Source organism: Thunnus thynnus, chromosome 7 (assembly GCF_963924715.1).
Source record: "Thunnus thynnus chromosome 7, fThuThy2.1, whole genome shotgun sequence".
NCBI classification, from domain to species: domain Eukaryota; kingdom Metazoa; phylum Chordata; class Actinopteri; order Scombriformes; family Scombridae; genus Thunnus; species Thunnus thynnus.
This window is the reverse complement of record NC_089523.1, coordinates 28799570-29068915: the sequence shown is the minus strand read 5'-3', so window position 1 is coordinate 29068915 and position 269346 is coordinate 28799570. Positions and strand designations below refer to the sequence as shown.

The following is a 269346-nucleotide window of genomic DNA, read 5'->3' as shown; positions in this document are numbered from 1 at the left end:
GCTGACAAGATGATAACTAAATTAATAATAAAACATGCACACAAAAAGTTGTTTCTCAGAGCGGCTGTTTATGCATTGAAAGGATGCAGCTGATGCGTTTTTTTGGTGTGGTGACATTCCTACAGGTATCTACTGTAGGGTATATTTGGACGTGGATGTTTGAAAAGGAGAAGTGTGAGCAGACATGAGACACAGTGAAGAGTCATGAACATCTCACTGTTCAGGAAGTCTCAACACCTGCTGATCCCACAGGAAGTAGAAAGCTAAAGGAAGTCGACATGGACGACACCGTCACCCCAACCTGAATAAGAAGCTAAACAAATGGATGAACAGGTAAGTCACATAATTTCCCTGACTTCATATTTGCTGGGTATGTTCCTGAACTTTGCACTTTATAGAATAATGATCTACAACTTCTATTACATACATTTCTGTTTCTCTACTCAGTTTTGCCTTTTAATACCACAAAGAAGAGATTCCTGTACTAGTTAAAGGAAGTTTTTTTTTTACACTTGCCAATGTAAACACACACATGTAAATCCCTGCCGGGAAGGATTTTCAATGTTCTTTCAATGTCCCACATTTATCTTTGTTGTTACAGTGACCATAATGCATTTATTTGGTGATTTGTAGGTCAAAAGACAAATAAAAAGACAAGATGTTTACATTAAAACTGGGAGAAATTCAGTTAAAAAGTTGAGATTTTACAAACTGTATAAAGCATTTCTGTACAGACTCTATTTCAATGTGTAGTTGACTTTATTGAACTGAAATGTACTTCTCAACTAACTGTAGCCCAGTTGAGACATCTAGACACCTTTTTACCTGCAAATCACCACATCAGTGCTATTTGGGTATTTGAACCAATGCACATGCTGATGGAAAAACACAGAAGGAGCAATTGCTTATCACAAAAGATGTGACCTAAAATGTAGAAAAAAACAAACATTTTGAATATTATCACTGTGAATATAAAGCAAAGAAGAAGATTTTGCTATGAAACACCTGTTAGAAGCCTGAGGTTGATTTCCTCTGAAGGCTACGAGACTGATGTCAGAGCACTTTCTGTACACCCACTCTCTTTCTTTATTCCTATTCCTGTCAGTTTAATCAAATGAATGCCCATGTCTAACAAGGTATAACAGCGGTAATCTAGATTCAGGGTAATGTGCCCACAAGGGATGCCAGAGGACAAAAAAGGCCCTGCCAAAAAACCACCACCCACTTTTTTACTGTCATGGTTACAACAATTATTTTTCACATTTTAAGGCATTTAGAGAGTTCTCAGCCAGCGTGACTTAGCGTGAGTCAGCAGGTAGGAGTCAGACGTCTCTGTACTCTCAGGCATGAATACATATGTGGTTGTGGCCTTTTAGTTATTGTATAGTCTCAGACATGCTGGATATACCGTCCAATAAACACCAGATATTATCCAGATGTTTGGTGTTTATTGGAGACAAAGCCTATTTCAGAGTAAAACATTTATTATTTTACTATTTTAGCTGCATTTTTCCCAAAGTACTACTTCTGTGATTGGTGTAAATACATGATTTGCACCATTTTGTCTGAGTGTTTGGTTCCTGATTGTTGGTTCCAATCACCGAGGCCTATTATTTACATCCAGATTGATTTGGTCACATGGTCAGAGAACAGCAATACTGTAAATAAACAGAAAAAAACACCACTTGAGGTGTGTAATTGATGCATTTATCCAAAGATCTTCATGCTATTATGAGTGCATGCATACTATACTGTATATATCTTTGTCAGGAACAACCTGCAACAGATCAGTGTAGTTTTAATGCACCATGGTACAACATGGTAGCTGTAGGTACAAATGTTTCTATTCTGTATAGGAGCCCAAAGGACAGGAGTAGTACTGGTCCTGTTGTTGTTGATCAATATTTAAATAACTCTCAGTCAATCAGGATTATCTATACTTGACAAGTACAATGCTGATGACTGCTGCATAATCAAGTTTCCCCCACAAGAGTATAATGAAAATGTACATAACCACAGTTCATTAAGAAGTTTCTACTGTAGAGAAACCTTGTAATAAGTAAACAAGTGAACTTCGTAGATCATTACTCAAGCAATTTAGAAAGAGGAAACTAGTCTTGCTCTTGAAAACACACTGCAGTCTTAGCAGTTTTATCAGGTTTTGGTCTATTATGTGCCTCCTGCAGGGAACACTGCAAGCTTTTTTTTTTTTCAGACCTCCACAAACATACAGTACAAACACACACACATACATACAGTACACACCATGTATCACATATCCAATCTGTGCTCAGTTCCTACACCAGATATCAGCCTTGGAAAGCTCATCACCATGAGGTGTGTGAGTGTGACTGTGTGTGTGTGTGTGTGTGTTTGTGTTCTCGATGGAGTGAGTCACAGTGTCTCTCTTCCTTCTGTAGCTTTATCTAACTTTTTTCAAAAGGGAATCTTATGAGTCAATAAAATCTGGATGTTCTGGATTTGATGAAATAAAATTAAAAAGTCCTCTCTGATGCCACTTGACAGCTGCTGAGGATCACAAAGCTTTTGGAAGCTGATAATCTTTTGCAAGGGACAACTAGAAGGATTTTCTTGTGAAAACTGAACCAATACCGCTGTGATACATATGCACACAACGATAATTGTCAAAGCTGTGAGTCTGGCTGCCATATATACTGGAATATTACTCTGTGAAATAAAACGATGCCTTAAAGGCGAAGCCAAATGGATGCTTACCATCTATTGCTTTCTTTTATTTGTTTGTTTTCACAAGGCTGTGCTTTCTGGTTATGAGTTAAAATGGCAATAAAAATGCTGCAAGTTTGCTTATTTCCCTCAGTCAGCAACGTCATGTATCTCTATGGCAGGGTTTACATATAATTATAATGACAGATGTGTCATTATGTCAGAGAAACATTTCCTTCTGCAAACCAACTAGACTAAGCACATACAAAATCCACATGGTGACAGATGTAAAAAAAATGCAATTCATTTTATGCTACCACAACAAATACTTCATCTGTCTGTATATTTTCTATACAGCACCAGTTTATTCCCATTTAAGGTCATGGAGACTAAAGCCTTTCCCAACATGTACTGGGGAAAAAGGCAGGGAACACCAAGGACAAGTCGCTGGTTCATAACACACACAGACAGTCAAACATATTCACACTAATTTTCACACCCATGAGCAGCGTCCAGTGTCAGCTTCCCCCCACAGCCCAAAGACAGGCTCGGTTAACCAGTGATTCTAAATTGCCTGTTTTGTGAATGAGTTTGGACTTTTTTTCCAGTGATAAAGCAAAACAAATAAATAAGTAAATATAAATAACTATATAAATTCTCCTCGGTCATTTTTACATGGGCAGACTGACACTTTTTTTTTAACTTTTGAGTTTAAATTAGTCGTGCCCGAGGAACACAGCGCAGCGGTTTCATATCCTGCAGCTGTTTACCTTGTTACTCACAGAAGGAGCTGGGACCAAAACAAAAAAAAAAACAAAACAGCCAACCTCTTCTGCTGCATGGAGGCCTGACAGCTGCTGAAAACTACAAGTCTGATTGGCCAGGGAGCTAACTGAATGGAAAATGGAAAAATTTGCCCCATTTCCACAAACCAGGTGATAGACAGGGCCCGATATCGGGGCCAGCATGTGGCAGCTGCCCTGCTGGAATATAGACAGGTACATTTGAATATCATTAAACAGTTTTCTATTATTTTTATCATATTACACTAGTATTTGAAGCATTCATCTGACACCCTTACACAGAATAACACAATCACCAGACAATCTCCAGTCAATAGTTAGGAGTTTAATGTCGTAGATATGTCAAATGAATACAGTTGTCACAGAATGATCATGAATGGGAATTATCAAAAAGAACATGTGATTATTGATGAGTCATTGGAGCATCTATTGCATTTCTTTTTTGGGATACTGTACAACTTGCATTCGCATTATTTAGTAAAATAAACAGAAAAACAAAATGCTCACATATACTTTTTTTAAAATTATTAGGTATTTTTATCTATACTTCAGATATTGATGTTTAGATTAGGACTGACTGCTTTCATCGGACTGGAAATGCAGCCCTCACACATTGCTGTCTAGCTACAAACCTACGGAGCCCCCGAGGCTGTACAAACCTTGTGCTGTTTCTCCAAGTAAATCCAGACACCGGTGGATAAGATCTACTCCGCACTGCTGCACCTTCAGAAAGGAAAAGGTCTCCTCAGGCAGTCAAGCATCAGTCTAGCTGCTCCTGCTGACTCGGTAGCCCACAGCAATGACATGAAAAGAAAGTTCTACTTTAACTTCAGTCCACGAATGCAGCACGAAGGCAGGTACGATTCTTTTTTCGACGCTTATTTCCCTTTACTGTGTTTTTAATCAGCCAAAGAATGAGAGTAGAAGGACAAACTGTGCAGACAGAAAGGTACAGTTCTGATCAAAATTACACAAATAAGGTGCAGATATAAAGTCTCCTGGTTTGCAGCATTTCAGGACCTACTTAGGATTTGGTCTTGTTATATATAAACTAGACTTGTACAACTGATTTTATTGTATAAACTTTCTGTATTTCTCTTATTATTGCCCTCTCTCCACCTACACCTCCTGCTGCAGAACCAGCTGGTCAAAGAAAGGGCAGGATCGTGTCTGGCTTTGAATTTCCTGCCCTGAAATTTCTCTATTTTTCTGTCTTTTGTGTAGTTTTCCATGTGTTCTTAGAGATTTGGATCTTGGTCATCAACAGCTGTTGATGTGGGTCTTTAAAACCCAATGAGACATTGTAGAGGACAGTACCTACATGCACTTTATCTTCATCCAGTTAGACTTAACTGACTGAGGACTGATTTAGAGAATAAATTACTTTACAAAACAATAATATGCCTCTCAGTGATATACACACAGAAAAGTGGCTTTGGTGTTTACTCAAATCCAGTCATTTCTCCGAAGGGCTGTGCTTTCTATTCTATATGATGACCTTCATCTTATGTTAATTGTACCTAGAGAGAAGTGGTGTTTTCCTAGATTGACTGTTTAGACTTTCAACATGTTTTCTTTGGCAGAAAATGTCAGCGACTACATCCGTACGCCACAAAAATCACGATCCAATCCGAAATGTTGCAGAGGATATTCGGATGGTATCTCAGCTTCGCCCGCTGTCACCAACAGGGGCTTTTACTGTACTGACATTTCCTTTACTTTCATCACACCTGGCGAATTGCACCCATAATCACATAAACCTCTACTGCTACTATATTTGGTCAGCCGTATCTCTCTGCCGAGCCTGCTGCACTCAGACGTAGCACACACCAAATGCGAGGCATCTGTGCTCTGTGACTGGTCATGTGCAACGCTGCGTTCATGTGCAGTGACAAGAGATTCACAAGCGTTAGAGACTGGCTGCTATTTACAGGCTCACACAATGTGTATGCACAAAGGTTCTCAAAAGCAGTACTCTTTTTATGTTTTTGCAACAAAATCCCTTTAACTACCCCATTTGTTTTAGTATACTAATAAATGGCAGAATGACATGTTGTAGTGTAAACCACTAAATCTACCGCAGCAGCATCAGTGCCGTGTATTTGGGAAACTAAAAGAAGATACATACCTTATTGATCCTAAAGGAAACTACATCACAGCAGCAACAAAGAAAAGAAGCAGGTAAGTTTGCAGCACAAGCACGTTGAAGATTAAAGACACGTCAGACTCATTATTCTAACGCTCTGCTCCTTGATCAAAATAAATGTCCTCATGCTGCCTAATGACTGTTTGCAGATTAACTAATGTTTTCTCTTCCCAGATTTAGAAATTTGCATGTGCATGGCAGTGAGAGAGTATTTACATACAACACACACATATTTATCACTGGCTGTTTACATTATGGAGCAGTGCTAACTTGTGTTTAGAAATTCTCATATATTAGTGTCTTCAGCAATGAAATTAATCTAAAACAAAAAATCTCACCTGGACCAGGCTTTGGTCTGGTCTGCAAGAAGGATCCTCTGGGTCTGAATCTCCTTGTTCCACCTTTTGGTTTTCCTCTTTTTAAATTCACCTGTTAGGATCCGGGTAGGAGCTGCAACTTTTTTGACTCATGCAGTTTGAATAATACCCTATAGGTTCTTGTCAGTCTTTGCTGCGAAGGAAATGCAGAGCTCAGCAAGTTTTAAACAAGTTCAGGAAAAGGTTAGCGAGAATACAGATAATTCCCATGTGTAGCCTTCTCTCATCAGCTTTCCATCCATAGCATAATGTGCACAAGCATATATATATACTGCAGGAACGGCTGTACTTTTAACGCAATGAGGCAAATAAACACGTTGCAACATTACACTACTAACATGATGCACATCATTAGCTATGAGGCATAAACAGTTAGGTCAAATTTCAGTAAATTTGGCGCTGATATCTCTCAACAGATGCCTAGTCAGTTGTGACAGGGAATCCATCCTTATTTTGTTATTCTATGCAACTGGTAGGCGTCAGACATCTGGAGTGTGATTCAGCTCTTTTACTCAGGAGGAGCTGGACGACGAGGCTGGGAAAGGAAAGGACCTCTCATCTAGGCTAAGCAGACGAGACGTGTTTTGTCACATCATTCAGCTCCTCTTGAGTAAAAAGAGCTCGTCAGTGACGGTGTCATCACTACATGTGACCGCTTGCTTCATGTCTAATCAGATTATACGTTCCCATTGCAGACAAACCAGGTTGGAACCTGAGTCCCTTAACAATTTTAATCTAGTTGTTTCATTTTACTTCCCTGTCACTGCCCAGCAACAGGAACAGCTTTGATCACTGGTGTGTGCCTAAAAATGTACAGAACAAACAGTTCCTACTGCAGCAATCTCCTTTCAGCGGCGGCATGGGTACACAAACGCATACTAACTTTGTAACATCGTGTTATAGTTGTACTTTATACAAAAGGTTAAGTGCATAAAACATCACACACCTGTGTATTACACAACCTGTATAATACACAAGTAGCATCAACAGCTTTTCAATTTCAGGGTCAATAAAAAAAAAAAAAAATCTCTCACTTAGAGACGACTCAGGTGTCACAGGTCTTTATTTCAGACTGTCTGCGTGATGGATAATAATCAGCTCAGCTTGATTCAGCTCACAGACCGACCTGGCTTCTCGCCTACTAACCTGCCTGTGGTTCATTCATCAATCAAACTCTCTGGGCCGAGCAGCGTTTAACAGACCACAGGACGTAAAGGTTACGGGAAAATATGCTTCACCTGATACTACAACGGTCTCTCTCATACATGCGTACATATGCATTACTCTCTGTGGGACGGTAAGATCCTCAGATTCAAGGAGTGAAGAAGAGTTTCATTTGTTATCTTTATCTTTTGGTTTTCATTCACCTCTTGGGGTTTCTCGTTCACAACCACAATGTTTTTATTTTACCTTCTTCTGTCTAGACATCTTATATTTGTATGCATGTGGCAATAAACCGAATCTAATCCTGTAAAAATGTGGTAGTAGACAAAGATCATAATGTAGTGAACACAATCAAGCTCCGGTGTCACTACCTACAAATCTCATTAACACTAAAGCTACATGTACACGCAGCACTTCTCATTTAAACGTTTACTACAATTAATTATGGAAACTCAATTATAATCCAGAAAAAGAAATGTAATTATATGCACATAATTATATTACTCATATCTGCAGGGTTATTGGAAACCAAAATCAATGTAAATGATGCAAATGAGGTCGGTCGGACGAGAATTGTGCAGACATAAGAATCATCTGGTTTTAATCCATATTGATTAACTGTGCAACGTTACCGTAGTGTTTCACTGTGGGACGACATAAAGACGGGATTTGCAGTTTATGGTTTAAATTAGTCCATTTGTTTGTTTGTTTTTTGGAGTTTGTAAATGCTATCTTATATGCAAATGCAGTAAAAGTGAAACACACGTCTTGTCCACGCTCTTTCGGAAGATGAAAACAAAATCTTAATTGTCTCTTCCTTGTTTGCTGCCAGCAGGCTTATCGTTAATACCGCAATGCGAGATTTACTGTAAATGCAGAGCAAATGCTCAATGACAAGCTTACTGTAAGCGAAATAAAACCAGGAGAAAGACCTGTCACTCATTCTTACATGTCCTCTGTGTGTGTGCGTGTGTGTGTGTGTGTGTGTGTGTAATCTGGACACAGAACACACACTCACACATGATGCATGACTTTGGTTTTCTGCCTAAAAATATGGCATTTTTGATGTAGATGTAGTTTGTGGTGTTGTTGTACTAGATTGCAATAATGTATATTGTTATAAGGTGAAAAGAATATTGGATTATAGCATTACATATGTTTCACTAAGAATTATACAATAGTAAAATGTGTGGATGCAGAGTAGATAAGCTAATGTTTCTTTAAATTAATATTCATGGTGTCAGTTTAGCCGACTGGTAAATTTAGTATTCTGAATAAAATTGGTACTCAAAGAAAAATGCACAGAAGATAACGAAGGCCTTATCAGTTCTACTTTAAAATCGCATTTGAAGGTGGAAAACTTTTGAGTGGACTGTTTCCCTTCATCCGATGAGTGGTGCAACAGACCATATGACAGCTGAGCCTGAGGACAAAAAGAATGATCCAGGACACACAGCAGGCAATTAGCACATATCTCTCCTAATCGCTCTGCACCCCGCGTGCATTTCAACACTCATTATTGAGACAGATTTTCTATGATTCATCGCATTGCTGTGTGATTTACCACCAGTCAGTTGTCAGGCGAGAATTCATTATGCCATTAGAATGCAAATCCTCCTTCGAAAATAAAGCATCAATGTGCAAGGCGATGCCTTTTGTTAATGGTCATTTGGTTAATTGATTCACTTTGTTAAAGATTGGATTAGCATATGAGCTAATCAAGGTCGTTTCCTGCAGCACCTGTCTCACACAGAGGCAGTGCCTGTCAGCAGAAAAACAATGCCGCAGCCCAACATTTTTTGGGACAAATGTCAGTTTTCAGCTAGTTGCATCTCTGAGTAATGTACTACAACACCACCAGATGCTAAGTGGCAGACGTGAGCGGGCGAAATTCGTTTAGTGAACTCCCACAACACAGGAGGTCAGGTGTGTTTGTCTGCTGACAGAACATTTGTGTTGCAGGCTTGTAATCACAGCTGAGCTCCACTGACGCTTCAAGTGATGTGAAAAATGAATTGTAGTCCAGGAGATAGAGGCATCGATACAGCTGGAGCAGAAAACGTCAGACCACACACACACACACACACATATACACATATATACACACACACACACACTCAGCATGTGAACTGTTTTCCTGCTGCGGTACCTCAGCGGTGATTTCTTTTATCACCCACTTACACATTACAGCATCAATGGAAAACACGTCAGCAGCAATATAAGCATCAATAATATAATATAATGTAATATAATGTAATGTCCACCCATGCATCCGTTCATCTATCCATCCATCCATTCATCCGTCCATTTTCTGCCATTTACCCGGGGCTGGGTCGTGGTGGCAGCGGGCTGAAGGCAGTCCAGACGTTCCTCTCTTCAGGAACATTATCAAACTCCCTCTGAAGGATCCCGAGATGTTCTGATGCCAGATGAAATATATAATCTCTCCAGTATGTTCTGAGTTTAAACTGGGGTCTCCTGGAAAACCTACAAAGTGAGGCGCCCATAAGGAATCTATATCAGATGCCCGAATACCTGAATTGAGTCCTTTTGATGCGAAGCACACTTCAGGCCGTGTGGTGACTACTCCGAGCTCTCTCCCTACATTTGAGAACCTTATCTTTATCTTTAAGGATGAGCCCAGCAACCCTATGGAGGAAACTCCACTTATATCTGTGATATTATTCTTTTGGTCATTACCCAAAGTTCATGACCATAGGAACATAGATCGACTGGTAAATTGTGAGCTTTGCCTTCAGGCTTAGCTCCCTCTTCACCACAACGGTCTGGTGGAACACCCACATCACTGCTGATGCCCCACCAATCTGCCTGGTGGCCTCACACTACATTTTAGCCCCTCTTGTGACCAAGACCCTAAGATTCTTGAACCCATTCACTTTGGGCATCAACTTACTCCCAGCCTGGAGGGAGCGACTCTTATTCCAGCTCCTTCACACTCAGCTGCAAACAGCCCCAACGTGTGCTGGAGGTCACAGTTTGATAAAGCCAACAGAACCACATCATCTGCAAAGAGCAAAGAAGTGAATATGAGGTTCCCAAACCAGACACCCACCTGCCCCCCGGCTGTATCTTCAGATCTTATCCATGAAGGTCACAAACAGGATCAGTGCTTGCAAATGCTTCACTTCCTGCCAAGAATACAGACCCAGTTCATGCTCGGTGTTATCTAGGGGCTGATATATTGTAATGTAATGTAATGTAATATAGTATATCATTTTTCCAGATGCATGTTGAGGTTGTAAAATTCAGCCTCGAACAGTGAGGATAGAATAAAACAGTGCAACATCTACTACATCCATGTCTTTTTTGACAACTTATATATGCAATTTGTAACATGTCCAATATAATAACGATCAATAAATCTGTGTTTTTGCACTGTGACTCTACACAGGGGCATCCATTAGATCTTAATTTGTTTTGGGCTGTTGATGTCATTTCCAACAATTTCCTCTCTGGCAGAGGGCAGCTCAACATTTGGCTCCCGCTCCCCTCGAATCTGCTGCTTTGACAGAGTGCCGGCGAGCTCATCCCTGCACGTCTGAATGCTTTCATGTTCAGAGAAGCAAAGCCACACACATCGATTCAGGCACACAGGCGGGTGCAGGCAGTTCATCCAGTTTGTAGGTCATCCTTTTCAGACATGTTGAACCACAGATACAAACTCACATCGGCATCTGAACACAAGAGCGAGCGCCGACTCACACAGGTGCGGACCGAATAGAAAGGACGTGCACCCAGACACACATCGTCGACCCCTGCATCCAGTTTGGCACCCGCTGTGATTTTGCATTAAGAGGACGCCTGCCTCACTTTTTTTTTTTTTTAGATCTCATTTGAAGTCCCACTCAGCACAAACCGGTTGGCAGTGGGTGACTTAAATACATTTCTGGATTCTAAAAAGATTATTCTTTCGAAACTGAAATAAATCACAAGTGAATGTAGAATTACAACGTAATCAATCAAAGTTACATAAGAAATAATCAAATTTATCTTGTTTCCAGCTGCTACATTTATATCAGAGAAAACTGTAAACACATTTTGAAAAATAAAAGCAAAAATTTATTCGTTTTTAAATAATTGGACATAATCTATTTGAAGTATTTTGTAAGATATGATCCTATATTCACAATACGATCCCATAGAAAGTCAATAAACAATACAAGTTTAGCATATATACAGTATGAAATACACAATTAGCTATTTGCTGACAGCGATTCTGTCAAAACCTCGGCCTACCGGGTGCAGGAGCAGGTTATGGCGACAACCCTCATCATCCAGGAGGGGTGCTGGACTACAGATGGAGGCAGGCAGGATGAGCTGAGGGCTGCGGGACTGCTCGGAGGCCAGATTCTTTGGACATCTGGCCTCCAAGCAGGAAACACATACACATACACGCAGATGCACACATGAATACACAATTGTAAACAGTAGATGCTGGGGGGGGGGAAAGCAGGGGCAAAGAGTAATGGTTTGAGCTGGTGGTGCTGCAGAACAGTCTGTGAACACAGTCCCCTGAGGCGAACAGACTTTTTTTTTTTTTTTCTCCCTCTTTCTCTATCTGACAAACATAAAGTCACAGATAACATCCCCCCCCCCCAACACATTTACAGCCATCTGCAAGATCCATTATCACCCTCACATACCCTTGAGTTTGAGTCCGAGCGTTGAGCAGAAGCTGACAGGCAGCGTGACACATGGACTTACACACAGAGTGTTTACATCACAGACTGCCTCTGAGCTTGTACACGCCACCAGCAGCGGCTTAAAAAATGGATGAGAAAGCCTCTGGGACAAAAGTAGGGGAAAACATCAACATCTACAGCTATTTCAACAGTCTCTGTAGTGGCCGTGAGCTCAGTAGACGCCCTGCTGTTCTTATAACAAACGGCCGAGCTGACCTCTGCTCAGCGAACCTGTGAGAATATTAGGTTTGTGGGCACACGTTCAAGTCTTAATGGATAACCTGTTAATAATAAAAAAATATCTTTTCTCCCTCGTATTCTGTAGGCCTCCAGAGAGAGATCTTGGACTCTAAACTTCACTGGAAATATAGTAGAAAATAAATAGATTTCATTCTTTAAATGCCAAAAAAAAATCTCCTTTGTACTGGGTCCTTACTTTCAAATGGCATCTTACACGGCAGTACAAAGCATTTTGGACAAACTGAAGCCATTTAACGCTCCATCTGTCACTGTTTTGGCACAGCCAGGTGTGTGTGTGTGTGTTTTATCGAGCCTCACATATGTTTTAACTAAATGCTTATTAAGCGTGTTTGGGGATTGGGACCCAGTTCTTGAGGTGTGGGATTATAAAAATTTGAAAAACTCATCCTCCAGCAAATGGACTGTGATAAATATTTGTTCAAAAAGGAGCAACTGAAATTACCTGAGGACAATAAAATCTGACGTTATCCTTTCTGTTCCTCTCTCAGCCCTCCTGTGAAGCATGTGCTCTCTGTAAAAAAAAAAAAAAAAAAAGCAATTACTGTAATCTTTTCTGTTCAAGTTGGTCTCAGTTATTAATAATTTCTCTCTGGTGTTGAGGGTGGACTGCTGACAATTAAAACAAATTCCTCATTCAAAAATTAATCTTACAATGTCGAGGACTGCGGTCAGCACCCAGACAAACACATTTGGGTTTTGAGGCTGTATTCTGTTACATTGTAATGTATGAGATATGTTTTACTTCAGTACTAATTGTCTGTAGTTCAATGACCTCATTTATAGAGAAAATGCTTGATCTCAACCAGGCTTAAATGGACAAGGTTTAAAAGATGCTATTGTATAACCATAAATGATTTTGTCAGACGTTACGCTAGTGCTGCTGCAAAAAGATAACAGGCTCCACCGTAACATCAGATAAACATTTCTAACTGCTATTAGCGTATATAGCGCTGAGGTGATCAATGCATTGAAAAGCACCACTGAACGTATTTATCATTTCTATATTTCAACCGTTTAGCTGAAGCGCTCGGTGATTTACACTGAATGCATCAGTTAAATGAGCCTAAACCGCGATAGCACTGGAACATTACAAACAGTGCAGACATCAGTCACTGGACTACAATCATTTTGAATCATATGCACTTATATTCATTATTCTGCTGTGAACAGAACAACAAACAACACAGCAGACTGAATATTAAATGTAAGACTGAGTTAAAAGTTAACTGATGTACTCTGGCCCTGATCGTATAAATCCTTCTACATAATGAGTAGGATTTTAAAATGATTCTAAAATAAGTCGGTAATGAGTATAAGGAGGCTAAAACTGGGGTGTTGAGAGAAATATCCTCCGTCTCAGTTATGAGCCTGGCAGCAGAGTTCTGCACAGTCTGAATCTGAGCTGCAGCTCAAGCATTAACGGACGCTGTGTGTAGCTACGTCTCTTTTTCTAGAGACAATGTTGTCATGATTTTCCATAACAACAAGCCACGGGCCCTATCAGCCCTTAAGGGTATGATTTTTAAAAGGAAAAACGTTTTTAATGAGGGTTATAAGACTTATAATGTTATTAAAGTTAAGGAAACAAAGACGGAGATCAGGTCATAAATCAAAAAGGCTAAACTCAGGTACAGAGATTAAACTGGGCAGCCTGGAGCGATATGAAATCTATGACTGGGTCAGGCGATAGGAAGATTACCTTGACTGGTTTTAATTCAGATAAACAGTTGGCTGATGAGTTAAACGCTTTTTACTTTAGATTTGATAATCGTGACTTCACTGATACACTGAATGCATTAAAGGACAACACTAGAGCTCCTCCAGCTTTGGCTGTTCGTATCAGAAGTGTGGAAAAACACTTCAGACTCCACCGAGTCTAGTAGGAGTCCTGGGCCTGATAATATCTGCGGCCAGGTTCTTAAAACCTGGGCTAAACAGCGGCGCCGCATCTTTTATTTTTACACTATCTCTTCAGCAACAGAGGGTCCCTAAATTATGGAAACATTCCACAATTGACCCAGTTGCTGAGACTAAAACCCCTGTGACATTAAATGACTTCAGGCCAGGAGAGCTGACATCTTTAATTATGAAGACACTAGGTCTGGCAGAGGTGAGGAGGACGCTATTATCACACTACTACATTTTCTATATCGCCACGTTGAGGGGACTAAAGCTCACGCCAGGCTGTTGTTTATAGATTCTTCTCTTCGGCTTTTAACACTATCCAGCCGCATCTGTCAGCAGAAAAGCTAATTCATCTTTTTAAACTGGATTTTAATCTAGTTGGCTGGGTACTGGACTTCTTGACTGATAGGTCCCAGTGTGTGAGGGTAAATGGCTTTTTCCAATCACTCTGCACTCTTCCACTGGCTCTCTCCAAGTCTGCTGTTTCTCTATACTGCTCTATATCTCGTACACCAATGACACCGCACACGATGATTCTGTAAGTCTTCTTGAAGGGGAGGAGCAACTTCACGGACCAGTGATTAATGATATTGTATCTTGGTGTGATGAGTCCTTTCTCCAACTAAATGTGTCTAAAACAAAAGACATGATAATCAGCTTTAGATAGACTCCTCCTAATCAAAGATGCTGATATTGAGCCGGTGGACAGTTATTTATATCTGGGCATTGTTCTCGACAAACTGTGTTTCGAATCTTATGTTGCTTCCACGACAAAAAAGGTCCAACAACGACTTTTCTTCATGAAGAAAATGTTCTTTTAATGTCTCCTCTGAGATGATGACTCTCTATTTTATAGATAGATATTTATTGAATCAGTTTTAATGTTCTGCATTGTTGCTTGCTATAGTAATTTGACTAATAAAAACAGGCTCGGTAGCCTCATCAAAGCAGCTAGTGATATTTCAGGGAGGAGTCAAGCCCAGTTTACCGACCTTTATAATAGGCAGGTGTTCAGAGAGGCTACTTCCTCCCTGTTATGTTAAGACAGGAAAAAGCTAAAAGACTAAAAAGACTTCCTAGAATGATATTAGGGTGCCCACTATGAGGACCAAGAGATAGAGGGTTTCCTTTGTCCCTGCTGCCATTCAATTATTAAATGGTAGATAGTATTTTACTGTTGTCTGGAGATTGCTTATATGCACAGATTGTTTACTTGACTTCTTCACTTTGCCCACTACGTCCTGTTGTTTGTTGTTGTTGTCCATCAATGTTTTGGTGTTTGTGTGCATTTTGTATATCCTGACTGCAAACCAATTTTCCTGTGAGGGACAATAAAGATATTTTTGAACTTTGTGTATTCGTCTCTAAATCTATTTTTAACATCCCATGTTTTGTCAGTCGCTTATGAAGCACTGAGTTGTTTGAAAAGTGCTATATAAATGAAGTTTGATTGATTGATTGATATACAGAACTGGTCCAAGAGTTGATCCTTGAAGGTGTTAAACATGTTGCAGTTAAAGATGTGAATGAATCAGTTGAAACATGATTTTTTCTGTTTGACAGAAAGGATTAAGACCACTCCAGGGCTGTTCCAGTAATCCCCACCCACTTCTTCAGTTTATTGAGCAATATCCAGAATCTGCAGCCATCAATGAGTCTTTTGAAGCAGCGGTTTCAGTGCAGCTTCTGGAATCCAGATTGATTTTTTTCTTTATAGAAAAACGCACACCTCCACAAGTTATTCCAAAAGCAGATCCTGTTATTTTTGTCGGACAAGTGGACCCGAGTGCAGAGAACAGCAGGCACAGGAACTGAAGTATATCTTTTATTCCACAAGTGTGCAAACAAAGCAAAACTGGCAGCTCAGCACTAACAGGATAGAATAACACAGAACAGACTGAAAAATCGATCCAACAAAACCAAACTGAGAACCAGGACTTCAATACAAACTAATCTGACGAGGGGGATGAGGTGCAGGTGGGACAGGAGAACAGGCAGGGAGCCGATCGGCTGGCTGGGGGGGGGGGGGGGGGGGGGGGGAAACACAGGGAGCGGGGCAGGACTAACGAGGCTGATAAGAGGGCAGGTGTGAAGGAAAGGGCAGGCTGGGGAAGAAAAAACACTGAGAGCAGGGCAGGACTAACGAGCTCGATGCAGGGCAAGTGTGGAGGGAAAACCGGCAGGGGAGGAGTGCAGGAACAGAGAAGGGAAACACAGAGCAAACAAAAACCTCTTAATAACTAAGACTGTGTGAGTAAGCTGTGTGAGTACAGACTGAAATAAAACACAAAGACAGACTGACAAATAAAGGCAACTTAATATCATGCCAGAAAGTCTTTTAGACAAATAACATAACAGGGAGAAAAGGATGAGGTCTCTGGTGGAACGGAGGAGAAATAGCAACCAAGAGACATTCTGTGACATAAAACTTAACAAGCTCAATAACCATAAAGAAGAACTGGAGTTAAACAGACACACAGACTGAACACAGGAACCCAAAAAGAACAAAAAACACAAAGAGTCCAAAAACCATGAGTCCATGACAGAAGCATTTCTGCAGTGGCTGAATACAGGCTGGTTTCATATAATCTGGGACACATTCAGGGCAAAGAGAAGAAGCATCACTTCTCTGAACAATTTAACTGGAATATCAATACGTCAGGTTGAGGGTTTAATACGGGACACGATGTCAGTGAGGGTTTCCAAATCGACAGAAGTTATCTAACAACTGTGGATATGGAGACGGCTAAAACATATTTTAAATCCCAAAGTCCCATATTAGCATTTGAGAAAACACATGTCTATGTACATGTAAAACCAAGATGATTTCCTGAAACTGTGTCGCAACTGTATATCTTAAAAGGTAGTTTCACATTTTCAAGTGTCACTTAATACAATACTATTCAATATATCGATGGCCAAAGTGCAAAACCTCCTATCTGCAGAATTTTCTGATTGGTGGATTTCACTTTGGATGATAGAAACAAGGAAGGCTGCTCATATTCAGTCAGTCTGCAAGATAATCCCGCCCTTCGTTGGGATAGAAAAGTCACATATAACATTTACTACACTGGCCCATCTTTTTACCTGAAAACAAACTTAATTTTATTTTTAATTTAATTTGAATTATTAACTTAATTTAGAGCATCGTTATGTAGAACCTCTTCCAACTTGCTCCCATCTGCACTTTGCTAGGTACTAATATCTAGTCTGTATTGTTAACACATAATATATTATGCACAGAGTATCCTTAACAAATAGCATTCTGGAAGAAAACAACAAGTTTTTTTTAGTTTTCTCAAAAAAGTGCATTTTTCAGACAGGAGGTTTTGCTCTTCGGCCATCGGTTTATACTTTGCTGACCACAAAATACATATTTATTGTCAGGTGAAAGGATTAAATCTATAACTTTTCATTTTCTTGCTTTAAGATTTTAGTCCTTTCTGGGAATTCTCTAGATTCTTAAGCTCATGAGTACCCTTTAAACCCATTTTGGATAATACATCCATTGTGGTTTAGCTAAAATAAACCTTTTCATGTTTAGTCTCTTAAAAGCTGAAATCTTAGAGAAAGAAGTTTTTCCAATTTGTGGTCATTGTGATGCAATCCAAAACCAATATTTGGAGTAAATACTCCACAAAATAAACATGTTCAAATCACCTAATTTTCTTTTTCCTTTTGGTGGCTAGACATAGTCTGTGAAACGTGTCCAGGGCCTCGCTCTTCCAATCTCAGTGGTTCCTGAAAAACCTGCTGCAGAGACTCCTCGATGTGCTGGAAGGAGCTCCAGATGAGAAAGTTCAGCGAACAGAAGAAACCTAAATGAAATCAATACTCTGTGTGAGCACGCTTTGCCTTTAAAACAGCAGCAGTTCCTCCTCGGTACACCTGCTCACAGCTTTTCGAGGAACTTTCAGTTGTTCCTGAATCTTGCAGAAGTTGTCACAGTCCTTCTGTGGATTTTAAGCGTCTCAGCTGCTTCTGTCTCTTCATGTAATCCCAGACTTACTCCAAGTTGAGATCAGGACTCTTTTGGGGGACATACCATCTGTTGCAGGACTCATTTTTCCTTCTTGCCGCTCAATATAGTTCATTATGACTCCAGCTGTATGTTTGGGCTGGTTGTCATGCTGCAGAATGAATTTGGGACCAATCAGAGGCCTCCCTGATGGTACTGCATTATGGATAACAACATCTAAAGTGCCTAAACCAACAGTACTTTGTATTTGTATATATATTATATAGAAGAGTGACTATCCATTGAATTAACAACCATAGTTTTAGGTGACGACTAAAACATCATGTTTTTTAAATGTGACCTTAAAGTGACAAAGTGTTTTCATATTCATAACTAGAAATACCTCCTCACGTTGTATGAGTCTGTCAACCAGTCAAGTTGCCGTTTCCATCCATGTCTGTCCAGACTCATATAATATTTGTAGTGAAGACTTTGAAGGAATTTAATAAAAGGTATTAAGTGTATTTTCCTTGTATGTGTTTGGTCAATAAAGCTGATTCTGATAGAACACAAAGTTGTATCCATGACAGTAGACGAAGCTTCAGATATGGATGTTGCTGCAAAGAAGCTACAAATTCTAAAACGTGGACGCTTCACACAAATCTTCCACCCGGCAGCACGGAAGATCTAAACAATCACCACAGTTTCAAGGTGAGAACCCAAGATTAGTGTCACCAGTTCAATATCAATATCATATCATCCTGAGTTATGGTGATGATTAATGGCCAGAAAAGGGTTTTTGCAGAACATTACGATGCCACAGTGAAGTTGACCTTTGACCTTTTGGATATAAAATGTCATCACTTCATCATTTTATCCTGTTAGACATTTGTGTGAAACTTTGTCATAATTAGCGTATGAATTCTTGAGTTATGGCTAAAAGTGTGTTTTGTGAGGTCACAGTGACCTTTGACCTTTGACCACCAAATTCTAATCAGTTCATTCAGTCCAACTGGACATTTATGCCATATTTGAAGAAATTCCCTCAAAGGGGTTTCTGAGATATTGCATTCAGAAGAATGGGATGGACTGACAACCTGAAAACATAACGCCTCCAGTCACGGCTGTCACCAGCACGGAGACGTAAAAATGTAATAGTATGTGCATGTGCACATCTGCACCCCCCCCCCCCCCATGACCTTTCACCATCTCCAGGTAGGTTTTCTCTCCTTAGACGTGCGATCTGCTCCTGTCATTTATCTCATGACACAAGCTGGGACGTGTATAGTGAAACAAACACAGCTGGATATGTAATGAAATAACCTTTATTTATTCAAGGACGGTTTTCATGCTAATTTTTTTTTGGCAATTTCTTGCTTCACAGTCATTGTTACACATTGTTGCTCCTGGGAGCCACACAAGCACAGCTCAGCAGTCGGAGGATGAGTTTTATCCATTTTTTTCCCCCCTCATCCTTGTTTACTCATAATACAAACAGTGCATCGCCTGATACATATTCATAGTTACACGACTTCACACACGGCAGCCTCAATCATCTGTGGGTCGCCCGATGAAGAGCGAGTTCTCTATCATGCTTTGTGTAATCTCACATCACTAAAATCTAAAGTATCACAATTTAAGAAAACTCAATGAGTCACAATCTGTATCTGTAGATATGCTGAGGTGTTATTGTATAATTGTATACATCTCACATTACATTAGAGGCAATGTAAGTCTTCAGTACAATGTGTCAAATAGTACTATTACTTATTTTTTTGAAATTACGACAGCAGCAACAAATTAAATCTTAGCTTCAAAATAAATTGTGTCGGCTGTTGTACCACTTGTGAACTTCACCTCTGCCTCCATCCTTGTTCAATTAAAGCTCTTCTTTTGGCCTCTAAGTGCAGCCCAGCAAGCTTTGACCAGACTTATTGTAGTCTGAAAATGTCAACCTCCCATTTGCCAGTATAAAGGGAGAAAAAATGAATAATAACAGTAATAACAATAGAGTGTCTGCCAGAAATACAGTTTACCACATGTGCCTTAATGCACCTGTGTGTCTGTGTGTCTGTGTGTGTGTGCGTGTGTGTGTGTGTGAGCTGTACATGTAATCCACAAATAACAAAGCAGATTATTCCAAAAACATTTATTACAGTGATAAATTCACACACCTGCTGCTCTGGACGTTCCTCCCAACAGGGAGACACTGCAACAACAAAAAAAACCTTACAAAACAAATCAAAATTGACTTAATAATTGTTTACATCTGGATTTACATACGAATAAAAAAAAAAAAACTAATTAAAATGGACTTGATTTATACATCTGGATTCAATCACACATCAGTAAAGGCTTTGTTCTGGCACGCTGGACTCGGGGGAGGGGGGAGGTGTACATGAGTTAGACCCATATGGAAGCCACATCACTACCCATGATGACTCACACCTGGTCCTGAATGGTGGCTAAATTAAACATTTTAAAGTGCTGTACATTAACAGTTTATCTTTGTATCTAGGTATGTGTCAATTTAGCTGTAAGATTTAATGATATAGTGATTGATATTGTCTAGATTATATTGAATACAATACAGAAATCTAGATTTTATATCTTGCATGTCATCCTCATCTCTCTCTCCCCATGTTTCCTGTTTGCCTCTTCACTGCCCACTAAGGATTAATGCTAAAAAAATAGTCTTAAAAAAAGAATGTAAAAGAAACCAAGACCTCACACTGCTGGGAATGTGCAACAATTCAACCGTTATACTCAAAAAAACAACAAAAGGGAGCAAATAAAAAGCCTGTGCTGTAAAGCAAGTTTCACCCAGTAGAGATGCAGCCTTGATGCTCTCATCTCGCTACTCGAGTCTCTCAGTGCAAAAGTACATACGACCGCTGTCCTAATGAGTAGGTGGAAGAGTAAAGGTGTCTGGGGAAGATGTGCGGCTCCCGCAGATGACATGAGGAGAGGTAATCACGTCCTGTGCAGTACAGCCGCCTCTCAAAAAAAAAAAAACACGTCAGAAACGAGGCCGGTGATGAAGACGCTGCCAGGTCCGACTTAAACGATGTAAACCTTCCCAAGCGCTGCCAATGATGGTTATAAAGATCAAAGCCATTAACATTTACAGTATAATAATGACTCCTTCAACAAAAGAGGGAATATCTATGTATAGAAACAAAGCAAAAGAAGCACTTACAGTCGACGTAAAGAGGAATTTCTAGGAAATAAGTGAATGAATTGATTCTGGCAGTCTGGGTTGATCTTAGAGGTCAAACCAATACATTTAAAAATTCAATGAAGAGAAAAGAGGGAGTAAGCTTACAGGAAAATTAGGGCATCCAACCCCTCTTTCCTTCTAACTATAAAGATCAGCACGGATCAGATTGTTCTACTCGTCCTACCTCTCCCTCTCTCATTCATCAGCATCCTGAGATGTCTTTGGTTTTGTTGCGTCGTTGGTAGCGCGTGTCGGCGGGGTCGAAACCTTGCTCGTTGGCTCCGAACAGAGCCCAGCTGGGAGTCTTGGCTATGTAGTCCAAGGCTGAGAAGCTCTGCTTTCCCCCGCTGTCCTCGTGAGCCTGGACCAGCTCCTGGAAACGCTCGTAGTCGATCCATGTCCACCACTCGCCGTCCACCTTGAACTGAAAGCACATGCACAACATAGAGGGGAGAGTGAGAGAGGCAGTGTTTTCTGAAATCTATCTAAAACAGTTGTAATGACATCAATTTAATAACCTAAATAAAGAAACCAAGGAAAATCATGTTATCAATAACTAGGGATGCACAATATTATCGGCATGTCATCGGTATCAGCCATTTCTGCCGATTATGAGAGGCTGATTTGTTGCCTTCTCCTCCATCGCCTGCTTGTGCTTCCCTCCACGGACTGTTTCACCCTGACGGTCCTTGTGCTTCCTCCGCAGGCTCCACTTCACTCAAGCTGCCCGTCAGACCCGCTGCTTCTTCCCACTGAATAACAAACCGGGGCTCGGTGTTCTGGTTGGATCCACATGCATAACCGGGGGCTAACGTTAGCTGGGAGGCTAGCAGCTAACGTTAGCCCTGGCCCTCCATGTGGATCCAACCGGAGCGCCTTGATCTTCTTGATCATACTTAGTACAATCTATGCATGCGTGCATAATAGTCTCCTCAGCCATCTGGTGAAAAATATGTGCATATATCGGTATCGGCAATCGGCCACAATGAGTTGGAAATATCGGCATATCGGCAAAAAATCCAATATCGTGCATCCCTATCAATAACCATAAGTAATCCAACTGGAGGTGCCAGTAATGAAACACAAGATAGAAGATGCCATTGCTACTCCTGTTCACCAGTTCACCTTACTCTCCAAATCTGCATCAGCTGGAGGTCTGCAGGTACAGGGCTGCAACTAACTAACGATTGTTTTCAGTGCTGATTAATCAAATGACTGGCTTTTGATACATTTTTGATCTATGAAATGTCACAAACTGTGAAACATGGCCCTAAACGTTAGCATCTGTGAGGCTAATAGCGCCTTTATTGCCGTCAAATTTCATGCAATAAGTGAGGCTGTTATGAAATAATGAGAAAATAAGTTAAACTGCATTTTTGAAACATCATGATCATTTTAAAGCCTGATATCTGAATAATTTACACTTTCACTTTCACTTTTGAAGGATCTGCATATAAAATAAGTAAATCAAAAGCTACTGAAATAATCTTCATCTTGATGATTACTGCATGTTTAATATAAATGGATATAATGTGTTCAGATACAGAAAGACAGATAAATGGAGAGAGTGTTGCAAATTCAGAATTTACAGATGTGACCAAAAAGACCATCAATGATTAAAGAGTTTCTTGCTCCCTATGAGCCACTTGCTTGTTTGTTTAGCCTTTCTTTAAATGGCTGTGGACTCAAAACCTCCACCTCCTCCCTTCTCCCCCCATCTCTCCTTTTATCAATCACTGCTTCTTACTCCCTCACCCAAGTCGCCATCCATCACACTAAAGAGTAAAAAAAAAAAAAAAAAAAAAGAGGGAGATAAATGGACAGAAGGAGAGTGAGGAGCCAAAAAGTGTGTACGTGTGTGTTTATATGTGAGAGAGCAGCTTTTGTGTTTGAAAGTCCGACATCATTGCACCTCTCTGATCCTGCTTGTTTTCCCAAACCGGCACAGAGGGTGAGGAGCGCGTGACCTTTGCTTTCCCAGCATGCAAAAAGTGCTCTCCAGCTGATATGATACCATGTTTCCCTTGTTGTTCTGTTAAAGGTGACTGAGAGGAAACAAGCAAAGCAGGTATTACAAACAATACAATCTTTCCTCTGAAGTAGTAGCAAAGTTTGATCTTTAAAATAGTCCTAGATGACGTAAACTCACTCCTAGGTATTTTTGGAAGGTTTTTGATGAGCTATAACTACATGCTAGTAGGTTGTCACCGGGGACGACTGTTGCACTTTTAGCCCTCAGCGTTTAAAATCTATTTCAGGTTCATGGCTGCTTTGTCCAGACACCCGTGAGCACACTGGGACTTTTTTTTTTTTAAATTCCTTCCACCACTATAATTCACACAACAGGAGGGAGCTACCATTACGTCACTGACTCACTTAAAAAAGCAACTCAAAATGACATAAAATGCACTCAAGAAGAACCGACACTTATTCTCCAAGTGTGAGACCTTCCTGCTGGAGAATCACTGAAGGAGTAACGGTATTAAGTGTTTCGAGAGCTAGCCTTCAGATGCTTAGCGCCTGCCTCAGTCATTAGAGAAAAGCTACCCGCTGCATTGCTAATGAGGCCTGAGAAGGGGTGGGGGGCGGTGGGGGGTGGGGGGGAATGCTACGCCTATTGGGAGTTAATGTTTCTGGTAATGAGAAGAGCTGATATTTGTTCAGCCGGCATCTCGGCAAACAATTTCAGTCTCTAAGCAACAAAGCAAAGCTGTGCTATCTGGGAAGAGAACAAGACAGTCTGTTGTTTTTACTAACAGTGTCTTTGCTTGAGGATCACTGAGGATACTGAGGACAGGCTTCGGCTTCATGTGTGAGCGCATGCCGTTGAACTGTACGGTACTTCCATATATATACATCCACAGAAAAAGACAAGAGACAAGATGAAGAGTCTACATGTGTGCTAGGGGGAATCTGTGAGGCTGTACTTTGGCACAGCAGTGCTTTGAGCTAAATGCTAACATTGATAAAACAATGTTGTACAATTTGTTCAACATTGTGTCTCTGAGCCCGGCGAGGTTGTCAGTCAAAGGTACACCGGTCCAGCTGGATGCTAAAGGAGGATTTCTACAGTATCTGATGTTAAGACATTTTGTTCCTTACAGTAATAAATATAATATAAGGGATGACTTCAGTTTGAAAACACACAAACAGATCTAATAGCATTGATCTGTCAGCGACCGGGATAGTCTTTCTCTGAGAGGTTTGTGTCTTAAGGGTGCCATTTTCATTTACACCGTCCTCAGAGAAATGGGGCTAGAGAAGGATAGAAGAGGATGGGGTATAAGAGGGGGGGAAAAAAAGGAGGAGGGGGGGGAAGGAGAGATGAAAGAGGGGGAGATGAAAGAGAGAAAAGGTTGGGGGAGGCAAAGATGCAGAGAGAGAAAGAGGAATGCCTATCAATGGGAAAATCCCTGGGGTTGAAAAGGAACTAATGATGATGATGTGTCAGTGCAGGGAGGATCTATCACTACTCACTGCTAAAGAGTGATCATGTACATGCACGCACACACACACACATATACACATATACACACGCACACACACATAGCTCTGATGTCTTTTAAAGGACTACATCAAATAGTGGTATCGTCCAACTGGAACTGGAAGTTCTGAGGTCTGTGAAGTAAGCAGGAAGACACACACACACACACACACACACACACACACACACACAAAATGAGCCTGATGTGCTTTCCTGTGATACGTTTTAAACTCTCTCGTTATGTAAGTTAACATTAAAACCTGGTAGACGTCACTTTCTACATCCTCTTCTTGCACACAACCACATTCAGGATGCAGAAGTCGTTGTTCCCAGGAGAAACCTTAAAATGTCTCCAGGTCCCAAATGATTATTGATTATTGATGACAGCCAAAAGACAGCAGTGTACCTGCATGCATATGTTAACATTTACAATGAAAGCACAGGGAGACTCTCACACTCAAGGTTCTAGCTTTGATTTTCATTTTATTTATTAATTACAATTAAACTTTCTACATGAGTGTGTCTGTTTTCTATTTTAGTAGCTGTGCATCTGCCCCAATTTCACCTTAACATATATATTGTCATATACATGCTAGTGATGTTTGTTCATGCTTTACAGCTGTGTTTTTCCCTCCCAATGTTCTCAACAATCAAGTATTTTGACTTGTCAGTCAAATCTGTAGACTTGAATTAACCTAAAACTCACAGACCTGTGAGTACTCAGCAGTTGTACTGAGTGAACCTGAGGAAGCTACAGGAGAAACGCGGTGTTCGCTCTTAATAAAGTCACAGTAAAGTCATTACAGTGTGCTGTGGTTAATTTTAACCTCAAACTCTGTCTGCGTGCTCTTCCCAGACAAGATAATAACAATTCTTGATAGAATAAAATGGCTTTTGAGTGGACAGTTGTCAATTATAATGTATATGTACATTTATAATATAAATGTCATGTTAAAAGTAATCAATATCTCAGTTGGCCAAAATAATCAGGACAAGCAACATCTAAAGATAATAATCTATGGTCAATTTTAATTATTTTCTGCATTAGTGTCATTTTTTAATAATAGGTTTTTATTCATTATAATTTTTGCTTTACAATAATAACCTTTGATACTTTCTGCCTGTACTAAACACTAAACACACACACATGCATTCAGCTGATAAGACAAACACCCACCAACTTGTTCGACTGCATGTGATTCACACTTGGATATGAAACAAACACTCAGTGGGGGAACGAGTATAACTGGATGTACAGTACGTGTGTTTGAAAGCTCAGCTGCTGCTCTGATTCTTCCTGAAAAAGCATCTAAAAGACGCAGCGAGTGCAACGAGTGCTCGTTCCGGTCACACAGATCCCGCTTCAGAGCATCAAGCACTAATGCTGCAATCTGCTTGACTGATAGCGGGAAGTGGCGAGAGATGGAGAAGAGTGTGTGTGTGAGAGAGTATATTAAGAAATACTGACGGTTGTAGGCGAGGAGGTGCAAATTAATTAAGGTGTCTGGAGCGGTCGCACACAAACGGCCGCCGTTATAGACCGAGGGATTAGTGTTGGTGAGACGGGAGACAGAAACAGAGGAAGTAGAGGAACAAGAGGAGAGAGAGAGAGAAGGGTGATGAAGAGAGGAAGGTGGAAATCAATGCGGTGAAATATTGATTGGGTCCTTGCTGGTGTGTTAAAATGGAGAGGAATTAAGTGAACGACTTTTTAACACCTCTTTTAGTCTCAGGCGAGCGTGTGTGTGTGTGTGTGTGTGTGTGTGTAGAGTCTGTTTTTACATCCAAGTTTGCAACCTGGAGGACCTCCTCCTCCTCCTCCTCATCATCATCATCATCGTCATCATCGTCATTGTGCAGTAGGCATCAATAAAATTAACTTCAACTTTCCTCTCACATCTTAATCCAAAAAGCCTCAGTTAAGGTCACAAAGTCAAATTTTCAACATGCAACATACATCTATTTAATAAATAATAATAATAAAATATATACTGTAGCTAAAGCACAAAGCAAAATGAAAATTCTCATCAGATTTTTTTATACAACTGCAATTTCCTACAATTTCAGAGACAAAAGAAGCAACGTGACATGTGACGGTGCATTTCTGTGAGGTCACACATGGAAATAAAACTGTTTAAAAAATGTTTAAACAATTTGAATAAACATTTTTGCAAACATGTGCTGCAAACATCTTGTTTGAACTGGAAAAACCCAATAAATTACAGAAGCAGGACACAACTGAACTGTTTCCTGAGACATTTTTGTTTCTTAGTAAGTTGCATTGTGAAGTCGAGCATCGTCCTGGTTCTGACAGACGGACACTACTGATCGCAGCCTTTGTTTCTCTGTTTCTCGTATTTATGTTTCTCTCTTCCTCAAGGCATCAAGGGCCCACAAAAGGGTTTACAGACACCACAGAGCTAAATAATACTGTAGGCAGTCCCATGAAAACAAAGCTCCAGTAAATAACTGGAAATATCACCTTGCGGTTGTATTCCTCCAACAACCAGTAAAGTTGCAGTTTATATCCATCCGGACTCGTATAATATCTGTAGCAAAGACTCTGAAGGAATTCAATAAAATGTATTAAGTGTATTTTCCTTGTATGTGTTCACGTTCGGCCAATAAAGCTGATTCTGATAGAACACAAAGTTGTCTCCATGACGATAGACGATGCTTCAGATATGGATGTTACAGCAAAGAAGCATCACACACATCTTCAACCCGACAGCACGGTTTCAAGATGGGAACCCAAGATAAGTGTCACCAGTTCAACATCTGACCAAATGTGAAATATGGTCACGATCTCCCCTTCCGTTCCTGAGTTATGGTGTTGAATAATGGCCAGAAAAGGGTTTTTTGCAGTCAGACAGTGAAGTCGACCTTTGACCTTTTGGATATAAAATGTCATCATTTTATCCTATTAGACAGTTGTGAATGAATTCTTGAGTTATGGCCAAAAAAAAGTGTTGTGTGAGGTCACAGTGACCTTTGACCAGCAAATTCTAATCACTTCATTCTTGAGTCCGAGTGGACGTTTGTACCAAATTTGAAGAAATTCCCTCCAGGCGTTCCGGAGATATCGCGTTCACGAGAGAACGGGACGGACCGGAAAACATAACGCCTCCGACCACGGCTGTCGCCGGCGCGGAGGCATAAAAACAAATGAGGATTTAGAGTTTGGGGCACATAAATAAAGTGAGATAACACATCAAGAGTGCACTGTGTTTATGTTTTATGCATATGTGTGTTTCCTGTGTGTGTGTGTGTGTGTGTGTGTGACGGGGAGGTGTGGGTGCCCGGCTGGCTGGAGTGAATTTCTGCTCTGTCAGAAAGAGCCAAGACCGCAATTAATCATCCATTAATTATTGACGGACATTTGCCTGGCGTTCTAGGGGCGGGTAAGCCTCTGCCAGAATAAACCACTCTGATGGTTGCATATTTCTAAAAAGGAAGGCAGACAGGAGAGTACATTATATAAATAATAAAACAAGACAAAATCCAAAACAACAATTTAAATAACTAGGAAGCTGCTTTGAGTTGCTGTCTGGGAAAGGTACTTAAAAAGAAAACGGAGATGAAGAATCTGCGTGTTTGTGTCTGAGGAGAACTGATAAAGAATCACAATAAGTGCAATGATGACCAGGTGCACATTCATCATTACTATGTGTGAAGGGGTGTTTATGCAGTATCCACTGTCTGCGTCTTCTGATAACTTAGAAATTCTATTATGCAGAACACAGCAGGAGAAGTTAAGCTGCACCTATGTGTCAGAAAATTGTATAGTGTGTGTAGTTTACAATTAATTATACATTGAAACAAGTTTGTAAGATTTCTGATACACATTAACAGGCTAAAGAGACAACTAACCTACATATGAGCCCTGAAAGTATGAAATTCTTCTTCCGAGGCCAATAACTCAAAAGTTAGTCTCTTGAATGTAACACAATCACTGACACAAACGACTACATGTATGTCACTTCTAAGCAAAATGGGTTCTTTGTCAGCTCGGCGTTCGACATTTAACGCTGCTGATGTATGACGTGCTGAAGGTGAGTTCTTACCTTGGTGTGTGCGATGAGCAGGCAGTTAGAGTGCTCGTGCTCACAAGCGATCTCATACTGAGGCAACATGTCAGTCAGCTGCTGGACAAAGGCGACCACTTCCTGGTGCCAAGGGACGTTGGCCATCGTCAGGCTGCTGGCAGAACTTTCCCCGCAGTACGTCACTCCCTGGAAACACATCATGAGCACGCCATCAGAAACAAAAGGACAGGAGCACTTTACAGTGTAGGCCCGTCGCAAACTAGCTCAGGCTAGAAACGCTGTGTTATGTGGCAGTGTAGAAATAAACATTAAATAAATAAATAGTGACGAAAAGAGCAAGTACAAGGTGAAAATCTCTACACTAAATAAAAGTGAGGACACACTGACCTCCACTTGGTTTTTGAGTGGTTTTTTTTCCTAGCACAAAAAAATAACCACAATTTTTCAATAAACCTCTAGATCTGGCTGTTAAATAATTGTGACATATTTCTGCTGAAGCAGGATAATTTACACCTTTTAGCCTGATTTTGTCAATTAACTTTTAGTATCAATGGTGACAGTCAGTAATAAACAGCACTTTACTTAAAATAACTGTGGATAAACACAAAATGCATCACTGATGATTCAAGAAACATAATCAAACATTAATAATTCAATGCAATAATTATGAACAAGAATTTCTTTGGATATCTGCCAACATATATCCGGATACCAATAAACATGTGATGTTTTTAAGTATTCAAATAAATGTACAACATCTATAATTCAATCTAAAATATTAAATTACTTTAAAATTTCTACTTGATATCATCATGACTCGTACTAGTGCAGATGCACTGTGTGTCACGGGTGTATTTAATCGTGGGGGTTTGTATGTTCATGCATACAGTTTTGGCAGCTGGATGCATTCGATCTTAAAAGTTTACAAGGTGCCTGAAATAAAAAAAGTTCCATTGTTCTGTTGTTCCGGCTGTAAAGTGAAGAAGTGCAGCGGAAAAACTGAATCGCGTGAATCATTTCACTCATTCCAGTGAGACTATGTGCAGGTTCACGCCAACATACGGACAAATATCTGACTCATCGGACATTTTGGGGACATTTGGGGGGGTCATCTGACATCACAACGTTTAGTCTGGTGATTGACAGCAAGTCATTTTGTACTTTAACGCACTTAAAGCCTCTCAAGTGGTCAGAAATGGTGATTGTTTTATTTTATATATATATATATGTGTTAGTCTGGAGAGTATGACTGACAAAAGGCTCCATACATAGCTGCTGATTATCATGGATAAACTTGGGAGCTTACATATAATTTTCCAGTCAGCGGGTGAGAAAAATGGAATAGCGTAAGAAAAACCATCTGGTTTTATCCACAAAAATCAATCAAAACAGCAGGCTGGACACTGATTGTTTCCAGATCAATAGCAGCAGACCTGTGCTGTGGTTATAAGTGATGAAGAGGAGGGATGGAGGGAGGGAGGGGGAACGAGAGGAGAACAACAGCTTCCTGTAGCAGAGAATCTATTGAAGAGTTGGGCTGAGGTGTTAGAGGGGGGGCTGTGAAGGGAGGGCGACTGAAACTGAAGAAATCTGCAGCAGCCTCATAGACTCTAACACAAGACCTGCATCAGGAACCAGATTATTCATTACTTTTTAAGGGACTAGATTCAATAATCATATGGGTCAATTTTTTGTGCACTTCATGATTTACTGCATATCAGCAGTTAAACCTGGACTGTCCTCTCTGTTAATAAATCGCTCTCACTGGTGGAGCCTGACGGTACAGGTACAACTGATCTAGAATCTGCAGAAGATGTATTCCTTTATTTTTTTATTTTTCTTGTATATTACAGTGGGTGTCAACTCTCAATCAGCCTCTCAGTCCTAAGACCCGGGCTCAAAGGAGACTGAAACGAGGACGAGAGCAGAGCAGCTCAGAGGGAGAGGAGATCAGGGGAGTAATTAAGATTTCAGGAGTGTTTAGAGTAATAATTAATCAAATATAGGCTGCAGGCACACCTTTTTGTAATAATAGCTCTATATAATAGCTGAAAAGGGTTCCTGCAGCTGCTTCACAGCAGTAGCTCTTTTCCAAGATTTTATTTATATCTTCAGACAGTTCAGTAATGAGAGAGACTGTAAAGTTGGACTGGATTCAAACTCTGAATTACACCTTTTCAAGTAAAAATGTTCCTATATGGAACGTACTGTGCACTGGCAATTTGCAACAACAAATTGTTGAATGGGCATATCAACAGTAATGTTGCTACAAAGAACTCTTAAATTCAACAAAATGTACAAGAACGAACCACAAGTAGGTAAACACGTTTGTAAGAATCAAACTGAAGTGTCCCTGTGGGTGAGAGTTTATTCATTCATGTGTAATGCTGTTTGCGTTTTGCATTATGTACTGCTTGGGAGAAATCTAGTGTTTGTTATTTAGGCTGAGCAAATGATTGATGAAGGACCTCTGTGTATTTCCAACAAAAAGGTTTTAATCTTCACTCACTGTGTGGGTGGAAAGGATCACAGATGACAAGAAGCACGTACATACGCTCGTGTGATTACATACGCTCGTGTGATACTCTAAACACGAGCTATGTACATGCGTCTTGTCCTCCATGACCCTTTCCACCTCCAATAACACACACACACACGCACCCATGCACGTGCACACACACACCCGGTGTGCCAGCATGCTGTAGTGGTGGAGCCGAGGCAGCAGCTGTGCTACCGTAATTCTCTGATCTGTTGGCCAGGGACGCTGTCTGATCCTCACCCAGGTAACTCATGGAGGAATAACAAGAGTAACCATCTGTGTGTGTGTTTATGTGAGTCTGTGTGTGTGTATGTGTGTGTGTGTGTGTGAGTGTTTACATGTGTCTACATTTGTGGGGACGGAAATGACTGTGAGCATGTTGCTTGTATGTAAAGCATCGAGCCATTTTCACATTCTGTCTTTCTGGTAACTGTACACTTGCTAAAAAACAGCAGTTAACAAAAAGTTTTGTACTGTAAATGTAAAGATACATGCGTAATCCCATCGTTCCCGCCAGTGATTGATCATCACCCGCTGCTGTACAGCTTTAAGTCTCACATATTGTATCATATTCCTGTGATGACTAGATACTAGGGGTGTGCCAGAATACAAATACGTTATACGGCAAAGCACAAATAGTGGGTTTTTTACGAATATTTGTTTCATAGAAATATTTTTAAAATTATTTGCTTCAAATACCAGCATGCAGGTCAGTTACATCGCACATATCTCAGTCTCTGTCTTTTGCTCCACTGTTACGTCTATCAGCAGGTCTCAACGAGGGGAGTCACATCCACCTGCTGCATGACGCACATTTCCTAATTTGGACATCACTCCCGGAGATAAAGCTGAGCTACTGACACACGAGAAGTGCTCCCAAGGGAACACTTCATGAACACTTTAATTTTCTAAAATTAAAAGCGTTCCAATACAAATACAGATAATTTTGCTGCCCTAACAAATACAGATACAAATACAAATACTGGGCTCTCTGCACATCCCTACTAGATACTTTCAAAAACTTTGTGTTTGCTTAAAAAAGAATCTGTTCATGATGTTAAGAAAGTCCTTTTTACTGTTGATACATGAAACAATAAGCTTTGGTGATAACCTGTGAGACTAGTGATGGATCCCGCCTGAGGAATAAGTATCTTTAGTCACAATGATTTGTTTAAACTTGGCTCAAATATTCTGGTAATTGAACCGTACGTCTACTGCACAGAGAAACCCACTCCATCATTACTGGGAGAGGATTGTGCCAGTTGGTAAGAAGACACACTGAGCAGATTTACAGCGCAGTTTCCTGTCTTTAAATATTTGAATATGCATTACAAATTTAAAATGATTTTTCATTAACATTTAGTGGTGCTAAATTATAGAAATCTAGATCAGTTAAAACCAAAGATGTTTATTGATGTTTTATGATTTAGTTGTCATTGCATATCTTTTATTTACCGTATTTTTTGATAGTTAAAATAGTTTCATATTATTCATGTATAAATATTCATGGCCTTCCTGTCTCTGCCTGACCACTATTCTGACTTGAGCAAATAATCTCTATGATTCTGAACTCTGGGAACTTAACCAGTAATGACCAGTGAAAAAAAAATGACATTCCCAGGAAAGATGAAATACCAGATGTTTCATCATTTCATAGCAGTCAAGACATCAAAATTCCACCAATGTGATGACTGAGGCCAATCTCCTAAAACTAATAAGGAGGATTTATACCCATGAAATAAGCGGTTTGTCCAAGGAAACAGAAAACTTACTCCTCCTCTGGGGTATTTACTCGCTTACCTCTGTGGCAGACTACACAAGAAACATTCTTGAAACTGATCTCTCTCTCTCCGGCTGGCCCGGCTGTTTAAAGAGCGCCATTCACATCAATTTGATCCTGTCCACTCAACAGCCGTAGGGGATCTTTGACTCTGGTTGTAAACTGCAGCCATTCCCTCAGTAATTTAACCACATATGTCTTTCTTTCTAGGGGTTGCTTGTGAATTTACTCCACAAAAGAAAACTAATGCAAACAGAACTGTATCTATAGGGATTGAGTTTGGAGAGAGGGAGAAAGGGTGCGGCTGTGGGCGAAGCAGGGCTGGGACGTTGGACAGAATTGATGGGGGGGACCTTGGTGTTATCAGCCTTGCCTGGAAGGCCCCGCTGAATAAAGATCAGCTACCCGGGACTCAGTATAAATCACAAGGAATGGGCCACGCCGGAGGAGAGAGCGATAGGAGGAGATGGAAAAGATGTCTGAGGTATACGGAGGGAATGAATGTACTGTATCATTGAGGAAGTTATGAGAGTGTGTGTGGAGGGGGGGGGGGGGAGAGTGAGAGCCCTTCACAAATAATTTATGTCTCTCGTCTTTAATGGAAATCATAAATGCTGATCCTCAAGGCCCCCCCCCCTCACTGTCCGCAACACACAGCTGTGTGCGTTTGATCAAATTTATCTTGCTACATTTACGCCCTTGCCCAACCCTCTCTCTCTCTCTCTCTTTCTCTGTAATCCATTTCCCTCCTGGGTGAGTGAAGACCAGTGGCAGGTAAATGGTATTGATGCAACAGTCGGACGATAAATCACACGTCGGACAACAATCGGACAACGGCGGTAAATTGCGCGGGCAGAATGTGTTGTGCCACGTAAGATGATGGACTAATAATTAATGGGTCAGTAACAAAGGTCTTGCTGCTGGCGACGGTGGACACACACACATACACACACACCAATGCAATACATCACTTTTACAGATCCACACTTAATCTTGATCCAACGCATGTGCAACACTCATACGTCTATATACAGTAGGGTCTGAGAGTGGTCTCAGACTTTTGGACCCTATTGTATATACTGACGGGTGACAAATTAAAGGAAAAACCTGAATAAATGAGTGGAAAAACATAAGTACAGAAGCTTTCATACAGGTGGGAGACATTTTCCTGGCGTAGTTGGGGTCCAATGCTTCCTTTGATGAAACATTTGAATCCTGAGGTCTCTTCCAGGCAGACCATGCCTGCATCCACAGGGCGAGAGTGCACACTGAATGGCTTGAGTACAAATTTGAGTATGAAAATAATGTGAATCATAGGCTAAATGTCTCTCTCGGCCACCAGATGTCGACTTAATTGGGAGTATTTTGGGTCGTCAGATAGCGTCGTCCACCGCATCATTAAAACACCAAATAAGAGAATTTAAATGGTGTTCAAGCCTTTCAGTAGAGCTACAGAGACGTATTGAATCTATAATAAGTAGCACTGAAGCGGCTCCGGTGGCCTAAAACCTCACTAAGACACTTTATGTTGTTTGTCAGCCGTGCAAATGTAGAGTTAGTAGGAAAAAAAAAACACACATCATGGTGAAAATAAGCTTCCCATGCCCAAAAAAAACCCCTCCTGAGGATCTTAAATCTTTTTGATATTGTTGTATTTTCAAATGTTTTAATTTTCCCAACAAATGATTATTGTAATTCCACAGTTATAAAGCTCACTTTCATCTGCACCAGCAGGACTTTTAACTACAATAACTCCATGTCAGCGTTTCTGCATCAGCTCCCAGGAGATATTAGAAAAAAAAAAAATCTTACTAATTATTTTAGAAGCATCTAATTACCCCTTCTCCTACTTAGTTTACTCAGCTTCTATGTACATAATTTCCAATGTGTCATCTTTCACAAAAAATCTCTCTTTTGTTCTCAGAGTTAAACTAAAGACTAACGGAGTCGCTGAATTTGCAGTTTTGCCTCAAATTTGAGCTTAAAGTCCTACCAGATGAGATTCATATTTATAGGAGTGACTTTCCTAATTGTTAAGTGTATTGTTTATTAAAAAAAATAAGATACAACGCACTCAACTTGCAATAATACCATGAAAACTGGGGGCTACAATAAAATGTCCTCGTCTTTTTTTCATTATTAAGTGTGTTGTTTGCCTGTTAATCATTCTTTTGTGCCTTTGAAGACCTCGGTTACTTCCTGATATATTGTATACTGTAAATATAAAACATTATTACTTCTATTAAACCCTTCCACAGACCTGATGCCATCAGTCAGCAGTGAGGGCTAATCTGAGAGCTGGTGATATGACAGAACAGCTCGCTCTATCATACTGTCACCAGGCTATCCCGGGAAGCACTAATTACTGGGCTCATGATGCCGAGGTCGATAGCTTGCCCGAAGCTCGGCAGCCTGAGGGGTTCATCTGTTCGGTAAATGACCGTATACTGCTGGTAGGCAGCAGGGCGGAGAGATAAGAGAGAGAGAGAGACAGAGGAGATGATTTAGGAACGAGAGATGAGAGAGAGATAAGAGTCACCTTGATGATGACCTTTTACTTGTGTCGGTGACTCTGCTTAAATAATTGATTGTCAGGATAAAGGTGGAAGATTTTACTGAGATTTTCACAGGAGAAAATGAATAATTAATACAGTTTATTAAGATTAGTGGTGGGAATCAGGGATGAAATCACGATAAGATGCTATAACGATATTCGTCCCACAGTAACGATGTATCGCAACAATTCGGCGATACACGATATATATCGATATATCAGGAAATCTGTAACTGACGAAGAGAGAAAACATTATTTCAAAGAGCAGGAAAGTCTGATCATGTACAAAGTTTACTGACTGTACCTTAGTTTCACAGAAAAGAAATGTTGCCAAGTATAAATATCACAACACTGATAACTGTAGCTTCAGTTTGTGCTGCTGGCAACGTTAGTAAACCTGATAAGAGACGGCAGAGAGACGACGTGGTGCCTCATAAACCAAAGATTTATTCCTTTTCTGTGGCAGTAAACACAACACACGACTAACTGTGTTGAGCTTTACAAGATATTAAAAGTTGACGAGTGACGACATTAACATGATAAACAGCAGGGCTACGTACTGACACCGGAGAGCCTCTTGTAGTAGAGCCGCTAGCTCAGCTACGACATAGAAACTTCTGTAAAAGGTCATGAATGTGCTTCTAGTGACTGTCAAAGCTCTGGTGGACTCTATGTTTCCAGCACGGACACGGAGTCTGACAGCAGCTGCTTATTTTGCTTGCATTTCTTCTTTGTTGTCACCTACAACTGCCGTCTATCTGACCGTCACCAGTCTGGTCAGCGGAGGGTAGTGGCGCACTGGTAGCGGTAAACCAAAGTAGCTGAATCTATTCTTAGCGATCCTATGTTTTAAAAAAAAAGTATAGATAACATATGGCGAGTGGAAATATCGCGATATGTTGCAATATCAGTTTTTTGTCTAGTAAAGACTGGGATATTAATCATTACCTGGTGTAGATCTGGATATTAAACAAATAGAAAAATAGTGATTTAGTGATTTTCTTCTCTTCAAAATTGTTTTGTCTAATAAACTCCAGAGATTCACTTCACAATGATGTAAAACAAAAGAGGAGCAGCAGATCTTTACACTGGAGAGAGACTGTCTGATATTGATAAATGACTTGCAATCAGATGATTCTAAGTGTTGTTGGTTGTGTTAATCAACTGCAGAGGTGCTTATGTGACATTCATAGCAAGTTTTGTGTGTGTGTGTGCGTGTCCTTATCGCTCTTCATCTTCGTCCCCTCGAGAGTAAAAGAAAAACACTGAGAATTGATGATCGCTCTGCTTTTGTTCTTTTGCTTCTCTCATTGTGTGATAAAAGGAAGCAGTACATGAACAAATTGGAAATTGTGAGTCAAGCTTAATTATATTAACATCTCACTTCCTGTGTAAAGTCTGTGTCTGATCACCACATATTCGCTATTTGATGAGTATCTCTGATTGCCCGTCCAGCCCGACGCTCCCTGCTGTCTTGTTAGTGTTGTGCTCTCTTGATATAATGAAATGCCATGTAGCGGAGGATCAATACACACTCTTGCGAGAAATCTTTAACAGAAAAGCCAGCCAAGTCTAAAGGGGGAAACTTCAAGACATTGTGTTTTTCACCCATTTACACCAAATAATAAACTCCATCATAAAGCCGAGACTTGCTTGAAGCAAGTTGTTGATTTTTTAATAAGCAGTAAAACACATCATTTAAGTTTGAAAGAGCTTAAGAGCGTATATGAAAGATAAAGAGGGCATAGAAATCAGGATCCTATAATTGTTCATTTTAGATGGACAGATGGTAAAAAATTGCTTTGATATTTACAACACATTCATTGGAACAGTAGATTTGAAGAGAGATGGACAGAATCAAAAGAGACCGAGACAAGACACAGAGAAGAAAAAGGAGGGCGCGTCTCTGCACAACAGTGTCAGCAGACGGATGTAACGGTAAATTAAAGAATAAAGGACAGGTGTGTTTGTGAGTGAACTGGCCTTTAAGTGTGCATTACAACTGGATTTTTGGAGCCGATACCGATATTAGTGACTAAAACAATTCTGATATCGATACATCGGCCGATAATCTTATTTATACAGAATATATACATAAACACGTTTTTTTGCAATGATCCCTCAGATGTGGTTATAAAACATGACAAAGATATGTAACGGAGGCATGATATTTAAAAGATTAACAATTAAAACTTTATTGTATAAAATGACATCAGTGCACAAAAACAGTAAACTTTACTGGGAATTTAATAATAAATTTAAATAAATTATAAATAACTATAAATTTTAAAAGAACACATGTATATGTATATATTAAACTTGCATTAAGAAAAACGATCAAATATACATAAAATGCTGCCTATGTAACATTAAGAAATATATTGTTGCATATCGGACAACATATACGCTGATACCCATATATCTGTGATAGGCCGATGTCAGCTGACAATATCGTCTGACCAATATATCAGTCGGGCTTTAATTACAACACTAAAGTCTTTCTATGTTATGGTAATTAATTTTAGGTTACCCCTTCATGCTCTCAACAGGCCCTTAACCAACCTATGTCACTCAACCAGTTTCTAAATATTAACTAACAGTTAATCAGTTTCTGTTAGCCCATATCAACTGCAAAATCACACACAAAAAAACAACAAACAAACCAAAAACACATCAGGACATGCTTTTAAATTTTATTTCAATTGCCTCTCACTTGCCAAAACTCATTGCAACATCATGCAGCAACAGACTGCATTAGGCAGTCAAACAGAATCAGGATATTTATATAAATATGTCTTGAATCATCTGTGTTTGCCAGAACCTCATCTGACAGTTGATTTTCGTCTGAGCCCCCAAATCACACCGGAAAAGAAAACTTCACCCCTCAACTGTCACATATAGCCTTCTATTTTGTGTCTCACAGCTGATAAATGATTGGCTAAAAAGATATTTAACTGGATGGACACTGGAAGGAAAACACACTCTGTATGTACACAGCCTGTGCACCAGGAGGATGACTGATGGGAGGAGTGGGAGCTTGTTAGTTTTAATATGGGAGCAAACTGCCAGGCCGACAAGACTCCCCCAAAACACTTCATTATGGGGGAGAAATGAAAACACCTTCTCACACAACCCAAACACACACACATACACACACATACACACATACACACGCATAATTTCGCTGCCTGTTGGCCCTTCAGAAAGGTTTCATTTGGTTTCCCCCCCGACCACATGCTTTGACCCTCTGACTGCAGGAATTTCTCATTATAGCACTGGCTCCCTCATCTCATTATTTAGAGTGGAAAACTTGAATACTGCTGCATTTTTTCTGACAGCGCTGAAAGTTTAATAGTGTTTTGTAAGTATAACTTTAATGGATGTTAGTATGAATGTGGTTGTCAGTCTGTGTTTGACCTCTGATGTTCTGGTTGGCCAAACTTTTGTAATGAAATCAGCCAAATAAAGGATGAAGGATTTTTTATTGCTTTAATAATAGAAACTATTTGGAAATTTGTAAACTGCATGTGAAGCTGGGATAAATGTGAGATTTGTTATTCAAGAAATTGCAAAGGTTCATGATGAAATTGTGAAAATGTTAAAACAGATTTATTATGCAACGTTAAGCAATCCTTAAAACATTCCTGGCTCTGCACAAAAACCTTCCTCGGCCCATGAAGGTCTACATTTTCATCAGATTTTTATTAAAATATGTGATTTGCAGGTTTTGTTTTTGGGTTGTTCACACAGCGTCCAAACAAAATCACATCTCTTCTCACTCAGATGAAAAGTAAACAATAATGTGTTTAAATGCATATTTCTAATCTTCATCAGTGTGAGCTGTGAGCTTGAGGTGAGTGTGCTTTATCTTTACTGCTTTGCCTTTCTGTTTCCGGCGCTGCGACGCTGGCTAAACCCTGCAGACACAGATACATCTACAGCGTCTGGTGTGAACAGCTAAAAATCAATAAGCTGCTCCAGCCTACGACATTGTTACTTCCTGTCACAGCCGGTCTTTGTATGCGCCTGCACATTTTCAACAAAATAAGGATCATAACTAAGTCTGGTGTGTGTGTGCGGTTGGTTTGCTGTTATTTCTGCACCGTCAGCACCACCATGTAACACCAGAGGAACTGAACATAAAGTGCTGCTTAACAGAAAAAAAACTTGTCTCCTCTGATTAAATTCATATTTTCAATGAAACATGAATTAATCATTTTTTCTCTCTCAAAGATGATGGCACTTCACTCGATACAGATGTCGAGAATGCAAATGGAGACAATAATACAGACACGTTTTACTGTAAGATAAGCAACAGTCCTGCCTGAGCTCCTGCTTAATATGCAGTACGTACCTAGCCATGTGGGAAGAGGGTTTCACAAGGTGTAGCCGGGTGTTTTACTAAGAAAGACTTAAAGAGTAGCACTGCTCACTACATACCAACCATTACTGGATTTGTTAAACTCATATCTATGTTTAAGAGTTTAAAAAATCCTGATAATGATATGTTAAAGTTAAACAAACGTAAATAGATTTGTAACCAGGACTTTTACTGAGAGGGACATTTTAAAAGTTGAGTGTTAGAGCGCTCTCCACCACTATCATCAAGTATCCAAGTAAGCAAATATCTTTTGTAACTCTAAGTAGAGTTTTCAGAGACTTGGAGAATCAATGTTTTGCAGTTTCATAGTGATCAAACACCTTATGATGCTCCGTTTTAGGTCTTAAATTTGTCACTGATCTGTGTCTGAGATGAGCTAAAATCATGTTGCTGTATCATTTGAATTGTGCTCTGCTTGCTGCATTACGATGCCCTTGATTAAAGGTATCTAACCGCTCCTATCTGCCGCTGACCGCCAGATGAGACTGTACCGGCTGGTTCCCAGGTGTGATTCTGTGTAGCTGTGAACACTCAGCTTAATAAACCAAGCGTGGATAAATGAAGGTTAAAGAAAGTAATAGCTCGGAGCGGCGGGATCCCAGCGGAGGCTGTCCAGAGGTGGAACTGTGTTCCCAGGTAGAGCAGGAATGAGAAGTGCTCTGGATTATGAATGAGAGTATAGGGGGGGGGAGGTATTCCCTCGAGGGGGGCTCGGTGTGGGAAGAGGTGCTTCATGAATACTAACTGTGACTGTGGGAAGCCTTTCACTTGTACTTTCGCCTTTGCAACACGATGCTTAGGATGAGGGAAGCATGTAATGGGAGACACACGAGGGGATGTATGATGTGTCTGCGTGTGTCATCGTGTGTGTGTGTGTGTGTGTGTGTGTGTGTGCGTGTGTGGGGGGGGGAGCAGGATGAAGCCTGACAAACAAGCAGATTATTGTTCAGACCAATTAGCTCGCACCCCTGCAGCTGAATGAGAATAGAATACAACTGAATCTCAACTTTACTTGACTTCAAAGGTCACGGCTCGCTCTCATCTCTGCTATCTGAAGGGGCGACAGTTAATTGCTCTGGCCTTTTTTTTTTTTTACAGAGCCTCGGCACTGTTTAAAAGGAAGTGAGGATAAACTGCACCGGACAGCAAATTTGAGTCCAGTTTTTACTGTCAGGAGGCAGAATACATTATCAAAACAAAAGCTGATTATTTCCCTACAGTAGAGTAGAAAGATTTATGATCATCATAAACTCAAAGAGGGACTTTATAAGTCTGCTATATGCATTAATAAAGGACAGCACCCTAAACAAAGAGCTTTAAAAGAATTACTGCTAATAAGCTCATTTAGACAAACTCACTATAATAGACAAAACACGTTGGACTCATCACAACTAAATTAATAATTATACCACAACATGAACACAGGACAGACAGAAACAATGAAATCAATCAACTACTAAAATTAGATGTTTTTTTTTGTTTTTTGGACAATCTGGTTCATGCAACGTATCCAGAAACACATGTGAAGTAAGTGAAGCGAGGGCAGCTACAGCGGGGTGATGGGTCTGATGCAATTCAATATAAAATTGTATTTTAAAATCACTTTGCTGTTACAACAACCAGTTAAAAAGCTTGCAGCGTGGCTATAAAAGACCTGCCGACCTTGAAGAAAGTCTTGGACTATCGTTTTATGCCAAAAAAATAAATAAAAACTCAGCTCATGTACGTTTGAGACCAAAAACCAGACATAACACGGTATATTTTTGATAGCCGACTCATTTATTAATGTCAGAAATCTAAATTCGAACTGAGTACGTACCTGAAAACAAAAACTGAATCATTCACAGTAGATCAATATAACCTCTAGAGAGAAAAGGTTCAATGAATTAAAGTCTGACTGTAAGCATGACCTTGAGAGGAAAAAGATAAAAAAAAGTTCTGACTGAGCATGCAGCTGAAAATAAAGTGACCCATTTCTAGTAGCTTAATATAAAGTCTGGTAGTAAAAGGTCACCTGTGTCTGTGCTACCATCAGTTGTAAAACTGTTTAGGGAACGGCTCATGAGATCACAGCTGCTCTGTTCATCGTTCAGGGAAAGTCTTCTTACTTTTGGCTATTAGGGGACTTTTTTTTTTTTAAAATAATGGTCCAGCTACAGATAACAACAAAGTTTGTGAACAGTGTCTCTGTTTTCTTATGTTTAGTCCCTTCAACCAAAGGGTATTTATCATATTTTTACTTCTTTTTATCCATTACTATCATATTCCTATTGTCAAAACACATGAATTAACACATCCCTCCCTCATAACATCTTATGCCAACATGAGCACTTTTCACTCTGGGGAATTACCTGAATATACGGCTGGTACGGCCATTCTTTGTTGTAATTTTAATTCACAACACTTCTTGCCATAAACATAAGCATTGCTCTGAACATGCATATCATTCAATGTTCAATTACTACCTGCTGATCCTTGATGACTGATTTCAGTATCAGTATTACAGACTGTGCAGAATGCATGATGGGAAGTCTGGAGATATGCAGACATGGCCATCTCTCCTGGTAACTTTCTAGGAATTTCTGCGGCATGTGCACTTGTTTGTCATGATCTGCTCCTCTCATTACGATTAGGGGTTTGGCTGCAATAATTAACTATTATCAATTATTATCAATTCTACGACACACAGACAATATAACTTACTTTACCAACTTAAATGGCTGGAGAACAAGAAAGCTAGCTTGCAAATACATATGTAATGTTAGGCTAATGTCGATTCACTGGGCAGACCAGACACCTGTTGGTGTATTTCTGCTGCTGCCTCTTGATGTTAGACTTCAGTACAGCACAACCGGTCAAACTCACAAAGCGTCACCAGCACTTTGCGTACTTTTATGTCAAATTGTGTACCTGCTATGCAAAATGCGTACAGGTTGGCAGGTCTGCAAGAATGTCACTCTGTACTACTTTGAACAGTTACGTCAGGTTTAGTCAACGTCAATTATAGAGCTTTTTAAACACAAAACAAATCTGTTAGTATGTGTTAAAACATACAAAAGTACATAAAAAACTACACATTTAGACAGACAAGAAAGAAACGGTTAAACTAAGAATAGACAGTGTTATTGCCAAACCTCTCGCTGTCATTAAACTAAGTAAATTTAACTTGAAAATGGCTTTAAACTGCCACTGATGTTTTCTATTTTCTATTCTATTTTGAACTTGTTTCCCTTTTAATTCCTTGTCATGTCAGGCGTGCCGTTGGCTTGCATTACAATCAAATAATCCCCCAAAACCTTTCATACCTCTTAAAAGAGAAAACGGCAGGTTCTGCACCCTCTGGTTCTGCTATAACTATTAAGACTGAACCAAGACAAAGTTGGGAGAGGTGCAGCCCATAAAATTATATGATCAAATTCTGGTGAAGATGGTTCCTCACGGGCAGGAAGAGAAAAGGCTGAATCTAGTTTTAATGACATGTTTTGACTACTGCTGCGAGTGATACTTCTGCTATTATTACTTGGATCGTTCCTTTATCTGATGCAATGAATAATGAACACAGACGAGTTTGTCACTATGACAACCATAGCTCATGATGTATCCAGGTGTATCTTCCCATACTATTAATACCGTGTCCGCCAAATGACCGCAATAAGGTTGACGTGCCCACCGTTCCAGTCAATTATTCCACTTATCGAGTGACATATTTACAGACAACGTACAGGGTTTAACAGGTAAGTAGGTGGTGTTCACAGTCCAAACCGCTCAGTGGCAAACTCACAATGTCTCCCCAACAACGAAGGCATCCAGAAACAGTCACAGACAAAGTCAATAAATCATAAAGTTAGAAAAACATATATTTGATTGCACTCAAGGGACCCTGAAGTTCTTAAAATAATAAATGCTTTAAAAAGTTTATTCGGCCTTTGGTGAGAGGGATCATGATATTTTGTTTTGACTTTTATATTTTAAATATATAGTATGAATAGCAGGTTGTTTGTTCAGCCTGTTCCCTTGATGTATAAGTCGGTGCGGCGCCGGCAGGATGCTGATTATTAGCTTTCATTTGAAATATTTAGGTATGTCTGGGGCTTATGAACTAATTAAATACAAATATTTTCCTTTAAATCGTTATTTAATTCTGCATGTTTCCTTTCAGTTGGGAATACAGGACACGTGTCTTTCCGTTGCTGTCCTTATATAATGTCATAATTTGTTAGACCTTTAGGGAATTGCAGATGATGTGTATGTGAAAGGAGATATCATGTGCCAAGTGTTCCTCTTAAATGAATTACTGCTGTATAACCAGCCTGGTGGCCGGTACTCTTGGCTCATTTGCATTAAAAAAAAAAATCCATTAATGAGGAGCAAATGAGACGGGCTTTGCTATTAGGAAGCTTCTCTCCAGACACACATCAAAGCTCAGTGCCGGAAAATATTGGTAAAACAGGATAGAAATAAAGAAAGAGAAAGCTGGTGTAACTAGAAAACAGTGATAATTACTGATATATATGACAATAACTACAAACATATAAAGCACATACTGCTGTATCCTACCTTGACCTCAATGAAGTCCGGTTGGCCCATAGCTATGAGCTCCGAGTAGGCCTGCATCTCTTCCACGTTCCAGGCCTTCACCAGCGTCAGTCTGTACACCGTCCTCTGCCTCTGGATGGACAGACAGAGGTCAAGTAATGATGCACAGTGTCAAGTAATGATGCACAGATGCACAAACAACAGAGCTGAATGTGCTATTAATTCAAATCAGGGTAGACAAGCACAAGTTCTGGCATTATATATGTATAAAAAGTTGCCTCAGAGAATGTTATTGTGCTATTCTGATCGTTTATATAATCAAATCATATATCAAATTCAAATTCCTGCATTAGTTTTTTATTCAAGAGCCATGGCACGTAGTCGTCGCAGACATCTGTCCTCTAGAGGCAACACAGCGGCTCCCAGATGTCCTGTCAACCAGCTACCTTTTGTCTGAACCGTAACAGAGCTGTTAGGAGAAGGCTCGCACGTTGCCAGATGCTTTAACAACTGCTGCGTTGCGACACATGTGCATACTTAAAGGATTTCCAAAGCTGATCTGAAGGATCGAGATCAGGGCTCATCCAGGTATTTTTCAAGGAATGGTATCTGCTTTACAACAACTTTTCTAAATTTATTGTCAATATTTTGTTTACTCCAGATACATAGCTGTCAAAAATGTCCCTTTGTGCATCTGTAAGACACTGAAACTCCACAGCATTATAAGCCAGTGAGCAGAGAGGGAACAACGGAGTAAATACTGAATAAGTAGAGAGCGGCCGGCGTCTTTAAGTTACACCAAAGGATTTAAATCGAGGACCGAAAGCATCTCTCTCATACTTAAATACAAGTACTGAAACAGCACTGATCAATAGTCTAGGCTATTGTTGTAGCTGTATATCAGGAGAGAGGATTATCTAGAATTTAATGGAGGAAGACAGGACAGGAAAGGAAAGACAAGCAGGGAGAGGGTGACGCCAGAGGACATGAGGAACTGATAATAAAAAATAAAAAAGCAAGATGACAATGGGAGAGGAGAGTACGCTCTTTCCCTCATTTACTCACTCTCTCCCTCTCTCTCACTGGAAGGTTATCTATAATACTAGGTCCTTTCTGTTCAGTGGGGAAGGGGATAATTGGCCAGTAGAAGCAGGGAGGTATTTTCGAGCTGCGTCTTTTCCAAATCCCCGACACTGAGGCACAACTCTATCAGTCCCCAAGCGTACCGGCAGGGAGGCCAGGTGGAGGAGAGGAGGAGGAGAAGCTGTCAAACGGATAACAGAGAGGGATAAGCGCTCAGGAAGGATGGAGATAGAGCCCACCGTGAAACAGAGACTTAGGGATCGGGAGTTGAGACACAGAGAGAGGAGAGAGGGGGGATAGGGGGGGTAGATGATGGGAAGCAGAGAAAGAAAGAGTTTATTTTAGGAAACTGGGAAGTCGCACAAAGAAAAGCCATATTGTCACAGCGAGGTGTGTGCGCAGACACACACGAGTACATGTGCAACCCTCTGGGGCAATCATGCTAATCTATAACGCTAAATCACAACGTATGTGAGTTTACATAACGTCTCTGGTGTTGTGTGGATCATAAAACGTAACTGATTGAAGGGTTTACTATGCATTCATTTGATCAATAGCTAAATATGACAAGAGCCAAACCTGACTGCATGACTGCTTTTGATTTATCTCAATCATATCACACAAATCATCACCGCTGTGAATTTAAGTGTGATATTAGAAAGTAAAAATACAGAAAAGTAAAAAACGCACATTTAGTTGACTTCTGCATTAAGCTACTGTCCTACTGAAGGATTGTAACTGATTTTCAAGTTCATTTTCATTCACTTTTACAAAAAACAAATGTTTCATGCTGGTAATTTGGAAGAAAAGAAGCCACATAAATGCATCCATATAGTATCTGACTGTCCTGTTATCACATCACTTCGCAAAAAATTGTGCATATTATTGTTGTTGCTAAAATTTGCACAACACTGAGTGTGAACCTGCATAGAATAGATTTGGTGTGTCTGATGCTGTTTTTCCATTACATGGTACCGGCTCGACTCTACTCTACTCGCTTTCAGATTTCGTTTTCCATTACAGATAATACTCCCTCAGAGGAGGGTTCGCATGGATGACCGTCACCGATTGGTCAAACACACACACACCGCGGATACTTTGTGTGTCTGTGCTGCTTCATTTATAAAACAAGGAAGTACTCGAGTATCGATTTAGGGACCAGTTAAGGACAGAGGGAGGACATTTCTCTTTGTTTGTTAATGTTAAAAGTTAGGCTTGATTGTTTTAAAGAAGATGAGAGAGAAAAAGAGAGACAGTGAGTCTGCTGAGAGAGAAAGAGACAGCCTGGTGGTGATCCAGCAAGGAGAAGTAGCGACGTTAAAGAGAATAAAACCCATGAATGAGAGGAATAAAACATTATTTTCTGACTGTTTCATGGCAGTTACATTTTAAAGCAGAAATAAATAACCATCAAACATTCAACAGATGATTTACTGTGGAAACAGACCTCTTAGTTTCAGTTTAATTTTCCTTCTCTGCATTTCTGCTTTTCATTCATTCATTACATCCAACTAACGCGGTGATAAATACAAAGAACAACAGGACAAAGCAGTATTGTTTTTTCCTCGTGTGATTAATACATTTCATACATTTCTGTCATTTTTTAGTTAAGGAGCAAGAGAGAGAGAAGGACTGACCAATCAGTGGTCTGCAGTGTTTTCACGTCATCTTCTAGTATCAGCTCAGCTGGCTTGGATACCAAAAAGAAGTAGGTACTGGATACCAGATACTATACGCAACTTTTGCCAGATGGAAAAACCAAAAAGGGCGAGAAGAGTAGAGTAGAGTAGAGTAGAGTTGAGCCGGTACCGTGTAGTGGAAAAGTGGCTTAACATGTGGTATGCTGGGCCAGAAAAAAACCTGATATCATTAGACATTTGTTGGACACTGAGTTTAAAAGGTAATTCTTTAGATTGATGGCTCCACTGACTGTCAAACAACAGAGCAGTATTCAAAATAATGAGATTCCAGCGAGTGTGCCAGCAGGCAAAAGTGTCAGTCTCTCTGGTCCAGCAGCACTCTGCCCTGAACTGAACCCTGGATAAAACTTTACTCACTTAAAGGGTAGAAAACCAGTGACGCTAACATCCCCATAAAGTCAATATTCTACATACATGTAATATGTTTGATGTCCAAAGCTTGTTTGAATGTAGATTTTACAAAAAATGGTCATTTAGAGAACTTCTCTAAGTTAAAAGAACGCTTAACACCATAAGATGTTTGCTTTGCATTAATTTAATGTTAAAAAAATGTCACTGTGTATCACGTACAGTAATCATAGTCCAGATTGAAGACACACAATGCTGTCATCTTAACTTCACATAAGTAGTATTTATTGCGAGGCTGTGTGATGCACTTAATTTTGATGATGTTGTTAATGATGATGTTCCTCTTTTATATGGCTCAAACCCCTGCAGTTACTGATATTTGCTTGTTGGTGTGTGTGTGGTGAAAATGGTGAGATGCAATTAGAGTGCAATGATCCATCACCGGTGATTTGCTTCGAGCTGCGCAGTTACCAACACCTCAAGCTGAGCGGTAATGAATTTGTCCAGTGTTTGCTAAAGCATTAAGCGAGAGGAAGCCGGGTTATCACGGAGAGAGAGAGGTGTAAAGACTTCACGGCCCACATCTTTTTCAAGGTCGTTTTGCCGGCTCACCTTAGCAACTCTTTTTTTTTTTTCTCTCTCTGACTTTGGCTTTTTTGGAAACGCACTAAAAGAATCGATTTACACAAGCGTCTAAGCGGCTAGATGCAGGTTGTGATAATGGACTTTCCTTATGCTCAGGAATGATGAAAAGGCCTGCAAGGTTATTGGATGCAGGGGTAGTTGTGGACACAGATCACATACATGGTTTCATTCTTGCGGTGGCGGCGATGACATTATCAACTGATGGAGCCAAAATGTGAAAAGGTTTGTTTCGAAGGAATCGATAAAAAGCCGCTCTTACTCACTTGATTGAAGTGTTAAAGGCTTAAAGTGCTTTCTATCAATTGTTGTTATCTTGCTGTCATCGCATAGGAATTTGGTAAATACAGAGGACATTGCAATCTGCGGTTGCCAAGAGGACTCGATCACGGCTGAAGCAGCTTTCCTCGGCTGCTCTGATTCACTCGAAACATTAAAAAAAAACGGTTGTTGTGGAGATTCAGTACATTTTCAGGGCAAGGGAGAGACAGAACAATTCAAAAGTTTAACCACATCAAGAACATTACTTGTAACAAATCCCTCAAATCTAAGGATGCAGAGAAAAATGAAACAATGAAATTTGAATGTCTCACCTTAGTCTGAATATTTCATTTTTATCAGAGCTAAAAGATATTTCCTCACAAATAAGATACTCTGGCGGTGAGCAGCATCCCTCATCTGTTTGTCAACAACCGTATCAGATGCGATCTCTCAAACAAATCCAGTGCCTAGAATAAGCTCGATCGTTTCTGTGTGAAGCGAGAGAGCGAGGAAACCCTGACGAATACAGAACATCAGTGAGAAGAAAAGATACAAAAAGATCAAGATGATGCTTTCCTGTTACGGCTGATAAGAGGAACTTATTGTATAAAAATGAGATGTACCAGAAACTTGTTTTCTCACTCTGTGCCACTGAGAGGTCACCACCATTACAACCCAAACCCTCCATCACATCATATCATTTGGGTGTCAAGATAATAATCATGACAAAAATTGCAGGCTTTTGCTCTCTACTCATGATATGGCTAGATAAATGTAGTGCAGGTGAATATGAATTAGGGTTGCAGCGTTTGCATTCCTCTCAGTTAGAAGTAAAGCAAACAACACATGAAAGAAAATGGTTTGGATTAAGAACTGGCAGTCCAGCGCCACCTTTGATTGGCTGGGAAACTTCCAGGATGCCATATGGCTAACAGTTTCCAAGGGAGAATTAGTTCTACACTTAATCACCGACTCAAAAAAAAATCATTGCAAGTAGGCCTGTGTGATATGACGATATATCATCTATCATTTATTTCATTGTGACACAAATCACACTCTTTACGGCAATGTTTTTTCGTCTCTCCTCCGCTGCGTTGCGCACACACACACACACACACGGAGGGCTCAGCATCGTCCCTGCTGAGAAAGACGAGAGAAGCAGCGAGACGGCGACTATAAATGACAACGAAACTCAGCGGAGACCGTCTTTATTTATGTTATTTACCAAATTTATGTGCACTTGTTTAATTTCAGCTCAGTGTGTGAGAGAGTCTCTGCTGCGTTTTGCTGTCATTTATGGTCGCGCTACTCTCCTCTGCTGGTTCACCGCGGCGCGGCTGAGCCCTCCGCGTGCGTGCTGCACACATACAGGTGAGACAGTGAAGCAGGTGTGGTACTCGAGCTGATGACAGTTGTTACATTACTACAAGTGCAATCAAAGCTTTGGGGGTCATATATTTATCCATTGAATCAAAATGTGCTATATCAGGATAGGTATTGTTATCAGGATATGAGATGTTGATCATATCACCCAGCCCTAATTGCAAGTATCATCATCTACTGTAATTTATGTACTTGTGATAATTAATAATTCAATAGACTTGATCAAGCTTGAGGTAATAACAAGTTATCGTGACCTGTAGGAGTGCTTTACGGGCTCAAAAACAATCTGATAGTTCTTGTTTACAGTGACATTGATCCTACTTTGATTGTACCGTCTATAAAAGTGTCATAACTTTTAACATAGTTAGCTGACACAGTGGGCTGCCAACTGCCAATTATGATCACAGGTGAGCTTGACATTGAAATACAGCAATTGTTTCACCTCATCTATCTATCTTACCTTACTTCACAGTAGCACGCAGGATTTAACCATCACCCTCTCGGTCACAATCTCACCTCTCTGATCTCTTGGCTGAAAAACCAGTACTTAGTGGGCAGCTTACCTTCTCTCCCAGGGCTTTAAGGCTGTCTAGGAATCGTGGCCAGAAGTCCTTAAAAAGCGGCCGGTCAATCTTCTTTAGACTATCTTTGGTGCTCGCGTCCACGCTGACGTACAACTGGGTAACTGGCACCAGACTCCTGGAAATGACAGAAAATATGGAGGAGGAGGATAAGAATGATCCAGTTTGAGAGAGAAAGAGTCTGAGAAGAAAAGCGGCACAAAACTTAAGGAACCTTTGAAAAAAAATGAGAACAAAAAGGAAAACAAAAAGAGTAAATCCCTCTTAAATTCTCCTTCAATATCATCATCAATACTTTACACTCTTCTAAGCAAACATTAGTGTATTTCTGTCAGATCTCTGAAGCAGGAAGTCGTGTTTCTTCGATCTAAGACAAAGACAACACAGTGGAAACTGCTTATAGTGATCATGATTATTATAACCATATTTTTTTCTTTTTCTTTATTTCTCATGCAGATCACCATCTAATTGAAATTTGTATATTCATTACATGAAAATAAAGTAATGAAACGGAAAGCTTTGCTATTTACTGAACTTTATCGACTGTTTCAAAATACAGTACAGCTGTTTCAAACGCTCGGCAGTTTGTCATAAGCTTCAGGGAGAAAATTACTTTTTTCCCCATCATGATTTCAATGTGCACGCAGCAGCAGCTTCTGGTAACCAGCTGGAAGCAGACGGGTTACCATGAGGCAGTAATGGCGCCACAGCCGCTAAGTACATGTCAAATGTTTTTCACGGCAGTAAAGTATAAAAAACAGAATAAGTTTTTTTTCCATATGTTGTCATGTATGAAAAGACCCGAAACGCACACTGTAAGCAGACTACTTGATTACTAGAAGCAAACTGCATTTGTATAGGAACAGCAACAGACTCATTGCAGAGGCAGGTGAAGGAAAAACGAGGGGGCAGTGAAGGAGGAAGCTGTGAAAAACTCGAGAGTGGTTCTCATCAATATTAAATAAGGAAAGACATTAACTTATGTGTGTAGCTGCGCTCTGGGACGATCTGTAAGAGCAGAGAGAGACACACACCGGAGAAGTAAACAGAACCAGAAATGTATAAAAGATTCACACGACTGAAACAAGAGGAGCACTACCCTTTTATGTGCCTGAGATACAAATATTTGCAAGAGAGGCGATTGTGTAAAGATGCAAAAAAATAACCAATTAGCCGAGTTAGGAATGAGACAGAACGTCAGGGAGTTCAGCTCTTTGTACTTCTGGTGAATCATCTTTCAAAAGAATAAAACGTTCCCCCCCCCCTTTATCAAAGCAAAACTGCGACGGCTCATCTCCAACCAGGTGGCTCTGACAGACAGGAAAATAAGGGCTGATGGCTGCTGTTCTTGCCTTCAACACGCTCGATGAGTATATGATAAGTCAGCCTGTGACGGGCAAGTTAGCCGACATACCGGGTGTGTCAGCGGATGTCTTGATGACGACTCGAAAGGCTTCTGGATGGACAGACGTGGCGTGTAGGGTCTGGACATTAAAACTTAGGGTGAGATTCACTGAGGCCTGTTTTTCAGACGTAGATGCAGTATTGATCAAACTGAATAATGCACGGGGAGTTTTGGTTCGTGTTCATCAAACTTGACTATCATTGAACTGTAAAATCACTACAAGCTACGACAAAACAATTTCTTTTTTTTGTTAAGAGCGTGTTTTGTTTAAGTGAGCGTTTGGCTGCAGTTATCTCAGTATTTTTTTGCCCATTTTTTTTGTTTTTTCTTCTGTCATTTAATCTCCTTTTCCTTCCCCTTGAACATGTTTAATGCCTCCTCATGTAATAAAAATAATAAATAGTCATGTGCTAAATATTTTAATATAATCTTATTAGTAATATTTTACAGTTTTCCTCAGGTGGAGTAGACCAAAGCAAATATTTTGAGGTCAAGATCATACGTTGTCATTTCTTCTCTGACCTTAGTGATCTCATAGAAATCCCACCTTTGAACTGCACCTGTGAGCTTCCCTTCACTCATAAAATTCACCTGGAAGGCAGAACGAGGCGCAGATCAGGTGCTGAATACGTGATGAGCTGCTGTCATGGTAAAGAAAATCAGATGCTAACGATGTGAGCAGATTGTGGCTCCAAACTGAATAAAAATGATGCTATCATAGTAGATGTCTGCTTTAACATGCTGTCTGTCTAACTGCTCTTCTTGTACTTCACTATATACTGTATATGTGATACAAGAAAGACTTTGATTTTTTTTTTTTTTTACATAAAGGGATGTCAGGAGAGTATACAGCCGCAGTGACTGACTGCTCATCAGAAGCTAATAATGACATTGTGAGGTCACCTCAGTGTTTTTCAGCACCTCATTAAACGTTTTTATAGTGATGCTCACAAACCCTCCTGCATCTAAAGTGTCTTTAATTCATTTTTCAAACAGTTGCTGTAGGTGCATAAAGTACATGCCTCCAGGAACGTGTACCTGTGGTGAAAACTACTGTCAAGGAAACATGGATGCAGACACTGGAAGGAGACTTGAACTCTTGTAGCGTTCCAGAGAAGTCATGTTTAACCCAAAGACTACGGAAAAAACACTGGTGTTGCATCTGTGGCATGGCCTAAAAGTTAACTATCGATGCCCTTTTCGTCACTACAGTAAATTAGTTTTCCAAATCACTTCACTACAAAGAGTTTTTTTTGAGGAGCCAGCTGCTAGTGGCCTTTAGAGAGATTGCATGTTTAGCACTGTCTGCGAAGATCCTCAGTACTCCAGGTCATGGTTATCCAAGTAGGGCTGAATCAGGGGCAACTGGACTTTCAAGTATCTATAACCAGGTCAAATTGCCCTCGATTCAACCGTCCTTGGACATGATTAGCGCTCAAGCACAGGACTCAGCATATACAGCCGTGGTGGATGCCATTTGTTTTGAAAGGTCAGTTCACCCGAATTACATGAAAACATATTTTCTCACTTGTCCTTATTGGTATCTGGTCAGACAGACGTGCTGAGGTTATGACATATCCACCTCTGAAAAAACATTTTGAGCACCATTTAACTCCAGTGTATTGGATCCTTCTTGTTAAAGGACACACAGTGCTGGTAATTGTGGAGAATAAACCTTTGATCCTTCCTGCAAGGGAACAATCTAACTGATGCTCTCTACTTTCTAATAGACCTGCCCAAGCTTTAAAGGAAAGAGCTGGTGAAAAGAAGGGAATAAAAAAACACTATAGAAATATACTAAGACACAACAGATTGGCTGGAGTGGAGATTTTGAGAGTAAGAGAGAAATATACTGACAGACACATCCACACACAAAAAAAAAAAACATGTTTGTGTCCGTTTAGCCCCTACCTGATTTCTTTGGGGAACTGTGCATTGGTAACCAGGAAACTAGAGATGTGGTGGGAGTGGAGGAGGCGGACGAAGGCGTTGATTTCAGGATACATGATTGGCTCACCCACAAGAGAGAGGGCGCAGTGCTTGACAGCCAAACCCTCCTCGTACCGGTCAGGCTTCACTCCGGGAACACCTGGAGGGAGAGAGGTCAGCGGCTGAATAAAGGTAGTTTAGAAGTCAATTCCACCTTTGACTTAGTGTCTCCTAACAATACAATGAGTGGACTCACATGTGGAAGCTTGTATTAAAAGCACTGCCGATGCAGATTGAAAAAAAAAAGAAAACTAGGGAGGTCAAGCTTTGAAGTGAAGTCAAAGTGAGTGAGGAGAGGAGAGGAGAGGAGAGGAGAGGAGAGGAGAAGAGAAGAGAAGAGAAGAGAAGAGAAGAGAAGAGAAGAGAAGAGAAGAGAAGAGAAGAGAAGAGAAGAGAAGAGAAGAGAAGAGAAGAGAAGAGAAGAGAGGAGGAGAAGAGAAGAGAAGAGAAGACAGGAGAGGAGAGGAGAGGAGAGGAGAAGAGAGGAGAGTAGATAAGAGGAGAGGAGGAGAGAAGAGAAGAGAAGACAGGAGAGGAGAGGAGAGGAGAGGAGAAGAGAGGAGAGTAGATAAGAGGAGAGGAGGAGAGGAGAAGAGAGGAGAAGACAGGAGAGGAGAGGAGAGGAGAGGAGAGGAGAAGAGAAGAGAAGAGAAGGGGAGAAGAGAGGAGAGGAGAGGAGAGAGGAGGAGAGGAGAGGAGAGGAGAGGAGAGGAGACAGATTGGACTTTCTTACTGTTCAGTGGATCCAGAAGATTAATTGACTATTAAATTTTTGATCACTGAATAAGAGATACGTTTGATTGATTTTCTGACCCAATAAAAATTCTATTAGACTGAGGAATCGAGTTTGGGTTTTCATTAGTTTATGGCAAACAATATTATGATTGTCTAATCATTGAAAGCCCATATTTGGATCAGGACCACAGGCCACCAAATTCACATAGACTTTTATTGGTTACCAAGGACGAGCAAAAATTACAGTAATGAATGAAACCGACTGGAGCATGAAACAAGAAGAAGAGCAGCCAGAGATATCTGTGATTTTATGAAGTCTGCATTTGGGATTTTGGGATGGGGGTGGCAAGTAAACGGCCATAAATGCAGGCCTTAATGAAGACCACCAGGCTTTGAAGCCAATTTAACATAGTGGCCAAAAACTTGGAATTACAGCTTTCGATTCCAACAGGGGCCCAAACACACAATCATAGGAAAATGAGCTGCTGTAAAACAGTAGATACATTTATTTAAGCATCACAACCCCCACGAAATGACTCGTTTCATTTACAGAATATGATCCATTCGGTCCAATAACATTTGGAAAGTTTAAAAAAGCTGCACAATTAAATTATTTTAACCACCTTCAAGTTAGCTGGAGGGCTAAACCGGAAGTCTCTGGTGTGCAGTATGCAATTATCCAGGTAATTTCTTTACAGCAGCGCTTTGGCTTCATGCACCACTGAGCAACTTTCAAGGGAATGAACGGGACCCCGCCTCTAACACTGTATCCAGTTCTCTTTATACATCCATGCATAAATGCAGCAGCATCATTTAAGCCTGACAGTATTATGTATTAAATGCTGTTTGACGTGGTGGTAAGAATTTAATGTATACAGGGAATAAACAAACTGTGAGAGGTTAAGAAAAAAGTTTCATAGACTGTCATTTAATGTTATATTACTGTAGCTACAGCAGATGCCATGCAGTAATTCTAAACACTGGACCGTTGCCTTTACAGTATATGCTTCATAAGTTTGTAACATTTTCTATAGTTGAATCACAGAAAGTAACTTACTGTGCTACCTCAAGGACAAATTGCATCTCACAACAGCTGCAAAGACATCAAAACAGCAAAGTGTCCCCCTGCGAGAAAACTCACTTAACTCTGTTCATAACAGCCGGCCGAGGAGGATAGCATGAGTGTGTGTAAGACGAGTGTGTGAAACCTCATTAAATGTATATATATATTCTAGTATTAGCGATGTGAAATTCCATTATATTCTCACATAGTTGGTCCCCTTGAGGTTCTTTAGAAGGACTCTATTTTTTTGAAGTGGATCACTCAGATAAAACTCAAATCTATAAGCGAGAGAGTCCGCCTCTATTATGAGCACAGCGTAACGATGGTGACTGAATTAGAAGCCGCAGAACTGATTGAAGGGAAGAAAACTATTATCAAAAGACCTTTAATGTCCTCTGGACTTAACCTGCGTTATATTTGCTTCAGCACCAAGACTCAAAGATAGTAAAGAAGTAATTATTCTCTAGTTTTATCGTCTCCCCGGTTTCATTTGATGATGTGTGATTAAAGAAACACACTGAGCACTTCAGGTGGTAGCATTCGGTGTGTGTACTCGTGCGGTGTGAAAGTACAGTATGCATGACTGGAGTGTTGTTGTAGTTAAGAGAATCACAGAACAAAATATTTAATTCTTGATATGTGAATGTAAAGCACAGCAACATAAACCAGGCTCATGTTCATGTGAATTCTCCAAAATGTCCAGAGCTCACACTCATGCAGGACAGTTAGAGCTTAGCGCCAACAAAAGAGCACTTACTGTATTTGTCCTGTGTACCAATAACTGCAAAATGCATGATCTAACAAACAAAACACTGGCCAAGAAGTCAAGAGCTTCTACAAAAGGTGCATCCAAGCACCTAAAACCATATTTTCATGACCCAATGAAATAAACAGTTTCACTTCCTGGAAATCAGTAAAACTCTTAACCAGTGTTTATAGTTTAAAATGATCCCTCACTGCGTTATTATGTCCCACCACAAACATCCTGTTTCTACAGTTTTCAATTCACTAGAGTAATGTACTATCACAGAATATCATTTCACGGAGTCTTTCACATTAATAATCAACAGACGAGAGTATCACACACTCACACAACGCTCCTCTATGCATTCTGAGCCTCAGGTAGCAGGAAGCAGATGTTTATTCCTATTTCGGTCGTCAATATCACACTATAGTCTTTACGAGGAGAGGAGCGTGGCTTTAAACTGCATTTCCCCCCCTGTTTAATGACAGTCTCATATAATACGCTCTCTACAGTATGGTGAAGTGACTAATAACGTCTCCTTATAAACTGTTGCATGACATTTAAAACTGCTATTTGATGAGTCATTTTAGCTGGAAGATCATCGCACTAGACACTGTAAAATGTGTCACTGTCAACGGTAAATGGAGTTGAAGGCTGTCTGATGTGATTTTACAACTGGGAAGAAAATTACAGATGATAATGACAATAAAGACTTCGGCTAAGATTATGTTCAAGTATATTTCTAATAAGAATATGCTTAGTGAAAGCATCTGAAAATGTGCTTTCTCTTATTTTCTACACAAAACCTCATAACTGTAATCTCATTTTGTAACAAATGTTTTGTTTTTTTATTACTGTAAATGATAGAAGAAGCAGCTTATTGTCAACATAATATTACGTGGGCTGTTATTCCACTATGATCGCATCATAAAATTACATTTTCTATAATGACATGCGTTGTAATATATCACCAATGACTGCTCTGAGAATGATATTATCCATTAAGTAGCCCTTTGAAGAAGATACGTCTCTGAAGCTTTTAGCATTTGGCATCTATATCATTTCCTGAGTACAATGGCTTCACTGTTTCATAATGGGATCAGCAGCAGGTTTGAGGTTAGAGAGGAAGACTTCTGACTTCAAGGTCACAGGATCGAGCCGGTTCTTCAGATTAATTTGGCCGGAGGAGCCGTCATGCGTATCGACTAAGCAAGCTTTGATGTCAACGTACATTTTGTTTGTTAAATTGAACAGTTGGTACCGTGGATGAAACTTTCAAAGTAGGCCAACGGTGCCAGTGGCGATGGATCTCAAAGAAAAGTGTTGGTACTGAACACAAACAGAAAATAAATCAACAATGAGATGAAGAGGAAAGAAGGAAGTTTGGCAAACTGAGTTTGGGCTTGATGGGAATGGGTTTTGGGTGTGTGTGTGTGTGTGTGTGTGTGTGTGTGTGTGCGTGTGCGTGTGTGCGTGTGTGTGTGTGTGTGAGTGTGTGTGAGTGTATCTGGACTGACAGGAGTCTGCAGGCCAAATTAGTTTTAAGTCTCAATGGCTGCTCAGTCACAGTCTTGTCACAAATCCAAGAGTTATCTTTGCAGCAAACCAGGATGCAGTTTGGACCGGGGGAAATGAAAGAGCTGATTTGCTGCAACATAGAAGACTTTCAAGTGAAAGCAGTTGAAAAATAAAGCATTGTTGAGAAGGAGAGATCTATTTATGCTGTGTGTGTGTGTGTGTGTGTGTGGTTGTTAATTCTGTCTCTGAAAATATGGTGATAAAACATCAGTGACCATTTGTGCAGGTCAAAACAAAACAACAACATAACGCAACGCTAACAAGAAAAGCAAACCATTCAACACTGAAATAATTAGTAAATTAGTTGATCAGCAAAGTATTTTCATAATCAATCGTTCAATCATTAAAGTTATTCATCAGGGAATAATGAAACCTTTGAGGATTCTTTGCCTTCTCTGCTTTATATCATTATCAAGTTCAATATTTTTGTATTTTGGACTTAAAGTCAGACAAAACAAGCAATTTGAAGACATTACCTCAGACTCCAGGAAGTTTTTGAGATTTCATAGAGTAGATTACTTACTGATAGAGTAAATGACTTACTGGTAATTACAGCTTACTGATTTTTCTTTAAGAAGAATGAAAACGATTACCGTAACAAGTACTACACAAGTACTGATTTCAAACCAGTGTTTAAAACCTTTAAAACCAAGTGGAATCAAACCAATTTTCCGTAATCAGCACTTGTTTTGCTTTAATGAAATTCTGATAAAAATGTGTCACCACCGTGTTTTGACAACGTTTCTCAAAACCTCTTATAGACAAATCTGCTTTGGGGAATACTCATCTAGTGATCGCTAAAATTTTGTTTTGGCTGAGCTTTGGGCACCCAATCAGCCGTCCTCAGCCAATGATGGTAGCAGCCAGAGAAAATAAGTCCCCAATGCCAGCAGTTTTAGTACAAAGTAGTACAAACGGAGCCCGAAAAAATGTGATTAAAGGGCTAATTCTCCCATTAGAAACCATTACAACACTGTGATTCCAATACAATTAGTATTCTGTGGAACTTTATGTGTAAAAAAAAAAAGCTTGAAAATAAAGAGCGTGAAGTTTTGACAATGAAGACACAGTGGAGGTGCCAGACACTGGAATTAAACGATGTGTGTTTTGAGAAGTGATTGAAGTAGCACAGAAGGGGTGTGATGAAAGCAGACGAAACATCAGCATTTTGATCTTCAGTGTGCGTCATTACACAAAGAGTTACAAGAGGTCACACGGAGTGAATTGAGGAAAGCAGGGAGAAATATATTGCTGCATTGTGTGTGCTATTGTGTCAGTGATTATTATCTATAAGGACTAAACTTTATGATGTGCAGATAGTGAGACAGACTGCTAGAGAAACAGATATGTAACGAGACATGTTCGCATATGTCACCGACCTCTAAACTGTCGGATCATGTTCTGATGCTTCTCCAGGGCGTCCTGCAGGATTTTCTCAGCGGGGTCCATCTTCCAGCGCCACTCTGTGCCCACGGGGTTGGTGTGATGTCTTGTAGTGGGGGCACACACATACACAGTGAAGGGGAACAGAAGACATACTGTAACCATTCAGTTCATTTCATTCATTCGTTTGTTGTTGAAGCACTAAACCTGAAGTATGAACTTGACACCCTGCATCACATTTAGGCAATTAGACTGAGGTCATTTAACACATATAAAAACATATTTCACTAGATGTAGAGGAGCATCTTTCTAACAAGGTGACAAATACTAAGGCTGAAGAAGTTTACCTCACTGTTATATAAAAATAAAAGTAAACGATGCATCCTATTTTAAAGGATTTCACCTCCTTCTGGTTGTCTCTGTGTGACGTCTAGGTGCAACAACAAAATCCAGAGGCATCACAGATTTCAGGCTGGTCTTTTCTCATGCATATGCACACGCTCACGCTACACATACTGTCCTTGCCCATCAAGTCTAATTCCACCTGTTGCATATAGAGAGGTGGACGGTGAGGGCTGTTGCAACAATAAATCTGAAGCCCTGAAAATTGCTTACTTCCTGTCATCCCGTATCGCCGCCTTAAGAGAGACCAGCATATCTGCGGTGACAGTGAAGCAGTTCGCCGCAGCGGATTCTGACAGCGACCTTTCAGCGCTCAACACGGTCGCCTTTTCAAATGGAAAATTGAGGGAGAGCGAAAGACCTCGTCTCTCGCCGGTCGTCATGATGAATCAGTGTCCACCTCTGGGCCTCGCCGTTACGCCGGCCATTAGTCTTCCACATGAAAATTATTAGTTTGTTTGCCACGGCTGGAGATCATTGCTCAATTACATGGAGTGGTCTTGACTAACGAGGTGAACAATTTGGGTTTAGACAAGCGTGCGGGCGATAATCCCTAAATGCTATGAAAAGAGGTTCCCTGCCTACTTGTGGTAGATTCTACTATGGTTTAATTAGCCATAAGACTGTTGAAATATCATTCTAAACAACTAATTAAAGCTCCAACTAATTAATGTGACAGCTGTACACTTTGCATTATTTAAAAAGTTAATTAAATCAGTACAGGAAAGTAGCAGAAGTAAATAAATACCAAAATATTGGAGGGAGAAGAGCCAGATTTCAGGTTCTGATTTATAGATCAACATCAAATATCACCTGTTCACCGCAGAGCAAGATGCATGTATATTGTGCATAATCAGGCCTTTTCATGCTTTAATTATATTTTCCCTGCAATAACTGTGTTTACATTCAGGGGTGACAGGGGGTCTACCCACAAACTAACAGAGCCGGCGTCACATCCAGGTAATTATAATGTTATTTCCCCTTGTTCCATTACTGGAAAATAAGACACGATGCCATGCAATCACCATGTTTAATTTATTTATAGAGAACTGGCAATTTCAGGGGAGAGCGGGTTTGCAGTAAAAGTGGCTTTGCCTCATGTTGTCCTCTCTATCAACTGTCTCTACAAGCAAAGGAATCTTGTAGAACACAAATGCAGCCCGAGCTCGTTTTAAAATGTTTTAACGCAGGGCTGTTTTCTGTCTGAATCCCAGCAGGTGATCATTTGCAGACAATGGACAACTGGCCATTGTTTGCAAAATAGCTCGGTCTCCTGAGGGCCTTGACAGCTAGCCTCTGTGACGGAGCAGGACCAAAAAAACAACAAACAAGTCTTCTAGGAAGTTACTTAAGATGTGGACTTTATTCTACAGTTACATACCTCCAGCAGAAGACACACTTGTTAGCACAGGCGAGGCTGGGGGTTGTCTCCATGCACCGGTGGGACTCAATACCATAGAAGGTGTGCTTGTAACAGCCTCCTCTCCCTCGTAACATAGACTAACCAACACAAACGAACACCTTTAATGTGGTGCATGCATTCAGTTCCTCCAAAAAAACAAAAAATGCTCTGTTGAGTTCATTTCAGTACCTTGGTCCATCGACAAAGCTTTACTCCTGAGTGACTTCCAATTAGTTTGTAGCCTGCGCAGAAACAGAAAAGAACAAAATGTGAGGGGGGAGAAAAACAAGGCTCTCAATCAGCGAACACAAGGGGCCAAACTCAGCAGATACTTAATACACAGTGGTACATTTTATTTGAGTGGTACGTCAATAAAGTCATGCTCAACATTCATAAAGACATATTCGTTCACGGTCTTTTGCTAAAGGCGACCGAACAGCCCCGATAAAGAGACGAGTGGCTGCTCAAGGACGGCTGAACAGTAGAGTGAAGGCGGGGATAGTGAGTCAAATTTACTTTCTGCACAAAAGGAGGATAAAGTGCTCCAAATTCACTTTTCTTCACAAGTCTGCCTCTCTGTCCTCTTGTATTACCACTGACCACATCTGGGTGAGTCCCCACAGGCCTCTCTGTTTTTTTTTTTTTTCTTACACATGCTCCTCTGTGATGTCTGCCTATCAAAGAGAATATTTTAATCTTCATCACTTAATCTGCTTAAGAAATAGCAGAACATGACATCTGGATTGCTTCTAGGGTAATCAAGAAGACCTCGCTTTTAAAGTCCTGACATTTAAAGAGACTTTTTAGTTCAGCCATACACTAGATTACAGTAGATTTTTGATGGTAAAATTTAATTTCGGGACCTTATATGTGTTTTAAACCCTTGTAGCTGACATATCTAATTAAAAAACAGCAGGAAACTTGTGTCTGGGTGTGTGTCGGTTCTCATAGCATCCACATCTCAGGTTTGATGCTACGTGAGTCAAACACGAATGTTTTTCATCAAGGTTGTTTATGAGTATATTTATAGGAAAGGCTGAACGGTGAAACTACTCATTATTGATTTGCCATCTAAATGAAACAGCTCGCCATCGATCAAGGATGTTCTTCTGATGTAGAAAAATCACTCTACCTACAAATGCACAAAAACAAAAGCACACATAGAGGATTCAATTCCTTTTTTTTTCTCTCTTGAGGCCTTTGACCTCGACTGCTCCAGTGAAGCAGTTGCTAAAGGGCACCTCAGTGGTGGTAGTAAGGGGAGGGAGGGAAGGGGGGGGCGAGCACTGCTTCTTCACTTTCCCCTACCCAGATTTATCCTGCCGGTCACAAGCTTGCTTCTCTAACCTTTAGGCCACCACGTTCTCACAGATGCCATTATCTTTGAGAAATGGCACCTGCCAAAAAAGCACAACATGTGCTAAGAATAACGGTACTTTGAAAATGACGACAACAGCAATGAAACCTGAACGCAGAGTTTATGAGCGCATGCAGAGGTATTAATCAAAATGCATGTATAGAAACAAGTCCTTACCCATAAGGCTTTTAGTCAGTATAGCACAAAATCTGTGGTGCTCTCTCTAGTGGGCCAATTATGGACTTAAGTATTATTATTTTTTTTTTACTTTGAGTTGTGATACTCTGTCCTACACTCTGAGCAGTCTCAGGGAAATTAAACACGCAGGTAGAGGATGTATTTAAAGAAAGACTTCAGCTTAATCTGTTCGGTAAGGTCTGCAGATCCTTCTCTCAGGGTCTCACAGGTACTAGCTTTCCAAGACCGATGTGTTTCATTAAAAGACACTGGACGACACCTTTTTAACTGCACCTCTACCTACATAACATCTGTCAAATGTTTACTACACTAGTCTCTTGTGACAGCTTGTGACGTCACTGAAAACTCAGCAACTATGCTAAAGATATGAGTTGTCTTGTAGCAGTATTACACAAAGTCTGAGAGTTATACAGTCAACAAAGTACTGTTGTAGACATCGTGTCTCTTGTTGCAGACTACAACGGAACAACAAATATGTGATGTTAATACAGCAGATGTACCGGTTCTTATGTAAAACATCTCTTTTTATTTTCAACAGGTCATATTTCAAAGTTCTAGTCTCTTGAGCCTTGTTGACGACTCATTTTCTTAAATGTGCAGCACTAAAACTTTAAATGTTAAAACTTTCTTACATTACATTACACAAGAGTTTCAAATAGACGTGTGACTTTTGCATCCATGTTACGCCAGAAAAAAGTCTCTAAAGGAAACACAGGCCTTCCAAGACTAAATATCATTAAAACGATGCCAAATCTTTCATCCTTCAGTCTTTTATTCCAAACTAAACAAACTGTCCACCGGGACTGACTGTTGCCAACATAAACACTATGAAATAGGTCAACATTTGGTCAAACGAAGTGAAGTCTTGCTTGCAGAGTAACTATTTATAGAGTATTGTGTAAGCTAACAGTGGGGGGGTTATTGGCTGCAAATGACTGGCCGGTGCAGTAGTAGTGAATGAACTGAATAGAAAAGAAATAGTAAACTGTCAACAATACCTACACGTAGAATATATTAATATACTACAAGCTGCTTCATTTACCAAAACACAAGGTGCAACATCATTAATATTAAGCTGAGCCTTCAGATTTGACTTTAAGCAACAGTGAATGCTAAATATATTATGTTCTTGCATACAAACTGAGCAGTTTAGGGGCACTGAACAAGTCGTATTAATCAGGCTAAAACGAGCGATTTTCGACAAGTTTGTGCAGTTAAGAGAGTTTAGTGAATTCGACTTGGAACACTCGTACGAGCAAACCTCACAAGAAGTAGCTCACCGTCTTACATTTGGAGTAAAAGAATCAAATGAACATGAAGGATAAATGATGAACTACATGGTCTGGATGCTGAGTTAATTACTGCCGTGTTGACATCAGCTAGGAGTAGTTTTGTGGGAGGAGAGAGGAGTAACACTCCCTGAGGACAGGAGGAGTAACCGGACTTCACTGCATCATTAAGTGCCATTCCCCGTCTCCACGCTTGTTTTTGTGTAGCATCTCTGACCGGCTTTAACTAGACAATTTCTCTGTCAGTGTGTCAGAGAAAAAAAAAGAGGCTGAAACACAGGATGCGATTTCAGCAGCTGATTAAAGATGACAAATTACAAAAAAACCTTTTTCGGTGAAGTAAATTGAGTTTGAGAACATGGACACCTCCTGTCAGGGACTTTGATCATTGGGTTAATACTTTTCTGCAAAAAAAAAGTCTAAATTGATTTCTCCACAGGCAACTTGTGTATGTTTGGTAGATTTACTGCTGCATGATTCATGATTCATGTTTTTAAAGTGAAATACAACTTTGCTGCCCTTGTGGAAACGGCAAGGTTAAGGATATGCTGATAAGCAGCTGGTGGTTAGGTCTATAATGTGATTTTTTTATTGCAAATCAATGCAGCTAGATAATATGAATATATTATACAGAGTCACCAGTGACACCAAGCAGATGTTCTATTGGAAATAGCTGTATAGTTTTATACAAGTGAGCCAAATATTCATAAAATTCTACCACTGCCTGAAGCAGAGTCATTACAGGTCAAACTGAGGTTTGTTTCTATATTGTTGAAGTTTGTGTTAACTCTCTAATCTGTAAGTTTCTTTTTTCACCGAAATCCAATCCCCTTTTCCCCTCACCTTGCTTAGTCAGCGCTTCTCTAAGGGAAGGAGTGATCATCTCTCTTCGTTCCCCTTCATCTTCAGTCTTCTTCACGCCGTTCAGCTTGGATAGCTTCACCATCTGGCCGTCTCCTTGGCCCTCTTCTTTGCTCTGTAGCAGACACAAAAAGTCAGTTATTGCTTATAACTGTGACGGTTTCTGTGAAGAATCAGGGTCTGCTGTTGTGTCATGGCTGGAAACTGTAACATCTATAAAATAATAGACTGTAATGTTATACATTTTATGCTGAGGGGGAAAAAATAACTGAAAAATGTACTAAAATACAGCGTCTCAGTCGAAAATAAAGACACAATCAGAAGCCGACTAGATGCTTATATTTTAAAAAGACAAAAAACTGATCTCACTTCATGAGGACGCCACCTAAAGACTTTTAAAGTACATTTAACAAGAGCAGAATACAAATAGACACAGTAAAGCTTGCAGGGCTTGAAACTGAAGATGAGAAATTACACCAGTTCTGAACATTACTTCACTGACACGCATCGATAGTTACTGTCTTTCTCCTACGTCGTCAAGCGTAAGAAACACATTTAAGAGTCAAATTGTGAGTCAGCGTTCTCTCACCGCATACAAACACGAGGATGGTACGAGTATGAAGTTCCACACTGCAATAATACACTGAGGTAACTATCAAGAGAACCATCAAGGTTTGTAACAATGATTCAAGAGTCTTCATGTTACATAATAGAGAAATGTGTTAGGATGCTGCACTGAAACCTGCCCGTTAATCACACCAGACTCTGCAATACACTTAAAAGTCCTGAAATGCTGATATCAGGTGAACTGCAGCAGGATGCAGGATCAAAGCTGTTGAAATGTTATAACAACAAGCAACAGAGAAGGTGAGAGGAACATAAAATTGGCCAATGCAAGAGGAGAGGAGGAGGGGGGGGGGTGTGGAGGCAAAGTATTCAGACAGAAACTGAACTGTATGTTGTGGGGTTTTTTCTCCCACCAGTCTTCAACAGTAGGAAACCTTAACAAGACTGTTTGAATGTTCAGAACCTGCTTGCAACATGATTTTGATGTTCACCATTTTAAAGTTAAAAAAGCGAGAAATTCCAAAGAGCTCCTCTAAAAAGTGTTTGATGTTCGACGGGACTGAAGATCAAGGGTTGTGATTCTGTCATCCTCGAATGACTTTGTGTGTGACATAACCATTAACCACTACATGACACGATGGTTTTGAGTAAGGGGGCATCGACCTGTCTGGACAGTAAAGGCCCTGCGGGGGGGGGGGGGGCGTAATACGCAACAGAGGGTTTATGGCGCAACAGGACAGCTGTCTTTTATGATAGCAAAGCTACTGCAGCCTTCAGGCCAGGATTAGTGCTGCAGTGTGCAGTGTTTGTATGTAAATCTACATATTTTAGAGATATGCTGTTCACAGATATAACAGATATAAAGGTTGATTCCTGCAATCACAAGGCATGATGGACAAGTCGCCTTTGAGATTAACCATGTTTAGTAACACCTTCATCCAATTACTGTACTGCTGCCACCGCTTCGGCTTGTCTATAGGGATCTTTATGTCAACTTCTCAGCACAGCAGCAGATATTCTGTCAGCATACGTTGTATGCATGTGTGCATCCCTGAGGGACTGAGATGCTCCTGGTTCCTGTGCAGCTTGCTGTAGGGCGCTGTCCTCGTTCACTGGTCAAACAGCTCTAAATGTTCGTGACATTTGCTGCTGAGTCTTTATAAAGGCTTTGACAACAATGAGGTCTTCAGCTTCAGTTTGATCGCCACCTGACTTAGGGTCTTATTTTTGTGGTGGTGAGCAAACAGGCCCTCTGACTGTTTTGGCATTTCTTGACTTTGAAATTTGCTTTGTCTGTCTGTCTGTGTGGTATTTCGTCGTCCAACCGCAGAGCACATGGTGCACAGGCGGGAGGGAGAGGTGCAAACACGTGGGAGGTTCATTCAAACTATTGGTGCCATTTTGGTAGAAAACTGGGTCCAAGATGTTGTGCTGAGAATAGATGTCTCAGAACCGCATCTGTTTCTAGTGAAATATCACAAAAACAACTAAGTACTTGGAGCAAATGCACAGCAAAAATGAAATAATGCTCAACTGAGACATACTACTGGTCCATTTTATCAAAAAAGATGATGTAATAAACTGAAAAACACACAATGAGGACACTAAAGTGTAACCTACTTTTGACATCCCACAAACTTTGTAAAAAAGGAGACAGCACATCACCTTGAAGAGACCGGGCTATGACATCATAATAATAATCTACAGAGGGACTGGGTCCTCTTCCATGGAGCCCACCATGTTGCACCACCATGTTTCTACTGAAGCCCAGAATGGACAAACCAAACACCGGCTCTACAGAGGGCCTTTCATGTTTTTTGTGACCGCTACTGTAGCTTCTCCTACACACCTGGAAGGGGAGGGGTATTCAGTTGGTTGCAATCTGCCACCTCATGGCTATATACCATTAAACCCTACACAATGCTCCTTTAAGTTCACCAGATTAAACTGGCAGCGAAAACTTTGTAGCTCAGGTAAAAAACAAGCAATTTAAAGCTCAGAACGGCTGAGGACAACACTGGTGTTCAACTCTCAGCCAGTATAAAACGTCCAGTCTCACTTACTGCATCCGTAAGGTACAAAATTCTGACAAGCATACATAACATGTAGCCAACAGTGCAACAATCTGTCCCTGCGGTGTTTTGCGTGTAGCCCTGGCAATTCATCTGGCCCCCGGTCTCTTGTCCCCACCGCTCAGCTTTCACTCTCGCTTGAGAGCCCTCAGACGTTCCGGTCATGCCCGGGCCTGTCTGGACTAACGTAACTGGGACATCTCACAGCAACATGTTGTGCTCTGGAACCGATGGCGCAACATGGTGCTGATGCAGGCAGACAGACAGACAGTGCAGCGAAAAAAAACACACAGAGCAAGCGGGTGATTCGAGGGATAAACACAAAAGGCATATGTGGGAGAGAGAAGCACCGATGAGAGGAATCATGTAGAAAGACAGAAAGAAAATGTCAAAAACTGCAATTATAAACAAGTTCTATATTTGCAAGAATCGGATCCACACACACACATACAAATACACACGTGTCACTGCATCAAAACATCAAAGTCTATAGCTGTTTTTAGCCATTTTATGCTACATACTAATTGCATACGGTAGTCTTAATAGTGGGACAGGAAGTGTTGCAATATGTGTGTGAAAAGGCAAACAAACTACAACTTTAAATGCCACTGCCAATTCAATTTAACAGAATAATTTCACCATCATCCACAATTGTGAGAAGATCAACAGCATACTCAAAAATCATACTATACTTTTCATTTTATTTGAGTGTAGTTTTATACTATTAAGTCAATTTTTCGAGCATGAACACATCACAGACTCCAAAAAAACAGTATGCAACAGCCTTTTTAGTCCTCGTAGCATCTTTCTCCCTCCAGACACTGAGCTGAAAACATCAAAGAAAGCCGTGTGACCACTCAGGTTAATTATCCGCTCCACATTAAATCTTATCTGGCTATAGTCCATAATGTTTAGATACCAACACAATGAACATTTGAGGATACAATCAGGAATACTAGCCAAAGACTGATATAGACTGAGGTTGGACAATATGAGCTCTACAGTCTGGCAGCCGATCACAGCCTGCCTGCCAGTCTACCATCGGGTACATTTGAAAAAAAAAAAAAAAAACTGTTGTGGGAAATGTGTACTCACATCATTTAGTTCAGCAGTAATCCAATCATCTTCACTCTGGCCGGGCTACAAGCATCACTGACATCAATACGGACAAAATCCATCTGTGCCATATTTAGCTCAACAGTCCTCTACATTTTTATGTGTTGTTGGCCTCCGTCGACCGACAGGCGTGACGGCCAAAAAGCATTTCGGATCAGATGGGGTAACTTTCTTATCCAAGTGAGAGATGATTTGAGGAGAAAGTAGACGGCTACCGACGCTATATTTCAGTCGACGTGAGATAAAAATCCACTACAGATAGATGTTTGTTTTAGTGTAATGGGTTGAAAGCATGAAATGCCACAACCAATGAAACTCATTAGTGAGTGCAAGCAGCCCCGAATCTCTGCACAGCCCAGTTAAAAATGGATTGACTGCCATATAAATCTCCTGAAATCATTCCTTTTTAGGCTGAATTTTGCAAGAATATGTTTTAAGATCTGTTCAGTCATGATCCAAGACTGGATAAAGACTAACCAGTAAGGAAAGAGAGCCTCAAGATGTGATACAAATCATTACAAGTAGATGGAAAGATAATGTTTTGAGTAAAGACATGTGATCTAACATGAACATCATCAGTAGGAAACTGTGAAAACATGTAAATTTACTGTATCTCATCTTACCAACAGTACAAGTACAGTGAAAGCTGGTAATCTACACTATGATGACGAATATAATTAGTTTATTAAGGTTAGTTAATTTAAGGTTAGTGGATTTGTTTGATGTTATATGGAGTATACAACTAAAAGAATCCCAGAAGGATATCCTGAATACAGACTCAGGCAGTCAATTAGGATTGGCCTAAATATGGTTGTAAACAGGCTGCAGAGTGTGAAAGAATCTGTGAAGTGTCCGTCCTTCTGATCTGTGCAAATAGCTTTAGTGAAGTGAAATGACAGTCTGGTGTTAAATGTCACTGGTTGCGGCTCTGCCAGAGACCGAATACTGGTTCAACGGTGGTGGTGGTGGTGGTGGTGGTGTTAGTGGTGCGTTCAGCTGCCTGCAACTGAGAGTCTTTGCCATCACCTAGTGGTCAAACACAGTCGAACTGAGTTTCCACCTGCAGTTATGATGAGAGATTAAAAAAAACAATCTGGGGACATGATTTATCTCCAGCTCACTTTTCTGAGACTGCGACACTGAGAGTACTTTTTTTTTTTGACGTGAGATAAATGTTGAAAAATCCTACAATTCCACAACACGAAGCGGTCGTTAGACTTTCTGCACCTCAGCTGACTCCACACTGTAAATTAGCTAACAAACATATTGCAGTCAGGGGAATTTCCTTGTTAACACTTAGTTTGCAGCTCGGCTAAATACAAGTTGTCTCTTGGCGATAGCGAGTGTTTTATGTACAAACTAATTACATCTCACACTGCCTGCTCTGTGTGATCAAATTATGCCAAAACAACACAAATTTGACACCACAGACACACGGCAACATTGTCATCCTGACATCCGAGTGAGATGATTATATTATATTATACTTAACTGTTACAAATTAAACAATATATCTGCAGCGAGTGAAATAGAAGTTAATGTCCATGTTTGTGTTTCACAAGCAAATACTGTATTTATTCATATATATATGGGAATATCCTCAGGGAAAAGAATAATAAAAATGTAATAATACAAAAATTAACTTCCACTGTGGCGCTCCAAGCTCTTCAATAATCAACTGATGTCTTTTCAACTCTCCCCAACGTGATATATAAACACATTCGAGTAGGGATTACAAAAAGGGCCAAACGTCACAGAGCTTAGACGCATTACAATGTAATATTAACGTCACAAGAGAAAAGACAAAACTAGAACGATCTGTCATTAAGAGTCGTGTTTAACATGTCGCCCCTTCTCCTGCAAATCCAGCACTGTTGTCGGCGCCAAACATTAACTTTATCATGAAGCATTATACATTCATGAGAACAAAGGCTCCCATCAGCTGCAGTTAAATGAAATGTTCTGTCTTCCCCTGAGCTTCTGAAAAACACATAAAAACTATTTCACATCTGTCCCCGACAGAACCCAACACATTCACTCACTTGTTTCTTTGTGGGTGAAAAAAAAAAAAAAGGCCCTTTGAGGCAGAGCATCCTCCTCAAAGGTTTAATGTGGGGTCAAAAGCTGGAGTGTAAAGTCTACCTTAGATAGAAGTCAAGTGTTGGGTGCAGTCAGTCAGTTGTTTCTGTTATATTCATCAGTGACAAATAAATAGACTTAATAAATACTATTTGAACCATTTTGTTATTGTGTTTTCCCCAATGTAAGGTTTGGTCCCCTCCTCTTCATCAACCAGTATAAACCAGTATATATCATTGAGATTGACAGACTTGAGACGCAGTGACAGACATTTACAAGCAAATAATTATTCCTTTTCAAATTAGTGAGCAAGTTCAGTAAGTTATAGCTGTGTGACAAAAGCCTTGTGAACACCCTTTTACTCTGAATGTAATGTTATCTAATAAAACTTGGTGGAGATAATTTTTGGTTGCTGTAACTGTGGTTTTGGGTTTATCTAGTTATACAAATAAAACAGAAGACCATAGAAATGCCTAAAGACTCATTTATGACCATAGAAAATAATGGGGAGGGTCCACATACAGTATATACATAAATATAGATATATACCTTGAATGTGAAATAGATGGAAAAACCCCTTCCAACATCCAAAATAAAAAACTGGGCATCTTTTATGACGACTGGGTGGGTCTGAGGCTCTGATTGTGCTACATGATGTCAATCAAACCTGTCAACACTGTTCTGCGAAGGCTGGGAGCCTTTTTCTCACCTGTGGATGTTTTCTTTGATTTGTTTGTGCTCACTTTCTACCTTTCCCGATGCAAAATACAACTAGTAGACAGCTTTTCACTCTACAAGATGACCTTTCCCCAATAAACTGCCACTCAAAAGCGCAGCTACATCACCGGGTTGGATACCTACATTTCTTTTCCTGCCATTTCCTCTCACAGCTCACTTCTTTGCCCAGAACCTTACACAACGGCCTATAAAAAGGGGGGGGGGGGGGGGCTGATAATGTCTCTTCCTTCCCTCATATTTTTCTGCTGCTTTTCTTGAGTCACTCGTTCCTCACAAGTCTGTGAAGTGGGCGTCCTCCGCTATTACGCAAGCCTCTGCTTCTCGCCTGCCGGGGTCTGGTGTCTATCAACCCATCTGCCACTTCTCCTTCAGTGACACCACTTTTCTCTTTATTCTGAGCCGTTAGATTGGACCAAGGGGATGGTGGAAGCTTAACGCCATGACGATGCCCGCTTATAGACCATAACAAGGAAACGCTGAGAATAGATCTGCTGGATATGAGACTCCTATTTAAAATGATTCAACAACTGTTTAACTGTAATGTTGTAAAGCAGCCAGTTAGATACTGTATATCTAACCCATATTGATACATGTTGAATAGTTATTTTAATTCTTTCTGTGGGATTGTGGTAGGAAAAGGTGGAATGAAGTACCTAAGTACCTACCTGTGACTCAGCTAGTGTTTGAAAAAGATGCAGATACATCGCTAAAGGTTGTGGACGCTAGTGGACAGAGTCTAACCTTTGCTTTTTTGACGCTGTTCATGATGTTGCCCAGATCCTCCATGTCAACCACTGTACCGGGTTTCTTTTCATCTTTTTCATCTTCCTCATCATCACTGCTGGACTCCATCAGATCCTCCTGAAACGAGAAGAAGAGAAGTGAGACTACAGAGAGGAGTGGGGACAGATGACTGAGTGGGAAAAACATAAATGATCCTCTCAAGTAAAGAGATTCACATATGTTCCAACCTATAACCAATTAAAAACTTGTCTATGATTAAGAGGGGGAGCCCATATGGAACGCATTTATTCTACATCTCTCGGGCCGCCTGATTAAATACGAACAACATGCATGTTAATGGCGTTTCTGAGGATTTATCACAATGACTGCCCCGTGCTGAAGCTTCTAACACACATGTGCGGCAGCAGGATAAAATACACGAGCGGTACGACAGGTAGATAAATCACCACGACGACGACGACGGTCCCCTCCCCGCCGCCACAGTTCTCAGCTACTCTCGGTTCCGGTTGAATGTCACCTCTGCTGAGTGCACCGAGTGTTGCGGATAGAGGGGAAGAAGTCTCAGCTAGAGTTGGCTCTGAGGTGCCCGCTACCATGACAACTGGTCATCTGTGTGCCGTGACGCCTATGAAAGCTGTTAATGCGTGCGTGTGTACATACATTAATGCTAATAATAGCCTTATTTACATAAAAAACAAGCCACAAAGCAAATAGTTGATAAAATATTATGATAAAATACATTAAAAGACTTTGAACCAGCTGAAGTTTATTGAGGTTTTTGTTGTGTGAGGCATGAGAAGAGGATGAAGTGAATGCATGAGTTACTGTTTCTAAGTTTCAGTGCTGCTAAATAAGGACATGATAAAGTGAGAGCAACACTCCTCTTTCTGAGACATTCAGAGTCTCCGTCTGCTTTTAATCACGTTGTCGGAAGGCGACGTGAGGCCGTTAGCCCGGCTAGTCAACCTCAGACAGCTGAGACGAGAGCTGCTTTGTTATTTAAAGTGCCCCTGTAACGTTGAAAGACATCATCATAAGCCAGAGGACAGTCTCCTAATTAGACATCAGCTGCACTCTTGCTCCGTCTTTCTTGTACTCGCTAATTGTCTTTAGCTGCTTACTTGTTTTCTGGGTCAGGACGTCAAGCCTGGTGTGTGTCCAACGGTGCACACACACAACTACATGTTCTGTATCCTTCAGAAGAGCTGATGAGACACCACTCAAACTGAGTTTCTATTATTATCTTTATAATATAATGGAAACATTCTGAGGGGCTTCTTATTGAATAGAAAATACTTTCTTATTAAAATGTCACAGATCCCACATCACTCCTGTTTTAGCCTCACTGCATCGGCTGCCAGTGAAGTTCAGGATTGATTTCAAGATTCTCTTAATCACTTATAAGGCCTTACACGGTTTAGCTCCTGCATATATATCCAAGCTACTAAGCCCGTATACTACCATGCCGACACTTAGGTCTTCAAAACCAAAACCTGTTGGCCGTACCACGTGCCAAACTAAAAACCGAGGGAGACTTTTGTTGGAACAATCTCCCCACTTCCATCAGATCAGCTGAATCTGTTGACTGTTTCAAAAAACATCTAAAAACCTACTTTTTTTTTAGAACGGCTTTCTCACAACATTTCATAAATTCAAGTGCGTGCTCTGGGTGATGACTGTATGTGTTCTCGAATGTGTCTTTCATGGTTTTTGTGTCCTAATGTCACTGTAAAGCACTTTGTAAGCTGTGTTAAAAAAGGTGCTATATAAATAAAGTTTTACTTACTTACTTACTAACAAATAACAGCTGTAACAATAGGTCAATAAACTGATCAGTCGATCACTAGAAAATTAATCTGCAACTATTCTTATAATCGAATAATTATTTTAGTCGTTTTTTAAATAAGAATGCCAAACATTTGCTGGTTTCATCTTCTCAAATGTGAGGATTTGATGCTTTTTTTGTTGCACATGATAGTAAATATATCTTTTGAACTGTTGGTCGGACAAAACTGAAGACGTCACTTTCGACTGTGGAATACTATCATTGTCATTTTTCTGGCATTTTGTAGACAAAATGATTAATGTAGAAAATAATGGGCAGATTCATCGATAATGACGATAATCGTTAGTTGTGGCCCTTTTACAGTTCTTTGTCCATCACCAAAGTAACACGGACAGAAAACACACCATCATCCTCGTTTTCACGTGTGTGTCCTCATCAGGTTGGTCAGAACACTGTGTCTAAGCTGAATTAGGTCAGCAATGCCGAATCCATCACTGAGACATGATGTGTAATAGGAAAACACCAGATCAATAGTCCTCCATCATGAAATAATCATCATCGGCTAAAACACTGATCCAGAAGCGGGTAGAGATTCAGTTTTTTTGCTCGAAGCAGGACGAATGCTTGTAAATAACGAGGCCAACTTAACAAAATTAAGAGTGTTCACAGTGTTTCATACAAGACGCCACAGTGAGATCAACTCTGCTTTACCTCAGAGCTGTTATTCTGCAGAGCTGCCTTCTCTTCCTCCTCCTGTCCTTCTTTCTTCTTGTTCTTACAGGAGCCTCCGGTCTTACAGTTCCCACTGCAGCTCTTCTTCTCACCCTTGGACAGGGCCTGTAAGCGGTTCAGGAACTTGACTTTCCAGGCCAGGAAGTCTGCCTGGACGCTGCCGTTACGGCTCTTCACCACGTTGCAGTCGCCTTCTCCCCTGGTCATGATTCGCATGCCGCTCAGCATCCACAGCCACTTGTCCACGTTTTTACCAACCTGGAGAGAGGGGAAAGGAAAGTGGTTTAAATAAGGTAAGCATGGAAAGTAGAGTTTGGACCTGGATTATGTTTCCCACTCTGGTTGTCAAACTTGTAGCTTTGACTATTCTTTGATTAAATGATGGTTGAGCATACGACAAAGCAGTATTAACAGTCTAATAGTCTCACCGTGTTGTAGTGGCCGACATAGACAGAGTCGCCGAGACCGAACACCGCATATCTGAGGCCTTTCAGGTACGTCTTCCCGTATCTGAAGTCAGTGGACGCCTCCTCCAGCCACTTGCAGAACCACTCAGCGTTCTCGGTTGGCTGTCCGTCAGTGTAGGAGGCCACAAGAAACACACAGACTGACTTGTTGGTGCACTGCATGGAAAGATGAACACAACGGACAAAAATAAGACACTCAAACACAGCAGTAGTGCTTTTCAACAAACATTTCCATGCAAAGGACATCAGAGAAAATTGATCTAGATAAAATGTAAAAGTGGGACACAAGTCTCCTCGGCCCTGTAACAGGAAACTGCAGGAGTGAGGCGGCCACCTTGTCACATAGTCAGCCATCAGTCAAGATGACTGATGGCTGGTCAGTGAGACTCACTGTACTGAGGATCAGCTGCTTCTGTGGAGCAACTGGTGCCTGCTCTCATTTCTCTTGAGGACATTTTCCATCACTGAAAAACTGTATCGCTATCCTATTGAATAAATTGCTCCTGCTGTGTACCAGCCAAGCAATCTCCTATTCATCTCTCAATGCACTACAGGGTGTCCACAAAATGAAAAGGCAACACTGATAAAAATAATCCATCTTTCTTCAGCTGAGCAGGATTTGTGTAATACATTTTTTTCCTCCGCGCCAGCCGTCTGAAGAATCATATCTGTGAGAAATGAAGGAAAGGCTGAGCTGGAACATAACAGAACTCGGGGCTTATTGTATTGTTTGTTGTCAAGCTTATAATTAAAAAAAAAAAAAAAAAAACAGTTCCGATTCATTTTACTTTGATTAATTTTGTTCTAATTACACCTCGCCTGAAAGTGCCTCGTAGCTAAATATTATGTGCTTGAAGTTTCATTTCAGACATTTAATTAACACCCCTGAGCAACTACCTGGAAAATACAGCGTTATTATCCTCTTAACAGAGCTGCATCAGTTAATTGATACAAAATTTATTCATTTACTTTATACAATGTCAAAATGAAGGGTCAGGTACAGAGCAGCGGGTTTAGGTTCTTGTGTGAGGACTCAATTTATTATCCTCGATATGAGATCCACATGTCTGAAAGCATCCTCTTATTCAGACTTTGTTACCTCATCAGCAAGCTGATCATCTGGATCGTAGTCTTTCATGTCAATCACCTCAGCTGGTATGCCCAAAGTCTTCACCTCCTCTGATAGCTCTTTTGCAAAACTCTGCACGACAAAAAGAGTCCAAGTCAGCTTATCGAACATCTCTGAATGTTACATTAATTACCAAGAATAATCACAGTAATCAAGCATGAATTCAATTTTGCTTTTTATTGTGTAAGAAATGTTGAGTAGTTTGCACATGCTTATAGTTGACTAGGTCCTAAAAAACACCTTAGTTTGTGAAGCCTGTAGTGAGTTTGTTGACATTTTATAAACAGTGTATTAATTCAACTGTATGTTCATGCAGTGGTGACATTACACTAAACAATATTTTATACTGTAATATGTTTGTGTCCTTAGATTTCACACCATCGTCTCTATATATTAACATCATGGGTTACTGAGGATGTTTAAGGTTTCAGTGAACAATATCTGTACTTTTGCTGTTCCCGTCTGTGAGCCGTAGAAGATTTTAACCCGTGACACGTGAACCACAGGGTCTCTGCCAGAGCAGTCGTTCTTCTTCACGGCTTTGTAGACCCAGGAGCCGACGTCCCTGGAGAGGCTTTGCTAAAAGCATACAGAGGAAGACAATAATATGACAAGTGGTGCTGCAGATTAAGCTTTCTGTTCATAAATAGGACAAAGATCTTAAATGTTTTGGAAATATGAAACACAAACCAACAGCATTTTTACAAAAATAAGGATTTTTAGAAAGGTTTATAGGGCAATAGATAAGTCTCAGATAACACACAGCTGATAAGCAAGTGTAAATTCACCTTCTTCAGTGCCATCTTCAGGGAGAACCAGACCCCAAACACTAGCGCAGCAGCTGAATACAAGTACAGCCTGTTGTGCCATATCGACATGAAATAGCTCTGACTGGGACTGTGGGGAGTCTGTGAGACTGCAGGGAGAAAAGATCAAACTGGGACGTCAAACAAGATATGTGAATAATACAGTTTAGCTTTAACATGGTTACGTTTCAGTTATAAATGCAACGCGGCAATGCACTTTGACAGACAATGGTTAACCTTAAAGCAACAAGTCAACAGGTTAAAATCCCCCTTTTAAGGTCACCTGCCGTAAATAAATAAAAGGCGGGTGTCTGGCTAACAATAACTTACAAGCTAGTTATGTTTCCAACGGTCGCTGAAACATAGCTTTAAGTTCGTCTCCGGTTCGGTTAAATTGTTAAATAAACTCACCTTTAGTATCCGCTGCAGACGCATGACTCACGAAAATAAAGATAATTACGACGAAACTGTGCATCATTGCGAAATAAATGTTGGAATACATGTTTGTAAGTCTTCAATGTCTGTGTGGAACCATGTTGTTTAGCCGAGAAGCATGCTGGGAAGTGTAGTTAGTAGTGATGCGATCAAATGAGACCACTTTACTTTCAAAGCGATAGTATTGCGATGAAATATATAGATAGTTCGGCTTGTTTCGTCTGCCTCATTCAATACAGAAATATTTACACAGTCACTGATGTAATTCGTGATTTTGGGAAACATAAACATAACTGACTTGACACCGGAAGTATCACTATGACATTTGTGTCTTCCCTGACGTTCACAGAGTGTGAATTTATTTGTCATGAATAAGGCCTCGTCATCAGAGGCGCAGTGGCTAAAGATCTATGAGTGCTGTCAACAATATATTAAAATACGAACCATATCCTGTGTTTGCCTTATCACTCCTTAAAGATTTAAAGATTCTGAATGAGAAATACCCTTGCAATGAATTACTACGTAAATGTTTCAAATTTAGATTGTAATTTATGGGTGTGTTGCAAAAATTATATTGAATCAGCCCTACTTGAGTGATTTATTGGATGTTAAATTGTAGTAGATTGTTAAAATCGGCATTACAAATGGATGTTTTCCTCCTCTAGTTAAGAAAAAGTCATAACAAAGATTGATTTTAAGATGGATAAGATTTAAGATGGAGAATAAGATTTAATTTCGAGTGCAATAAATGTAAATTTTGTTAAAAAAAAAAAAAAAAGACATTAAAAAATACCTGTCGTCCAAACAAAATGGATGATAGGAAATGGGGACCTCTGGTTTAATATATAAAAAAGCATTGTATTTTAAAAGCTTAGCTTGTACTGTATGTTGTTGTATGTAAAGTCAGAACATGAAAAGTAACAAATTATAGCTGTCAGATAAACATAGTTGAGTAAAAAGAACAATTTCCTACTGAAATATTGTGGAGCTCAAACAATTAGTTTACTACATTACTTGAGGCCATGTTACATAAATATCATCCTTCTGTGTCTCCAGTCTGTGATAAATGTAAATCAAATGATGCATTGTTGAATTTATTTTGGTACTGTCTGTAGTTTGAACTACTTTACATACTTGGCCAATAAAGCTGATTCTGATTCAGATGTCTATGAGTTGTTAACAGCTCCACCAAATAATGATTTTTCCCTCTAAACTTCTCACATGGTTTCATTTCAATAAATGTTCCAATGATCCAATATTTCACCAAACATCAATTAGAGAAAAAGTCCAAAAACTGAAAACAGATTTGTGTATCAGAACTTTGTTTTTTCTTCTTTTCTCTCCCATTAATCATCTCACGACCTCTCAGATTTATCTGCTGACCCTTTGGAGGGGTCCGACCCCTAGGTTGGGAACCACTGGACTAAACTATCTAACTGTATATAAAGTAGTTGAAACTAGCTCCACCTCCAGCAGCTACAACAGTAACATGCTGCTCTAACACTGATGCTTCAGTATTAATAATCTAATGATGTCATATATAATAATATATCAGTCAGAGGGACCAAAACACTACTTTTACTGCAATACTTTAACTACATCAAGCTCATAATACTTATGTACTTTTACTGCAGTAGGATTTTTCATGCAGGACTTTTACTTGTAATGGAGTATTTTTACATTCATGTATAGGTACTTTTACTTCAATAAAGGATCTGAATACTTCTTCCACCACTGGTCATGATTATAATCATGAGTGTTTGCTTCCCTCCAGTGGTCACAGTGAGTAATTACAACTCTGCCTATTAAAAGTTTTATTTTGATTTTCTGTGAACAGAAAATGTCGAGTCAGCCTTAATGCTTTATAGAACTGATGGTTGCCATGAGAACGTTTATCATACAAAAACAATTATAAGACAAATTTAAAGTACGGACAGCAGTGTGCCGGGAAATTAACACCATTTAAACAGAAAATTAGATTTCTGTTTTGTTTTGTATTAAATCTACACACCAATATCTTTGCAAAATTACTACATGTGGCAGTTTAACTGGTGATGTTTCTTGTGTGTTTATTAACACCAGTTTGTTTCTTCTTTATGACCAACAAATAGTAATGGAAGAAGTATTCAAGAGGTTTTAAACATCCTGAATACTCTTTCCCATTTATGTTGACTTTTTAAGTTATTAAAATGCAGTTTCTCCATGTGGATAACCAAAACAAGTTTATGCAGCCAGCCTCTGAAGCACGGTGGAGTTGGTGTCGTCCAGTCTTAGAGAATGCATGTTTAAGGTGGCACCAGAACCATCAACAGGGCTGTTTGTATGTGTGAGGGGAGAGTTAAAAAGCCTCTGAGCATCCAAATAGAGCCAAGTCTCTGTTAGGAGAGAGTTCTGTGGTAAACAGCAGGACTAGTGGGATTAGTAGACAGTACCAAAATAAACTCATTACATTTATCACAGACTGGAGACACAGAAGGATAAAAATTTATGTAACATGGCCTCGAGTAATGTAGTAAACTGATTATTTTAGCTCCACTATATTTCACTGGGAAATTGTTCTTTTTACTCAACTAAATTCATCTGACAGCTATAATTAGTTACTTTTCAGGTTCAGACTTTACATAAAACAACATATGCTAAGCTTTTATATATTAAAGCAGTGGTCCCCAGTCATTTCTCTGACAGGTGTTCCTGAGTGTTTTTTACAAAATGTACATTAGTGCACTCAAAAGTAAACCTAATTCTTCAAAATCAATTACAGATGTATATTTCATTATCCATCTTAAAATCAATCTTTGTTATGATGTTTTTTTAACTAGAAGAGGAAAACTTCCCTTTGTGATGCCAGTTTTAATAATCTATTACCATTTGACATCCAATAAATCACTCAAGTAGGGCTGATTCAATATATTTTTTGCAACACACAAATCCAAATTGAAACATTTACATAGGAATTCATTTCAAAGGACAAACACAAAATATGGTTCATATTATTTTAATATCTTGTTGACAGCACTCATAAATCTTTAGCCACTGAACCTCTGATGATTTGATTATCACATCTCTTGTCAGTGGATTTGAAGGTATCTGTTGTGAGAAGTGTCAGTAGCTGCAACACTTGAGTTTTACAAGAAGGGACGCCTTTTCAGTGAAAAGCTCAAATCGTATTTCTGAATGAAACTGTCATATTATAAAACAGAACCAGTATCATCCATCAATGAGTGTGTTTACATGTACACGAGTATCCTGGTTTTGATCATATTGGGATTTGGTATTTACATGAGAAAACCTTCACTTCCCTGTTTACATGATTTTAACAGTATCAAGTTTCTAATCATCTGTGTCCAGTTGTGTCTTGATTCCTCAACATCTCAGACGCTCATTTCTTTACCAACAGAGAATGTTGAGAAACCTGGATCAGGTATTTACATGGTTTCTACTGGACCGCTCCAGGTTTCTCATAACCGGGATAAGGGCTTATCCAGGTTTCTGAAACCAGGAAATGATATATGTGTGCATGTAAACACACTCAATGTTTCTTCCTGTCATTGTGCAAAGAAACCATTTAAAAAAATATACCTGTTGCTCCAAATTTGGAGTACAATGTGGAATATAATCATGTTTTCAAATAAGCTTCCAATATTGCAGGACTTAGATGAAAATAAAACAGTTTGAATAGATGAATGGGAATCATAATGCTGCTTTAAATCATCCAGGAATATGAAACCAAAAACTTTATTCATTAAGTATGATTTTTTACCGTATGAGATTCAGTATTGTAAATTTAACAATAGCCCCTTTTCTTATATAACGGCATCAACAATACCAGGACCCTGAAACTGAAGCAGCTAAATGGAATTCCACCATCATTCATTTTATTATTTACATCTTCAAAATATCTTTAAAAAAGTCAATTAAGAGGGAGCTGATATACTTACACACAGTGCTGTGCAAATGTTTAAGACTCTTTAGATGTTTAGATACTTATTTGTCTTGCAAGACCATCAAGGAGGCGAACAAGGAGTCCTGCAACAGATGGTCTGACCCCCACCGAGCCCTGACCTCAACATCATGGAGTCAGTCTGGGATTAACATGAAGAGACAGAAACAACAGAGACACTTAAATCCTTATAATTAAAGATGCAGGAACAACCGACCTGCCGAGTACCTTGAAAAACTGTCTGCAGGTGTACCGAGAAGAACTGCTGCTGTTTTAAAGGCGAAGTTGCTCACAGCAAAGTTAACTGATAAACAAAAACATTATTTTTGCAAGCATCCTCACTTTACTTTTAGTGCCTAAAACTTTTGCACAGTACTGTACTCTATGTGCCTATTAGATTAGATAAACTGCCTGATTTGTGTTAACAGGAACCAGCCTTTCATCTTGTGCAACAGGCGCTCACATATCAACAAACGACAGTATTGGATTTGTCATCACAACTGTTGTTGGGCGTATGAAACCAGTTATGGTTACAACCACAGTTTTGAACTGGTTTCAACCCTTTTATGTCAACCATCACTACCACCAGAGGTCTCCAAGAATTAGAAATGGTTCAATTTTTCCACTTTGTTTGTATTTTAATGAGATTAACACAAACTGCGTCACTGGTTGGTTCACCCATCTTGAATTGCAGACCCCTGCAACGTGTCATGGAACACAAACACTGTTGTAGTGATGTTTCTCACTAAATGGGGTCACTGTGTGTATGTGAGGGACCATTAGAGTGCTACAATAGCTGCTTTCATCAGCTTGTCCATATTCATTTAATCAGTTTCCTCAGGAAATCTTAAATTAATTCAGCCATTATTGCCTCACTGTCATGTTTTCTAATTTTAATTAGGCTTCCGATCTTTCCAAGATTTATTTACAGCCCATAAACATTCAGATTATTGTTTACAACTACATATTAAATGAAACATTTAGAGCACAATCACAATATCACACATCTACATACAGGTGCAAGATAATTGTGCTTGTATAGATTGTTTAGGACTTTTAAGACACCTTATTTATATTTGTAATCAGAATTAAGAATGAAGCCTCGGTGCCAATTTAACCTTTAAATAAACTGCAAAAAACACAAGTCATCATTAAATTATGTGCATAAGTTTCACATTAGACTCAAATTATTGTGTTTGTCACCTTTTCACACATGAAAAGTGATACTTCACATCATCAGAAACTGCTTAAATTCATTGAAAGTTTTTACTATTATAGTGTATTATAGTCTGTTTTCTTTGATAGCATGTCTGGCTGCAGGTTCAGTCTATTCTTTATTTTACTGGAACCTGAGCATTTTCTGCTGGTCTCTGCTGCAACATAAGCACACGTCTGTTGCACCAGGGATTAATGTAGAGAGACAGGATTATCTAGGTCAGACATGTTGCACTGGGTCTCTCTAAAACGCCACATTCACACTCTTCACCGGGAACAGTGTCCTCCCGTGATTTATTTTATTTGTTTACAGTAAATAGTAAAAAGAGATATTTTAGGTGGCTTAGTTTGATGCAACATATACAGACAGACAGTGAGATGTATAATTTTCACATAATGATCTGTAGAACAACGAGCACAGGATTGATGTAAAGTACATTTATATAAAAGCTACAAAAAGGGCCAAAAAATCAGCTTGACAAAGTCGTAACAAAGTTAGTGTGAAGCCAGTGGTTTTCTAAGCTGGTGAGTAGGAAGAGGATTAGGCGTTTGAAGTATTAAAAGTATTAAAAAGTATTAAAATCTACAAGACTTTCAAACAATTACTTTGAATCTAAATAACATTTAAAATCCTGCTTATTGTGATGGTTTGTCGATATTATGCAACGTAATGAGACGAGTCTGAGGAGTGTGTTGGTCTTCTTCTGCAGTAACTGTTTCACATCCAGAACCAGAACAACTAAGATACTGTAGGTGAGATACGGCTGACTTAGACCCCAAAACTTTTTGTACAAATTCTGATGATTTAAGAGAGTTAATTTTCTGTGAAATGAAAAATAGGAACAGTTTAATTCTGATGTGATTAATTGCTAAATTTATCTCAAAAGCCTGAAAAATAAGACAAGATGGATTTTTTTAAATAGAGCCCTTCCTTATTTCTACAGTACTATATAGCAGTGGTTCCCAACCTGGAGGTTGTGAGATGAATCTGGTGGGTCACAAGATAATTACCCAGGCAGGAAATAAGACAAAATTCAATTCTGATATGTGAAACTGTGTCTGTTTTCCAGTCTTTTTTCTTTCTTGCAAACACTGAATCTTTACCTCCTGAGGCTTCTGAGAGTATTCAAATGAAATAATCTGAGAATGAAAATCCCTCTTCAATGAAAATGCTCACAACCTGCAGCCATGCATGTTGGCGTGATGAGACATTACTTTATATTAAAGGGTCACAAGCCAAAAAAATATTGGGAACCACCGCTATATAGAGCATGTGTTTGCCAGTGATTTAAGAATTTTTTCCATGATTGTCTGAAGACTATTTTTGGACTTCCTCTGTTGTTTGGGTTCAGAAATATACTCATACGCAGCACTCTGATCCTGTATGAACCTTGTTGAACTCTTGTTATACGCTAATGCAAGCTGATCATAGTTGTGTCATGACGCAACAATTACATCATTCCTCGTGTGGAAGATGTGTAGATGATCTGTTCCGGGGCGATACACGTGCAACAAAGTGGGAGAAGTGGGTGATGAAAACAGTCTTTGTCATAATATTGAACTCTGTTGTCCAAATTACAGGAAGTTCACATTATCTTACCTCATTTCCCTCAGGATCTGGGATCAGGAGGTGTCCACTTTTTGCTGAATGTTTTAAACAGCTTGTTGGTTGAGGCGAGGTAACCCTGAATTAATCTTAAAAAGTCTCTGATGTGGAATCACAGAGACATATATATATAATTATAATAATAATAAACTTCATTTATATAGCACTTTTCTTAACAATGTTACAAAGTGCAAAAGGAAATTAAGCCAATTAATTTTGTCAAACCGATTAATCGACAAATCATTGCAGCTCGACATCATTATTGTACTTTTTTACCTTTAGCTTGTTGCTACGTTATACCATATTTCTCAGAGGTGTGAGGGAAGAAATCATATTGTTGGTTCAACTGAAACTGAAAGTAGAGTTTACTGATGACTGTGAAAAAGGAACGTGTAACAACAACAAAACATTTACCAACCAGTGCTGGTGGTTCTATGTGCTTTTCTGGCTGCTGTTTTTACTGGTTTTAGCAGGGCAGGGATGGTCTGATGATGGTTAAGGTGGTAAATGTCAGCTGAAAACAACATACATAATCTAACCTGCTAAACCAGAACCAAAACCAGCTGACCTTTAAGTTCATACTTGTCTTCTCTGAAATCCAAGTTTAATTATCAGTGAGAGGTTTTCCTCGTTGTAATCATTCCTCCTGTTCATACTGGCTGTTAAAACATCATCTTCAAATGTGTTTTCAATGTAAGCGATGGGGGTGAAAATCCACAGTGTGTCCACACAGTCATTTAAAAGTTGATGTGAAGCTTCAGCAGTCTGAGTTAGTCATATCAAGTGGATATCTGACACATTTACAGTCTTTTTAGCATCAAATTCCCTCTTTGTGTTTCCCTGTTGAGCTGCAGTGAAAGTATAGTAACAAAAAGAGGGACTTTGGTGCTGTAATGTTGAAAGATTTCTACTTGATTTGACTCATTTGGACACTGAAGCTTCATATTAGTTTCAGATAAACTTTTAAATACATTTTTGCACAGAAGGACTGTGGATTTTGTCCCCCATCACTTACTTTGCAAGTGCATTATGAAGGGATCCTCTAATGGTCAGTATAAACAGGAAGAATGATTATAGCAAGAAAAACCTGTTTCAATGTTCATTTGGGCTCCTGATTGTTGTTTTAAGACATACTTGCAAACTCATCCTCTAACGTACTTGCACACACAGATTTAGTTTTGACATTTCTCTGAATAGTTATTTCTGTCACTAGAGCAGTTTTTCCTTTCAAGTAATGTTTGAAAATTCTGCATTTACAAAGCAAACTGTGTTCATATGCATGTCCGGGGGGATTAAAAGTATTTCCTTTATGAGGAAAACAGAAACCACATGGATGACGTGTTGCTGATCAGTGACTGAATCACTCTGGTTATAACCAGACTGATATAGTGGAGAATAAACCCTGTAAGGTCTCCCCCGTGTCATTTTATTACTGATTAACACTGAAGCTGCAGTAAGCTTAGAAAAATCATGCAAGCAAAATAGCGTTGTAAAGGAAACACTTTCTGAACATAAATATTAATTCTCATTTTTCAACTAAAGCTCATATTTAAATCATTAATGTTCCTTTTATCTTAGAGTAAGACATGTTACTATAAGAATTTCTGTTTGTTCAGTTGTTCCAGTTTTTTTTGAAGACAGCAATCTCTTCTGATTAGCAACAACCATTCAAGTTATATAAAGAACACAGAAAACTGTCACAAGACATTTATTCAGAACAGAGACACATTTTGTGACCCATCCCATCACAGGAACTTGACATTCAAACTGACATTTTCAGGATTTTTATTCTGAACAACCAAAGAGCTCTTCAAATACAGTCCAAACACACATTTGTTTAAAAAGGGAATCATTTGTTTCCTGTTTAACTAGTGCCTTTATGTCCCTTTTAATATTCCTCTCCTTCCTCATCTCCCTCACCCTCAAGAGAGTCGACTCCAACCTCCTCATAATCCTTCTCCAGAGCTGCCATGTCCTCTCTGGCCTCAGAGAACTCTCCCTCCTCCATACCCTCACCCACATACCAGTGAACAAAGGCACGCTTAGCGTACATCAGATCAAACTTGTGGTCAAGCCGAGCCCAGGCCTCTGCAATAGCAGTGGTGTTGCTCAGCATGCACACAGCCCTCTGGACCTTGGCCAGGTCTCCACCAGGAACCACAGTGGGAGGCTGGTAGTTGATGCCAACCTTGAAACCAGTGGGACACCAGTCCACAAACTGAATGGTGCGCTTGGTTTTGATGGTGGCGATGGCAGCATTGACATCTTTGGGCACCACATCGCCACGATACAGAAGGCAGCAAGCCATGTACTTGCCGTGGCGAGGGTCGCATTTCACCATCTGATTGGCTGGCTCGAAGCAGGCGTTGGTGATTTCAGACACCGTTAACTGCTCGTGGTAAGCCTTTTCAGCAGAGATGACGGGGGCGTAGGTGGCCAGAGGGAAGTGGATACGGGGATATGGCACCAAGTTGGTCTGGAACTCTGTCAGATCAACATTGAGGGCACCATCGAAACGAAGGGAAGCAGTGATGGAGGACACAATCTGACTGATTAGCCTGTTCAGGTTGGTGTAGGTAGGACGCTCGATATCGAGGTTCCTGCGGCAGATATCGTAGATGGCCTCATTGTCTACCATGAAGGCACAGTCAGAGTGCTCTAGGGTGGTGTGGGTGGTCAGGATGGAGTTGTAGGGCTCCACCACAGCAGTGGACACCTGGGGAGCTGGGTAGATGGAGAACTCCAGCTTGGACTTCTTGCCGTAGTCCACAGACAGACGCTCCATCAGCAGGGAGGTGAAACCAGAGCCGGTGCCACCTCCGAAGCTGTGGAACACCAGGAAGCCTTGAAGGCCGGTGCACTGGTCAGCCTGAGGACAGAGAAGGAGAGACATGAGCAAATATGGACATAATATGATCTTAATTATAATTAGGAATCATTTCCTCCTGATCATGTTACCCACCAGTTTGCGGATCCTGTCCAGCACCAGGTCAATGATCTCTTTGCCGATGGTGTAATGCCCACGAGCGTAGTTGTTGGCGGCATCTTCCTTGCCAGTGATCAGCTGCTCAGGGTGGAACAGCTGTCGGTAGGTTCCAGTACGCACCTCATCTATGAAAAATAAATAATATAAATTATATATTATTGGAGGGTTTGACTGAGAGAAAAATAAATGGACCAACTGCAGTATTTGTAATTTTCAATGAGCATTTACCGATGACAGTGGGCTCCAGGTCCACAAAAACAGCTCTGGGGACGTGCTTTCCGGCTCCAGTCTCACTGAAGAAGGTGTTGAAGGAATCATCTCCTCCTCCAATTGTCTTGTCACTTGGCATCTGTCCGTCCGGCTGGATCCCATGTTCCAGGCAGTAAAGCTCCCAGCAGGCATTTCCAATCTGGACACCAGCCTGACCAACGTGCACTGAGATACACTCACGCTGTGGAAATAAAGATAGGTCATTTAATTGTGTACATTTATTTTGACTGAAAGTGTCTTAAACAGTTCTTGTGCTATAACTAATGCAAAGCTGAAGGCGACTCATCACGTGTTGAAGACTGCTCTAGAGCTAATGCCAGATCAAGAATGAGGAAAAAGGCTCCTTTGTAAAGAACCAGATAGCAGAAAATCATGATTTAAGTCACACAGCACATGTTGCACAGTCATTTACACTGAATAGAAAACCCTGTGGAGACAGAAACACCACATAGAGGCTGATTCAGACACATAATGTGCTTATGGAAGAAATAAGATCTTGTGTTGAGAGTAAATCTAAAAAGTTCTGTGGTGAAATATTTTTTAAAGAACCAAAACACAAGGGTATCAACAGTTAAGTTTTTCATAGTATAGTAGAGGCCTACACAACGTCCAACATTAAAGATTAGACACATAAGCCCCCATAAGGCTTTTAGTGAATAGGTTTTGTTTGGAAAAACCTGTGGCTGCAGTTTCATAAAAGCCAGGCCTCTTTAAACAGGCGGTAAAACAAGAGGAATGTTTCAGGATGAAAGCACACAGACCTTGGCCAACTGGGTCAGTGAGCAGACAGGAAAAGCCGGTGTTAGACCGTATTTGGTGACCCATCAGATTCTGTGATGTGCCCTGATATTTTTTTACCCTAACCATCTCACTCCTCATGCCTAAACCCCAAACATCACCGACACTGCGGGTCACAGAATCTGATGGGTCAGCAAATACGGTGCATCACCAGAAACTGGTGGCCACAAGCTGGGTTGAGCCGTGCCCTGTCCAGCAACACTCAGATGTACCAACAAAAAAAAAAAGAAGTTTAAAATTACAGTTAAACGTCCCATCAATGCAGGTTTGATGAGTCATCCTAAACCTAAACTTTTATTTCGGATTAAAGCTCAAAATGTAGAGACTTCACGCTGAAGCTGCTTCATTAGCCGAGTTAATAACGGTTAAATTATGCTGCTACGTGACGTCATACTTTAAAGCTTTAAATTTGATCCAATTAATAAACACTTAAGATAGTAAGGTTAGTGATGATAAACTATCTTTTCATACGCACCATGATTCCTGGAGGAGTGACGTGTGTTGGGAATCGGGTTAAAAAAAGAGAAAGAGACTAAGGTTAGTTCTCACAGCGAAGCCTTTATGCGTCCTGTGTAAGAAGTAACTGAACTGAATCAGCCGGGAGGGGCTTTTTATACTTTCTGACCCGGGCGGGAAAGATCTGCTGGTTCCGATTGGCTGGTGCGGTCACGAGAGTCCCTTTTCTATTGGTTAAAACATAAACAGTCAAGTTCTTTGACATGCCACGAGCTTTACTCATGGATGCAGCTTCACTGGAAAAGTAGGGCAATCATACTGGGCCCGTAACCATGGTTACAGACTGACGGCAGGTTCCCTGCAGCGTCCCGGGAAGCTAATAATATTTAATAATAATAATAATAATAATAAAATAAATAAACGATAATAATATTAATAATAATACAGTTTGAAAATAAATTAGATTCCCGTTTTGTTTTGTATTGAATCAACTGAAAGCAATTTAAGAGTTTTTATTAATACAAGCTTTTTTTTCCCTTCTCTTTGATAGCGACAGACAGTAGTGGAAAAAATAAAAATACAAATACAACAATGTAAAAAATACTCAACTACAAGTAAAAGTCCTTCATTTGAAAAGCCTACTAAAGCACATTAGTGGAGCTCTCTCTCTCTCTCTCTCTCTCTCTCTCTCTCTCTCACACACACACACACACACACACACACACTAGAGGAAAAGGATAGAAGTAACTGAGAGTAGTTCATCTTAACTACGCATGAAGGACACAATACATCATAACAGTACGTATCAATTACATGTGATTGTTACTTACAACCCATCAAAAATAAGATTATAAAAAAAATTAAAAACCCAATCTGTTTATTATGGATACAAATACGGTCAAATCGAAGAAAACTGTCACTCGGTCATCGCAGCATTAAGATTTCAATCTGCATTAAATTGCAAAAAGTTGCATTTTTGTGTTTGGCAGTGATTTAATCATGAATCTACACTGTCCTCCAGCGGCCACAGTGCGTAACTACACAATTATCTCATTCGCTCAACCCAGAAGATCATCGGCTACAACCTCCCACCCATTGATCAGCTGCACTTCTCCAAGGCCGGGCGGTGTGCAGGCAAGATCACCTCTGACCCACCCCACCCTGGCCTAGACACAGACTCTTGAACTTCCATAAAAACCTCCACCAGCAGACAACAGGAGCTTTTCTAGGAGCTGTAGCCCTACTAAATAACTAAACTGTTCTGTTATCAAACTGGACTTTTACATTTCACATTCCTCTTTTAATCCCTGGCTGCATTTGTCACTTTCATATATTTCACCAAACTGGATTTTACATTGTACATTGCATTCAACCTCCACTGTTGCAAAAAATTATTAGGCTATTTATTGCACATGTCACATTTAATGTTTGCACTTGTCACAATTTTTTGGTCCATAGCGTAGTCCATATTTCCTTTTCACAGTCAATATTTCATTTCTAGTTTTATATCCCATTTCAAAACTATTGTTATTCCATTCTGTGAATAGTTAATCTGTAAATCTTGTTCCTACCGTTGGATGTTTGAGCATCACTGAGCAGAGTGATGTATGTGCAGAGTCTGACACTGGAAGGTTGTTTTCATATTCATCTGCTGGAAGTGGAAAGTTTCTCTGTGCTCACTGAAACATGTTAATTTTTTAATTAATTTGAAATATTTAAGATGTTAAAAAATGAACGTGATTAATGCATTACTGTCTTTCAGAGGCTGTAGCAGGCTCAGTTTTAAAACTAGAGTAAAGATTCTAGTGTCATATGAAACTAGACGACATAAAGCATCAATAGCACCAACCATGTCATAGCTTGTAGGGAGCTAAATAATGCTCCAGAGTTAGGTAAAATTTTGAACTCTCGCTCTCTCTGTGTCTTCCATGTGTGAATCAGAATCTGTCCTTACTCTTTTTTCATATTTGCTGCACTATTGAAATTCAACTGGCAACTGGAACATAACATTATTATTGTCAATTATCATTTAAAGTGCATACAAGAAATTGTTGCCTTCCAAGCTGATATCTGATTTTAATGGCTTTGATGGTTTTGAAATTCAGCTGCCACTTTAACATATAGGCCGGGGTTTTGTTTTATTTCTGTTGGTACATATAAGAAATATCCTCATTTTGAAGAGTTTGTGGAAAGATTGTACTTGAGATAAAAGCTGCAATTTTTATTAAAGAATATGCAAATTAACTGTTATTTTCCCAAAATAAAAAATAATCTGGCTTTATTTTAGATGACATTAATTACATAACTGATAATGTCTTGAGAAGAAATAAGTTAACATTTTGCTATGATGGTTGTTTCCTATAGTAGTTTATTCTTGGGGTCCTCTAGGATGGCAAAGTTGTGGCCCACAATTCTCGCGAGGTTTACACGTTAACCTTGACTTTAACTGTAACTCTAACCAACCAGTCCATGGATGTATTATAAGAGCTCTTATAATACAGCCATGAATTATTCATGCCTAAAACTAACCAACTCAACCATAGAAGGCAACGAGTACCAGCCAATCAGAGACAGAGTAGGGCGGGTCGCCATCCTAGAAAAAAAAAATTGACTTGCCAAATTTACCTAAAGTTGTAGTTACGCACTGTGACCACCGGAGGGCGCTGAACATTTAACAACTGTTATTTCTGTAACTTTTAAAACTTTAAATGTTTGTTTAAATGTAAGGACAGTGAATATTATTTTGATTTATTATTTTTTATTTATATTTACCACAGGTTATTACATTATTGACGTCGACAGATAATCTAAAACGAGAACGGAGCGGAACCGTTGTTCAACGTCGATGTTTCTCAGCGGACTGTCATTAGGAACACACGCAGAGAATATCAACGACGCTGTATTTTGACAGCGTATTTTTTTTTCTTCTCACCAGCAGCCTGAACAGAATTTGAACACAAACATGTCTATATTTACGCCAACAAATCAAATACGGCTGACTAACGTGGCGGTGGTGAGGATGAAGAAAGGAGGGAAGCGGTTTGAAATCGCCTGCTACAAGAATAAAGTTATGAGCTGGAGATCAGGAGCGTGAGTAACGTCAAATGTTAACACAACGTTTGAACTACTTTACTAAATAGTTATTAATACATCTTGTTTATTACCGGTTACAGTCAACGGACATTTTCGGTTTGCTGTCTAATTAAATTCACCAGTCTGTCAGTTCGCCTTCAGCTAAATATAAGTGAGAACAAACATAACGTTACGTGTATCTGAATGTCTATTGTGTTTTTTCTTCCAGAGAGAAAGACCTGGATGAAGTTATGCAGACACACACTGTTTTCGTGAATGTGTCCAAAGGTCAGGTGGCTAAGAAAGATGACTTGTGCAAAGCTTTTGGGACAGATGATCTGACAGAAATCTGTAAACAGGTAAGAAACTACCTACATACAATATTCCCCTGCCTGCCTCTTATTCACATTATCCACCGTCACTTCCTGACTTTTTATCCTAACTCTCCTTTTAATTGTTCTTATTTTCTCCTCTGCTTCCTATTTGTGGTACAGATTTTGGCCAAAGGAGAGCTCCAAGTGTCAGACAAGGAAAGGCAGAGTCAGCTGGAGACGATGTTCAGGGACATTGCGACTATTGTGGCAGAAAAGTGTGTGAACCCAGAGACCAAGAGGCCGTACACAGTCAACCTCATTGAGCGGGCGATGAAGGACATCCACTACTCTGTCAAGGCCAACAAGAGCACCAAGCAGCAGGTGAGGAGGAGTCACGTATCACTGTTATTAACAACACAAAGCAGCGTTTCCCATTATAATAGAATTTATCTGAGCTGCTGACCCGCTAAGACTATTATTGTATTTATCATTGCATCCTTTCAAAAGCATGAGTGGAAATGTACTGAAAAGTGTCGCCGTTTCAACTGAAATGGTGCGTTTAGCTGTGATTGTGTATACTGGAAAAAAGGTTCCCTAATTGGGAGGCTATCGTGTTAGCAGTGATGTTTTGCTCTGAAAATGCAACCGATATTTCTGTTTTAAAACTCAAATTATTCCCAAATATGACATTATATTCTCTCATTCAAATTGTGACTGAATCCTTCCTGTTGGTGACATGGTTTCATCTGAGTTTTTGAAAGAAAAAATTTGATTGTGTACTTCAAAATATAATAAAAAAAGACATCAAAAGGACAGTTAAATGTTATCTTCCAGATTTCTGGAGTGACTGCTGTATGCTGTTACAGTTGTCAGACACATTTATTACAACATTTTTGTGATAGGTTTTATTATTGTTGAGGTGGTCAGGTTTTAGCAAAGGCAGCACAGAACTTGAGAAATGTGGCCACCTTCAGTACAGGGCATGTTTATTCTCGTGTATGACCTTGACATATTGATCCATCCTGTTGTTTTGTCAGGCTCTGGAAGTGATCCGGCAGCTGAAAGAGACCATGGAGATCCAGAGAGCCCACATGAGACTGCGGTTGGTGCTGCCAGCCAAGGAGGGCAAGAGGCTGAAGGAGAAGCTGAAACCGCTCCTGCAGGTCGTTGAGAGTGAAGACTTTGACGAGGAGCTGGAAATGGTGAGGAGTGCAAAGGTTATTTTATATACAGTAGCAGTCAAAAGTTTGGACACCTTCCCATTCACTTGAATGAGAAAGTGTGTCCTAGACATCTATAACTAAATGCTCCAGTGCTCCTAAATGTTTTATTTTCAATTTTTAAAGTTGTGGCTTTTCTAAACTCCTTTGCCCTCCTTCTCTCTCCTCACTCTCAGGTGTGTCTGGTGGATCCTGGCTGCTACCGGGAGATTGATGAGCTGATCCGCTGCGAGACCAAAGGCCGAGGCTCCCTGGAAGTACTAAATCTGAAGGATGTGGAGGAGGGAGATGAGAAGCTATAGTAACCCAGCCATTCGGGACTCTGCACCTTATCCACACTAACATGCTCTGCTGTGGCTCGCAACCTGCAAACTCATTAAAGAGACTATATTTAAGATCAAATTCAGCCATTCCCGTTTCCCAGTTTCTATGTTTAAAAAGATTAATTTCACTGACAAAAATCTGTAACATATTTTTACTTTTGCACAGTATACATACTGGGAGGGAATGTATTTTGAAAATATGTTAGGTCAGTAAATACTTCTGGCCTGATTTAATCTATTTATTCAGTTTTTTTTTATGTTGGTACCTCTGGACCATCAGCAGCTCTTCTGGACAATTGTTCATTTCTGCCTTCCATCAGACTCTGTATGCCATGCAGTCATACTCAGTATCCAAATATTATGGATAATTACTTTAACTCAATGATTTATATTTTGTCATAATGAATGAGTTTGCTCTGTAGCAAATAAATATCTAACAGTATATTTTCTTTTCCTTCTATACACAGTCACTGAAAACATAGTTTCACAGAGTGCCTGAGGTTCATTATACTGCAGCTTTAAGACGTTCATTTTCAGCTCGATTATACCATTATTTATGAAAAGAGCTGCACAGAACACATCAAATTATATAGATATTGTACCACAATTCATATTCACATTGTGCAGAAAAGGCTATGAAACGTTACAGAACCAGCATATCGCCTCAGTAACCTTTTTACAATTGAAACTTGAAAATGCAGAAGAGTTTTACACAGTTTTTTTGTTGTTGAAACAGAGAAAAAATTTAGCATTACGTGAGCTGTAGGCTGTGATACATGTCAAAAAATGTTGGTGGAGTTTCTTTGTAGCAGGAAAACAAAACAATAGGGTCATATATGTCTCAAAATGACTGCGTACATCTCAAGTTCTCTTTGTCATAAGGAGTTAAAACCACCAAAATGCAAAAATAAGGTCAAATAACTCTAAACAAATATTTCTGAATCATTTATTCCACAGTGTCCTTTGAGCAGAAGAATTCATCACAGATGTAAACTTTTTTTTTGCCACTCTCAACAAACCAAACAAGTATGAAATTGCATAATGTAATCTAATCTATTGCAAGGCAATATATGTGCAACACAGGTACAATATTTAGTTTTACTTTAAATATTCACTCATTCACATTTAAGGCAGCACGATTTATCAAAAGTGTCAGAGGATAGTGGATAGTGTTATGGTAAACAGTTCAGTTTTCATGTTTGCATTAAGTAAAGCAAACAGATATTTACAGTGCTTGTTAATCAGGGAAATGAGGACCGAAGAGTTAAATAATCCTATACCATATATACAGTGTGTTAGCTTCAATAGAAATGGAAGAAACACAGCAAAACAAGATGCAAATGCTGCTAGTCCAATAAAACCAGTTATATGACACATCACTGTGCTTCTGCTTTCTAATGATGAGTTCATGTTTAGTTAAACCAGTGCATCATTACTCAACATTAACTACTTTACCATTAAATCCACAATTATTTCACATATTATTGATTTTCCAGTTAATCACTCACACTCAGTTAAATATTACATCACAGTCCCCTCACATAGGTTCTGCTCTGCGCTCATACTGGCTGTGTGTGAACGTAGTCCTGTTGATCCTGCTCAGCGGGTGATTAGCGTCCTCTTCTGCATTTGGGTACATGTTCTCCTCATTCTGCTGTGCCTGCCTGTCAAAAGCGGGGCATCTGGTGGTGAGAAACACCCCTCCAGTCAGCATCAAGGCAAAGGAGATCCATCCAAGATACAGCGCCGGTCCCCAGTCTCGTCTCAGCAGCACAGCTCCCTCCAGTGGCTGACTGGTGTGATGGCATGTCCAGGCTGTGGGAACAAGCAGCAGGATCCCAGACCAAACAAAGAGAGTACCAGTAAACACTTTGATCTGGCCGCGCCTAGGGAACCACACAGCCCCCGCCGCTCCGATCGCCGAAGCAAAAGCCCCGGCTCCGATGGCTGCCATGATGAGGGCTCGCCACGTTCGAAAACTTCCAGAAAGAGACATGAGAGACTGGTAAAAGGAGCAGTGTAGGCTGCCATCGTGGGCCAAGTCCCAGTGATCCCATTCCAGCCACACCCCATCCCAGTAGGCAGGGAGAGTAGCCGTGGTGTTGTCCACAGTGCCGCTCACTTTCCACAGGGCCAGGCAGCGTGTCAGAATGGCACAAAGCCACCCTGCGAAGGCCAGACCCAGGGCAGCGAGCTCCAGCTGCCTGTACATGACTCCGGCCTGCCTGCTCCTCTCCTCACTTGCAGGCCCGACTGCCTAACCAGAAACAGCTGGCAGCAGAGTGCAGCGGGGTGGGGTGGGGTGTTATTTTAACGCGTGTGTGCATGTGCGAGGCAGAGACAATGTGCGTGTGTGTGTATGTGTGTAGATGTGCGCGTCTGTTTGCTTTGCATGTCTGTTCAGAAAAGGGGAAACCAGTTCTTTGGTATTCACTGAAAGAAGGCACAGCACGACTGGGGCTGGGTGGAGGAGGGAAATCCCTATGTTTGCTCTGCCATGGTTTCAAAACAACTCCTTTCTCCCAGTTTCTGCTGAAAGGGGAAAACAAAGGTTCTACTGTGCTCTGATTTTTCAGCCACTGAGACACATTTCTGAGGGAAAACTTCATTTAAAGAGCCACAGAATCTGTATTCTCACATTAGTAGTGTAGCTGACTCCCTCTGTGGAGCTACTGGGTGGAGAACAACACTGATACTTAATGGAATTACTGTTGCTGAATAATGATTCAACCGGCACGTGTTTGCAGTGTTTATTTAGAATTTTAATATGCAAATCACAAGCTCACAAGCTGTTTGTATGGAGCATGTACTCTCTTTATAATCTGACTAAATTTACTGTGTACTAAACTTACACAGTGAATGTCAGTTTCTACTGGATAAAAATACATGCACATTCAGCTACACACTTACAAATCTATTCTCTGGCTTTCTGTGTGAAAGTAATTCACAACAAATTAATTCTTCATAAGACCAGTAAAATCCATACAATGATTCATTTACACAGGTTACAGCCATTTCAGAAGTTGATATGTGAGTTATTTTTTTGTTGTTGTGTTGTATTTATTGGGACAATGTACAGTTTTAAACATAAATGTTAACATTTGATGTACTGCACCAGAGTTAGCTTGAAGCTGCAGTCCCTTACAATTAAAACATATAACAGCACAATAACAAACGGTGTAAAGCAAAAAACACACACAATAGCACATCACATACACCCACAATGTCAACTAGATATATAGATATGAGATTATTTACTGTTGTATCAGACATACTAAAATATTTTTTTTTCTTATAGGCTATAAAGATCTGACAGTTCAACAGAGCTGCACGTCTTATGACAAGACTAATGGCTGATATTGACACTATAGTGGACAGAATTTAAGTAACTGTATTGATTATGGTCTTCAAATTCATCTGTTTCACCCCGCGGAAAAACAACAACATAACAGAATGTACTGCAAAGCATATCTTTAGAGTCCTTTCTTATATTTAAACATGTTGATATATTGCTAGATTTTTTTTTAATTATAGCACAGCTCATTACATTTAATCCTTAAGTGGTATCTTGTGTGTGACACATGTCGCCAGCGCACAAGAACCTGACTTCATCTGTGTGTTTGGCCCTCTGTCTTCACTTCACACATAGTTCTTGATGGCGTAGCTGCTGTGTGTGTGTGTCCTGGCCAGTGTGTATCCACTGGAGGGGAACCTGGCCCTCTGTGGTGGGCAGCTTGTGCACAGAATAGCTCCCCCACAGAACAGCAGCCCAGAGGTCACAAAGCCTATATAAATAGCTGCCCCAAGCTCTCTCTTCAGCACCTCAGGGACACGTGGGTTGTGGAAGTCACTGATAATGGAGTTGGCCGTCCAGGAAACAGCAACTATGGCGGTGAGGGCCGCCAGGCAGAAGATGATCCCAGAGCTCAGCACCACACGAGCCTTGATCTGCGGGTGGATCAGGCAGTTGGTGCAGCGCGCTCCCAGGAGGAAGATGAGGAATCCCAGACATCCTAGCACCAGGCTGATGCAGATGAGGCCACGGGCTGCCTGGAGGTCTGGCGACAGGTCCAACAGGGCATCATAGAGCTTACACTGCAGCTGACCTGTGTACTCACTGACACAAGTCATCCACAGACCTTCCCAGAACACCTGCATGACCACCAGATGTGTGCCGATGAATGCCGTCACCTTCCACATGGGCAGGGCACAGATCAGGATGGTCCCAGCAACTCCTATCATGGACAGGCTGATGCCCAGCTCCTGCAGAGCCATGGGACGCTGTGCAGCCTCTCTCAGACCCTGGAAACACAGAAGGCAGATAGTCAGGCACAAATGCATTATAATTTTTATTAAGTCAACAGGTCTAACATCCCTTTTCTATCAAAAATATGTTCCATAAACAGAAACTGTGGTGTAAAACTCCAGCATAGTTGTAATATTATGTGCAAGTTGTTTCCTGTAATTGCTGTCATGAGGTAAATATTTAGGGATTTTCCAGCGATGAAGGCAAAGTGCCACTAGGTAGCAGCAAAGGCTGAAGACCAAGACTACCACAGTATCAGAGTATTTAGCTCTGAATTACAAATACAAAATACAAAAGTAATCAGGTCTTAAACTGCTGATGACTGGAGCCCACAAATTAAGGTGAAGAATCTGGTTTTAATTCTAAGATATGTGTTCCCAAATAAGATGTTTAAGGAAAATAAATGAAGAGAAAGCGTCATCTGCAGTTTGGTGTCATCTTTAGACCTGCACTGACAAATAGCAATGATTTTCTGCAGTCAGTGTTGAACTGATACTCACCTTTTTGATCAGAATTTTTATGCGATGTTGCAACATTATCTTCTATTTTTCAAAGGATATATCACTCTTTTAGATTTTTTACTAATCTTTTAGATTAAAAAATGACGATTATCGGTTTAATTGGCCCTTTTATTGTATGTTTTCTTTTTCTTTTGAATAATGAATAGTCTTGCAAATGTATTATTAATGTTATTATTGTTTCTTGTTCGAAGAATCAGTGTAAACTTTAATAATCCTAATCAACAGTTATCTTTATTTCCTTGTACTGCTCACAATACAGAAAGTTGCTCTAGAGAAGAATGTGAAAGTAAATCATTGGGAAAACACTTAGTGGAAAAAGTTGTCATTTTGAACATTTTGTCCGTCTTCAGACACTTATTGTAATTTGACCCTTTCTTCCCGCTCATAACTGGAGAAAACACAACACTGTGAGGTTTGTGGGACAGTGAACTAACAACATCAACACTTCAAATCAAAACCATCTTTAAAAACCATTTAATTTGAGATTCTCAGGGAAAAAAGAACATTAACAATATTTTTAACTGTTGTGACACATTTACATCATCTTTACATTACCCACTTTTAATGATCTCATCACAGTTTTCTATTTCTTTCCTGTAAAGCAACATATTTATTCAGCAAACACTGACGTATTGGATGAAACTTTAAAAAAAATAGGTCATGTTTTAAACAGATCTGCCAACAACATTGTAAGTCCCTGAGTCACCATGTTTGTTCTCTGGATAGTGATCTCTGTGGCAAGTACCTGACAAACAGGTTCTCCCAGTGTTCAGTTCAAATAACCACTGGTGCATTTTTCAAATGTATACAAACAAGAAGCACGAGAGAAGAAGAAGAAAAATGTACAATACAAGGTCGTTTACTGGGAAAAAAATATAATCACAAATATCAAAGAACAAAATGATGCTCAGTGCAAAAAAGTTAAGTTTTAAATTGGAATCAACCAAACATTTAAAACAGTTTCTATGATTTAAACTACCCCCATATACATGTTCAGTACCAAGAGTAACATCAATATTTATCAGACAGAAAACATCTTCATACATCCAAAGAGTGATTCTCTTATAAAGACAAAGTGCATATTTCCTTCATTGTGGGTCCTTGTTCTTGACGTTTCACAGCGACCGATTAAAGTTTCTATTCTTGAAGATAAAATCATTAACAGACTTCCATTTGTACCTTCAGAAATGTCAAATGTAAGTCTTTGTCGGTGTAACAGATCGGCCTGACTCCTCTTTGCTGTGTCCTCCTGAAGACTTGTTTATGAGGTACTTCACAGAGGGGGTCTTGTCCTCTTTGGGGGGGCAGTTGGCGCACAAAAGCCCCCCTCCCAGGATCAGCAGTGCTGCAGCCCCCCAGCCGATGTAAAGAGAGGCTCCCAGCTCTCTTTTCTGGGCGTCTACCAGCAGAGGGTTGTAGAAGTCCCTTATAATAATGCTGGCGGTCCAGGATACAGGAATGAGGCAGAGAATCCCACTGATGATCAGCACCACGCCTGCTGCCACCAAAGCCCTCGCCTTGGCCCTCTCCTCTGGAATGAAGTTGGTGCATTTTCCACCAGCGAAGGCAATGAGGAGCCCTGCGATACCTGTGATGATAGAAACCACCACTAGTGCCCGAGCCCCCTGGAGGTCAGTGCTCAGAGCCAGCATGGAGTCGTAGACCTTACACTGCATCTGGCCTGTACTCTGGACCACACAGCTCATCCAGATGCCCTCCCACATGGTCTGGGAGGTCACTATGTTGTTGCCAATGAAGGCGGTGACCCGCCACATGGGTGAGCCGCACGCAATGAGCACCCCGATCCAGCCGAAAAGGGCCAAGGCGCTGCCTACCATCTGCATCCCCATGGAGCCCATCGTCTTCTCTCTCTCGGAGTGTTTCTGAGGGACAATTAAGAGCTGATCAGGTGTTTATGTGCATCTGAAGCAGGTGAAGAATGGGAGGTGTGAAAGCCAAGCTGTAAATCACACATTAGAGACCTTGCCAAGAACACCTGCCATGCAAGATTCTTTTTGTCGAGGAACAATAGCGCTTTGGTTTTCAATTATTCCTCTGGTGGAGATGAGGATTGTGTTACATGAGGTTTTGTTGATACTCCCGACAAAGAAGATTCACAGAAAATGCACTAGCTTGTGAATGTACCCAACTTTGAATGCACAGTAGAGGGTTTAACAAAAGATAAAGGTCAGCAAGTCTGCAAACACTGAGAAATGAAAATGAATCCATCCTTCCATTCACCAGACAGTCAGTCTCAAGGCAAACAGTGATTTGTGGCCACATGTATACAGATGTATCAGAGTGCGCATTCATGTTTTTTCTCACACTGACTGGAGTTGAAATAAATCATTGCAAAATATGAATGAAACATCATGTGATGAAACCTCAAAAAAAAGGAAATATAATCTGAAAACAGGAAATGTATGGTATTTCAGAAGTTGCCTACACATGTATATTACATCTACTGAAGTCTTCTCATTGTTGGCACATCATTTTAAAAATAAAACATGCGTGAGTGACCATTTTTCTTTGCTCATGTAGATCTGCTTTAGTAAGCTGCAGCATATTTTGGGCATCTCTTTGTTTGACATCTTGGACACCTTCGTGCTGTGTTTGAGATTAGATTAGTTCAGTTCAAATCCACATGCATGAATTAAAGGAGACACTAAACACTTAGGTAATTTTGTTACTTTTTGGTCTGAACTCAGTGTTCTTTCTTGTTTGACATCAATCTGGTGGCTCAGATCCATGATCTCAGCGGTCGCATCGTAGCCACAGCAGACAGAAAGTAAAGCAGATGGTAAAGCAGGCCTACGTATGTTATACTACTCCCAATTTACACTTATATTACTCCAGATTACTCACAAACCTTTGAACACAACCTTTTTTCCAATAATGTATAGGAAAACACTAATAGATAGATAGATACCTTTATTTACTCAGGGGAAACCAATTGAGAGCAATGCTTTCATTTACAATGGTGCCTTGCATATACACAATAATGCTGACAGAAAGAAGTCATCAAATTTGAATATCTGAGTATTTCAGTCAAATTTCCATCACTCAATTTTGCTTTCGTTGTAAACAAACAGGATTCTTTTAGTGTAGTTAGTCTAAAAAAGTGTTCATATGCATAAAAGCATAGAGTGTTACTGATCATAACTATATGATCAGGTATAACCTACTTTATAGAAAAGGCATATTTGTATATACACAAAAAATACTTTTTTCATTTCAATGATTAATTTACTGGAACTTTTTTTCTTTTTTCAACCATTGCTTATTTAGTGGTTTGATTAGTGGTGCATTTGTTCCTTTAATATATTCATAACAGTCCATTTGGCACACAATCATCAGTCCATAACAGGTTCAGGTAGATTCTTTTCACTAATGGCAAAGGGCAACGTAGGAATGTGATACTAAGTAAAATGCAACAGGACAGGGTGTGTTCATCCTGATGAAACACCCTGTAATACTGCGCTGACATCATGTGTGTTTGAGATGATTTTGGAGCATAATAGGAATTCATTTCCTGAGTGTGAGACAGCGGGGAACATAAGTATTTGGACAGTTACACATTTACTGTGTAACTCTGTACTTTGGCCCATTTGATCGGAAATGAAACAAAGACTATGAGGTTAAAGTGCCGACCTTCAGTCTCGGACCAGTGGCCCGTGAAATGTCTTAATTATTCAGGTCAATTTGTAGGGTTTTGTTTTCACTTTTACATTTAAGTCTTCACTTTTTCTCCCGCCTGTGCTTGTATTGGACAATTTAAATGAAATAACGTCCCCCACTACCCCCCCACTACCCCCCCCATCTCAGTGTTTATGGGAGAAATAGATGTTGCACAATATCAATCACTGAATATCTGTGAAACTTTTGAATTTATGTTGTTTAAATGCTGGTGGTTTATGAGTATGACTCTTTATATGTGTTGAAACTAACATACTTTAGTCTATTCTAAGACAAAGATTTTAACTTCACACTGTGAAACTGGCTGAACTGGTTTAACGTCTGTGTGAACAACTCAAGCAAACTGCTGGGTATTTTTGAATATATATATATTTTTTTCAGTTGTACTCTTTACTCTGTAACCTCTTTATTTAAACAATATAAGAAGTTAAAAACATGCAGCTCATTTTCCTTTCTGACAGCCAGCATGATGAATCTGGATTATCACTGTATCCTTCAACCCCTCCGACAAGATTAAGTTGAAAGATTTGCTTTCAGTCTGGTTTAACCAACTATTTAAAAAGCGATGCTGACAATAACTGAACAAACTAAAAAGAACATACAAACAATTTTCAACTCTGGGTTAAAAGTTTAACTAAAAATAAGCACTTTGACAAAAGAATATCAATTGTGTAAATGTTTTATTAAATATCTGTGATATCGTAAACAAAAAAAACAGTCTTTTGATATTTCTAATTGCAAAGATTTGTAAAATATTTTATACAATAAATTCACAATATGTCATTGGTACTGTACAGATTTCCTTCCATAGCTCTTGTTGACTATTAACATCCTTATAGCACAGCTTCAATTTGCTAAACATTCAGAGGAAAATTGGTTTGATACAAGCTTAACATAAAATATCTCTCATTCAGTCCAGTCATCATGCCATTGGAAGACTTTCTTGCCAGTAATGCAGTTTCACATCCTTCCTTTTACTGCTATTCTTCGAGAAATACTCTCTCTTGCCTCCACCGAAGGATTCAGAGTTCATCAGAAAAGCTGTTCTCACTGTGTGTCACTTTCAAAAAAGGTGAGACACAACTTGCACTCTTGGAAACTCACAATAAAGGAGACTTAATCAAGAAATTATGAATTAATTTACAGTCAGGAAAACGGAGCTCTCATACGTAGGCTCGGCTGGTGGCTGTGGATCTGGCCCCGGCGTACTTGACTGGATACTCTGGACTGTCTTCTTTGCGTGGGCAAGAACTGCAGAGGAGAGCACCACCCAGGATGAGAAGCGCAGCGGTGCCCCAGCCGATGTAGAGCGCAGCCCCCAGCTCCCTCCTCTGAGCATTGGTCAGGATGGGATTGTAGAAATCTCTGATGATGGTGTTGGCAGACCAGCAGACGGGGATGAGGATCAGAACGCCGGCACAGATGAAGACAATTCCAGCAGCGATGGCCACCCTGGTTTTGGCACGTTCGTCCTCAACAAAGTTGGTGCACTTACCCCCGGCGATGCCGAGGATGATTCCAAAGGCAGAGACGATGATGGCGATGACCACAAGAGCTCTGGCGGCCTGAAGGTCCTGGGGCAAAGCCAGTAGAGAATCATAGATCTTACACTGCATCTGGCCCGTACTCTGCGTCACACAGTTCATCCACAGCCCTTCCCAGATGACCTGTGCTGTCACAATGTTGGCTCCAATGAAGGCTGTGACCTTCCACATCGGCAGGGCACAAACAATGATGGTCCCCAAGAAGCCGATGATGGCCAAGGCAAAGCCCAGCATCTGTCGTCCCATTGACACCATGTTGAGGTCTTGTTTGAGTCACTTGTAGCTGAACAGAAGCAGAAAAAATTCAAGAGTTGATCAGCTCGGCTCAGTTGTGAAGTTGAATAAAGGCTGTGGCATACTTCCTTCGGTTATAAGCATGTCTTCCTCGAAGGTGGAGTCAGAACGTCCTTCCCCTCTGACCTGAAACCAGCACAATGGTGATTTACCAGCCCAACCAGATTCTTTACATTATCTGTATGTGGACAGGGGAGTAGTTTCGATGAGATGAGCATCAGTCTTAAATGACTCTATGTAAATTAGGTCCGTAAAGAGGCACCGCATTCCTCATTCAAACAATGCTCTGCCGCTGGCTGGCCTTTGATTGGACCGTTTACAGGAACATCTGGTCCAGTCACAAGTTTCAGGTTTAAAAAAAAACACCAACACAGGAGGAAGTATCACCGGATGTCACCCATTTATGGTTTCTATTACTGCTTTTTCATCACCGCTTTGAATGGATGAATTTATTGGGGTTTTTTAAAAAACATTTTCAGAATGAAAGTGCTCTCACACTGATCAATGTCTCAGCTGATTGGATCACTACAAAAATCTCTTTTTTTGTCTTTCCTTTATATTTTCACAAGGTTTATTTATTTATTTATTTATTTATTTATTTGTTATATTAACCCCTTTATGTCTCCTCTTATATTTAAGAGATTTTTAGTGAGCTCCAGTTTACAGTGAAATGTTGCGCATTACATGAAAATAAAATGTTATAATTCTTATAGATTAAATTGTTTATTTGTTTATATTTCATCTCTGCGTCTCTCACTCACTCACTCACTCACACAGAAGTGCTCTGAATGTGTCACAGGTCAGAGCTCTAGTCTTCACAGGTAATTTTTCTAAACATTGCAAAAAAATATCAGAACAATATTTTATGATAATTGACTGACACAAACAGATCAAGTGTATATTCTTCAAATATTTTTTATTGAAATTCTTTTGAGTATTCTCAAAAATAAAGTGGAATTTACACAAAGCAAACACATCACAATTCATATTTACAAAATCAACTCAGTATGACAAGGAAATAAATATATTTACACTGACTTCCTTATGAAAAAGCAAAGCAGCTTTAGGTGCACACAACCATGACGACATGATATTCCTCTTATATAAAGACTTCTTAAACTCTTTGCATGAATTTACATGGATATTTCTACTTTAAAGCACACAACCAACTCAAAAGATACATAATAATAATAATCAAAGGTCACAGTGATTTATATAATTTCTGTTTTTGTGAGTAGCGTTAAGGGACTACAAACTACATTTTGTTATACAATCTTGTGTTGTAAAATTACAATAAATGAATCTTGACTCTTGATTACTTGAGTGAATGAATTTTACATCCTATCAATGTTTTGGAATACATACCATCCTCTAGAAATAAAGTGTGCACTTTGGTGCATTGTTACTTTGCAGTAGCAAGTTCCTAAAACCATCAGGTCAATAATCTTAGTCTCTCTTTTTCTGTCCATTCAGTTTTCAGAGGTACTGTCCACCAGCGTATACGGGTGGTGCCACGTATGGTTTGCCGGGAACATATGTCCCCGTCCCTGTGTATGATCGGCTGGATGGGGGAGCGTACACAGGACCATAGTTTGCTGGACTTACTGGTGTTGCATAAGGATACATGGGTGCTGGTGGGTAGCCTGGATATCCATACATGGATTTTCGAGTAGGGCAGGAAGTGGTTAGGATGATCCCACCGACCAGAAGAATTGCAGCAGAGGCCCAGCCGATGTAAATGGCGGCTCCGAGTTCCCTCTTCTGTGTCTCGATGACTATGGGGCTCCGGAAGTCTGCGATGGTGATGGCTGCAGACCAGCACACAGGAATCAGGACCAGGATGGCGGAAATAATGATGAGACAGCCACATATGATCACCACCTTGGCCTTAGATGAATCTTTCTTCAGGCAGCCGGTGCATCTGGCTCCAATGAAGGTGATGATGAAGCCGATGAAGCCGAAGATGAGGGAGATGATGACCAGGGCTCGGGCGGCCTGCAGATCGGGGGAAAGCCTCATCACCGAATCATTCAGCTTGCACTGCATCTGCCCAGTGCTCTGCATCACACAGTTCATCCACAGACCGTCCCACACTACCTGGCCTGTCACGATGTTGGCTCCGATGTAGGAGGTCACTCTCCACATGGGGATCCCGCATGTCACCGACACTCCGACCAGGCCGATGAAGGTGATGACCTGACCTGCCACTTCCTTGCCAATCCTCCCCATCGCAAATAGGCTTTGTGAGCAGCAAGAGAGGAAAAGTGTCTCAGCGTGCAGGTCTGGTTCTCCGTCAGAATGTCACAGCTCTCTCAAGGGTTGTTTGTCAGCAAATGTGCAGGAGGAGGGCCGTCCTGTCGTCAGGTGAGTTCTTCTGGGCAAACAAGATTCCTCTTCCTAGATCTGGGAGTGGCACCCATTTTTAAACAATGCTTTGTTTTTGCTCTTAGAAGACAGACTTTCATATGCAGATGATTCTGAAGTAAAGACGGGGTCACTGGATGAAGTTACAACCACTTAGTGAATTCAAAGGTCCTGAAACCAGCTCAGACAGTGAATGATGGCAAATGATCAAATCATACCTGTTGTTGTTTTCACAAGTTGGCTTTTTGTTGTGCTAATTTTAAATCAGGGTAATGGTGGGGCGTTGTGTTGTGTGGAGGAGTTGAACCCCCACACACATCTGATAAGCTAGCACAATAATAAGCTAATGATATGATCTCTTTTTATTATGAAGTTCTGTTTTATTTTTATGTAAAAGTCTAAAGAGACTTTGCATTTCTCTATTATGAACATAGACTTTTAAGACTTTTGATATGTGCTTTATAATATTGTTTTTGTTATCACATCAAGACTGTTTTGAAGCAAAGGGTGGAGGGAAATTGTGAGCATGAGTCACTGCTTTTTTCCATTTTTTCCCCCTTGTTTTGTCACTAACACCCTCCCGATCAGATAACTCACATATGTTATCAATCTACTGTATCTATAATGTTGTCATCCTGATTTTCCATTCTGTAATTTTGCTGTTTTCTTTGTAATCTGCACATCTATTGCATGTCTAAGGACAGAGGTTTACTGAACTTCTACTGAGCTCTATCAGTCAACCACAGAGTATCAACAGACACAATCCACACAGAGTGAACTGGTCTTTCCTGCAGCATGGACTCCACCATTTGCTTGTATCCCTGATATAGACGACATGGCAGTCTGGCAGTTTATAGGTAATAAAAGGCATTGAACTGGAGGCAGACCTGACATGACCCATACCATGTTAAGATTGATGTGACCCAGTTTTGGCAGGTAAGTAGCCCCGAGCCGAGCAGAAGAGATTCAGATCATTCTCAGCAATGATAACAATCACCTTGATGGAGTAATGACAGGAAGCCAGTCACATAAATGAAACTGATGCTGCATTTCAAAAAAAACAAAAAAACCCTACAACATCCTACCGTGTGACAATACAGATACCTGTGTTGGGTAAACAGACTCTTAACACACTGTCACACATGACTCAGCAACCCGATACTGCACTAACGATCATTTCCTCGATGATCCAGTGAAGGAAAAGTTTTATGAAAGCTTATCAGAGCGAGGATAAAACCCGTGATGAATACTTGGTGCTTTTCCACAACGCACCATTTTAAATCACTAAAAAAAACCTCAAGAAATGTTTTCAGTTTTTATCTTAATATAAACCAACTCAACTTTGAAATATTAAGTTATTCACCTATACTTTACTAGAACATCTTTCACTTCTAGAGTATATTTAGATTATAGTTTCCTTCAGAAAACAGATGCCAGAAAACATAATTCAGGATAAATAACAATAATCATATTTTTATTCCTTCATTTAATTGGTGGAAATTCAACTAAACTACTTACTAAACTAATAATACTAAACTGCTGCTTATATAGTTATATTATGTCTTCTGCATTGCCACATAATCATCTCCTGTCTTTACCTTGTGATGTTGATATCTGAGGTTGAATCTCTATGACGCCATGATATGCTTTCGGTTTCTTATAAGTGAGGCGACAGTGATCATTCAGTAAGAATCTGGTTTATTTACAGTAACAGATCATTAAAAGCTTTTGAAACACAGAAATTTAAAGCATTTAGAGGTTTGTTGAACTAAATGTGGAATTTGTAGGCCAACAGATAAAAATACACAGATCAAATAAAAAAGTAATAAACCCCTTTTTGCTATTTCAAGAGATATATTTGAAGGAATTTTAACATGAAAATATCTCTGAATGAGAATAAAGATAATGACGAGACATCCTTACAACAACCCAACAAAATATTTACACTCATTAATTATACTTAATCATACATGATGCTGGTTTTTCAACAGCTGGCCACATGGATCTAACATTTCAAAGGCCACTTTCATTTTTAAGTTTAGACTGATTACAGAAGAGAATGAGAACAGAAGCCAAGTTCCTCTTTATGTTTACTTTTGTCACAGCAGACATTTTGACCCGCCATAGCAGGAAAAGTCTAACATTTGCATTCAGGTGTGACAGCGAGCCAGCATCCACGGTCCCAGATCCCTGCTGGCACAACTAAATGGAGTGCAGCCACAAAATGTCCATTCTGAGGAAGGTCAATGTGACATAAACCGCAATCAAAACTCATGATTCACACCATATTTACATCGCCAGTGAATATATGTTAAAGAAAACTATCATTTCTCTCTGTAGAACGTTCTGTGACTTTACGAGCCCATGAAGGTGGTGCGAACCATCTTATACGTATTCTCTTGACGTGGAGGTTGACTTCACTGGTGTGAATTTGGGTATGTAGTGGGGATGTCCATGTTCATGTTTGGGCGGGCAGTTCCAACACAGTAGCCCCCCTCCCATTAACAGCAGTGCAGAAGCCGCCCAGCCGATATACAGCGCTGCTCCTAACTCGTATCTCTGGGCTTCGATCAACAGCGGGTTGTAGAAGTTGGTGATAATGGTGTTTGCAGACCAGGAGACTGGAATGAGACAGAGCAACCCAGAGATGATGAACAAACTCCCAGCCAGGATGCAAGCCTTCGCCTTGGACCTATCATCCTCGATGCAGTTAGTGCATTTCCCACCTGCGATTGCCAAGACCAGTCCGAAGACCCCAGTCAGGATGGAGATGACGATCATAGCGCGAGCGGCCTGCAGGTCTTGGGGCAGAGCCAGCATGGAGTCGTACACCTTGCACTGCATCTGGCCTGTACTCTGCACCACACAGTTCATCCACATGCCCTGCCATATGGTTTGAGCCGTGATGATGTTGGCTCCGATGAAAGCCGTGACCTTCCACATGGGCAAAGCGCACACCACGATGACCTTGAGCCAGCCGATCACAGCCATTATTATGCCGATGAGCTGAATCCCCTGAGAAACCATCTCGCCGGCTTTGTTCCTCCCTCGCACGTTAAAATCCAAAAAAGAAAGACGAGCGGAACGATGTGAGCTCGTATTTATAGTTTGTCGTGTGAGAAGAAGGGACAAAGACATGAGGGTATGTGAAACCACGGTCTTCATCTCCTATTGGCTAGAAGGAGTTTACACACAAACAGAGACCCAGTGACCTTTTTATTAGTGCTGACCTGCCTGAAATGTAAAGCTTCAAGGTCAAATGGCTCAGCCTTTTATTCGTTAATGCACAAAGATTTCACGGAAAAAAATGTTTAATAGTAAATTAAGTAAATATCCAACTTGTTCAAGAGGAAAACTGGATAAATCTGCTGTATTATGGATTTAAGTTTAAGGAATAATTAAGAATACAAAACCAAATCACTAGTTCTCTCATTTGAAAATGAAAACATGTGCTGTATATTTATGAGATTTGAATTCTATTACAACATTACAAGAGTTAAGCTGTGTTAAAAACTATTACCTGTCAGTTCTGGGCAGGTGTGAGAGAAACTACAGGATGTTGTCCTCTTGTTTACAGCGAGGGGCAGTGTTGGACAGGTGATGATTCAGACAGCGAGCACTTCACTGAATGACTCATAACACAATGTTTTTAAAATTCACATTTTGGAGAAGATTAGAACAATTTTTTTCTTTTAAGATGGAACTTCTGACTTTATTCTGAAAATATAATTTCCCGCAAAAAAAAAAAACAAAACCTACAGGTGTCTCATAATTCATGAGGACTATACAAAAAGGTCTTGCCTGGATCTGGACCTTTGAATCTGCCCACTCTACTAGGTTGAGTTGACTGAGGATGGAAATGGAGGGAAACAAGCTGACAATTCTGTCTGATATCAGGCAACATAATCTGGGATGTATTTTATTGTATTTTTAAGCGATTATGTTGTATTATAAAGTAATTATTCATATAAAGTCAATTAACTTCAGTCCTTTTTATATGTTTGTACATTAAAAGCATTAAAAAGACAATTTTGGTGGATGGTAAGTGAATTAGGAGTATTTTACACTATAATGAGGTTTTATATTTAGGACAAGCTGATTTTGCATTACCATTAAAATCATTGTTTTTATTTATCCATCTGGGTTGTAAGAGCTGAGCCACACCTCATGTCTTCTTTCTAAAGGCTCCATTTTAGTTTAACATCAAACTGTTTTAATAACATGTTATTTATATAATCTATAAGAACACACACAACACAATAATTCAATGTTGATAAAAAAAAAAAGGTTTATTTACAGCTTCAGACAGTCGAGAGTAATACACATTTTGCAATGAAATGATATGTAAAAAGGCACAAATGGCAGAAATTAACAGGACAAAAAATACAATACATCAAAGTTACATGTTAGATTTTGTTCAAAAATGTACGCCAACTTTTTTCACTTGCACAGATCAATTCTGTTCGTCACTCAGTCCACATAAGTTGTTGTTTGGGTGTGGTCTCTTTATCTTGGCACTGATGAAACAAGTCCTGAAGTGCTGCAACTCCACATGAAAGTATCAGACTGAACCGTTAGCACAGTTAAAATCACCATGAAGTTCAAAACATACTTAATGTGAAATGTTTTTTTTTTCAGTCTCTCTGCCTTCTCATCTGGCTTTTGAATCCTCAGACGTAGTCCTTGGGTGCAGTTGAACGGGCAGCTGAGTACTTGGCAGAGTAGTTATCCTTCCGAGGGCAGTTGGCAGAGAGGAGTCCACCACCCAGAATGAGAAGGGCGGAGGCCCCCCAGCCGATGAAGAGCGCAGGTCCCAGCTCCCTCTTCTGAGAGCCCACCAGGAGAGGGTTGTAGAAGTCTCTTATGATGCTGTGTGCCGTCCAGCACACGGGTATGAGGCACAAAACACCAGAAATGATGAAGATCACACCAGCTGCCACACCGATTTTGGCTTTGGAGGTCTCATCCTCCACGCAGTTGGTGCACTTGCCGCCTGCGATGGACAGGAGGATGCCGACGATGCCGATCAGGATAGAGATGATGATGAGGGCGCGGGCAGCCTGGAGGTCCTGGGAAAGGGCTAGCATGGAGTCATAAACCTTACACTGCATCTGGCCTGTGCTCTGTGTCACGCAGGTCATCCAGATGCCTTCCCAAGTGGTTTGAGCAGTGACAATGTTCTGGCCGATGAAGGCTGTCACTTTCCACTGGGGTAAAGCACACGTAATGATGGCTCCAATCCAGCCAATGATGCACAGGGCAATGCCCAATATCTGAAAGCCGGCTGACACCATGTCTCCTCAGAAAGCTTCTTGCAAAAAAAAAGGTCCAAAAGTTGTGTCTCTGAAAGTCAGTTGAGTCTTGCTTGAGAGATCCCCAAGAGTAAATGTTTGGTTAGGGTTGGAGCGGGTCTTTTATACACTTAACTCGGGAGGGGCTTGACATACGTACAAACTGTCACACAGACCTGTGACGTGATGACTACCCCCACTCCCAGCAACAGGCATGTGTCATCATGTCAGTTTTTTTTTGTCTCAGTCAGGTAATCATTGCATGTAAAAAAGTCACATGTGACTCAGAGTCACTACCGAGACTTTAAAAAAATACCATCAGCCACTCCCTCAAAATGATGGTATGTGGCCACTGGGCAGCTTCTTTGATCCTGTTTTTCTTTTTTTACTTCTTTTTTTCTGTTATGTGCTGTGGTGTCAGTGAAAATCATGCATGTTCAGAAACCATGAAGAGCAGCTTTGTTTACAGATGGTTCTTTTATATTTGTGAGTTTATCTATGAAGCTTTGAGCTGGTTTTCCAGATCTCAAAAAATAATCTTTCAGCCTGTAAAGGAGCACGTAATATTCCATATTGTGGTTAAACATTTCTCATAGAGTTTCACAATTTCCATCAAACATTGACCAATTGTTTGCAGTGACAAGGAAATCTCTAGTTTTGATTTTATAAGAAAACGTAGTTGTCAGGGTGTTCTGTTTCTGCTGTTTTATTTTAACCTTTGACCTTCGGCCCTTGATCTTTTCAGCCGCGGTAGTTTCAGGTTCTTGAGACAAAGGTAGAATACACAAAGTACATTTGTCGAGAGCTGCCCGAGCGTATCATAGAGCGGAAAAGAATACGTCAGAATAGCTTAGTCAGTGCATAAATTACTGTTGCCTTTCTTACTTACCATAACTTTGTGTTAGAATTAAATACTTAGCACACAGAATCTGATAAAGTTGACTTTTAAGAAAATTTGCATGACTGGTAAAAGTAACATTCTTGGTTTCTATTGAAGCTATTAAAAAATAATAAGTGTTAATGTCAAGTGAAAGACAGTATTTTGTTAGAATGACTTTGATTTGAAAGTATAAACTACAGAAAGCAGCTGCAGCTAATCAGTACATTTTACATTTCATCCTACACTGATTACACAGATTTATGATATGAAAACAAAAAAAAAGACCTTTAAAAAAAATAATTTTAATCATGATGCCAGTAAAAAGAATTTCGTATGAACCCCTTTTATCTAATCGCAAAGAATTATGAGCATCTATATGATGTATGAACAGAAAAGATGTACTGTAGGTGAGAAAAAAAAAAAAGATCAAAGCTGACCTTGCAGTGATGTCAGTCTGTTAAAGGCTGAAGGGCTGCTACAGGTTCTCCTACAGGTTGTCTTGGGAGAAAAATGTGTGCTCTGAAGTCCGGGGGTCCCGCTTGATTTATCGAAAGTTTTCCACAGCAGTGAGAGAACATCAGGAGGGAGATGTTGGAGAAATGGCAAACACCATGCCAAGTGATTCCAGTTGACAGACTGTGGCAAAAAAAGAGGGAATAGTGAGAGGGGGCAAAGAGAGGTAGAGAGAGAGAATCAGATTGTTTCAGAAATGAATAGAGGCAGTGTTTTAGAGCCAAAACTGCCGTTAGGACTATAATGCCTCTATTTTATCCAAGGTAGGATCATTAAAGCTACTGCAGCCTGGATATGGAGATTGGGTTCCACACACACAAGGAGGCACGGAGGAATTTCCACAATTAAAACTGAGGAGAGATGGTTTCAGGGTGAGATTATGTCCTGGTGCGCTCAGAGAGACCTCAATCACATGTCTCATGCTTTTGAAAAATGCAGATACACACACATGTTTGCAGCAACCTCAGTACCCTTACAGTGCACTATATCGAATACTGAATAATCTCAAAATGTAGCTGGGTGTGTGAATCATTTCTTTTAAACAAGTGCATAAACAGGATCAACATTTCAGAATATTCAGTCATGGCTGCGTCCATTTTGCCAGATGAATTAATGGGGAACAGTTTGCTGCACATTTTCTGCAGCGACAGGTGAAAGATTTGAATAAAGCAGCCGTGAGAAAATGCCAGAGGGACGCGGAGCGACAAGTGTCAGCAGGTAGTTGCGAGGCAAGCCCAGACTTCCCAGTAACGGCTTGTCTTTGGCTTTCACTCAAGTGTTCAACCCTTCAGGTACCATGGATGGGTCATTATGCATATCAAAGCAATATCCACCTGCAGTACAGACAAGAGTAACAGGTGTTTAGCTTTTTCTGTTGCAGCTATTTTAAATATTCAGGAGAGGAAAGACTAAAATTAGATTGCGAATTTGTGAACAATAACCAGCATGACTGTTTAAATTTAGCAGCGAAAAGTTAGATATTAGCTTGATAGAGCTAGTTAGCTACTTTATTTAAGCCAATATCTTAAAAATTCTCGAGGTAAATTCAGTTTATTTGTCCAACATGTTTGATTTGTTGCTAATATTTGTAAACATAAGTCAAGTAAATGTTATTTATATAACCAAAATTCAAAACAGAATTTTTTCTGGAAGGGTTTTACAATCAAGGAAAAACACTTCATGAGAAAAAACTCAACCAAGAAGAATGGAGGGGAGAAAAAGAGGAGAAATAACATTTTTTTGCTAATATTCCACATTGGACATCAGTGTTATGGATTCTGGTGGACAATAGTACGATACTGCTGGTCTGTACTTTTCCAAAATGAACTCATGAGTCATATTTTTGTCATTACGTCAGAAACAATAATCTTCAACCAACACAATGACAAAAATGATATCAGCCAGTTCAAGAGTGGATACTTATTTAACTTGGAATCTGGAAAGAAATCCTGCATTTTATTGTTTATTTATTCAGAAAGACTAATGAAAGAAGCCATTTATTACAACATCCAGTGTTGAGCAGAGTGAGACATAAAGGGAAGTTACTCTGGCTCTCTATAATGTTTTGTGATGCAAATGTCTCGTGATGACAATTGTCCTGTGTTACATTGTTTGGGTTTCTAAAGAGATTAAAAAAAAAAACGACGTGCGGTTTCATGTATCAGAGTAGGAAGTATGTGTTTCTATCTGTGCAGGTGTACCATGTCTATATTTGGCATGTGATGTCACCACAGTGAGCCCGGCGGCCATCGTCGTGGAACAGTCACAGTTTCAGTGGGTAATCAAAGCACGGTAAGTACCATCTTTGTGAGGTCTGGCGGTGAGTCATGCGTGTTAAGACATGACACATTATCACATGACACAAACATTAACCTGAAGTCTTCAGGGGTCTGCAGGTGATGAAGTCTAGTGGTACATAGCACCAACAGTGTTAAATATCTCTACATATCAAACAATATACTGTCATTTTTTTATTTCTATTCACAAAACACCATGACTATAAGTTGTTTTTTGTTATGTTGGTGATGTAAGACTCATTCCACGGCAGATCTTGTTGGATTTTTGTCTAAATGAGATTGTCAAGGTAAATGTGTGAAAGTCAGGTTGTGTAGATGTAATACTGGGCTACTAGAATCCACAATAGCTGCTATGAAAATCAGGATATAAGCCAGTTTAGTTGTGAAATAGGGAGTGACTGTGTTTATAAAAGCTTTTGTATTTTGGCATGGGGGAACTTTCAGTTCCTTTCTTTGTATGTGGCATTAGAGATGAGGATTTAGGCTTTTTTTTTTTAGCGTTAAAACAAAACACAATGACAACTTTAGTTCCTTGTAAACTTTAGTTTATTGTTTAACTTCCTACTACATGCATTTATCATCCATCATTAGCCTTCACACATTGAGCAACTCTATGGGTGTTAATAATTCACACTGTAATTTTTTTTAACATTAGCGCACATCAGTGATGAAAAGAACACCATAACAGATAAAATCCAAAGAAATAAAGGTTTGAATTAAATGTACATGTAAAGGTCACAAAGAATATTCTAACAGTAATAGGTAGTCTGTTATTATGGCCAGTGTATCTACAGTAGACACCAATACCTCACAGGAACCGGTCAGACTCGTTCCCGCGCCCCTGACAGGTGGATGTTTAACAAGGTGCTCTGCAAGTTGCCTCATGCATATTTGCAGGAAATGGTCGAGAGTGTAGCTGCGCCTCCTGGTGAAAACCCTAAATAGTGTCCATGTTTGATGTGGATAAAAACAAAGCAGGAAACATTACAGAATGTCCTGTTATTCAGAGCTAAGATCTAGTGAGAGATATAGATCTGTTGCCTGCAGGAAAAAACAGGCATGAGCATAAAATAAAAGGTTACGAGACTGTATGACTCTCAGTGATCATAATATGAGAGTCAGTGGGCTGAAACTAACTGTGGTTTATTAAGTTCAAATACATTTTTGCGTAAATATAAGTCTAATATGTTAATTTTAATAAAGAAAATAAACAATTATACTTGTGCAGCATATTCAATAACATGGAGCTTCTCACATTAAATCATAAGAAAGATTGTACAGATTTACATTAAAGAAAGAAAAAGTCAATGAAACAATTCGACATGCTGTTCCTGAATTTTGGTACATAATAATAATAATAATAATAATAATAATAACAAGAAGAAGAAGAAGAAGAAGGAGAAGAAGAAGAATAGAAAGGCAGCTTCATACACAACTGGCAGTATGTGAAGGTTCAAATTATTAACCCCTGCAGAGCCAAATCCAAAGATGGAAAACAGTCAACAAGTCGTGTTGTTTAGAGATTCCTTGGAAAGGTAGCTGAAAAAAATATAACAACAATCTAAACAAGACAGAACTTGTTTCTTTGCATCAGCTTGATCTTTAGTGACCTCTTTAGTCTCACGATACCAGACAATCAGCGATCTTCCCGCCTGTGTTTAGACACTGACTTGTGAGTCTAGTGAAAATACAACACCCAACGTTTTTTGCCTCAGGCTGAATCTGTGTTGCCAAAGTTACGAGTCTAAGTACAACAACGCCTCCATCGTGGAGCGGTTCACTTGCACTGCTGACAGTATAACTTAAAATGCATGTGTGGTTTAAGGGTCAGTGATTACCTTACATATCTTACCATTTAAAGCAGCACATTTACAGTCTTGTTTTTCTATGTTTTATGTATTTGCAGTAAGATGTAAAAAAAAAAAGGCAGGCATGTTTAATCAACCGTTGTTACATAAAGGTTAAAAATCAGACCCCAGCTAACAGAGACACTGCCTCATCCTCCACCAAATGTCAGAGGTTAACAGATTAAAAAATCATTACAGCTGTTATGATTCAGGCTGTATCTGGTTTTATCTGACTTTATCTGGCAATACACAGAGTTACTCATGGCACAGCAGCACCGTACCAGGAGTACGGGGGAATGGGAGGTAGAGTAAAGGAGGAAAAAAAACAAGATTTGATTAATATTTTGGCATATTTTGTGTTGTGCTACTTTAAATTAAGTATCAGTTGGGCCATCAGAAGGCTACCGTGTGTGATTTTCCTTTAAAAATCACACAAAATTGTCCCTTTAAGCAGCAATGCTTTTGTAAAAACTTTCAAAACTTTGATATCTGCTATCAGAAAAGCACATAAAGTAATCAGCTGTTATGAATCAGTTCATTGCTCTTGGTTACATATAACATGGGATTTGGGTATATATGTACTGTATATAATGTAAACTGACTCTTATTCTGCAGCAGAGGTTATAAGTAGTTTTGTACATGGTGTATGGAAGTGTTTGGAAGTTGGATTTCCAGAAATATAACTCAAATGGAGATAAATAGTTTGGAAAATGTATGGGTTTTATGGATTTAAAAGCTGTGGATTGAAAAAGCCACACTTTTTGAACTGAATGAAAATATTCGAGTTGATGTAAGATGTCAGGAAACATGTTTATGAGAGGAAAAAGCTGATTGTTCTCATCAGTGAACAGTGACAACAATACAAAGATCTTTTATTTCCCAGATGCTAAAGTTCCCATCAAGTGTATATTAGTGTTTGTGTGGGAGTGTGAGAAGGTGTGTGTGTGTGTGTGTGTGTGTGTGTGTGTGGAGGGGGTTAACCACAAAATAGCGGAGATGCTCAACCTGACCACTGACCCCTGATGACCTCTGTTAATGAGAGAAAAGTCTGTAATGACACAGAGCTCGCCTGTCAGCCACCCTCAACGGCCCTATTGTCTATCAAAGAAGGTATGCTAGATATTTTAGAAGATGTCTCTGCCCACTGAGTTATTCTTGGATGATCAAGTGTTCAACATAATAAAAGGATGATGTTAAAAGACAAATACGAGACAGAGTTTTCTGACTGCTGACTGGAGACGTTGCTCATTCATTTTAGAGAGAGCTGGATATTTCTGGACCTTTTTGACCTAGTTTTTGCCTTTTTTGTTTTGTTTGGCGGTTTCTGTCATACCAGGTTTTGTTATAACAGTAATGAGTGAAATGAGCAATGAAATATGAAATGTGAGATTACTGTAGTGGAAGTTTTTTGTTAAAATGTTTTGCCTGTCAGTATTAATGTCAGGAAGGGAATGCTACAGTCTAAAACTTGCTCTCTGATGACCCACCATTTGTTCCCCGGCATGTATTTATGGTGTCTCATGGAAATTCACCAGACTTTGTCTGTTTAGGCCAAGACATAGACCAGTCTGATATTCTCAGTGCATTTTGTTTATTTGAATATTTAACCATATATCCTTCATTTTAAGGAAAACACATCTGGCAAGCCTACTGACAATGAGGCCTGTAAACCCAGAACTTCTTCTCCCAGGAGGAATTATGTAGGTGACCAACGTAAAACAAGGCCTGTCATTGTTACTCTTTTTTAGAAAGGAGATCTTATTCAGAGGGTGACTCTGCATTTTTCTTCGAGGTTATCAAATGTCACAGATATACAGATACTGTACGCTTTCTCAAAACCAAAAGTCTTAAAAGGAGCACTGGTGCATTAACATCTTAGTATAATCATAACTGAGTTGTATGCATTTCATCTGTGTAAATGTGGTTTGGATCTAAGACAACAGTATCCTCCAGAATCTATATGTAATTTTCTATATGTATATTTTTTTTACTGATATTTAAGACTCTGTAGGAACTTAACAAAAGACGTCTTTAAAAAGATACTGATTTTGATGGTTTTCTCTTGTGATACCAATTTCAGCTGAACACAGTGTTGTAAAAACGTCTAAAGTGTCCCTGAATGCAAGTGTAGTTTGAAGGTAAACATGATGCCACTTTAAGCTGACTCCACCTTCAGTCGTCTAAGCTGTATAAAGAAGGTAGAATCTGTTTCTCCCTCTCTCTTTCTCTCTCACTAAAAGTCTTACGCAGGACTTTGAGCCAGCGAGATCCGATATCGCCTTCATCTCAAGAGGGTTGAGCCTGCGGACACAGAGGGCCTTCTATCCCGCAGAGCCCTGGAAGAGAGTCTTGTTCTGGTCCTTCTTCATCTCCAGACCCAACAATGTACTCTGCAGGCTTGGAGATCCTTGGGATGATCCTGGCCGTGGCCGGCTGGCTGGGGGTGATGGTGGCCTGCGGCCTCCCCATGTGGCGGGTGGCTGCCTACATCGGTCAGAACATCGTCATCTCCCAGGTGATCTGGGAAGGCTTGTGGATGAACTGTTCGGTGCAGAGTACAGGCCAGATGCACTGCAAGGTGCACGACTCCATGCTGGGGCTGCCAGCGGACCTACAGGCGGCTCGTGCCTTGGTCATCGTCTCCATGGTGCTCTGCATTGTGGGCATCGGTCTGTCAGTGGCTGGTGCCAAGTGCACCAACTGTAGCCGGGATGTGAGCAGTAAACCACGACTCGTGGTGGCTGCTGGAGTAATCTTCATGGTGGCCGGACTGCTGCTATTGGTGGCTGTTTCGTGGACGGCCCACGCCATCGTCCTGGGCTTCTATGACCCAATGCTGGAGGAGACGGGGAAGAGGGACTTTGGTAATGCTCTGTACTTTGGCTGGGCTGCCTCCTGCTTGCTCATCCTAGGGGGTGCGCTGCTCTGTTGCTCCTGCCCCCCCAGAGCAGCCACAGCACAAAGCGGTGGTGGCTCCGCGCCTCCCCGGGTGGACTATTCAGCTGTCAAGACCCTGTCAGTCAATGGCTACACCAGAAGAGACTATGTATGAATATGTGACATCTGGGCACTGGGGATCATACGATGACCAGTGTTAGCAAATTTGTGCTCAGTAGATGCATGCTTGGTGTTATGGATGCAGCATGCAGCACATTGGGCACGGACATTAGAATGACAGATAAATGTTTAATATGTTGTTTTGACCTTTATTCTGTAGTAGAGGGTGTCTTATGTTGCTTTTTATATTTTATTTTAAAAATCAATACATTTACTTGTAGATTTTGCCTTTTTTCTAAAAAAAAAACAAATGTTGCAATGTGTCGGATCTTTATATTTTTAAGATAATTTTTGGCACTTTTTGTCTTTATTTGACAATATGGTAGACAGGAAACGAGGGGAGAGAGGGGGGTAAAGAGGGGGGGATTATGAGGAGTTGCAACACATGCAACATGTCCCCAGAGGGAACCAAACCAGGGACCTTGAGGTGACAGTATGTGATATGCAGCTTGACCATTCAGTTATCAGGACCCATGTGTGATCTTAAATGTCTGAAATATACAAACTCTATGCAAATTATTTTTGATTAAAGCACATTTTACCAGATTATAAATAAAAGAACAAAAATGATATGTCTTTATTCAAGCATGCTTTGTTTTATACAACTGTATTTTGTTTCTGCTAAAGTGGATACACAGTTTTAATGCTACAATTTCATGCCACAGAGCCAGAAGTTATGTATGTTATGTTGGTATGCTAAAATTGAGTCTAATTTATAATCTATTGCTGTAAAATCCTTTGTTATGCAGAAACAGGGGCACATGCCAGCTGTAGAGTTCAGCAGAGTCTGACCAATAAGACCCCGTACTAGTGCACACTGAAAGGTATTTTATTTCAGTAGAAATAGATGAAACACACAATGGGTGGCTTGTCTCAGCACCTTATGCTTACCTTCCATTGTAACCTGTCCTCCATTTGCGAGAGTGAAACTGAGTCTGAGATAATAGTCTCCATGTGCAAGGGGATGTAACCTGCACTGTAACAGAGACCCTCAGAGCCACAAAGACCCCATTGATCAGTCGGTTTGCAACTGTTTACCTTAATCCCCGAGCGAGACTCAACAGAATAAAACTGCGTCTGAAAGAGTCACTTGAAATGTAAAGATTTTAAAATATCTATGTCAAATTGGGAATGCTAATTTACTCATCAAGCCTTGTTTTAATGTCATACAACATGTTTGCACGTCAATCTGCTGGAATTATCAGCAGCTTGAGAAAAGCAATATAGTGCATGTTTATCAGTGGATGAAACCAACAGGATATGACCTACTTTTGAGACTTCTTCCAAACTGTTTAGGTACTTTAAAAGTGTTTAATAACATATTCTTATAATAGAACACAAAAGTTTTAAAGATACAGAATACTGACTTAAATGGTAATTCATTGTATTTCTGGCTGATTTGTTCAGGCACTATGAAAAAAAACATCGGCAAAAGAAACAAAGCATGTTTTTTGCTTTTTAAATGCGTTTTGGGTTGAGCAGTGAGGTTAATGATCTGAAGGATAGACTTCTAAATATTCTGAAAACTCCCTTTGAGTAACTGTAGACCCTGCTGGCAGGATTGTGAACTGAGGCCAACTGTGCAGTCATGTGTTGATGGGAAAGTGCAACAGTCCGCTCAAAGTTGATGACAAATCCCGATTCATTGTGTAACACTCTAATTTACTGTACAAGTAAGGTGTGTACAAGTCCGAACACCTCAAGCCACAGAGAGTGACATCAAATATACCCACATGTTTTGTTCATGGCCTCGAGTAACCGTTCGAAACATCTGAAATAAAGTTTGTTTGCACAATTACGTCACCTTTGCAAGGTTCAAAAGCAAGATACTGTAATGCTTTTGATGACAGCCCCCACATGACATCAGTAAAGCAGCCTCGCTCTCTTTTTCTATGAAGTGAATGACACAGATGCAGTGCAGATTCAACGCAGCGCAGGTAAAACTACTGACTGCTGAGTGTATGTTTACGAGGGTCTTGTGGCACGTGCAGAAGGTAAACTGAGGTTGAGATCCTTTGATGCACTATGACCTTCAAAACAAGGACACTGATAAGACCCCCATCATTGTGCACACGCACACACAGACAATGTTTAAGCCTCCAACACAATGGACCACTCTCTCTTTGTATCACTGGTCCCTGGAATAGAAACCCTTATACAGTATGTTGTGAAAGAAATTCATGTTATTCATATTGGTTTTCATCAGAGTCCTGTGCATCTTCCACATGCAGATAACAATGTTTAGAGGGGTTTAGTGTTGTTTGCGTTGCAGTTCAAGCACGTGTTCTCAGTTGTTAACTTCCCACGGTGACCAGTGACATGCATGAGTCAACTGAAAAGACTGTCGTGGCTGTTGGGAAAAGCTGTTTTTAGCATCATATACTGTAGCAGCGCACACCTCAACATCATTACGGAGTATTTCATCATCTTGTGGTTTTTTAAAAGTGTTCTGAGGTCTGCAGATCTATTTTGTTGGCCATTATGACTCTTTGCACATACCAGCTTTCTTTGTAGAGATTTGGGGAAACGAGGAGTCGTGCAAAACAACGTATATCGGGGCAAGCTGCGCAAGCCTCCGAAAGCTTTCCAGATAAACATGATTTCTACATGAATTATTTCAAACACTTGTCTCAAAGTGTAACCGAAAGTAAACACAGAAAGTAGCTGCCTGGGATCAATCAAAAGTATTTCAGGGCAATGTGTCAGAAAAGTTACTTAGAAATTAAGAAGGGCAGGCACCGTTGCTGGGAAGATGATGGACATCATCTTTTGATACGTTTCCATGGATATTTGAAAGCACTTCCCAAAACATCCTCCCCTACTCTCAGCAATATTTGGAGTGATTTGACATAACTTGACCTGCAGACCTTCCTTAGAACCCGAGATGGTGGTTTCATCGAATTTCAGATTCAAAGATACCCGTCAGATCATCAGAGCACTCCCACTGCTTTCTAAAGAATTATCCCAACACACTTAACCTTTATTAACCAGTGTTATCATGCCTCTCCTCTCCTCCTCCTCTCTTTTTCCTGTAGTGTCTGTTTCCAGAGAACTATGCCCTGTGAATTCCCTGATTGGCCAATTTTCTCACTGAAAGCTGCAAATGACCAGATTCTCTTGTTCATTACGTATTATTAGGCATCTGTATTATATTTCACCCTGTTACATTCAATAAAAAGGCATTATTTAAGTAAAATAGATATACCGTTCGCAGTCTTAATAATACAAAAAAATGATGGAATACCTTTGTCAAGATCTAATTCAAAATAATAAAACGGCAGGCTCATCTGTCAGGGGGGAGCACAGCAGTAAACCAGCATTTTGCTGTCTTTCAATCATGCATTCACAAATCTTTACCATGTCTGTTATCCTTTAACTACTCCAAACCTGAGATATGGGCCGTCTGTGTACTCTCCCCTCACCCAAACAGGTGGGAGAGCTACCGGGGCTGACGAAGATGAATGATTAAGCTGAGTCCGTTTTCATGCCAAGGCTGGATTTTTTGGACATTCAAACAGGGTGGGATACAATTTGAAATCTTCCCTGGCCTGTACTCGAGTGACTCCTCCTTCTGCTATAAAGAAATCTGCTTATATGAGCAACCGGCATTCCACGTCCGACTACTCAGATAGAGAAGACATCTGTGCGCTTTGAATCATACAGGTTTAAGACATGATTTCATTGGGGCTGGAAATACTTGGAGTGACTCTGGCTGTCCTGGGATGGATCTTAGCCATTGTATCCTGTGTCTTGCCCATGTGGAGAGTATCGGCTTACATTGGGGTAAACATCATCACAGCTCAGACCACCTGGGAGGGCATCTGGATGAGCTGTGTGGTCCAGAGCACAGGCCACATGCAGTGTAAAATCTTTGACTCCATGTTGGCTCTAAGTGGCGATCTTCAGGCTGCCCGCGCCCTCACTGTTATCTCCCTCGTGGTGGGCACTGTGGGAATCCTGGTTGCCATGATGGGGGCGAAATGCACCAACTGCGTGGAGGAAGAGACGGCCAAAGCTCGGGTGATGATAGTCGCAGGGTTGGCCTTCATCCTGGCTTCTCTGACCCAGCTGATACCTGTGTCATGGTCAGCCCATACCATCATTATGGAGTTCTATAATCCAGGTATATCTGAGGAAAAGAAGAGGGAGATAGGTGCAGCTCTGTACCTGGGCTGGGCTGCAGCCGCCTTTCTGCTCATTGGAGGGGCCATCCTCTGCTGCAGTTGCCCCCCGCAACCTGAGAAAAGGTACGGGCCTCCGCCGCAGATGGCGTACTCCCAAACCAGATCGATGGCCCCGAGTAGCTATGATAAACGAAACTATGTGTGAACCTACACCTGCTTTTTTCTCACACTTTTCCATCATGTAAGCGACTGAACCAGAGAATCAGAGAGTGCGGTCAATTTTAAATGACTTATCCACACATCTTTATGTGGAGATGGAGAAGACTCTGGTATTCATATCACCATGTATGCCTTGTTGAACAGAGCCTACATCAAACTTGCTTTCCTTTTTTAATTTTTTTTGTGTGTAACTTTGTGACTGTTGGAAGCTTTGAGGCTAACAACTATATGACTGTATTTTATACTGTGTAAAAATCACTGTGTAATTTGTGATCTGAATTTAGAGAATAGTTGAATCTATAAATGTACTTTTTTTATAGTACTGTCTGTTTGTATGTGTTTTGTAAAGAACCTTCAGTTTTGATAAAGAGGTTTGTGGAAGTATGTATGTAAAGCCAAATGATGCAGATTTTGGTTGTTTTGTTTGTTTCTATGCTTCCGATTCATTTTATCTGAAATGTTTTGATGTTATTTGTTACTTTTTTAATTAAAAGCTTTGTGTTTTTTTACTTAAATTGCCTTAATCGGTTTGACTACTTGAAATAAAGCAATGCAAACTGATGTGACAGCCCACCCTCTTCCTCCAATCACTAGAAGATGGATATGCAGATGCAGCACATTCAAAATAGATTTCGTTGCACCCGTGCATACCTAGCTATTAGGCTGACGACTGGGAGTCTATCACAGCACCTATCCACCTGGCTGCCTACCATATGTCTGTTGGCTCCATGATAACAAGAACCGCTACTTTGTCAGCTTCCACACACTATCTGAACTGCCCTCCTGAACAATGGACCTGTTTCATGCCTGAAGGGGGAGACTAGTGGGGGAGGGGAAGGGGGGGTTGTTGTCAACACTGGGTTTCAGAAGCTGAAGTAGGTGGGGGTATTTCTAGGGACACAACCCCGGCCCTGAAGAATTTCAAGGGCATTCTGGAGACAGACAGAGACATTAAGGCCCATCAAACATAAACCTGTTGTCAGGTGAAAGCCCCATAACTCTAACACTTAGGATTATTTATGCTTTGGCTTCAACTCAAGGAGTTTGTGTTCATGTTAAGTCAGAAAGCTCCACCATCCTCAGTCGTATAAAATCTTCAAAAACTTAACAGCAGTTAAGCTGAACCTGCAAGACCGTTAACTCCTTAAAATGCTGGCAAATGATAAAAAAGGTGAGGAGGCTTTTACTGAGAAATGGAGGTCAGGCGCTCTTCATTTACGAGCCTTTTAAAAAACCAACATCCTTGGTGTTGGAAAAAGGAGCCTGGGCTTATTCTGAGGAGTTGATATACAAGTTATTAGACTAAAACAGAAGTTTTTCAGCTTCCTATTTAGTAATTAATATGAAACACAGGTTCTGAAAAAGTATAATTCTGCTAACAACCTGTTTCATTAATATGACAAAGAAAATAGACAAAACTGACAAAAATAAATCAGTGAAGTTAAATTAAGTTAAATACCCTCATTGTCAATCATACAATAAGCCTTAAAACCCCTGAAAACCTTATTTTAGATCTTTTTCTCTATAACATTACCAACTTTACTAGTTAAAAAGATCCTTAGGTATAGTTATTAGGAGTTTTACACTCAAAAACCCAACTAATGTACCTCATTAGGACTGTGTAGTTGTGGATCGATCAGATTTGACAACACAACAATTATCACATTTTGATTAAAATCTTGCTGATCTGATTGGTGCACGGAAGTACGTGACGTCAACTCCAACACTTCAAACCAGTGAAAAGAGAAATACGTACATATATCTGTAGATATATATTCTACATAAACTGTTCTAACCCTGGCAGAAACTTGCGTGTTCATGTAGTTGAACTTTAGGACCTTTAATCCACCTTAGAATTGTTATTTTACGTTATAACAACACATGCAACACTTGCGTGCCCTTTCAGCTGTAAAAGGCGTCTTTGTGGCCAGGCCCATTGTGAAGCGGGCCGTGTAAGCTGATAGCAGAGAGTCTCCAATCCTGAGAGTGTCCAGATCCTTCCTGCCCATTTGGTGATGTCAGCTCCTTCAAGGACTCCTCCCATCCACCTGATCTGCCTTATAAAGGATACAGGTGAAGTCGAGGCAACAGATCACCACACAGTCACAGGTGCAAAGCCTGAAATTAAATTAATCATTAGTTGGGTCTCTGGTTGACTCTTCCCCTTGGCTGATTTTTTTTTCTGTGATCCCGTCTCAGGTGTGACACACATTCAGCAGCAGAAGAAGAAGACTTTTCAGTATGTCTATAGGGCTGGAGTTGATAGGCATTTCCCTGTGCATTTTGGGATGGATTATTTCCATCGTGGCATGCGCCCTCCCCATGTGGAGGGTGACGGCCTTCATCGGCAGCAACATCGTGACTGCTCAGATCATCTGGGAGGGCCTGTGGATGACTTGCGTGGTCCAGAGCACGGGCCAGATGCAGTGTAAGGTCTACGACTCCATGCTCGCCCTCTCCCAGGACCTGCAAGCGGCCCGCGCCCTCACCGTCATCTCCATCCTGTTAGCCATCCTGGCCATACTCATCGCCATCGCCGGAGCCAAGTGCACCAACTGCATTGACGATGAGGCATCAAAGGCCAAGGTGATGATCATCTCCGGGGTCTTCTTCATCGTTTCAGGGGTCATGCAGCTCATTCCTGTCTCCTGGTCGGCCAACAGCATAATCAGGAACTTCTACAACCCGTTACTTCCTGATGCTCAACGGAGGGAGCTGGGGTCCGCGCTGTATATCGGCTTTGCGGCGGCCGCCCTCCTGGTTCTCGGTGGCGGACTCCTCTGCTGTTCCTGTCCGCCACGTGAGACCAGATACAACCCTTCACGGATGGCTTACTCTGCCCCACGGTCCGCAGGTGGGCCAGGGTTAGAACGGAAAGACTATGTATGAGTGAAATTAAAAAAAAAAAAAAAAAAAAAAGACATTGTTGAATCTCTAACCTGCCTCTCCATACCAAACGGAGGGTGTACTGAGGAAAAAAGCTGAAGAAGACAAGGAGACTCCGCGATGAAGGATGTGTTGAATTTTGCCTTTAATGTCAAGTATCTCTGAAATAGGGTCTTTTTTCCTCAGAGACTGAAATGACATGCAAAGGTCATATGAGTGGAAATTTTCTTTAATCAAAACAAAAGGCATTGAATTTATGGTCTTAGTGCTCTGTTTTTAAAGTCAGCATGTTAAATATTATTGATTATATGATCATATACTTTTTATACAGTCCTGGCTTCTTAATGTTTACCACTGAATTTTTTTTTTTATAAAAACGCCATGATGTCATCTCCATAATAGGGCTCTACTGTGTAAAACGTTGAAGAATGGAATGTGTTTCACATTTATGCTGTTTGTTTAAAATGTCAAAACAGGATTATCAACGGGATTATGTTTGTAAATACTGTATTAAGAGCATCATTAATCACTCATAACAGTCACAACAGATGATAACTGTATTTTCAGCTTATAGTGCAGTGTGGTACTGGTGGAGTTGGGGTGATGGGAGGACTGGGAGAGGACTGTGTGAACTGAGCACCTGGTTTTATCGACAGTAATTATCTATACACCATTGCTGTACATGTATCTTACAAGTGTTTTTTTTTTTTTTTAAAATAAACATGACTATTTTTAAGGTACTGCACATCTTGTCTTGTTTTATTTCAAACATACAGTAAATTACCATTTAATTGTATTTTACTTAAATGAAATAATGCCCCTATTTCAGATGTTGTAACAGCATGAGTCAGGAGAACTAGCAGAAATGACGGAGTGCGAGCTATCCAGGTGCCTTTGTAAAAGATCCCTGATATTCGATCCTCAGGGCTTCGTTACACACCAACTCGCAACTTAACCACACGCGCTCTAAACAATTAGCCACAGGATCAGTCAACGGGTAGAGGTGAGAAGAGTTAGCACAGAGGAGTCGAGTCATTCCGGGCAAGTTACATGATTTATTTCAAGGTCAAGGAAATCTTTTATTATCCCCGAGGGGCAATTTGTTGTGCAGCCAGCAGAGCCACACAACCATCAGACAAAACTGGCTGAATATTAAAGGCAATAAATACAACATAACATACAACATGATATTACAACACATTGTTTAAAAGGCTAACGGTAGCCGGAACAAAAGAGTTAGGGTGAGTGACTCATACCAGCTGATGAAGGAGAAAGTCAAGACTGATTCAATAAAACAAGAATAAAACATTTTCCTAACAGTGTTTTCCACATTGATTTAATTTTTCTTACTCTTTAGGCTTAAGTTATCATTGGATGCTTGGCTAAGCTTGTTTTTTCCAACACCCTGCCACATATTTATACAAAAACACATATTCATTCATGGAAGTTGCCCTGTATCACCACACACGCTTCTTCTGTTGGCCACTGACCAGGATATATTGGTAAAATTAAAGGAGCATTTTTCACTGAAAGTTTTTCCAGTCAATCAGCTTAGATTGTTCCAGCTTCAAGTATATTAGCAGCTTCCCGGTACATAACGTAACTGCCGTCTAGTCTCCCCATGTCCTGTTTTACACGCTCATCTCTGTGATCTTTATTTAATGATGAGATGCAGTAAAGCGACACATGGTTATCTAGACTCTGGCACATTTAAAAGACATATCAGACAGAGTTTCCATAATAGACGTGAGTTCGGGCCTTTCAGTCTAGTTTCAAGAACACATGCGGTAACACCTGACAAAGGCAGAGACATGAAAAATTAATGAACTTGTAATAGTAAATATGAGAGAGGTCTGTTGGCGCGATATCACGTTGCTCTCCAACTGTTGTCTCTATCTCCCATATCAGTGTCGCCTCTAACAACGGAAGAGAAACTGCTTGACATCTGGTCATGATTATCGTAACTACAGATTAGAGCTGTTTTAAATTGTAATCAGTATGTGGGAAATTTACCTTTGAGGGTTTTTAAACAGATACTTATTTCCAGGAAATAAAAACTGGGGGCTTCGTGTAATGTTCAAGCAAAATTCGGCAGAACAATTGAAGACAAATGTGTGATTTTTAAGGTCTTAACAAAAAGATTTTATGTTGCAAAGAGATTTTTTAGCAGCAGCTGAAGGCAGATGGTCTAATGATGAACCATTTTCTGTTTTAATTTTAAGGGTGTGTGTATGTGTGTGTGTGTGTCTTTTAAATACATTTTTTCTCCTAAATAATAAAAAACACAGTTTCTTCTTAAGCAATCAAGTCTCTTTTAACTCATTCGATTTTTTTATTTGCTAGAAAAGACACCAATCAAAACATAACTCAACACAAACCGAAAAGGCGTAGAGAGAGTAAGCTGAACTCTTTCCATTAAGTCATGACAGAATAATCATGACGGCAGAGCGTGTTGACCAGTAGCACTTCTTGTGTGCTGCTCCAGTGACTCGTCTAAGACCTTCAGGCATATTTGGCCGTCGTTAAGCTAATCATTGATTCTCACGCTGGTGTATTTCACAGCCGTCCAGAAACACGTTTCTTTTTCCAAATAGTAGGTAGCAGGTCAGAAAACAAAAATACTTTTTCATTTGAAATATTCAAGTAGGTCATACTTCTTAAAGTTCGACAACTTTCATGAGTTTAGATTTAGTTAAAAGAAATATACCTATAAAACAAATAGCGGTCTAGTAAAGTTCCTGAGGCTATGATGAAACTGAATCTCATTAAATACCTAAACCTGGTTGACTGAGAAGAAAGAAGAAAGGAAGGAAAAAAAGGCATTTTGTGAGTCTCTCTGTGGTCATGCTCCGCTGGCTCCGTCCAACCCAAAGGGCTAAACGCTGGTCACATGACCGATACTGGGGAATGTGAAGGGCAGAGAGGTTGCCTGGCACCTGAAGTCAGAAACAAAAAGCAACCCCCTCCCCTCCCCTCCTTCCCTCCCCCCGAAAATAACACAGGCTCACTGTGTCCACTCAGTGGGAACGTCAACTCACTGAAGTTTCTTACCTGCAACGGCAAGAAATTCAAATCTAAACCACAACAGAGCCACAAAGTTATTTATTAAACAAGAATGATTCTATAAAAGTTACTGAACCATAAGACATTTTTGTTGCTTGAGGAAATTTAAGTGTGAAAAGCTGAACATTTTTGTCCAAGCTAGTCATCTGTATGAAACCCTATCAGGAGCTTATGTTAAAACCCTGACGTTCGCTGTCATCGACATACACACATACCTGAAATACTCACATTTTTCTTGTCATGAAGAGACCCTTTTTCATCCCTCTCTCATCTCTCATCTTGTGTTCTTAACATTTTGCTCACAGTTGTTTTGTGATGCCGGTGCCTTGCATGTTAGTATGTGTGACATTTACTCAACTGTTACATAATTTATAAAGCAGGATGTAAAAAAACATGACCAACACCGCAGATAGTTCCAGTGAATGTGGGAACAAAGGAAGTGGTAGAAGTCTTATTCTCTGCTGAAGAAGAATTATGCAAAGTTTGGTCTTGATTGCATATAATATCGATGATTATAAGAGTTTTTAGGTCCTATAACACCACTTATACATTAGGTGAATGTATCTAGCAGCTGGAACAAGATACAGTATGCTGCCTAGTGTGAAGGCATGCCAGGAACAGGTATCATCAGACAACTCATCTATAAGGGTAGTGAAACAAGACATTTAAGACAAAATCAAAACCACAGGAAGTCTTTGGCATCTGTACATAGTGGCATCAGCCACTCACATCAAGGTTTTAACCATTTATTGCAGCGATATGTTTTTTTTTTTGCGGTGTGGTGATGCTCATGTGACGCTCTGGAACAAGCGTGCTCAGCAAGCTTGCGACAGACTCTGTCCCTGATTTCACAAACCGTGATGGATGAGAAAAACAACATTTAAGGAACTTCTTAAAAACCTTCAAAATTATGTTATGCACAACCAGATGCTAACACATGAAGAGGCACGCGAGGTGCATGAGCAAACATTCTGTGTTAAGTTTTTTATGCTGTTTAAAATTGCTGACTGTCTGCTACAAGAAGCACGGTAGCTATGTTTTTTTTGTAACATTGATCTAAAAGGTCTTTATTATATTGTGCAAAAAAAAAAAAAAGTGCTGCAGGGCCTTGAGAAGATTGGTGGCCATTGAAAGTTAATGTTTCACAAGCACTTTTGCAACTTTGCTTTCGTTTTACAAAACGATTTTAAAACTGGAGTTGACAACATTTACACGTTTGGTAATGTGGTTTTAAATACGTAAAGGCCTATAACTTAACTGTGATGGTATATTTGAATATACTTATTGCTTTATTTCCCAAGGCAATATGGACAATTTATTTATCTATAACTTGTGGCACAATACATTTGTGTTGTTGTTGTTGTTGTTGTTACTGTTTTGAATTTAAATATCATTAAAATACACAACTGCAGCGCAAAATTAAAATTAAAAAGAAAAGTTAATTGACTAACAATTTTGTTGTTGAATGAATTCATTTCTTAAAAATTCCTTTTAAAGAACTTGGAAAAAATAGTTGGAACAACTTAATTTTATGAGTAATTATGCTTTATGCTTTCAATTACTAAGTAAGTAATAATTAAAAATACCTTTGATTGTAGAGGAAAAGCTAATTCCCCTAACTTAGTGTAGTTTGTTGGTTCAACATAATTTAATTAGAAATTGTCATAACTCAAAAAGATTGAAGCAAAGTGTTGCATTATTATTTTTTTGTTGTTGAGCCAGAACATTAGTTTTTAGAGTGATGGGGGGAGTTAAGTTTCTGACAGCAGGCAGTAATGTAGCAACGAGGATAAACAGCTCAACATTGAATGCAGACTGAATGAGCGCAAAATGTTTATTGACCACCTTTTGTGAGAGAGAGAGGTCATGGACATGTGATCGGATTGGTATGTGGGACACGTGACTATAAAACGATGCCTGTGTCTGCCTGAACTACACACCTGAACATCACAGTAGCAAACACTAGCTGATTATGGTTTTATCAAAAAGTAAATATTGTGTAGACCACAGGAGGAGTAACTACTACCGTGGTAGTAGCTGACGGGGACCCAAAGAAAAAAAGAAAGAAAGAAAGAAAGAAAGTTTTATTGTAATAAAAAAAGTATGATAAAAACTATTAAAATTAACAAAAGTAAACATGCTTTCAACACATAGCTTTATATGTTGTGCTCCTGTTCAAGTCACAGATTACTTTTGTAGATTAGATTCTTTAAATTTCTCACCAAATCTCAAAAAAATGTGCTTATATGCAGGATATGTTCTGTGCCAGTTCTCAAGAATCACTGGCACCATTTACAGGACAATAAAATACTGAACCATCCAATGCAACAGAACAGCCCTGCAACTAAAACAGTCCTGTAGTGTTTACTGTAAGACAAATGACTCTCCGCAGTGATACAAACTCTGCATTTATCACACTGTCTCTGCACAACTTACTGATGAAAATATGTGTTTTTGGTATATGTTCTACTAACTGATATTTGTCTTCTGACTTGTTTTAAGACAAATAAAATAATAATGTAAATGAGGATTTGTACATAAAATATAAAAATGTTTGACATCACCGATCAACATTAAGAAATCCTGCAAAGGAGGCCGAGCAGCTAAATGGCATCATGGTGATAAATTAACATTTTGTCCTTTCCAAAATGTTATGAAGTTAAGGAAGCGTCGCTAAGCAAAAAGATACACAGTGTGTTTACTTTAAACCACAGGATTGGTCAGGTCAGATTTTGTTAAGTCTGAGTGAATTTTTGGTGGAACATTCATCCCATTAGCTCATTGCTGAGGCAGAAACCAGTTAACGTACCTGCTGATAAAGGTTCCAGTCAGATGAGAAGAGCAAGAGCCCTCCCTTACATTCCAGGAGTGTGTCTCCCAGCCAAGCACAGATAAGAAACCCCCTCGCTCTCATCTCATTTACACAGCCGATGCCTTTGTGAAAGAAATAATCTGGTTAGCAGGCATGGCGAACATAAGGCTGCTGGTTCAAAAAGCATCAACATTTGGAAAAATGTGGAAAAATGAGCAACATTCACCTCTCCCTGAACTGCTTAACCACTGTTTAACCATCACACCATAAGACAAACTTCATGCAAACATCAGACACATCAGTGAGAGACATGAAAAATCCTTCTCAATCATATTTTATCTTCTTCTAACTCTCCAGTTTAAAGGATAAGTGTGAGATTAACACACTATTTGTACGAAGTATAATATCCTTCCTAATTCTAAGGTGATGTCAGACAAGACAATTTGTCAAAATGATGCTGTAAAGGACCCAAAGCAACAATCAGAATATTATGCTGCCCTCAAGTGGTCATAAGAAAACCTGTAGGAAGAGTCTTCAGGTGCAGCAGTGTAACGTGGAGGAGAGGAGGAAGGAGAAAAGACCAACTACGCCACCTGGAGAAATGCACCTCAGGAAACATGTATGATTAGGAAACAGGGATTACCAAATACCAATAATCTTATTTTAAGTACACAGGCTTGTTCACTGAGAGGACAGAGATGTATTTCCAAATGTGTAAGTGATTTTTAATGAGATGATTAGATTGAAGGAAACTGAAAGTCACTGCTACAAGGAAGACGAACAAATCAGTTAATTGTCAAAAATGAACAAATGAAATTTAAACTGGAACTGAAAACATAATTTTATTATAAAACTGCTTGGAAATATGATTTAAATGTTTTACATTAAAAAAAAGTTCCCATTAAATATGTGCTTCCAGAATTCAGAAAAAAACATCAACAAATCTAATAAACCTGAGTGGGCTGAGGCTGCTGAATGCAAGCTAAGCTAAGAAGAAGTCCAGAAGTGTCCTATACTCGCTCCAAGTGCAGTCACAGCAACCTAAACACACTCACACAGTAAAACAGGTGAACCAAATGTGCATGATAGTGTCTTTAACCACAGTAAACAGTGTTGGGAGTTCAACCAGGGTGACCAGCAGACCAGCACCTCAGCTCCAGTCCTCTAAAAACAAGGTTAACAGAACAACAAAAAAGACACCAGGTGGTTAATTTGGCTAAAAGCAACATACACATACATCAACTTATAGGTTTAAACATGTAAAGTACAGAGTTTTTTAGATTGGAAACATTGTTCAAAGACAAACGTATGCATGTTTTAATTACCGGCCGCTGGGATTTGTGTAACAAACTGTGAGCCAGAGACCGTACAGTACGTACATGACAGAATAACACCTGTTTATCTCACACAAATCTTTGCCGACATGCAAATCTTAAATCGCTCAAGAATGTCAGCAGGCCTGCTGTAGGATCACAGCTATATCTTTGTCAGGGATTACGTAAAACTTTGGCAAATTCAATCAAATCACTGACAAGCGTCATAAGCCCCGGACCCCCCCCCCCCCGAGCTAGTGATCAGAGTAAGACGATAACGCCACTAATTATGTCAACAAACAAATAAAAGGCTTTGCAATGACTGTGGAGAGAGAGAGAGTAATCCCTGTTGATTTGAGTTTTTGTACACGGGAGACAAAATAGGAGCTCTGCAGTGATGTAAACGGGATGAATAATAACAGCATATTGTGTTTTTTTCATTAAGAGCAGAGAACATGTGTGAAGAACAATTATTTCCACATTATTTTACCTGTGACTAATAGTGTATATTTGTCTCTCCTGTCTCTATGTGAATATTTGAAATATGAATGATTGAAAATGATATATTATCCACATTAATTAGAGGAACAATCATTTGTATATAATTGGCCAATAGGTGTAAATCTGTGTGTGTAAATCTTGGGTTTGATAAATGTTAAAGTGCCTGGACGCTGTGTGAAAACTTGTAATGAGAGATGACTTAATGTACTGTAATGTGATGTGTTGTGTGACCTGAAGTAATCTAACATGATCTGATGTGACGTGTCCAAGCAAAGAGACACCTAGCATTATATAAATTTACACACACACACACACACACACACAAAAAGCATCTCAGTGACAAAGGTAGATCATCCTGCATGTGTACACTATGTCACAATAGGCCTTTTTATACAGCAGGATTTTTGACTTGGCAAAGCAGGAAAAGCACAGGTTGTAACCAAAAACATGAATGATGTTTCTGCTCCATTTGTGTCATTGAGGCGGCGTGCACAATACGAGGGGCGGACAGTAGCACAGATGATCCATTATCAACATTATAAGGGAACATCGCAAGTCACAATGTTCTCTATGAGAAAAGGCTGAATGCACTCTACTAATTTTGACTAACACTGACAAAAATTAGATGATGACAAAACTATATATATACACATTGTCAAGGTGAAGCTCAAACATTTTTATCATGTAAGAATCTTCCTAAAGCTTCACTGTTCTGAAGTTTGAACAACATCCGTTTGCATAACCTTTGCAACATTTCCTGTTAGTACAAAACAGCGCAGTAAAGTAAACTCTTGTATAATAACTGACAAAATATCACATTGTGAATATTTGCACACAGTGTGTACTTATACACTATGTACATGGTGTACAGTACTGGTCTGGTATGGACAACACTTGAACACATATGATATTCTCATCTTTCAGCTTGAGGAAACCATTAAATTCTTGTTGGAATGTTTTGACAGGAAAAGGGTGCGACTAACAGTGTGTTTACACTGATATCATCAGAGGGAGTCAGTCAGTGAGAGAAACATGTTTTTTAATCTGTTTTCTGGTATAAAGATGCTGCACTGCCCACTGATGGTTCTGCACCGTATTGTACTGCGCTGTTTAACTTATGCTCCATTAATTCTGTAGTGTGACGCACCAAACTGCTTCTCATTCATTTCAAATTGTGTGTAGCCATTTGTTTTCTGTTAAACTATGACCAGTGAGTGATAAGCTTTAATTTATGGCAATTGAAATGATATATCAGACGTGTCAGTACATACAGAAGGTGACAAAACCAAGATACAGAGAATTGCCTATACCCTCATAAATATTATATAAATAAAGCTCAAAGCTAAATAAGCTAAATAGACCCGTTAACACTCCAGAAATAACATGAAATAATAAAGAGGAAGTTCAATTTGACTCCTCACAGTGATCTGTACTGTATGCCATCAATCATTTTACCTTTCATCAATCTTACAAGGTAAACAATTAGTTATCATGCAGGTATTCTACCCCATATGTGCATTTGCATGTATCTGATAGGCCAACGCAGTGACAGGTGACAGTATGTTGCTCTCCAGTAAAAGAGGAGCCAGAACCAACGGTTTTGTTGGAAATTTTTGCTGGAAATGTTTTAAAATGAAATGTGACGCAGGGATCTAAACTTTTGAATTTTATCTTTCATGAAATTAACAAACAATATCACTGACAAATCTACCTGTTTCATGTGTCAGAACTCTGCTGAAGTAACCAGAGTCAGATATGAATTCCTACTTGTTAATGAGGCTAAAACTATATTTTGGGCTGCTGCATGGAGCCACTTGAATAAATCCAGGTTTTATTCTCATGAAGTTATCTGTAAGACACAGAAAAATATGTCAGCGAATATATTTTGTGATCTACAAAATAAGCAAACACAGCTGGAGGTAACAGACAGTTGGCTGGTGTTTACACATTTAATTTAAAGCACAGCTTTACTGTTCCATGGAGGGAAAATGCTTCAAAGTCTCAGCTTCACATCAACAGCTTCACCAAGATCTTAAGAGACAAAGAGATGCACCGGAGGAGAGTTTTTTTTTTGTTCTGTGGTTTATTTTTCACCCACTAAAGCACACCAGAGTAACATATCTTCCTGTCACAACCTGACTAAGTATGTCTGTGTGTGAGCAGGTGTGTGGATTTACATGCAAGGATATAAGCATGAGGGTGTGTGTGTGTGTGTGTGTGTGTACGTAGTCTATGTGATTGGTAAATATGGTCTTTATTCTCATGTCATCTTGTTATTCTAAACAGCATACAGTCAAACACTGTGACATACCTTTGGGGTTACTGTTGTACAAATGCTGTCAGCACAGTGGAACAGTAGACGGATGCTGCAGTGCTGTCTGCTGCTGATATGCAAGGTGAGAATAATGTTAGAATAACGTTCAAGATTTCAAGATTTAGTTTACTGTCATTTCCAAAAAAACCCGAAATGCTGTTCCTCCCAGCCCACAGCTGTGCAACAACAACAACAGAAAGGATAAAGATACACTGTATATCTAAAAATTCCCTTTAAAAAAATGATAAAAACATATAAATCCCAGAGGAAAAACAAAGAACAAGTAGTAAGCAACACAGTGCATTAAAGTGCATTTAGAGAGAAAAGTACATGTGTCAGTTTGATGTAAACAGCTCTTGCATGTTAACGAGCGACCAGCAGGTCGTCTGACTGTTGTTTCTGTCATGAAAACTTTGGAAAGAATATAAAAACATCTTTTTCAGAATCATCTCAGAAATGGTTTTCAGTTTTCAGGCTCTTTGAAGTTGACATGATAACATCCATTGTAAAGGAAGGGTGGTGTTGTGCAATTCATTGATTCCTATATTTGATTAACTTCTTTGATTAGTACTGGGATATAAAGTAATGACTTCCTGGCAGAGGCACCACATGTCCTGATAAGACTTTAGTCCTCACACCACTTTTTATGACATTTATGATTTTATGATATGCTACATACAGTATAAGCATTAATAACTTGCCATCTTGTTATGGGAAAAGTTCATTAGACACCAGGCGCCTTTATGAACAGTCAATCACAGTGATGGAGCGTTAACACCCAACTTAGATATGATTGATTTGCATTTGAAGAACGCATTAGACTCCCTCACTTGACTCTACATCTGTATACGCATCAGGAATTTTAACACTTTGTCAGTTGTGTTTAATTGTGTTTTCATTGTATTAATTTGTTATCTTCTCAAATTTCATTGCTAATTTTAAGAAGTTGCTTTCTTTGTTTATTGTTGGGAACCTGATCAGTTTTTGATTAATGATGAATGCTGCCAGAAGATAAAATACTTCTATCACACCACTATCTGCAACTTTAGCCCAGAGAGTGACAAATATTTACATATCATAGTATCAAATAAAATATTTACAGACAATTTACTAAACACATTCATAAGAAGCCCCCTGCAATATCTGCAGTACTGTGCGAAAGTTTTAGGTGTTTTAGATTTTTATCTATAACGTGATACCATTAGGGAGGTGTCTGATTTCGAATTTATTCTGCAGCATGACTACAACCCCAAACATCCAGCCGGAGTCATAAATAACTATCCTCAGCAACAAGAAGAACAAGGCCATAGATGGTTTGGTCCCCAAAGAGCCCTGATCTCAGCAATAAAGGAGTCAGTCTGGGATCACATGAAGAGACACTTAAATTCACAGAAGAAGTGCAGCAACTTCTCCAAGATGCGGGAACAACAAACCTGCTGAGTACCTTGAAAAACTGAGGTGCATGTGTACCGAGGAGAACTGCTGCTGTTTTAAAGATAATAATAATTTGATTTAGGTCTGTTTATTTAAATTAGTATTAAAGCATCCTCACTTTACTTTTAGTGCCTAAAACTTTTGTATATTTATAATATATTTGTGTATTTATCACATTATTCCTAACCAGTGGAAATACTTTGAAATTGAAAGCTCATGAAACCTGATCTAGTCATATTTTCTACAAAAAGAAAAGATTTTAAAAGATTTTCCTTTCTTTTCCATTGCTTTGGGAAACGTGGATTAGAATATTTCTGGAGCCAGAGTCAGCAGCTGCTTTTAGTTAAGAGGAATCAAAACATCCTGCTCTGTCAGAGTAAATCAATATCCATCAATACGAGGCTAATAACCATAACACCATCACTCAGGTGACTCAATGAGAGAGAGAGAGGGAGAGAGAGAGAGAGAAAGAGAGAGAGAGAGAGAGAGAGGCTGGTTGAGTCCGGCAGTGACCACTCACTGAACTCGCGTCTCTCTCAGCGCTTCATGGATGTCTGTAACATTTATATTCAACCTAATGATGTATTTAAATGATCGTATTATGTGAAAGCTCCTGTATTTATGCGCGGGACTCTGCGCGGGAACATTTCAGACACGCAAACTTCATTTTTTTCACACCTGCACAGCGGGGGATTTGGTTGCAGACTCTGACCGTGAAAAGATGGATTTATTAAAGGTGAGGATCAAATATTTTGTATTACATTCATATTTATTTGAGCAGCTTTATCTCATGTTAACCGTGATGAAGCGTTTTATCTGCAGTCTTCCTCCAGTGTGCGGTGTGCTTTTCCTTTCTGGATAATTAGTTGGAGTCGTTCATTGTATTTGTTAATTTTAGCATGATGATATGACCGGATATTTGTTTGTTATGTAAGAAAGTGGTCTCCAGCTGGTTGAATGAATGAGGACAAAGAAACAAACACAAACAAAGAGATATAAACAAAACCACCGTGTTGAGGATTAAGAGCCTTTAAACTGGATAACATAACAGAAGAAGATGTTTTATGTGCAGCTCTGTGTCATCACAGCGAATGTCATGGCACACAGCTACTCCTCAGTTAGAGGAGTAATAAAAAAGAGGAAGGTGAAACAGTCTATTTTAGGTCGAGCAGAAGTCCCTCTGAAGTTTATTGTCAGTTTGATTGTGGGCTCACTGCTGAGACTGAGCAACACACTGAGTCCATGACCTCTCACTGCCCTGCGGGAAGGGAAACAAGACAAAAAAAACAAACAAACATGGCAGACATCTGTCACTTGACAGACAAAAGACACTGAAAATGTATCAATTAATGACCATTTTAATAATCAATTAACAGTGTAAGATGTTTTTCAAGTAGAACATTTGCTGGTTACAGCTCTTAAAATCCTCTTTTTCATGTTATTGTACATTGAATGCTGCTTGTTAACAGAGTTTCCACTGGGCTCTTATAACTTATGGTAAGATTTGTCACTATATTTGACTTGTATAGGTTGTCAATAATGAAAATAATTGACAGTTACAATAACTAAAAGAAGCTAATGTTCATTTCCGGTCAGATTGTCACATAAGAAAACTTGTTGTTGTTGTTGTTTCTACTTAATGAAAGAAACAAAGAAGTTGAATAAATTCCTCAGTCTTTACTGAACACGCGTATCACAGTATCAGTGGTTGGTGCTAATTACTGAGTTATTCTAGCGGTGTGAATTATTACACACAGCTTTGTGGTGAAACACATGGCTTAGGTATCTTGGAAAGCTGCTCACAAAACACACACACACACACACACACACACACACACACATACACACAGTTACATAAACTGAGACCTGTTGGCTGAAGTGTCATACAGGCTAATTGGGTTAAGTATGCATACATGTGCGTGCATATGTGTGTGTGTGTGTGTGTGTGTGTGTGTGTGTCACAGCCAGGCCCAGCTGTGCTATTGCTATGTTTTTCGTCAGTCGGATGAACCACCGCTGCTCCAGCTGTCCGCGTGCAGGAGAACATCGTGACAAGAGGCTAAACAGACTCCTCTGTAAAGTCTGAGACACTCTCCGTGCTTCAATGTGTGTTTAAGTGTGTTAAAGTGTTTGTTATCGTCATATCAAAATAATTCATCAGATTCAAGCAGAATTCAACCTGAGACCCTGCAAACATACCGACAGTGGTTTGATGTTGAACGTACAAACCGGGGGGGACAAATGAATGGAAAAGACTAAACAAATCCTGAGAGCAGATGGTCTTGTTTACTTAGTTTAAATTCTGTTTATTTTAATAATCAATCTAATCAGGACAAGCTGGCCTTAAACTTAAGCACAGTTTGATTGGGAGTTTCTAGATTAATGCCTCTATGGAAAGGGCCTGATGCATGAAATTGATCATTGAACAAAAACGTCTCCTTGAGGTTGTTAAAAACATGCAACATGATGATCTACTGTATGTAAAATGGCACAAAACTAAGAGTTTCCCTGCAGACAATGAGGTCGATCGCCAGTGGCACAGTTGCTCTTGACTTTATTTCAAACCAGCTACAGTTGCTGAAGCTGCTGCTGCTGCTGGACCTGTAAAGTATATGATTTAATAAGTTTCTATTTCCCCAGGAAAGACAAGACCTTTAAAATGTTTTCTTGAAATCACTACAGAAATCAACAATTCCCTCTATGAAAATGCCACTTCTAATGCCACGTACTGTAAACCATTTCTCCTTTTCATCACAATCTGGCTGCGTTATCTCGTCCGTGTTCGCCGGTTTCTAAAATGTCACGCAGCCCGCGCTGTTCTCTGTCAGTCAAGAGAGTATAATGATCTGATCAGTTTAACGGTCATCATCAAATCACTCAAATTTTGTTTAGCTCGTGCTGTTTTTTTTCAAGATGTGAGGAAGATCCCCACATCTTTCCACACCCTTCTTTCTTTGATGGATAAAGTAGAGGGAGTTGGCTCATTTAAGAGGAAATAGTGTCTATTTGGATCCTTTTAAACAAGGAAAGAAGTTCACTCTAATGAAAAGGGTTTATTAGCTGCACAAGTCAGAATGGTTGTTAGTTTTGGGAGGGGAACGTTTAGAAGAATGGAGATGGAAGCATATAGGAAGTTATGGGTGTAGCGGTGTAATTTGTCTTTGTCGTGTGAATTAATATGTCAGACTGTTAAACTGAGACAGTTAAAAAATAAGAAAAAGACTGAAAGAAAGAAACATCCTCAATAGAGACACAAGAAAACTGTAGTATGTTTAAAGCTGATTCTCAGAAAGCATCTTTTTTAAGTCTGTTAGTGTTGAGGTGCGAATCACTTCAGGGAAACAGTCATGGATGTAGTGCAGAGTAAATACAGTCAATCTCTTCCTCATATATTATAAAACATAATATATAATTAAAAAATCTTGTATTTTCTGTCTTTCTTCCTCTCTCTCTCTTTCTCTCTCTCTTATGAGTCAACACGAAACATAATTAACTTTTTCTCATGATAGTAATATACTGTGCAGATGGTGCACATTTGCCATCAGCGCTGATTAAATTCAGATACGTAAACTTGAATTATACTGTGATTATTGTGCATGTAGCAGCTCGTAAGGTGAATATTTGCTGTAAAATGAACATCCGAGAAAATCATGAACATAAACAGGACACATTACTGCATGATGTGGATATCAATAGTAGCAGCAATTAAGTGATAACGGTCTTTGAAGACTGAAATTTCTATTGTGCTGAAGCTAAGAATTTCAAATATTTCATGCACCAGTTCCCAGGAGATCATTTCCTGAATGGGTGCAGTTTAAAGCAGTTAACGTTTGAGTTGATGTGTGTGCTGTTTTTTTCCTACGGAGTGCTGATTAACCTCAAAATAAACTCATTTTTATTCCAATTTCAATCAGTAGCTTATCTGGAACAAACATCTACATCATTACACATGACACAAAAACTGTGTCAAAAGTGTCCTTTTTTTTTGACCAGGATATGTCTTTGCACCAAAAAGGACACTCCATGCTTCATACCTGTCATATTGTCACATCTAGGGAGCATTTGAGTGGGCTTTGTGCACCTTTGTACGGCCTAAGTGCCACTTTGATTAGCCTACCGCTCTGAGTTTAAGGCAAAAATGATACCCTTGTGCATGCCCTTTGTTCTGTTCAGACGCCTCCCAGCCTCATTCACTGCAGGGAAAATCAATAACGGCCTTACTACCTTTAAAAAGAAACTTCAATATTTTTCAACCTGGACCCTATTTTCTCATCATTTTGTGTCTAAGTGACTAATGGGGAAAACAATTTTTGAAACTGGTGCGGTATTGACCGAGAGTGATTCAGCAGGCAGCCGCTCAACGGGCTGCAATGTAATCAATACGTAATAGCACCCCATCAATGTATTTCCACTGAAAGTGCTTGTTTTTGCTACTGACAGGCTCAGATTGTTATTATAAGTGTCTGACAACATTATGGAAAAGATCTGACTTGGTTAGACAGAATAATAAACAGACCAGATCAAGCGAAAAGTGAAGAAAAACATTTTATTTCTCTGTATGGTCCTTTACATAATGTTGTCAGACACTTATAGTAACAATCTGAGCCTGTCAGCAGCAAAAACAGGATGTACATTTACGAGGGGCTGTTGCCTCGTCAGATTATAATGCAGTCTGTTTCACAGCTGCTGGCTGAAGTTACTCAATACTGGACCAGTTTCAAAAATTGTTGTCCCCATTAGTCACTTAGACACAAAATGATGGGTTGAAAAATACTGAAATGTCCCTTTAAAGCTGGAGTGCGGGACTTTTGTCTCCCCCTTCTGGCAGTGAGAGTACTTACAAAAACACTGTCGACACATACTAATGTCATAGGCTCCATCGTAGCCAACTCCGTCGCTTCTGTGCAGCTGTAAAACTGTGGATAAATTGTTTGATACTCTTAATGAACAGATACATTTCTTTTTGTTGTTTTTTGTTGTGTTTTTGCCCTCTACTGCTAATCAAATCTGCCCTTGAGGGACAATAAAGATCTGAAATGAACTAAACTGAACTGTTTTGAACCCGCAAAATGATTCATTTCACTAGAATTTGATCCATTCGGTCCGATAATATTTGGAAAGTCTAGATGAGCTGCATGATGAAATTATTTTATCCCCATTCAAGTTAGCAGAGGGCTAACCGGTTTTGTCCATAGAGCATGTGCAGTATGCATCATCCTGCTAGTGCAGGAATGTCACCACCGACACCAGATTTAAAAACTCTGTATACTGATTTATCTGGCGCTGATAGGCTTAATCAGCATTATGTGAACTCGTTTGGCAAAGGCTTGAATGTAACGGACGTTCATTTACATGTAAAAGTTCCAAAATGCAGGTTTAAAGAAGAAATATTCATTCAAGACTCAAATCAAATAAAAGTGTAAAAAAGGAAAAAACAACTGAACTTTCAGCAAAATCTTGTGGATTTAAATCACACACACATATATATGACAGATTAGGTTACTGCAGACTCTCCTGCCTCCTACATTCATTTGTGATCCTGATACTAAGTGCTTGAGGCAGCGTACTGTCCACACACATACACTGTCACATGCTTGACTGTACACAAACAGACCGACCATTTTACTCCCGACTTATTTCTTGCCCTGATCTTCTATTCCATATTCATCATATTCATAACACCTTAAATCATTATTACCATCTGGGATCTTGTTAACATTATACCAAAAAGGCCTTTGCTGTAATGGTGTAATTAGTGACACCGTTACTACAAGTGTCATTCAGGTTTTGTGAGGTTTTTAAGACTCAAAGAAAAAATTTAAAATTAAAAGAAATTTCAAACTACCCTGTTGTTAATGTGTGCTTTCCTGCAAATTTCATAACTGATAATTATGTGATACATCATTAAACAAACCCAGAGTTGTGCGAAACAGTGGGACTGATAAGTACAATTTCTTTGTTAAATATTTCTTTTCATTAAACATAGTTGTGTTTTTATCTCTTTTTACTCGCTATATAAATCTTGATCTACAGTTTCTCATTCTTACTGCAACAATAGAAAAAATGTATTTAAAACTTGAGTTTAATTTTGTTACTTCCTGCAGATGAAGAATACTTTTCTGTCAGTGTATACATCTAACATCTGTTAGACATGGCAGGCACAGCACAAGGCAGCAGTAATTCATCAGTAACTTATTTCTACCACACACTACAGCAGAATATTTCAACAAAAACTTTATACATAACCTTCATGAAGGAAGGATTTATTGGGGGACTGTTGTAGACAGCATTAGTTTTAACTGTACCCAATAAACTGGCAACTCATGCAGTTGTGTAACTGTAAATTTAAAACCTGACATGAGATAATGTAGCTATCATAATTGAATTCAAGCTTAAAACTACAACAGCAAACTACTTGCGATGAGGCCTTCCTGAGAAAGTCGCACAGATCATTCTTTAATGAGGAAATTCTCTTGTGCTCCATCCTTGTTCTTCTCACGCTACAGCAGGCTTTGCTTGTCACATGCCACTAACTTCCTGAATTATAGTCGTTACCCACCAGTATTGACAGGAGGATTAAAGACGGGATTATTCTGCCATCTTTCATGTTTCTCCTCTGTGTGCTTCGATGGTCTGGAAAGTGCACTCGCTAATCAGACTCACAAGTTACACAGAGAGAGGCTGGTCTGAGAGCTCCGGGCAAGGCGGTGTCATCGTCTGTTACTGTAAAAGTGTGAAACACATTTAAAAATGACAAATTAATCAATCAGGTAGTCACTCTCTGCAAAATAAGTACAGCAGAGTTTCATCAACATCATTGCATGGATAAGAGTCACAATCAGAAATCACAAATACACACAAATACAGATATTATTCTACATAATATTCACTATCTACAAGTTCACAACCCTCCATACACATTTACAAATAATTACATAAGTCACAATATTGGCCCCATATATATTCAAAGTTACAGCCTCACAGAGACCAAATTTAACATTAAGTATATTTGGGAACTCATTGTCAGACATCACCAGGAGACTGATCACAAAATATGACATTTCAAGGTAAAAAAGACATTTGAATGATTTTCTTTTATTAATGACTTAGTTTAATAATGAACCAACCTCACTGAGTCAGTTTCTGGGAGGGATTGCCTTATTACCTTCTGATCACCATGTCACTAACCTCTATAAACAGATATCATCAGTCCGAGCTGTGTCAAGTTAATTAAAATAATATTTCATAATCACAAGAAAATGAAGTATCTATCTATGGACTCCTGAGTGCTTATCATTCACATTTTGGGTCCCTTTGGGTCCTGAATTCAATCCAGCAGCTGGTATCGAGCGCAAAACTGGATTATCAGTTGTAGTTTCATGTATTTCTCATACGCTGCATTCATGTGGGCTTAAATTAGGGTCATATGTCTTGTAGCTGTGTATCACCATATCTGAATTTTGTATGAACACATTCAAGTGTTTGAATGTGTAAAAATTAAATCTATTTGTTCGGATATTTTTTACACATTCAAACATTTAAATGTATTCATACAAAATGTTTTCACACATTCAGATATGGTGATACACTGCTACAACACATATGACATACCACATTTTAAATGTAAACCAAAAATTAAGTGATGAATTTTTTAAAATCTTTACCAGGAGAAAACAGTTATTTTATGTATTTCAAAGCAGTATGGTGCAGACTGTAAGGGGACTGATAAACGATCTGGATCTTATCCCATGATTTCCTGTACTTGACCCCTGATGACCTCTCAGTAACCCTGTGGTGTCTTCTCAAGCTCTGAGATGATCTCCCAGTGGCCACACATGGCACACCGCTAAGTGATGAAGGCTTCTGAGACGTTCTTCATCCTCATCCTCCTGTACAGGACTGTGGTATGTACTGGAGAGACATTACATCTAACTGATGAAACAGCAGCTTATGATGAACAAATTATGTTATTATTAAGAATAATACTGGAGGAGAGTCTTAATATATAATACTTTTTTTAATCTGACACCTTTTCTAATCATTTAGATTTTAAGTTTGAGGGAAATTATTGTCTAACAGCCTATTTTCAATGAGGAAGAGACTACACAGTAGTAACTCTGATGCTTTAAAGGGGACATATTATGCTTTTTTTTGTCTTTCTACTTTGCTGACGAGCTGACATCTGCTCGTCATGCATGCCCATAAACGGCTGTCCGTTCTGTAGCCTTTGTTGCTAAGGTTGTTGCTAAGGTTGTTGCTAAGTTTTTTCCATGTGTTGTTTGCGTTATCTACTCGCATATTTTGGATCAGATCTCGGCTCAAACATGCACGCATTTGGAAAGTTGACACTTCAAGTAAAGAACAAGAAAAAATAGTGAAATCCTGCTTTAGTTTGTTGCATGGTCTGTAGCCGGCCAATCAGAACAGAGTGAGCTCATCGGGAGGGGGGGGGTCTTAAAGAGACAGGAGCTTAAACGGCCTGTTAGAGACAGAGGCTGAACTGAGAGTGTGCGTAAAGGGTCAGTATGAGCTAAATTAGTTTTTTGAACTGTAAATCATGCAAAGATATTCCATTAGAGCCCAGATTAAAAATATAGACTTGTAAATATGCGTAATATGTCTCCTTTAAACCCTGTGTACCACACACTGCTAGTTTATTAGCTACACCTAGCTGAATGTAATTTAATCCACTACAGTCCTGCTATGACCTCAGAATTTCTGTCCATCCTCATTTCTATCAGTTGCGGATGTATTTTAGTCCATTACAACAGTGCCTTGGCTTGCCTTCACCATCTGTCTCCCTCCTCTTCTGTCTCATACTGTTTCTTCTCCCTGTTTGCTCCGTCTGCTGAGTCTGCTTTTGACTGCTTGTTACACAACACCACCTCTAACTGCAGCCTCAGAAACGGACAATGGATTTGAAGAGACACCTTTCTGACTGTGTCCATAAAAACATAATATGATAATCTTCATAAAAGAAGGATTTATTACAGGGTGCTGTGTTGAATTACATGAACTTATACATGCATAGAAAACTACACACAGGTAATAATAAGAAATCATGGTGAGTGTTACTGATATTGACTTGTGTGTGTGTGGGTGTGTGTGTGTGTGTAGTGTGTATCAGGGAGGACTATGAAAGAGACATTGGAGGAATGGAACCAGTACAGGAATGAATGTCTCCTCCGGATGCAGACAGAGGCCAGGCCTAAAGGTAACACACACAAAACTGCACACTCACGCTAATGAAAACTAATATGATATGAATATGAATGAAGACAAAAACTACACAACAATATATTGTGTCCTCTCTTCTTCTCTTCTCTCCTCTTCTCTTCTCTCCTCAGGGGTGTTTTGTCATTCTATGTTCGATATGTACGCCTGCTGGTCAGATGGAAAACCTAACTCTACAGTCAAGGTGCCCTGCCCCTGGTACCTGCCGTGGTACAGCCAAGGTATGAATACAGACACACACACACACACACACACACACACACACACAGGTGTTCTTCTCAGTTTATGTGTGATCATGGGTGTGTGTGTATCAGCCTCTGTTGTGTGTTTGTGTAGTGCGTAATGGTTTCGTGTTGCGGGAGTGTGGTCCTGATGGTCAGTGGGCCACCGAAAACTCCAGCCACACCTGGAGGGACAATTCTCAATGCAGCTCTGACAACAAGCAACAAGAAGCCAGGGTACACACACACACACACACACACACACACACACACACACACAATCATAACGGAAAATTATGCAAAAACTGTCAGGGCTGTGGAAAACAGGAAATGAAATAATTACCACTGATGCCAAAAATTTTTAATTGAAATTCAGACCAGAAAATTACAGGTTTTATGGTTTGTTTCCTGTTTATACGGACACTCTGTTGTATTTTCTCTTCTTCATACTGAATATATTTTGGGTTGATGTACGACAGAAGGGGGTGAAACCTTTAAAAAAGGCACCGTAGTCCACAGGCTGTTGGTCCGGACTGGTTTTCTATGCTAATAGTAGTTTGTTCTATTGGTACAGAATGGGTTTCCATATTAACTGGACATTTCACATTCCACATTTTACTGTTTTAACCCAAACCATGATCTTTCTCTAACCGTAACCAAGTGGTTTTTGTGCCTAAACCTAACCATTTAACCCAAACCATGGGAAGGACAAAAACGTTCCTCCATTTTTAAACAATTTGAATTTGATCACATGATCTTCTCGTACCAATAATAAATGGACTGTTGACATGGAGGAATCCGTACCAATAGCCACTTCCTAAAATAAAAATCTAAAAAAATCAACTTGCTGTACAATAAAAATAAGAAGATTTACTCTCAGCTCATTACGTGTGTGTTTTCTGTCCGCTGTGTTTACTTATTCTTGTGTTTTGGTTGCATTTGTTGTAGGAGAAGCAGATGATGGTCTTAGCCTACTTCAGAATCATGTACACTGTGGGTTACTGTGTCAGTCTGGCCAGTCTTTGTCTGGCTCTGATTATTCTGATGTTTTTCAGGTAAGTCTTCATATCTACAGTCTGTGTTCTACTTTTATATTTTCAGTCTTGTTATCTCATCATTTTAATCTGGTTATCTTTGTTTCACTATGTTTGTTTACTGTAAAGCCCTGTGTAACTGAAACTAATTAACTTAAAGTTTATTATTATAGACCTATGTCCAAACCTAACATGTTTATGTACAGTCTTTAAAGATCTTAAATAAACAAAGGTTTTTATAATCCACCTAGATTTTAATATTAAACTATTTTAAAATATAAAATTATATAAAATGATTTATTATGAAATTTGTGAAGCATTTTCTCTCATTTGAAGAAAGAAAAATAGACTTTCTTGACTTTCTAATTCTGTGAAAAAGGGTTTTTTCCACTTTTTTTGCATCTTCTTTGGTCTTTAAAAGCAACATTTGATGCTTCTCGGACATGTGAGTGAAATTATGTAGTGAAAAAAGCAACAGATGCAGCAAAGTGAAAATAAACAGACCTCAGATTATCATATAAGCACTTGTCTGTCAAACTTGAAACACTGTGTTCGCTTTTCACACTTTTCTTGAGGTCAAGTTTATTCACTGACCTCCATAATCAAATAAAAGAAAGACAGTGTTGACATTTCATCCTCTGTGTGACGCATGTTTAGCAGTCTGACTGTAAATGTAAAACATTATTTTGATGTGTTTGACATAACTGTGGTGTGTGTGTGATGTCTGCAGGAAGCTGCACTGCACCAGGAACTACATCCACACCAACTTGTTTGCGTCGTTCATTCTTCGAGCTGTTTCAATCCTGACCAGAGACGCTCTGCTGAGCAGAGACCCTCCTGAGTTCAGGGACAGCAGGAATGTCTCTGAGGTACTCAGTGATCAGGTAGGACACGCGCGCGCACACACACACACACACAAGAAACAGAGAGACAGATTGAGAGAAAATGCAGAAAACAACTTATTTCAAAGATGTTTTACATTCATTAACAGCTGATTTTATTTTCCAAACCTTTTCATCCCTTAAGTGCAGAACTGTGGAATCGAGACAATTTAGACACAAAAATTGAGTCTCGACTTGATGTTACTCCAGAGAGACTTGATTTAAATTCCAACTGCCGGCAGACTTGTTAAAGTAAAATGAGAAAATGCTGAGGTATCGTTTAAATCATCAGCATTCAGAGCTCTGAACGATTTGCATCTTGTTTTGTAAATTGCTTGTGAGGAATCAGAATCAGAACCAGGTTTATTGACAAGTAGGTTTGCCCATACAGTCAATCTGCCTTGGTGTCACAAATATACACAAAATGAAATAATCCAAAGTAATATAAGAGGAGAAAGAAAGAAATTTACAATAAAAAATATGTAAAATATATTCTAAGTGAGAAGAGCTGCTACAGGTTTAAACTGTAAATTGGAGAGAATGAAATGAAATGTACAAACTATTGACCAACAATGTGCAATTGTATATAGTGTAAACAGTATATGAAGTATATTAATAATAATAATACAAGTTTTATTAATGTAACGCGCCATCAAAAATTTGAGCCTTGCCCCAAAAGTAGTAAAAATAGGTCTTGTAATCATCATTATACCACTGAAAATTTGTCATTACTAACATCTCGATGACCTGTTTTCTCTTCCTACACACACACACACACACACACACACACACACACACACACATACACATACATCAGGCAATGTCTGGGTGCCGCGTGGCTCAGGTGCTGATGCAGTACTGCGTTGGAGCCAACTACTACTGGCTGCTGGTGGAAGGCCTGTATCTACACAATCTGCTGGTGCTGATGGTTTTCCCTGAAAACCGCTACTTCGGTGGATACCTGCTCATAGGCTGGGGTACACACTACAAACACACACACACACACACACACTACAAACATACACACAACAAACACACACATACACACACACACACAGCACAGCTGATATGGACATGAAGTGAAAAAAGGAAATGGTTAAACTCTTAATTATTGACAGCAATTTACACACATCATGTGTAAACTGATTCAATTCATCTGCTGTAGCATTGAGATTTTTCTATACTTATATATTTTATGTCTGTTTCGTGTCAGGTGCTCCAGTGTTATTTGTTGTTCCCTGGATTATTGTACGTTACCTATTTGAAAACACAAGGTGAGACATTTTTATTTTGGCTTCTTGAACAAATTTTCCAACACAACACTTTTCCAAATGCTCCAAAATGCTTGGATATAAAACATAATCTGAAGAAAAACATAATTTCATTCTGCACCTCAAGAACTTGTGTATTATTGTAAACTTTGTGTGTGTTTCTAGGTGCTGGGAGGTAAACGAGAACATGGAGCACTGGTGGATAATCCGCACTCCCATCCTGTTGGCCATTCTGGTAACGTACACACAGGAACATTCAACACACACACACGTATAGAAACTCTCTGGTCCATATTAATGCAGACAACATGCATGTAAAACAGACACATCACAGCCCAGTGAGCTCCAGGTTGGAGTGATGTCTCTCATCATATGTGTTGTGACATCACACATCCTCACAGCTCTTCTTCAGGAAGTGTCGGGGGGTCGCTGGTTGACATACTACAGATACCACACATGTACAGTTCATGACCTGCAGCATGTACTCATTATAATCATTCGATCATGAACACACATAAACAAGACTCACACAAAAATGAACACGGGCATGTCTGTGTTATATTTGACTTTCATAAGTCGGTCAAGGATTAAAATTCATGGGTGACTCATAGTTGCTTCCAGCCAATCATGTCATGAGTGTTTAGCGTTACGTAGCGCCAAATGCCAACAGATGGAGGTCAAGACTCCAAGTTCCCATTTAAAAGCAAGGAAAAAAATCTAATGTAGCTTCAACACTATTGACTCTTACTGATGACTTCACTTTTACAAACAATGAATCTAAGGAAGAATGTTTTGGTTTTTGTTGAATCTAGTCTTATTTTATTAGTTTTAGACATCAGCAGAACACCTTGTCCAACAACGCAGGAGCACAAGCACAAGTGGTTTCGATGGTCTGACAAACAAACCTCCATTTAAAGAAAATGAGGGCAAAATGTCAGCAGCTATTGGCAAATTTTGGCAAGCTGCCTTATAAAACTACTGATTTATTTTATGCCCTGAAATCAGCTTTTTGCTTCAAATATTTTTCATCATAATCAGTAAACTTTCATTAACGGTTGTACTAAATTACTCTTTAGACTGATAGTTTTGCATCTGTGCTCTGAACTATCATTTCATCTAATTTGGAACAGTATCATTGGATGTGAATGTCCTGTTTGATGGGTCTGTTGTTTCTCTCGTTTTTATCTCTTCAGGTGAATTTCTTCATCTTTATACGCATCATCCAGATCCTCGTATCCAAACTGAAGGCCCATCAGATGAGGTACACCGACTACAAATTCAGGTAAGTCACATGAGCACGACTGAATGAACACTGAGGGAACAAAACTAAAATAAACTTCCTCCTACACATACATCCCCTCCCCACTCAAGGAAAATGGTATGTGCAGTGGGCGAGACAGTAATTAGGCTAATGGTTCTCAGGTCAAGCTAATAGCCCGGTGAACATGCTATACATGTGAACACTGTGGGACCAGTACTGTGGGAAACCTCCTTACTGGAGCATTAGAGGATCAGAGCAGAATTAATATTAGTGGAGGTGCACAGAGCTCATGTCAGCGCTTTGATATCTTGAAACAACCTTCTAATCTGTGACTGAAAGTGCACAGAGACAGAGTTTTAGCTTTCATGGCTTTCAAATGACCCATGAGTGGTTATGAAAGTCAATATTTATATTTTTACTCCAAAGCCTTAAAGTATGCAAAAGTTCTGCATGGATTTTATTAGTATGAGAGTGGGACAGCCTCTGAAGCAGCATCATGTGACACTAAAGACTGTTATTTTAATTATTTCAGTGTTTGCAAGGCGTTTACAGTAATTGCAGGGAAACTCTGGGACTGTTATTACCTCAGTGTACTTTACAGCACGTTATTGTCATTTTCAGGGAAACTAATTAACACACATAAAGATGTTAAATATATGCTATAAACTAGAAAGCCACCAAGCCAAAGACCTAGAGGCAAAAGGTTGCATTAATGCCTGTAATGAAAAAAGTATGTTAAAACAAAGGGACAAGAATAGAATTAATGATAAAATATGCAAAGACATATCATTTATTCACACATTTAATGACCCTCTTTGCCTTTGTTTCTTTGCATGTCTGTTCATTGTGGACTGTAATGGACTTCTGTGTTTTCTTGTTGATCAGCAGACATTTTTAATGCTGACAATTAAACTAAAAAACAAAATTCAATAAAACGGAGACAAACTTAATCAATCTTTATACATATTGCTATACAGTTAACTGTTAATATCTGATCAATATAACCACCAAACCCTGTTTTGCCATCTTTATTGCAAACACGCTCACTTTAAATTAAGTCTGATTATTTATTATTATTAGTCAGTGTTTATTTTATGTTGCCAGTCAATGTTAATGTCAATGTTACTAAAGTACATGATATTAAAATCTACGTTTTGACTCAGCTGCTGTAACTCTCTGAAGAACCTGAAGAGTCTGTATCAAGAGGCACAAACACACACACACACACACACAGACTTACATACAAGCTTATTGCTATCTATCTCAAACAGACAGATTTATAAGAATAATTTCCATCAAGCAGAGCTATAGTCTTATCTTTGACGATGCTCCGCTCGAGGGGAAAAGGTACTTTTCTTGTTTATCCCTGCTCAGATCTTGGGGGCATCTGGGTTCGTGCGGGAAGACGGTCGTTTAACTGGAAAGCAGACGTTCAACAAACAAAGCATCTTCTCTGCTGAAGTGTCTTTGAGCAAAAACACTGATGAGATACCAGATTTAAAAGCAACACTCACATAAGTTTCTGTGTTTCTGTAGCTCCCCGAAAAAGAGAGACAAGCAAAACCTCTTTTGTGTGTCTTTCTCTCCAGACTGGCCAAGTCCACCCTGACCCTGATCCCTCTGTTGGGGATCCATGAACTGGTCTTCGCTGTGTTGACAGAGGACCACACGGAGGGCGTCTTTCGCGATGTCAACCTCTTTTTTCAGCTCTTCTTCAACTCTTTCCAGGTACGGTCTGGATTCGTTCATCCAGGCTGCACTCAGGAGAGACCTGCTTCAGATAAAAGCAACATCGCAAAACATATTTCATGTTGTTTGTGCGTTTGGTTTGATTAATAATGAATTAATTCCCCCTTTTTTCACAGGGTTTACTCGTAGCCATCCTCTACTGTTTTCTCAACAAGGAGGTAGGTGGTGTGTGCAGCAGGTGAGATAATAACCAGAGTGTGTGCACATGATAACACCCTCTAATGTTTAGCCTCTTTATTTGTTTCATTTCATTTATCTCCGGCTAGTATATTTACTCATCATCATAACCCTCCTTCCCTTCTTCTTCCTCTTACTGTAACTCATCGTTCGCTCGCAGGTGCAGGCGGAGATAAAGAAGAAATGGCAGAGGTGGAAGCTGGGGATTTCTGACCTGGATGACCTGAGAAACACTGGCAGCAACACACCACAGGTGGGCGCCAACACCGCAGCCTATCAGACGAACACATGCTGTAAATCGTTTAAACGGTCTTTCTTGCTGTGTGTATATTTACAGGCTGTGTGTATCTGAGAGAAATGTGCTAAATCAAATTCCTTGCTTCATGGCCAGTTAAAAAAAAAGACTGTTTATAGTGTTGTAAACATGGAAACTATGCTTGTATTATAAATGTGCAATTCAAAGTGTTAGCACTGGAAACACTCACCTTTATCTAGCTTTACACAAGTGCAACCCTTGTGTTTCTCCTGTAGTTGCACACTATACAAGTAACTTATGAATATTAGATTATTTTTCAGTAGATTTTAGGGTAGATAAAGTGTTGCTTCAGTAATTTAACATATTTCGGAGGGTGTAGTAGCAAAAAATGGGTACTAATGGTACAATACAAGTATTTTTTATTCATATTTATAACTTAAATACATTATTGTAAGTTTGATTCACAAGTTAACACAATGGAAAAATCTTTTCTACACTTGACTTTCTTGAACTAAATAGTGTCATAATGTTATTGTTTTACAGGTCGGCGCCAGCGTGCCACTATCTGGCCAGTGCTACCATCCTTGCCTGCCAACCGCCGACTGCCTGGATGACTGCCGCCTCTCCGCCCCGGCCCACTACCCCTCTCCTCCTCCTCCTCCTCCTCCTCCTCCTCCTCCTCCTCCTCCTCCTCCTCCTCCTCTTCCTCCTCCGCCTTCTCTCCCTCAGCTCCCCATTCCTCACGCCTACACACAGCACCAGGATCAGCTGGGAACCAGACAGCTGAAGACCTACTGCTATATCCCCGCTCATAGACAGGATGGAGGAGGAGGTGATGACGAGAAGAGCTGTGACAGCTACTGCTGAAAATTCGACATGGCCTTAAAAGTCTTCTGGAAAATGAGGTCAAAAAAACAGTAATTAGTACATCCAAAACAGACCCACTGACTCACTGAGAGGATGTATCATCCATTGTTATGTCTGTAGAAATATTTAGAAAACATTTTTATCTAGATTTAAAGACAAAGAAATAAATGGATGGATTCACATTTTCCTCAGTGCCAGCTGTTGATGATATCACACAGGAATTTGTGCGGAGACGGCCCGTCACTCGGAGGATCTTTAGGAATCGTGTGTTTCATCAGTCCGGCTTTCATGTCTTAAATTAACAACGAATTTCAACCATTTCCTGGTGTGCCTCTGTTCAACTGACCCGGCAGCATAAATCAACAGCTGACAGGACTCATCTTCTCTGATTTCATACCCACTGAGGAAGCAACACCAGTTTTATTTCTTTTTATAGCCCTGAAATTGTTTTAGGTTGAAACATGGAAATGTGCCAAACTTGTTTAATTGAACAGTTTTTACTGTTAAAGGGATGAAACCTCAACGGTATTTACCCTCTTTCCGAGAAAAGCCAATCTCCGTCCACTCATCTGAAGCATCACACCAGTCACACCCATCCTAAAATAGTCGTCTCATTTCACTCCTCACGGTACACTTATAGGTTTATTATTGTTTAGTTGTTTCTTAGCTCAATTTGTTCATCTTTTCTTCATATGTCCTATTACTAGCTTACAAATTAGTGCAATCATTTGAAACCAGTTTTCATCAAACACCAATAAACATTGCCAGACAGTGTTACTCAGGAGAGCAGCCATATACTTTCTTGAAAAGTCAATACATTCAAAACCTAATGAAGACCTGTATTGGTTTTACCAGTGTTGAATGCCTGTTTCAGCTATGAATTACACATGGTAATAGATACTCTATAAACATAGAGCAGGGCCCAGTGCGGTTACTTCTGTCATGTCAGGCCTCCGTTCTTCTCTCTGCACGGCTTCTCGGCTCTTTACTTTGCTGCTTCTTTTCGTCGTTCAGAGTCTTGTTCTGAACCAGATTCAGTTTTTCACACATCTACAATATAGACTTAGATTTATGACCTCTATTACCAACAGAAAAGGGAAAAAACCCTGCAAAAATTTTGCTGATAACTAAAGTCATTATTAGTTAATCTAACTTTCAGAAAGGAAGTTCCTCTGTCACGCTTCCTTCCCTTTTGATGGGTGTATAAACTCTTCAGTTACACTTCACATAAGACTCCAGATTAAATTTATAATACAGCTGCTGTCTAGCAGTGAGAGCAAGAGGAGGGAGAAGCAAACGCCATACAAGTTTGGCATATTTACAGTACAACTTCATCACCATGAGGCTTGTGCAAGAGGCAGGTTTACTCAAGTCAAATGACATGTTCCAGCTGTTACTTGGCAAAGTTATCGAGATTCAATCAGTATCATGTTCATTCTTACATAACTATGGCTCGGGTGGTTTATATAGAAAAAGTATCGGGCTTAACAACTACTTTACCATCACAATTACTACTTATAGTTTTTTTTTTAACATTTGTTTTATCTATAGGGCAGAAACTGGAGGAAGAAAAACAAATGTTTGGAGACATTGAGCTGAACGGGCTGTTGTGGTTTAATTCAGCTGCTTTCTGTCACTGTTGAATCATGTCACTGTGTAGCAACATGTCCAGTGTTACTCGGAAATGGGATTTAAAAACTTCCATGAATCAAACCTGCAACCGTTGGTGTATTTACTGTCACTAACTGCGTGCTGAGAGATAAACCAGCGTGTGATGAGTCATTTCCTTTTGTTCCGTCCTGCTACCGAAGGACAAAAGGTCAAAAGTGTCAAGCGACGGTGATTAAATCAAACTCTTTCTCAAATCAATGTTAGTTCTCTAATCTCTGGTTCTTTTAATAGCTTCGATTTAGAAATTCAGACCAAAACGTAAACAGAAGTTATTTTTAATTTCATATGTACATTATCACAAACAAAAAAAGTGGTTGGAGGAAAGAAGGGTGAAAACCTTAAAAAACACATTCAACATTGTCCTAAATTACTCATCCATATTTGTGCAAAGCTCACAGCATGTTAACTACCAAACTCCCTCATTTCATACACAGATTTCATTCAGTTATCAGAAGAAAAAAAACAAAAACTAAATTAGGTAGCATTTTGTTTTTTTAACAGTATTGGCCACGTCACTACATTTTTTGGCACCGTAGGCAGCCAACAGACACACACACACAGAGATGAGACAGACGCAGTCAGTCGGGCCCTCACAGCTTTTCCTCTGTGTCGTTCAGTGGAGTGTAAAAATATGCAGCGTCATCTTCTTCGTAGATGATGGCTACAGTCTCATCGGCGTCTGAAACGGCTGCGCTGGTCTGTATGTAAGCCTGGGAGAGGAGGAAACGTTTGGCAATTTCTCAAACAAAATACATGACGACATAATTATTTTTAGACAGGAAGGATTGAATCACAGAGGATGCACAAAATAATTGATTTCACAAATATTTAGCCACTACATCTAAACACTACAGGCTCAGATAAATGCTTTTATAAAGTTCAATGGAGAGTCGAATGACTCCCAGAGAAACATCAGAGTACGCCTACAGCTAAAAGAAACTTGAGCAATAGCAATTATCTGAACTTAAGTCATGTAAACACGTCAGACTCCCTCACCCTCTCAAGCAGCTGCAGTCGCTCCTCATTCAGCAGGTTGTTCTGTCTCAGCTGGCTGACTGTGTTCTCCAGTCCCAGAAGTTTCTCCAGGTGCCGGCGGTGTCGCTGCTGCAGCACTTTTACCTTTTTCTGCAGCTCGGCCACAATGGCCTCCAGCTGCTCCTTACTCAAACTGTTCTTATGGTAGCTGTCAATGTGAAAATAGTAAAAAGATGGTGAATGCTGTGCTAAAGCAGCAATAACAAGTCAGTTGAAGGGTATATAGGGTAGGGTATACATGCATATTTAAATGTTTCGTTCTCATAAAGCAAGTTTTTCCATTTGTTATAAAAATGTGATGTTAAACTGAGACAGTGGCAATATTGTTAGTTATATTTAAAGGCAGGATGAGGAGGATTTGTCAGTTGTGGTTTGTAAAAACATTCAAAGTTGGCTCCTTCCTCCTCCACAGTTCAACGACACCAGAAGTGCTATGCTGCTATGTCGCTACGTTTTTTTTATAGAGTCTCAACCTCTGCACACCCTCTGCCCAAAGGTTGACGCCCAGAAACGTCCTGAACACAACAAAATACAGGCAGAGTCTCTGCAGATACATACACTGCAACACACTTCTAGAGGGTCATAAGTGATGATTGAGAGGGATTATTTTTTTAAGAGTCTATACATTGTTTTTTTTTTGTTTTGTTTTGTTTTTGTTTTTTTAGGGAAAACCCTGCTCATTCTGCCTTTAACCAAAAGTTGAAGAATGAGAAACGCTCATGTTTTAGGGTAAAAAGTGGACTCCTGACAAGGAAAAAGTGTGTGTGGGTACAGCAATCTGATCCCCAATAATTTTGGTCATTCACAATTAAACTATCAGGTGCAATTTTGTTAATTTGCATTTAGACAGTCTGTTTAACTTTTATTTACACTGTCGGCTTCTTGAATTCAGTGTTGTGCAGGCAGATTTTTGTCAAATTAAAACTTGAAAGTGCATTTAAACTATTTTGTTGCAAAGGATGGCTGAATGATCTCAACATTAATAAAAAAAAAAAAAAAACATTATAGTTTCAGTCAGTTTTGGTCATGCAGCCCACATGTGAGGAAAACAGAATTATGGATATGAGAAAGAAAAGCATAACTACTAAAGTGCTCTTTAGTAATTTAAAGTCAAATATCTGATGTTGATTTTTAAGTATTGACTCTTTGCTGCATCTTTATAGGCTGCTGAATTAACTCTGATCCCATTTTAATGCAGTAACCAGCATCTTTGGCCTTGCAGAAAGAAAGATTCTCTATAAATCTCTAAATATAGATTATAAATGCAGACGTGCTTGAAACCGAGAGTCGACGCTCACCAGTGCTCCTCCAGCTGGTGATCCTGTCTCTCTCCTGTGCCATCCTCCTCTGGCTTGCAGTCGTCTCCCTCTTCCCCCTCTGTGTCGAGTCTCTCCACGGTGAGGACCAGGGACGTGGGTGACGGCGACACGTGTTTGGACACTATAGGCAGAGTAGACGTGATGGGCTTGGAGCTCAGCGCCGACGACAGCACCGTGTTCGGGGAGAAGGTGAACTGAGATGTTTCAGAGGGGAAAACGTTTGGTATCGTCTCGAAGTAGGCGATGACTTGCGTTTCGTGGCCTTCGTGGATGTCGGAGAACTCCTCCGTCGTACAAGTCACATCTTCGACACAGAGAGAAGCTGCAGACTCATCTGTGCAGCCAAGCGTGGAGTCATTCACCACCAGCCGTTGGCCCTGAGTTAAAATGGCAGCAGTGATCCCGTTCACAAGCTCCTCTTGCCCGTCACCAGCAGCACATTCGGACATCACCACCACTTCCGTGTTCTCCCCACTGTCACTCAGATCATCTACTGACTGGATTAAAGTTAATGGGAAATTTGCCCCCGTGTTGAATCCATTTACTGAAGCCCACTGGTTCAGGTCTGTCTGGATAGATCTGTCAGACTCTTCAACATGACTCGTCTCCATCAGGCCGGTTTCTCCCTGCTGCGCTGAGTCGACAGTGATCTCATACAGGTGCACCGTGTGCAACGTACTTTCCGTATCTGCAGCATCGTTAGCTGCCGTCCTGTCATCCGACACCATTATGCTTTGATTACCGTTAGCTCGAAGCACTTTTGGTTTCTTCTCGCTGTGATCCGTGGCTTTCCGTTTCTGGAAAAAAAGCAGGTGAAGCGTGCGTTTATGAAAACACAAGCAGCATGATTGTGTTTACAGTTCAACTTTGAGCAATGAAAAAAGAAAATGAAAGTTTCCCAAAGCATCTTGACTCACTGCTGAAATATTTAAATGTTTTAATTTCACTCCAATAAAAACAGATTTTCACATTTCAATAACACTTAACTGTCTGCTATGAAGGGGAATGAATGGGAAAATCACATTATTTCAACATTCATGCTGAATGAAGCTGCAGATCAGGGAGGGGGTTGCTGAAAACTAACTCCTCAATGTGATTTTGTGTCATTAATACAAATTTCTATCCTTTTAATCTAATTAAACTAATTAAATGGTAGAAAAATAATACAAGATGTATTCAAACATTGCAAATTTTCAAGAGCAAACTACAGCTTCCTAAAATAAGGCAACAGCAACTTCTTTTATGATTTCAGTATTCAGCAAAATAATGGAAACATGATTATTTGCCAGTATAGTATGTTGGAATATTATCTTAACATCAGTGCAGTAGTGGGGGTTTTATCAACTTTCTTATAAGGACCTCTCTAGTGTTTTACACCCAGGACTCCTTCAAAATGTCTTGTGTTTCTGAATGAGACTGCATTTATATCCTTTTTGGTTTTACCTCGGCCTTCTGGAAGACTGTGGGCACTGCATCGCTCTCAAGGTAACGGATCCCCCATCGCACCTTAAAGCATGAGGGTGCAAAATGTTCGTGGCAGATGTACTGGTGTCGAGATGGAATCCAGTTCTCACGTCCCATGTTCCTGAGCCACTGCTGCAGCCGGTCCGGGTCCTGTAGAGGGAACCTAAGATACGATAATAGTGAGACACTGAAATCGTTAGAAAAAGGAAAAACAAAACCATAAAGCAGAATTTACACTGTTCTTGTTCACATGATTTGACAGTTAGGTCAAATCAGGTAACTAACCAACTCTGTGGACTCATCACCTTTTGGCTTGTGTCATTAAACACTGCTCAGCGTAATCTGATCCAGCTTGGGTGTTGTATGAGCTTGTTGAGAGACGCTTCTAATATTTCACAGAGCTGCTCTATTTAGTTGTTTAATATGGTAGACAGGTTTCTATTGTTCTGATCACTGTGTGTACTAATGTGGACCTTCCAGTTGTCATGTTTTTTTTAAAGATAACATTCCCAATAAAATCATCAGGAGAGCTTTTATTCCTGCCTATGAATCAGCTCAAGCGTTAAGATGACATCATCATTACAGTCTGTCTTCCTGTTGCACGACACACCAGGGTTCAAACCCACATAATACAATTGGGAAGTGGCACTATTGCAGAAATAATCAGCACAATATGTTTAAAGAAATGTTTGCCCTTCAGTAAAAACTCAACTGAATGACTTCCTGCCCCAAAAAATGATGATTTAATCAGAGCTCAGACTGTCTCAAAGGTCAAACCGAGACGACGCAAACAATGCAAGTCATCAAAAACCCAATTAGATACCGATATTTCATGACTACAGTGATTCATTTTAGTAAATAAAATGTCGTAAAACGGACGTCGCGAATAAAAACGTTGCTTAAAGTTAGATGACGCTTATATCAGCAGCAGCACTAACGTTACCTGAGCAACGAGGTTATCTAAAACACTGATAAAAACATAACCAGCTTACTTGTAAAAGCTTCTCCTGTCGCTGCCGCTCCCGGAGTCGCTCTTACAGTTCGGGACTGAACAGTATTTGGGCATCTCAGGCCGGTCTGGTTGTTGCTGCTCTTATCTTCGTGTGCAAGTGGGTCCACAACAAGGTGAAACTCGTGCTGTGTTGTCAACGCGTGGCGCATAGTTGACGAATGACGATCAGCTGTTGAGACTCGTGACGTCAAATGAACGCGACTGTCATGCTGGAAGGGGCAACGTTTTCTTTTCCTTCTTGAGCGTGTCAACGGTGTCATGTTACAGGAATAAAGAGATGCTCTTTAGACATGTTTTAAGATATATATAAATACTCTACTTTGAATAATAATGTCTAATGTGGTTTTTCCACACCAAAAAAGTCCAATTATCTTGTTAAAATCCTTAAAATTACTCATTGTCCCTCATTAAAAATGACAGAATCTATACATGTGCAATTATGTTTCATTTCAGAAGTTTAATTGCTGGACACAGGATGTCTCCTACTTCATTGTAAAGTTAATTCTCTAGTTTTTGTGCACTGGAGGCTTCAAGTTTCCATATCACACTTTTCTAAAGTTCAATATTGGATTTGAAGTTAAGGAAAAGATGACGATTAGCTTCCAAACAATATAAATCACGCTCGTTAGCTCACCCTTTAAATTCTGAATTTCAGTGGACACACAGAAACTTTCCACTTTCAGCAGATGAATGTGAAAACAAACTCTGTAGATAAATCAGTCTGCTCAGTGAAGCTCAAACATTCAACTGTAGGAACATTTTTGAGTTTTTTTTTAAATAAACATCTTGATAGCTGAAACTTAAAAACCCCACTAGCACAGGACACTGTCTGTATAAACAACCATAACTGACATAAATAAAGATACCAACTTCTTTCTAAAATCACTGGACTGGATTTTTTTATTCAATAATTTTCTCCAAACATTACACGGAATCTCGATAAATGATACAGTATATATACATACACGTCAGTGTATTTTTATCTAAAAAGTTGAGGGTCACTGGACAATGCAGCTGTGCGTTTCAAGACAGGATTGCATTTGGACGTTTGTGTACTGAAGAAATCCACATATGGGGGGGAGGAGGGGGGGGGTAATAAGTCACCGGTAATTGAACATGTATTGGAGACTCGAGTGCCATCAGTGTTTGCCGTACACCAAAGCTAGTTTGGAGAGTAGACTGTGCGGGAGCTGCCGGGTGAGTGGCACAATAACGGTCAGGGATGAAAATATGGAGAGCAGCAGTATCTTCCTCGACAGGAAGCAGTGCAGCAGTGCAAAATACATGTTACCATCTACATGACTGAACTACCTAAATACACCACTAATGGCAAACAGCACCTTTCAGAGTGTACCAAGAGTCAATCTCCGTTTTTTTTTTTTTTCGGATTGGGATCATACATGTAATTATATTTTGGATTCCTGTAAAATAAAAAAAAATAAAAAAAAAACTGACATACTGTAGGATGGTTTGAGAAACACTGATAGACATGCTGTTCTAAACCCATTTCACAATGCTTTAAGCTGTGTACACAGGCCAACAACAGTACAATGCTAGGTTTCAGAGTCACAAGTCGCTCCTTGTAAAAACTGAACAATCATTTTTATTACAGATCTTTGGTACATACCAGCTAGCTGATCCCACCTGCTGAGTATATCAAATATTTAAAAACCAAGCAGCTCCAAGGAGACTCATCTGAAATTCTCAGGGTTGGTTTCTTTTCCCAGTGATGCAACACATTGATGGGGGCAAGTGGACAGTGGAAATTGGGATTTTTCCAGTTTTAACTGGTAAACATGAAAGAATGTACCCAGTTCTGGACTGGGCTGGTCTAAGTGATCTCTTCCCATCTGAACTACACGTATTTTCTGCAAACAACTAGCGGAAGTTTGTCGGGGAGAGGGATCCCTTAGGCTAAGCATGAATGAGAGCATGTCCGAGCACTGGAGGGAGTGAGGTGGCTGGGATGGTTCAGGTCAGATGGGAGGTCGTCAGTGTCGCAGACAGACTAGCGTGGCCTCTACATCATCCCCAACTGCATTAGCGTGTTGGCATACGCCATGGGCTTGACATTCGGATGAGGCTGTAAAGGAGAGTGAGAGGAAAATAAACGTTAGATCACACTTTAAACAAGCTGGCCGTCAAACTTCATCAAAATTAAGCACATTTCACTTCTCCTTTTAGTTGTTTTTGCAATCATGCCAGTCATGCTAACTTTTTACTTAAAGAGGAACTACACAGATTTTACACATCAAAGTCAGGTGTTGGGTAATACTACTGCATATGTGTGTGTTGCTTCAGAGAGAGATGTGCAAAATCTGATGAAATGCCTCACATGATGTCACTTGAGGCTGAAGACTACAAGTCTGAAAATGAAAAAAGTCTGGGGGTGGGGAGTTAGAAAGAAATGAGGTTAGCAGGCCTGTGAAGCCCACTCCTTATCTCTGCCTATATCTACTTTTTAAAAAACTTAATTATCTATTAAGAGTCTGACAAATTTATAGAAGTGCAATACTATACTGGTGCAGAACTCTTAGTAGAGATGTCCCAGGCAATTCGGGGATCAGTGGCTAAAATAAATCCAGTCTGATCCTTTCTTTACGGGACTCTACTTTCTTTAGTCCACCTCATCCTGCTAGTGTTGCAGTGCTGCTCTCCTTTTCTACAATCAGGCTCAATGTGCAAGAATCTTGCTGCATATCCAAGTGAAAATTAGTGTGTGACTGCAAAAAAATCACTTGGGTGCACCAGTGCAATTAACTCTGACACAGAGGTTGGCAAAATACAGGGATTTGTTAAAGTTACTACAAGGAACTTTCATTTTGTGTTGATTTTAGCGGCCTCTGTGGACCAAAGCGGTAGTGTTTCCTGGAATAAAGACTATTTTCCATTCCGCCTTGTCTTGTAAAATCTTGATCTGGCATTTGTTCTGGAAATGAGTGAGCTGTTTGCAGGATTTCATAACCAGTTAAAAGTTCCTTGTTGTAACTTTAAGTTTAGACATTAACAAATATTTTATCTCCCCTCTCTCTTTTTTATTGGCAAAACATTCAGGTAACAGCAGTGCGTTATCGCTGACCGTCACTTTAGCCGATTAAAATAACAAACGTCACCGTCACCGATTCATATCAGCTGTCGTTCATTCACGTTAATTCTGAAGATAACTTGATGAAAAGGCAAAATTAAACTCTGCTGTTCTCTCTGCAGCTGGTGTCTGTACTCAACCAACGACAATTATAAAAGATAACGCTTATGAACGTCATTGTTTTGAACCAGGACCTTCAGTATATGGATCAAGTTATTTTGAAAAATGAGGTTTGATAAATTTAGTAGGGTACACCTGTTATTTCAATGTGTCAGATACATATTCAACAATCAACATTAAGGTAAATATTGGTAGTATTAGTTATATCATGTAACCCCAAGATCTGTGCAATGAGGCTCTTGAATTAATTATTATCAAAACCAACAGTCACAATGATAAAAATGATAAAAAGAGCATTTTATACAAAAATAACATTTCTTTAACTTAAAAAGCACAATTCCAAAACTTGTCATTAATAATTATCCCCAAAACAATTACAATAATTACACATCCCTACTGCTTCCAAATAAAACTCAACTAAAACACAAGCAGGTGCCACTCTAGAGAACAAGATACTGACCACAGCAGTGAACTGGTGGAATTCTGGCTTGAGGTCAGATCCCCTGAGGTGGATATAAGCTCCTTTATTTCCCATCTGATCACTGGTGGAAGGTAAAACACATCAGTTTAAGTGAACAGCGTTAGAAACAGCTGACTCTACACTCTTAATTTAGCGGACACAATGACGTACCAGTAGTTGGGTGCTGAGAACACGGTGATGCACTTCCCTGAGTGAGTGACCTCATAGCCCTCAGTTTTGACCTCATGACTACGAATGATGAAGTCCAGCTTGTTCTGTTCCAGGAAGCGCTCCGTCACATCCGGCCCAAACTGGCAGCTCACCCCTCGCTTGCTGATCGACCGGCCACTCTGCACGATAAGAGAGACAGACTGATTAATTTTAAATTCAAATATTGATCTAACACAAACTAGTGGATACTCAAACAGGTCTAAAAAAGGTATTGGATGGGTGACGACTGACCTGAGGCTGTGGATCTGACCAGAGGAGGTCACACATGGGACCTGTGAAAGAGCGGAGGAAGGTGTTAAAATGTTCCAGTTTTCCTTTCAACAGATGGTTTCTTTGAGACAGGTTTTATACTGATGCTGCGCAGCGAGTCTGACCCTACCTGCGTCTGGAGGCTGTCTGTTCCTGTCAATCTTCCTGAGGTCTTCCAATGTGACGCCATCTTCACTGAACAGTCCACCGTGCATAATCTGATACAGAGAATCTGATTAAGACTGTGTGTGTGCACATTACAAAATACGCAAAAAAACCATTAATAAACAGCAGACATTAGCAAGATTCAGATAAATTATAATCATAATCAAATAACCCATCAGAAGTTGTACTGCCTGGTAAAGACGTGTAAATGACAGAAAACCTATAATACATCTCTCCACATCCCTTTTTCAATTTATTCAACAGATTCAATTTAAGAGGTTCTACTCTATTCCCAAATATTCCTGAAAGATAACACTAGCACAACTGGCTGCAGAAATATGGCATTAATTAGACCCTGTTTATGCTTGGTTTTAAAATGCGTCTCGGTGATCTGAACACAAGTGGACAGCTGAGAGACACATCGCCGTTCACACAGCTGAGACACATCGCTGTTCACACCTGCGTCTATCATGCGTCTCTGAGGTGTCCAGCTGACTACTTGTGTTCAGATTTCACTACTGCCTATGTCACTAGAAGGTCAAAGGGCACCACGCACAGTTATCACGTCAGTCTGTCACAGGACAAGTGCCAGATTTGTTTCACACGGGCTAGCTAAGAAAATAAAAATGCTTCAAGGTCATGAACAGGCTATTCAACTGTTGAGATTTTTTCATTTTATATATATATTTTTAAACATTGGCGCACTGTCACCAAAACCACCACTACATCCTGCATTGTCGGGGACACATCATTTACATTACAAAAGATATGTGGTCAAATGCGACCAAGACCACCTCAGCAAGTGGTTTGTTTGCACTTGTATTTAGCGCTGTCCTCTTATGATCCTATCGCCCGAGATGCATTTTAAAACCAAGTGTAAACAGGGTTTTAGAGACTAGAGCTGGTGAACAACAGCAACATTAGTTGCATGACCTTATGACTGCTCTCAGCTCACAATGCAGCTGCTTACCAGTACTTTGTTGTTGATACACTGTGCAAGAGGCAGCCACTGGAAGACCTCGCTGAACAGCTGGAACATCTGGGCCGTGTACTTAGCCTTGACCTCCCCTTCGAATCCATACATCTGGTTCATGTTGTCTGTCTCATGGTTACCTGCAGGTGAAAATCTTAGTTACTGCATGATGTACAACCCAATTTAAATAACTCAATACACTGTAATTTAACAGTAAAAAACCACATGAAAGATGAACATGGAAAAAGGCTATTAAATGAATTTTAGTGTAGTGTTTGAACTTTATGACAATGTGCATGTAATAAATATGACACATCAATATGACGTGTTACAGCACACATATTTGCAGATGCAACACATGCATCTGGAGATAGCACAGGAAACACTGCGAGTGTTCTCACCCCTGAGCAAGTGAAAGTTGTCGGGGCAGAGCAGCTTGAAGCCAAAGAGGGTGAGAATGACCTCAAGAGAGAAAGAGCCGCGATCCACAAAGTCACCATTGAACAGCTGAGTTCTGTGGTTAAGCACTATGACGCACAAGTTCTGGGTTTGAGGCTTTTGGGCTGTTGTTTTCTTTTTTTAGACAGAACGATACAAACAAGGAAGACGAACTGCACTGAACACATATTTATGAGCTGATGTGACTGACTGCCTATAGGCAGAAAGGATACATAAGGGTTGGTCTCTGAGGGAAGGCCGTTCAACTTGAAGATGTTGAGGAGATCATAGTATTGCCCGTGGGTGTCACCGCAAATAGTTATTTTTTCTGTCTGTGGCAAAGAGAAACAGAGCACCTTCAACAGAGTCCAAACAAGATGACTATATAAAATAATGAGCAATGAATATTATATTTTATTTTCATTCACTTCACCGGTGATTATCTGCTAAGTCCTCACCTCTTTTAATGTGATTTCAACAAGACTTGGTAGTTTCGATAGAACATCTTTAACTTGCACCAAAATCTGTAAGAGTACAAAAAAAAAAAAAAAAAGTTTAATTTCAGATACATTTCCTTCAATGGGTGTCTCTGAAATAAACAAATATGTTTACCTGATAAGCACACTTTCTGTGCAGTTTCTTCTGGTCTTTGAACCAATCCATCATCTCCTTCATGAACTTCAATGTGACCTTGCCATCTTCAAGTTTTGGGCCTACGTAGTCGTCCTCAATCGCTGCAATACAAGATCGTCTTAATTACAATGAAGAATCAATCAAATAACAGTCACATCGGTGCATTTTATTATCATTAGTTTCTGTTTAACATGCAACACAATGTTTTAATCAATCACCATAAAGTTGACATCTGTTGTAAGGCACATTTTAATGTTTTACAAACAGATATGTTTTACAGACTTGTCAGATGATACAGGAAACTTACTCATGCTTTCAATGTCCAAAGAGTCAACAACAGATTTTTTTATCTCATCGCTGGCAATGGCTCTCTCAAAAGCCTTCTGTTTCACAATCTTGTTACATTCCTGATACTTCATCCTTGCATCCTTGTCATTTGGTCGAACCCTCACTACCTATCATCAGAACAGGGAAATGACATATAAATTAAACACACTGGTTAATCATCAACTGGAATCAATGCAGACCCACTGCAGCTGCAAAGAACAGGTCGTAAATAGTTATAAAAGGATATTAAGGGTTCTGTTTCTTCATCGTGCAAACAGTTTCTACTGAATGAAAACAATTTGGTTGATCTGTGTGCTGTAAATCAACTAAATTTTGAATTATTGACAATCACACGCCGTTCTGCTCGATACATTTCAGAGATCTATAAATACATATGGATCTTCTTCCAACCTCCAATTGCTTCATAAAGGATTAAGTCTCATTTTCTGTTGTCATGGTGCTTGGTTTAGTCGGTGCAATAAATTGAAGCGACTATGGCTAAGCTTTAGAGGTCTTTGTTGCCACAGCCCTGATATATTTATATTGCTTATTACGAGAACAGACTGAACAATAGCCACCAAATTACCAGCGGTATGAGTGCCTTCAGACTGGATCCTATTGGCATCATGACTAGATTAAAGGATAATCACTGTTTAGGACTGTTAAGGCAACATAAGGAGCCTAACTCATGATGACAGACGGACAATGTAACTGGAGAGCTCATTCTTTAGTTTCTTTGAGAAAATCTCGGGGGAAAAAAAACAGCTCTACTGGGCACACTGCTCATGTCCTGCATGTACTAGGTTTCCTGAAACCCTTAAAAATACTACTGGACTACAGGGTAGATAAATATGTGCAGCTACTATGGTCAAAGATGCTATATTTCTTACCGTCTCATAGTCCTTAAGTGCAGCCTTGAACTTGCCCAGTGCCATGTTGGAGGTGGCACGGCGGTAATATCCCTTGATGTAGTTTTTGTCTATCTCCAGGGCCTTCGTAGCATCAGCCAGGGCATAGCCATAGCACTCTGTGCGTAGGTATGCCAGGCTTCGGTTGCTGTAGTAGATGGCATTAGATGGATTGAGCTCCACGGCCTCTGTGTAGTACTTGATTGCATTTTCATAGTCTTTCTCTGAAAAACAAATGTCACGTCTTCACTCGACAGGGACTGTTTGCAGTTCATATAAAATGTCAAACACAATGCAGACAGTGCAGGTTTATGATTTATGTCCTATCGGGGTGATACTGGAGCTTGATGACAAAGGAAAAACTGTATGCTAAAACAATTAGTCAACTAATTGGTCAATCAACAACTAATCTATGATGATTCTGTGAATCATTTAATTGTGAAAGTCTCGTTTCAAGTAAACACACCAAACATTTTCCAGTAACAGCTTCTTAAAAAAGATTAACTTCCCTTTCCTCCAAATCACACAAACATCACTTTCGGCTCTGGTAACTTTAATTGGACAAATTGTATATTTTATTAAATGAAGATAATCCTTACTTGTACCTCTAAATAAAATATCACCAGTATGCCTCATTCAAAACCTCAAGGCTGATAACATGAGAACATTCTGAGCGTTAATGTTGGTGGTTTTATTCAGTGTTTAATCCACAGTTAGGGTGGGTGATATGGCCTCTGAGAATAGTTCTCAGTAATGCAGACACTGTTCATTACACTCTGGTATTACAGTCAGTAAACTATCAGTAAATCCCGGAATATCATTTTAGCTTTATCACAATGTTACTGTATTGATAATTTGGATATATGAGATTCCAGCTCCAGGCTAACACACACTAATATCTGTGCTGTGCATTCACGATACTGCACACTTTGCTCAGTGGAAAAAAAAAAAGTTATGAGACAGGGTGAAAAACATCCTTTAATCCCATTAGTGTGCATACTGTACGGAGATAGCACTGCTAACCGCGTGTACTCATGCTCAACAGCCATACAGGCTGTTCAGTGTGACCTGCCACATGGGATGCAACACTAGCCAATATCACTGCCATGATAGATGCCATTCTTATTAAGAGTGGAAGAGTACGGGGAACAAGGGAGTGGGAATTTTAATGGAAATAGGCATGCGATATACCAGGAAGCAAAAGAAAATGGTGTTAACGTTGATATTCTGCAGAACCTAAAAAGTACTATGACATTTCAAAAAAATGCACAGTGCTTTGAGATTAAGTAGAGCAGGTGGATGAATGGCATTTCTAAATATACCAAAAAATAAACAAGCAGCCAAAATAGAGTTTAGACAGCGGACATAAAGAGGAAACTTTACTTTCGTTATCGATGCTTTTCACTGTCAAGTTGAATAATTTTACTTGGACGCAAATCAGAGGCGCGGCGTGATTGTTACGTTACTTCATTGCAACATTAACTAACGTTAACGTCCAGCAAGATACGCCAACACATACCTAATAAAATGTAATCTTATAAGAATAATAGCAAACAGTTAATACTACAGTGACCATTAAGTGTCTGCTGTTAAAACGAGGCTGCTGCCCACACGCGTCACTTATAACTACCCAAAAAACTAAACACAGGGTTGGATAACAACAAGGTCGGATTTACATTTAGTTAAAATCCAAATAAACGACTAAATCAGTGGTGCACTATAAATGACACGCGTGACGGCATGCGATAATACTGAGGGTGCCGATAATGTGGTGGCTGCTAGCTAGTGTTAGCTAAGTCAGCTAACCGCTGTTAATTCAATGCAGTAATCCAATGAATGAGTTTAGCTCAGTGCTAAATTAGCCTAGCTTACATTAGCGACCGGCTCCAGTTAGAGCGTGTAGCAAGACCGTCATGTCGCCGTTGTAGTCAGTGGTAACACCGTTGTCTGTTTTAAACCGTTGAATAAAGCCATTTACTTGACAGGATTGCCAACTTACCTTTAAAGTACTTATTCGCCTTCTCCTTGAATAGCTCTGCATCATTACCTCCCTCCGCCATCTTCTTCTCACTGCCGGTTTCCAGTACGTGCGCCATTGACGGATGTCGCAAAGGTCGCAAAGTTTTTTTTTTTTTTTAGTTCTGTTCAGAGTATAAAAACACCACTGTCGGGTGAAAATTACGTCAAAATTTAAAGAAAATGTAATGTGCCGTGCAAAATCCTAGCACAACCCCAATAAAATTGTACTTAAAGTTGATTATTTGAACGGTAAGTGTTGTTAAAATATGATTTTACTTGCAAAATTCATCCATTCGTGCAGTGAGGTAAAATTAACGCTAATCTCATACTTGTAATTAGCGTTTTATGATGAATTGAGATTAGCTTTTATAGCGTATAAGTGATAATGACATTTAAGTGCAAACGGTAGAAAATATAAAGCAGGAAAAAATTCTTTCACTTCATTAACCAGCAGGGGTCAACACAGACCTTCACCGAAATACCCATCAAATTCTCATGAAATTGTGCAGCATAAGTGGTTGGTTTTGTAGGCAACTATTAGACTGCCGATGAGGTTAACCAGAAAAAATGTTAATAAGGTGAGTAATGTGTAACAATCGAATCATTAGTAAAAGATATGGTAAATGATTCGTGTGGAGATAATTTCCTCTGGATTTACTTGGAATTTGGACCGACATTTTTAGATTTGAAGCGCAATAAAATACATAATTAAAATGTGAGCCAGTGTAACACAAAAGTACAGCCTTAGTCACGATTCCTTTTGGTTTTCTTCCAGATGCCTTAAGGCTTTAGGATGTTGCAGTGGAAGTTTCCTGCCATCTGAAGTCAGCAGTCGGCCTCTGGCAACCACAGATATGGCGATGAGGGGACAAATATGGCACAGGTGCTCATGTACACAACTTTACTCACTCACACATGGCATCTGACGCACCCCGGCTTCAAATAACTGGTTTGTAAAAACATCACGCAAACTTAAGCAGAAGCACATCCTAGCTGAGCCACCTTTCCCTTCTCTGCACTGACAGTCACATTGTGGTCAGTGGAGTCAGGAGAGGCCAAAGGGACGCCTGTCTTCTGTACCAGAAAGGAAAGGGCAGCCTTTTAAGATATATGTTTGTGGTTTTGGTTTTAGTTAGGGTTAGAAGTTCAACAGAATAAGAGGCATTTAAGAGAAGCATGTGACACAGAGGATACAGCCCAGTCCAGTCTGCTTCTCTGACTCACAAGCGACATCCCGCAGTAAGGAGGCCAAACACTTGGGTGACTCACAACGACCCCGGTCGAACACTTACTAACCCCGGAGTGTGAGTTCACTTTCCCTTTGCGAGATCACCTATGACTCGCCTCTCTCTCTGAGCCATAACTCGTCTAGTTCTGTGATCGTTTTACTAGTAGCGCTAAAAGGAAGAAAAGCAAAAAAAAAAACAAAAAAAAAAACAGACTGACTGAGAACAAGCTGACGTTACTGCCTCAGCCCCACATGAGAGTAAACGCAGACAGTGAGTGGGAGAGACAGTGTGGGAGGGAGAGAGGTAGAGAAAATCTGGCAAGCCGGGGAGGATAGTGGAGGGAAATTGCCGTCCTCTTGGGTGTACGATGCATGAGCGTGGGCTTTTGAGGGGTCCTGAGAAAGTTAAAACAAACACAAATGGAGGAACGCAGAGATATACGAGCAACCAGAGAAAGAGACAGATGAAGGTCACGGGGAATGTGAGTGACATTCCAGGGCCAGGAGCCAATGAATGATGAGGCCTCAGAGTGAGTGGAGTATATGTTACATAGGCCTGATCCCGACCTTCTTACTATTTATTATTCTGTAGCATGTAAGACCATTACAAAGTGAGTGTTTCAAGCGCCCCCCCACCCTACCCCCTCCCTCTTTTACTTTATCTCTCCACTACTCTAATGTTCATGTCAGACTTTTTCAGTGTTTTATAGAAGCTTAAAAAGCATCAGACTCCTGTTTCCCCTCCTCTGCTCCACTCTGTCCAAATAATTCACTAATGAGAGTTTGGCTTCAGGGGTCTGTGGGGGGTCGTACTTATTTGAACCATATGTTTTTCTAGCGGGCAGGGCAAAGAACTTCAAGCAAAATTAAAGATAAATTGGGAGAAAACTCATCCTCTTGAGCGCCACCCTTCCTCCTATTTCTTATATCCCTCTATCTTGATTGTGCTTGGTTTAGACATTTAGTTCCTCTGTAGGCCAGAGTGTTTTTTTTTTTCTGACATTCTCTTTGAGTTATATACAAATCGCAGGGATTGCTCATATTAAAAGTTAACCTTAAAAAGGGATATCCATCTCCCAGTGGAACCTCCTGCTGATGAGCGGATTCATCAGCTAGCTTGTAAATCAACATCCTGAAGTGACACATTGCGCGTTCACTGGAGTTATTTGCACTACTGGGGAGTGAGAGGTTGGAAATTTCATGTAATTGGAAAAAGAAACGTGATGCATACCTGCCTAGAAAGAATGCTGCTGCCTTTACCTTTTCCACATTAAAACCTCGTCTGTGTTTCTCCTGTGTTTCTTGGATTTGTAACCCGGGTGCGTAGGGGTGGGGACTGGACGAGAGTATAGAAAGCAATTGTGTTTATATTTTGCTGGGAGTCTGTTTACATTTCTTGTAGGGCTGTTTTAAGTATTAAGTAAGGTTGTTACTGTCAGTGCCTTCGATGAAATCAGTTGCAGTGTAAGTCCATGTGAGCGTATATGAATTTATATGAATCTGAATCCAGATTAACAATATTTTCATGAAAAATCCTCTCTTGTTTTGTTTGTTTGTAACTCATGCATTTAAATGAACATTTTAGACAACTATGAAGTTATTCAGTTTAGTTAAAGTTACTACAAGGAACTTTTAACTGGTTATGAAACAGTCTCAGCTCTGTATGACCTACAAAAGTAAATGAGACAATCAGTGGGAAGGCTATTTCTATGTAGTTATTCTAAATGACTGCCACCGGATCTGATCCCCCACGAAATCAGATGAAACTATTAAACGACACGCTACATTACATGTAGCGTCATAGCATGAGGGAGTACAAGGACGAGGGAAGGACATTTCTATTCATTTGATAACGTTTAAAGTAAAGTCAGACTTCTTGTCGGCTTCACGACTCATTTTTTAAAAAAGATGAGAGAAACAGAGAGAGAGATAGAGAGAGAGAGAGAGAGAGCAACAGTGGTCGAGCGAGCTAGAGAGTGAATGAAGAGAGCGAGCGGCACTGGTGAGAACAAAGGAGTGAATCTGAGAAATTTAGCGTGAATTATTTTTCTGATTGTTTCACGGCGGTTTACGTTCTAAAGCACAAATAAACACATTCACACCTCCGCTCAGCCCTGCTGGAATGCACCACATTTCCAAAATTGGGTGTGAATTCAGCCTTACGTGGGTGAACAGTACTAAAAATAAAGTTTACTTTGTTTCAGCGTCATCTTATCACAGTTAGTAATCTTACATAGCCACAAATAGATACATACAAGGATACAAACACCTTACACCTTATGGCTATGCATCCTATAAACAGCTGTGTTTATAAAGAAAAGAAAAGAAAGAAAAATAGTATTAAAGATAAGTAGCTTCTTTCTTTCGCTCGCTTCCAAAACAAATGCACACACTAGCTAAGATGTTTAGCAGTCTGCATTCTGGGAAAACACTACCACTTTTGTCCAGAGGGGCCGCCAAAATCAACACAAAACGAAAGTTCCTTGTAGTAACTTTAAAAAGTAGTGACGAATGTTCTCTTATGCCCTTGAGGTATTTTCTACACTTGATTATAATGACTAATTACCAGTTTTGTATTGTTTATCCATGTTTTCATTAAACAACAATCAGTCAACTTACTAAACAAACAGATAGACAGTGTAGAAGTGGGTTATGTTGCTGCGGTTTGAGGCGTTTCTGTTGACAATTTGATGCTTTTTTTCCACTGTAAAAACAGGAAGAATGTTCTTTCCACAAAGAAGAAAAAAAAAACTTGATTGTTTGTACCGTTTATAAAAAGCTTTTGGCAATCATGAACAGAACAAAAAGGATCTTCTCAATTGACTGTCTCACATTTGTCCAGTTTGACTCTTGCATCCTTCATCATTAACACTCCCTGTAATGTCAGGGCTGTAACTTTGATAACAAAAAGCAGTGTTGGGTTTTACATCATTCTCGCTGGTCGAACAGACTGTGACACATGCATGCGGCTCATTTTTTCAAGATTTCTCCCACTATCGAACAAACAGTTTGGACTTGTGAACTTATACAGTAAGGATTGTTGCATTAGCCACTGAAACCACAGCTCCATACCTGAGTGTAAGCCCACACACAGTCTGAATGGAATAAATTCTTGACTGTGGAAATGTGAAGCAGACTATGTTAGTTGTTGTTTTTTTTTTGTTTTTTTTTTGTTTTGTTTTAATGGCTCATATCCAGCAACCTCCTCCTGATCGACTGGCACCACAGCCTTGTTAAAGGAAATTTAGAAAATGACTGACTAAACAGATAATTAGAATAAATAAAAACAAATTGTTATGGGAAGTGAAAGCAGCCCAGATTCCTTAAAAATTAGATTAGGATGAAAAACGATCTTGCAGTATGAACTCACCGGTTGGGTCGAGTCTAGCCTTATTTGGCCATATCTGTGGATATTATGGTAATTAACCACTTTGTATTTCCTACTTCTTTTTCATTTTCCTCTGGTTTTCTGTGTCATCAGTCAGGATTTTCCCTTCCACTGTCCCCACATGTTCATTCTAATTCCCTCCACACACATAAACCCCCTCTCCCATTCACATTTACTCTTGCCATCATTCCCTCATTTATATGCTTTCTGTGTATCCTCCTGTCTGTCTCTTTTTCTCATTTTCAGCAGCTCGAGTGTTTGATGTGTGCTGGGCACGAGAACAAGGGATCGGATACACACCCCAAACAGGAAATGAGAAATTCAAGCAAATAGACCCGTGTCTCTGCGCCTTGCAGAGAAAGACAGAAACTCTCACAGGGAGGAATGTAGATAGATAGAGCGAGGGCAGACGGCGGAGGATGTGAAATAGACACGCTGAATCAAGAAGCTGTGAATGTTTTCGAGGTGAAAAGGTTGTCATATACTGTGTGTGAGCAAGAGAAAACACCCGGAGTATGATATTTATAGACTGTGACCACCCCAGATGCTGCTCTGCATCACCCTGTGACATCACCCGTCTTACGGTACCATACAACTCCCATTTAACTGTACATATCACAGTCGCACAGTTCACCTTATTTTTCTCAGCGGCGGCTTTTCAGCATCTATTTCGGGCTGCGGAGGACACCGACAGCTCACTAGGGAGTCAGACAGGGTGGTATTTGTTTGCTCCTTTCACCTGGAGATAACGCCGGCTTTGTGGCAGGTTCTGCATCGCACCCACACCCCACAGTTGTACTAATGTGCTAGATGGCAACCCCTTAGCAGGTGAGCTCATAAAAAGAAAAGAGTCCTATCAAAGCGACATTGGCACACAGACAGAGCAGTTGTGTGACTCGCTCGCCGCCCTTTCATCTGGCGGCGTGGTTGTTGTTTTTCACACTAGTTAACGGTAGCGAGGACAAGTGGTGGCGGCTAGTTTATTTTACATCTCAGGCTGCTCCTACTGTTTATGAGCAATGAACAACCGAGCACGACACACATGGTCAAACTTTCCCACAGAGAGGAACCCGCATCATAAGTGACTCAGGATGTCTGGGTGCACACGCTCTGACCATTAGATGACTATGGGACATAAAAGGGAAGGAAGACTTCAATAGACCTCTGCAAACAAGGTGGAAAGAGAGACGGGCTGTTGAGAAAACCGCCCCAGCTTCTCCGACGGGGCTGAATTGTCTCAACTGGTGTGAATAACTGCAATCTGATGTGGTGAGACAGCAATAACAAACAAGCAAAGCAGCAGACAGACAACGATCCCACAAGAGTTCAAGACAAACTGTAAATATCTGTCAGTAGAACAGCGCTACTTTCCCCAAACACTGCATAACAATGAAGACAACTGGAACACAGATGCTTTTTATATAATCTAATCAGACACTTAAACATCGCCATGTCAATACCAGCTGCGTAGCACAAATACAGAACCAGAAACTTTTTGTGTAGTGTCTGAAAATATCCCGTCACACATAGACAGGCCATCCAGGATGTTGTGGGGGAGAGTTTCCTCTTCCTGTTGCTGTTACCGTTGGACTTTCCTGTCAGTTAGCATTAACTACTGACAGACCTTTGGGTGCGTTCCAGACTCATCCCTGGGCCTTTTTTTTTTTTTTATCTCAAGGGAGTATGATTCCTTACTGTGAAGTATTAGTTAACATCCTGTACACTTGGGTGGCCAGGCAGAGGAGGCAGCATCAGATCTAGGTACTCTCCCTGGAGCAGACAGCCTTTTTTTTTTTTTTTTTTTTTTTTTTTTTAGAGCACAAACCAGCAGGTATATCTAAAAGCAAATGAGGACCACACTCAGTGGTGCGGTCACATGTGTTCATCAGGTGGTGCGAACAAAAACAAAACAAAACAAAAAAAAAGAATCAACCACAGATATTGTCTCTCAAACTCTCACTGAATTTTATGATCTTCCTCTGTATCATCACCAAAGCTGGTCATCTCCTTTTCATTTTTCATCAAAGATTTCTCAGATGCTACGGGAAAAACGTGTGCGGAGCTATTTGTGTCAGCTCTCGGTTGTTCCAGCGAATTAAACGTTTATGATTCAGCAACGCCAGAGGGTCAGACTGGTGCTGATTCTAAGATACGCTGGCCTGAATTAGTGTCTGCTTTTTGTGTCTGGCTTCTGTTATACCTTCACACACCTATTCCTTTTTTGTGTGTGTTGTGCACATGCGTGTATTAGGTGTGTCTATGTGAGAGTGTGCATGCCAAGACCGTTTTGAATTCTAATTTAGTAGGCATTCAGATCGAAAACAGCCCTGCATTAAAACAACGCGGGGGGCTACGCATGTTGCTTTATGAAGCGGTGAACATGTAATATGATCCAGGAAGTCCACAACTGTACTGTCGTTACAACTGTACAATATTTAAGCAATGAAAAAGTAGTGAATAATAGTAAAGCGTAAAAAGTACATAAATTAATTCAAGAAAGTCTCTATTGAGCACGCGACTGTCCGTATGCGTTCATGTACTTGTGTGAGCACATTTGTTCATGCATGCACACTGCGCATGCATGCATGAGTATATTTTAATATATTCTCATGTGTTTCATGTATAACATGATTGCGTGTGCGAGCGCATTGAATGGGAGGAGAAACGAGGAAGGATTGAATAAACCAAACACATAATTTCACTCTGCTGCCCGCTCCCAAAGTGCCTCGATCACAGGAAATGGGTGTAAAGGAATGACTCAGCTGGCTTTGACCTCCACCCCCCCCCACCCCCCACCCCCCCCACCTCCCTAACACCCCCACCCTCTCCTTCAGGGCTGCCTTAATTAGAAAAGCAACTCGTTTGTTTTTCTTCGTCTCAACACCCAGTCTGCCCCTCTCAATCTGTGTGCCTTTTAAAAAAAAAAAAAAAAAAAAAAAAACGAGCGCATCCCAAGTTTGGTGATGACTCATAGCATTCTCCTCCACCCATCGCTCTCATGCACTCTCCCTCTCTCTGTGTAATTCAATTGGCCTAGATTCCATCTTTGGTGCACAAATGTAAAAAACAGCTGTCGCACAGATACAGTATGTGCTATTATCCGCTCAGGTGTGTCCGATTCATAGAATACTCACTCGAACATATGCTTCGGCTTTGATAGCGTCATGCCGAAACGTTTATGTATTCGCCGAGCCTCGGTTGCTCAGGGCTAACACATAAACAACACACATTTGTTCACCCATGCACATACACGTACACAAACACACACATGCTGCTTCAAAGGATGGCGTGTCATAAACAGAGAGACTGGGAAGGAGGAATGTGTTGTTCATTGGGGAATTCAGAGCCAGTGGGGAGAGGAAGGAGGGGTGGGGGCACGCTGACCTAAGGCAACGGAGGAACACGCTGCCGAGCCTTTCTCTCTGCTGTCATAACCCTCGTATGCCCATCAATACAGCTGAAAGCCCCACTGACACGGGAGGCCGCGGAGCGCAGCTGACTAATCTAAAACAGACCCTATACCAAGCTACCCTGAAAAACCTAACACCTCCCTAACCTCACATTTATCCAATTGGAAGAGTCGGGTTACCATGTGATACCAATGTGTGTGTATTCACAGAACAGGAAGATGATATTTCTTCCTGTCCGCCGCCGCGCCAGTTTTACGCCGGTGTGTGTGTGTGTGTGTGTGATTTGTGACTTTAGTCACACCTCTCTTTAATTGGAGTCAGCAGCCTTGCCTGTGCTTTAGGATGTGTGCGTGTCTGAGTGAGAGTGTTTTTGAGTCTATATGTGTGCGTGTGAGTGGACGTAGGAGGCAATGGGATGAGTAATAGAGTGTGATTGAACTTAAGTTTACTCCCTCTGGTGAGGGTCACTGCCTCAGGGGTTCATGGAGAGCTGAAGTAACGCCCCCTCTCCCAGCAAGCCTCCGTTTCATGAGCTTCTGGAAGTCCAAAATCATCCGCCATTCACTGTTAAGAGCATTACTTACTGCGCTAGTGAGAATATCCTATAGTGTAAAAAGTAATGTTGATCGATGGTCATGAAGCAGCGTTTATCTACCGTAACGCCATTCGCAAACAGAAACAAAAGTTATATTTAGACAACTAAATGAGAAGGATGATCTGAGTAGTGTTTTTTCCTAGTGACACATTCTTCTATGTAGAATACAGTAGAATATGAGTGTCGAATCCTGAATAAATAAATGATTCATCAAGCGCAGCCACTGAGCTTTGTCATGGAAGGTTTGTTTCATTATGTGTGTGTTTCATTTGTTTGTTTTTTTGTTTGTTTCTGAAACGGTTTGCTTCTATCTCGTATATATATCGATCAGCATGGCTGAGAGCCAGTCTGACCAGCTGTCAGCTTGTTGTTGAGTTATTCTATCTCCACTAAAAAAAAACAAACAAACAATTAAGCCCAATACATATTCAAAATGAACGCTGTTCAATTTTTACAGGCTAGTACAGCATCAGATAAGCATTCAGCCGTTGACATGGATGGAAAATCCAGGAAAGATGTTCACCTTTTAGAAGCAGAGATGAAAGAAACTTTCCTTTATAAATCATGGAGATAGCGATGCTAGTGGAGCAGAGTTGATCCAGTGGATGCTTCAGGGAATTATGGGACCCTCAAACCCCATCAACTCTCCTCCCCTCCGCTGGGGTATGTTGCTCAGTCGTGTTTGTGAGATTAAACTGCTATTTAAGGGGGGGGCTGCCTCTCCTTTGGGAGTATATGGTTGGACATTGTTGTGTTTTTAGTCTCCAGAGTCAGATCTTCTCCTCCTATTACCCAGGGAGATGCTAGCTGTTTATAGGGGCAGATTTGTCCCTCTGTGTCCAGGGACAGAGAGCAAGAGAGAGTAAAAGAAGGAAGGAAACGGAGGGGCGGTACCGTGAGAAGGAGCCAGTCCGGAGATGTAATTGGTACCTTTCCTTTTTTAGAAAACATTTCTTACTTACTGAGGTCCAGCAAATGAGTCAGGGCGCAGCATGTTTTATAACCACACTCAGACATACTTTCCCTTTGTAGTTTTCACTTTGAAGAGGGTTTAAGTTTCTCCTGTCTTTGATCCACCGTGTATTAAGCTATGATGTTAGCTACTGGTTATGTGCATGACAAAAGAGCACAACCACCATCTGTCGTAAAAAAAAAAAAAAAAAGGAAACGAAATATTCTCATTTGCGAACTTGTCGTTTTTTTTCCCTCAGTTCATTTGTTTCGTGGAGATTAGTGTTCAAACTTTTTAGCTTAAATATCCAGAAAGCAGAGATGTGTGTGTGTGTGTGTGTGTGTGTGTGTGTGTGTGTGTGGTCCTTTGTTCTGTCTCGCCCTCATTCATTCATTCACCTACATCTGTTTTCTTCCCCTATCACTTGCCATGTTTTGTTCAGGTGATAACTCAAAATGGCCAGGGAGTTTCTTCAAAGCGTTTGCAGGGGTTAACAAAAAGATGAGAGAAGGAAAACGGAGAAAAGAAGAGACGGCGCAAGAGATACGGTGATTCAGACTGTGATAACCATCTTGACTTAAACTGCAGGTGTGAAGTGAGAGGGATGGCGGTAAAGACAAGACAGGTGGAGAGAGGGGACAAACCTGTCCACTCACTGCTTAGCTTTTACATGTTAAACAATGCTGACTTTATGTCTAAATAGTCTGTAGACGTTGTGGTGTGTTTGTATTATGTACATTTGTTTCATTTATTTAAAAAAAATTGTGTGCATGTGTGTGTGTGTGTGTGTGTGGAGGGGGATGCAATATAGTAATCGAGGTAAATTAGAATTAAGAAATTAAGTAATAAATGTTAAAGTTGTTGTAAAGTGAAGCTAAAATAAAACACTACAGTTACTGTAATTTTACACTTTAATCTGGCTATAATACGGCCTGTAAGAAGTAAAATAATGAAGTAAAATAATTTAAAATGTGATTGAATAACATGAGGTAAGTCTAAATAAATAAATAAAAACATTAAACTAAATAAACAAATATCACATTTAAAATCCAGAGGACAGAAAAGGTAAAGATGTATAAAACAGAAGTCAGTATTTACTCAAGTTTATTCAGCCAGAACCGTTACATCACTAGATATATATTTCAACAATATCAACAATAAACCATTACAATGATCACATTATTATTATTAAATGTTATTTTAAAGATATAAATATTGAAACAACTCAAATTAAATTAGTCTTAAAGCAAAAATGAAATGTAATCAACATTGAAATGAAAATGAAAATAACCGAGTAAGTGTAGACAGACGTGTTTGCTGATGTGCTGTATGTATACAGATTCAGCACCTGGAGCAACAATGGCTTCCAACAGCTGTGTGTTTGTGAAGCAGAGCTGAGCAGCAGCAGGACACCAGGGTGTGTTATTAAGGTCACAGTCAGCTCTCTCTGAGTCCACAGGAATTATACCAGTCCGCTTCACTGCTCTACTTTTAATGACCAGTTGTGGCAAAAGATCAGTGGACATATAATTGCAAATGTCATAGATGTTGTAATAAGACAGAACCCAAAATAGCATTTCAAGACCAGCGGCGGCGGCAGCAGATCACTCTTACATTTAGCGAGATCAGTTTTCATTGTTAAGTCGTAAAAGTGCCACAAAGGCAAAATCTTTAAGGCAGCATTACACTAAACAGAGCCTTTCATTTCTTTTGCAGATAAAAGAAGATGAAACGCAGCACGCTGATGCAGTTAAAGAGCCAATTATGTCAAAATTGAATGACTTGTTCGCTCTGATGAAGTGCAACAACAGAACAATTTTCTGGTTACTCATTCGGTCGTATAAACTCGGCACGTGGATCGCGTTAGTGGTAAAAGAACACCTGCTTGATTTTGAAATGCAGCAGGCATTTCTCACTTGTTGCTCTTGTGTAACACTCTCATACATTGCATGGTGGATTCAAGTGCCCCCCCTTTTTTTTTTAAACTTTTTTTTTCTCCTGGGATAGAGCGTGTTCTGGGATGTGCTTCGCTTTGTGGCAGGAGGTGTCAGCAGTTTGTTTCAGTGCCATAAAAAGCCTGAGGGCTCGAGAGGAAGCAGCTGCTGAGAAATGAACATTGGTTAGAAGGACAAGCCTACTTGAGTTTGACTTCCCTCTGGGACCATTCCATTAACACCATGATAGATTTATGAGCCTCTTGACATTCATACCCTTTGTTTGGTCATTACAGGGAAAGTAAAACAGGTGGAACGGCTGGCTTTTTTAGGAACTAATTTCAATGATCTTGTCTCTTCCAACAAAACTCATGTTTTGCATGTTTAGGTTTGGTAATGATCCTATTTTCTGGAAGAAAAAAAAACCTTTTAACATTCCAATTACATTTGCCCTGCCAAGATAACACGGTACATAATGTGCCCCAGCACCATTAAAATCAAGACCTGGCAACAGATCTGACTGAATCATTTTGAGAGGTGAGACAAAAGGGGATTCAATTATGTTGATCATGTTTCATTTCACTTTGTTTATCTGCCTACAGAGAACACTTTCCAAACAGGCACTCTGTGTGTTGGCTCGCTGGAGGAAAATTTCTGTGCTTTCCAGAGGAACCCTGGGTAACATGACCGGCTTTGGAACAAGATAGCACAGATCACTGTCACCTTGTTAGCAGCACAAGCATCCTCCACACCACTCACTAGCACAAAGCTTATGTAAGGCATTTGACGTTGATGTGCCTGAGCCGTGGCTGTGTGTCAGTGGGTTCAGTGTTTTCATGTGCATGTGTACAGTATGTGTGTTTAATTTTCCATGTAGTCACTGCCCTTAAGTCTGGGACTTACCAACGGGTCTGGACCTGCTCTCCTCATTCCCAATTCAGCCTCATGGGCTGCCAGTAATCCCTTGAGTACTGAGGGAGAGGGGTGGGGCTGGTCGGGTGGGGGTGGGGATGGATGGGCTGCATGGAGATAGTAAAAAAATGTTGGTATGGCATGCATCCATACAGTTAAAGGCAGTGCCAAGAACGAGGCTGCACATCCGGGAATTCTGGTGTTAGCCGTCGGTGAAGCCCAGTAGGGCTTGCTGTTCTTCTTTAGTCAGTCCACAGTCATCCAGAGTAAACAGGCATCCAGTGGTCGCCCAGAAATAGACCTCACACACCTGGCTTATACCACGCTTTTCCACTGGTGGATCTCTCCCCTGACATCGGACAGTCATTGCTAAGTGCACAACCCAGTTTTATAATATTTGCTGAAAGAACCATGACGTGTTTTTTTTGCATGCACAGTGAGGTGTATCCCCATCAGCGAAGGATTACATGAGGGAGATATTAGTAGAAGAGTAATATTATACTGTAAAAGTGTAGGAGGAAAAGGAGGCGTGTGTGGGTGTGGGCCCTGTACATCAGTGTTGAACTGCAGTCTTGAACTACATCAGCCTACTCTCAGTTTTCAACTCAAGTCACAGTTTTATAGTTTTATAGTGAATATATTTTCAGCAAACTATTTTTTTATATCTAGACTAGCCAAAGCATAACCTTGTTGTAGTTACTTATCATACAACCAAAACATGTTTAACACTTTAATTCACTCTTTCATGTGATTAACAATACAACACTGCATGCTACATGCTAAATGCTACATGCTAAGTGTGCTTTAGTTGTGCTCATTTCATAAAATGTTCTTTCCCGGACTTGACTTGATTAAAAAACATGCATCATTTGCACGCTCTGACAAGTGTAACACACACACTCCTACGCAACACAGCTTTGTGACACCTCACAAAAATATTCCACTCTGACTTGATAATTTAACATCAATGTTTATTTCAGTTTTTTTTTTTTTTAAAGTATTTACACATACAAATTTCAAATGTTAAGTGCATTATAAAAATAAGGTAAACAGAAAAAAAAAATGTGTCGTTTTATTTCTAAAACAAATCACAGAAGTCGAATTAATTCTTTTGAAAGAACTGAATTGTGCAAAAAGCATCACACTTCAGATGAAAGTAAAAACTATTCCTGAAATAAAAGGCAATAAATTGCCTCTAATTTACTATGGCAATAAAAAACAGCAAATGTATGTATTGAGTCTAATTGGCTCTTCCCTAAAACCAGCAACACAACCACAACCCTGACCCTCACCATCTAAAGAAAACAAGTTGGCTGTAAATGCTGTAGGGAAGAAAAATATGGTCAACCACTGATATTACTCATGGCTCTGACATCTCGAGAGGATTCATAAGGACAAGCTGACATTCAAATATGAACACAAACACAGTGACAAAAAAAGCATTGCAAAAAAATCATGTGGGCTGAAAGAACAAGCAAAAAAAAAAAAAAAAAAAAAAACTGATGGACGGTTCATGTGAATCGTTGCTCAGTTGGCTGCAAACTCCAGCCTCTCAGTCAGAGGGAGTTTCCCCATGTCGGACTGTCCCTGTGGTTGTCTGCTGTCCTTTATGGTGTTGCTCTCTCCAAAAACACCTGCAGCAAAATCTTCCAGGGAAACCCCAACGACCACTGTTTTCCATACCTGGGATTGATTTAGCACCTTTAACTATGACCTCTTTAGGAGGATGATGTGGCAAACAGAAATGTCCCAGACAGCCATCTGTGAAAAGAAAAAATGTTCTTCCACCGAGGTCATTTTGGTCCTCATGTCCTTTGGTATCCTTTACGCACCTTTTTTTTTTTTGAGTGTAATAAATCATTTTTATCCTTGACCAGGTCAAACAGACACACTTGTAGACTTGTGTATCACTTCTTAGCACATCTGTCCATCCAACAAATAAATTAATTCTTTTCAAGACAGATATTTTTACTACTGCGAGGAAAAAAAAGTATATACACATAGAAAAGAAATCACCTATTATATCTATATAAAGAAGTTCATGGTTTGATTTGCTTCCAACCTGATAATGGCAGGGCTCGCAGGAGGAAAGCTGGACAACAAAGATCCTGATGACTTTAAATATTTTTTTTCCCCTTGTCTGCTCCGCTACGTTATTCTCTTTCTCTCACTATCAGTAGGATGTTCTTGTCTGTGGTCTCAAACATGACTTCTTCCATCTCTGTATGTGTTCGAGGGGAGGCAGAGCAGTCGGCCGTTTGTATTTTTAGCTACACTTGCAGGACTTCACAATCATATTGGACAGCTGTTCCACCTGAAAGTGAAAATCAACAGTCATGTGTTAAGTCATCTGTAAGTGTTGCTTTCACATCAAATGTTCTGTAAACATTTCACCTAAGATTGAATGTTACTCAGTTGCGGTGTAGATACCTTGTGTTGCCTGCCCACGTAGTAGAGGATTGGAAGTGGTTCCAGTGCCTGGGGAACACAGCAGGGCTGGGCTGAGGCTCCTGGGTTGTGATGCTTGTACAGGGCCAAAATCTGTAAACAATTAGGGAAAGACATGAAAACAGAGAACTCAGCTCAGAGTTTCATCACCGACATGGCATGTGCCAAAGCAACTGTAATAGAAAACGGCCAAATTTGTAGAGGATTTACAAGTTTGCCTCGAAAATGGGGGATAAGGGACACGAGTCCCAATGACTCACTGCGTGCTTCATAGTGAGGTAAGACCAAAACAACGATGATACTGGACTTTTACTGAAACCCAAGCATCAGCCACAAACTGTTACTTATTGAACAGTCTTAGAACATTTCATTAAATTAGTTTTTGTTGCATATAATTATTAATTAAAATATTTATTTAAACAATAATGATGTAAATTTTGGGATTAGATGTCAGATTTTCAGATACTGACACAAATGGTTAGTTGACCTCATTTTAACAAGACTAAGAGACCACAGTGACGCTAGCAGTGGTGCTTTGAGCGCAATGCTCTGTCAAGGCTAACGCAGCGATGTTTTGCTGGTATAATATTACCAATGTTAGTTTAGTGTATTAGCATACTAACATTTGGTAATTCGCACTGAACACAAAGTTCAGCATCAAGCAGCTGATGGAATGTTATTTGTTTTGCAGGTCGGTCATAAACCAAAGTATTGGACAAACTCACAAAATCGTTAAACATGAATTTCTGTACCACATGTCATGACTATGCATCCAATAGCTGATGAGACATGACACTCAAAACCACAAATGTGAACCTCATGGTGGTGCTAGAGGAAAAGTCATACCATGAATGTCTGTACAAAATATTGTGCTAGTCTAACCAGTAGATAATGCAATGTTTTTATGGAAAAGTTAGAACTTTGATTTCGAGGTTAACCACCAATGGCCTGACTTTCCTTCTCTTGGCACAATAATTAATTCTCTAGGCACCATGAATAGCCTATGTGTACCAAAGTTCATGGAAACCCATCCAATAATTGTTGAGACATTTCACTTATACAAAATGAACATCTTGGTGGCGCAACGGGTAAGATTAAGGGATAACCAAAGTCAGTGGGCTTCATCTTCTGGGCACCATGATTGTCCAAAAAAAATAATGGCCATCCATCCAATAGTTGTTGAGATATTTCAGTGTGTGTGACTGACGTTGTTATCTCTAGAGCCATGTCACGAGTGTGGCTAAAAATATCAGTCAAGTCAAAGTGTTATATTATTTGAATTAGGCCTGCAACTAATGATTACTGTAATTAAAGCAACTACAATGGATATTTTTTATAATAACAATGTATCAAATGACAATGTGTAGCGTGAGAGGCGTCGCTCGTCATGATGAACCTACCTATTCTGACTTACTCTGCAGTTCCCCTCAGCTTTACAGAACTTTATAGCAAGTTCCAGCTCATTGTTTAGCTGTCTGATTGCAACTTTACTGTTTTGGTTCACTCTCAGCGTTCTCGTGGTGTCATTTATGGCCACAGTAGGCAGCTGTTTTTAAAGAAAAAGCTCTAAAAACCCCACTGTACACTACCTCCTCAGCACCAAATGGCAAACAGACACAGTTAGTGACTAGCTGGTGAACATAGTGGAGCATTTAGCAGCTAAAGAGGCAGATATTTCCCTCAGGAGTTGGTAGAGAGCAAAAACAGAGCTGGTGGAGAGTGAATATTGGACTTACATGTACAATGTTGTTCCATAACTGCTGGATGTGTAAATAAGCAGCTGTTTGCTAACAAGTTTAACATATCAATTTAAAAGGTGATGATATGCCAGTATTAGGTCCACAACTTGTTTCCACTGCCCCCAATTGGCCAAGAAAATCAGTTAATGCAGGTTTAACAATTAGTATGTTGATTATTTTTTTAAAAAAAACGACTCATATAGCCTTTAAAATGTCAAAAAAAACCACCAACTACAGCAAAATCTCACATTTGAGAAGCCAGAACCAAAGAATTGTTCATTTTCTGTCAATCAACGGGAGTGTGAATCAAAACAATCCTCCAATGACCATGTAGGGAGAAAAGCACCAGTCTGAGCTGCCAAACCACCATAACTTATTCTACCATGTAATCAGATGTGGATTGCACACCACAGCAAGGTGTTGCACCCTACCTGAGAATATTTGTTTTCAGTATTCCAGATGTAGGTGCAGGACCCCATGCAGTAGTTGGCGTAGTAGCCCGCTGGCTTATGTATCCACTTCCAGCCCAGATCTTTCCTGAAGTCGATGTACAAGCTCCGCACACAACAGGTCTCTGTCTGGCTGCATGTGAGAAAACAGGGAAACATCTTTTAAGTGAGGTGATAGAGAAGCATAGAGATTTTTACAGCATAGTTGCTATAGAAGGTAAATTTGAGATGAGATGCATGCTGAGTTTAAATGTTTTAAAGGTTTTAATGCTGCACTAAGGACTGTTTTAATGTAATAATACACCCATCTCACGATTATATAAATTACAGCTGAATTTGAGACGGCATTTCCATCCTAAACAAGATCCCTCACTCTCTTTTCCTGAATTAAATCATGTGGTGTGTGATACACTAGTCACTTCTCTACCAAAAGGAAGTGACAAGTCAATATTGCCAGTGCTCTGTTGCAGCTCTGGCTCAGGAGGAACCCCGGCTCTTCCTGTCCACATGTTAAAGTATCCTTGAGCAATGGCTACTGGTCAGCTGCCTTGCATGGCAACTCTGTCTTGTATCAGTGTGCGTGGGTGAATGTAAAGCACTTCATCCTATTTAGGCCAAAAAGCACTACGTAAATGCGGTCCATTTAAAATAAAGCATTTATTATGACTTGTAGTGGGTTAAGTTGCATAAAACCCAACCCAAAAGGATGTCAGATATGCAGAATTGCTTACGCTGTACAGGTATCCTTTGTTGCCGTGGAACGCTTCTTGCGTGAAGTGAGGTGGCTGCTGACGTTTTGAGGGATAGACATGGTCAGGATGTAAGGTGGCTGCTCCGTCATCGCTTGCATAGCTCCCTGGTCTCCCCTAACCTTTTTGGTTCCAGAAATGTCAAACTTGAGAACTCCAGCTGTCTGGCCGCATTCACAGAACTGCCGGAGTTCAAAACCCCTTTCATCGTCTAAGAAAAGACAGAAAATTACAATATGAGCCAATTTAAAAAGTGTTCGGTTACATTAATGCAATTGCATGAGATGAGCTGAACTATAGTAAACAGATAACTGAATAAATTGTTTGTTTAACTCACCGGTCCCTTTGAGCCAGTCCTGCAAGGTCTCTGTGACTTCAAAGGACAGCCACTTGTCTTTCCAGTTGTTATCGATGAAACGGGAAGCAAGGTAGCGTGATGAGCTGTTCGCAACCTGATACAGCTCCACTCGCTGCTCTGTAATTATCGCAGGTTTATTGATGAGCATCCGCAGTTCCGCATTGGTCAGCAGGCGGTAATCCCCCACAGTCGCCCGAATCTCGGAGACGTTGAAGTACATCGATATTTTTTGGGGCTTGTCTCCGTCGTTATGTTTTCCTGTGTGATTTAAAATGGACATTTACTTAGCAAGTTCAAACAAGGAATAATCTCACACAGATAATGATTACAATGCCCATTTAAGAGACAAATGAGAGAACAGGGATGTCCTACAAGCTGATCTGCCTGATTATCACAGCTGATCAAGGCATATTTTAAATGTTGGTTATCTATTTATTATGTCAAATGAAATTCTGATCATCTGATTTCACAACAGGTGTTGTATAATGTCTCAAACCAGCCTTTGTAATGTAAATGCTCTTCTGTTAAGTGTTTTATGTGTTTTTTTAAGAGCTATCTATGACATTTTTTGTAAAATTTAAAGAAAAAATGAGCACTGTCAAGCTATATAATATAGAAAAATGTAAATATTGAATTGTGACTCTAATTCTACAGATACTACATATTAAAACACTTAAATCTGGGTCGAAGACCAATATTAGTGAGTAAGAGGAGAGCAGTAATAAAAGTTTTTGCTATGAGACAAATCCATTTTATGGTCGTGGAGGGGACGGGAGTTTTTTGGGAGCTCTTTTCATGGATTTAGATAGTTGGCTGACTACACTCGCAATCTCTACAGTAAATACACGATACTGCGATATCTCTTGGCATACAAAAGTATATTTTTTTAATTAATGGAACATGGCAATGGGACAAATGGGTGCTCTTTAGGAACAGTTAATAGACACAAGGTTCAAAGAATAACCTTAAACTTACAAGTTCAGATTTGTTTATCTATGAACTTTTTTTTTATTATTACACTACAAATATTCAAACTTAATTTTAGTACTTGCAGACTTGGTTTTTTTTTCATAAATAAACCTCTTTTTCATCATCATAAATGTTTTTCACTGTTTTTTACACCCATTACTAAAATTGAATAAGCCAGTGTTACTCAATAAACCTGACTAAAGCCAAACACTCATCTATTCCAGCTGCTGTAAAGCAGACCATAAAGAGTGTTTTGTTTTCTTAATGTATTCCTGCCCATATTTGCAACTTTTATCCCTGAGCCTGGCCATATCATGACAGCAGGAACATTCCCCATGCAGAGCGTGATAGAAAACAGAGCCAAGCTACTGAAGGCTTTAACACCATAAATCTACAAGCGATACATTGCAAAGGATTAAGTCAGACAGAGACGTACAAAGATACACGAGAGTGAAACACAGTGTGGAAGGAAAGAAGTGAGAGGAGGTGTGAGAGGGGGTTTGTAGCACCTTAAATGCAAAGAAAACAGCAGAGTGAAGTACGCTCGCATATGAATATAACAGTGACGGATGGAAGGGTGTGTGTGGGGGGGTGCAGGGAAATTGGAGATGTGTATCAATGGAGCCTGGGGTCTGGCTCAGGCCCAAACCTTCTACTTTGCCTCAGCCTGCCAAAAGCCGTGATTCTTTGCTTCTCAAGTCCGGGAATTACTCTTTGACAGCAGCTACAACCCAGCCTTGCATATTTGCTCTGCCTAGACGGTCCAGGCTGTACCACAGTCCTGCATGTCACGGCTGCTTGTGTATCATTTACCAGTATCACCATCTGTGCCGCTACTTAGGTAGTGTTTCACCCCTTTTAGTGAAGCCAAACTGAAACTGAAACGAGCTGGTGTGGAGTGTAAAGGGAAATGAGATGACATTTTACCGGTCCCACCCAGAGAAGAGTCAAATGTTTGGTTGTAAGTGCATGAATGGAAACACCGAGCGTCACAGCAGTGTACAGTATGTGGACAGCAGTGGACTGGCAGTGATGTGCCAAGCAACACCAAGTACGGAAAGTCATCATCTCCAGCTAGTTTGAGTAAACTAAGATAAATGTGTTAAGGGTTAGAGAAGTGTTTACGAAACAGGAAATTAGGTCACTTCCCCCTAAGAAGCATATTGGCTGCAGTGCCGTAATTATAGTGAGGTCTTATCCTCACTTCGACTTTCAAATTAACACAGATTGCATTGTCTCTAGAGACATATGACTGAACTGTTCATGAGATCAAAATACACTTTGAGGGAACAAAGTATAAAATTTCTTCTTCATGCTCGACTGAGAAAAGAGCCCACGCTCTTCAAGATAGGTGTAAAGATAGCACCCTAGCCTGCATACTAATATGGGTGTGGGGGGGATTTGTGTGTTGAATCAGGGCCTATCCACAGGTAAGCCGGGGACAGCTGTTGTGACAGGTAGGGAGACAGCTCTGTAATTACCAGTGGGAGGAACCAAATTCCAGCAACAGGCTAAATACCTGCCTCCTTCATACACTCGGCTCCACCCTCCCACAGCCCCTCATTGATGTTTCGTTGCCCACCTCACCCTATCTTACACATGCTGTCCGACCCCCGTCGCTACTCTTCTCCATTGTAGGGTTGTAACGGCTTCATTTACTCTTGAATATAATAACCGCAGATGCAAAGTGACTGTTTTCCAAAAGACGAAAAAGAGTTCCCTCTGTAAACAAGCTGAATTACATTTGGACCACTACCACTGCTACCATGCTAACTGGCTGCAGGAATTTAGCCTAATCCACCACACAATTACCATGATGGAGAACAAAACCATTAAGTTATAAAATGCACGCAAATATGCATCCCCGTTGGCTGTTCTGGCGTATCAGGAAAAGTGTGAGCCCTATAAAAAAGAACCACAAATTGAAATGACGAACAGGATTTTTAATGAATATTGCAAACAACATTGTTGTCTTGTTGGATTCTATTTTTATTGCTTTGTTCAGACACAGTTCTCTGTCTTTTACTTCTCACAGAAGAGCAGAAGCTGGATTCTCTCCCACACCCTCTTGCGTGTGGGTTTTTTTTTTTTTTTTTTTAATAATTGCAAAACATTTCTTGCTAGGCCTACACACGTACGCTCGTACACTTGGTCTTCACCCTTCCCCAGTGTTGTGGAGGTTTACTCTGTTTAAAAGGAATCTGTGCTGAGGGTTAAGACAGTGGATGGGTGTTCTCTGGCATTCCACAGAGGTAGGAAACACATGCTCCCCATGGGCACCGCTTGCACCGGACCTGAGTCACTCAAGATCTCAGTGGCCATCAGCCTGCCTTCCTTCCTGCCAAGCTGCCCTGTCACAAACACGAACACGCAAACACACTGATAATATTCTCAGGAAACCCAGCGAAGAAAAAGAATGAGAGGGAAAGAGAAAGAGAGCGACGGATAACCGCGTATACAGAGACAAAATGAAATGGAAAATGAAATAAATAGAAAGAGATATCATTGAGAACAAGTGACAGGATAGACAAGGGAGAACCCAATGCTCAAGTTACAGGAAACCCCCAATCCCTGAGGGACAGACAGCGAGAAAAAAACCCCAGAAAAAATAGAAGAGAGAATGAGACAGGGTGAGGGTGAAGGAGTGCATTTCATGGCTTCTCTCATCGCCTGTTCTTTGGTTTTCATCTGAGCAGAACAAAATAATGCTCTTCATTATGAAAATTCCTTTGTTCTCCTTTTGGTTTGCACACTCCTGAGCATGGTCCATCCACTCAAGTCTTTCTTTTGAAGTGGTGGATAAAGCAGGGATAGTGTGGATGCCTGCCTGATAGGGTGAGGAGTATAGACATGCAGAGAACAATGGAGCAAAGAAACAAAACTAAATAAAATATGTTTATCATAACAGCTTGGGAGTCATTGCACAATTACAGCCAAAAACCATTTGGCTGAACAAACATTTGCAGGCTAGCCAAACAAAGAGTGCTAATAAAGCAGTAAAAATGCCATAGATACCACGAAAGCAACACAGAGCATCAGACCAGATGCAACATACAACCCAGCTAACTTGTAACGCCTGTGATCTCTGAACTATTCATGTTGCCTGAAGATGTTGGGTGGAGATCAGAAAGGGTACACATGTTGAGGAAATTTATGGCCGAGAGTGGAACTGATACCACCCATTAGGCAGATGCTGATTAATTTGAGCTGTAGCCAGTAAATCTGAATATTCCACCAACCACTTTAAGGTTTGTCTATGTTGAAATGTGGTGAGAAATTTAACGAAATGACATTGTGAAATATTTGCTTTGAACAACAAAGTACCTCAAACCATCTTTGTTTTTTTTTTTAATTACATTTATATACAGTTGTCCCCTTTCCAAAGAGCACCTGTTCTGAATTTTTTTTCAATTTTAGTCCATCAACGTAATTGTTGGGTAATTTCTGTGTTTTCCCAGCTACTAATAGTGATAAAATGAAAATGAAAACTATCAATGCATCTCTAGGATCTTTGTATGAGTCTTACGCAGTGTGCCTTAACATACACTGTAAATGTGGGGACATAAATCACACCCATACTATTACTTGACATTCTTACTGCTGTAGTTAAACCATCAACAATTACCCGCATTCTCGACCACGGGTGTCCACATGCACACTGTACGGTACTAATGTATCGACTGATGTACTGCTGTTCTGAGTTATCTAGTACTCACTGCTTATGTTGAACTTGTGCAGCACCTTGGCGAAGTACTCCTCCTCCTCTTGTTCTGTTGAGATGTCTGTGTGGACCTGGGTCAGCTGCTCCTTCAGCATCTCCTTGGTGCTGTTGTAGAGGGAAATCAGAGGGGAAGGGATCTCCTCCTCGTCTCCGGCCTGATCTGGCTCAGGCTCCTTCGGCAGACGCAGTTTGCTGAGGATCTGGCTCCTGATGGCCTCGATGCGTTTTTTCTTCACCATCTCCAAGTCCAATGTCTTACATGTAGACATACCACTTACTCTGCCCACCATGTACACCACCATGATCATCAAGAGTGCCAGCTTCATTGTGCCACCCTGACTTGTTGCGGCTCCACAACCACTGATGAGCTTCGGTTATTAGCGAGTCCTCCCTCACCTCTCCCCCTTCACCGACTGCCTCCGATCCGGGATGCTTAGGGAACAGTGAATCACTCCGTGGAAAGGTGTGACTGACGCAAGGTGTTTACACGCGGCAGTACAATTACAGCAGTGTGGAGAGTTATGAAAGTTCAGGACTACTGGTGCCACTGCTGTGAAAAAGCACCTAACACTTGTGTCCTCTTTGCACAGGAGCAGGTGGAGAGAATCCGAGTGGGCAGACAGACATCGAGTGATGAGCCAGCCTCTGACTCAACCCACACAGGTAACACAATGACGTCTCAGACACTCAAGTGAGCCCAGAGCGGAGCTGTCAAATACTAACAGAGCCCAGCCAAACATGCACACAGACAGTGCCCCCGAGACTTAGATGATTTATGCAGTTCCCATCGGTCCAAACGATCTATCAACACTCAACAACATAAACTCAACAGAGCTGGTACAATACTCGCAAACCAACTTGCTACTGAACTGAATCCTGTCTTAGTCGAAGCAAATATATACACCTCCACGTGTCAGCTCAGTGGTGTATTGCTCACCAAGCAGTTTTTCTTTACATGTCCCCAGAGACCAGCTGAGCGACTGTGAGAGGAACTGTATGAAACTCAAAATGAAGAGCAGTGTTGGCAGAGTCCGACTTACTTACAATCTGACTCTAACGGTTTTCAGCTGACACCACTTTCTGTCCTCCTTGACCCACAAGGTCTCTTCACAGATCATTCAGGATAATTCTGTAAATGAGACGTGAAGTCAAGTATGTCCTCGCTGAATGTCTCTAAGGAAGTGAAAATAGTAATGACACGTCCTGTGCTCAAAGTGAAAAAATGGCCTTCCTATGTCTCTGTTTTTGAAGTTTGATCAGATGACCTCTGACTTCCTTTACAGATAAAACTCTCAAGGGGTTTTTGTCAGTCAGCCCAGAGTTAATCAAATCTCCACAGTGCAGGGACAGACAGTATAATGTAATATTTAAGAATCTAGCTTTCACTAACTTAATCTATACCAGTCACAAAACCTATGCAGTGAAACTATGAAGAAAAATGTCCCTGCTGAAAAAACATCTGACAAACTTTATCGCTCTCTGCTGTGACTACCCCTTTTAAGCAGTAACAACATGTGATCTGTGTACAGCTGCAGTTCAGAAATTGCTTTCAACGCTTCCGACTCATGCCTACATCACACACAGCGCAGCTGTCCCCCTTGACTGTGTCTTCATCTTCAAACACAATAATACGACGGTGTACCGAGCCTCGGATGTAAACAGCTCAAGCAAGGATGCTAGATATGAATGGACGAGGATAGAAAAAAAAAAACACACAGCAAAACTCTCCTTCTGTCAATGAAACGCTGTCCTCCTTTAACAAAATCTTAAGTGTTACACACCTTCTCTTTAAATGAGTATAGCATCCAGACAACGACAGCAGTAGCAGGAGTAACAGTCCCTCTCAGCTCACACTGTTTTGTGAATCGGATTGCAGTCTCGTCTCTGTCCTCTCCTCCCTCTATCCATCCATCGGTATCACCTCGTTCATGCCCTTTGCAGCTCCTTCACACCTTCCCTCCTGGGTCTCTTCTGACACAACTCCCTATTCACACCTCTATTTAACTCCCTGTCTCTCTCCCTTTTCCCCTTGTGCACTCCCTCTCTCCCAGTGCTTGTCAGAGCTTGCTGGTGACAAAGTGATTTGTGGGAGCTGTGAGCCCAGCTAACTTTTCTCTCGCGTTTCCTCGCTCTGCCTCTCTCTCTCTCTCTCTCTTCCCCTCTCCCTCTAACTTTTCTCTCTTTTTTTGTAGTTCCTGTTACTCGTCTAATAGAGCGAAGCTCTCCGCCCAGGAAATGAGGGTAACGGCCGCAGTGTAAAACATCTGCTGTTTAACAGAGCTTTGCTGCCTGCCTTCTGTCCACATCAGGAAGCCAGGAGCTGAACATGCTGAATGACTGACTTAAGAGGCTCCAACTCTCTCACACTCTCTGGTCTGTGTGCCACTGAGGCAGTGATGACTGACATGTCAACAAGCCTTGCATGGCACTAGTGTCTCACAAACTGACCACATTTACCTGTTGGCTGTTAACGTAAACGGCTGCCAGACCAAAGAACTGAGACACTTGTAACTAGCCAGTCTAAAAGTAGAATAGTGGACTTCAAGGAATGGAGAGCCAACAGGGCTGGACCTTGTGGTGTGCTGTCCCAGGTCTGGGTGCTTTTTAGAGGTTGGATTGTGTATTTTCAAAAGGAAAGCTAGACTAAAACAAACGGTGATGGTTTCAATGATTTTGTCTCTGTCTAGAAGGATGATTCATCGGCGAAGTAAAGATAGTAAATTGGTATAGTACAGTCTTGGGTTTTGGATTTTTTAGCTTTTGCCCATTTGTGTTTCCTATAGGCGTCTATTTCTTCTATTCAATGGGACAGTTATGAAGAATAAGCAACACAAACATTGGAAATAAATGACATTTAACAGAAGGGAACTCAAGGTAAAATCCCCTAAAATACCAACAATAATACAACAATACCACAAGGTAAAATCCCCTAAAACAAATAAAACAGTAATCCCTCTAACACAGACACGACAGAGAATTTCCCCACAGTGTCAACAATAGAATATCTCTGATTATCATTAACGATAAGAGAGTGAAAATGAAATGAGGGTGTCTGCAGCTATGACTGTAGTTTTGATGGGTGTGCATTGCCACCTGGTGGTTAAAGATGGCCCATCATTTATAGGAGCTCTGAGATCTGATGTGTCCTCCCGGCAATGACACATCAACAACCTCAGTCCTTATCTCGTCTTCTTCCTGTATCTCATTGACTTAGATATAAAAATAACAACAGCAAAATAAAAAAATCCAATTAACATAGCAGTCATGTATTCGATCAAATTAAAGATAAGGAGTATTTCTTCTTGTGCCCTTTTTTTAAAAGAAATATCTCTTACTAGCTATTACAAAGAAAAATATTAAATCTGTATCAGGAAATGAAAACCAGTCAAACCGAGACTGTGCTACATTTTGCATATCAGATTATGAAACGTCAGGCCTGTTGCGTATAAGATACACTGAGTAGACCTACAGAAAATGTAAAACCTTAGATTTAAATGAGGTATTTTGGCTCAGTATATATTTAACATACATTCTTAATATAATGAGAGCAACACAGGTGTTCCTGTCATGCAAATAAAACCTGATTCACAATCCAAAGTAAACACTCTGATCTATTTTCTCTGCTCTGTTATGGTCTTATAACATACTGCATGGTCCTCCGAATGACCTCCGTGCCTTACCGACCCCACCGACACGTCTTACCAGTCTACCATGGGGCATTTCATACCCTTCACCGCAGGGCTTCAGTGCCAGTGTGCCTCAAGGTTTGGTCTGCTTTCCCATCATTCACTGTGAACTTCTAAGTGATTCTTTTTTTGTGATTCAGCAATCGTCCCATAGAGCTGTGGCAAAAAAAAAAAACCCCAAGTGTCTCTGAACCAGACCAGCCAACGGAGGACGCTGGTGGGGGGGGAGTTCACAGTCAACAGAAAGAAGAGATAGTCTACAAATCATATGACCACATCAGAGTTGTTTCTGTATACATTTCATATCTGTGACAGAATAACATGATGTCAGTTTCTCTCAGCAGTTTTTGCAGCTGGTGAGAATATTGGGCAGTGGAATGAGACTCGCTCTGGAGTTTATTTGGGCAACTCATGCACTGATTGCCTATTTTTATATTGACCTTGTATAAAAGCAGTTAAAAGTACACAATAATACAATAGGACATTATAAGCAAGAGTGGAAGAAGGACTCTTACAGGTAAAAGCTGTAACAGCTAAAAAATACTCTCTTACAAGTTCTGTATTCAAAAACTTACTGAAGTAGAAGTACAGAAGTATTATCAGTAATATATAATAAAAGTATCAAAAGTAACAGTACACGTTATGCCGCTGGATGGCTGATGTCAATGTTACTATTAGATCATTATTACTGATGCATTTTAATGTTGTAGCTACTCAAAGCAGAGCTCATTTTATTGTTAGGTATTAAAATGGATCCTATTTTATAAGCTGATTACATATTTTGGATGTAAAACCTTTGTCTTAAGAGTAAATATAGCTGTGAAAGTAGCAGTACAGGCTAAGTACTTGAGTAAATGTGTTCCTACTTAGTTACTGCCAACCACTGATTATAGGTAAAGAAGAATAGGGTATGTGTAGGCTTTATAAGTAATATGACAGAAAAGCTATAAATAGAATAATGTCTCATTGTTTCCTCTATCTTTACATGCTGGGTCCAAATAGTGATTATTATACAGGATGTATTTGGTTCAACTGAGTAAAATGTCATTTGATTAGCCTACTGTTATTGATCTTTATTGGAAATGTTTTCATTATCCATTATTCTTTTCTGTTTATAGTATTTTATTACTACTTCCTTTTTAAAATGAACAGTTGACAAAAGTAACATCTGTAACCACTTTAGACTATTACAGAATTTAACTTACTATTGTTGTTCAGGGAAACGGTCTAGGCCAGTGGCTTTCAAAGTGGGGTCCGGGGACCCCCAGGGGTCCTTGAGGGGGTTCCAGGGGGTCCCCAGCAAAAAGGGGAATCATTTATTTTCACTATATTTCCATCCATAAGTAACACAATGACAGAATGTGACTGTTTTGGTCATGGGTTTCATTAAGTTTCTGTAATAAAACATCTAAAAACAATCAGATGGGGGTCTGTGGTCTAATTTGTGTCAGTTTAGGGGTCCTTGACGTGAAAAAACTTAAGAAACACTGGTCTAGGCTACTTTATCTTGATGTTCATCCACCTCACGTTGTAACACCTGCCCTTAGTTACAACGCATGCGTGTTTAACGTACGTAGACGGCTCTGTGAATTGCTATCCTGTCTCGTGCCGTACTATTCTTGCATTTTTTTCAGCGCAGTTTCTAAGAGGCAAGTTAAACATCGCAATGAGTGAGTGAACTGGGCCGTTACTGCCGTGTTCACGACCATAACTACGGGACACAACATTAAAACGGATTCAAGATGAAGATTTAACCTTGAGTCAGTGACTTGTTCCGGAGGCGGATAATAACAGAGAAGGTAACCAAGGTGCTGACGACGCGCTGCAGGACGTGGAGACATCAGAGAGAGAGAGAGAGAGAGAGCAAGAGAGGAAGAGAGACCTCTGAAATCATTACTGAACAACAACGTTAAGGAGGAGTGGCCGCACACAAATACATGTAAGCTTTGATGGACTTTAACTCATCCTCAAGCTCACTGCTGACTTGTCGATGAGGACCCTTTCAGATTCTGGACAGGTGAGTTGTAACTCTGAGCATTTCTGCAGATTGTGACAAAAAAAACAACAACTGTAATTATAAGTCTGCATGAGTAGTTCTGACAACAAACAGCTGAAGTTCTAAGGAATCATCAGGTATCTCAGGTTACAACCTTTTGAAAAATAATTAAAACCCTTTAATTAGTTTTAATTTTTAATCAAGTCCCAAATGAAAATAGAAATGTGATAACTATTTTCTGTCATTTGGGGTGATAGTAATGGTTCAGCCTTATTATTATTTTTGAGTGAATTTTTGTGTTTTGCTTCCTGACAGGTGACAGCTACCAACTGCCCGATGGAGAAATATGAAAAGCTGGCCAAAATCGGTGAGGGTTCCTACGGCGTGGTGTTCAAATGCAGACACAGAGATACCGGCCAGATAGTCGCCATCAAGAAGTTTGTGGAATCTGAAGACGACCCTGTCATTAAGAAGATAGCGTTGCGAGAAATACGTATGCTGAAGGTGAGAAGAGATGAGTATCACCCAATAGGATCGAGTTTGCTCACATCTAGCACCACACAAGTACTCACTAAGTTTTTCACTTTGTTAGGCATGTGTCACGCCTAGTTTGCCATCATTATTGTTAGCTGTCGTAGTAATTGTGAGTGTAACAGTAGAAGTATCCTTAATTAAACATTTCATCCACGCCGGGTGCTTTGGATCTTTGATACTGTGTCCGTGTCCTTTGTTGATTATGCAGCAGCTGAAACATGTGAATCTGGTCAACCTGCTGGAGGTCTTCAGGAGGAAAAGACGGCTCCACCTGGTGTTCGAGTTCTGTGAGCAGACGGTCCTCAACGAGCTGGACAAACACCCTCGAGGGTAGGTTTAGGGGACACACAGAGGTTTGAACGTATCTGTTTACTCTCCGTGAGTTGTTCTGAATTAGAAAAGAAGTGAGATGTGGTAGATAACGAAGGGCCACATACGCGGAAAATAAGAGATAATCCTTCACTTTCCATTTTCAGAAGTGTATGAATGGTCTGTTTTGATGAATGATGTCTGTTTTTAAGGAGTCATCCCTCAGTTTGGCTTTTGGTTGACCGTGTAACTCGATGTGTGTGCGTTTATTTGTCAAACAATAACGATTTTTGAACAGTGAAAGAGGTTTGGCTTGCTGTAATCATTCCTCTTGTTTATACTGACCTTTAAAAGATCCCTCTCAAAAGCGTTTACAGTGTAAGTGATGGGGGCCAAAATCCACAGCCATCGTTTCCAGTCCTGTCTGAGTTACTCAAATAAAGTGGAAATCTTCCACAGTTATAGGTTTTTTTTTTAATAAGAAATGTCTTCTCTGTGTCTCAACGGACAGTGTTTTCCTGTTCGGCAGCAGTGGAGGGATTGCTAAAAAAAAAGGAGAGAGTTTGGCAGTAAAACGACTGCAGCTTTGAAAGACTTACGGCTGACACCCCATATTAGCTTCAACTAAACTCAAGTACAGTTTTGCACAGAAGGATGGCTGTTGATTGGGATCGCCGGTGTGAACAAGAGGAATGAAAAAAAAAAGCAAGAGAAACATGTGTCAGTGTTCATTCGGGGGCACCTGACTATTGTTTTAGGACAAACTTGGAAAAATTGTGAACCTATCCTTTAAGAGTCCTGCTGATGAGACAGAGGGAAACAGGGTGAATCACAAAAAGAGGAAGTCAAGACTGTTGCTAAGAGATTTCAAAGATGTAGAACGAACAGTGGCAGTAAAGTGAGGGAGGAAGAGCCAAAAGATAACTTAACTTCTCTCTGCTCCATGATTCGAGCACTCATCATACCATCTATGGTCAGAAGATAAGAGTTTAAATGAGAGTTTTTGATTTTTATCACGCAGCAAACCTACGCCACGACGGCTAGTTGCTGTCTGACTATTTCTTCTTTTTTCCCCACAAGGCTGTGGAGCAGAAACTCTAGCTGCTCCTGAAAACAAAGGCGCTGTTGCTGTTAGAGACAGGCCTAAGGTTACCCGGGCGACAAGGGGGCTGTGTAAAGCACCACTTCTTTTGAGAAATCGCTGGAATAATAGATGAGGAAAACATGACTAGTAAATAGGTTGCGCTTTGTTTCTCTTACAACAATCAATATTCATTTGTCTCATGTTCTCCATAGGGTACCCGAGGCTCAGCTGAAAAGTATCGTGTGGCAGACTCTACAGGCTGTCAACTTCTGTCACAAGCACAATGTCAGTATGTTTTTATCTGGTAAAAAAAAAGTGTTTTCTCTTATATGTAACCTTTGATTTTCTCCCACATGTTTTATATCCTGAGCTCTGTCTACCTTAAATCAATACTGACATGCCATTCCTCTCCATACTGGTTATGAAGTGATCATATCAAGTTATTATTCACTATTAAATCAGTTAAACACTTGCAAAAGTAACTTCATTCCAGTGTAGTTAAGTCACTTACTGCTGCTGCTCATAGCGTTGCTTGAAATGTGTCAACTTGTGACAATAAATTGTGTCTTGCCTTGGAAATCCAGCTTAAATCTGATAAGCTTATTTTTCAGTAAAAAAAAAAAAAAAAAAGAGAGAGAGAGAGAGAATCAAGCTGTTGATCAGGTGGTTTGGATTTTGAAGCACAGCTGTGTTTTCAATTAGAAATCTGTCCTGTCTCATATCACAAACCATGTGAACAACTACACTAACTTGTTTATATAAAATTAAACAGATTCCAGCCCACAGTCTGACTTTGTTTAGGCTTAAATTCCCCCCAGTGGGAATCATCTCACTGACTGTTCTGCGGTATTTAGTTTCAATATTAAAATGTGTATAGGTTTCTGATTCCTAATCTGTCAGTCTTAATATAAGCCTCTTTCTTTGTCGCTAAGAGACTACGTATCATGTTGCCTAAATCCCTGATGCTGATGATGGGCGTTTGTTGCAGTGCATCCACCGTGATGTAAAGCCGGAGAACATCCTCCTCACCAAAACCGGAGTCATCAAGCTCTGCGACTTTGGCTTCGCCCGCATTCTGAGTAGGTCCAGAGAGCCGGTGCGTTTATGTGCGTTTAGTGTTAAGGTGCCTCTAATGACTTATTCAACACGGAACCTATATCAGCTCCTGCCGACAGCCTCCTCACTTTCAATGTTTGAATGAATGCATTGCATAGGAAGACCATTCGGGCCACTTCTCTCTGTGGTTGATGTCTCTGTTGACTCTTTCTGCCTTTGGTTCCGGTGTTATGTTACCATACATTAGCATGTAGTCATTCACTATGCCTTGTAATCCCTTCCTCTACAACGTACGTGTTATTTAGTGTTCATTATTCAGCATCTAAGTGGATGTGTGTGCCTACAAGTTGTCTCCATCTGTCTGTGTGTCTATGGTATACTCAGCGGGACCAGAGGATGACTACACGGACTACGTAGCGACCCGTTGGTACCGGGCCCCCGAGCTACTGGTTGGGGATACTCAGTACGGGCCCCCCGTGGACGTGTGGGCGCTGGGATGTGTCTTCGCTGAGCTGCTCCATGGGAATCCACTCTGGCCCGGGAAGTCTGACGTTGACCAGCTCTACCTCATCCGAAAAACTCTAGGTACACTGATAAGGAGTCATATCAGTAGGCGCTTAAAGTAAAATACACCTATGGATGCACATTTCATGATGGAGGGTTGTATTTTTTGTGTATTCATTTCATGTTTGTCAAACTCACTTGCATTATTATATAGATTGTGTATACAGATTGCATAGGACGTCTGCAGATGGATTTAATTGTAGCAGCTTTTGAATTCATGCTTAAGTCACATATCTAATACAGAAACACACAGAGGTTTGGTTGGTTTGTTTTGCTTTCACACCATAAATGATTCGCACCAGAATTAGCTTTAAAGCGGACCGAGATCCACCTTTTCAAGCCATTTTTGATCCAGTTGTTTGGTCCATGCTAACAGCCTAAATGAACTGAACATGATGAGGAAACACACCAGAGTTAATCTGAACCAAACCAAGCAGGTTGAGAGTAAAGGAACCCTGAAGAAACTTTGCCTCCTCTGTGATGGACTCCTCTTGTGGGTTTGTTGAATGTATAAGAGAACTATATACCTTATACCTTTGATTATTTTGATTAGATAACACCAAAAGCTGATATGTATTGTCAATATTACAGCTCAGTCTTAGCAAATTTTAGATGGCTCAACATTTTTTGAACAGAAATTTCCACCGATACATACACCGGCTGAGATTTTGTTAGCAGGTGCAGATTCTGATCATCTCGTTTCTGACCTCAGGTGACCTGATCCCTCGTCACCAGCAGGTCTTCCGCTCCAATGTTTTCTTCAGTGGAGTCAGTATTCCTGAACCTGACACGACGGTATGAATCTCGTTAGCACTGAGACCGCATGTTCTCAAAGGAGAGGCGATAAGTGTGGTTGATGTCGTTATTTCCAATTTATTTTTCCTCCTAGGAGCCCTTGGAAAAGCGCTTCCATGGAGTGTCACCTCATGCTCTCCAGGTCATGAAGGTATGTTATGTTTATATGTAATAGAGCTGGACTGATATATTGACATAGCTGATATTATTGGTCGATTTTAGCTTAGCACAGATAATTTATGTAGGTTGATAAGTACAAGAAGTTGTTGTACAGAAAAGCTAAAGCTACTATATGTTTGTTCTTAAACAGTGTCGCCATTACGTAAAGTAATTTGTCCGCTGGGGGCACTGACGCATTTATTTTCCAACTATAAAATGTTCCCTTAAGTATATATCTTGGTCACAATATAATACAGTATATACAATACAATATATAATTTTATAATTTCAAATACATACTTATTTAAAAGAGTTCTTCACCGATTTAGCATTGCACTCTTATAACATTGTTGGACTCCTGAGTTGTTGTTTTTTACAGGATCAAAATCAATGCAGCAGAACTAAAATTATTGGGGGTTTTTTTTCTTCATGCATTCTTCCTTGTCAAAACCTGGCGTTACCCACATTACCCACAACGCCACTTGACTCTATTCAGTCGACTATACAGATTGGGGTGTTTAATGGTATTAGCATCTTGAGCTGCTAGCTAAATGATGATCACTTGAGGCTTCCTGCAGCTCTATGCAACTTGCACACATGCAGGAGTTACCTCCCAAAATACATAAACAGACTTGATGTGATGTGTAAAATTGGTGGTGTTCCCCTTTAAGGGACCCTTATCAAAACATTTATGTTTTTTATTTTAAAAAAATGGCTGATATAATTGGTAGATTTTCGAAACTTTCAAATAAATTGATGTCATATCAACCTGAAAACCCAGTGTTTTGTTAGCTTTTAATGTGTAACAGACAAATACAAACAAATGATGACTCAATAGTCTGGGTCTGGTCAGTATAAAATATATTTATCAAGGGACAGTCAATGCTCTGAAATGCCGCCTCTGTGTGTCCGTGTGTGAGCAGTCATGCCTGGTGATGGACCCTTCTCTCAGGCTGTCCTGTGAAGAGCTGCTGGAGCTGCCTTACTTCCAGGAGGAAGGAGGTGCCAACTGGGGCCGTGAGGGTGAGCGCCCGGGGAGACGACACGACAAAGGCTCCCGACGCAGACAGGCAGGGGTATGTATGCAACACGGCGGCTTAACGGTGTGAGAAACCATCCCGTTACATGATATTTAGAGACTATGTGTCCCCGCTACAGCCACACATGTCCTCGAGTTTGTCACTAGTTCTACCTGCTCGGTCACTGGGGCTCTAGCAGACAGCCAGAGATAAAAGAAGAGCTAGAGGAAGTTCAGTGTCTTACTCAGAGATACTTTACTAAGACTCAAGCCAAAATCTATCTTTTTAGAGAAACACACAAACAAGAGTTCATGTAATTTATTCTTGGGACCTCTCTTTACTTCCCTCTCTCTTCCTCCAGGCTCAGTACCTGCCTCAGTTACCAAACAGCAACGTCTCACCGGCACCAGACGTCAAGAAGCAGGTGAAGCATAAATATCACCTGCCCAACATCTAACAAAGCAAAGGTTTGAACTGAATGGAGAGCAACACGTTGCGGCTGAACTGAGACACACAGGACTTGTGTTCTTTGCTTTGTACAATCATTTGAATACAGTCCAATCTGAAGATGCATACTGGTGTGAGACTTAGAAAGTGTTTTTTTTAAATTCTATGATCACTTTCACTTCTCCACAGACTTAGTCGCTTAATACTGAATACACAACAAACTATAGTTAAGGTGTTTACAGTTGCAGGTTAGGCAAAAAACTCTCATGATAACCAAAGAATGGTATATATATATAGTATGTGCGTTCTATGTGTTCAGTCCTGGAGACACTTTGCACTAAATGCAATGCATACTGCTTTTCACAGCTTGATATAATGGTATAAAATAACTGATAAAAGTCACCGGTGTGCCATCATCACTTGGACGAAGTGAAGTGAGTTTCTTGGTGCACTCAATGACAAACAAAGGATCTCCATGCAGGCAAATACAGGCTACACAATATTTACTACACAGTACATTGAGATTAATCTAATGATCAAGATATTCATTAAGACACAATTATATTTTAAAAGTGTTTATTTTCAGGATTTTCTTTTTCTAAAAAATTAATGCATTAGGAGCTTTAGCCTTATTAAGCATGTGCATTTTGTATAATAAAACTAAAAGAGGCAAATATATAATAGAGTTCTATACAATACTACACACTTGTTTAACTTCTTGACTCAGTCTTGTTAATAAAAGCTGCCATGACAGCTGATACTCTCTCAGAGTAATTTGATGGGTTCTTAACATATTGCAGCTCTTGTATTGACAACGATCCCCCAAAACCCAACACAGACATTCACTCTGTTACTCACGACACAAGACAGTGATACGCCGGACCATCCATCAACACACCTGACAGCCTGACACACGGCTTGACTGATCACCTGACCTCGAACTCATCAAATTACAGACGTGACTCATTGTTATACATCACTGCTGCTCCTTCTTATAGCGTGAACCGGTGGGTTTTTAATCTGCTGTGAGAATCCTACACGTGGTCACATGAGCACTTTGTTCACTAATAAAATAAATGAGTATATAATTCTTTTCATGTTTTATGGTGTATTTTTCACAAAACATATATAGAGGCTGGGGAAACGACAACATATACCAACAAATAAAATATGAACACTATAAATTCCAATTACAGTAATAAAATGGTGTTAGGAAGATGTGTGAACAGAGTGTAATCAGTGATAAAACAACACACATAATGTATGTGTATGATAACATATCTTCTCCTAATGCTGAACTCTTTCTTAGGTATCTATGTATTGACAGGTGGTTTATATAAATTATATACAAATTAGACAATCAGGGACTCATTTTGCTTTCTGGCATCATTCACAAGATTATTTAAAGATCATTTTTATTTGCACTTTTTGTATTCTGGGGACGTAACTAAACTCAACAAGTCAAAAAAAATGTAAACCGCTGTAACAAATTAAAGGAGACAGCTTTGGTAAACCCTTTTTAACATTCGGTTAAACCTTTAATCCTTGATTGAATCTAAAAACATTTGAGTAAATGAGCTGTGAGAACCACGTGACTTGTAATCTTGTAGTTTTACAATCCACCGTCGAACCAGCCATCGCATGTTGGATGTGAATGTTTCACTCAACAGATTGTAATTTACTGTAGCTACAATAAGGCATTGAGCAAGCTGGCACACAGAGTCTGTAAACACATGTCACACACAGCGTTGATGTTGTTAAGGTCCTTTAATAGGAATACCGGTAACACTGTTTAAAGCAATAACAGTAGAGTTGACTGTTCTGAGCTGGTAAATATAGATTAGACATTTTTAACTATGTAATGTCACTGTCAATTATGATCTCAACAAGAGTCCAGGAAATTCACACTACAAAAACAATAACAAAAATATATATAGTATCTATTCTTCTAGGATTTTTTTCCCTTTGGCACCAGCACCATATTTGGTGGTAATTTCTTCAACAGTTCAAATGGAAATATCTTGGAAATACCGAGAATTTAGTCTTAACACCACTGGTTTGAGAATTTATATAAGACAAAAGATTTTACAGAAATTCAGTTGGGCACATGACAATACTTTTTTTCACTACTAAAAGTGAATCAGATATTTTTAAACAGGCCAACAGTACCACATATTCGAAGGCCAAAGCGCAAAACCTCCTATCTGCAGAATTTTCTGATTGGCGGATTTCACTTTGGATGATGAGAACAAGGAAGGCTGCTCATATTCAGTCTGTCTGTGAGATAATCCCGCCCTTCGTTGTGACAGAAAAGTCACACAACAACACAAAAACACAACGCAGAGTCCCTGGGTGTGTAGAGAGGCAACAGCACTGAACGTTCATTTCCAGTGGACCAGGAAGCAAATACACTGAATTTAAGGAATTCTGACCATAGTATACTACAATGTAGTTACTATTACATTTACTACATCTTTTTACCTGAAAACAAACTTCATTTTATTTTTAATTTAATTTTAATTTAACTTAATTTAGAGCATCGTTTTGTGGAACCTCTTCCAACTTGCACCAAGTGCAAAAGGTCCTATCTGCTCTTTGCAAGGCATTAATATCTAGTCGGTATTGTTAACACATAATATAATAATATAGTCCAAAAACAGTGTATTATGTATTGGGTATCCTTAACAAATAGCATTCTGCAAGAATTTTTAGTTTTCTCAAAAAAGTGCATTTTTCAGATAGGAGGTTTTGCTCTTTGGCCATCGATATGCTGATAAACTAACTATATTATAGCCATTTGGTTTCTACATTTTAAAGTTATGTGCCAACGTGTGTCCCCTTTTTCTCCCAATGAAAAATGTATTCGGAGGAGAAATATGGGTTGAAAACACCGGTATATGCTGTGAAATATCATGACTGCCGTGGCGTGGCGATGATGTCGTACCTGCGAGGCACGTTGGCAAAGCCACTAAACTCAGGACTGAGGTCGATGCTGTCAGGTCCTCCGGGGCAAGAGAAGGTGAAGCGCTGCAGAAGTGACACCATGAAGAGGAAAATCTCCATGCGAGCAAGCGACTCTCCGACACAAGATCTCTTTCCTGAGAAATAACCACAAACAAACCACTGAGGAGAAATAAACCTGAGATAAATTTAAATGTTATTGTAGTCGCTGGGTTTATAATTGGCCTTTTATACACATAGCTACGACAAGCATGACAACACTAAATGTTAAAACTGCTCAGCCAGCAGGTCCAATGTTCAGCCACATTCTCTGACACACAGTTGAAGGATATTAATTAATAATTTACCTGCAGAAAATGGCAGAAATGCAGGATTTTTCTTGAAGTTGCCATTCTGGTCCAAGAAGTGCTGAGGGTTGAAGGACCAGGGAGTCGCCCAGTGCTTTTCCTCTTTCAGCACAGAGTGTAACAAGGGAATAATTACTGTATCCTGTTGAAACAAAACATTATATCAAACTGGGGCGTTTTCTATCACCTGTGAACATTCTGCAGCGTTTTGTTTTTTTAAGTAATACCAGAAACTGAAACCAGAATACCTTGGGAATCGTGTAACCCCTGAAAGAGATGTCACGTAGTGCGTAGTGAGGGACGCTCATGGGGACGATATCCATCAGACGCTGAATTTCATGGATGACTGCATCTGTGAACGAAAGGGACTTCCTGTCCTCCATACAAGGACAACGCTGTCCAATCACAGTGTCAATCTCCTGCTGAATATTCTCTGCAGAATGAAAAATGTTGATACATCAATCAGTAAATCAACAGAAAATCAAACAACTGTGATTATTGATTAACACGTCTTTTATCGAGCAAAACAGTCAACATTTGTAGGTTCCAGCTTCGTAATTTCTGAGGATTTGCTGCATTTCTCAGCTTTCCTTTTTTAGACTTGCCTGAAACTCACATCTAGAGTACAAGTACAGTGTACTTGAAAGTATAAATCAAAGTACAATGAATATAACAGTAGAGGAAGCACAAAATGCACAGATCATCAAGATTACATGCAAGCAATGACAAGGTGCAAGATCAAGAGCCATAGTACCCTGAGTCTATTAAAAATATATCAACAATGATCGTGTAAAACATATGTGTTTAAAAAGATAATAAGCTAATAAATCACTTAATGTAAAAGTTATTTGATTTGTTGGATCCATCATCGGTTTCTAGGTGAAGAAAGTGTCCAGATTTTCTTTTACACTCTTTTATGTGACCTACCTTGTATTTTGGGGTATTTGATCAGAACACTTAATGCAAATCTGATAGTGGAGCTGGTGGTTTCTGTTCCTGCCAGGTACAGATTAAACACCGTTGACACCAGGTTGTCATAGTGGAACTCTGTTGTGGGAATGTGCTTTTCCTAAAAGAACCAAACATTTGATGATAAAACCAGAGGGATCAAAATTCAAGATGTTAAAATGCACTTGAGGGAATTCATCTGTGCACCAAGTGGTACAAAGTGCTCAGTAACTACAGAACGATCTGTAATTATCTACAGATTTGAAAATGCACCAGTGAATAATATAAAACAGGTTAAGAAATGAGTAAGCATGCTAAAAATGCTGAGTGAAGCAGAACAAATATTCTTACTTCTGTCCACAGTGTTTATTCTGGCTCATGAACTGACTGAGTTCAGTCATACCTGATTTAGTCTGGTGAGGAAACAGTCGATGTAATCTCTGGGGGAGTTGGGGTCCAACGTGTCCTGGTGCTCCTGGATCTTTTTCGTAATATATTCTCTCACCTCTTCAACTTTGGCAAACATTTTGTGGTGTTGACCTGGCAGCCGTTCCATCAACCCAGGGAAGACGTTATACAACTGTGATAGGGGAGCGGAGAGGCCTCGGGTGAATAAGGTGAAAAATATGTCTCACAACCAGTTTTAGCAGAGTAGAGAGAACCTGGCAACCTTTGGGATTTAACAGGCACAGAGGTGCCACTCAAATAAAAATCCACTGACCCTCCCTGCTCACAGACCTCAAATCATTCCCTAAGGCAATAAGAGTATGCATTCGACATGGAGAAGAATCTTGCATCAGTTTACTTTTACTGGAGAAAAGTATTTAACCATGGGTTAGACTTAAACTGAAGCTTTAAATAATTCATGAAGAATTGAACACAGACTCTGCATCTGAAGAAAAGGATCTTGCTCAGAAACACTGAAGTCTCCATTATGCCTCACTTTCTCTGCACCTTCTTCTCTTACCTGACCCCTGGCACTGCTGCCGAATCTCAGGACCTCTGAGATTATCTGCAGCAGGTTGAGGAAGTGGTCGTCATCATAGCTTAAGCGTTGACCGAACACTAAGCAGCAGATCACATTGGACACGGTGCAGCTCATGAAGTACGTGGGATTAAAAGGTGAGGCTGAAGAAAAAGGAGAGAGAGAGAGAGATTGCTCAATACGTTTCCAATGTGAGCCATGGCTTTGCCTTAAAATTTGAGACACACGTGAATCATGAATGAATAATAGAACTGCCCAGGAATAACTCTTAAAAGCTTCCAGTAATCATATTCCCAGAATACTAATATCAATATTTTGTCTTTAGGTGTGTATATCCCATTTACTCACCGAGAACAGTTTTACTTGGAACTAGTTTCTCCCAAAGAAGTAGTAAGACAGAGCGTAAGGACAGATCGGATGATTGTGCAAAAAAAAAGTGGGTCACACGGATTGAGTGAGATTTGCTTGCACGGTCAAAGCTGAATTTTGGCAGTGAGAGCAGACAGTGCATAAAGTCAGACCTGATTTGTCCCCGCACATTCAAAGTCTGACTCCGCCTGAAATTTGGCCTTGAGTATACATCGATTACAGCTCAGATTTCTCAACTGATTTGTGAAACACAAAGTATTAAACTACTATTCATAAAACATCTTGTAGCTTTGTTTTGTTTGGGGGGTTTTTTTGCAGGAAAATGAAGGCAGCAAATCACTTAAAACATAAAGAACACACTGTTAAAAACTCAAAATATTTGTTTACATTTGTGCATTTGTCTTACAAGTCATGTTAAAATCTCACCTGCCCTATTTACACAGTTTATTTAAGTTTATGTCGTTGGAACAAGACGAGTCATCTCCTCGTGATTTTTAATTATGGCCTCGTACCTGATGGAGAAAAACACAAACAGAGCGAACACAAGGCAAGTGCTTGCAAATACATACCTTTGGTATTATTGATGCGGGCCACCAGATGTTTGCTCTCTTCCTGGATCCACTCCTCCATCCTCTTACGTCCCATCCCAAAGTCTCTCAGCGTTGTCAGGGTGAAACGTCTCAACTGCCGCCAGCGTTCTCCATTACTGATCCCCAAACCTTTGAGGATGTAGACGTAGTAGTTAAAGAAACTCTTAAAAAACACTGTTCTACACAAACAAAAGAAACTGAGAGCTTGAGGGGCGATAAGAAAGTTGAAAAGCTTATGTGGCAGCATTTTGAAGAATTTTGGAGAAATAAAATTTAATTTATTTTCCCAACTTTGTGATTTTGCAACATATAAAAGATAGAATTTGAATACATTTTACTGTGTATTTAAGTCTATTCAATATTTTGGGAAGTAATGTCTTTCATCAGCATTAAAAGTGCAACAGAAGACAGACTTTACACTTTTTAACCAGAAAATATCAGTGAAGGAAATGATTTGCAGCCCAGTGTTAGTGACACAGATAGATAACGTCCACATTACCATAGCCTTTGGTAGCTTTCATAATAAGAGGAACAGGCCCTCTGCCAGTGAAGTCATCCGCTTGATCCACTAGTGCTTCCTTTACAGCATCATATCCTACCAAAACCACAGCTCGCTGACGGCCCAGGTACACGGTTATCACAGGGCCGTAGCTTTCACCGAGCTGGAGGTTAAACAGAGCGATAGACACACATTTGATTCTTGTCCAGGCATGCGAGGAACAAAACAAAGTAAACACAACCGGAGCAAAGCAGAGAACAAAACACCCTGATACCCTGAGAATCTTGCATTGTGGGATTAAACCCCTAAACACAACAATAATCATAGACATTCAGGTCACAAACACAAAACTTGGCTTTGCAAGACAAGAAAAAGTAGATTATTTCTCTTAACAAGCGAGGTTGATTCAGTATTACAATCAGAATCAGCTTGAGGCAAGTCATTTAGGCATACAAGCAGTAATTTGTATGCTTGATATGAGTCTGGTTTTGGTTTGCAATGTACTTTCACACAGTGCCAAGAACAAATATACAGAAGGATTCACATACAGCCAAAAAAAAAACTTTCTAAACAAGGACAAACTAGCACAATACAGTAGCTTTATGCACAGTCACATCGGTGGGAAAAACAGATACATATTTATGTATCTCAAAGCTGTCAGTCTTACACACACTCACCTTTACCAGAGTTTTAAATGGAGCTCTTTTGTCCAGCTGGTGCAGGTTTCCTATGATAGGCAGGCTAGAGGGTCCTGGAGGTAAACGAAACTGTCTACGATTCTTCTGGCTAAACAGCCAAAGCAAAATAAAGGTTAGCCCCGCTAAAATCAACGTGCCAGAAAACTCCATAATGTTCCATGAAAGGAAATATCCCACTTCTGTCTTCTGCAGTCGACTGAAAGGTCCAAGTCTTCGGGGAGATCAGCTGATTATGTGAATACCTGCAGCTTTTACTGCTGCTCGTTAGGTGGCCAACCCTTATGCTGGATTTCCACACTGAGTTTTGGAATGCAGCTGAGCGGGTAAGAGGTCAGAGTCACTCAAGGTCTACGAGCATGTTTGTGCACGACCCAAAGTCTTTTTCTGTCGGTTTAATCTAAAAACAGTTTGCCTAGGCACCCTGAGACCGATCATAAATATTGAAATTTATTCCACTTGTTACAAATCCCACTATACAGACCTACTTAAGAGAAATGTTGAGGGTAATATATCAAAATCAGACAGAAAACAGCTCAGAAGATGAACAATGATTGTGAAAACATTGTGAGCGAGCAGATAAAAGAAGGACATGGTTTTAAATAAATCAGTTTAGTAGCAGAAAGACCGAACCTGCTTTGCAAGTCAAAACCACAACTGATGTATTCACCAAGAAGCTGCCAGAAAAGAGTTGGATATGTAAAGAGTACAGATTTTCCAACTCCAAAAAAATTCCCCCTAGAGAGCAGTTTTTCAACCACAAATTCAACAAGTGAGATTGTTTAGAGTATTACAATCAGAATCAGCTTTAGCAGGCATAACAAATGCCAAACACAGATGATACCATGGGTCATCACACACCCCCCAACTCATGCAACTATGCAATGAGAAAAGTACTGGAAAGAGGCCATCATTGAGTCCGCGATTATGAAACACATTATCCTGCTCATGTTTGGTTAACAAACAGAGCATCGACTATCATCAGGTATGCACTTGAACGGTAGCAGTCAACTTTTGCAAAAGCTTACAGTGCACTGCTCGTAAAATTCATAATAAAATATGTGTTTTAAGAGGAAAAGTGGGTGTTTTACCTGCAGAGAATAATAAGTGATGAAGGTTGAATGACCAGAGAGTCACAGTCGTCCACGTCTTTTCATCTCTCAGTAGAGAGAGAGCAGCGTGGTGAAGATTACTGTGCCCTGGTCAGACTAGATGTCATGTCAGCCTGATAAAATTACAAGTTTATGTTACATATTTTGTTATTTTATGTTACCCTGTACAGGCTGGTATAGTAGATTATAAGTGCATGAATAAAAGAAGGGAGGAGTTTTATTATTCGCTTCTTACATTTTTTCAAAAGCTTCTGATGATGTGAATCAAGACCTCCTAATGATGGGAGGCTATCTTCATCCATCATGGCTCTTTATCAGGTTTGTTTGTTGTAGGTCGGTGGACATCGAACTGCAGTAAATGATTTATTGAAGTCAATTCTTTATGCACATTTTTTATCACAGCCATGGATATAAATCTTAATCCCACGATATGGACATTTTTATCATAATATTTTTAGCCACCCTGTTCAATTTGCTATGTTTATTGATAAATATCACTGGTTGTTTTCAGGGTGCAGGACATTACATTAGACCACCTTAGATATCTACAGCCAACATGTCCTTATACCTAAATTACTAAAAAACACATAGATTTTAGATAGATAGATAGATAGATAGAACAGTTCTTCAAAGTAGCACTTCAAAAACTCTCATATGAGCATTTGCAAATCTACCACACCTATAGAAATCAAAGCCATCCATTCCATCTTTAGTCAGTTTACCCCCAAAAAACATATCTTCTCACCTCTTACTAAAGATATTTAGCTGTGTAGACTGGTCATACTGGTCTTTCCATTTCATTGGCTTTTACTGTCCATATGCAAAGATAAACTGATACTAGATGAACAACCTCATTATTTTAACAAACAAGAAACACACTGATTATTTTGTTTGAACATCTCCTGTGAGTGTTATATGGTGCCGTTGGGAAAGAATCATCATCAAATAAATTCTGGTTGAGGTTTGGTGAAGAGCGGAAACCATAGCTGACTGTTTGCAGGAAACTGAATGCCAAACACAGTTTAATCAACTGAAAATCCCACTTAAAATGTTAAATACGATGGACTGTGATTATTTGGATGGTGTTTTTGTTTGTTGTTGTTTTGTCCTCAACTCCTTTTACAGCCGCAGTAGTTTGTTTTGGTGTGGAAATATTCAGACTACTGCCTGTTGACTGAAATTACTCTGCAGGGACATAATCCTATGATATAATACATAATATTATTATTGTTAATTAATATCTTGAAAATATGATTTTAAAATACAACCAGTACTTTCATTTTTATGGCGAGCTCAGTCTCCTACAAGCGCAGCAAAGCTTTTAGCCGTAACTCACCTTGACACATCTTAGGAAGAGTTCTTTGGGTCCAGTTATTGTAGGTCTCCACTGAGAGGAAGACCAGCAGGTTCTGGACCTAAACAATACTTCTTTCAGTTTATCTCTCAAAGCAGCCACAGAAAAAAAAGACTAAGAGTAATGATGCAGAAAAAAATCAATTACATTGTCCCACTTTATCTTCTTGTTGTGTTCTCACTGCTCAACAGATCTCTATTGTTGTTTTTTATAGAGGCAGTCTATCAAAATAACTTTGTTTCATATTAAAGGAGCAGCGAGTTGTCAAAGAAATGCTGCATTAATCCAGAAGAGCACAATGTGATTCTCTGTGTAGCTTCAACTGCAACAACCTTGCATGGCTTGATTGTTCATATATGAATAAAAAAGTACCAGTACTGCAACTTTAAATGAATATAAATGGTTACACCAACAACTAGATCTGGAGGGATGATGGTAAAAGACCCTGTTTGAAAATAACCTTTGCTCTTTCAAGGAGTGTTTCAATGGAGGCCAGTAGGAGTGTTTGCTGACCAGTATGAGTTTTTCTACTGGTTTTTACAGACATGATACAGTTGATGTCTTGGTACTTAGATACAAGTATTGGTTTTGTGTGGAAACTGTAAAAATAAAGGTACAAATATGTGAAATAAAACCCTGTTTTAGATTTTGTCTTCTATTATAAGTAGATACATTTCTATTTTAGTAGCTATTCATCCAATCAAATTCTGTGTAGAATCACAGTACAAATGCATTATATAAAGAAAACAACTTCTTAACAGGAATATACACTCATCTTCCTCAATAGGAAGTGATTTATTGCCATTTGTATAAAAGGATTTAGTGCTTTTATATAGTAATAGTAGCAATATATTTTATAGCAGTAATACATTTATCTTTCTTGTGTAAGAATACATGCTAACGCTTAACACAGGAACCAATAATTGATTAAAATATATTCAAATAAAAAATATATATATATGAAAACTGCCTAAAAGAGGATTCATAATGATGCTATAAGAGACACTGTTGTTTAAATTTTTGAGTCTGAAAATCCATTCTCTATCTCACAATATATATACAATGTTTGTTGCACAGAGGTGCTGTTGATGTCTCAGTGCTTCAAGTGATGGTAGACTGTCTGTGTTTCGCTGTGGCGTGGCAATGATCTCGTACCTACGTGGCAGATCGACAAAGCTGCTGTACTCTGTAATGAGGTTTATACTGTCAGAGCCTCCGGTGCAGGAAAATGTAAAACGCTGCAGCGGTGACACTAGGAAGATGAAAAGCTCCATTCGAGCCAGTGACTCGCCAACACAGGCTCTCTTACCTGAAGAGAGACATAATCAAAAAAAAAAAACAAAGAGCTGCATAATGAAAAAGAATTGCTTGTGATTGTAAAGGAGAGAAATGTGAGATATATACTGTACAAGTAGCACAAAATGACTCACAAAAAAACTATCATGTAAAACACAGATTCATGAAGTTGTCGGCATGTTGGTACACCAGCATGCTAACATCTAGTAGTTAACATTCACATTAACTGATGACTTATCAATTAAGTACTTGTGTTTTACCTGCAGCAAATGGCATAAATGCAGGAAGTTGCCATTCTGGTTGACGGGTTGAAGGACCAGGGAGTCGCCTGCTGCTTTTCTTCTTTCAGCACAGAGTGTAAAAAAGGAATAATCGCAGCGTCCTATCGAGACAAGATATCATGTCAGTCTAATAATATATTTTTTGCAATACATTAGGTTAATTCCTACAATATTGCAGGATGCACTCTAATTACAGGATGGGTTCACAATTTTTCAAGTCTTAAAACAACAGTCAGGAGCCCAGATGAACATTAAAACATGTTTTTCTTGCTGTAATCATTCCTCCTGTTCATACTGACCATTAGAAGATCCCTTCATAATGTACTTACAATGTAAGTGATGGGGGGCAAAATCCACAGCCCTCTTTCTGTGTAAAAATGTATTTAAAAGTTTATTTGAAGCTAATATGAAGCTCAAATCAAGTCAAATCAAGTAGATATCTTTCAACGTTACAGTCTTTTTAGTGCCAAAGTTCCTCTTTTTGTTACTATACTTCCAGCACAGCTAAACAGGGAAACACTGTCTGAGGAAACACAAAGAGGGAATTTGATGCTAAAAAGACTGTAAATGTGTCAGATATCCACTTGATATGACTAACTCAGACTGCTGAAGCCTCATATAAGCTTCACATCAACTTTTAAATGCATTTTTTGCACAAAATGATTGTGTGTGCGTTTGAAGGGGATCTTTTGATAGTCAGTATGAACAGGAGGAATGATTAAAGCAAAGAAAACCTCTTTCACTGTTCATATGGGCACCTGACTGTCTTTTTAAGACAGACCTGGAAAACTGTGAACTTATCCTTTAATGTTATCTTGTAAGGTCACCTTGGGGATTGTATAACCTCTGAAAGAGACATCCTGGAGTGTATAGTGAGGGAGGCTGAAGGGGACGATGTCCAGAAAACACTGCACCTCATGGATGACTGCATCTGTGAAAGGGAGGAACTTCCTGTTCTCCATGGTGGGACAACTCTCTTGTCCAATCACAGTGTCAATCTCTTGCTGCATTTTCTCTGGATAAGACAAAGCAAAAAAGTATTCTAAAGTGTTGTTATGCATGTTATTAGGCAGATGCATCTACAGACTTATTCAGTTCTTGACGACAATGTCTTAAGAATTGGAAATATAATATCCCTCTCTCTTCTGTAAAGGGACCTATCCTGTATGTTTGGGTTTTTGATCAGCACACTTAGAGCATATCTGATCATAGAGCTGGTGGTTTCTGTCCCTGCCAGGAATAGATTCATCGCCGTACACACCAAGTTATCCTTTTCCTGAGAGGACAAAGTGGTAATAGTGCTGTAAGATGCACAACAGAATCAAAATGTAAAATATGCAGCAGGTGACAGTTGAGTTTTTGTTTGTTGTTTGTTCTTTCCAACCTGATTCATTCGGATGAGGAAGCAGTCAATGTAGTCTCTGGGCGAGCTGGGGTCTAGAGTCTCTTTTTGCTCTTGAATCTTCATCTCGATAAACCCTCCTGCCTCCTCAATATGGGCAAAAACAGTGTGTTGTGGGCCGGGCAGACGCTCCATGAGCCAGGGAAAGAGATGTGTTCAGTAGGTTGGGACATTCAATCCGGTATGTTGTGTATAAAATTTAGGAAAGTATTACAGAATATTCTTACTTAATATGTTTTGGGCACCATATGACAACTGGACCATCAGCCTCTGATTATTTGACTCACCCACCTCCACTTACATGACCCAGAGGGCTGCTAGCAAACGTTATCATTTCAGAAATTATGTTGAGGAGGCGCTGGAACTGCTCATTGTCATGTCTGAACCGTTGGCCGAACGCCAGGCAGCAGATCACACTGGACATGGTGCAGCTCAACAAGAATGTGGTGTCAAAGGGTGTGGCTGGAGGAGTGGGAAAATTAAAAAGGTACTAATCAGAAGTCAAAGTGATGTTGGAAAGACCAGAACTTACTTAGCATTCATCTATCCAACATAACTACAACCTGCAATCATCAGCCTTGTATCGGGGTGTGTTTAGACATTTATTCATGTACGGAGGTTTATCTCGGCCAAACTTTTTAACATCAAGCAACTTTTATTGATCAATATATAAATTTTAAAATATTAAGTGAAACAATTATTTATAGTAAATTCACATTCATATATTGATCACCTCTCATGACCAGATTTTACTCTGGGCCTCTGTTGATGTTCAGGCTGTCCCATTTTACCAAATTTGCAATCTTTTAAAAGTAAAATGCAGTTTAAACTGCCCTGTGTGGTATCTTGAGTGAGGCTTCAGTGTGTTTTTTAGCAGGTTACGCAACATATTCTATGTTTACTTTGCATAAACTGCCATCAGAAAGAGATAAGAACTTAAGATAGCAGAAAGAGAGAGATAAACACGCTGACAGATTCAACAAAGCTTCCACACATTCCTTTACACACACCACTTACTTCATGTATCATCGTAGGGTTTTTTATCTGTTTGTTCAGTGTATTTGTTGCTAAAGGTGTTGATGATCTAGGTGTTCATATTCATTCAGGTGTAAGGTTGGATTAGCATCTCTTTGACTATATTTAATGTACTGTACTGAAACATACAAGAGAGAAACCCTCTGGAACTGTAGCGCCATACAAAATAAACTTGACTTAAGAGATTATGAAATAATCCTCTTTCACATCAGCCTCGTGTGAAACATGTGCTCTTACAACAACAGCTGAAAACACACCTTTAAATGCGTCTATGCCCTCATGTGTTTGCTCTCTTCCTGGATCCACTCTGCCATCCCTTTGCATCCCATCCCAAAGTCTCTTAGGGTTGTCAGGGTGAAACGTCGCAGCTGACGCCAGCGCAAACCTGACAATGGAAGCATGCAAGAGAAGCCGTACAGATTCGGAGACATGTAGGCATGAAAAAAATCACTGTTCCCAAGACAGAGATGAGAGATTTGATGTGTCTTGTGTTACCGTAGCCATTAGTAACTTTGAACAGAAATGGCAGTGCCCATCTGCCTGTGAGGTCATCTACCTGGTCCACCAAGGCCTCCTTCACTGCATCATATCCTACTAAAACTACCGTCTGCTGCCAGCCCAGGTACACTGTCATCACAGGACCGTAGGTTTCACTGAACTAGAGCAAGACATGCTGTTAGAGGAAGAAACATTCTCAGGTAGATTATGTTGTTTTTATGCAGATAAAATGCACCTTTAGAAAGTCAAAAGTCAAATTCAGTACGACTGAATAATGAAGAGACAGTCTGCTTTCTGTTTTTTTTTCCAGATTACAGGATACATTATTATAGAACCTTAACATCAATAATGCTAAATAATTTTATTCCCAAACTCACTTTGAGAAAGCTTTTAAAAGGTGTGTTTTTGTCCCGTTGTGGCAGGTTTCCTATGAGAGGAAGTGCCAAAGGCCCTGGAGGTAAACAACACTCCCTGCTGTTTTTCACACTAAATAACCACAGCAGAGCTAAGATTAGCCCTGCCAAGATCACTGTGGCAAAAAAAAAAACTCCATAACGCTTGTTAAACTTTCACACTCTTCTCGTTTCCTTGCTGGTCACAACAGATCTCTCGTTACTGACTTTCTCTCGGTGATTGATTAGATGCAGTCTCGGGCTCTTTCATCTGAAAAAATTGTATTTATATTTAACAGGGAGTTGGCAGGAGCGCTGCATTGGACCATAGGTGAGCCGTGTTACTTTCTGTGCGCCTGATCTTGCTTTTCATTGGATAAAAGCCATGCATGAAGAGAGGCTGACAAAACAAACTGTCAGAGCATTTGACCTGAGTTATATGGAGATATGGATATGCACTTCTTCTGTCTTCCCTAAGATTTGACAGGAATTACTAAAACTGTACGTTACTGTATGTTTCAAAGCTGAGTTCATTTGAAAACCCAGAAGTGTGAACTTTGAGGTTTACTTGACATGATGAAACTGTTTTAGATACGAGTACCCTGCAATGTCAACAAGAGGCCAGTAGTCACGGCTGGGTTCATGTGCTGGGAAGACAAAAACTAGCTAGTTGGCCTCTGTTGATATCTCAGGCTCTCTTTATGATATACAGTAAATCAGACTATAAATGATCCAGAAACCATATTTGAAAGGGCCCTTTGAACATGTTTTCTAGTGTGATCAGTCAAACTCTACAGCAAAAACAGTAAAAATTTAATAGCGTAGTATAAAATGTTTTGTTTTTGGAGCTCTTGCTCTTTTCACCGCAGCATGACAATGAGCAGCTGGCCACGTAGCACGATCGCACAGCTGCTGCGTTGAGGTTTACACTGGAAGTCTAATACAGGAAAAGAATGATAATAAAAAATAAAAAGCTTGATTTTTAGCGAGAGACCCGCCAACACGAGCTCTCATACCTGAGAGAAGAAACACTGCACTGTATGAGAAAAAAAAAAAAAAAAGGGATTGTGGGGTTGAAGCCATTATATAACACGAAATGACTGGTTCCCATTAGTCTCTGGCAAAATCCACACACAGGCTGTAGTTGCTGAATGTTAACAAAATACTCATTATTGTAATAGTCTCCATCCATTTTAATCCAATAAATTGATAAACCAATAATTGTATCATCAGGAATGACACAATTTACTATGCATGCTATGTGCTCAAACATAATATATGTTGTATCTTCATAAAGTCTGCGAGTTGAGCTTCAGCGTGTTATGTAATATATTCTATATTTTGCGAACAGAAAGAGATAAGGATTAAAGAGTATGGCTGAAGAGAGAGGGATAAATACCCTGAGCAATCCAACAAAGCTTTCACATTATCTTCTTAGATGTTTACTGCAGACTCTTTGTTTCATGTATCATCCGTTAAATTGTTCATTCAGTAAATGTTTTGATGAATATTCAGATCTTTTCACTCTCTGTTTGGCTGCTTCTCTTAGCAACGGATACTATGTGTGTGACTAACTTGTGAGGCCGTACGTACAATTTATTTTTCCTCAAGATGTTTTTGCTTAGTGTAAAGGTGTTTCATTTCTTCTATCCCCCTTGCATCCATCCCATAATCTCTTAGCGTTATCGGTGTGGCGTATGTCACCAACTCTCACCTTCAATAACTTAACTCCATAACTTTATTTAAAGTGCTTTGCTGAGAATAAAAACTCTTACAACATACTTACAACAGCATACAGCACAGGCTTGCAATAAATTGAAGGATTACTTCCTTCAAGGATCAGCAAAGATGTGATGTGATCAAATGATCTATGTTAAATGTGATCGATGCCCTTTAGCCACACACCAGTGGACATTCAGGAAGCCATAGATAAATGCAGGAAAAAGACTGTATGAATGGATTCCTTTGATGAGAGATTTGTTACCGTAACCCATTGAGGAAAAATTCCAAAGAGGGCGTTTGCCCTCTTCTGCATTTTCCATCAAGGCCTTTTTTTACTGTGTTGTATCCAACAGTCCACTGCAAGCCAGATACAATGTCATCACAGGCCTGTAAGTTTCTCTGAACAAGTTGCAAGACATTTTTTGTCAGAACAAGGCAGATTTCCATCTAAATTTAACTGCTCATGTGCAAATAAAATCCACCTTGAGAAAAGTCAAGGTTAAAGGTTACAGTATGACCAGCCAGATTGTAGTATTCATTATCATACCACCTTGAACCCCTGTGAATAATCTTAATTAATAGCCAAACTATTAACTTGCAAAGGCTTCTGAAAGATGCTTTTTTTTGTCCAGCTGTGGCAGGTTTCCAAACAGGAGTAACTCTAGTCAGTCATGGACGCAGATGATCTTTTCTGGGGTTTTTTTTTTTACAATAAACAGCCACAGCAGAGCTTAGATCAGCCCTACCAAAATCACTGTTATAGAAAACGTTCTTTACACTTTGTTTTACTGTTGTCTCCTCCAGTTACTGCTTCCTGTCTCCTCATATAACCCACTGTGGCGCAAAAACTTCAAATCCAGATCACGAGCTGCAACTGCAAGAGATCATTTTTGATGTGAGACAAAATCTCAGATAAGCACACAAAGCCATTCAAGCTCTGCATATCCCCCTCTTGTGCAAATCTGCTCTATCATCCCTCCTCTCCAAACCTCGGCCTACTGTCTGCACTGTCGCTCCGTACCAGCCAACAAACAGCAGATTGATGCAAGAGAGAGAGAGAGAGAGAGAGACGTATGGTCATGGTGAAAGGATTTATTCAGAGCTCGCCTTTGGACTGCATATCATGTAAGATACTGGTATGAGTAGATGGTGGGTTGAGGGTTAATTTCTGAAAGCAAGGAAAAAAATCAAGCACCAATGAAATGGAGAGAATGAGGAGAAAATATTTACAGTGATCACATTTTTAAAAAAATTATAAAATAAACACAGCGATGAGACATACAGTGGAGAAACAATATTATCATTCTGAGACTAAAATTTCCTCAAAAATGTCTGTGTGGCTGACTGGAATCGTTATACTGCTCACCCAGTTAACCTCAAGCCGTCCTGTGGCATGGAAAGAGTGATACAACACAGACAGACAGTGTTCAGAGGAGTCAAGATCATGAATGATTTACCTGAAGAGCATGGGCATAAAGCCAGGAAGAACATCTTCATTAATTTATAAATCAGACGAATAGATAACCCAATGAGTGATTAATTAATAACAATGCCCTTATATTATAAAGGGATACCAACACAGGGATTTCTGATGAGATTAAAAGGTCTTTCAAACAGTTTCTCTCTCTCTTTCTGGCCACGACTAAAAAGCAAATCCTCCACAGTCAAATGCATCAAAGTCGGAGTCCCCTTCAAAGTCAAAGCTGTTGAAGTGCGGGGAGTCGACGTCCTGGCTGCAGGCGTGAAAGGAGCTTCCTGCGGGAAGCTCGGATAAGCCTCCTGCGCCGTGGGCAAGCTCCGGGGCTCTGCCGGCAAGGGGAGAGGAAGGGGAGCAGGAGTTGATGTAACCTATAGCAGAAGAAGCGGCTGCCCCTCCCATCAACAGGCACACTGCCCTCACCGCCCGGGCATCACTGCTGTTGCCATGGCGAAGACAATCTGACACACGATGAGGGGGGGCCATGGAAACGCTCCGCAGAGGCCGTCGTGGTCCACTGGCTGTAGAAGAATTATAAAAGAATATCAACAATATTCAAAAATACACAAAAGTGTTTTTATCAAATACACCAAATTGGGGGAAAGTTGTCAAATTAACTTTTTAATGTGTAGTTTGGGTTTTGGAGATTCTTACTCTTTTTTTCCAGTCAGTCATTACTCTGGCTTTAACCAGAAAAGTCTTCCAGGATTCCTGGATGTGTGTAGGTCAAGTAGTAGGTCAAGTTTATATGATGTGACTGTATAAACAGTATATCAGCTATATGTATCACGTAACTCATCAACAATTAATGAGCCAATTTCAATCCTTTGTTCATTCCTTTGAAGCTCAATTGAGAAATATTTTGACAATAACACCGAATCGAATTACTTATGAATGACTAACTCTACAGTTCTTTGCAGCTTTTAGCCTCTTTTTGTTCATTGTTTGGGTCGTCCAGCTGCTAGCTGCTAGTGTACACTATCTGTCCACTATGAAACGAAAGAAAGGTAAACTAAAAAGGAGTGGTTGGTGAAGAATGAAAGCATTTTTTAAGAGATTTATTACAGGAGTTGGTCTGCCAAAACAGATCTAAAACACAAGTGGATACTGGACTAAACATTTATCAAGTGGAAACAATATGGTATGACTCCAGTGGGATACTCATGCTGACATGTGTCTGCTGGATGTATACTTAAGAGAAGATGATGTCTCGACCACACTTGTTGAATAAAGTTGAGTGTGGAGTGGAGTGGAGTTCAGATGTCTCAATAACCCAGCATACAGAGGACAATCTAAAAGTAGCTCTTACATTTCTTGTAGCGATTAATTTTAGATTGTGTGAGCCATTACAGAAAATAGAAATGCTGTAAGTTGTACACAACAATCAGATGAACAGACGCATGAACTTGCACCAAGCTGTCGAGTGATCTACTTTAGCAAATCGCACATCTGCATGTGTCAGTTTTTAGTCTTCCAGAGAAATTTCAGTTGTATTGAAAGAAAAGTTTTTTTCATGTCTTAAGAAAGCAGTGAAGACGTTTTCTTCATTCACCCTAATGCAGCATTAACTTGTGAGATATTACATATGTCAAATAACTACAAATGGCCTGATAGCTGACCTTGACTATGGCCTACGTCTCTGAAGGAGCCTCCCCGTTCAGTGACTCGAGACAAAGGAGGGGTGCCCTCGCTGACCCTGGGCGACCCGGGGTCTTTATCGCTAGAGGAGTCGGGCAGGGGGTCTCTGTCGGTGATGCAAGGAGTGATGCTGCGCTGTCTCTGAAGGGTCAGAGGTGACATGACACCCTAGAAAATGACACAAATACATAATTATCACAGAGATAAACTGGGTAGCCTCATATATATCATAATATATTATGCTGTATGTTTTTAGATATATAGCCTGTGTGTTCTCAGATATTATTAGGAAATAATACATAGAGATACTTTGACACACAAAACTATAAATGAGAAGTGAGATATTGAGATGAAGAAACAAAAACAGGGTTGAATGACACAACAACGTGACCAGACTGCACTCAAAACCGCTGACTCACCTCTCTCACTTTCCTGATTAACTTCTGCCACAGACTGCGAAAGGTAAATATGACAAGTCATGATATTTGAACCAGATCCAGGCTTGCAGATTATCACATCAACAATCAAGTGTATTTGTCCCAGTCTGGTAAACATCTGCATGATAGTAACTGGGACAAAGGAGACCTAAATTCCAGCATGTCATTATGTGCAACATCTGATAATGAGTGGGGTAAAGGACATTTGAAATCCAATGTGTATGTGTGTGTGTGTGTGAAGGGGAAAACTTCCCTACTATCACCTACTTACTATCTGAGAAAGCTGAGAAAGCAGCAAAATTGGCCACAAAATCTGTATAAGCCTCCCACAACCAAAGATAAAACACTTAACAATATGCTTATTTGAGAGGGACCCACTTGCAGTCATCAGGGTTGTCTGTCAGCAGCAGCAGAAATTTGTTCTGTGGCAGGATGAGGGCGAAGCAGCAGTCCCTCCTGCCCCCTGGAGGCAACTTAGGCAGGTCAAGGATCTCTCGTCCCTCTGCGATCGACTCACAGTTGGTTTGTAGTGCTATCACCTGGTCTGGAGGAGACTCTGCATCCCGGCACACCAGTAGGCTTCCCTCCATCGTCAGCACAAGGTACTTCTCCTTCCACTGCTTAAACATGAAGCCCCCTGCAGCAAAAAAAAAACACAGTATCACAGAGGGAGCCAAGTGGGGTTAGTCCATTTATTTAAGATTATTTTGATTTAAGATGATGTTGCAGTTCTCTTAAGTGATTGAAGCTGAAGATAACAACATGTGGACAGAGGAAGTTTCTTTTTTTTAACCACTGTCTGCAATCTTTCAGCATAGAGAAGAGTCTGTGCTTGTTTTTCCTTTTACCATTTTCTGCTGTTCTTTTGTTGTTGTTTTTTAAGCAAGAAATAAAAACAACTCCCATGTGAATTAAATTTTCCCGAGCTATATTGTCCATCACAGTCAGCACAAACTTCATCCCAGAGTAATTCATCACTGAGTGACCAGGAAAATACAAACAATACAACAACAACAGTACAAAAGCCTCAAAAAAATGCCTCTGAGCAAAAATGATCATGATAATGTTGCTTTATATATGTATTTGTTAAAATGAACCCCTCTCGGTCCTATTTATCAGGGCAGCATTTGATTTCAAGTTAGGGCTGTTCTGAACCTGTGTATAAAATAATACACAATTACAAAAACAAGAAAATGGGGGAAAAAAAGGCAACTGGATGTGGCCTGAAATTCCAAATAACTGGGGAAATCTCAGTGCTGAGAGCAGCATCAAAAGTGTGAATGTTGTTACATGTAAATGATTATAAAGTGAACCTTTAGCTGAAGCAAAAGCGTCTGTTTTTGGAACACAGATTTCAGGACAGGACACACAGCGCTGGATAGTAAGTGTCCCAGACAGCCGTCCATTCTGTAATAACGATAATCGATGGCGAGCACATGTTGATGGACAGGTAAGATCTGCTCTATTTCTCCATACAGAGGATTAAAGATGAACAGGTGGATTTTGCAAAAGAGAGAGAGAGAGAGAGAGAAAGAGAGAGGTATAGGAGTTTAGATTTGATGATATAGATTTGATATTATAAAGCAGTATTATTAAGGTATTTTACTATTATTAGTCTCACACAGTCAAGAGAGGAAAGAATAACATTCTGAACCGCTGACATTGCTAGTAAATAGTATCCTCTTCCTCAGTCCACCGAGCCACCATGACGCCACTATTAAATGACATCCAGGGAGATATAAAACAGATGTAATATAAGCAAAAAGACATGAAACACTGGCTCCTGAATCATGACTTGGCTCTGAAAATGAATATCTCATCATTCTTTAAAAACACATCTGGGAGTGATGATATCAGACAGAACGGCTCTCAGACTGAAATCATTCATCGTTGGAGTGCTGATCTGAGACAATACTCCTCTTCAGTAACTGTTGAGTCAACAGCCCTGTGAGCCCTTGCGGTTCTCAGAAGGATAAATGGCATAATTAAAGATGTATTACACTATTATGTTTAATTCGGTAATATTACATTATCACAAGCACAAGTTCACCACACAGTACAATAAGTCTATTTTCTTCTTTCCGCTAAAGCACTGAGGTCATTCATAAAGTATAGTGATTTGTTTTATTTTGGATTTCCTTTTTCCTCTTTAATGATAAGTACTGTAGCTGATTTAAGATCAAAACTCCTCACATAGACCAAATTCGTGACATAAACTCTGATCATCCACTGTCTGTTTACCAGATTGTGAACAAGGCCTACAGTATAAAACCCACAAACAACACCACAGCAGATAACTTGACTAACTCGGTTGTCAGGTAGAAGCTGCAGCCAAACAGGAAAAACATTTAAAATTCCATCAGTAACATCACGCAACACAGATTTAATCCAAAAAAAAAAAGTGCCTAGTGCACTGAATAACAATGACCTCAGATATCTAGAATGAGCACAAACATGAAACAACAAACAGATACGATCTATCACCCGTTGCATGACGACAGAGAACAACGGCACATGGGTGAAGGACTCAAAGCGGGCCTACCATATTTCCTCAGGAAGCCTCGGTGAACGCCTGCTGTGCTCATGCCTGCGGTCATCAAAGCAAAGCAGGGAAGGCAATGCGAGGCAGGGCATTTGATGCTGAAAAATAGGGTAAGAGAGGGAGAGAGAGAGAGATAGAGAGAGAGAGAGAGAGAGAGTAATCCCCACTATTTAGGCCTCCCTGTTGTGAGTGGAATTGGAGCCGATGCCCGCTTATGCACACATAAACATCATATGAGCGTAAGAGGCCCAAATAATCATAGCAGCGATGGATAAATCCCACCAGAAATATCCAATGATTTTCATCGCGGCCATCACCAGATGTCATGTCGGACTTTCCCATTTCTCCTCTCGCAGGAAAAACATGTACAGATTTAAGCTTCTATTTGCAGTCCTACGCTCAACATATGGCTGATTCATAATAGCTTATCATTAAACTGCCATCAAACCTGTTTCCTAGTGTGTCTCCGAGCACTTGGATGGCCTCCGAAACCAGGGGCTTGGATCTCTCCTGCTCAGGCAGATTAAAACAGAGAGATTATTATTCTTGCACATCTGGAAGCCTGTTGTTGCAGCGCCGTGGATAGGCCCAACCAAGATTTTAATCTGTGCAGATCTGTGGGATGTGTGCCCTCTTCTGAGCGACAACCTCCAAGATATTAACTGTTTTTTCAATGTCATATATCCAAGTGGGATTAAACGCGACTCATTGTGTCAGCCTGTGCTCACTTATCACAGTTAGAATAACATTATGTAACAGGAGGGATCAAGAGGGGACGACGCTGTCATTACCGCAACCGCCTGGGCCACATATTCACGGATAAATAGGTTGTAAGACGGTGAAACACACAGAGTTTATTTAGCACAGCGAGGAAATTAAGTACATAGAAAGAGAAGACATTTAGCATTTACTCAACAGATATAAAAGACAAATAAATGTACAGTATTCAGAGAGGTCAAAGGTCACATTCACCTACAGTAGAAGGTGCAGCTAAAATCAGTTCAATGATTTGTTCAAGGACCCTTCAGCAGGCCTGACAGTTGAACAAATGTCTCTACAGTAAGATTGCGGTCCTCTTTAAAGGAAGAAGGTTGAGAAGAAGCTGAGTGAAAAAAAAACGTATTGACACTTTTATTAAGGAGAATTTATCTCTACTTAGTAATTCTAATTACATTTTCTCTTCCCAATCCCCTCTTCTCATGTTGCAGTGTAGAGATTTCTGAGAGTAAATCTTCCAAACTGTGTGTTCAGGGGACAAAACTCATTGAACCTAATATGTGCTTATCCGGGGGTCTTTGGTTCTGAAACAAACTGGGAATTGACTGAGTCCCCGTGGAGTCGAGAGGAGTTTAACACATGCAGATTGAATGCGTTCACACACATGTGGCAACTAAAAATAAACGCTCTTGAGAACTTAGATTGTTTGTCTGGTTTTTATGCAAACAACAACTGAAAGGAAGGATTGACAGGGCACCCAAAAATCATCACATAAAACAAACATCACTGAAATACACACAAAGGTCTGTATAAACCCACAAACTTTCCAAACACAAAAACACACACACAAAAAAAACACTAATAAACATGCAGATTTTTAAAAAAAAAATCAAAATCCTGAAAAAAAAAAGTCTGAAATGTCCTTCGTGACATCACTAATGTGTCAAAACGTTTGTTTTAAAGCCTGTTTCTTTTTTCAGTGACTCTGGAAGTCTATTGACAGTGATAACCAGCTGTGTTTATGACTAATCAGAAGCAGAACTACTTATTAAAAACCAAATGATGAAGAGGAACCAAGCCATCTTCCCTACGGTGACTGTTAATTTTCCATCTGACAGATCAAGTGTATTTTTTCTGAACGGTATACACTTTTAAAATAAAGCAGATGTTAAAAATCTAAAGTCATATTCTAGTTGGGGTTCAGATCATCGGGCATCTGCTCTGCGGTTGATGTTATAAACCTTTTTGGAACATCCGACCCTGAGAAAAATTTCTCGCTCGATTTGATTCTCACATCTCATCAACAGACACTACTTAACTCTGACTCTTCATTTGCCAGATTAGACTGTTGAATCTCATTAAAGAATTATGCACCTTATGCACATTCAGCCATTTTGGGGGAATCTGGGTGCACTCTGCAGGTACCTTGTTGCACGAGATGTTTACATACAGAAAATACTAAAAGTATTTATACTCAGTGCTTCCATGTACAGCAGTGTTATATTTCTGGTGTTGATGAGAAATGTTCATATTGTTTTTAATACTTTCATACAGCTCACACTGTGGTAGCTCACATGACTTCTGTATATCTGAATAAATGCTGAAAAAGTCAAGTTTCTGACAGTTTTAAAACATACATAATACACTTTGCATATATATTATTTAGAATATATATAAAAAATGTCAATAGAAGTACAGGTACCAAAACACACTTATGGTAAAAGTATCCTCAAAATTAATACATACCACAGTTTGGTAGCCAAAAGTACTAATAAACATGTTATATTCTTTATATACATTTATTGGTACTTGGTCTCACGTGCAGCATGCAGGCTTTGCATTTTTCACCAACAGGGGGCAGAAGAGCCTCTGTAAACTTCAGGCAGTTCTGTCACGTGTCATGACAGTCCTTGTGATGTATCAACAGGTTGTGGAAAGCAGTTTGTCTTTGGCTGCATCCAGTTTGCAGTCAGAAGAAGAAGAAGAAGAAGAGGTGAGTTCATTATTACCGCCCCCGGGTGGTGCCGTAGCTGGGAGAGCAACAGTGAGGTGTTTCCCATGTCTTGCAGCCAGTAGGGACCGTCCTTAGAGACCAGCAAGTTGTTTTGTTCACCAAGCAGAACACAATAACACAATAACTGGTGTCCATATGACTTATTTTGCTGTTGAGTTGGTTTTATAACTGGAAGCATGTGCTTTCAACTCTCTTAATCCACTTTAGCTTCACCTAAAAATCCCTTAGTCTTAAAAGTCCTGGTGTTTGGTGAATCAGGTTTTATTGATTTTGGTGTGGCTTAAACCTAAACACAGCCTCGGATCTGATGCCCATCCCCCTCAAAACCCAAACATTCACTCCTTCCAGGCCCATCCAGCCCCAAAAACTTTGTGTTTTTGAGTAGAACACCCCTCTTTCTTGTACAGGACCCCCTCGGTGACCCTCTTCCCTCCCTCCTTGCCTCTCTCTCTGTGCCTCTATCTGGGAGCAGTGAGAGCACCATTGCTCAAGCTCCTATTGAAAAGAGAGCGTATACAATGGGGTCTTTCTCAGTCGCTCTCTGTCTCCATTAAAGACCCTGGGAACACAACACTGTCCACAGGGCCATTCTTAAAGGGCCAGTGAGACCCAGGTCCTCGCAACCTGAGTACCAGTACCTCCCATCATTTTCATGGGAAAAGAAAAAACATATATATATACATACATAACAAATCAATTACTCACGAATGCTATGTGAACTCTGCACCAGCATCACCTCTGTCCAAACATACACAATCACAAGACATCACAGTCTACGGCAGCACAGTACGAGCCGCTCTACTGCTCCCCAGCGTCTGATGGGAATCAGGGACAGCGGCACTTATTTAGACTACAGTTGATGATGCTTCAGTCTGTTTTGGCTGAAATGGCAAGTTCAAACAAATACCTAGACATACTGATGACATAATGTGGAGTAGCAATAAATACAAACAGTAATAGCCTGAATTACTATTATTACCTTTTTTTTTGGATTCTTTCTCTTTTCCATGGCCTCCATCCAGGTTGTCATTGTAAACATTGATATGCCTACATAAAGGTTATAGAAGCATTTTAACCAGTTACAGCAGTAAAATTCAGATTGTAAAGGGACTTCACATATTAAATTTACATGCCACCGTTAAAATTCACTGGGAAGCTTTTGGTTTATTACCCCAAGTCCTAAGAAGTTGAGGAGCAATTTGATTTTACTTATTTCAACTTTTTTTTCAGTTAAACTGATGTGTTTTGACTCAGGGGATGATGATAACTTCAATGTCCAATAAATAGAAAAGCAGAATAAAAATAATGTAAAACCTTTATTTATAAGTCGTGAAATAATACAGCAGCAATTATAGACAGCTAATATCAAATCAAGCACAATTAAAAAAACAAAACAGATTAAATCAGATCACATGCACAAATAAAAACAGATAATATTACAACCTATTCTAATGTAAGGATTCATTTATTACTAACCAAGTAAACAAGGCAGGTAAAGCTATTGTTTCTGCTCTTTAATACACATATTCAAAAGCTTTTCAGCTCACTGTCTCATTTGTTTACATGGAAACAGACTAATTCATATCCTGCCTGGACAAATAATTGTCCATCATGTCGTTGATCCACACATGGTCAGTTCATAGTTGACACATATACTTTGTTTCAAGCGGGAAACGGGTGATTTACTCGACTATTTACAACCTCTGGGGATCCGTGTGTAATTAAAAAGCGAATGGGTGATTGTGTTGAGACAATCAGCATGCCCCAGGGTTTCTTACATCCTCTGAGAAAAAGGAGGGAGACTCAGTAGAAGGAGGAGGAGGAGGAGGAGGAGCAGGGTGGAAAGAACTTGAGTTGAGGAATTTGAGTCCTGTTTGAAAGAGGGGGGGAGAGGGGAAAAGAAAGAGGCAGGGGAATGTCTGGGGGAGTCTGAGAGAACCGGTAGGCAGGAGAGAGAGAGAGAGAGAGGCTTTGGAGGACAGAGTGCAGGAAACAGAGGGTTAAAAATACTCCCTCGGTTTCTAGAAATAGACTCGGGTTTGGACAACTTTATCAGCCGCAGAAAAGTTTGGCGCACCCAGTGCTGTGCGCTTTTTGCGTAACTGAAACTTTGGTGGACAGGACCCAGTGTTGAGATCAACCAAAACAACAGCATATAAGAGGAAAACAAGACGTTTGACGTTTTTTTTTTTTCTTTTTAAAAGGGAACTGAAACGACGGGATCCGCTTTGCTATTGGCTCCATCTGTGGATAATCACATTTTCAGCATCTGCCCGAGTCAGAGCAAAACTTTTTCTCTGCGCACAACTTTGAATCTTTGCGCTGCTGGGATGCGGTGATGGAGTCCGGTGATGTTTCCAAGATGACTGCTCTTCTCATGAAGCGCGTTTTCAGATGTGATCTCCTGTCAAGAAAAACCATAAATGGGTCTAAATGGTCATTATTGATCCTCACCGTCGTTTTATCCGCTTGGCCAGTAACCGCAGGCACGCTGACAGGTAAGTCAGAAGCAGCATTTATTGGAACTGTTGTTACTCAACTTAAATGCGAGGAAAAACATCGTAATGAGCAATTAGCTCAGCCAGCATTTCTGCTCCTAACTCGTTAAATTAATTTGCTCTGGGGTGGCGAGAGCAACCACAGCTGCAAGTTTGTCAACATCTGGCCAACATGAAGGAATTCACTTCACTCATAAAAAAAGCCTTTTAAAACAAGGTGAACAAAGAAAACGAATAAAAGATTAGTTTTATTGCTTCAGTCTGAGATTTTTTATCACCTCAGACTGAGATGACTTGTGTTTTGCTGATGTCGATGATTGAGAACAGCATTACTTGGCAGGTAGTCTTACTAATGTTTTGGAGTGCTGCTGTTTTCTTTCAGCGGTGTCAATAGCTGGACTGCTGAAAGGCTCTTGTTTCTCAAATCAAGTGCAGCATGAACCCCCTTCTGCTTTTTACTCTTGCTGTGAAGTTATCTAAACCAGGTATCCAGACTAAGATTCCCAACAGTCATGGCATATCCGGCATACTGTGAAGTTTTAAGAGATGTATTGCAGGCAGGGAAAGGTGGCAGGGGGCTTAAAATAAATCCTGCTGGGAATCGAGAGAATCACAGCACACAACTCACAAGCAAACAGTAGAGCAACATACATCCTGCTGTATAGGAAAATTGTTTACATTTCAGTTCCTTTTACATTAGGAATGCACGTGAGGAAACCCTGTCCATCATTCAGTAGTCCTTATCTGTTATAAAAATCAACCTGGCTGTTAAGATTTGCAATCCATTAGCTCCCGTAGCCTGTGGATGAGAACACGGAGTCCCTTTAGAGGCCTCCACCTGTCAGCTCATGTGTTTTGACCATTATGGTCACGCTGTCTATCTGGAAGCTGTACCTTTGCCCTCTGCAGATGTATGACCAGGAGGGACAGAGATTACTAGCCACTACGGTGATTTATAAGCTTAGACTGATGTTTTTCAAAGGAGAATTTTTCCTGATGTCTCAGTTCCTATTTGGATGTAGGGATGGCTCAGGTCCAGAAGTGAGGGGATGTGAAGGATGAGGAGGGGCTCGGGTGGGAGAGCCGCGGGAGGGGGGAGAAAATGCTTTGGTTTGTGAGTCAGAGCAGGTCTGACTCAGACTCAAGCAGTGAAATGATGGATGGGGTAAGGGGGCAAGAGCGGCTGAGAAAGAGTTGGGAGGGGAGGTGGCGAAATGTGTAGCGATGAATCCAAAGAATGGCATGAAAAGGGGGCTAAATGAGAGAAGGGCAAAGGCGCAGCAGTGAATGGAGGGGCTGAATTACGCGTTGCGTTAAAAAGCCAGGAAGATAAAGGAGGGCGTCAGAGGAGGATAAATGCACAGACTGTGTTGGGTATTTTTGGTATGTGCATGTCCGCTGACATTTAACATCTGAGCGTTTTCTCCGAGTGAGAGGAGTAGATATGAAGAGAAAGAGAGGAGAGGTTACAAAGAAGTGTAGGACTTCCAAGGAATTCAAGGGACATAAGGGAGGAGACGGAGTAGTTACACATAAATGAATCACTGGAGGCCACACACACACACACACACATACACTGACAGGCATACACAACTTAACCTCGGCCTGCTCTCTCTGTCTACCTCTGCGTTCTTGTAAAAGGTTTACAAGCTTATTATTATATGAACGCAGTACGAAGAGTCAAAGAAAGGAAAGTCTAGGCTGTTTTTGTTCAACATGGCACTGAAAAAGAACAAAGTCACGACCGTGCAGATTTCTGAAAGAGCTCAGCCAAGCTTAAAAATAAAGGAAGGAATGACTTTTAACGCCAAAAAGCACACAGAGACAGCGAGGCAGTGAAGCAGGGACTCAGCGGGCCACTTCATTTATTGCATGCTCCCAGAACAAGCTTTTTGAATGCTGGATTGTGTATCTGCCTGTGGGTGTGTGGTTGTGTGGAATAAATGCACATTTACAAAAAAAAAAATCAAGGGTATGATCTACTAATGGGTGAAATAAAATGCTGCCAAAGTGGACGTTTTACACTAGTAGTCTGTTTTTAGCAGTTGAATTATGGGTGTTTATGTGTGTTTTTCCATGAGATGGGTTGCAACGGAGTCCTCCTTGGGTCAAAGTGAAGGGGTCAAAGGTTGAAGGTTGGCCATGAAACAGAATAGGAAGGCGGGTTGACAAGCTTGAGAAAATCTTTACAGGCATCAGTCAGTGAACCAAGTGTGATTTATTCTTGTTCTGAAATCTGAGAACACAAGCCAAGTTCACATATCCTTATATTATTTGATCTTTCTCCTGTTTTATCAAGAGAAGTTATTCCTTGCCTTGGCAGCTACGTGGATGCTTAGCATTTTTATTTGATGCTGTAAAAGAAAAGGAATCCTGTAGGAAAGATCCGTGCCCATCATATTTATGCATCTTGGCCGGTTTTGTGTCTTAGAGGAGATCAAAGCAAAGACCTTTCTTTTATCTTTGAGACAGCACGCATGCCTAGCCCTCAACATCATCAGGAATACCTGTTATTACTGTTGAATGTCTTAAATGTAAGAAATGTAAGACAAGGCAAAAACCAGCCAGAGAACTTTATATTCATCATATTTATAACCATCTCCATATCATTTTTTTGGATGTTGAACAGACTTGCAGACGTCTTGGCAGGCGACCTGTAGGCGTATCTTCGCTGTTAGAGAGAAAACCTGAATATGTTTAGTGTTTGTGTTGAGCTCTCTGTGCTCTGACACTGTTAGAGCAGCAGGAGCAGCCGTCCTCTAACAAGGAGCCTTTGTCCCAGTATCAGCTCTGTCCTTTTCAGGTCAGCCCTTCTATCGGTGAGGGACACAAGATAACAGGACTTGTTCAAAAGGCAGTGTAGCGGCGGATAAACTCTGGGTTTACCTTGTATTATCATATCTCACCCAAGACGAACCCGTCCAGCATAAATTAACACATTTATCAAAGCAAGCACACAAGCAAATGAAGCTTTTAGTGGTGAAACAATTAGTTAACTAATGGATTAGTCAACAGCAATTTCTTTTGTCAGTTAATCTCTCACTTATTGTATAACAGCAGTATAACATCAGATCAAGGCCATAGTATCTTATGAAAAACAGTATGCTGTAACATAAGACTTTGTTTTATTGCCTGTGTAAAACTTTATCAGGTTGTAAATGTGCGCTGTATGTTGATGATTTTATCTATCATTTCTGGTGACTCCTGCTTCATCCCTTTCTTGATCAAAGATTTGGAGTTTGAGAAGAGTCCCGCTACTGTCATCTCTTCCCTGGGCAAACCTGTCAAGATGCACTGCACCCTGAAAGGTACAGGGGGCGAGGAAGAGGACCCCCCAGATGTCCTCTGGCTGAGAGATGGCGTGCCACTTCAGTATGCAGACACCAACCAGTTCCAAGTCCATACCGGCCACAACAGTTGGACGATCATGAGCACGCTCACGTAAGCAGCGGTTTTCTCTGCTTACACTAATTGGTTTTGTCAGTGCATGACATTTAATGATGATCATCATGAATGTGAAGCAGCCACACCTGGCTTAAAAATGTTACCTAGGCACCTGCTTATTGTTTACTTCCTGTTCCTCCACCTCTCAACTAGCTTAACCAGTACTGTTGCTGGATTATGTCACAATACTGTCTTCGAGTCACTGTGGAGCACTTTGAAATTAAGTCTGAAAGGAATGATTAAACCCAAGCTGCTAGTAGCTCTCGTGCTGTAGCTTAATGTATTTAACCGCAGTATGATTGGATGGCAAAATGTGGAAGGAAAGTAGTCAGGGTTTGTGCCCTTATCTCCCTGTTTTATCTGTGTGGTTTTTCATTGCTTGATCTTAATGAAATCTCTGAAATTGCACCTTTCTGTACACATAACAGTATTGAGAAGGTCCAGCTTCCAGACATGGGCTCCTATCGATGTGCTGTTATGTCAGAAGGTCACCAGACTTTGTCAGAGGAGGGGAGCATTCAGCTGGAGGGTGAGTTCATCTTATCTTCCTGACATATATAAAGACCTACAAAAAAAGTGCTAGTTTTATATGGATGGTTAAAAGTGTATAGAGCCTGATTCAGCTCATTCTTTCTCAGGCCTACCTCACTTCTCTAAGGAGCCCCAGCACATGTCTGTAGTGGCCAACGTCTCCTTGAGTCTGCAATGTGTGGCCCACGGACCTCCGGAGCCAGTCAAGGTCATCTGGCTGCAGGACGGCGTTCCTCTAAACAATCTGAGAGACCCGGTGGCCCTGTCACCCTCCACACTCAACCTCACAGGTGTCATTTTTCACTCTCTATTACCTCCACACTCAACACCACATGTAGACTGCTCAGTCAGATCCATTAAAACATACGGCCTCAATCAACTCCTCGAGTGTTCCCACTTTGCACTGATGCAGCCCAATATTCTGTTTATGGTTATACTAAAAAGCAGCGCACACACACACACATTTGAAAAGCTGGAACTCATAAATGATTTAAACGTTGAATCAGTTATCAATGTTATTGATGATTTCTACCGACTGACTAAACAATGAATCGATTTCTCATCTCAGCACTCAGTCGGTCAAAGACGAAGTGGCTGTTAGCAGTTTTTGGCACCAGGTAGAAAAGTTTTTAAATTACTAGAACATTTTAATTTAATCTGTTTAGAATGGTTATAATGACGGCTTCAAAAGCTACAAAGTAACTATCCTCTATAGTTTCAAAGACTTCGAAATCCCCCCTTCTTTGGCTTAAACACAACCACCAAATTACCGCCCTCCCCAGAGAGAGCTGGCTGCCTGGCGCCGTGCCAGCAGATCCATTGAGGATGTGTCTTGTGGTTGTGTGGTTGACGGGTAAAGGCAGAGCAGCATGCACAAGAGGGACTATTGGGGGAAGGAAATAGATGAGCAGAGGACATAGGGAGATAAAAGAAAGACAGAGAGAAAGGAGGACGGTTCTGTTGTTGCTTGAATGCAAACCACAGCTGCCTGCCAGATAGCTGGCCTATGTTAAGTCCAGTAGTAGGAGGCCAGGCTGAGTCAGACGGAAGGAGGGAGAATGAGGCGGCGGCAGCGGTCGGTTGAAAGATCTGGTTTGACTCATCAGAGCTGGCTGGCTGGTGTTGACCAGGACCTGTTTGACAGTAACTTACACTCACATCTCTGGAATGGACAGCTGCTCTGGCAGACCACAGCTCCAAACCAAAGGCAAACACAAATCATCTTTCAATATGCCCATAAAGAGAAATGGCATGAAGTTCATTCAACTATTAAGGAATCGAGGGCAACACATGTCTCAGTAACTTCAAATTTGAGGTAGTTTCCACTGTGTTGAACTGTAGCCCTGTGTCTTGCATCACCCTAAACCATAGTTTTTGTCATGTATCATCATTTTACAGACTAAATGTTTATTCTATTAATCAAGAAAATGATTAGGTTAATCGTTAATAAAAAAAAATAATTGTTAGCTGTAGCCTTAAATCCATGATTATGGTCATAGTTATCCAAAGATGGTTGAATCAAGGGCAGCTGGACTTGGATGTAGATACTTGAAGATACTTGAAGATACTTGAAGATGTGTCGCTGCTCTAACTGACCAGTGGGGAATCTTGAGTATTTAACCCTTGTGGGGTTGTTATCAAGGTCATTGATACCACTTGGTTCGTCAGTGCTCCTTGCTGTTGTAAACATTATCGGAGTCACCTCAGGCCAAGTGTAAACGACAGTCGTTAGGTTTGTCACATGAGGCTAAATGTTAAATCCAATATGCTGGAGTGTAGAGACAAAACTATGAAAGTACAGTATGTCACATCTTGCTTTCTGTGCGCACTGTTGTGTCAATTAAAGGATGCACCAAGCCTTGACTGTATTTCCCAGCTGACATTAACACTGTCGGTCAATAACGCTGGTGTGCTCGTGCACTCAGGAGTTCTACCTAGTGACTGATTATGACATTTGCAGCTGGTCAGGGGATGTTGTGATTTGCTGATGGGGAAGGAAGGAGACAGAAGGGCCAGCGGCATAATCTGGAGATGGCCTGATGAGCAGTTCATTTACCCACACAGCCAGTGGTCATCCCTCATCCCTCCCTCCCTCCCTCCCTCCCTCCCTCCTTTTCCTCTCTCACAACCCCTCACTTCACCCGGCGAGGATTGTACCCCCTGTTCTTTTTCCGGCCGCAACACAATGGAGGCATGGTGCCGTCGGCGCAGAGCAACACACTGCGTAATTCTGTGCGTGTCTCAGTTTGTGGCTGATTGACAATGTTGGTGTGTTAGATAACAGTGATAAAACTTGAATGTCACATGTTTCAGTATGTGTGTGTGTGTGTGTGTGTGAGTGTGAGTGTGAGTAAGCCTATGTTGTGGAATGTTTCGAGTGTGTGAGCATGCTGTGAGTCACTTTGTGAGAGGACTCATTCTCTGCTGAATGTCAGTGTCTGTCACAGTGATTTGCCCCCTTCAGAGGAGCCCCAGCCTCTTGAAGGCAACAGCTCAGCCTTTTTTTTTACACCTGGAACTCTTTTTGTTCTCAAAACTACACTGCACAAAATGTTCAACTTCAAATCTTTTTTTCATTATCAGCAAGCTGCAGGCATGAACAACAACAACCCATTAGACTTTGAATATGTAGGTTAAAGATGCTTAAGTTGAAGAACGATTCTTGGGTGGTTGATATTAAGTTAGTCTCCCTATTACAGATGAAATTTGTGTAATATTGTCTAAAAATGCAATATAGACATATATATATATATCATGATAACATATAACATTGTTTTAACAGTATTTCAATGACTATATTTCAGTTTGGAGCAGGTCTTTATTACTATCTAGTGAAATATAATGTTTTAAATGCTGTTGAAGCAACAGTTGAATGTAACCAAGATGCCGAATTTAGTGTTAACCCAGTTGTCTTTTGACTTGCAAATTACCAAATCAGTGCTTACTGTGCATGCATGTGTTGATTATTTTAAATCAGATTCGTCTTCTACATCAGTATGAAGACAAATGTTGATACAGCTAGGAAAATATATAGATCAAGACTTCACAGTGATGTGTATCTGTAAAAAAATCAGATAAAACTATCACTGGTTTTATTTTGACAAAACTTGGAGAGGATTATACATGCTTGCGCAAACATTAAAAGGTTCCACGTGTAGTATTTTTGCTGACAGTGGTGCTATGATAAAAAGTCAAAGCTTTTAAATTGAGCGTGATAAGTCAGAAACACTGGGAGCAGTTTTAACAAGAATGTTTGGGATTTACCTTTAAGAGACTGCCAGTCTGATGTTGATGAAATGTGGTGGAAAGATGCTTGGCACTGATTATTGCAAGGTGGACCTGCATCATTTCTGGCAGACATGTTTTATTTGTTTGAGCTAGACTAACAGTAACGACCTGCTGAAACCGATCGTTTTACCTTGCACACCGGTCTCTTCAAAATGTATTCTTGCATCAACAAGCAAATACCAACCCCCATAACTAATCATGGTACTGTTGACAAAGCGATCACGTTCCCTTATGGAAACTATTACCCTCCCACTATTCTCACTTCAGCTCGAACTTTCACACCGTTTCCCATGTTAACATTATATCCAACTCAGCATGCTGAGCAAGGATTTCTGGATTTAGAAGACCCCCAGATGTTCCCTCTTCACACGTACATGTCGTTTCATATTTCCGTCCAGGTTTGAACAGGACCAGCACCTTTTCTTGTGAGGCCCATAATCGCAAGGGTGTTGCCACCTCTGGATCTGGTACCATCACTGGTAGGTGTCATACTGTGGAAGCCCTCTTTGTTCACTTTGGGTATGTTTTGAATGTTTAGAGTTATGTTAATTGCCCACTTTCTTTCTTTCTTTAGTTCTCCCATCCCCACCTCAGAATCTGAAAGCTGTGGACATCACTCAGACCTCTCTCCATTTGTCATGGCAGCCTGGTTTCGGAGGCGACTACACTATAATCCGTTGCTCTGTTCAGGTGAGATAACTGTGAGAGGAGAATACGACAACTAGTTGAGAAAACAAGCCTGGAAAAATAACTGCAACTGTTTGACCTGCATGTTAAACAAACACATCAGTCTTCTGCTATTTGCTCGACTCTGATTTCCGCAGACCAGAGCCTTACCTTTTTCGCGAGCCCAATTTTAAAGAAAAGAGAGCTTGCTTTTCTTTTCTTCTCTTAACTCATCCTCTACCCCTCCCTGCTTTATTCGTGTACCAGTGGATCAGGTTTCACTCTGGGAAAGTGGCCTCCTGGACTAATCTTATGTAGCACCGCTCCCTCCCTCGCTCGCTCTCTCCGTCTCTCTGCCACTATCCTGCTCTCTGGCCGTTGCAACTCGTAGCAGAGAGGAGGCACATTTTCTCCTGGAGAAGCGGAGCAGTACAGCACCACCCCTAAACGTCTGGTTCTAATAAAGCTGCCCCTCATACCTCTTGCTGCTCTTGCCCCCCCTCCCCTCCCCTCCAATCCCCTCTCCCCTCCCTCACCCTCACAGAGGAACAAGGCGAGGGGCCGGCTTCAGCAGAATGGGGCAAAAATCTGAATTTAACGGTTCATTGTGTGGCGAAGAGAAACATGAAAAAGGCTACAGTGCGGAGAGCAGAAAGATGTTACTGTGCTCCACAAATGGAAGAAAGAATGAAAGAACAAAGGAAGAAATGGAGAGAGAGAGAGAGAGAAAGTCAGTTAAAGAAAACAGGAAAAGGCAGTGACAGCAGGTATTGTGGGTCTGAGCCATGCGAGGGGAATGCAGGCTGAAGTGTGACTCAGGGCTGAGCTGTACAATTAGATTTAACGCACTTGTTTACAGGCCGGACGGTGATTCATCGAGTCAGGGATGACTCTATCTGGTTCTCTTTTTTCATACACACACATTCATACACACTCCTCATTCATACAACTTAATACTCCTTGGAATCAGAACTCACGCCGTAAAGAGAAATCTCTCGACTACTACTGTTACTCATGCAGCTTTTGAATATAGTAAAATTCATTGTCTAAAGCAGCGCAAAACATCATCTGCTCACACACACACACACACACCTAATCTGTTTGTGTAGCAGCTCATTTATTTTTTTAGGTTCATTAAGTTCATTCAAGTTTTCAGCTCAGACTGTAAGCCCGTCCTGTGAAGTGCAGTCCGTAGCCTGCAGGAGCCGCATGATAATGAGCGATGCAGCGGAGGACAATGATTCAAACCGGCAAACTTTCATGTGGGTTTAAAAGATTGTTGCAGTGAAGCATTTTTCCAGCCTTGTGTTCCTCTTTAAATCTGTTTACCACAGAGAGTTTTTGCAGAGACAGCAGCTTTCTGCCCGTGATTTTTGGTTGAGTTCTGCTTTCAGTGCACCTTGCTGAGTCTGGATCATGTTCAAAACAGCAAGGATGCAGTTTTACACCATTTCTGGAAATTAACACTTAATAACCCCCTCCCCCAACCTCCGTCACACATGTAGTCCAACCCCCTATTTTTTCTTCCACAATACCTCATATCCAGTATCATCAGTTACTGCATGAAGGGTCATAAGGAAAATGAATGCTAAAAACACAACTTCACCTATTATCTATCATGTAAACCTAATAACTTTAAAACATTTAAAGCTGCTACATATAATATTTACAAAACGTCTGCAGACCAACTCAAATCCACAAATTAATTTTGATAATAAGAATTATGTCAGATATATTGATATTAGTCAAATATAGATTTTCCAGTATTCACATATATTGACATATAATATTAACCTCAACATTGATTTCAACATTGATTTAATTGTTTTATTGTGTAATTAAAATATTAAAGTATTGATAATTAATAACACTTCAATTCAAAATCAAAGGCAATTTGAGGCAAGTGAGTTTGCAAACAGAAGTACACACATAAAAATCATCAAAATACAAATATGACATCACAACATGTTGGAGTCTATTTCTCCATCTCCGTCCATCTCCATCACTTCAAAGGTTTTAGTTAAGTTTGCACACAATAACAGAGTCCTCTTCCTGTTTGGGCCATAAAGCAATAAAACAGGTCACTCACCAAATCTGACCTCATAATCTGAAATCTGATGTAAAAGCAGGTAGACGTTGCTTCTTCATAATAGTTTCATTTTATATTTATGTATCAAAATGATTTGTAAAAAAATATATATAATACAACACATTTAAGTTTATTATCTGAATGTTCCAGGCTAAACATTCGGGTGAGACCTTCACAGCAGGCCCGGATAAGATGATCCACAACCAAAATGTGAACATCCCACCGGCCACGCACGTCATCGGGGACCTGGAGCCCCACAGCCGCTACGCTGTCAGGGTGGCCTGTCACAGCAGCCAGGGCCCGTCTGAGTGGTCGGACTGGCTGGAGCTACGCACATTAGAAGGAGGTGAGAGGCTTCCAAGTGAAGAGACGTTTGTTTTCAATGTGCACATCTTGTTCCTGTGTGTGTGCGTGTGTGTGTGTGTGTGTGTGTGTGTGTCTCAATTTAAACAAGACAAGTCCAAGTCAAGTTTCAGGTCTTGTTTCAGGTGAAGTCTCAGGTCTGCATTAGCACATTTGTATTCCAAAGTTGTTTTAGTGTTTTTTACATACATGAGACAAGTCCCTTCCTGCAACTTTTTTATTATGAGAAGTCAAAACTGTGACTTACTTGACTCAATATTAACTTTTTAAAAAATTTTTGCCTATGCAGTGGTTAAAGGTTGTGAGTATTTGGCATTTTAATCTTGTGTTGCAGCTTAATCTAATGATTTCTAATGCCTTGGGTTGTTTGTTTGATCGTTTGCTGTCCTGCCTAGAATTCATAAACTCCCAAAGGACACCTGCAGTAGTCACAGTCATGCTCACTTTTTGACAGCTTAATGTAAGAAGGTGAAATGCCTAAAGGGGAATTCCTTACTATCAGGGGGCTCTTAATGGCTTTTTAAAAGTGTTTATCTCAAGAATCATGATTCTGATTCATGAGTCTTCACTGCTGTTGTGATTGTGCAAACTGTTTTTCAGCTTAACTTCTTCAGAACCCTCTGTATGATAACAAGGAGTCATCGAATCAAGTTACAGTGCACTGTTAGTCATAATAGTCCTTCCTGTGCTGCTTTAACTTAATCTGTGTTTATGAGGAATACCAGACACGAGTCACTGTGCCCCTGTGAACCCAGTTTCGAATGTAAACTCTTGAGGTAGAAGGCGGACTGGTATTGAAGAGACAGGGTAGGGTGGAGACAGAGACAGGGGAAAAAGGAGGGAGGGCGGACGTTAAATTCTCCTGAAAGGCCTCAGTTAGGATCGCAGCACTCTATCCAAACTGTAATGCTAGGCTGCTGTGTGTTTGAGTTTAAACTGAGGTGGGATTTTCCATGCCAGCTCATGCTGTCTCTATCCCTGGATGAATAGCAGTGGAAAGAGCGTAAGAGGAGAGATATGCCATGGGAGGAATGATGGGGGCTTTCCATAATGGAAGCTACTTATAATCTAAAAACACTTAAATGCAGCATTTCTCATAAACAGAAAAAGGGAGAAGTAGAACTCCTTAAAAAGCCGCCGTAATGAAGAAGGACAAAAAGTGGTTTTGAGATACGTTGCCTACGGATAGGATTTTCAACTTTCAGTTCTTTATTTTAAAAAGTTGTAGGTAGCTCTGTTTCGTTTCTCTGGGAAAAGAAAACTCCTGTTTTGCCAAATTGTACAATTTCCCTTTGGACAATATTGTTCCACTTTTGCTCTGGCAGCTCTCTCTGCACTTGTCCTAATGAGTCAGAAGATGAAAAAAAAAAAGGATAAGATTCAGCTGGTGGTCAAAGATAGTTCAGGAGGTACTGAAAGGTCAAAGGGAGTGAGAGAGTGAAGAGGAGAGGTAGACTACTGACAGCTCAGCCAGATTTTCCATGTCTCTCTGTGGTTTAAGTGCTGAAGACTGGGACAAAACTCCCAAAAGGTCTTATTGTTTAGATCTTTCTGCTCCATTTGTTTCTCATTAATAAATTGTGCAATTATGTGCTGCACTACAAATGTCATCCTGGCACAGACATCCCCATTTGCTGCTCCTCTGTCTCCTCCCTAATTCTTACGTTGTTCACTTTTATTACATTCTTCTCCTGCCAGCTCTTTTTCTTCTCATTCATCCTCCATTTCCTTCGAGTAGACCGGGCTATTCTCTTCCTCCCTCATTTTCTCGCAATAGTCTTTTCCATCCTCGAATCCTAAAAACACTATTGAGGAATTTATTTCCTGCATCTCCAAACAAGTAGAACAACTTTTTTTTTTTTTTTTCTGAATCCAGTCTTTCAGCTTCCCCTGCTTCATCTTTCTTTTACCCCCTTTTTTTTTGACCTCAGATGACCTGTGATTTCTCCCTCCAGAGCACACAGCAAGGCACTGTGGGAAAAACAAAAAGAAAAGAAGTGGGTTGATGGTGGGAGTAAGCAAGGAATGGATGGAAGAGCAGTGAAACGGGGGAAGGGGGCGCTTTGAGAAAACACTCATTTTGCTATTTTCCCAAAGCCCACTATTTTCCCCGGAGGATGAGAGAATAGAGAAGCAAGGGGGTGGGGGGGTGGGGGGCGGCCTGTTCGGTGGGAGAGGAAGCGAAACGACCCATGTCACCCTCCTAATCCGAAAGCTGCAATGAGATTATGTTCTACATACCCGTTCTGTAAATGCCGTTTCCTTTCACATCCTGAAATAACTCCAGAAATGCATCGATCCAAAATAAACAAACAACCAAACAAAATGATCAACATTTGACAGGCTCACACCGCGTTTTAACATAGTTTGTTATACTGAAAAGGCAACAAAGAGACTCCTGTCCTGGTTCCCTCTGCACATCTGTTTCATCACATCTGTTTGTACCCCTAAAATAAAATTAATGCTGAATTGCAGAACACTCAAACTTACTGCTCTGATGAAAGTGACTCATGACTACGTGGCAGCACACAGACAAATGTGTCACATTTGATCCGGTTTAATAGGCGTGTCACATTTGATCCAGTTTAATAGACCTACTACTGTCAGCAAATTGCAACCACAATCATTAAACAATCCCATTCGCCGAAGACGGACAACAGTATGTTCCACCATAAAAATTGAAACAACTTGGATGTCCTGAACATTTTTGATGACACTAATATTTATGCTCCGACTGATCTCGGAAACATGTTTCCTGTATAGTGCTGAATTTGTTTTCATTTATGGGGGAACAGACTCCGGATCTCAGGGCTCATGACTCAATTTTTGGCTTGAGGATGACCCTTTTCCATCCATGTGTTGACCCACGCAGAGACTGAGAGGACAAGATGTAGCCTACAGAGAGAAACTGAGGGTAACTGCCCTGCCTTCAAACCATGTTTAAATGCTTCTTAGCGTGGTTATGTGACACGGCTTCGTAAATAGCAGCACACAACAGGATGTGAAACAGTAGTCTGCCATGGGTGCAGATGTTAACCTCTGCTGTTGTGAACTAATTGTGTCTCAGAAGTGTTTGTTTCTCAGCCTCTTGCCAAGCCTGCGCTGCTTTCATGTGGAAGACCTTGTAGTTTCTGCATTTCAGAAAAACGATACCAGCACACATCTCGTTTTTTGGTTTTCCTTTTGAAACTTCCCAAAAAACTCTCGCAACTGGAGTGTTTTTTCTTCCACAAAGTTTTTACGTCAACGGTTACCATCTCCGTTCGCTTGAACTCGTAGCTGCATGAAAAGAGAGGCATTACCACGGAGAGGGCAGCGAGGGAGAAGAAAACTTGGAAAGAGGGAGATGTAATCATGTAGAACGGGAGGCAGGGAGAAAGAAAGAAAATGAGGAGGAGGGGAGGGGAAGTGAGAAAGCAAGCAGCCAGGCAATAAGGAAGTGGAGAGAGAGGCAGAAAGACTAATGGATGACGGAGTATAGGTGGAGACGAACTGCTGGAACGAACTTGACTTGGAGGTTGTTTTTGTTGCTGCTGGCAGGCAGAACGGGGACCACATGTGGAAACAATCACCCGCCAAACGCTTCCTGATAACATCATCCATAGGCTAGGCCATGTTTCCCAAACTCACACTGACTTTTGTGTGTGTGTGTGTGTGTGTGTGTATGTGCGTGTGCGTGTGTGCATGTGTGTGTTAGTGTAGGCGTGTGATGGTGTCCAGCTAGTTTGTGTGACTTTGTAAGCCTTAACTCAAACGCCCACAAAGGAAATAAGCAGTGTCGTCTCCTTGCGAAAAGGTTCTTGGATTTATGTGCTATACAGAGCATTAATAACAACACACACACACACACACACACACACACACACACACACACACACACACACACATTCCTCACACTATTTCTAGCATGTTATTTAACTAGGTTTTTTTCTCCACTGGGTATTTCTGCTGCCAGCAGCCTTTTTCACTCTCTACTCCAGAAGGCCAGGAAAGAAAAGGGCAGGGTCCAGAGAATAAAAGAAAAAAATAGGGATCGACTGCCGAGACTGGACAGTGTGAAGGAAGGAGAAACAGGCCTCAGCACGTATCCATCTGTGTTTCCCCCAACCATGCTGAGACAGACAGAGTGCAGTGGCTTCTGAACCCAGCTAATCGCCCCTGTCTGTTGTGCCCTTAGGTTGCCATTTTTTTGTCCTAATAAAGCTGAATTCTCCACATTCTCTGACATCTTCCCTTTCCAGCTGTTGTAGTTATCCACACCCTCGAGGCTCCAGGCTGTCAAAACAACACACGCCTGGCTAACTCCCAGCCCACTGGCCCCTGGCCACCGGGCTCACAGTCGGAGCACTGCCGGCTCCTCATTCATACCCAAAATCTTTTGACACATACGCCGCCGCACCCTGAAGCTACATGCTTACCAAACTTTACAGCAACTCAACAAGTAATAAGTCACGTAGCTGTGTGAAAAGTGAAATGCCTTCAATTTCAAGTTGTTTTTTTTTTTTTTTGTTCTTCCAGTGCCAGAAAACCCACCAGTTAACGTCACAGCGGTGCTAAATGAGACAGAGGTGCTACTTGCGTGGGAGGGGCCTCCAGGGAAGCTGAATGGAGAGCTACAGGGCTACATGGTGGAGTACAGCACACCGTCCACACAGCAGGTCAGTCCGGGACACTCACAGCCAAAACACACTGTGAGGTTGCCATGGTTTCTAACCTTGTTCATGTAATTTGGATTAATACTGACAAATATCCATTCAGCTCGATACTGACAGTCTCTCTCTTTTCTTTTGTTGACAGTTTGTTGTGGATACTGGACTGGTCACAGAGCTTTCAATCAATCTGTCCGTCCCTTTGTCCAATGTGTCTTTTCGAGTGTGTGCCTATACAGGGGCGGGGCAAGGACCCTGGACCCCCACACAGACTCTGACGCTTGTTGCTCCCGGTGAGTGACAAGAAGATGGAAAATAATATTCTCTTTTAGGGGTTAAATCTTAAAAATGGATGATTTCTGAAGTAGATTACTTAAGATTCATTCAATCCATTAGTTTTTTTTTTGAGGAACCTCCAGAACTGCTATTTCATTGTTTACAAAAACATTTTGCAAGCAATAGTTAGATTTTGTCTTACAACTTCAGTTTTTCCAAAAGTTGATTCATTTAATTCTTCAAGCATGAAAGTGTTATTATAGGTTTCACAAAAATAAGATGTTTTTCTCCTGAAAGTCACAATATTGACCTTGGTTCTGCTTTTTTTTTTCACTCTCACAGAAATGGAGGAATTTAGAGGTGAGTAATAACCAGCGTTCACATGCAAACCTACACACACGCTCTGCTATGACCTCTCAGAGTGGCACAAAATGACACAGTGACAGTGGAAGTGAGCTCACAGTGGGGGTTTTTTTTTCCAGCACAGGACTTCTCTTTCTTATTCTCAGTCATCATGAGCCTGAGAGTTCCTTCCTGTGTATCGCAGAAAAAAAAAAGGAAGGAAGAGAAAAAAGAGAAAAAGAGGATCTCAGAGAGACGGGGAAAGGGGAAGAGGGGTGTGGGGGTGAATGAGGAGACGCATCATAAATATTTATAACAGGCAGGAACAGTGTAGCATCTTTGTTTGCTTAGTCTAATAGAGCCAGACAGACAATTCAAACAACAAGAATGGGAGATAAAAAGAGAAGAAGAGGCAGAGAAAGTCGGGGGAGGATGAGTGTGAATGGGAGGAAAAGTTGAAAACAATGGTAGGGTTTTAGCAGTAGCTTGTGGGTTTGCTGCAATTAAATTTAATGTGAGCGATGAGGGACACCAAGATAAAGTAGATGTTTTAAGAACGAGAGGAAAAAAGCATTTATAGTAAGAGTAGAAATGAGCTCAATAGTCCTCGAAGGCAGGACTGATGTCACTTCATTGATTTGACCAGTTGAAACATATTTTTCCTCACATGATTATGTAAAAATGGAAGTAGATGCAAGGCACCACAAAAGTGACATAAAGCAGTTATAGGCTATCTGATGATTACATCTGAATATATCAATAAATAATACAGCTGTAGATATTTCTTTACCTTTAATTAATAAGATAAATCACAACTTAATTGCTGTTTTTGTTCATGTGCCTTCCCTCAGGTCTGTCATCGCCTCCAGCCTTTTCCTGGCACTGGTGGTACGTGGTGATGGCCATCGCCGGTGCCGTGTCCATAGCTGTGCTCATGGCTGTTTACGTGGCCAAGCTGCGGCGCAAGGAGACGCGCTTCGGGTGCGTAGGCTGTTAATGCTCCTCGTGGGTGAAAGGGAGGGGACTCGATAGCTGTGCCAAAACCAAAAAGCTACAGTATTTTTTATTTTTTTTTAAAGCTCCTGCGTCACTTCTGCATGCATTCTGTAGCATTTGGATGAGTTAGAAGACATCTGTTTTGAAAGACCAACAGTCCGTGTTATGAATTATGGAGCAATGCCATGCTTTCAGCTGTGTTTACGCATCTGTTTGAGCGACCTCTTGCTGTGTTTTACCCTGTTTTGAATGATGTGTGTACGCTCTTCACAGAGAGGCGTTCGAGCCCATGATGGAGAGCGGGGAGCTGGTGGTCAGGTACCGCGCTCGCCGCACCTACAGCCGCAGGACTACAGAGGCAACATGTGAGTTCCTCTCTCTCTCTGCCTCTGCATGCTCCTCAGAAACATGACACTTTACGCTTGACTTTGCCAGCGCTGACTGTCCCTACAGCGGTAAGAGAGTAAGAGCAAGTGTGTCTCTCAGCATGCCCAAACGGGCCTCTGTCCCCAGGATAGATAGCAATACAAAAAAGCTGCATAATAGCATCTCCTCTCATGCCCTGGGCCTGGATCCAACAGTTCAGATGAAGGAAATCTCTAATGACACACAATGACAGCTCTATACTTCACATTTCAAGCAAGGATGCACGTCCTTAGTTTGTTTTGTTGATCAAAGGCAAGAACATGAACAACTAAGGGTTAAGTCATTTTTCCTGCAGCTGTGAAAACAGCCCTGGAGTGTTCAGTCAGCTGACTTACTCCACAACAACACTGTGCCCCTTATACTTAATAACGTAATCTTTCTATAATCATATCAGTTAGATGTACAGCAAATCCATGAAGTTATGCTCTGTGCTCTCAGGCGTAAACAGCAGAGTGAAGTTTGGCTCGAGTACAGTTTAGTCATCTTGCTGAGAGAGCGAAGGAAGGAGATGGGGCGGGGAAGGTGGAATCAAGATAACAACATATTGGGGAGGCCAAACATGTGGGAAAAGGGATACAATTACATCACGGAGAGAGTGACATGACAAACCTCTGCAAGGGATTATATCAAACTTAAGCAAGCTGTAACAACAGATGATGAGTTATTCAACTGTTCTGACCGGAGTGAGGAGATCATTTGACCTTCAGGGAGCGAAGTCAGAGTTTCAAGTCTCGTCCAGTTGGAGCGACAACCTCGTACCAGTGGAACATAAAGCATTAGATTGCAGTTGTCTGTGTGCTATCACCAGTCAGCAGCCCCTGTGAATCCTCCTGATTACAGACAGAGATACGCACCTGTAAACACAGCGTACAGACTCGAATTTCACACAGCTGGGTCACATTCAAGTCCTGACATTGTCCCTGGTGTACGCTCAATATTTGTGTAGACCTCATACACAAGTCTCAGCTTGCCACAGCCACAAAGAGGCCAGGGGAGAGGCAAAACTAGAGCGAAAAAGCGAAAAAAAGAAAGAAAAAAAAAAAAAAGACCCTTTTTCATTCACTGAGTAAAATGAGATGAGCCAAGAGAAAGAGATGTGGAGATAATGTGTTCTGGAAGTGAATGGGGGAATGAAGGAAGGGCCAGATTGGAGGGATTTGGGCGGGATTTATGCTGCTAATGTTGACCAGTAATTCTGGCCAATTCTCAGGACGAATCCGAACCCTGGGGCTTCTGTTATTGCATGCGTTGGCTAATAGCTGGTCACGCTAGCTTATGTTGGGACATGCCTGTGGACTGAGCACATCATTGTCCGACGCGTGGCAGATTGATGGTGTAGCAGCATCTGGAGGGGAATCTTCAAACATGTCATTGCCCTGCCATATCCCGGCCCAGATGTAAAAACAGAGCTAATGTCTGTAGCGAAGGCCGCTCGCCACCGTACAGCTCAGTGACAGCCAGCAGGTTGAGGCGACTCAGAAATGTTTAAACCAGTTTAATACCTCTGACCTCATCTCCCCCCACTCCAATCTGCTCCCTGAAGGATCACATGGTCATGTTTCTCACACCTGAAAAATGGCCTGAAAGGACAAAGCAGCTCCATTACAGATACATGCGTAGCGGACTGAAAGAGTTTTGTGTATGTTTGAAAAAGGACAAGAAAAAACAATAGATTCTAAAATATGCTTTCCATTAATACAGCTTTAAATGCTTTAATGTTAGAACTCTAAATTTTATTATTTTCACATTAACAAAAAGAAGAAAACTATAAAGATTTAATGCATTTTTTGTATTGTGTTGAGTTTTACCAGAAAATGGATTGTGTCATTCCACTGACAGTCTTGTTTTCATTCTGATTTAAATCTGGCAGTGTTTATTAACACATTGTTTTTGGCTCTGTGTTGGGTATTGTGGTTTTGGAAAAGCAAGGGCGTCCGCTTGGTACAATCTGTCTGTTTTTCTCTCTTTTCAATGTTCTTCATTAAAGTTCAAACACCATTGAAATTCCTTATTTTTTCCTCCTCAGTGAACAGCTTGGGCATCAGTGATGAGCTGAAGCAAAAGCTCCAAGATGTGATGGTGGACAGACATAAACTAACTCTTGGGAAAACCCTGGGAGAAGGTAGGTTTTTTTTAACTGTGTCAGTCTCATTTCTGGGACAGCCTGAAGTTAATATGTAGAGTATCAGTTAAGACGCAGGGAGTGCTTGACAAACAGCAAAGAAAAAGGCTTTTGTGAACACTTTTGTATCAAGGTTGGTACACAGTCAGGACTTATCTACCAGAGCTTTCTTTCCACTTATCTCCAGTAATTTCCGTCTGACACTAATGGCTTTTGACCTTGAACAGTTTACAGTGTGATAACTTTATAGCTCTGTACTCCGTAAAGTCGTGAGACTAACAACCCTTCACTAATAAATGAGACATTTAATTTTGTGGCATCTTAAACTTGGTGTTTATGTTTTAATTTCTTTCTTCAGGCGAGTTTGGCTCTGTGATGGAAGGGTTGCTGACTCAGGAGGAGTCGGTTCTCAAAGTTGCTGTCAAGACTATGAAGAGTAAGTAGACAGTTAAAGTACTCAGCAGTGACCACAATGAATCCCTTTATCTCGGGAACACAAGCCATTTAACACACAGCCCCCAGGGTCAGAAATTAATGGGTGTTTGGGGGCAAAAATCTCAGTTTTTGATCAGAAAACAGACAAAGATGCAATTTGTATTATTGGCAGAAGAAAGATTTGAGCCCACATAAACCATAGTGCCAAAGTAAAGACAATTGTGTAAAAACCCCCAAAAGTTCAGGGGGAAAAGATGATTTTTTTTAGATTTGGGAAAAACAGCACCACCCTCTTCAGTGAGACATTCTGCGAGTCTCAAGCTGTGGCAAAGAAGTTAAAACAAACATAGTGGTTAAAACTGCTAGCATGAATTAATTAATAGTTTAATATATCCAAGAGCCAAAATGCCCTCCGAAATAAAGGTTTATTTCTTACCCTGGCTATACGTTACCCACTGAGCAATGCAAAACCACAGGGCCTCACCTCTGTACTGTCTCCTCTCCAGTTGCCATCTGTACCCGCTCAGAGATGGAAGATTTTCTCCGCGAAGCTGCCTGTATGAAGGAGTTTGACCACCCTAATGTCATGAGGCTTCTAGGTGAGTTAAGATTCATACCGCTTGGCGAGTCAAGGGTGGGCTCATCCAAGACATTTTTTCTCACTTACCCCTAGTTTCTCTGTCCCGGTTTTGAAATATACATCTCAGACATTTCTGCCTGAAACAATGGGGATTAATAAACTTAACAGCAATGGGTCTTTCCATAAACAGCATCTCAGTTATTCAGGATAATTGACAAACCTCACTATCAACTGTTTTCTTTGGACCTACTTTCTACCAGAGAAATAGTCCCAATGAAACTTGTTTACTGCATTTTTTTGTAGATTATCCAAAGTCACAGGAACATTGTTTTTGGAAAGACAAGCTGCTTTTGAATTTTGTAGCAGAGGCCAAAACATTAAGATATGTGTCTCTCTTGGAGAAGGATATCTCAAAACCTGGGCAAAGAAAACCAAAACTTACCTGTAGTGGCCAAAAACCACTACAGGTAAATGAAGTTCAAGTTTTTTTTAACATTTGGGATTATGAGTACAATTTTGTTAACCTCTGAATGTACAGAGCATGTGTGAAATCTATGTGTACAACATTAAGCCGAGGTGTTTTTACAGGTGTGTGTCTGCAGACTGTGGAGAGTGAAGGTTACCCCTCCCCTGTGGTCATCCTACCTTATATGAAACACGGAGACCTGCACAGTTATCTGCTATACTCAAGGCTGGGAGACTGTCCTGTGGTTAGTTTGATTGCAAATAATGAGTCAGCAACACACACATGTGAACACTCAGTCACTTACGCATATGCAAACATACATTCCACACAATTTAACAACTTAATGGGTTCAGGGTTTAGAAGTTCACATTAATGTCTGTCAGCAAAACGGGATCCAAAGGTCAAATAGATGTAAAGTATTTGTTACAGTCAGTCCCAAACCACACCTCCCTGGCAGCACGTACACTCTGAGATCATGAAAACACAAGATATGTGTACGTTGTTGCTATCTGCAGCTTTACTTATTAATGGATGAAGTGTTTTTTGGAATAGAGAAGTGCTATACGCAGTGAGTCTCTGAAGAGCCGGATTGAGAAACACAAGCCTAATCAAAACAAGATTCCCTACAAAATGTTGAAACATCCATGCGTTCGGCAAACATTCAAGAAACACAGTGGTGTTGAACCCTATCCTTCCCACAGGAGTAGGCTGTTAGTATCTGGAGCAGAGAGCACTCAGTTCAGATTGATTACAGGTCATTACAGAGATAGGCTGTAGTGCCCTCTACTGTTCCAAAAATACATGTCAGCCGCGGCGGATGTGTGTATAAACCCTTTTTCCCTCTGTGTTGTCCTACAGTACCTCCCGTCTCAAATGTTGGTAAAGTTCATGACGGATATTGCCCGGGGAATGGAATACCTCAGCAATAAGAACTTCATCCACAGAGACCTCGCTGCTCGCAACTGCATGTAAGCACAATATCTGCTTCCGTTTTTTTACTCTCTCAGTTCCTTTATGGGTTCTTGCTTGGTCTATCTCTTTCCTTTTTTGATCTTCTGTGGAAAGGCGTCTTCAGCCTTTAAAAAAAAAAGTAAAATTCTTAAAGACCAAGAGACTGAGCTCAAAGCAGAGAGGAGAAAAAGAATCAAAAGCTAATCAAAGGACACTCTCTCAAGGGCAACAATAGATAATTTAATATACAATGCATAATTTTTTATAAGATGATCATATGTTTTGCATATTAAGTCTTAATAGCTGTCAAATATATGTAGTGGCTCAAAAAAGTGCAAAAAGTAAATATTTAAGTGCAAGTTCCTCACAGCTGTACATACATGCAGCACTTCAGCAAATGTACTTTGTTACTTTCCACCACTTCTTGAATGCTCCTTTTCTGCCAAAAACAGCTCTTTAACACTGGTCTCTCTGTCTCAGGCTGAATGAGAATATGAACGTATGTGTGGCCGACTTTGGCCTCTCCAAGAAGATCTACAACGGAGACTACTACAGGCAGGGACGGATCTCCAAGATGCCTGTCAAATGGATCGCCATCGAAAGCTTGGCTGACCGCGTCTACACCACAAAGAGTGATGTGGTTAGTTTACCTCCTATGTGCTTGTGTCAGTGTGTGTGTGTGTGTGTGTACTTGTATTTGTCCCATTTTGGGGACACAAATCTGTTCACCTACCATCTGGGGCCCTAAAAGGCTGGTCCCCACAAGGTTCACCATTTATTGTAGGCTTCAACATCTGTCTGTTTAGTATCAAAACACTTGATAGGACTTGGAATATGTTTCTAAAAGATTCGTAGTTTTCCTTAAGCACAGCAAACGGCAGCTTTGGTTATCCTGAATTCAGTCCGTTACAATAGATTCTTCCAGAAGTGATAAATCAGTACCAAAGAATCCAAAGAAACTTTTTAAAGCTCTGCTGCAGCATAATCCACTTCTCTATTTCACTAATTATATTATTTTCAGCTTCATGTTTTCAAGCTTTTGGAGTGTATTTGTGTATTTTAGTCTATTTTATCCACATTTTGGCACAACTGAGCGTTGAGAACTTATTGAGCAGATGGACGCAAAGTAGAGAGGAAAATTATGCTGCAGGAGTGGTTTGAGAAGTTTTTCTCTCAGTGTTAACTATTAGATTTGATCTGTTCTAAGGAAGAAATAACTGTGCAAACCTCTTACAGCCACCTTTCATGTCTACTGGGGGTGAGTGTTTGGTAGTAAAAAGTAGATTTGGGTGACTATAGCTTCAAGGTTACCCTAATGTTAAAGGGATATGTATGAGATATTAACTGTAACAGCTGGTATATCACTGCTTGTATGTTGGTGGGGCCCTGGTGTTCAAGTGTTAAAAAGTTGAACATTCTTTAGTAGCTCGTGGATAAAGGGGGATTCTCGGAAAGCTTAGACACACATAGCAGTTTTATTTCCATTGGCAGTGTTTGAGCAGCGCAGATTCCTGTTTGAGTAGTGTGGCAAGGTGTGTAAAACCTAAAGGAATTAAAATTCCTGAAACCTTCCCCTCTCTCCCTCTCTCTCACTTCGTCCTTCTCTCTCTCTCTCTCTCTTAGTGGTCGTTTGGAGTCACCATGTGGGAGATCGCCACGCGGGGCCAGACGCCGTACCCTGGGGTTGAAAACAGTGAGATTTATGATTATTTGAGACAGGGTAACCGTCTCAAACAGCCTCCAGACTGTCTGGACAGCATGTGAGTGTCTGCTCCTTCACTGCACATTCCTCACAAAATACACTCAGCTAATGATGAAGTACCTTCTCTCGTGATTAGAAAACCCTTTTTTTTCTATGAAGCAATCACGGCTAATGGCTAAACAGTTCCAGTCTATCTGCTTTTCAATAGGCTGAGATGGCACTTTGAATATTTTCCAAGTTTCTTAAAGATTCTTTGATAAACACGCCTTCACTAAAGCATTTATGTATAAATAGATATCCTCCATTTGGAAAGCTGGATCCCTGTATCAAATCAAAAAACACTTATATAAATTGTTAAGTAGCATTTTGGAAAGCAGCTTATCTCTTGATTTTTATGTCATGCATTATTTTATAGGCACCATCATTTCTGAAGAACATCCCAGAAAAATTCTAAGTTTGTATTTAATGATGAAATAGTTAAATAGAAAATAGAAGAGATAGAATTTGTAAGATGAATTTCATATACAATTTGTTGTTTGTTGTTCTTAATAATTATTACTCCTAATAACCTGAAAAACTGACAGATCTATTTAAGTCAAAGTAAAAATTAATTTATCATTTTGTTAAGTTTGTGAGTCCTTTCCAGCAAATGTCCTAAAGATTTTACACAACATACTGTACATATCTGTTCATTTCCAGTCAATTACTGGGAAACTATGGGAAATGTGAAAGGAAGTTTTACTGTTTTTCACATGCTTTAACAATGTGTAAACATTAATTAAACAATTAACATGTCATTGTTCTCTCCAGCTATGCCCTGATGTTCTCTTGCTGGCTGCTGAGCCCCAAGGATCGTCCATCTTTTGAGTCCCTGCGCTGCGAGCTGGAAAAAGCCCTTGAGGATCTGCCAGACACCCAGGATCCAGACGAAATCTTGTATGTCAACATGGATGAGTCCTCCATGGAGCTTGGGGCTGTCGGAGGCCGTGACCCCATTGGAGGGCCGTCTCCTCTCTGCCTGAAGGGCCTGGACTCTGTGACCACAGTGGAGGTCCACCACCCCAACCGCTACGTCCTCTGTCCACAACATGAAACCAACCGTGCCCTCTCTGACTCCCTGGAGAGTCTGGACATGCCGGTGTCATCCTCCACGGCCACGCTGCCTCTACAACCGTCCTGCCGCTCCACTCCCAACCCCACCCCAGCTCCGACCCCGACTGTAGAGCTGCTGGACGACAGGGAAGCGTCCAGGAAAATGCCCTGGCAGTGATGGTTTCACTCTTACAAAATGACAAGACTGGTCATTGCCAAAGTGCGCCGTCCTCTCACCCCAGTCAGAGAACTAGATCCAGCCTGTTCCTACTGACTTTAAGAAACCTAATGTGCCCATGTAAATACTTTGCACAAATACACTCATACACACACACCCGAAGGCATTCCAAGGAAGTGAAGGATTGTGGTTATTTCCTTTGTCAAGCCCCCCCCTCTTCTAAAATGAGCACATTTCCAAGTGAGTGTAATGTGTGATTGCTGTACCAGGAGGAAGACTGTTACCAGTGGATTTAGGGCACAGATACTGCAGCACAATCAGAGAAAATAAATTCCCAGTTGTTACAGCAATAACATGCCACCTCTTACCCCAACCATCTGTTTGCAGCAGAGTGACCTCCTCCACACGATTAAGCTAAAAAAAAAAAAATAAATAAAAAGGTCTCCGCGAAACCAGCTCACACACTGCCAGATATACAACTGAATAAACTCAGGAGCTTGAACTTTCCAGTGAAGGAAATAAGTAAGCGCTAACATGGAGGACTCACCAACTGAAGAAACAGAAACCTCACCCATCACTTGATCCAAACTTACTCGAGGCCTGGTAGGAGAGACAGGAAGAAGCAGCGGTGTCTCTTTCCCTGAACTAATCATCTGGTGAAGACAACTGGCTGCTTTAAGGCCACGTTACAGGTTCATGAGGGACAGAATGAAGATTTTTGGGCTAAAATAACCATTATTACTGTTGTTTGGTGAAATCAAAGTCCTTTTTGGCTTTTATTTAGTTGAAATCTTGCTTTTGAAGGGTGTCATAACTTTGAGGATGGTAGAATTTTCTCTCCTCATAGAAAAACTTTAATTTAAGTTCACCATACCTGAAGTTATAAGTATTTTACCCGTTAGCAATTGAATAAAATGATGAATTTTAAAAACAGAACCAAAATTTTACAAAGAAAATGAAAATCTGCTGCAGGCTTCAGAGACTCTTTGTGTAGCTGTTTTTTCTTTTTTCTTCTTGCTTATTCGTTTAAAACCTACAGTAGTTTTGTATAAAAGCCTAATGTAGCTCTAACAAGGCCCTGCATCTTCTCCAGGGGTATTACTGCTGGTAGTGCATCAAGCACCGTGAGCCATTTACAGTTCACACGAGGCACTCTTTCCTCACTGACGGGCAAGGCACCTGTGCAAGTCCTGATTCATCTTTGACATAACTCAGGAACCTGAGACTGTTCAACAGGGACAGAGGTGCTGGTCAAATCAAGAGGGTACTAATAATCAGAGGAAGGCGGACAGACTGAGGGTAGGTACGGGCATGACGGAGTTACCCAAAGCAAATGGCAGGATAAGCTCCTCACCTTTGCTTTTGGCTCAAGCACAGTGTTATTACACAATTTGTAATTTTTGTATGCTGATTTTTTGTATTTCTACAACTTTGCACTAATGTTTTTATATCAATGTATGTTTGTTTATAGTTTGTGTATCTTTTATGCTTTTTAAATGACTTTCTGTACATTCTGAGTCATCCTTTAGACGCCTCTCATGAAATCTGTTCCCATGTAACAATTTCCGTATTCATAAAGGCAAGACAACACGGTCTGTGAAAGCATTACAAGGGCGTTTAATTCCATTCGATGGAGTGTTTTCCATAAATGAGCAAAGACTGGTAGACTGGGAAATATGACTAACCTCGTTATCTTACATCATCCTGCCACTCTTATTCTGAGATATTTTTGTTTCTTGAGGTTAAGCTCTGTAAATAGAAGTCTGTTACCAGCAGAGTCAAGTAGGAGACAGAAAACAGTAACTGAAAACTAAATGGGAGTAAAGATCATCCACTCCTCCGCTTTGAGGAAATTCACCAGCTGCAACTTTGCATCATGCATGCACTTATTTATATATACAGTATATATATATTTGCTTTAGTTCATAATTTTATCATTGGAATGGACGTGACCATATTCCAACACACATTTTGGGAGAACAAAATTTGTTTAGATGAGTTGCAGTGTTTTTCAGTTGTATACATCCATGGTACTTATATATAAAACAGTATACAAGTGTACATTTCTTGCAATACGTTTGGTACTGTATCTGAATTGTTTGTGAACCACACAAAGTGGTGATGAGACTGAGGCACTGGTCTAATTTGGTCTATACCAACATCTCACCAATTTGAATGCAGGTACACTTACTGTATTATACTGTGTTTGCTACCTTTTGGTTTTGAACAAAAAGAAGAAAAAAATAATCTGTTCTTCCAAACAGATTCAAGCATGAGCTGAAATTTCTTCTTTGTGATAACATTCAGTTTAAATCTCAGAATTTCATAACTTTACCAAGTGCCTTCAGAGAGCCAGTATTTTTACATTACAGTAGATTTGTGTGTGTTGTAATTCTCCTGGTGTGTTGAATTGGGAGAGGACTGTATAACTGCCTTTATTTTGTCACTGTCATGATTTGTAAACAAATTTTTATACAATACCTACAGTATTTTGTATAAGAAATAAATCTGTTAATTCTTGAAAGAGCTTTGATGTGGTCAGTATAAATCTCATACATCCAGATGTTTTAGTGACATGTTTATTGATTCAGTTTATCAGGTATGAACAATACAGTTGATAATGAGGTAAAGTTTTGTCTTATTGATATTTATGATCAGACAGCAGGAAGATTATGAACCTGAGATGAACAACACAGGGGCTGATATATCTTCTGAAATATCACCCGACACCTAAAAAGCACATGAAATAGTTGAATAATGTACAGAATGAATACTGTGATGTGTAGGTGTGTGAGGTTTCAGAAGTGAATGTAGGAGATCTGCATATCGCCTTCAATCTCCAGCATGTCAATCTCATTAAAGGACTGGAAGCGGTGGAAGAAATTGAACAGATGCTGCCCGTTCACAAAGACCTTAAATCTCTGGTTCCCGCAGCGAATTGACATCTGAGAAACAAAGACAGAAAAATCAAGACACTGCTCAGCCATAGTAAGTCAAAACAACAGAGACCACACCTAAATCACGTAGGAATTAATAATGAGAGGAAAATATGAAGAATGAATGACTGATACTACTTACATCAAAGTACTGTCCCTCCATGAAGGGGTTCATGCTGCCGTCTCTCTCCTCCTGACCCCAGTCACCTCCAATCATGCTGTTTCTCACCACAATCCCCTCCCTCACTCTGGGGTTCATGTGGAAGGCGATGTCCCGAGATCTGCTCGACATGAAGTTGATGCATATGCTGCAACACAAGAGACCCAAGACTGTCTGTTAGCATGCACATACCACCTTATACCGACGTATGCATGCACACTCACAAACACACCTGTCTGCTCCATAGTTCACCATGCCTCTGATGATGATGGTCCTCTTAGGGAACATCCCTCCTGGGATCATGTTGGAGTAGGGCAAGGACTTCAATCACACAGCAAAGACAAAATATTACATTAAACGCAATAAAAAGACTCAATAGCAACACCTGTGGCCCCTATGAGATAATTTTTATATTCCTATATCCTACTGGGGCAAAATCATGTGATGCTTGGCCTGAGGAATGTGTATGTTACCTAAATTAAGAGTGTTTGCACTGTGCAGTGGTCATTTTAGGACATAGACTCAGTTTGTCAGGTTCAGCTCAGCTTTAAACTGTATTTCATGACCGTCGCAGCTGTGCTTAGGCTGAGTTTAGCTAAATGCAATTGCAGTCAGCATGCTGACAACTATTGGATGTAAATGCTGACATTTACTATGTTAACATGCTCTCAGTTACTCACTAGAATAAAAAACACAATTTCCAAGTTTTTATCTTCCTTGTTTTTTCTTCTTCATTATAATTTCTTAGTTACTGAATCCTTAATTGAACGGATTTAATGGAAGTGATAGTGTGTGATTATGTCTGCGCTGACGTTTGTTTGACGAATTTAATGTGTTGCAGTTCCTCTATGTGACCACTAGAGGGCACTAAATACCCTGATTAATACACTCGGGTCATGTTCAAAGTCGAGTGACCGCAATAACATGGTGAGTGTGAGGCTACTTTCCAGTAGTTTTGTAAACTAGACGGACATATTGTTGCATAAGGAAATTGATGCCAGTTGTCCACTTATCTAACTGAACAAATTTTAAGGACCAGTGTGTAGAATTTAGTGGCATCTAGCAGTGAGGTTGCAGATTGCAACAAATTGAATACCCCTCCCCCATGGATATATCATGAGAGCTGGATACCGGACCGAAAATAGCGCCCATTCACTCCAATAAGAATTGCTCGCCTAGCACATACACTAAAAAAGTTTCTAGCTTCCGGGTTTGCTTCCACGTTGTGTGGCCTCCTGCTGGCCCCGCCTGCGTGTTCCTGCTCTTATAACACATCTTATCTTATAATGTATCCATTCCCTCTCCTTCTAAGCATGTAGGAACCTACTGTGGCTGCAAAACAAAACAAAAAAAAAAACGAAAAACAAAATGCAAAAGGCCCTCTCTGGAGCCAGTGTTTGGTTTGTCCTTAATGGGCTACTGTGGAAATATGGCCGTGCAACTTGGCAGGCTCGATGGAAGAGGACAAAAGGCTCATTCTAAGGTAACGAAAACACAAAAATTCTTATTTTCAGGTGATTATACACTAATTAAAACATACTTATGAATATTATATCCCATTAGATGCCACTAAATTCTACACACTGCACCTTTAAAGCTGAGAAACTTGATAACAAAGTGTATCAATACATAAGTAACATGATTATGAATACCATACACCAAAAGACGCTATTTTTACGAATTTTAATTCTTATTGCAGTTCTGTTTTGTGACCACTGGATGGTAGCAAAGATTCAGGATTAAAAACACAGGTCAACCGTCATCCGAAACAATGTCAAGGCAGACATGATAGCGTAGTTACACTTCAGTATCTAAATAGTGTAGATGCACTACCTAAGGGATTAATAACGTAATCTGGAAACACACAATCAACCCTTCAAAGCCGAAGTGTCATAACAAGAAGTACAGTACACTATGTCTCCCATCAAAACACCAAAACCAAGTGACCACTGCGAACAAGGCCTCACAATAAGTGATTGTCAGTCAGTTTCAATGAGTTTTATCTTTCCAGAGAGTGGAGCATATATTACTTACAGGGTTGTAGACTGGCTGCCCACCCATGCTCTGTAACGAGATTAACAGATATAAGATTTAAGGATGAAAATATCACATATACACAGAGGACATGTTGACTTTATGAATGTGTAATTGTGCAGTATTCTCACCGGCAGGTTTGATCCTGGAAATCCTCCCTGACACAAGAAAAAACAAAGTAATTTGTACAAATTTGACACCACAGTCCACATTCAATCTGATGATTACATACTCACTTTTGTATTAAACATACATACGCTATATTAACTAGTTAAGTTTAATATAAAGCAATTAAATGCAAAAAACAAAAATACATATGGAAAATAAAATTGTTTCATACCCCCATACCACCTCCCATGCCTCCTGGATAGCCACCCTGTGATGAAACAAACATTAAGTTTTGTTCTGTGATTTATTAGCTAAACATCTTCTTCTGTATTTTAGACGTACTTGTAATAGACGTAATATAAATAAAGGCATCTGAGCATGATCTGGACTCTGATGAAGATTAGAAATTAAAGTATTTATTTATAGTAACTCTTACCCCCATTCCACCTCCTGGATATCCACCCTGTGATGAAACAAATATTAAGTTTTGTTCTGTGATTTATTAGCTAAATGTAGGTAGTCTTTTTCTTCTGTATTTTAGATGTGCTTGTCATAGACGTAATATAAATAAAGGTATTTCAGCATGATCTGGACTCTGATGAAGATTAAAAATGAAAGTATTTATTTATAGTAACTCTTACCCCCATTTCATCTCCTGGATATCCACCCTGTATTGAGACAAATAGTAAGTTTTGTTCTTTGATTTATTGGCTAAATGTCTTCTTCTTTTGTATTTTAATATAAATAAAGGAATTTGAGCAAGATCTGGACTCTAATGAAGATTAGAAATGAAAGTATTTATTTATAGTAACTCTTACCCCCATTCCACCTCCGGGATAGCATCCCTGTTGAAAGGTGGTGAACATGTTTAATACTGTTTAATGTTCTAATTTATTTAGTATTTATGGCCTGTCATGAACAATAAAGGCCTCTTTAGTGTACTTACTCCCATGTCACCTCCCATACCGCCTCCACCCATACCGCCTCCCATGCCACCTGGGTATCCTCCCTGGAAATCAGTTAGAAGAAGCAAAGGTTTGTGAAAATACATTTCACAGTATTTTACTATATTTCCAGAACTATTCAAAGGAAACTGCATTAAAAGATAATGAACACCAACAGAACTGACATACCCCCATTCCACTTCCTGGATATCCTCCCTGTTTGAAAGAGCATGAACATGTTAAACACTGTGCAATTCTGTGTCGAATTAAATGTTCAAAAATATCAATGGCCTGACATGATTAAAGGTACTTACTCCCATGCCTCCTCCCATGCCTCCGCCCATTCCTCCTCCCATTCCTCCTCCCATTCCTGCCTAAAAAGACAAAAGTTTACAGTTTACAGGGATGTAAATAAAACTACTGCTAGTTCAACCACCTGTGCTACTATTTTTGGGGGCACTTTGCATTACAGCTTATTATAATTAAGTAATAATAATGTAACTTCTTGTAATAGCAGGGGAGGGCAATAGGGCAATACTGTGGCAATAACAAGTCATTTATTGGTAATAAAAGTGATTGTATCTAGGCAAATTCATAAGGCAGAAAAGGATTATCTGCAGCAATGTTCAGGTTATATCAGCATAGTATTCTCTCAGTAATGACAAGCACTGATATCAGCAACAAATCTTTTTTAGAAAGTCAAACCTTTTAAGATTTTTTTAAAAAGAGGGAAACAGTGGAGTATTCTAACGCTTCCTTATTTTCTTAAGGTGAAACAACTACTATTAACACTGCTGCTGCTGCTGCTGCTATACTATATGCACCCACAGTCACCCTATGCAACCATGACAAATCCTCTGACTGCTACCTAATTACACCCTGACACCCTAGAAACCACTAATAATACCTTAGCAACCATTAGTAATTGCCTACAGGAGAGGTAAGATATGGGTTTTTTTTTTATTGCAATGAGATTACAGCGAAGCAATAAACATTTTAAACAAATTTAAATAAGCAAGCACAAACATATTGTAAACGTAATACAACATTTACTGTTCATACCACCTCGAGCACCCTGACGCAAAAGCGATCAGCTGTCCATGATTTATTCCTTAAGGCTCTAAAATGTAATTTCTTTTCCCAAGAAAAGCATAAAGCTGAAAGATTCAGGGACTGGACGTCTCACCCCTATGATATTAATGGTCTGGATGGAAACATCTCCTCCGATCTGCATTCCACGCACTCTGTCCATAGGGATACGGTGTTCGTAGGTGTGGAAGTCATTCCCCCTGACTTTGATCTGCAGTAGAATAATGTTAAATGTAAAGCAGAGTGTGTCATGGCACCGTCAACACTGGTTCAGTAATAAATCATTATGTTTAGTCTGTTTAAGGGAAGTTATGTTCATCTCGCAACATACAAATTAGCAATAAGATTGCAGCAAAATAAATGTATGTGTGGACTTCTAACTTCTGTCTGGTCTGACCGTGTAGCCTTGTGAAGTGGCCATGATGACCATTTCAAAGGGCTCGCCCTTGCTGAAGGGCATATCACGAATCTTCTCCTCCTCGTCCCAGGAGTCATTCTGGCGAGTGTTGAAGACCACTTTGTCCCAGCCGTCAAAGCGAGGGTTGAAGTGGAGGGCGATGTCGCTGGACTCGTACTCTCCACATAGCAGGTTGATAAAAAACCTGACAAAAGCAACAGCAGGCAAACCAGAGACATTATATCCCTGAATCCTGAAGTGACTAATAAGTTAGTTTAGTGTTAGAAAACAGAAGAAATGCAAACAGTTCAGGTGGGGCCAAGTCTTCTCACAAGAGAGCAAAAGATCTCATGATACAGTCAGGTATGTGCAGTGTTTACTTTGTCTGCTAATGGCCTGTAAAAATATCTTTGGCAATTCAGATACTACTATTTCGAAAAGGGGAGGGACAATGTCTGCTTTGATATCCATGAATGAAAAGAAACCTGCTCCACCCTGTGTGAGATTACACAATATGTAGCCTGTGCTTTCAAATGGTATCAAAAGGTTTACAGTTACTGTCATGGAAACGTCTCATACAATATGGACTGAACACACAAGATGTTTATTGTTAAACATTTGCTTTCTACACTCACCTGGTGATATCATCAGGAATGGATCCCTGGATGTAGATGGACGTACCGTCCCTCAGGCCTCCATAAATGGGCCCAAGATAAGGGATTGTCTGTACAGTGCAGAAAAATACTCAACCACACTGTCCAATGCAACCAAGCACGCAAGACACATCCCTGAATGTCAGCTACTTATACAGGAAACTCACAACAAGTAGCTCTGGATAGAAATATCCAGACTCCCAAAAAAAATGTGTGTAGCAGTTGTGTAATGTTTATTATCCTTGGCTGCGAGGATGATTACTGTTCCTCTTAGGTTTATTTTAGTTTACATTTTCAAATATGAACACAGAATTCAAGACTATTTCTCTCACGAGACTCTTTCTTTCTAGATCTTTTTGGTTTTGGCCCATATTGCAATATTCAATAAATACATTCACTAAATTCCATTATGTTAATTAAACTATGAATATCTACAGAAATTTCTAACAACAAGCTCACAGTTCAGTCCAGAATCTTTAATTCTTTATACTTAAATTAATGGGAGCAAATACTCATGCACTGACGTACTTAAAACATAGTTACTTTCATCTGGGCTACATGCAAAAACAATTTATTACAATTTAGAGCACAACTACTACATACTGTTGTCCAGCCTGTAATATAATTATATACAAAGTCATCTGAAGAAGTTTGGAAACTCCATTAAGTCAACTGGTGAACTCTTTTGTCTGAACTACGTCACACTAACATATTTTTAGCATTGCTGCCCCCGCAGGTGGTTAAATCCTAATCCCCTTGTATTAGTGTAATGCATTACCCACCAAGCTATACAGTGCATACAGGAACCATATAAAAGGGTATGATGGCTTTTAGCAGCAGGATACTTACAGGGTTATAGATTGGCTGGTAGCCAGGAGGAGCGACAAACGTCATGGCAGCAGTTGATGAGATGAAGAAGCAGATGGAAACAGGAGAGCTGTCAGGCTGCTGGATGCCTCGTTTTATACAAGTGACGAGGGAGGGGCAGAGCAGGGTACCAAACCCAGGCCTACATCACCATGTTTACTTTGGAAGCACGAGATGCACATTAACCTTGGACCCGGCAGAGGAGTGGCACTTTATGACAATAGACAGAAAGTGTGTCTTTGTGTATGTTCGTGCACGCATGTGTGTGCGTGAGAGAGAGATGTCTGTAGGCTACTTCTGGGGAAAAATTTCACTAAACACCCTTCTTGGACACTTTGTCCAATCGGGGTCAAAAGCCATGTTCCCAATTGTGAAAAAGCTGATTTTTGGATCAGTGGTTAAGGTTAGGGTAAGTGTATGAATGTAAGTCTATGTAATGTCCCAAAAAGTGACCATGATCTGATATGTGTGTGTGTGTGTGTGTGTGGTCCAGGTATTCCTTATGTTTTGGGGATGTTAATCTGTTTACACAGTCATGTTATGGGGACTCGCCTCCCTTATGGGGACAAAAAGCAAATCCCCTTAATGTAAATCTTTAATTTTAGGGGGAAGACTTGGTTTAAAGTTAAGGTAAGTTAGAGTTATGTTAAGGTTAGGGTAAGGGTTAGGGTTAGGTATGTGGTGGTTAGGGTTAAGGTAAGGATAAGTCTCCAGGAAATGAATGTAAGTCAATGTAATGTCCTCTGAAACACGACTGTGTGTGCAGAATGTGTAACGAAAAACTAACATGACTTAAAACTGTACTCGCTGTTGATGCAACTGGTATCCCTTCTAAATAATTATGGTTTATTGCCGTCCAAATTACTACACAAACTTGCATAATAAAACATGAAACTTACAACTACCTATCTGTCAGAATATCGGAATATTTCTGATATATAACTCAGAATATTTCCTGCCTTTCTTGGTGGTAGAAAAGACAACAAAGTGGAAATCTGTGGAGACATTATCTCAGTTCAGCCCATAAAGGTTTCATTCTTTTACACCCTAACTAATTGTAGGAGGGTGTGTGTATGAATCATGAAATATCCAGCAAGCCTGCCTACTAAAAGCAAACAGAAAGTGACCCTTATCTACCATTCAGGTCACTGTGTATAACTTTATATGCATACCACATGAAGGCAGGTTAGGCGAGGAGGTGCTTTACAAAGTGAGCATACAAGCTGGTTATGACACACACAGACATACAAGCGCACGCACACACTTAATCAGGACAAAGGCTGTCATAGTGATACATGGGTGTTTCCTGAAGAGCATAAAGCAAAATCATGGACTTTTGATATTTGATTAAGATAAAGAAAAGCCAAAGCCACAATAAAAATGTAACACTGACGCCTGAGAGACGGAACATTTAATTTAATACACTGTAAAGTAGGCGCCTTAATGTCATTTCAAGGTGAGTGTCGGTGTCAGTGAACCTTTTGCAGAGCATGAAGACCACAAAGGCCCAATGATCTGCTAAAGATATTAAAGTATGATGACAAATTTGTATCATGGCAGAACAAGAAAGAGGACATTATTAGGAATAAACGTATCAAG

The 269346-nt window shown here is 40.2% G+C and overlaps 19 protein-coding genes and 1 pseudogene across 24 annotated transcripts; 7 read left to right on the top strand and 13 right to left on the bottom strand.

Moving 5' to 3' along the window:
- Positions 1-19311: 19311 nt before the first annotated feature.
- Positions 19312-77747, bottom strand: tyw1 (tRNA-yW synthesizing protein 1 homolog (S. cerevisiae)). Its single transcript, XM_067595370.1, has 16 exons — positions 77595-77747; positions 77166-77293; positions 76825-76956; positions 76348-76449; positions 75210-75404; positions 74761-75039; positions 72261-72380; positions 64930-65062; positions 61432-61484; positions 61222-61340; positions 59435-59544; positions 53857-54034; positions 50523-50658; positions 44564-44674; positions 28771-28938; positions 19312-21646 (listed from the first exon to the last, which is right to left on the bottom strand). The coding sequence occupies exons 1-16, from the start codon at positions 77683-77685 to the stop codon at positions 21425-21427; spliced, it is 2277 nt and encodes a 758-aa protein (XP_067451471.1). The 5' UTR covers positions 77686-77747; the 3' UTR covers positions 19312-21424.
- An 8324-nt stretch (positions 77748-86071) lies between these two features.
- Positions 86072-89044, bottom strand: LOC137186433 (tubulin alpha chain-like). The gene is made up of 4 exons (XM_067595369.1): positions 88909-89044; positions 87594-87816; positions 87342-87490; positions 86072-87248 (listed from the first exon to the last, which is right to left on the bottom strand). The coding sequence occupies exons 1-4, from the start codon at positions 88909-88911 to the stop codon at positions 86268-86270; spliced, it is 1356 nt and encodes a 451-aa protein (XP_067451470.1). The 5' UTR covers positions 88912-89044; the 3' UTR covers positions 86072-86267.
- Positions 89045-91746: 2702 nt separating this feature from the next.
- sbds (SBDS ribosome maturation factor) lies at positions 91747-94260 on the top strand. The gene is made up of 5 exons (XM_067595364.1): positions 91747-91979; positions 92191-92320; positions 92456-92656; positions 93313-93477; positions 93672-94260. The coding sequence occupies exons 1-5, from the start codon at positions 91852-91854 to the stop codon at positions 93795-93797; spliced, it is 750 nt and encodes a 249-aa protein (XP_067451465.1). The 5' UTR covers positions 91747-91851; the 3' UTR covers positions 93798-94260.
- Positions 94261-94831: 571 nt separating this feature from the next.
- LOC137186431 (claudin-3-like) lies at positions 94832-96033 on the bottom strand. Its single transcript, XM_067595366.1, has one exon. The coding sequence runs from the start codon at positions 96028-96030 to the stop codon at positions 95356-95358; it is 675 nt and encodes a 224-aa protein (XP_067451467.1). The 5' UTR covers positions 96031-96033; the 3' UTR covers positions 94832-95355.
- A 1424-nt stretch (positions 96034-97457) lies between these two features.
- On the bottom strand, positions 97458-98222 carry cldnj (claudin j). Its single transcript, XM_067595365.1, has one exon. It carries the CDS (start codon positions 98157-98159, stop codon positions 97458-97460), a length of 702 nt encoding a protein of 233 aa, XP_067451466.1. The 5' UTR covers positions 98160-98222.
- Positions 98223-98226: 4 nt separating this feature from the next.
- Positions 98227-106458, bottom strand: LOC137186432 (claudin-4-like). 2 transcript variants are annotated; one of them, XM_067595367.1, is made up of 2 exons: positions 103658-104434; positions 98227-100507 (listed from the first exon to the last, which is right to left on the bottom strand). In XM_067595367.1, the coding sequence occupies exons 1-2, from the start codon at positions 104138-104140 to the stop codon at positions 99836-99838; spliced, it is 1155 nt and encodes a 384-aa protein (XP_067451468.1). In that variant the 5' UTR covers positions 104141-104434; the 3' UTR covers positions 98227-99835. The 2 variants fall into 2 exon arrangements, with proteins under 2 accessions (XP_067451468.1, XP_067451469.1); XM_067595368.1 differs by lacking the exon at positions 98227-100507 and adding an exon at positions 105785-106458 and having other exon boundaries at positions 103005-103915.
- A 1766-nt stretch (positions 106459-108224) lies between these two features.
- LOC137186428 (claudin-4-like) lies at positions 108225-112427 on the bottom strand. Its single transcript, XM_067595362.1, has 2 exons — positions 111352-112427; positions 108225-109570 (listed from the first exon to the last, which is right to left on the bottom strand). The coding sequence occupies exons 1-2, from the start codon at positions 111835-111837 to the stop codon at positions 108929-108931; spliced, it is 1128 nt and encodes a 375-aa protein (XP_067451463.1). The 5' UTR covers positions 111838-112427; the 3' UTR covers positions 108225-108928.
- Positions 112428-114767: 2340 nt separating this feature from the next.
- On the top strand, positions 114768-120261 carry LOC137186426 (claudin-4). The gene is made up of 3 exons (XM_067595360.1): positions 114768-115018; positions 118499-118570; positions 119111-120261. Exon 3 carries the CDS (start codon positions 119254-119256, stop codon positions 119920-119922), a length of 669 nt encoding a protein of 222 aa, XP_067451461.1. The 5' UTR covers positions 114768-115018; positions 118499-118570; positions 119111-119253; the 3' UTR covers positions 119923-120261.
- Positions 120262-123526: 3265 nt separating this feature from the next.
- Positions 123527-124831, top strand: LOC137186427 (claudin-4-like). The gene has a single exon (XM_067595361.1). The coding sequence runs from the start codon at positions 123600-123602 to the stop codon at positions 124254-124256; it is 657 nt and encodes a 218-aa protein (XP_067451462.1). The 5' UTR covers positions 123527-123599; the 3' UTR covers positions 124257-124831.
- Positions 124832-125166: 335 nt separating this feature from the next.
- Positions 125167-127189, top strand: LOC137186424 (claudin-3-like). Its single transcript, XM_067595359.1, has one exon. It carries the CDS (start codon positions 126512-126514, stop codon positions 127157-127159), a length of 648 nt encoding a protein of 215 aa, XP_067451460.1. The 5' UTR covers positions 125167-126511; the 3' UTR covers positions 127160-127189.
- An 11891-nt stretch (positions 127190-139080) lies between these two features.
- gipr (gastric inhibitory polypeptide receptor) lies at positions 139081-155724 on the top strand. 2 transcript variants are annotated; one of them, XM_067595355.1, is made up of 15 exons: positions 139081-139329; positions 146401-146497; positions 147711-147807; positions 147941-148048; positions 148164-148285; positions 148997-149103; positions 149813-149966; positions 150781-150940; positions 151177-151237; positions 151400-151469; positions 152428-152516; positions 154085-154223; positions 154361-154402; positions 154582-154674; positions 155221-155724. In XM_067595355.1, exons 2-15 carry the CDS (start codon positions 146447-146449, stop codon positions 155542-155544), a joined length of 1617 nt encoding a protein of 538 aa, XP_067451456.1. In that variant the 5' UTR covers positions 139081-139329; positions 146401-146446; the 3' UTR covers positions 155545-155724. The 2 variants fall into 2 exon arrangements, with proteins under 2 accessions (XP_067451456.1, XP_067451457.1); XM_067595356.1 differs by lacking the exon at positions 146401-146497.
- Positions 155725-157474: 1750 nt separating this feature from the next.
- LOC137186423 (THAP domain-containing protein 5-like) lies at positions 157475-162215 on the bottom strand. Its single transcript, XM_067595358.1, has 5 exons — positions 162026-162215; positions 161013-161196; positions 159549-160366; positions 158212-158398; positions 157475-157925 (listed from the first exon to the last, which is right to left on the bottom strand). The coding sequence occupies exons 1-5, from the start codon at positions 162097-162099 to the stop codon at positions 157806-157808; spliced, it is 1383 nt and encodes a 460-aa protein (XP_067451459.1). The 5' UTR covers positions 162100-162215; the 3' UTR covers positions 157475-157805.
- A 712-nt stretch (positions 162216-162927) lies between these two features.
- ppp5c (protein phosphatase 5, catalytic subunit) lies at positions 162928-171762 on the bottom strand. The gene is made up of 13 exons (XM_067595357.1): positions 171634-171762; positions 169617-169858; positions 168707-168854; positions 168379-168500; positions 168225-168290; positions 168000-168098; positions 167730-167835; positions 167326-167468; positions 166321-166408; positions 166173-166213; positions 165882-166060; positions 165711-165792; positions 162928-164128 (listed from the first exon to the last, which is right to left on the bottom strand). Exons 1-13 carry the CDS (start codon positions 171728-171730, stop codon positions 164066-164068), a joined length of 1476 nt encoding a protein of 491 aa, XP_067451458.1. The 5' UTR covers positions 171731-171762; the 3' UTR covers positions 162928-164065.
- Positions 171763-185457: 13695 nt separating this feature from the next.
- tgfb1a (transforming growth factor, beta 1a) lies at positions 185458-197525 on the bottom strand. Its single transcript, XM_067595377.1, has 6 exons — positions 194501-197525; positions 189795-190073; positions 189440-189668; positions 188691-188841; positions 186503-186613; positions 185458-186386 (listed from the first exon to the last, which is right to left on the bottom strand). The coding sequence occupies exons 1-6, from the start codon at positions 194829-194831 to the stop codon at positions 186339-186341; spliced, it is 1149 nt and encodes a 382-aa protein (XP_067451478.1). The 5' UTR covers positions 194832-197525; the 3' UTR covers positions 185458-186338.
- Positions 197526-199621: 2096 nt separating this feature from the next.
- LOC137186441 (cyclin-dependent kinase-like 1) lies at positions 199622-207247 on the top strand. 2 transcript variants are annotated; one of them, XM_067595380.1, is made up of 10 exons: positions 199622-200130; positions 200503-200691; positions 200930-201051; positions 202327-202399; positions 203103-203193; positions 203555-203755; positions 204447-204529; positions 204624-204680; positions 205612-205764; positions 206069-207247. In XM_067595380.1, the coding sequence occupies exons 2-10, from the start codon at positions 200524-200526 to the stop codon at positions 206162-206164; spliced, it is 1044 nt and encodes a 347-aa protein (XP_067451481.1). In that variant the 5' UTR covers positions 199622-200130; positions 200503-200523; the 3' UTR covers positions 206165-207247. The 2 variants fall into 2 exon arrangements, with proteins under 2 accessions (XP_067451481.1, XP_067451479.1); XM_067595378.1 differs by having other exon boundaries at positions 199624-200208.
- Positions 207248-207902: 655 nt separating this feature from the next.
- On the bottom strand, positions 207903-213930 carry LOC137186435 (cytochrome P450 2F3-like). Its single transcript, XM_067595372.1, has 9 exons — positions 213531-213930; positions 212854-213016; positions 212334-212483; positions 211378-211538; positions 210814-210990; positions 210390-210531; positions 209711-209895; positions 209463-209604; positions 207903-209252 (listed from the first exon to the last, which is right to left on the bottom strand). Exons 1-9 carry the CDS (start codon positions 213699-213701, stop codon positions 209065-209067), a joined length of 1479 nt encoding a protein of 492 aa, XP_067451473.1. The 5' UTR covers positions 213702-213930; the 3' UTR covers positions 207903-209064.
- A 3130-nt stretch (positions 213931-217060) lies between these two features.
- LOC137186903 (cytochrome P450 2C16-like) lies at positions 217061-222912 on the bottom strand (annotated as a pseudogene).
- An 819-nt stretch (positions 222913-223731) lies between these two features.
- si:ch1073-83n3.2 (uncharacterized) lies at positions 223732-228823 on the bottom strand. Its single transcript, XM_067595836.1, has 5 exons — positions 228735-228823; positions 226571-226829; positions 226175-226208; positions 225737-225923; positions 223732-224638 (listed from the first exon to the last, which is right to left on the bottom strand). Exons 1-5 carry the CDS (start codon positions 228787-228789, stop codon positions 224283-224285), a joined length of 891 nt encoding a protein of 296 aa, XP_067451937.1. The 5' UTR covers positions 228790-228823; the 3' UTR covers positions 223732-224282.
- A 4555-nt stretch (positions 228824-233378) lies between these two features.
- Positions 233379-261083, top strand: LOC137186419 (tyrosine-protein kinase receptor UFO). Its single transcript, XM_067595350.1, has 20 exons — positions 233379-233963; positions 237194-237404; positions 237836-237936; positions 238046-238228; positions 241625-241705; positions 241801-241916; positions 244132-244327; positions 248863-249002; positions 249142-249286; positions 249612-249629; positions 250463-250592; positions 250881-250972; positions 253060-253155; positions 253514-253591; positions 254097-254189; positions 254759-254880; positions 255495-255604; positions 256068-256227; positions 257211-257347; positions 258100-261083. The coding sequence occupies exons 1-20, from the start codon at positions 233804-233806 to the stop codon at positions 258557-258559; spliced, it is 2829 nt and encodes a 942-aa protein (XP_067451451.1). The 5' UTR covers positions 233379-233803; the 3' UTR covers positions 258560-261083.
- Positions 261084-261120: 37 nt separating this feature from the next.
- LOC137186420 (galectin-4-like) lies at positions 261121-268153 on the bottom strand. 3 transcript variants are annotated; one of them, XM_067595352.1, is made up of 16 exons: positions 267730-268153; positions 266863-266951; positions 266228-266432; positions 265928-266041; positions 265056-265115; positions 264931-264957; positions 264744-264806; positions 264616-264642; positions 264439-264465; positions 264234-264260; positions 264030-264065; positions 263821-263847; positions 263690-263719; positions 261888-261976; positions 261638-261803; positions 261121-261504 (listed from the first exon to the last, which is right to left on the bottom strand). In XM_067595352.1, the coding sequence occupies exons 1-16, from the start codon at positions 267772-267774 to the stop codon at positions 261358-261360; spliced, it is 1179 nt and encodes a 392-aa protein (XP_067451453.1). In that variant the 5' UTR covers positions 267775-268153; the 3' UTR covers positions 261121-261357. The 3 variants fall into 3 exon arrangements, with proteins under 3 accessions (XP_067451453.1, XP_067451454.1, XP_067451455.1); XM_067595353.1 differs by lacking the exons at positions 264439-264465; positions 264616-264642 and having other exon boundaries at positions 267730-268149; XM_067595354.1 differs by lacking the exons at positions 264234-264260; positions 264439-264465; positions 264616-264642 and having other exon boundaries at positions 267730-268147.
- Between the last annotated feature and the right edge of the window lie 1193 nt (positions 268154-269346).

Excerpts from the sequence above, each read along its gene's own strand:
- tyw1 (XM_067595370.1), bottom strand. The coding sequence starts at position 77,685 with ATGTATTCCAACATTTATTTCGCAATGATGCACAGTTTCGTCGTAATT. Across the intron at positions 75,040-75,209 it reads ATGTCGGCCACTACAACACG|GTTGGTAAAAACGTGGACAA; the intron begins GTGAGACTATTA and ends CCCTCTCTCCAG. Across the intron at positions 61,341-61,431 it reads AGCTTTGTCGATGGACCAAG|TCTATGTTACGAGGGAGAGG; the intron begins GTACTGAAATGA and ends TGTGTTGGTTAG.
- LOC137186419 (XM_067595350.1), top strand. The coding sequence starts at position 233,804 with ATGGAGTCCGGTGATGTTTCCAAGATGACTGCTCTTCTCATGAAGCGC. Across the intron at positions 241,706-241,800 it reads TGGATCTGGTACCATCACTG|TTCTCCCATCCCCACCTCAG; the intron begins GTAGGTGTCATA and ends TTCTTTCTTTAG. Across the intron at positions 250,593-250,880 it reads CGCAAGGAGACGCGCTTCGG|AGAGGCGTTCGAGCCCATGA; the intron begins GTGCGTAGGCTG and ends CGCTCTTCACAG.
- LOC137186427 (XM_067595361.1), top strand. The coding sequence starts at position 123,600 with ATGATTTCATTGGGGCTGGAAATACTTGGAGTGACTCTGGCTGTCCTG.
- LOC137186420 (XM_067595352.1), bottom strand. The coding sequence starts at position 267,774 with ATGACGTTTGTCGCTCCTCCTGGCTACCAGCCAATCTATAACCCT. Across the intron at positions 265,116-265,927 it reads AGACCATTAATATCATAGGG|GCAGGAATGGGAGGAGGAAT; the intron begins GTGAGACGTCCA and ends TTGTCTTTTTAG. Across the intron at positions 264,261-264,438 it reads ATCCAGGAGATGAAATGGGG|GGTGGATATCCAGGAGGTGG; the intron begins GTAAGAGTTACT and ends GTTTCATCACAG.
- ppp5c (XM_067595357.1), bottom strand. The coding sequence starts at position 171,730 with ATGGCGCACGTACTGGAAACCGGCAGTGAGAAGAAGATGGCGGAGGGA. Across the intron at positions 168,099-168,224 it reads TTGAAATCACATTAAAAGAG|ACAGAAAAAATAACTATTTG; the intron begins GTGAGGACTTAG and ends TCTTTGCCACAG. Across the intron at positions 166,061-166,172 it reads GGTCAGATCCACAGCCTCAG|AGTGGCCGGTCGATCAGCAA; the intron begins GTCAGTCGTCAC and ends CTTATCGTGCAG.
- LOC137186423 (XM_067595358.1), bottom strand. The coding sequence starts at position 162,099 with ATGCCCAAATACTGTTCAGTCCCGAACTGTAAGAGCGACTCCGGGAGC. Across the intron at positions 161,197-162,025 it reads GACAGGAGAAGCTTTTACAA|GTTCCCTCTACAGGACCCGG; the intron begins GTAAGCTGGTTA and ends ATCGTATCTTAG. Across the intron at positions 158,399-159,548 it reads CACCAGCTGGAGGAGCACTG|CTACCATAAGAACAGTTTGA; the intron begins GTGAGCGTCGAC and ends TCACATTGACAG.
- LOC137186432 (XM_067595367.1), bottom strand. The coding sequence starts at position 104,140 with ATGGTGTCAATGGGACGACAGATGCTGGGCTTTGCCTTGGCCATCATC. Across the intron at positions 100,508-103,657 it reads CTCAGAGGAGGGAGCTGGGG|ACGATGGGCTCCATGGGGAT; the intron begins GCTGCGCTCTAC and ends GAGAGAGAGAAG.
- LOC137186441 (XM_067595378.1), top strand. The coding sequence starts at position 200,182 with ATGAGGACCCTTTCAGATTCTGGACAG. Across the intron at positions 200,692-200,929 it reads GAGAAATACGTATGCTGAAG|CAGCTGAAACATGTGAATCT; the intron begins GTGAGAAGAGAT and ends TTGATTATGCAG. Across the intron at positions 201,052-202,326 it reads CTGGACAAACACCCTCGAGG|GGTACCCGAGGCTCAGCTGA; the intron begins GTAGGTTTAGGG and ends TGTTCTCCATAG.
- LOC137186431 (XM_067595366.1), bottom strand. The coding sequence starts at position 96,030 with ATGTACAGGCAGCTGGAGCTCGCTGCCCTGGGTCTGGCCTTCGCAGGG.
- sbds (XM_067595364.1), top strand. The coding sequence starts at position 91,852 with ATGTCTATATTTACGCCAACAAATCAAATACGGCTGACTAACGTGGCG. Across the intron at positions 92,321-92,455 it reads TGACAGAAATCTGTAAACAG|ATTTTGGCCAAAGGAGAGCT; the intron begins GTAAGAAACTAC and ends TTTGTGGTACAG. Across the intron at positions 92,657-93,312 it reads ACAAGAGCACCAAGCAGCAG|GCTCTGGAAGTGATCCGGCA; the intron begins GTGAGGAGGAGT and ends TTGTTTTGTCAG.
- LOC137186426 (XM_067595360.1), top strand. The coding sequence starts at position 119,254 with ATGTACTCTGCAGGCTTGGAGATCCTTGGGATGATCCTGGCCGTGGCC.
- LOC137186433 (XM_067595369.1), bottom strand. Across the intron at positions 87,491-87,593 it reads CCTGGAGCCCACTGTCATCG|ATGAGGTGCGTACTGGAACC; the intron begins GTAAATGCTCAT and ends TATTTTTCATAG. Across the intron at positions 87,249-87,341 it reads TGGACAGGATCCGCAAACTG|GCTGACCAGTGCACCGGCCT; the intron begins GTGGGTAACATG and ends CTCTGTCCTCAG.
- LOC137186435 (XM_067595372.1), bottom strand. The coding sequence starts at position 213,701 with ATGGAGTTTTCTGGCACGTTGATTTTAGCGGGGCTAACCTTTATTTTG. Across the intron at positions 213,017-213,530 it reads CATTTAAAACTCTGGTAAAG|CTCGGTGAAAGCTACGGCCC; the intron begins GTGAGTGTGTGT and ends TTTAACCTCCAG. Across the intron at positions 212,484-212,853 it reads GAAAGCTACCAAAGGCTATG|GTTTGGGGATCAGTAATGGA; the intron begins GTAATGTGGACG and ends ACATCCTCAAAG.
- LOC137186424 (XM_067595359.1), top strand. The coding sequence starts at position 126,512 with ATGTCTATAGGGCTGGAGTTGATAGGCATTTCCCTGTGCATTTTGGGA.
- LOC137186428 (XM_067595362.1), bottom strand. The coding sequence starts at position 111,837 with ATGGTGTCAGCCGGCTTTCAGATATTGGGCATTGCCCTGTGCATCATT. Across the intron at positions 109,571-111,351 it reads AGAAGAGGGAGCTGGGACCT|ATGGTTTCTCAGGGGATTCA; the intron begins GCGCTCTTCATC and ends AAAGCCGGCGAG.
- cldnj (XM_067595365.1), bottom strand. The coding sequence starts at position 98,159 with ATGCATTTGTGCCTGACTATCTGCCTTCTGTGTTTCCAGGGTCTGAGA.
- gipr (XM_067595355.1), top strand. The coding sequence starts at position 146,447 with ATGAAGGCTTCTGAGACGTTCTTCATCCTCATCCTCCTGTACAGGACT. Across the intron at positions 149,967-150,780 it reads CTGAGGTACTCAGTGATCAG|GCAATGTCTGGGTGCCGCGT; the intron begins GTAGGACACGCG and ends CACATACATCAG. Across the intron at positions 150,941-151,176 it reads ATACCTGCTCATAGGCTGGG|GTGCTCCAGTGTTATTTGTT; the intron begins GTACACACTACA and ends GTTTCGTGTCAG.
- tgfb1a (XM_067595377.1), bottom strand. The coding sequence starts at position 194,831 with ATGAAGCTGGCACTCTTGATGATCATGGTGGTGTACATGGTGGGCAGA. Across the intron at positions 186,614-188,690 it reads CTGAAAACAAATATTCTCAG|ATTTTGGCCCTGTACAAGCA; the intron begins GTAGGGTGCAAC and ends AATTGTTTACAG. Across the intron at positions 186,387-186,502 it reads ACGTGGGCAGGCAACACAAG|GTGGAACAGCTGTCCAATAT; the intron begins GTATCTACACCG and ends TTTCACTTTCAG.
- si:ch1073-83n3.2 (XM_067595836.1), bottom strand. The coding sequence starts at position 228,789 with ATGACCGCAGGCATGAGCACAGCAGGCGTTCACCGAGGCTTCCTGAGG. Across the intron at positions 225,924-226,174 it reads TAATCAGGAAAGTGAGAGAG|GGTGTCATGTCACCTCTGAC; the intron begins GTGAGTCAGCGG and ends GTCATTTTCTAG. Across the intron at positions 224,639-225,736 it reads AGACGTAGGCCATAGTCAAG|CCAGTGGACCACGACGGCCT; the intron begins GTCAGCTATCAG and ends ATTCTTCTACAG.